Below are 257,819 nucleotides of genomic sequence, written 5' to 3' on the forward strand. Positions count from 1 at the left end.
GGCTGTCCTGCTGGCTGGCTGGCTGTCCGGCTGGCTGGCTGTCTGGCTGGCTGGCTGGCTATCTGTCTGTCTGGCTGGCTGTCTGTATGGCTGGCTGGCTGTCTGCCTGTCTGGCTGGCTATCTGTCTGGCTGGCTGGATGGTTGGCTAGCTGGCTGGCTGGCTGGCTGGCTGGTTGTCTGGCTGGCTGGTTGTCTGTCTGGCTGGTTGTCTGTCTGTCTGTCTGGCTGACTGGCTGGCTGGCTGGTTGTCTGGCTGGCTGTCTGGATGGCTGGCTGGCTGTCTGCCTGTCTGGCTGGCTGTCTGTCTGTCTGTTTGGCTGTCTGGATGGCTGGCTGGCTGTCTGTCTGTCTGTTTGGCTGTCTGGATGGCTGGCTGGCTGTCTGCCTGTCTGGCTGGCTATCTGTCTGGCTGGCTGGATGGTTGGCTAGCTGGCTGGCTGGCTGACTGGCTGGTTGTCTGGCTGGCTGGTTGTCTGTCTGGCTGGTTGTCTGTCTGTCTGGCTGGCTGGCTGGTTGTCTGTCTGGCTGGTTGTCTGTCTGTCTGGCTGGCTGGCTGGTTGTCTGTCTGGCTGGTTGTCTGTCTGTCTGGCTGGCTGGCTGGCTGTCTGCCTGTCTGGCTGGCTGTCTGTCTGTCTGTTTGGCTATCTGTCTGTCTGGCTGGCTGTCTGTCTGTCTGTTTGGCTGTCTGGATGGCTGGCTGGCTGTCTGCCTGTCTGGCTGGCTATCTGTCTGGCTGGCTGGATGGTTGGCTAGCTGGCTGGCTGGCTGACTGGCTGGTTGTCTGGCTGGCTGGTTGTCTGTCTGGCTGGTTGTCTGTCTGTCTGGCTGGCTGGCTGGTTGTCTGTCTGGCTGGTTGTCTGTCTGTCTGGCTGGCTGGCTGACTGGCTGTCTGTCTGGCTGGCTGGATGGATGGATGGATGGATGTTTTCCCTGTGTTTTGAGGATTTTACCTCTTATCAATATTGCAACTAACTTTGTGGTTTGTGTTTTCTCAGCCCATTTGGATCCAGCTGTGTGTTTGTGTCTCTTTCCTGTCCTCTTGTTCTTCGCCAGCCAAGGCAGATGGCTGCTCATCCTGAGTCTGGTTCTGCTGGAGGTTTCTTCCTTTTTAAAGGGAGATTTCCTCCCCACTCAAGCACTGTGCTTGGTCAGGATGGGGGTTCCCATCAAATTACTTTTGATGGGACTCGCTCCCCTCTGGAGAATCGCCACCTTAGCGTGGTAGAGGGGTTTGAGTACCCCAATGATCCTGATGGCTTAGTTGCCATTGGATTCCACTCCCAGTCGGGACTCCAATGGCAAAATGGTCTCAGGGTAGGGGTCAGACTAAGAGCGATTCAAAACTTTATGAATTTTCCCCAAATGGATTAGGTTCTTCAGGAAGATGGCTGTTTATTTGCCACTGATGCAGATTCAGGATAGAGAAAGTGAAGATGTGATGGAAACCTTTGGGTTTGTTACAAATAACACATAACTGATTTTGTAATGAATTCATGATATATCACTAAGCTGACAACTAAATCTAAGTCTACAGGACTGGCCCAAGGTTGTGATTTAGGAACCCTTCTTCCTGTTAAGAACATCACCACCACTATCAGGACTGTAACTAGATACGGAAATTAACCAGCTAGCTATAATCTCCATAAGCCAAATTTAATTGGCTGAACTTAAAAACAATCACTGATATGAAGCTTAGGCAACCCTAACTACGACGCCAATCTTCATTGACAGAAATGTTGAAATGTAATATTTATTCTACACATTTTTATAACATTGGAAAACATTAAGAATGATTGTGTCATGTTTGTCCTCCTACAGAACCCATATTAAAACAAAAAATATATTTCCCACCCCATGTTTCTCCATTTTCAAACATTTTTGAAAAAGCTCCAGAGAGCCAGTATGCTAGCGCCAAAGAGCCGCATGCAGCTCTGGAGCAATGGGTTGCCAACTCCCGGTCTAAATAATTTTCCTAATGCAATTATTATTATAGGAGGTAATTTTAATATAATTCTAGATAGTCAACTAGACAAATTGCCACCTCGAGCTCAAGATTCAAGACTCAGCATCCTACTGCTTGCCTATGACGAAGGGAATACGAAGGGAAACCGAAAAATCTACACAGTCTGTTCAGCGGTCTGCTGTGGCAAGTCATCAAATCCAGTTCTCTTCTAATTAGTGTTGGAGGTTATGTTTAAAGGATAACTTGGATCTTTGTTACATTACACAGAGTGATAGGTGGACCACTAGGGAGGCTCACTGTGCCATTTGTGTTTTGTTAACCACTCATTTCAGGTTATTGTTACATTAAGGCCCCATTTACACAACAACAATTTTGGGTGAAAATGGAAGAAGTTTCGTTGCGTTTGCACTGTGCATTTACACAAAATGACAAAAGTTTTCTCTGACAATGACACAGTTTAAAAATGGGTTACAGACTGTGGTATTTCTAAAACGTACCGGTGACCGTTGTCCTGTAAACAGAATAAATGGATCTTTTCTTTCAGAGAATTCCCAGCTCGTCCATATTATGACACATTTCATAATAGCTCTCTACAATCCATAGAAGAAGAAACTACAAAAAATGCCCGATACAGGAGCATTATTTGTGCTTCTCTTATAAATCTAACTACAGCTCTCCAACACGGTGCTCATTTTGTACCTCTTTACTTAAATCATCAAGGAACAATCTCATACAGCTCCAATCCGTTAATTAGCGGATGGATGCGACGAAGAAACACGTAAAGGAGGCGTTACTGGACAAGACCTGGGAGAACAAGCCAGTGGTGGGATAACTTTGTTTACAATGTAGTCGATGATGAAGAATGAAGGGATAACTTTCGTTTATCCAAGCCTAGCACTAACTAGTAGCGTGGCAGGGGCATTACACCTTTTCAATTTATGCCGTTTCTGTGTGAACAAAGATTGTAATTAGAACATCTTCATGTAAACATCGTGTAAACTAGGTCTAAATGTCAGGAATTTATGTTGCCAATTATGTTTGTCAGTTTGTCTGTTGTATTTGTCAGTTATATTCGCCAGTCTGTCAGTTTGCTTAATTGTTTCTATGACGACCTGACTTGGCCAGCTTTATTTTCTGTGAACTGCCAGAGGGTGCTGTTCAGTAATGAAATAATTAATATTCACTGCTGTCTGTATTTCTTTTTCTAATTTATTTAATTAAAAAAGACCAACTTGTATTAAGTTTAAAAATGTATTATTGAAACCAATTTTTTTTTTGTCAAAACTCATTGTAAAAAGTATTTGTAAATTGCACAGTCTGTTCAGCGCTGTGCTGTGAGTGATAGGTGGACCAGTAGGGAGGCTCACTGCGACATTTGTGTTTTGTTAATCACTCATTTCAGTAAATGGCATAAAATCCAACCAACTGGCCTCCGCGTGTACATGACGGTACGGGTATACACACACACACATCTATATATATGTGTGATCCAATTGCTTTAGAGATACACTACAAAAACACCATGTGGTGTCCAACTTAACTATGAAAGATTTCCAACATGTTTTTAACTTCTCTGCTAATTTTACAAGCTTAGCCATGCTTCGTAAAGGAGAATATATATAGTTGATCACCTCTGAAATGTCCTGGTCGTGGTAGCCCGTGGAGGAGGGCAGGAGGAACTGATAGCAGTTCCGGGTGTCCTCTGGAAACTGAAATGGGCAGGATGATCCCTTCAAGGCAAGGCAACTTTATTTATATAGCACCTATCAGCTGGAGACAATTCAAAGTGCTTGTACAAAAAACAAGTAAAAGTTAAAAACAACATACATCAACAAAAAGTAAATCAAGCAGATTAAAAATAGACAAAGTAAACATTAGAATTGCAAATACAGTGAAAGAACAGAATAAAAAACTAGAAAATTCCTGCAGAAATTTTAAGGGGCCTGCCAAAGTGTGCCCGTCGGTTTGGACCCAGCGTTTCGATGCTAAAAATTAGCCTTAATGCTAAAGAAAGCTTCAATGTAGTCAATAACCTGTGGAGAGTCAGAAGCATGTGGACTAGCCTGGAAATATTTTTTAAAAAATTTAATTCATACATTCATGACTGTGGTCACTTATAAAGGTAAGTTAATGTACTTCATGATAGTGACAAATTAAAAAACCCACACAAACAACAGATCAAAGTTTAAATATATATTGAACTTATGTTAAAGATTTCTACAAACTTTTTACAGGTAAACTTTACAATGAACATAAATTACAACATCTAAAGAATACAACACATTTGATGCGTATACTATAAAATGTTTTGCTATATATATATATATATATATATATATATATATATATATATATATATATATATATATATATATATATAAAAATAAAAAAAATTCCCCTCTCACCCTCCGTGGGTGGTCTCTTTCATCCTCTGAGCTCGGGTCCTCTACCAGAGGCCTGGGAACTTGAGGGTTCTGCGCAGTATCTTGGCTGTGCCTAGAACTGCACATTTCTGGACTGAGATGTCTGATGGTGTTCCTGGGATCTGTTTGAGCCACTGCTCCAGTTTGGGGGTGACTGCCCCGAGGGCCCCGATGACCACAGGCACCACTGTGGTCTTCACCTTCCAGGCCTTCTCCAGTTCCTCTCTGAGGCCCTGGTATTTCTCCAGTTTCTCATGCTCCTTTTTCCTGATGTTGTGGTCACTTGGTATTGCTACATCCACCACCACAATGTCCGGTTGGTTTGCCATTACCATCTTGTCTGTCTGGATCTGGAAGTCCCACAGGATCTTAGCTCGGTCATTCTCCACCACCTTTGGGGGTGTCCCCCATTTTGACCTCGGGGCTTCCAGTCCACATTCTGCACAGATGTTCCTGTACACTATGCCCACCACTTGGTTATGTCGTTCCATGTACGCTTTCCCTGCCAGCATCTTGCACCCTGCTGTTATGTGCTGGACTGTCTCAGAGGCCTCCTTGCACAACCTACACCTTGGGTCTTGTCTGGTGTGGTAGATCTGAGCTTCTATTGCTCTGGTGTTTAGGGCCTGTTCCTGGACGGCCAGGATGAGGGCCTCCGTGCTGTCCTTGAGTCCAGCTTTCTCCAGCCATTGGTAGGATTTCCTGATATCAGCCACTTCACTTATTTGTCGGTGGTACATCCCATGTACGGGCTTGTCCTCCCATGATGGTTCCTCCAGCACCTCGTCCTCTGTTCCCCATTGCCTGAGACATTCGCTGAGCACATCGTCCGTTGAGGCTTTTTCCCTGATGTATTTATGGATCTTGGATGTTTCATCACAGTAAAAAATGCTGGGTTATTTTCATAACCCAACTTCTGGGTAAGAGATGCTGGGTCATATGTTGGGTTACTTTGACCCAATATTGGTTCAAAAGTAGTGACCCAGCGGTTGGGTTGACATTTTTTTTTGTTTTAATGAACTCCACTTAACTGATTCTGTTAGGTTTCAGGTTCGGTTGACTCAACACTTTACCCAATTGGTTGGGTCAAATACAGTTCATATAAAAATCCATTGCCCTCTTCACAAACCTCCATTTTCAACTGGACTGTGACCTGATCAGACAACACTGGACTTCTCAATTCAAATAAAACATGGTAAGTTACAATATCATGGTATAATATTTTTAAAGTTAATAGGGTTATTGTATTTATATACTACAGATCTTTTAAATTAAATTTATGTAACTTTAATTTAATTATTTGATTTAACCTATCATCTTCGTTGATAGTAGGGCTGTTGTAAACGAATATTTTAGTAATCGAGTAATCTATCGATTATTCTTACGATTAATCGAGTAATCGGATAAAAAAATTATAAAATGAAATATTGGTAAATCTGGCATAATACCGGTGTTACTATCAGATATCAATATCAGTCCAATTTTTCATATTTGAGCATCCCTAACAGTTGCTTTTTTGTAGTTTAGAAAACTAACCTGTAACAATAATAGCTCACTTTCTAAGTTAACCAGAAGAAAAGTTATAGAAAAATCTGAAATTATATTGAATTTAATAACAAAGAGGCAGGCTCACAAATATGCTTATAAAAAATGTCTACAATCCAGCTTTTAGTTTATGTATTCATCTTCAGTGAGTTTAATAGATTAATTAAACTCACCTTGCCACCTAACCTGTCACGCTTTGGGTTTGAAAATACGGGAAATGCCGCCTGGAGTGGGAGGAGAGGGCGAATGAACGAACATGGGGTGGAGGGGAGGAAATAGACCAGCGGACTGACGAACCGTTAGACCGGGGGACGAACACGGGGGAAGCAATACGGGATATTTACGACACCTTCACTGGTCACACTCAGAAACTCATCTACCAGCCATGTACGATGCGCTCCGCCACCCGTTTCTTCAGACCGGGATATGAAATTTATTGTGCGGTTCGTCGGTAAAGCTACATTTACACGGTAAGCATCAGCTACTCAGCCGCCCGCCCTGTTCAGTCTATCCGCTCACCTCAGCGCTCTTCCCGCCGTTCGCTTTCAACCAGCAGCCCCGGAGGAGAAATGCTGCCGTACTCCAGGCATTCCCCCAGTCATTTTAAGGATGCTTATTGGTTCCCCAAAAACGATAAAAAGTCGGGCATTATCATCAATCAATAAAATCCCCACGGGCCAATCTTGAAGATTGGACTTTATGCCGCTGAGACTTAGCTTTTGTCAACAACTCAGAGGCGGAAGTGAGAGCTCCGCGCAACGCAAATGAAGTCCCGGCCGGAACACGGTGCGCTAACTAATAAAACATAAATTAAGGAAGCTTCGAGGCAGGTAAATTTTCCTCGAGGAATTTTAGTAATCGAGGTACTCGAATCATTCGAGGAATCGTTTCAGCCCTAGTTGATAGGGTAATGTTTTTGAAATAATTAATTTAATTCAAAGATAATTTATCCAATTTGGTTTAAAAAAAAAGGGTGAGGGTGTGGGAGGGAGAGATAGCGCTTTGCCCCCTGGTTTTCGCTGGCTTCGTTCACTAGCGCGCGCAAAAGGTGGTAGCTAAGCTAGAATGCTAATTAACGGATCTATAGCGACAAGGAGGGACTGGAGGCTTGCAGTAGCGGTGTCCGAAGCGATCAGTACAGAGTATACAGGTATTCATAGTAATATATCAGTAATATAACTGTTAAATGCCATTTTCATTAAGCCTTTTATTTCTTACTGAACACACTATGCTATGCTATTATACGGTTAACCTGGGTGAAACCGATTGAGGCAGTGGAGAAGAAAAAAAAAGTATGCACCAGCAATGGCAGAGGAGGGGAAGCTAAAGTTGGATATTATGCTTTCTGTCAAATAAAAATAACTTTTACAGATTTCTAGTGAAGATTTAACTATGTAACAATAAAATATCTGCTCGATTTATTGAAATATCTCTTAATTTAAAAGTGCTCCAACATGTTTGGAGTCGTCCCCACCGGTGTTCTGTCAGATCAGCACACTCTGTGATGGCATATGCTTAACACAAACTGACGGCTATACTGTATCTGTCAGACAAGTACGCTGTCATTACCATATGATTTCATGTAATCAGCAACATCATCATGACGCAGAAATTAGATAATGAGCAAGTATGTTATTCTGGCCATTATTAGCCACCAAGGTGGAATTAAAAACATACAGTTATTAGTGAAAACAGCTGGATTAACTTTAGGGTTTACACAGATCTGCTTCATGTTGTCAGGTATCAGGTTGCGCTGAGGGGAGAGCTGGTGAAAACAAGACTGAACAGTGTGATCTCTCCCGGTGTCCCAAAAAGTGATGTTTTACATTTGTTCAGGGTTATTAGCTGCTAAACATATAGTCAGTGTCCTATTATTTTTTCTTATTTTTGCTGTGAAATATTTGGTGATTGTCCTAAATAAAATATTTTTGCACACATTGTACAGATTATTTTCCACATAGGAAAAAAATGACTCAAATTGTATCACTTTTTTCCCTGTAAGATTTGAAAGATGGATGAGTTTGTAAAACAGAAGCTGACTGAATGGAAACTTTCTGACCTAATCCCTGCTTTTGAAGGTAGGTTAAGTGTATACGTGTGTGCGCGCGCGCGTGCGTGTGTGTGTACTTAAAAGCATGCATTGGCAGGAATTCTTTGGATTGAAAATATTAATATGTAATTTCTAATATATTTCAGCTGAAAACATTGATGAAGAAAGCTTCTTTCTTTTGGATGCTAACTGCCTGACATCCCTGATTCCTCACCTTGGTCCTCGTCTGAAATTTCAACGTCATTTTGCAAAATTTCTCGAGGTATGCTTTGAGTCATAGGACAAGACAAAATGGGATATGTGTGTTTTAAATGTGGGATGTCTTTAGGACATAACATAAGGAATTTTTTTCTCATCTAAGAGTAATTCATAATACATATTCAACTTCAAGATATTTCCAGTGTGCTCAAAGTGGATGCAAACGTACATTTAATCATATGAGATCATTTAGGCGACATCTATTAGGGCATGCTATTGAGTTTGACACAGAAATAAGAGAAACTAGTTATGTTGGACATTGTGAAAGAGCAACAAGTCCTCATTTGAGCACCATATGCAATTTAGAAAGTGATGAGGCAACATTGGAACACTGGGATGATTTGGAGGATGTGAGCATAAAAGACAGAGTTGCACTCTTCTTAGCTAGATTGAAGGCCAAATCCTCACAGACCTTAAGTGGAATCAGAGATGTTGTTGAAAACACATCTTGTCTGATCAGTGATCTAGTTGGCAACCTAAAGAGAAAAACTGCTGCATTCTTAAAAGAGACTGGACAGTCTGAAACTCCAAAAGCTGAGAAACTTTTAGAGGAGTTTACTTCAGCTTCTGAACCATTTCGAGGATTTGAATCAGAATACAGACAAATGAAGCATTTCACCCAGTCAGGGTACTTCATACAACCTGAAGCAATTCCTTTTCCTGGCTTTTCATATATGCAGGAAATTGATGGAGAGACAGGGAGAGTGAAACAAGTAGCAGTACGAGACACCTTTCAGTATGTTCCTCTCAAATCTATGTTAAAAGTCATTCTTGAAAGTCCTGGAACAATTAAGAAAATTCTTGAGTGGCAAAAAATGAAAAAGACAGGCCTTGAGGATTTTAAAGATGGAGCATTGTTTGCAACCAATCTTCTTTTTTCTGAAGATGTGTCTATTCCATTAGCACTTTACAATGATGACTGCGAGATGGTTAATCCACTTGGATCAAAAACATCAGTCCACAAATTAGGGTTTATATACTATACCATGAAGTGCTTGCCACAAGAGTTTCTTTCTAGTTTAAAATCTCACTTTTTGTTGGCAGTGTACAAAACTGATGATGTAAAAACCTATGGACTAAATGCTGTATTAGAGCCAATTGTTCATGAAATTAAAGATCTGGAAATGAATGGCTTTGATGTAGAAACTCCATATTTCAAAGGGACGGTCAAGGCTGGAGTGGCACAGGTCTGTGGGGACAACCTTGGACTAAACAGCATACTGGGCTACACAGAAAGTTTTGTTGGAAATAGTGTGTGTAGGTGGTGTCGCATACACAGAGATGTTCTGAAGGTACAGACAATTGAAGACCCTTCAGCATTGCGTGACAAAGCTAATTACAATTCGGACTGTCTTCTACACAACCAGTTTCAAACTGGTATTAAAAGAGAGAGTTTTCTTAATAAGTTATTATTCTATCATGTCACCAACAATGTTGCTCCTGATATTATGCACGACATTCTTGAAGGAGTTGGAGGTTATGAAGTTAAGCTTGTGTTAAATGCACTGATTGAGCAAAAAGTTCTCACTATTGACCAGCTGAACTATAGACTGACCAGCTTTGACTATGGGTTCTGTGATAGTCACAACAAGCCATCTGCTTTCAAACTCCATGATCTCAAAAATCCTGATTCTGCATTTAGGCAAACAGCATCACAGACATGGTGCCTACTCAGACTCCTACCTCTCATGATTGGGGATTTGGTTCCAGAGGGAAACCAGTTTTGGGAGTTACACCTTTCATTGCTTAGCTGTATGGAGTTGATTTTTTTCTCCTTCGTTAACACAGGAAGCAGTAATGTTCTTGAAATATCTTATTCAGGAACATCACTGTCTTTATTTGGAGCTCTTTCCTGGTAAACACTTAAAACCCAAACACCATTTCATGTTACATTATCCTGAAGCCATAAGAAAATTAGGGCCTGTCGTTCACTTCTGGTCCATGCGCTTTGAGGCGAAACATCGATTTTTCAAACGAGTTAGTCATGTGAACTGCAGCTTTCGTAATATATGTAAAACCCAGGCCTACAGACATCAAATGATGATGTGCTACACTCTTCTGTCTGGTCAGATGTTCTCTCATGATCTTGAAGTTGGGCCTGGAAGCACTAAAATTCTTGGTGCTGTAGATGATTTTGAAAAGGTGACAAATGGATTGGAGGAATTTGCTGTTTTAACAGAAGTGTTTGTGCCATCTTGGATAAAGTACAAAGGTACAAAATACAGGCCAGGAATGACAATGTTATTGTCTCACTCTGAAGATGGGGAACCCCAGTTTGGAATCATAAGGAGAATTTTGACAATAAACTCAAGTATCAAATTTATTGTGAACAACTGGGAAACAACTGGGTTTCAAAGGCATTTCTTTTCCTTCACTGTGTGTCCCACTTCAGAATTTGGGGCACTGGACATTGAATCCATTGATGATCATCACCCCCTACATGCTGTGAAAGTCAGAAAAGAAAACAGCAATGAGTTTTGCATTTCTATGAGATATAGGCTTTTTTAAAGACTGACATGTTGTGTATATAGTTTTCTACATACTTTTGCATTTGTCTTGACCTATGACCAATAGCTACATTTTTCAAAGTGGGAACTCATTTATTAACTAAATTATATAAAAAAAAAGTTATTGTGGAGAGGATTATCATCATTGACATTACAATGGTGAGTGTAACTATGGGTTCATCAACTTTAAATGACTATCATTAACATTGTCTGTCTTGATTGTGTGAATACTTTTTTATACAATGTTTATATATAATTAACATAATTTCTATCATTTTGCAGTTTCAAACTTTAAATTTACTCTGGGGGTTAATATTTCTTATATTTGTATTTTAAAGACATCTAGCCCTAAAACAACTGAAGATGCTGATCCTACACCACATGCTGAATTAGAGAGTGGAGTTTCTTCTGTTGGAAGAGCAGCATTTGTAAGTTAAGCTGCACAATCAACCTTTCCTACCTAACATATTGACATCCATTCTTACTAATTAAAGTTAAAAATGACACATCTCATCGTTTCTTAAATTTCTAAGAATATTAAACTGCAGCTAAATAACAGCTATTTTATTTTTCACATTAACTATTTATCTGTAGAACATCCGTGAGATCCTCAGTGCCTCCCCTGAAGGTAGACCTGTGGTTATCAGTCTTGATGGAAATCAGCATATATCCATTCGTGAAAGACGGTGCATGGTCAGAACACTTGTGTCACACCTGATGGATCAATATGGAGAAAAGTGAGTATTTCTTCCAAAACTAGATCAATTAGGTTGTTTTTGTGACATTTTGCTCTTGGTGAGAACATTAACGGCATTGTGCAGTGCTCACCTAAGTAAAATTTCTCCAGTAAGAAGTCTTAAAGTATGTGTTGGGCTAATAAAAACTGGATTTTTTGGAAATTGTTTGTGTTTTAAGGTTTCTGCTCTATGTTTTCATCTTACAATAACTAATTAAAATAAAATATTTTACTTGCCTGTCTTACTGAATGTAATTTTTTTTGTTTCCAGCCCATCTTCAGACACTAAAGCAATTCTGGCATCTTCGATTGTGGACCAGTTTCCATGTTTAAGAGACAGCCATGGCACAGAATATGTAAGTTTTCACACTTCAGAGAACTAGCACACAAGTACTTCAACAACTTGCACAATGGTTAGCATTAAATATCATTGTAACTATGGTGTTTGAGCTTTGAGTTGTAGGTTTAATAAAAATTTGGACATTAAAACAGAAAGGCTAACATTTAACTTTTATATTTCTTTTGTTAAAAATGTTCAGGACGCCTGGTTTACCCCCGGAAGACAACACAGGCCAGCAACTGGCTTTCTGGAGGAGCGTCTCCGTAATGTAAGGAAAAGGCATCAACCAAGGAAGAAGATGCTTTCAGCCCCAGAAGCTCCACCGAAAAGATTAAGTTTGCCTGGTACTAGCACATGGACTTTTTCCAAGCCCCTATTGTTTTGAGCAGCAATCTAAGCTCGTATCATTGCTGTGAATTACCTCACATTTTTTTTCTTTTAATTTCTGTAATACTTTTTTCCCCACAGAACCAACCATCAGTGCTGAGCGTGCCATCCAGATAACAGAATGGCTGAAAAATAACTTTTGGCCCACAGACCAGGTTGTCCAATACATGCGGGAAACTGCAGTATATCGCGCAGGATGGATCCGCTCAAGTGGGACAATCCCAATGCAGCAGATTTTTGCAGAGTTCCCACGTTTGTTGGACACACCAGGGATGGTGAGGTTATACCTCATATTGAGATCAGTTAAATGTTAAACAATAAACTGCAATATCATGTGTTAATGTACAATTACAATCAAACTCAAAATGTCAAACTACCCAGAACATAAATTTGTAGCACCCATGAAAGGTTGAATGTAATAGTTCATTTCACTTTTACATTTGATTTGTATTTTTGTCTTTTCTGATTGTTAGATTTTGCAGGACTTTGCCGTTTTATATCCACAGTCTTGTGGAAAACTGACAGAGAACTGGAACACCTTGTTCTCATCAAAGGTCATTCGCATGGGGAAGGAGGAGGAGAGCGCTCTTCTGCCTGAGATTGAGTTGCTTCCACAAGGTATTGAAGCTCAAAAGGAACATTTTCTGAACTAATTTTTTCTCCTGTGGCTCTTTTTTGATTGTGTAGCATTTTAATCTGAGTTTTTCTTTGACAAACAAGGTGACGTGGCACTCCAGCTGCTGCCAAAACTCCTCCCTGCTGTTCCCTACAGAGTTGGGCGAAAGGTGTTCAGACCCAGCAACCTTGAAGTCCAGCAAGCCTTCATTGATGTCCAGCCAGTAAGTCTATCTTCATGTCAGAACGAGTTCTTTGCTGTTTAAATGTAGTTGAAACCAGAAGTTTAAAACAAATATGCTTTTTTTTCCCCTTACTGTTCTCCCTGTCATTAATCTGGAATTTACCATGTCCTAATTGACGTGAAATGAGAATTTTAATGTCATATAACACAAGACAGCGTTGACCAAAAATATGTCTTTTTATATAGTATATATAAACTTCAAACGCAAGGGTCTTTTGATAATGTATCAAACAAAAATCATATAAGAATTAGTCAAAAATTATTAGTGGGGAATGTTCCTCCTTACCTTTTAAATGACTAATGGCTTCCTTTCTGCTTTTTCCACACACCAGATTGGGACAAATATGGTGGAATATCTTGGAAGTACAGCAACAGAGCATCCACGTGTTCTCATGCTTGGGGACAGGTATTGTTGTTCCCAAGCATTTGTCGTCATAAATGGAACTGCTTTGGAATATCCATCTCTTTTGGGGGCTGTTGACGGCTGTTTCAAATCGTTCTTCGTTTTTGATATGAGTTATCCGAAGTCGTGTATCCAGATTTGGGATTTTCTCCAAACTGTGATATATGAAATCCCAGGAAACAAGTCACCCCCGATAAAATTAATGAGGGCCCAGTTGGAGGCCATGGAAGAATAAAAGCAATTCTTCAATAACCCTTAAATAAGTTTTAAATGTTCTGATTGAAAAACCTTCTTTGTTACTATGTTGCTATTTTTTTTTACATTTCCTTCAAACTCTTTTGATGAAAATATTTCTTTGTGTACACCAATAAAGTTAAAAAAAGGGTGCAGATTTAATCAATTGTTTATATGTAACTTTTACATGTCTGTATTAAAAATTTCATGCATGTTGGAATGTATAACATTTGCAAATAAAAGTTCTTTTGAGCTAATCTGAATGTTTTTAGTTTAATTTTTATAGTGAATTTTAAAATAGAAAAGGAAAAAAAAATTTAAAAATAAAAATATGGTGGTAAAATGACCCTTTTAATGGGTAATAAATTTCAACCCAATATTGAGTCATTTTAACTTTGAGCAGTGGTCAATTTAACCCAAGCTTTAGGTTGCAGCTATGACCCAATGTGCTGGGTCAAACCCTCAACCCAACCCAGTTGAGTTAAAACAACCCAGCGTTGGGTCAGTCCATATTTGACCCAGCGCTGGGTTACGTATTGGGTTATTTTTAACCCAGCAGTTTTTACTGTGTGGACAGTGGCTCTCACACTCACTAGTCCTCTGCCTCCTTCCTTATGGCTCGTGTACAGTCTCAGGGTGCTGGATTTGGGGTGGAACCCTCCATGCATGGTTAGTAGCTTCCGAGTCTTAACATCCGTGGCCTTCATCTCTTCCATTGGCCAGCTAATTATTCCGGCAGGGTATCTGATTACTGGCAAGGCATAGCTGTTTATTGCACGGATCTTGTTCTTGCCATTGAGCTGGCTTCTCAGGACTTGCTTTATTCGTTGGAGGTATTTGGCTGTGGCTCCTTTCCTTGTGACCTCATTGAGGTTGCCATTTGCTTGCTTGCTTATATATATATATATATATATATATATATATATATATATATATATAATAAATAAATAAAAATTCCCTTCTCACCCTCCGCGGGTGGTCTCTTTCATCCTCTGAGCTCGGGTCCTCTACCAGAGGCCTGGGAGCTTGAGGGTTCTGCGCAGTATCTTGGCTGTGCCTAGAACTGCACATTTCTGGACAGAGATGTCTGATGTTGTTCCTGGGATCTGTTGTAGCCACTGCTCCAGTTTGGGGGTGACTGCCCCGAGGGCCCCGATGACCACAGGCGCCACTGTGGTCTTCACCTTCCAGGCCTTCTCCAGTTCCTCTCTTAGGCCCTGGTATTTCTCCAGTTTCTCATGCTCCTTTTTCCTGATGTTGTGGTCACTTGGTATTGCTACATCCACCACAACGGCTTTCCTCTGTTCTTTGTCCACCACCATAATGTCCGCTTGGTTCGCCATTACCATCTTGTCTGTCTGGATCTGGAAGTCCCACAGGATCTTAGCTCGGTCATTCTCCACCACCTTTGGGGGTGTCCCCCACTTTGACCTCGGGGCTTCCAGTCCATATTCTGCACAGAATATATATATATATATATATATATATATATATATATATATATATATATATTTTTTTTTTTTTTTTTTTTTTTTTTTTTATACGTGTCCTGTCCAGCCGTGTGGCACTCAGGGTTGTTGTCTGAGTGTCAAGGTGAGGCCCAACAGATTTACTTTCACAAGCGAAACATTATAGCTTTGCCATGATAATCCACTTGTTCTAAATATATTCTAAATATGAAACTATACACTTTCATACATATATGAACACATATTTGAAACTATAAAAAAAATGCTTTAAGACTCTTCTGAAGCTACTTGATTTGACTAACTTCTGTTTTTAGACATCTAATGTGACATATCAATCTCTATAGTATAAATGAAACTTTTAAATATGTACATGCATGAAAAACTATTTAAAACTAAAAAACAACAACAGCTATAGGTCTTCTCCATAGCTTTGATTTGGCCAACTTCTTCTTAGGCATCCAATCTGGTGTGACACATCACAGACTCTGTAGTAAAAAAAACTAATTAATATACATGACACTTTTAAACATCCATTTGATTTCAGAATGAATAAAGTAAAATTAACCTTTTTTTAAATGAAGGTTTCAGAATAATTAACAGATAAAAATACCAACATCACCCAAGAAAAAAGGACATATATCTGCCGGATACCTCCTATGAAACCTACATATACAACATCATCAATCTCAAGTTAAAATAAACAAATTTACCAAATAAATTAGACTTAATTTGTTATGTACTTATCTGGTCAGATTGCACCACCTGGGGCATATAAGGAAAAATAACTCCATCTTCTCCTCAGATTGGGAGAGATCCAAGTCCATGAGGCAGGCGAGGGTGTCCTTGACTAAAAATACACAAGTCATTCCATCAACATACAGCTATTATCAACTACAACAAAAAAGTAACTATTTTCAAGGTTGCTACAATTTAGATCAGGGGTGTCAAACTCATTTTGGTTTAGGGGCCACATATAGCTTAATCTGATCTGCAGGGGGCCACACAAGTAAACTCATTGCAAGATTAAATAGAACAAATAAAAGTGGACTTGTTGATTTTTATATTAAACGAATTTCACTTTTACAAAAATATGTTATGAATAATCTCAGTTTTTAAGAAAGGTATCTGCAATTTCAACAATACTTTTACTCAGTTAAGCATTTATTTAAATGTATTATGCATAAGAACTGATCTCAGTGATTGTACAATGTTGCAAAACATTTATTCACAGTTTTTGGAACTTAAAAACACTGTCCTGCATCACAAAATACAACAGACAAAAATTAAGAAAATATTTAAAATCAATTTTCAACATCTGGGAAGCAATTTGAACAAATTATCTGGCTTCACACATTTGAAATCTTAAGTGTCAGCTGTTTTAAACAGACATTTGATTAAGCACATTTGTTGATGCATAAAATGCATACATATAGAAAAACTTGCATACATAACATGTATGTATGTATGTTAGCATGCACGAGAAATATGAGATTGTCAGGGCCAAAATAAAAAGCTGGTAAAGCATAGAATCGAACTTGTTTACAGAACCTGAAGCTCAGTGCTGCCATCTGCTGTTAGTTCCGCTGCAGTGATGCATCATGTTGTGTGCTCTGAATAAAACACAGCGCCCCTCGTGGATAGTATAGGAACTACAGATTTTCAATTAAACGAAGTATATGTTTTTTCATGAATAATGATAATGCATTTAGCCCCGGGGCCGGACTAAATCGTTCGGCGGGCCGGTTCCGGTACGTTTGTCACCCCTCACGCTCAAATCGGATCCGTGTGAACTCGAATTAGTATGAAGTCATATGGACCTGCCCAGTGTTGTGCTTCTAACACAAGCAAAAATAAAAACGGAACCTTCCCAGGTGGAAAAATATCTCACACAATGCCGGTATATGACTATATACCACCTATAAAGATACGAACAAAATTACATGATAATTAAAAACACCACAGCACTTTATTCTTTAGCGTGTTGTGGGCATAAAAACATTTACCTTCCCGTATTAATCCAGAAAAATCCTGTTCCATCAAGCTAGCAAGTACGCTATCAGAGCCACAACGAAATATTCCACAACAGTTAAACTTTTAAAATTCACCATCTTTCTCAAAGAACACATTAAATCTAACAACTGTAAGCAGTTACAATAATATTCTAAGCAAATTAAAAATTAAAATACTATATGGAGAAGGACACAAACACATCTTATACCTTGACCGTAGCAGACTCGGAAGCAGAGTTCCAGAAAGTTCCAGAAGCTTCAGCGGCTTGGGAATTCGTGTCAGCCAATTAGAGATTGACATTTTCCATGTCCTTCAGCTGACCAGTCAGCTTAGCAAAACAACAATTTTAAAAAATACAACAGAATAGCATTTATAGCTTCGCAACGCTGTCCACTAACCTGAGAGGAAAAAATTGCTAAAATGCTTATTTTAAGAAAGTTTAATGTAAATGTACGGCCTTGCTTTGCAAGGCTGTCCACCAACCTGAGAGGACAAAATAGCTAAAATGCTTATTTTAAGAAAGCATGATGTAAAAGTCAAAAAACAGAGTCAAAAAACAGCTAAAATACTTATTTTAAGAAAGAAATGAACTGCCTTTAAATGCAAGGCAGTTCACTATCCTGAGAAAAAAATAACATAAAAAAAAGCTTAATATTAATGCACCGCCTACGGCAGTGCACTGACGTGAGAGAAATATGCAGCTTTTTATTTTGAAACTTTCAGTAAACTTCATTTTCATAACCACACTAATCCAATGTGTAATAGTGGTTTGGTTAATCCACCTGTATAATGCCCAAAACAGCAAGTTGTTCTAACTGCCAGCTGAGGCCTCCTCTGTAATAATTGAGTGTTCCACCATGTTGTAGTTCTGACCTTCTGCTCTGCCCTCTGTATTAAAGTGTTCCGCCATGTTTAGAACTACAGTCTTTGTAGTCCAAACCAGCAGCTGTGCCTTTCTATGTATTCTGTTGCTATAGCGATGAATCTGCTGTGTGTGAGAGAGACTTCATCTAATTTTATGAGACCCAGTCAGTTTTAATGAAAAAAGCAGTCCGAACAACTGCTTCCCGCTCAGGATCCGTAAGGCCGATCCAAAAACAGTTGGAAGCATATGAGAGGGCTATTTGTTGTCTCCGATAGTACTGCGATTCATATCTGTAGCTCATTCACAGTAATTGCAGTGATGAGAGAAAAATGGTGTGCGCTGAGCTCAGAAATTTTTCAGAAAAGTCTGAAAATGAATGGTGGAGTGCCTGAAGGTACCCTGTCACTTGATTTTGCTCTGAAGCACCTTGACAGAAAACCGTCAGCCCTAGAGAAATTTCGAAAACATTTTACCGGAGTAGGCATGCGTATCAATGTCATGACCAACTTTTATACCAATAGAGCAATTTTTGCACCCACAAGAGCAATTTCAAAATTACTTTGGGGTCAAAAATCCACTCCGTTTCTCACTCTAAAAAAGCGGCAGTTGGTGTCAGTTACACTCTGCGTTTCGGCAGTTGGAAATTTCGCTCGTTTTTCGCTTTTTACGTCGCCATCGTAACTCCGATCCCCAATAAAAATAATAGCTCCCTTCTCGGCATCGAGCCGCACGATTTGCACGCAGCGGTATGAGCCACATTAACGGTGATGGAAGAATAATAAATGTAGAAGAAATAAAGAGACATTCTATTGGGTGTAGAACAATAGGTGCCTGCCATGCAATGCATGGAAGCAGCGACTGCTCTCCCTATGCATTGCTGTGGTCAGGCCCCAATTATTTAGGAATAGGCAACTTCAAATAAAAAGGTTTTTAACTTTGTTTTAAATAATCTCCCGGTAGGGGCAGACTTACAATGAACAGGAAGCTTATTCCAGAGAGCTGGAGCATAAAAACTAAAAGCTGCTTTACCATGTTTAGTTCTGACTCTGAATAATTAGTAGGTTTCACTCTGATGATCTTAAAGGTCTGAGTGGCATTTAAGGCCGAAGAAGATCAGAAATATAGTCTGGATTTTTATTATGTAGAGCTTTATAAGCCATTATGGAGTTAAATTCTATTCTTTGAGCAACTGGCAGCCAGTGCAGGATTCTTAGAACTGGACTGATATGCTGATCTTTCTTTGTTTTAGTAAGGACCCAGCAATACGATTACAACAGGCCTTCGCAGCGCTTAGCTGCTTGGGCCTAATTAAAGCTATCCCTCAGTCTGTGATTAACACAAAACAAGGTTATTTTATACAGCCTCAGTACCACAGCTTTACCCACTGTTTATCCAGAACAACATTTTTACAGACAAAAACTGCAACAATAAAGTTTTAAAAACAATCATCAACCAAAAGACTTTTCCTTCCCCATTGAGAAGAAATATACTTGAAGAATTTCTTTTAGTGTATGTGAAAAAATTAAATGCAGCTACTTAAAATTCCCTTTGCCCCCAAAAGCAAAAGTTAAAAGCAAAAGTAAAAGTTAAATTGTATAACTTAGAACAGTATTAAATTTGGCATTTATATTTTGGACACAAAATTTGAATATATAATTAGTAACCTGATCACTATGGCCAAATATACACACACAAATGTACATTTTTGAAAATTACCCCCAATCTTCAATGCTACCTAAAAGAAATCTCACTTCTGTTCAACTCTGAAAATGATTGAGACAAATAATGCTGCTCTGCTCTTTAGTAGTTTATCCTGTTTGGTTTTTTTTTACCTTTATCCATTTAATGATTAAGACCCTGTACAATAATATCAGCTGTTCAGTCTATTACGCTTTATGATTATTTTATTTTCTAATATTAATCACCTGCTGTGTCATATGGGTTTCATGTCATTCTGAAAGCCATTTTTTCTTTCTTTTAGTATAATCGTTGACTGCTAGTTATTCAAGATAAAGATTTCTACAATAAAGTTTTGTTAAAAAACAATTCCGTTGGAAGACCTTTTTTTTAAACTGTATTTAAACAAAGTAAGCACAAACAAGTAAGGCAATTACAACAGTGTACCTTTGTAGAGGGCGTAGTAGAGGCAGATTTAGAAATGGAAATACAAAGTAATATTTATAAAGAAAACATAAATAATAAAATAACTTAAGTTCCAACAAGAGGATTCATATGGGCAATTCCATTAATAATTCAGCCAGGGTATTCATATGATTCAATACATTTCAGAGACTTCAAATATAACTGGAATTCAAAGGTTACCATACCTCTAGGAATAGAGGCTGAAACGATCCCTCGATTGATTCAAGTACCTCCTTTATTAAAATTCCTCAATGTTACGGTCTGGCTCGGATGGCCGCAACAAGAAACAAGGAGGACACGACAACCACCAGCATTTTAAGCCTTTTAGAGGCATTTATTTAAAAAATATGATGTCTAGGGAAGTGGGCATCACCCCAAGAAGTCAACAGGCATCGGCTCCAGCTCTGCCTTTGGGTCCGGATCTTCTCTGAGCCTGGATCTCTCCCTCTTGGACCTGATGTCTACCTTGAGGCTGGAACCCTCCTCTGGGCCTGGTGTCCACTCTCTGGACTGGGTCCTCTGTCTGGACCTTGGCGTCTGTTGAGGCTGAAAAAAAAACCTGCCAAAGAGTGGATCAGTGCTCCCTAAATACCAACCAGGTGGCTGCAATCATGGGGCACCTCCCACAATCAAGGGCCTTAATTAGCGACAATTAACTAACCCCAATTGCCACATGGAAACAAGTTTAAGCCCTAGAAATTAGATATAGTCTATCTACATACAACTAATACCCAAATGTCTGAGAGCCTGAGAACTGGAATTGAGAAACGTAAAAGAATACAGACACAACAAGCCAAAGAAAACCACTTATATGACTCTTTTATTAACCTAAAATATTTAAGTTAATACATATTTATTAACCTAAATATTTAGGTTAATAAGAGAGTCATCTGCTGTAACAATATGTTTTTTTTTAAATCACCATAGATAATTAAACATGATAAACATGTTTTATTTACTGCTTACTAATAAACTTACTAACTAAGCATGATTTTAGTCATTTTAAGTATTTAAAGCTGCATTATGTTAAATCAACACATAAATTCCATTGTGTTTGCTGATGATGACATCAGACCCATGGAACTTCCAAGAAGCTTTGATTTAAGACCCATGCATTCATCACAAGGGTCTTGGATTTTTGTCATTAAAGGAGGAATTTTTGGCAGAATTTTCTCATTTGTGCTTGCGGATATCGGAGAAGAGACGCGTCCAAGAGTTCAAGAGAGTTTTACTTCATTTCAACTGAAATACAGTAGAAATACAACGATGGAACGTAAGTATTTTCTTGGCATAGTTATCAAGGATAACTAGATCACAATTTTGGAAAGATATTATTGGTTTGACAGAATTATTAGTGATTTTTTAATTAAGATTGTTGGTTCGAAACATTTTTTTTTCAGTTTGAAATGGAATAGTTTTGCTTCTTTTATGTAAAGATTCAAGATGTCAGGACTGTTGATTTTTCGATTTTCTGCATGTTTGATAACAGTGAGAAGGAAGAAATCTGGAAAAATTGGCTCCAACAGTTGACTTAAAGTTTTTTTGTTCAAAATGATTTCATGTGAAAATGTCAAGATCACTGACTGTGATAACTGTCAGAAATAACACTGAGACTGGTTTGGCTCTATAAATGAGAAATAAGTTTTTACAATTTAAAATTGAATAGTTTGTTTTCTATTTTATGCAAAAATATTAAAAAATTGTTTTTAGTGTTGTATATTTGACAATTTGTTTGAAACTACCAAAACAGTTAGAAGGTCCAAATCTTGAAAAATGATCTCCAGCTGTAGATTTAAAAGCTGTTTAAAGTTAAATTCAAGATGCAACAATTTATTTGTTTTCAGTTGTACGCAAAGGTGGAAAATATTACATATATATATATATATATATATATATATATATATATATATATATATATATATATATATATATATATATATATATATATATATATATATATATATAGTTTTTTTTTTTTTTTTTTTTGATTCCTCTCACAATGGTGAGAGGAATCAAATCTGGAAAAATTTCAAAGCTGTTTAAAGTTATTTCATTTGAAGACTGATAATTTCCAGAAGTAATGCTTTGATTTGCATGAGAGTAAAGTTAAATAAATGACAGTTTTAAATTTTATGAATGGTTTTAGGACGGTGAAACTAATTAAAAGTCTTGCAATTTTGTCATATGTTTGATATGCTTTGTGTTAAAGTTACTGACCAACTCTCCATGCCTCTGTTTTGGTTTAGAAATTCTGAGAAGAAGTGATCGACTGATGGTAAATGGATATTATGGATCTGACGGAAAACCAACAATCTCATATAAAGAGACCAGGATCAGGTAAACTAAATCAACAGAAGTATTAAATTCAAGACATGGCAAAAATATTTCTTCCCCTTTGAACTTTTTACTTCTTTTCATGTAACAACCACAAACATCTGTGTACTGTTTAGCAATTTAGCAAAAAAGAAAGAAATTTGTATTTTTTTGCCAAACAAATTTCTGTAGCAGTATATTTTTCAGCCCTCAAATTCTGATGCCTCTAAATTATGATTGTGATGTATGTTCCATTCTGACATCACAACTGCCTTCCGATGTCGTTTAGTTACGAATCAGAGTTAGGAATAGACACAGTAGAGAAATTCAAGTGATCAGTGTCTATAAAAAGTATTTATCCCCTTGAATGTTGAAATAAATAATATATTACAAAATTTGGCTTGTGTGACAAAAAAAAAAAAATTACAAAAAAAAACTTTAATGTTGGCTGGACCTTCTTTGAATTAGGTCAGTCACTTTTAAAGGGCGTGAATATTTATGCAGCCATTTATTTTAGGTCAAATATTTTTTGATTATTATTTTTAAATAGGTTAGTTTTCACATTGACATTATAAGATCTTTAGTATATTTTTTATGACAAAAATGCCCAATTTTGATGAAAAAGCTGTAAAATGATAAAACAGTCAGGGGGAGTGAGTATTTTTTATATGCACTTTACAGCAAGCAGTAAATTACAGAGAAAAGGACCTGAAGGACCTTAGTTTGAAAGCAAATCCAAACTAACTTAAAAATATATGATGGGAAAAATAAAAACGAGGCTATGCAGGAATGGTTAATTTACAGCATAGGAAAACAATACCGCACATAAATTAAAATTGCAAACTCAGATCAAAAGAGATGTGGAACTAAGTATGGCTGTTCAAAATTTTTTACAAAGTTTGTGTTTGCAATGTGATTATGTTGAATAATAACCCAAGTCTCCCTGGAATAATAGATTCTTATTCTCAGTGGTGACTTCCTGGGTAAGTAATGGGTAATTAAAATCAAGATATGAAAAAGTTCAAGGGAAGTAAATACTTTTACAAAAAAAAACCCTGCAAATTTAACTCAATAATGTTAGGATTTATGTATCTGTTTACATATTTGTGTTTGTTCTGCCTTGGCTGAACAGGAAGTGGACATACCGTCGGTATTCCCACACAGAAAGAAGAAAGACCTCATCAACAAACAACACCAACAGCAGCAGCATCAACAGGGGCCTGTTGATGTACACGCTGAAACATTGTTTTGTCAGCGTCATATTCCTCGCCTTGTTTTACGGTAAATGATTTTCTTCTACAAATAGCCAAGCACCAATATTTCTAAGTTTTGTAGAGAGTTTTTAGTCTGAAAGCAGTGTCACTAATCCTGTCACCTTCTTCTCATTTCTCCATATTTGTCAGGATTTACCACCATTATTGCTCCTTTGACGATGGAACCTGCGGTTTCTTCGCCCTCCATCATAAACGCAGTAAGCTTTCTGTTAATCAAAACCCTTATATGAATGTCCTCTGCAGTGATATGACCAAACATCTAACTTCAATTGTGTTTAGGTTTCGGGCCCAGAATGTGAAGATGAGGACAGACAAATTCAGAAAGCGAAGGAGGGGATGGGTGTACTTCAGAACAAGGTTGGCTACCTTTTTCCGTTGGCAGATACGATGGCCAACTTTGCTTTGAAATCACAAGGTAAGTCATTACTATCATAAATCTGACTGAATGTTTCAGGCTTAGATGATTTTAATTCACTTTCTGTGTGTGTTTGAAAACAGGAGCAAAGGTGTTATCCTATATGCCATCAGCTGTACATCCCAAACAAAGACAGACCCTAAATTGGTTTGGAATTGCGTTACAAATGCCGTCAGTCACACCAGACGTTGTTCTCCAGGTATGACATGAACTATGATCATAATGTAACATGAATATGAAGCAGAATGGTATTTCTATATGATGCAATATTTAGAAGGCTTTTTGTTTATTATTTTAACATCCCACTGAAACTTTGAACTCTTCTTCTCTTCAGGGGAGGACTCGCCTACAACCAGGAGAGTGCTGGGCATTTGAAGGGTCCCAGGGACATTTATCCATCGCCCTGTCCCACAGAGTTGTTGTCAGTCATGTAACCTTGGGTCACCTGCCTAAAATGTTGTCCCCGACTGGCAAGTCCTGGAGTGCTCCCAAGGAGTTTTCTGTCTATGTAAGCCACAAGTATCTGAATATTAAACAGCAACACTCAGTCTAACTTTCAGAGATATTTATAAAGACATTTATAATGTCTAATTTTGTTTTGCAGGGAATGAGGGATCCCGAACAGGAGTGGACTCACCTGGGAACCTTTCTGTACGATGAGAATGGAGAGCCGCTTCAGACCTTTGAACTACCGGTACGTTTATCCCAATTACTTGTTTAGCTACTTTGCTTAATCATTTTGCAACATATTTATAGCTATTGAACTTTTCAGTGCTTCAATGTTTAAAATACAGACATTATTGTATTCTATTGGGACATGAAAACAGAAACATGCTAACAGAAAGTAGCTCATATTTGTGAATCGGATAAAAAATTCTACATGAAAACAAAGTAGGCTGATCTCGGTCAAACTGGATGCAGAGCATCTAAGAATTAAATTTTTTCAGTCTTGCCAGATTCTGTTTTGGATTTATGTCTGGACTTTGACTACACCTATCATATAAGATGCTTCATCTAAACCTTCCTATTGTATTGCTGACTGTATGTTTAGGGTTGTTGTCCTACTGTCCACCCAGTTTTTAAGTCTTCTGCAGGTTGCCTTCAAGGACTGGTCTGTATTTATAGCTCTGTCCATCTGCTAATGAAGACCACCCTCACATCATCAGCATCCGCTTCACTATTATGTGTTATGTTCTGTTGGTCTATCACATAAAATATCAAATTCATTGACATTTGTGGTTGTTAAATGGGAAGATGGAAAATATTCAAGAAATATTAGAAATCTTGCTGGCCTTTGCAATATCTAAACAGTGAATGCATGTAATTAAACTTCCTATTTAGCTTTACCGATTTGATATTCAGCTAACATATGATTTTGTCATTACAGAGCCACAGAAGAGCAGCTTTCCGCTACATAAAGTTAGACATCAGTAGCAACTGGGGCCATGTGAAGCATACTTGTGTCTATGACTTCCGGGTTCATGGAAAGTTTGCACCAGAAGACGGTAAATAAAGGGTAGCAAGTACAGACCGAGGTAGGTGAATGTGGAGGTGAATCAGACCGGAAACATCAGAATGTGGTATGTCACCTCTCTGGTGGGGAAGGAGCCGGAGCTGGTGTGTGAGGGTGAGAGGTTCCAGCTAGGAATAGTCGGTCTCACCTTGACGCATGGCTCTGGTTCTGGAACCAGTCTCCCTGAGAGGGGCTGGACATTCTACTCTGGAGTTGCCCACGGTGAGAGGCGCCGGGCAGGAGTGGGCATACTTGTTGCCCCCTATCTTGGCGCCTGTACGTTGGGTTTACCCCAGTGAACGAGAGGGTAGCCTCCCTCCGCCTTCGGGTGGGGGGACGGGTTCTGACTGTTGTTTGTGTTTACGGGCCGAACAATAGTTCAGATTAGCCACCCTTCTTGGAGTCCTTAGAGGGGGTACTGGAGAGTGGCCCTTCTGGGGACTCCCTTGTTCTGCTGGGGGACTTCAACGCTCACGTGGTTGGGAGGAACTGGCTGTCTGGCTGGCTGGCTGGCTGGCTGGCTGGCTGGATGGCTGTCTGTCTGGCTGGCTGGCTGTCTGGCTGGCTGACTGTCTGGATGGCTGGCTGTCTGGCTGGCTGTCTGGCTGGCTGGCTATCTGTCTGTCTGTCTGTCTGGCTGGCTGTCTGTCTGTCTGGATGGATGGCTGGCTGGCTGGCTGTCTGGCTGGCTGGCTGGCTGGCTGGCTGTCTGGCTGGCTGGCTGTCTGGCTGGCTGACTGTCTGGATGGCTGTCTGTCTGGCTGTCTGGCTGTCTGGCTGGCTGACTGTCTGGATGGCTGTCTGTCTGGCTGGCTGGCTATATGTCTGTCTGGCTGGCTGGCTGGTTGTCTGTCTGGCTGGCTGGCTGTCTGGCTGGCTGACTGTCTGGATGGCTGTCTGTCTGGCTGTCTGGCTGGCTGGCTATCTGTCTGTCTGGCTGGCTGGCTGGTTGTCTGTCTGGCTGGCTGTCTGGCTAGCTGGATGGATGGCTGGCTGGCTATCTGTCTGTCTGGCTGGCTGGCTGGTTGTCTGTCTGGCTGGCTGTCTGGCTAGCTGGATGGATGGCTGGCTGGCTGTCTGGCTGGCTATCTGTCTGTCTGTCTGGCTGGCTGGCTATCTGTCTGGCTGGCTGGCTGGTTGGCTGGCTGGCTGGCTGGTTGGCTGGCTGGCTGGATGGTTGGCTGGCTGGCTGGCTGGCTGGCTGGCTGGCTGGCTGGCTGGATGGCTGGTTGGCTGGCTGGATGGCTGGCTGGCTGGCTGGATGGATGGATGGCTGGTTGTCTGGCTGGCTGGATGGATGGCTGGCTGGCTGTCTGGCTGGCTGGATGGCTGGTTGGCTGGATGGCTGGCTGGATGGCTGGCTGGCTGGATGGATGGATGGATGGCTGGTTGTCTGGCTGGCTGGATGGATGGCTGGCTGGCTGGCTGGCTGGCTGGATGGCTGGTTGGCTGGATGGCTGGCTGGATGGCTGGCTGGCTGGCTGGATGGATGGATGGCTGGTTGTCTGGCTGGCTGGCTGGCTGGCTGGCTGGTTGTCTGTCTGGCTGGATGGCTGTCTGGCTGGCTGTCTGTCTGGCTAGCTGGTTGTCTGTCTGGCTGGCTGTCTGTCTGGCTGGTTGTCTGGCTGGCTGGCTGTCTGTCTGTCTGGCTGGCTGGTTGTCTGGCTGGATGGATGGATGGATGGATGGCTGGATGGATGGATGTTTTCCCTGTGTTTTGAGGATTTTACCTCTTATCAATATTGCAACTAACTTTGTGGTTTGTGTTTTCTCAGCCCATTTGGTTCCAGCTTTGTGTTTGTGTCTCTTTCCTGTCCTCTTGTTCTTCGCCAGCCAAGGCAGATGGCTGCTCATCCTGAGTCTGGTTCTGCTGGAGGTTTCTTCCTTTTTAAAGGGAGATTTCCTCCCCACTCAAGCACTGTGCTTGCTCAGGATGGGGGGTCCCATCAAATTACTTTTGATGGGACTCGCTCCCCTCTGGAGAATCGCCACCTTAGCGTGGTAGAGGGGTTTGAGTACCCCAATGATCCTGATGGCTTAGTTGCCATTGGATTCCACTCCCAGTCGGGACTCCAATGGCAAAATGGCCTCAGGGTAGGGGTCAGACTAAGAGCGATTCAAAACTTTATGAATTTTCCCCAAATGGATTAGGTTGTTCAGGAAGATGGCTGTTTATTTGCCACTGACGCAGATTCAGGATAGAGAAAGTGAAGATGTGATGGAAACCTTTGGGTGTGTTACAAACATAACTGATTTTGTTGTGAATTCATGATATATCACTAAGCTGACAACTAAATCTTCATCCACAGGGCTGTGATTTAGGAACCCTTCTTCCTGTTAAGAACATCATCACCACTATCAGGACTGTAAAGAGAGGTGGAAATTAGCCAGCTGGCTATAATCTCCATAAACCAAATTTAATTGGCTGAACTTAAAAGCGATCACTGATAAATGGTTATTATTCACTGAGAAATATTTGTGAACAAACTGAACCAAACCACAAAGATAACAAAGCATGAGATTGTGGTTATGGTAACACAACAGTCAAACTATGAAGATTATTATTTGCACTTTTATAAAGTAAACTTGCCAACTCCTTTTAATCTCAAACTGGAATATTGAAAAATTTGAAATATTTTAATTTAGCTGTGCTGAAACCATTAAATAAAATTTATTCGCATTTTCATTCTCATTGTCATTCTCAAGAAACTAAATTTAAAAATCTAGATATGTGTTAAATTTAAGCATTTATGAGCCCCTGAAGGTCTGAGGACGCTAAGCAGTTGCTTTATTTAATTATACCTTAGGCCGGCTCTGTACAGTCAGGATGTTTTCCACTCTCCTTTTTTTATTGGAGTTGGGTAAATTTTTATGGACTGAATAGCTCAGCTTCTCAGTGGTTTCTGCTGACTAAATTTTGATCTGGGTTAGATATGCAGAGCCTTCAGATGACCAAGTGAATACCTTTTATTTCTATTTTTGAGAAGTCTTTGAAAAATGGAAACCAGTGTAGTCTTCTTTCAGTAGTCAAAATTGGATGAAGGCAATGTAATATATTTCAGTCAACAATAGCGTTTGCCTATTATAACCTTATTATTAGATCATCTAGATTTAGTTTTATTTTAAGGTTTTAAATTGTTGCTTATGCTTATTTTTTCCAAGACAACTTCAGGTGTCAGTTTTCAGCTCTACATACCGTAACATTAGACCTTTTTCACAGTGCAATAACGGTTTAACCCTTCAAAAAGAAAAAGGTGGCCGGATAGTAACACAAATTGTTTCTTTCTTCGCCTCTAGGTGGCAGTAACACATTTAACACCGCCTTATATTAATAAAAAAGAAGAAACCCCACAACAACTGTCATGGCTGCCTCCTGCTCCTTCGTGTGCTGTGGAGAAGAGACTGAATCCGATAAAGCAGCTATTGGTGAATATATCTCCGTTATAACATATAAAGTCATCGAACCTGAATTTCAACTACGACATCGTCGCTTAGTGTTGTGTGAGATTTAGAGACAGTGTTTAGGGAATAGTCCGGGTACACGTGGTCAAACTGCGTCTCGCTCGCTGCAGTTTGACTTCAAACCCAGGAATAAATGCACTGTCCTCCTCAAATGTGTTGTATCAGAGGTTAACAACTGGTCTCTGAATGTTTCTCTCACACAGTCCGCTTTTCCAATGGCTGCGCCACCAATGCAGAGAGCCTCGATTTCAGCTTGTACAAGAACAGAGATGAGAACAACCCGAGGAAGAAGAGCAGGCGGTTGCTGGTGAGGAAGATGTTAGTGCATGATGGGTTTCTTATTTCTGCATGCCCAGGTCGTACTGTTCGGATTTTTATGCGTATCATGTTTTTCTTCTGCTGAGGTTGCTGAATCAAACAGACTGAGCTATGTTGGTCAGAATTTTGGAGCGGGATCTCTGAAATGCAACAGCCTCTGCAAGTAAGTACAATTATATTTATTATAGAACGAATTGTGTTGGAGGTTTTTCTACTTCAGATGTCGATTTTAAAGATGATATCCTGTGGTGTATTTTCTCCACTAACAGATGTGCACAGAATAATCATGAGCTGGGTAAAGAAGAATAGATTTCCACATAGGAACAAACTCTGGGTCTGTTTGTGTTCATAACGTCATAGGAGGTCTACCAATCAAAAATGGTAACCTGACATTAATATGGTGGAAGAGCTAACATCAGAGTAAATGGGGCTACAAAGCATTTGCTTTGGGGGTTTTAATACAGAATCATTCGACATATTACAGATTTTAGTTTTTAAGGATTTTTGAAAACTCTTAATCCTTTTCCATCAACTACATTTGTGGTTAGAAAAATGTCTATGGTTCATAGTTCTGAGTGATTTTGTAGTAAAGTTGGGTTAAAAGCTTTAAACATAATATCTGGTGTTTTCCCAGATATTATGTTGGAGTGCTGAACAAACAGACCATGCAAATGGAGGTGCATAACGCTGTGCTGTTCAACATGCAGCCTGTTATCCCAGGTAAAAACGAAAACACACATTGGAACTGATTGTAACATTAGTGCCTCCCATTTCCTTTGAAAATCATTGAGAACTGTCCAAAAAGCTTAATTACTGTGCCTTCAATGCCAGGGGAGACATCAACCACCAAACCTCAGGATACTTCTCAATCCTACAGAGACAAAGTACACTTTTTTTTTCTCCTCCCACCTAATTAAACCATAATGACGTAATAGACAGAGGTCATGTTTAAATCTGATTCCTTTTGTCTTCAGGTTGACTTGTTGATTGAGACATTTGGCACCAACAAGCAGAAACGAGCCCTGGCTTCCCGGAGGCTAAACCAGGTGGGTAGCAACGCCCTGCAGACCGCAGTGGCTAAAGCTGCCACCTCTGTTATTGAAAAGAAGGGTCTGGAAGGTGAGTTTCTAACTGCTCCTCTGTCTTAAAACGATGAGTAAAGAGAGAAAAGAGCTTTGACTCTTACTTCTTTCTCCTTGTGGCTATGTTACCAGATACATTTTAAATTTTTTTTTCCTCAGCCCTCCAACAGGAAGTGATTCAGACAGAGTCCCAAGAGACCCTGGCATCCCACCTGCCTCCTTGCAATCCAAACGCAAGCAAACGAGAAGACGTCTACCCATTTGATGAGCGTATCTTTTATTTGCTTCCTATCATTGTGTGTAAATCCTTAGGAATATAACCATAGTTTTATGTCTGGAGTTACAGTGGAGGTTTTCTCCATCTTTAACTGATCTCCTCAGTCCTGAGTCCAGTCGAGCTCGCTGCTTTGGAGCAGCCTGGATCCAAGATGGCAGCACTCACCAAGGAGGAGCTGCAGAAGATGAGAGATGAAGGAGGGTAGGGCAACAAGTTGTTCACAATTCCTGAAATTTCTTTAGCAGAGTGTTTTCCTGCATGATGTATTTTATTTTTACTTCTTGATTGAAGGTCACTGAGTGTTGTGAAGCACTTGGAGAGCATGCCGTCTGAAGGTGAAGCCAGAGAGAGAATAGCACGCTGCGCCTTTTATCTCTCTCTGCTCCTCAAACTGGCGAGTCAGAAGAGCATCCCACGCAAGTGTGAGTACATCTGCTTTTACTCTTCTTAGCTGCTCTTCGTGAAGCAGGCGTGTATAAAGGCATTTATACAGGTATATTAGGGTTTGTACAGACCTGCAAGAGAGATGGGTGTTTAAAGAAAAAAAAAATTATTTATTTACAAAAATGTCAACAAGTGTGAGCTTCCAAAGAAGCTAATAAAAATGACAAATATTTTAGATGAAAATGACAATCTAAACTGTCCATTTATTAACAAAGTGTAAAATCATTTTAGGAATAAGTAATAAGTAAACGAAAGAAAATTACCATTCAGCCACTTGCCTGATATGTGGTAGCTGGAACAGCTGACAAGATATATCTAAAAAAAATTAAAATAGCGTGAAAATATTTAATATTTCTTGTCACTCCTTTCAAAAATGTTTATCCAGCAAAGGAAATATAACATTTACATTTAAGGTAAAAATATGCTAATGGCAGCATTATCTTCTGGGATGTTTTTCTGTGACTGAGCCTGGAACATTTTCAACAAAGTTGAAGGGGAAACAGGAAAAATAGGAAGTTGTAGAAGTAAACATTTAGCAAAGCACTCAAGATCTTAAGCTGGTGTCAAGATGTTTTGGCAAATTAGCGCAGAATCACTGGAGTACTCTTTGGGAAAACTCAGCTGAAATGTTATCGTGACTCAGCCGTGGGATAGTCTAGTCCTCCTGCCTGATTCTGACTGAATGTTCAGACTCTAAAAAAACAAAACATGTTCTTTTCCTCCCCCAGTTGAGTCACAAAAACTCTCCAGAAAGTTTTACTTGTGTGTGCCGAATCGTCAGAGGGGAAAGTTATTAGAACTTTCTTTGCCATAAAGTTCTGCTGTCTGTTCTTTGTGTGTACAGTTGGATATGATGAAGGCTGCCCTCGCATCATTCAGAACAAGCTGTTCAGAACTTTCACTGTGGAGAGTTTCAACAATGGGAGGTATGATGATGACGTGACGGTTAGCTTGACTTGTCATTTTGCACCAATTCTTCAACCAGAAAATTTCATCCTGTAAAAAAAAAAAAACTTTGGACTGACTTTGAAATTTGTTGTATTAAATAAATAACCCAATCACATCTTTTATCTTTATTTTTTCCCGCCCCGTATTTAGGGTGCAGAACATAGTTTCAACATCAATGCGTGCCAAATTAGCAGCGTACAGTCTGGCTCTGTTGCTGCACATGGGACACATGACTGCAGACCTCTCGTTACTGCATCGTGATCTGGGACTCACTGAAGCCAAGTGAGTTGATTTAATTTTCAGTGCTGGAAAAAAGTATTTACATCCAGATTTTGCTGGGGTTTTTTTTTTTCTTTTTTTTTGCCACACTCAAATGTTTCAGATCAAACAGATATTGTTATCAGCACTACTAGAGTACATAGAAGTACTAGAGTACATTTTCAAATGATTTCATTTACTAAGGGAAGAGAAGCTATCCTATGTGGATTTAAAGTAATTGAAAAGGGTTAGAAAGTTTTTGTGGCCATAGGTGGAACAATCATTAGGGGGCAATTACTTTCTAACAAAAGGCAAATTTGTTTTTGATAGAAAGTGCTGATTGTTTATTAAGGAGAAAACTATTTACTCTGGTTGACTTTGTCTGGCGATCTAAGTGATTTAACTTTGACAAAACAGCAAGAATAGAAGAAATCGTTAAGGGGCCAATGCATTTAGCATCACCGTTTATCTGAGTCAACATAATCATTAGATTTTAAAAAGTGTTATTTAAACTATGACAGTATTAGTACGTTTCTTTTTCCTAAATAAAATCTCTGACCCACATGTTATGTGCAGGATGACCGAGATCGCAAAGTCAATGGGACTGTCTTTGATTAAACCAGCCAGAGCCAAATGGGACGAAGCCGCACTGAGTGACGAACACAGGCAGGCCACCGTTGTCCTACCACTGGTCAAGTACGATAAGTTTGTCGAGCGGCGGAAACGGAAGAAGATGCATTAAAGTATAAGAAAAGATGGAAGGACTGAAGGAAATGGAAACATCACAAAGAAGAGCCGTTTATTATGTTTTGTAGACAAAAGAGGAAACTTTGAGTTGCACATCTTCTTTTTTTATTATTACTGTTGAGGATGTAAAATCTAACAAGCTGTAAACAACCTCTAGATGACCTAACATCCAGCTTTACTCTATAGGCACATTTGTAGACTTCACATAGACTACATTCACACTGTAGCCTGAAGTGACCTAACTCAGATTTTTTTTGGGTCGCTTTCAAGAAATTTCAGTCTGTGTTGTTCAGACTATCACGAAAAGATCAGATATAGGTCACATTAAGGCAAAAAAAATTGGAATTGGGTCACTTCAGGCTGCAGTGTGAACGTAGCCATATTGCACACTCTCTTTCTGTTTGGTTGCAAGAAAATGAGTGTTGGACATTGAAGCCAGAAACTCACCTTAAAACAACACACTGTGCAAGAGGCAGAAGCTTAATTTTGGCTTGTTGTTGCATATTCACTTCATACGATAATTTTTCCAAACCCCCCTGCTACAATTGTAGATTTTTTTTAAATATCAAAAAAGGCACAGATTTGTACCAGATGAGCTATAATTCCTAAAGCCTTCCCCTGCTGCTGGGATTTATTAAAGCACACGTCCTAAACAGAAACTATTAAAAGCAGAATGATAAAAACAAGTCTGCGGTGTAAAAGAACATTAAGATAAAGCTTCAAACATGCAGTTGATATTTGGATGAGTTTTTGTTCAAAACCTTGTGTGCAGGCATTTTATTGTAAAATTTTTCCTAATTTATAAAAAAAAAAAAAAACACATCACATGTATGTACAGAGCCAAAGGTAATGTCATGAATCCTGGAAGAAAAAGTCAGTACTTCTTTTGGATCATCAGTAGGTAAAAATTGGACAGTTTGGGACCCCACACCAACATACTTCGGTTTTTGCATGCTTGGCCGTTAATTCACAGGATGGAGCAGAACATGCTGCCGCTGTGACATCCGCTCTCTACGGCAGCGCCAACTCTGGTTGTCATGGAAATCCCAAGCCGTGAAGGATACTGGGAGGACGAGAGGCCAGTAGGGGAGCTGGCCAAAGGGCGAGGAGGCGGGTTTTCTAGAACCCATGGTGGGGAAGATGCACCACTGAAAAGTACAAAGAGAGAAATAAGAAGCATAAACTACAGGGTGCTTATGAAGATGATCTTAGTTCCTGCTTTTAGACCTTTGCTATTTGAGAAACATCTCTGTCTATTTTAGCTGTCCTTGTTGAGCAAATGATTTAAATATTCATACTCCTTAGTCACATTTTTCTTAAAGTACAACCATAAACGTCATTGTTTTATTTGGAGCTATGTGACAGAACATAATGCAGTAAATACTTGAGAAGTGGAAGGGAAATTCTATATTCAAAAGTGTGGCATGCATTTTTATTCAGACCCCTTCAGTCAATACTTTGTTGAAGTCACCATACTGCTGGAAGTCTTTGGAGGCGTTTCTCTACAAGAGACTAATGTTTTTGTCCTTACCTTTCTTATAAAACAGCCCAAGCTCAGGCTGAATGGAGAGCTAAAGTGCTCTAACTACTCTGTTGCATCACTGGTTGCATGTCATCTTGCTGGATGGCAAAGATCTGCCCCAATCTCAGAATATTTGCTTCCTCAAATTTAAAGTTTTGCTTTAGGATTGCCCTGCAGTTAGCTCAATGATGAACTCAGACCAGCTTAGCTTTTCCTGGTCAATAAAATTATTCCCACAGCAGTAACTACATAGTATTTGTTTGGTGTGATCTTTGGGATTATTTTTTCAATAAATTTCACATGTGAATATTGTTTACATCTTTTAACTTCATTACCTAAACCCAAAAGGTTGATCATTAAAATAAAACATAATACAATATTACAGATATATTTATACATATGACATATATACTTTAGCAAGGCACTTCTGACTGCCAAATAGTTTGGGTAAAAGCCTTCAGATTTTAGCATTTTACAAGCTTAAAAAAAAAAAAACTAATGTTCAAACCCAAACAGTTATTAATGGATCAACAACTACATTATAAAAAGGGGAAGGTTTTTTTTTTAGAGGTTATCCTATGAACAGCCTTTCAAGAAATTAATTTAAAAAAACTTGAGTCTTTTGTTTGAAATGGGATATTATTACACTGACTAAATTTCACCTGCAAATTGCATTTTTCTTTGTCTCTTTAGCTTTACAGTAATATCCTGACATTTTAAGGCAGCTACCATATACCATCTCTCAGGAACAGAGGAAGAGCTGCGGGTATAAATTACAAGAAAACATGTATGATAGTGTTCAATTTCTAGGAAATTCTGCAACTGAAATATCACTGTTATGAAAGACCTGCAGGAGCTGCTTAAAAAAACAAGACGGTTACTTTTCACTCAGTTGCTTGGTTACCTGTTATTAAACCTTAGAATACTGTTGTTACGCAACACGCAGGTTTCATTTCCAGCATCTGTGTGTAGGAGTGGCTTCTTGTTTTCTGGATGACCCTGAAACAGGATGTTGTCATGGACGACACCTTTTACTGGGCCCAGCAGAGCAATACCACAACCCTGTGCTGGTTGGACACGATTACGAACCACCTGGAGACGAGAATCATAAAACTCACATTAATATGCACAAAGACAAAGTGTTTCTGAAATAAGTCTAAGAGATCAACTCACCTTAATATCTGTGCTTGCAGAAACCTGGATGCCGTATCCACAGTTACTGACCACATCATTCTCCACTATCTGCCCGCTGCCACTAAACCTGACACCGTGGCCACTGTTTTCATAGATGCCGTTACCACGGAGCTCCACTCTGCAGTCCTTCTCCACTGTAACGCCACCCCGGCCATTTTCGACAATGCAGTTAGTAACGAGCCGGGTCAGCTGAGTGCTCTGCAGCACAGCAACGCCCGGGCCGCAGTTTCTGTTCATAAGGTTTGCAAAAACATTCAGGGCCTCGCTGCTCTTCACGTACAGGCCAACCGCTACAGAAAGGAAGAAACAGGAGAATTATGAAGGCTGACTTTACTGTGCTGTAAGAAAGCATTCACAACCTGAAGTTTTTTCCCCCACATTTTGACACCGTTCAACAAAGTTCATTAGTTTTTATGTGATTGACCAACACAAAGTTGTGCATAACTGTGAAGAAAAAACTAAATGATACATGGTTTTGAACCATTCTCCTAAACCCACAGGAGATTAACCTTCTGGTTAGGCTACATGCAAAATACTGTGTGGCAGAAAACTACATTATGCATAAACCTAAACACATAACACGGTGGTGGCATCTTCATATTTTGTGGATGCTTTTCTGCAACAGAGACAGTGAAGCTTGTCAGTTATTAGTAGGTTGGAACTAAATAAGGGTCAATCTTGGAAGAAAAACTGTCACACAGGAGCCCAACTGGACCTAGACTCCACATACACAGCCAGAATAGTTTAGATCAACACAGATGTGTTAGAATGATCCTGTCAAAGTCCAGACGTAAATGAAATTGAGAGTTTGTGCCAAGACTTTAAAATTTGTCTTCACAGACAACCTCAATCAAAATTGACAGAGCTCGAGTTATTTTGTGAAAAAGAATGAGGAAAACCTTTAGTGTCTTCATAGTTCTGCTCTACCTTGTGTTGGCTATTACATGAAATCCCAATAAAATACATTCACGGTTGTGTTTGTAACCTGCCAAAATGTAGAACAGTTTAGAGGTCATTTCTACTTTAGCCATGCACTGTACACATGTTTATGTGACATAGCTTAGTACCTCCATTGTAGCTCACACAGTTGCCCTCCATTAGCGCCACGCTGATAGAGCGCCGAGCAGAGTGCCGCTCATCCTCGCTGTCCAGATCACTCTCCCAAGCGAACAGTTCCCCCTCTTCATTGAAGTTCTCCTGCCCTTCCCTGGCCTCTCCTTCAACAACTCCTCTCCTTTCCCCATTGGCCACATCTCCACCCATCCCTTCCTGTCCAGGCCAGTTCCCCTCCCTGGCTTCAATGTTGTCTGGATCCTTCCTGCAGAACACCGCCAGTCCGTACATACAGTTATGAATGATGTAGTTCCCCAAAAGCTGGGGGAGGCTGGATGACATAACCCACACGCCACAGCCTTTATTACCTAGACAAATCAAGGGAGGAAAGTGTTTGAAAGCAAACTGGTCTAAAATGATATGCTCTCCATATAATGCAACCATTTCCAGACAGAAAGGACATACAGTATACATGATTTCCCTCAATAAGTCCACGCCCCCTCTCTCCCACCACCACGCCGTCGGAGTAGCCGTAACAGATGTAGTTGTTCTTCAGTATTGGGTCACCTCCTCTGCGGATGTCCACTCCTCCCCACTGGTTCTCTCTTATCACATTTTCTGGAAAGGAACAACATAATGTCTGCATAAAGAGTCTAGTTTTGCTGATGTGAATAAAGAAATGGTGCGAAACCACCCACACAAACCTGTTATCAGCCCTCTGCCATTCTCGTTTATAGCAATTCCCGCTGCCTGGCCTTGGAAGATGCAATTTCCACTACAAGCAGACAGAACAAACAGTCCCTTATGCTGCAGCTTTCCAAATTTTAAAGTAGACTTGGTTATCAAGCTACAGTAAAGGTAGAAAGTAAGTACATCCCATGATTTAATGTCTTGCAGCAACTTTAGCAACAATAAGCCCAAGTAGTATTTTGCCATACTGTCTTTATCAATCTGTCATGATTGTGGGAGAATTTTGTCCCACTTTTTACAAAACTGTTCCAGTTTGTTGGGGCTTCCTGGCATTAATGTAGACAAATCTGTCTCAGGGTTCCACTAGAGATGAAAAAACTTGAATCTTTTATTTTACAGCTGTTCAGTTTTAGATATGCTGCTGTATTTTGGATCTTGCAAACCTCATAGTGCCCCAATATTTTACATACAAAATAAGCGCAAATCACACCCCTCCATCACCATGTTTGACAGTTTGCATGAGGTGTTTGTGCAAAGTTTTGCTTTGCCACAAGTGGCACCATGTATTGTTATAGCTGAACGTCTTGACTTTGATTTTACTTGTTGAAAAAACATTATTTCAGAAATCTTGTGGTTACAGACACAGCCTTGCAATTGCTTTTACAAGGTAACTGCAGATGTCTGTACTTCTTGGCACTGTGTTGAAACACACATGAATCTTTCAGTCTAGCAAACTGCTAAAGTTTGTGTGCTAATAGAAGCAGTCCCACTCGTACATTGTTAGTTGGTGGTTTAATTAACTGCATCTAGCTGCTACTTTCCTTCCTAAATCATATGGGAGTAGCGAGGGTGAATGTTTTTCCAGAGACTGTGTTGCCAATCCCTGGAAACTGTATTTTCCACCCAAGTCTGAACACCAGGTCAGAAATGTTTCATTATAAGACAACTTATATTAAATAATAGTGACAGACTTGACAGGTAAAAATGGTGCCAACAGCAATTGCGAACTAATGATTAGTATAATTAATATTTTATTAAGTACTGATGAACAATTTTAGGTTCCTAACTCTCAGAGTGCTGCTCTGGCATGACTGCTATCCAGTGCTCAAAACAAGGCCCAAAAGGACACAAATCTGTGAGTATTGTGTGGAAGACCATGACTGATCTGCACAAAGCTCTGACCTTTATCTGACAGGGAATCTGAGCATAGATTTTTGTGAGCCAGGTCTTCTTGTCCAACATCAGTGTTAGACCTCACAAGTGCTCTCCTGAAAGAATGTTAAAAATTTCTATAAACAGACTCCTAGATATTGCAGACAAAGTTCCAAGATGAGCTGAAGCAGTTACAGCTGCAAAATGTCTTCTTAAAGTTAAAATGTGTGTAGAGTCAAATAATCCAGTAGTGTTAATAACTCTTTGAAAATTACCTTCCTAAAAAAGTGGTAGTGTAAATCTTTTTTTTCATGACTGAAGATGAATGAAAACACATGGGGGGGATGAGGGAGAATCCAGAGTGAAGAAATCAGGATGCAAGAGACGGCTAGTAATTAAACACAACCATATCCAAACATTGGGAATAAGATCCAAACAATTCTGGGTAATGTTTATAGAGTCTGACTTACCTCACCACTGGATTCCCGCTAAAGAGAATGTACACACCAGCTTCTTTGTTGTTATAGATCAGGTTGCTCCGAACTGAACCTTTCCCATTGCCAAGAACAACAATACCAGAACGCAAACCGCTGTGTATCTTATTGCACTGTGGAAGGAAAGACGGAATTTCAGTCTCAAATCCAGAAGCTCAGTTTTTGCCAGCAATGTCAATTTAATTTAGTGCAAATTCAGTACTTGTAAATAAAGGAGCTGACACCAGGGAGACTCCTTTTCAATTGGCAAGTGTTTCTGTCAATAAAAAGTTAAACTTTAATAGAAGGTGGTGTCAGATTTACCAGGATGATGGGGTTAGCTCCCTTTCGGATGTCCAGCCCGGCCTCCCCATTCGAGTGGATGTTGTTTTCTGCGATGAGGCCCTGAGCAGATAGGCGCAGAAACACACCTGAAGCACGGCACTCGCACACCTCGTTTCTTAGCATCACAATCTAAGGAAAGAGAGAGCAAAGCGGGAGCTCAAGTAACAGCCTGAGAAGGAAACCCAACCTAAATTACTAATGATACGAGTGCCTTAACTTGATATGTTCCTGGAAATAACTTGTGAAATCTGAATGTGTAAAGAAATATAGTGGCTCTCAAAATTGTACACACATTTGGTAAAATGCTTTGGTTTTATGATCTAAAACTTAGATCATGACAATCATGACATCAAAATTTTAATCTCAAAACATTGGTACAATTAAACTGTTTAAAAAAAACAAAAACATGGTTTTGCAAGTGAAACATTTTTTTATCCAACACCTTGCTGAACCAACTTGTGATTTAATATTTTCATCATCAGCACTCTGCATCTCCATTTAGCAACATTTTCCCACTTTGACATGAAAAAGTTCTCCAGATCTAGAAGTTTGTGAGGAAATCTCTTCTTCTTGCCCTCTTCTGGTGACTCCCCCACATATTTCTCTCAGATTTAGTCTTCGACCCTGGTTAGACCAAATCTTAAATTTTCCCATCATGGAAGTGTCTTTTATACAGATTTAGATGCATAAAAGTGCACAAACTCATGGAGATGCTTTTTAGTTCGGTATTGGGTCAGGAAATACTAGTATTTGGAGGTGGTCATAACTTTAGTGATAAAACTAAGTTTTCTTTGTACAACAGTTACCATCATGCCACCATCATGCTTCACATTGGGAATTGGATGTTTATACTCAGTGTGGTTTTTTTATGGAAAACATTTTTTTTAAATGCTGCCCAAATTCTTAAAGGTTATTAGACTCTAATAAAGCCTCTCACATAAACTTCCCCAAATGGCTCAAATCTGGCAGGTGGGGATGTTATTGGGAACAAAATGCTTAATTTATTCCAACACCTGGCTTCATTTACACAAAGAATACATATGGTTATTATCTTTATAAAGATTTTTGAGAAGTATTCACATTTCTAATGTTGCTGTTGCTCCAAATTTTTTCAGGTTGTTAAAGATTGTCATTTTGACAGATATTTTTCTACAAGTTCCCATTGTTACTTTGTAACTTCCCTGCAAAATATGACTTTAGCTAAAGCAGGTAGACATAAAGTCAGGAGAACAAACTAGGGTAGTTGATCTTTAACTTAGATTAAACAGAACCAATATACATGATGTGAGCTTCATAAGACTAAATGAGGAAATTGAATCAGAAAGTATTAAATTAAGGGCTTGAACAGTTATGCAACCAGACTACTATGCCTTCAACTGGTGGCTGGCACTCACTGATCAGTTTCCAGTGTTATTGTGCAAAGATTATTAAAGGTTATTGCACCTTTTCTACATCCCCACCCAAAACAAATGAGATTTTTTCAGTTGACATCGCACAGAATAAACATTTGATGTTATTTTTTATAATTTCTTTACATCAGAAAAACCCTGGCATTGTAACACGAACGTGTAAGTTTTTTTGTTTTTAGAGCCACTGCATTTTACAGATTTATTAGAGGAAAGAACAAGGTTTTATTTACTGTGGAATGCTGGATGCACCGGACGGCGTAGTTCAGGCTGCGGAATAAGTTTTCCTCCAGTCGAGCTTGCCCATAGTTTGACAGATGTACACCCCCCTTCCCGTCCCTAAACAGGCAGCGCCTCAGGATGCAGCCGAGGATTGATGATGCCAGCATCTGAGCCTCGGGGTCCCTGTCTAGCTCCTGCTGCAGGGTGAGAGGTTCAGGGGTCACAGATGGAGGGTTGGGTGAGGAGGCAAGAGGCAGAGAGCCATCCGCCCGAGGTTTTAGTAAATGGGATAGCCCATGGTGGTCATAAAGGATTTTGTAATCCAGCGTAAAGAGCTTCTTGTTGGTGTTAGTTCCTTCCTGGTTCTCCTCCTCTCCATCGCTGTGCTCGCCGTCACTCCAGGGATCTTCAATAACCGTGCCCCGACACACTGCATCTCCACCGGTCCGTCTCTTCCAGTCCTCCATGCTTATGTTCTCCTTTTGTAAATTACCACCAGGAGGGTCAGGCTTATCGTTGGAGCTGCCTTCGTGACCTCTGGGAGTGCTGCTGGACTGAGACGGGAATGACCTAGCCAGAGCGGCCAAGTGCTTGCAAGCCCAGTTCCTTTCTGATGCCGGAGGACCCTCCACAGTCACAGAAGCCGTGTCACTTCCAGAGAAATCACAGCTGTCCAACAAACTGAGGACAACACCCAGCAAGTGGGCAGAGCTGCCCTGGGAGAAGGAGCAAAATCGAGCCTGGCACGTCCCGGGGCCACGGATTTGCAGCTGGGCTCCCTCAAAATTGCAGTTATCGAGTTGGACATGACCCCATGATGTCTAGAGAAGGACAAGGACACAAATTGGCTAGAGTAAGGGACACTCAGCAAGACAGACAAAAGTATAATTGTGAAGATTCTTAATACTGCAGCTACTTGCAAAAATAATCCACACTACAATTGTGTAGTGAAAGGAAAATGTTCAATTATTTTCTAGTTTTATTTACAGATAAATGTCTAAAAAAAGAAAAAGTGATGCAATCAATTGTGCTCACTCCCAATTTTCAAGTCTTGCCACATATTGTCGATTGGATTGCTCTGACCTGGGACATTCTAGGACATAAATACACATTTATATAAACTTTATCATTGCAGTTCTGGCTCTATGTTTAAGATCACTGTCCTGCTGGAAGATGAACATCTGTCCACATCTCAAGTGTTTTGCAGCCTCTAACAAGTTTCCCTTCAGAACTGCCCTGTATTGCCCTCCACCTACCTTCCCACCAATTCTTTCATGCAACCATGTCACAGCTAAAAAAATGGTTTTGCCACAGCTTGATGCCGCCACCACGCCATATCATGTCCTCTTTTGAGATTATGTGTTCAGATTTTGTGCAGTTTAATGCTGCGTTCCAGTTACTAGCAGAACTGGGTAATTTTGACTTACCAGTCAGAAACATCAAATGAAACGTTCTCCGAAGTCAGATTCACCACTTGGGAGCAACTCTGAAATTCCAACTCTTAACTCGATCTGAAGTCAAACTCGACTCCGAGATCCGACTTACGAGGTAACTTGAGCGCAGCATTAATTTTCCACAACATACAGCATTTTTCATAAACACCAAAAAGTTCAAATTTGGTCTCATTTAACCACCTTTATCCATGTCTGCCGTGTCTCCAACATTGACATTTTGAACAGATTTTCTAGTGGCTTTCCTCTTCCCACACTTCCATTAAGGCAAAGATCTGCAGATGTGCACATCTGCAGCTCCTCCACAATGTTCTCCAATAACATATCTCAGGTTTTCAAGGAACAGCTGGATTTCTGCTAAGATTAAATTATAAACAAGTGGACTAATTACTATTTGGTGACTTCTGAAGGCAACTGATTGAAGTGAAGTTTATTTAATAGCATACGTATGCATCTAAAAGGAGTTAATATCTGTGAATGGAACAATTATTTTTATAAAGAAAACAATATAAAGCCATGTATCCTTTTCCTTTTCACTTCACAATCATGCATAACTTTATGTTCCTCTATCAAATGGAATCCCAAAGAAACAGAAAAGTTTGTGGCTGCAAAGTTACAAACTGAAAAATTTTAAGTGGTGCGAATACTTTCTTAAGATGCTGTGTGACAAGCTGTGTGACAACACCTTGTAGACAACAGTGGAGAACCAGGGTGGCATAAACACCAGGTTACACAGCCTGGCAGTCGGGCACTGCTGCTCAATGCAAACCAGGAGGGCCACTTCACCCAGTCGCCCCACACCGACCAGCTCCACAGGCACTTTCAGTGCCACTTCCGCCTGCTCTTCATACACCCCTGGATGGAGGACCACACGGTCGTATGGCCCCACCACACCAAGAGCCCCTCGCAGGGTCTCAAACTCACACCCGGGGCCCACATGCCAAACCCTGCGATCCTTTCGTCTGCGGAAAAAGAGCAGGCAGGCAGAAGACTGGAGCTCCTGTCCATTTCTGGTCCAGGTGCGGGTGGCGAGAGCGTGCTGTTTCAGGGCCTCCCTCCAGGACGGGGGCTCCAGGTGGGGCTGACTGGGCCAGTTGGGATGCCGGCACTCGGGACAGCCCAGGCAGAGCTGCCTCCAGCGAGTGTTATCAAGTGAGAAGATGAGCTCCCTCCAGGCACGGCACACCTGGCAGCAGCGGCCCAAGTCAGGGAGGGGGAGGTAAGCCAAGATAACCCTCCAGAGCTCCACGGGGAGACTACCCACCTCCATGGCAGCAGAGACACCTGGAGACAGGGGCACACCCAATTAAAGCAACAGGAAACCACTTAGGCAAACAATAATAACAAACGTACTTGATTAGTAAGGTTATACCATCACTGTGTTACTTCAGAGAGGAAACAATAGTGCAAGCTCTATATTCTCCATGTTTACTTGAGAACAAACATCCAGATCCTGTTTTCTTTAAAGTTTGATAGTTCCATCAATAAAATAAAAACAATGACGGGTAGCTAGCACGAAAAGAAACCGCTAGTTATTGCGCAACTACAGTTGGCTACAAATAATGAAACATTGAATACCTTACCTTTCAACAGTTCGCCATAGTTCGACGGATCAACACATGTCGGCTCGATGTTCCCAACAGCTGTTTACCGAGCGCTCCATGTCTGCATGCCGGGGGGAGACTCTCCTCACAGCCGCCGCCGCTGCAGCAGTTCACTGCAGCCTATCATGACTGCAGATGTGCCACCGAAATATGGAGCTCCGACCAAATAGGCTTCCAGTTTACGGCAGCAGGCGAACACAGATCTCCATCTTCCGCTTCCAAAAAGTGGGCGTTTACCTTTACGACCTCCCCTTCCCTTCTCCCTCATCCACTCCACGCACGCACGCACACGAGCGAACGCGCAATTTCAAGGCAAGACGACTGTAGCCGGAGACGGTTCTTTTATGCATGTTGACCTTTGCCAGTCCATCTGTTTGTCATGTAAGGATGTTTTGATGCATCAGTTGTCCGTTTATTATTGCAAGTTAGCAGGGGGAACTGGTTCCTATCTCCAGCAGTCATTGAACAAACGCCACAGTACATCCTGGACCGGACACCAGTCCATCCAAAGAGACACACACGAAAAACAACAATGCACGACGCACATAAGGTCGATTTAGAAAGACAATGTTTTTTCCCCCATCAACAAATAAAAAAATAAAAAGCAAGCAAGGCTGTTTGTAGTTAAATTTTATTTTAAACTACAAAATATATTAAAACACAAGCCCGAGTTTCATTTAAAAACTGGTTTGATTTCAATTTTGTGTTAAGAATAATTGTAAGACAACAAAATCACTGCAGCAGAGAAATTAAAGGGTATAATGGGCCATAATGATTTTTCCTCATCAAAAACATACCTGAGTTTTGATTCTTTGACGCAAAATTTAAGAAATTCTATAATCTTCCGGGGCAGCCAAAACAAACAAAAAAAAAAAGAAAAGAAAAGAAAAAAAACAACCAAACAAACAAATAAAAAAACACACAAAACAAACAAACAAAAAAAGGCCCGCACCACCACCAACAACAACAAAAACATACATGAGTATGAACACAGACAATAGACATACATATATTGTCTGTGTTTATAAAAATGTCATTACATTGTTTGAACGTGATCTCGAAAAATATAATCACATTGTGTGTCTATTGTTTTCTTTTTTGAAAAATGTTATTTGTTTGAAAGAATTGTTTGAATACTTATGGAAATGGTAAATTGCAGCCTGAGTGAGGGGAGAAAAAGAAAATGACGCACTCGGTTATATTTGGTGTGACCAGTAGGGGGCAGAGTGGCGCTTTGTTTCTTCTGCTGATGAACTCTTGTTTGACTTCCTCATTCCAAGTGCCCTTCAGTATGGAGAGCCATTTCAGCCAAAATTAAATAAATAAATAAATGGTGAAATAAATAAAAAAATGAGTAAAATAAATCAATAAATGAAGAAAATGAGTAAAATAAATAAAAAAAATAGTTAAATAAATAATTGAGAAATGGCTCTCCATACTTCTGCACATGGGAATAATAAAGATGTATTTACTCTTAATCTGCAGCTTGGTAAGTAAACCCGAGCTGAGCTGCACTGAAAGGAACAGTGGGATGTTTAATTTATTCTCCTATTTAATTGGAAGTGTCTCAAAAACTGTTAAAGTTACCTATATTTACTACAGACAGATTTTTGTTGCTGGATATGTAAGAATGATTTTCTGAATGAGTGGCAGAAAAAAATGTTCTCTACTGTTACACCGGCGGTTGATTACGTTGTAAGTGTTGGCTACATTTCACAGGATTAAAAACCATGTTTTTGTTGCAATATTTTATTAACTGTTTAGGTCGATGGAAAGTTAGTTTAATATAATTTTTTTTATCAAAATTCACATAAAAACAATAATTTTTTTGATTCAGTGTAAATATTTGGTGTCTTCTTTGACTTAGAAAAACCATGGGATCCCTCAGGAGTAGATAGCTGCAGAAAGGTGACCCAATGTACCAGTCGGGGATAAATGGAAGACGATGGGTGGATTGGTTTTATAAATCCAACCAGTCATATGAAAGTAAATGCAATAAGAAATGTATACTTTATTTCCTTTTTAATAAAATGTATTAATTCCTATTTCAAAGCAAAACGTTAGTTTTTGCAGAAGCATACTATATTTTGAACTGAAAACATGCACTTTGCTTATATTTACCCTCCTAGAGCAGAGAAACCTATGTCAGCATTAGCAGCAACATCTGGTTTTGTCCTTAGGCTCACTGAAGAACTGTGAAGCAGAGAGCGCTTTGCTTAAAATAATCCAAATTCATTGTAGTGCCCACGTTTTGCCATCATATGGCGCTGTTTGACCAAAAACAAAGTTATTCCTATCGATCCATCTTCTGTACACCCTTGTCCCTAGTGAGTTCGGGAGAGCTGCTGGTGCCTATCTCCAGCGGATGTTTTGGGTTGGGTAAACCCTGGACAGGTCGCCAGTCAACACAGAGACAGACAGGACAAACAACCATACACACACACACACACTCACACCTAAGGAGAATTTAGAGAGCCAATTAACCTGACAGGCATGTTTTTGGCCTGTGGGAGGAAGCCGGAGTACCCGGAGAGAACCCACACATGCACAGGGAGAACATGCAAACTCAAGGATGGGAATTGAACCCAGGACCTTCTTGTAACAGTTACAAAGTTACAAGACACTGTTAATAACATGTAATATTTTCTTAGAAAATATTTTCTTTTCTTGGTATCCATTCTCTTGCCTGTCAGTTCTTGCAGAATATCTCTCCCTTCAGTCAGCAAACGTTGTTGCTGTTTACATTTGAAGCTTCCATGATGAAAATCTATGCTTTGGTGGTTTGTTCTTGGACTTTCTGCCTGTAAGGAAAGAAATTATTATATTTTATAAGTACTGTTACCTCAAAAAAATATCCATGTGACACACATATCATGACAAACAATTTGTAATGATAATTATGTAGGAATGTGGCTCAAGCTTTAGTCATCTGGCAGTGATTGCAACTTACTGGAAATGTTAAGGTTACAAACTACCAACTGCATCACTGTGTAGTTATATTTATGTATATATATATTTTAAAAATCTTAAAAATCTTATTGCCCTTTGCATTGTACCTCAACAGAAAAGGGTAATTTCATATTTTATCTTTTTGAAAGCAGCTGTGGAAAATATGAGGAAATATTTAGTTGTGAGAAAGTGGTTACCTGCTTACAGATTAAAAGTTATCCACCTCGCATCTAGTTAATGTGGACACAGAGACCATGTGAAATAACTGAAAGCTATGAATATTTAAAAAATAAGAGAAAGTTAGAGTGAAAAGCTTGTAAGAAGTTAATATTACTCACCTCTCCTCAACTTCCTCTGCATATCCATTCATGGTATCTACAGATTGGAAGGTCTGGGACCAGACCAGAGCAACCTGCTTCCATCTTAAACCACTCCAGTCACAGCAGCTTATATATTTATAAAAATGTGTTCACTCAGCCTCTACAATATTCTCACATTTTACACTTTTTTACCACACATTCACTCTGACTGAAAATGCTTTGTGTGTTCTTGCTCAGTATGTTTCCCACAGATTCATTTCTGGTGGCGCAATCTCCATTTCCTGTGTGAATTATCACAGGCCTCTATGTTAACCATCCAATGCAAGGCTGATGTCTACTTAAGAGTTTACTAACTCTTAAGTTCCTTATAGTTGTTAACTAAGGCTAACAACTAAAAAGTTGGTTTCCAGATCTTCTGAAGTTAATGTTAAAAGTCTGTTTTGGCTTTGGCCCTTTTTGGAATAGTCTTATGTTCAGGTTTCCAGATTTATGCTAAATTAAGACACCAAGACCATTTTCTTCTGCTAGTAAATTATTTTATTCCTGTAACCTTTTAACAGAACCTCACGTGAAAAATTGTCTGTGGTTTTTAAAGCAGTTCTAGCCCAAACTGTGACTGCAGACTTGTCACTGTAATCCAGATCTTTACAACTGACATTTATGCACTGGAGCTTTTACGTATTTTCCTAAAAAGGAAAATACGTATTTTCCTAAAAAGGAAAATACGTAAAAATGAATTACAATTTAAAAACATTTCCAAGTTGATTCAATAAAAAAAATACATCTTGCTATTACAGTTAAAAAAAATGTTTATTCACAGTTATTCTTTAGATGCATTTGATGAGAAAAATTCAACATACATTAAAAATAGAAACTAAGTTCAGAAGAAAAAAAAATATGAAGAGGAAAAGAACTTTGCATATGAACAAGTTTGAAATATCTTTATATATGACTAACAGAGTTTTGAATTTAATTATTTACAAAAACAGCTTAGTAAAGTTAGTGGTATGTAATACTTTCTTGGAAAAGATTTATTTTCTTGGTATCCATTCTCTTGCCTGTCAGTTCTTGCAGAATATCTCTCCCTTCAGTCAGCAAACGTTGTTGCTGTTTACATTTGAAGCTTCCATGATGAAAATCTATGCTTTGGCGGTTTGTTCTTGGACTTTCTGCCTGTAAGGAAAGAAATTATTATATTTTATAAGTATTGTTACCTCAAAAAATGTCCATGTGACACACATATCTTGACAAATAATTTGTAATGATAATTATGTAGGAATGTGGCTCAAGCTTTATTCACCTAGCAGTGATTGCAACTTACCGGAAATGTTAAGGTTACAAATTACATTTTCTCTGTTATCATACGCTTCTCAAATCTGTGACTAAACATGGATAGGTAACTCATAAAAAACTGGGGCTGAAATCCAGCTAAGACTAAGGCGTCATAAAACTGTTCTGTTGTAGCATGTTTCTCATACGACAGGTTCAAAAGCTTATTCTCCCTCCAGTCCAGTTTAATGATTGCCTAAGACAACAACTCTGTTCTCAAACTGTGTATCTCAAAACTTTACACATTCCTGTTAAAGTCCGTGTTTCAGTGATGGAAAAAAAAGAAGAAAAAAAAGAAGGAATATCATGGGCTCACAATAAACCATTTCAGATATTTGTCCCCTCTTATTTAATATGCATCCTGTACAGTTCCTGTGAAAACTAGGACATCTTAATCCAGGATAAACCACTAAAAGTAAAAGCTGTAATGATGTGGTTACATAATTGTGCATCCTACATACTATTGAGTCAGTTTCAAATAAATAATTTTTTTCAGTCTTCTTTGGTAGGAATCACTTTTACTTGCCAGTGTTAGTAGACTCTGTAAAGGTTCCCTAAACTTACAGTCAATGAATTACAATTTGTGTTTTGATTAGGCTTGTTTGGCAGATTAAAAATACCTTTTGATGAGAACAACATTTCAGCAGGCATTAAACTTATTTTTCATCAGTCCCACATTCCTGCTTTGAAAATGTTTTCACTTCTTGGATATAATGTATTATCCTATTCTTGAATGTCATAATTTCATCTGTAAGTGGAAAATCTTTATAATTACTATATATATATATATATATATATATATATATATATATATATATATATATATATATATATATATATATATATATATGATGCATATATTTAATTAAGTATGATGTATTTAACTTACTGAATCGAGTTAATGAAATTGTTTTCCAATTAAACTATGCAATAAATATCACATTTAAGATGGAAGATTTATTTGAATTGATTTGTCATGGTCTACTTTTTAAAAATCAAAAACCTGACTTTTTGCCAGCAGGTATAAACACTTCAGAAGACTATTGTTTCTGTTCAGAGAGAGCTCACTTACTTTGCACGCCTGTTCTGCATAACTCTTATGACCCATGGAGCATTTGGATCCAGGCAAACCTTTCGCTTGTCTTTCTTAAGAGTTGCTCTGTGGGACCAAAGAGAGAAAAGCAAGACATCAAAAACTAAAGTACATTGACAGGACTTTTACTTTCTATATAAAAATACTGCCAGTGTGCGTAGAACAACTTTTCCTGAATGACTCACATGATTTGAGTTTCTGCACAGTGAGAGCTCGCAGGATGGACCTCCAATACCAATATGTGACGGCCAATGGGCTTCCTTTCCTTGGTAATGCAACGACAGCGCAGATTCACCACTTGATCTCCCACAACGCTACCTGAGGTTTTGGAAGTTAAAGTCAGCAAGTCAATATCTTTACACAAGATAAACACTGCCATGGATACAAACATGTATTTGACAGATGGACTCACCTTCATGTATGGTCAGGAAAACCAGGATGGCCACAACAATAGGGCTCAGAGACATATCTGCCTTGAGAGTGAATTTAAAAGTTTCAAATCTAATCCTTAATGTGGCTCCCACAGATTCAAGGACTGTGAAATGAAAAGCTTGCCTGTTCCCTTTCCAGCAGTAGACTGTGTTGCAAGACTGCTCTGCATACTTTTGTTCACTTTTTATAAGTGCCTCCTCTTCTCCTTTAAGAGAAGAGGGGAGGTTTTCTTTTTTTTCTGCAGGTCGAACAAGAGTTGTCTGGAATACTCTGTTTGGTTCCTTGGAAATGAGCTCAAGCTGTGTGGTGGTCAGTCTGTGTTTGGTTTTGAGCTTTAGATGGCAAATTTTAGCAGAGCAGGAACACTTTTAAATGTATGATTTAATTTCACAAATAAATAGTTTCCCATTTTAAACCAAGTCATTGCTGTTGCATGTATGAGTACTTAGTGGTAAACTATCCGGAACAGATCAGCTCTGAAACAACTGTTCCCCTGCAGCTGTATTGCAACATCCTACATTGTTTGGACTCAGGAGACTTTAGATATACTTATGTTCATGTTAATGTTGTTTTGGTTAAACTACATGTGAACCCAAGCTATTGTTGTGTAGACATCTATCTAAATTCTGGCTCCTGCACATAGTAACTCTTCTTATCTTAACAGTGCTATATCACAGTAAGACAACATGCATGTCCAGACATGACAGTTAACATTCAAGCACATTGTATGAATGCTGCCCAGTGTCCCACTCATAAAAATTTGACCTGAATCCAAGATTTGCAGAACCCGGGTTCGTAAACTCCATGTCTTATCTCTTCCTTTGCTCTTCGCTTGCTGTGGGTTATTTCACAAACTCCTCCATATTTCCAGGAATTCCCACAAGCTCTTGTCTTCTGCTTTCAGTTGAGTATCACTTCCTCGTTTTAAAGGATTTATATTAACCCCAGTCACTCCCGTGCTCCAGCTGAGTTTAAGCTATTGTAAACATACTGCAATAAACTGACACGTGAAGAACAAAACATACTTACAACATTGCACACACACAGAAACAAAGAGAGAGAAAAAGACGTGATGATAAGCTGATGATTCATTCCTGATTTTCCCAGCTCTTGTTTGTGCATATTTTATATTAGGCTTTGCACTCATTTGCAGATTTATATGACAAGGCAACGGTAACAGGCGTAAAAAAGCAGTTTGCCTAAGAAGATAAGAGACACGTGTATGAGGTATATCCACTATACTCATGCTTTGCCTTGCAAACCTTTTTACATTTTATCAAATTAATACAAAGTTCTTTGTGTTGTACTGGTACTTCAACCTGGAAAGACTCAGACGAAGAAAAAGGAACAATTAAAAGATTTAATGACAGCAATGAATAAGTTCTTTGGCGCTCGGGCCCCGGCAGCTGATCTGAGCTGAGATTTGATGTGAACTCGATGAACATCCCGATAACCGATTAGGGATGCTCTCCCCCAGGGCCCGACACTGGTGGTGGAGGTCTGGAAAGGGTGCCATTCTGGAGAGCCGAAGGATGTGGGTGGAGAAGGGGCGGTGGTGGGTTGAACGCAGCTGGGAAGCGGCCGACGGTTTGGGTGTGGATCCTTTTATGCAGAGCTTGATTGATGATTGGACACGCAGGGTGAGGTCCAGAGCTGAGGAGATGAGCATGACGCCGATGGACGAACGGAGGGGATGGAGTCTTCCAGGTTGAATTTTCGCTATTAGCTCCATTTATAGTGATAGACCAAAACAAAGTAGTGCAATAGTGTTGAGTGTAAGTACAATAATACGAGGTTTGTAACATTTGTAACATTTTTTGCACAAAAAAGCTGAAAAGAGTGACATAATTTTATATTTTGTCCCAGTGAGAAGTTGGATTGAGCATTTCTATGTGACATGTTCAAAGGTGTAGATCTTGTTTTCTTGATCTATCGTTGCTTTTAACTTCCTGACCTACCTGCTGTGCGCTGGTCTTCATGATGCATTTTGTTTTTAAATAAATATTCTCTAAGAAAACACCAAGGCCAATACAGAACAGTGGGATTCAATGTGGTTAAGTAGTGCACTTTTGACTTGGTTGAACTGGTTGCACCCAATTTTATTCAGGTAAATGAATGTAAAGGCTCCTTAGTCCAAACTCAGACCTGCTGAGTTTGGATTAACTCAGCAGGTCTTAGTTTAATCAGACCTGCTGATTAATTGACCATAAAATATTGTTTTTAGTTTATAAATCATTGATCTGCTGTGCTTGTTTCAACCTTCCAGACCTGTCAGGTCTTCTGGTTCTGGCCTGTTCTGCATCCCCAGAACCAGAGCCAAACACAGAAAGGCAGCATTCAGCTTCTTTGGACTACAAATCTGCAACAAGCTTCCAGAAAACTGCAAAACTGCTGAAACATTAAGTTCCTTTAAATCAAGACTAAACCCCCGCCTGTTTAGAGTTGCTTTCGACCTATGACCACTGCAACATTGATCGACATATTGATTGTTACTGGTTTCTCAGTTGGAGATGCATGATGTTTTTATGACTTTTTATTTGTATGAAGTAAAGTACTTAGAACTGTCTTGTTGCTGAAATGTGCTGTGCAAACAAACTTGATTCATTGATTGATTGATAGTGGAATTTCATGATTTTATATTGCAAGCTTATGGAAAAGTGTCCCCACCTTTGTATGACCAGGAAACGGACGCTAAGGAGAAGAATAACAGGATGATGAATGTGAGATTATGTGCACTCTTTATCTTGGACGTCTGTTCCTTTAGTGACCTGTGTTTCGTAGAAGATGTGAGGGTAAGGAAATCGTTTCTAGAAAAGCTTGTTTCAGCACACTGCAGGCTAGAGGAACTGATGGTACATCCACATGTGTGAGAGAAAGGAATGTTTTACTGTTAGGGGAGGGAGAAGATGTGTCTGCAGCTTGACTCTGTGAGCCTTCAGAGCAGAGCAGGACGCTGTGCTGACCTGCTCAACCTTACTGCTTCTCAGCTGTCCTTATCTAAAAGTTGAAGTTCAGTTTATCGTGGCATGCTGTACTTTTCACAATATTATTAACAGGAAATTGAAAACAATGCATATGAGTTAGCCTATTTAATGAAGCCTTTATGAGATAAATGATCATTTGTGATGCCTCATTGTCAAAATGTGTAAAAATTCAAGGGGCATTGATAGTTTTGCTATATCATTACTAATACTATTTTTTTGCTGTGTCAAGGAAGGCTTTACAGCATTTGTTGTCTTTCTATAATGTTAGTCTGATTACAAAAATGGCTGGCACCAATCAGATTTCTTCTGCATGTATACATTTTTACAACATAGTAAATAAATAAATAAATAAATAAATAAATAAATAAATAAATAAATAAATAAATAAATAAATAAATGTCAAGATTTTACCTACAGTAGGAATAAATGCACATTTTCGATTGGGTGTGCCAAATATATGTCAAGCAGAAGAAGAATGAAGATTACAACATCAATACTCTTTAGTATAATCTTCTGATTATCTACAAATCTTGCTAAACAAGCACACAAAGAAGCTCACTGACTAAGTTGAAACTAAAAGCAAATCTGCAGAGCACAGTGCTCCCGGATCCTGTGTCAGAAAAAAAAAAAGTTTTTATCTAGAAGAGATGTGGGAAAGATTTTCACAGAGGGGCATCTTGATTTAGTTAAATAAACTAAATGCACTTTTGGAAATATTGGCAAAGTCTGCTGTGGAGAACAGTTTGCAGTATCTCTTTTCAAAATATTGTGAAAGTTGCCTCTGTTTTATTGTAGCCTAATTTGTAATAGATATTATTTTGGAAGACACTGATGTTTCCCCTCCACCTCTTTTTCTAATGAAGAAAAGTTTCTAGAGATTTTTTTTTTTTTTGCAAAATTTGGTTTTAACATAAGTACTTCCTGCACACATTTCTACCGAACAGATTCAGTTGTCCACTTAAATAATTCACCCATTGTTAAAATAACTTTGATCAAACATGTTTTTAGAAAGCTGTGTTGAATCCCACTTACCACATCCACATTTGATTTCTGCTATACTAGAAAAATTAAGAACTCACTTACCTGTCATTCAAGAACAGATGAGATGAAAAAGTCTGACTCACAATGAACTTTCTGAAGCACAGTGACTCCCATGAACCACAATATTATTCACAATTACAGCCAGCGTACAGCAGTGGTGCCCATGTCCTCTTCCCAGAGCTGAAAGGTCTACCAGAATTACTCCACAAATGCATCATCAGCTCCTCCAGGAGGTCACAAAAAGCCCTCACTTTCCTCAGTTAAGGTCAGAGTACATGATTCAAAGAGACTTGGCAATAAAGGCATCCAAATATGACGCCATATTTACATATTTGTTTCAAGAGGAATGAAGTGTCATTGTTGACTCCCTGAAGGTCTAATTGTGAAAATATGAAAAACTTGTCAATTTCATGATACTGAATGCAGAGTAAAAAAAAAAGTATTCTTTTTGTGTATTTTTAAAGTATTTCTTCCAACACATCTTTATCACTTCCATTAGCAGTACAATAAGACATTGACCTATTAATGTAATGGCTTTTTTTGAGGAGTAATTTAGGAATATCCCATTTTTGCACACAACGCTTGAGGATATATTTTTTCTTACTTCCTGTGTGATCGCATACGGATGACAAATCAATTTCCCCTATTTAGTATGTGTGTGTGTGCGTGCGTGCATGCGTGTGTGTGTGTGTGTGTGTAAATCTTGAACGATGATGCAATAACAAATATTTTGTATGTAATTTGAAATAATGTTTTGTGCTAACTAAACTTGCTATCAACCTGGAAAATTTGAATAATAACCTGATATTGGAAAATTCCCCAAAAATGGATCTGATTTTAAAGGAAGTAGTGAAAATGTACATGTGTTCCATTCAGTCTCATGCTGGTCACATGCCGCTTTGAACTCATCTGATGAACATGATGAAGTGTCAACTGCAACAAACAAAATGTGAAAATCAAATAACTTTCCAGTGTCCGTCACATGTTTCACTTTTAACCATATGCATCTTTCATTTCCGTGTAATAAAATCAAAGCTGACCAAAGAAGGAGATGTAGGATGAAAAATAAATTTTCCTTTCTCTTTCAGATATATTTAATTCCTATTTCCAAGAAATTAAAATGTAAACACACACATGCAAATGCATATTCACACTCAGTTGCCTTTTTTACAGTTTACAGTTTTAGTCTATCTGCATTTTATATAACGGACCATTACATAGCAAAGTAGGACATGATTGTAATTTTCTTTTTTTTTTGCAAATAAAATCTGAAAAGTGTGGCAGTCCCTTACACAATATGATGCAGAAGACAACCCTTTAATGTAATTATACCCATAAATCGTTTTTGAGACTGAGGTTTTTCTTTGTATGACAGCTCAAGTTCAGAAAGATTGGACAGGGTCTTTAAAAAGCGATGTTAAAGTTTTGGTTCTTAGTTTGGTTTAAGTTTAGACAAGTTAGGGACCATGCCATTTTCATTTTTGGATTAATTAAACAACGCTCTGTGTTGTATATTGATTTATGAGAATAAACCACACTTTGGACTTCTCCACAACTTGCTGTTTCTCAAAGCAAATGGTCACATTGAATTTTATTAAAGGACATTAGATTAAAGACAGCTTTATAGATCTGCAACAACAATTTTAATATGTATTTTTAAAAAGTACACTTCTCAGTTTTCCCTTAGTTTGTGTGGGTTTATGGCACCATGAAGTGGACCGAGGATTGTGGTTGCAATGTAACAAAATAAGAAAAAGGGTTGGATGGAATATAGTGGAAAGGCACCGAAGTCACAAACATAAGCATATATTATGCCTGTAGAAATAACTGAGAGTACAGTAATAAATGATAAATTATTGTATCAGAACCAGAAGTCATGATCCCTTGACCCCAAGTTACCCAAGACTGTTTAGTAAGTAGATGCAGTGACGCCGGGACAGATGTGTCGGAGCATGTCGGATTAGTCTCAGACTTTGTTCACATGAAAATTTCTGGCTCACAGCCTGGTGTTGTTTTAAAAGTGTCAAGCACAAGGAATTCAAAGTTTGATGAATTCATTGATGATAAGTCAGTTAATCTTCTTGCAAAATCATGCTTGTAAGGACACAAAAATGTCAACGGTTCATAACGATCAAAATGATTTCCTTCTCCATATTCTGTTAATACAGCCACTGCAGGCGCTCAGTAGAAGACGTGTTTATACAGTCTGAAGATTTATGTGATATTGTAGTGGGAGTAATAGATACGGCAGCAGGCCAGCAGATATTCAGATTGTTATCATTCACCCCCATTAATCCACATGCTATAAATATAATTCTTTTTCTTACCTACCGTCTACCAAACAACTATGAATTGTACTCTAATACACACAGTTTGTCAGTGCACAGGTACAACATGCTTACGGTTTAAAACAATGAACATATGAAAAAAAGCAGTCATGCCTTACTCAGTTATTACAGTCTGTGTTTTTCCTTATGACAGGTCTGAATGAGAGACAGTGAAGCGAAGCAGCGTAAATTCCCACTTCGTGATTCCTGTCTTGCACAACACACGCTGACATGGGGAAGTGAGTCACTTCCACGGCCAATAAAAGCCGGGACTTCACTCCGGCAGATTCAAACAGCAGCTGGAGAAAGCAGCAAAACCTGGAAGAGCAGAGGAAAAGAGCAACCGAGAGAAAGAAGTCTGTTGCAGAATAGAAGAAATCTTTTTGCTGTCAAAGAATATTTATTAGAAAGTTCTTATCTCTTCTCACAAGTGAATTAGCTACAGACTTTTTTGAAGCCAAAATGAAGAAAATCAGCATTATTACCCTCTCTGTCTTAATCTTCTTGTCCTTCCTCGCCACCAGCAAAGGTAAGCCTCAGTTTGTTTTAGTTTATTAAACAATAACTCCTTTGGCAGTTTTGCTTATGCAGACTGGGATTTATCTGCACTTTGTGAAAATATGCATTTGTAATCTCCGCACAGGCATGAGTCTGAGAAGCTTAGGAGTGGAGCTGCACTGTCGCTGCATCCAGACTGAGAGCAGACCCATAGGGCGCCACATAGAGAAAGTGGAGCTGATTCCTGCCAACTCTCACTGCGAGGAGACCGAGATCATGTAAGAGCCAATTAATTTCCTGCCTCATTCCGTTGATGTTTATGATGATTATGATGATTATGATGATGATTTTTATCATTGTAATTGCATTGGTATGTCAAAACTTATTGTTTTCACTTTGTGTTGCAGTGCCACTCTAAAAAAAGATGGCCAAGAAGTTTGTCTGGACCCTGAGGCTCCATGGGTGAAGAAAGTAATTCAGAGGATCATGGCAAAGTAAGATTTAGCTTGAACCTTTCTGAAATATAATACAAGAATGTACAATTTTAAAGCCTAGAGTTCAAACCACAAAATATTTATAATTTTTCTCCCCTGATTCTTCTTCTCTGCAGCAAGAAACGATGAGGAGAAATAAATAAAGGCAACGACTTCAAAGAATCAAAAGACTTGACTTGGTCTGACGATGGGCCACTAAACTTTGATTCGCCTGATGCTGAATCAAAGTTCAGCATCTTTGTTCTCAAATTGTTTGCATCAATGCTGCACAGTGGCACAGTTGGTAGAGCTGTTGCCTTGTAGCAAGAAGGTTCTGGGTTTGATTCCCAGCCCGGGGTTTGTGTGCATGTTCTCCCCGTGCATGTGTGGGTTTTCTCCGGGTTCTCCGGTTTCCTCCCACAGACCAAATTGGAGAATTTGGAGATTAGTCTCTCCAAATTCTCCATAGGTGTGAGTGTGTGTGTGCATGGTTGCTAGTCCTGTCTGTCTCTATGTTGCCCTGCAACAGACTGGTGACCTGTTCAGGGTGACCCCGCCTCTCGCCTGGAACATTAGCTGGAGAGAGACACCAGCAACCCTCCTGACCCCACTAAGGGACAAGGGCGTACAGATGGTTGTTTGCATCAAATACAATGTTTATTAACTTACCACCCCCTCTTTGTATGCTTCATACTATAAGTACAAAGAAACTGTTTGTAAAATTGCACTATTGTTTTTATTTCTATTTATTTATCTATGTATTTATAAAATGTAAATGTTATTTCTAATTTTAAATAAAAATCTTAAATGGAAATACTTCTCATGTTTTTCTTTCGAATATCCTTCAGTGTGAAGCTGTGTGGCAAATATCAGACAAGTGTGCCACCTGCAGTATGCATGAGTCATTGCATTCTGTCTGAATTGTAGTCTTGTCAGAATCTTGCGTCTAAAACAAATTCCAACTTTTCGTAAGAATAGAAGTTATTTCTCCTTGTATTTTCCTACATGTTGAAAATATCCAAGATATCATAGCTATCCCTTGTGAGGATGAGTAAATACTCTTAAAATAAATTATGAAAAGTTTGAAAAAAAAAAAAAAAGCTTTTACTACTACATGTATTTATTTTATGCACAATTGTGTGTGCTACATATTGGTGGGTCATCTGGTAATAGTTACTGTACATCTTCATCTTACCATCACTTAGTTTTCTCATTTTGTATTTCAAAGTTGGAGGACAGAAACTGAGAACCGAGAGTCTCGATTCTCCAGAGTCCCGATGCTCTGTTTACTTCAACTCACCACCAAGAACGAGCATAAACATATGTTTTCAGTTGTTCTGGCTGACAAACGATTTGTTTCTTTTGAGTTGGCTATAACTTCTGGATCATTATCCTGTCAACAGACCAACTTCTGACCCTTTGTTTTAGTTTTCTAAAACAAGCCAACAGATTTTCATTTAAAATCTCCAACTGCGTACTCCACCAAGATTCCCATATTTGGAGAAGTAGATCAAAATCAAAGTTCATGAACTGTACGTCACAGTAAGTTTGTGGTTCCCCACATATTCATCCATGGTGAACAATTGAAACCAGATATTTACTAAAACTGTACAAAAAGATGCATAACTGCTTTATTCTCCACATTTGAAATTAATCCAGACTAAACTTTCCCTGTTTTAGGACAATTAGGTTTACCAAACTAATTTGCTAAATAGATGAAATTGCCTCAATATATAATTTTCTCTGAAATTCAGAAATGTAAATGGCTTTTCCTATAAGTTAATCTATAGCTAATTTGAGTTAAATGAAGGCCCAATAGTGAATGTGTTAAGGACACACATCAAACAGACCGAATCCTTGTCTCACAGCAAAGATAAAACAAGAGAAATCCACCAGGCATGATATGAGGAAGAGAACTGTGGACCTCCACAAGTCAAGTTCACCCTTGGGTACAACCCCCAGATCCCTGAGGCACACTGTTCATCTATTCAACTATAAATACAAGAAAAACCTTCATGGGAATGTCCACCTGTTATACTGGTCAGAAAGACGACATGTTCTAACTGGAGCGATTGTGGGAAAGTAGCTAGAATGGGTATACAGGAAAAAAAACCTGTAATAGTCATGCTAGAAATATAAAAAAATAAGAATAAAGCATACGTAGAACACCATAAATGATGAATCTACTCAAAATATCATGATCTTAGTTGGGTTTCATTTGTTTCTGTGTTTCTTAGTTCCTCTTTTATTTAATTAGCTATGTTTTTGTTTTACTTCAGTTCAGTTCTTTCCTAGTTAGCTGATATAAAGTAACAATGTGACGTATTTCTCCAAAGCTCGGCAAACTGACTTGTGACATCTGTATGGTGTTGTGCTCATTTTTGTCTGATCAAAAACAACCTGCTTATAACAGAAGCATTTAGGGTATTTATAAAAAACATTTTTACTCCTTTTTTATGGGTTTCCTACATAGAGATGTCCCTAAAAACAGGAGTATGAACTGTACAATACCTCTCACAGTAATAGTACGAATATAAACGTTCTCTAAGCCTGAGGCTGCCTAAATGGTTTTTGTGACTTCAAGGTTTCAGATTTTAGCTTTGTGCCTTATTTATTTATTTATTTTTTTTGTTCAATGGCACAAAAACCACAGTGAGAGGTTCACTATTTTAGTTATGCAGTTTGGTTGCTTTTTCAAAGTTCTTCTACTACATTAACTTGTAGATGGAAACACAAACAGACCAGTAGTTGTGATCACAACAGGGGTTGAATATCTTGCTTGTGCAAATATAACTAGTGTCAGGCAGCATCTTTATCAAATTGTGTGTGAGGTTGGCCACCCAAGAAGATGAACAGATCATATAACTACTGAATTAAACTTTTAGATTAAAGTGCACATTTCACCAGGTTTTGCTGCTATACTATAAATATTAGGAATAGTGCCATTAATCAAAATAGATTTTCCCAAAGTTTTAGAGCTGCTAAGTTATTGTCTGGTAAAAAAAAAAAATGAACACAGCTGATTAAAATGATGAAATGTTATAGGCAGACTCTTGCAAAAATTAAATATAAATCAACAATTTAAGTTAGGTGTGGTGAAAGCAGGGATACTTCATCATACTGAATTTAGTGCTATTGGCTAATTAAATCAATCAGTCTCACATAGTTGAAACTGGATAGTTACACACTGTATAAACACATTTAATTGTATTTTTTGCCTCTTTGCGTAAGATTAAACAAGATGAACTCAACTGATGAAATCTATCTTGAAGAGAATCTGTGAGAGTGCTTTTCTTCATCGGTGTTGATGAGATGGACGGAGCTAAATAAAGAGCAATCCTGTTTTAAACTACAAAAGAGCAAAGAGTGGCAGAGGTCCACCGTCCTCTAGGATTATATTAGACATACAGCCAGGTTTCAAAAAAGAAGCTAATCCATTTTGCATATAATTACATTCAGTTAGAATGGACAGAAATGGCTTAGTTCTGTTTAATTACATTGACACTAATTTCAATTCAAGTTATATGGACAGGATCAATTTGGGGATAATACAAATTCAGTTTATAAAACCAGCTGATAAACAGTTATCTTTATAGCAACGACTCCGTAATCTGGTTTAAAAGTGACCTCTACAATACAAATAAACAGCATTAGAAATTAGACACTATGGATTGTAGTATAGCCTTTAATTATACATTTCCCAGAAAAGCCCACAATATATTATCTGTTAGCAATTTGTGATGTAATGATAATTTGCTTAGCCAATCATCCAAAATTAACAAGCTTACACTACGGTCTCAGAAATGAATCCTGACTACTCCTTTACACATTTATATTCCATAATTTCTCTCATTAGTTGCAATAATCTGTCAAAAGGTTTTCATCGTTTTTAGATATTTAAAAGCAGGAATAAGTGCCTTTGATTATTTCTGATTTGAGTCATTTTATTTATCTGTAAATAAAATGACTCCCTCCATATTCCTCGTGTTTTATTTTTGTCAGACTGCTCGTTGCCATTGGCCTGAGAGAGGATGCAGGCAAAGGGGCGGGGCCGAGCGCACAGTTGGGGGTAGGTGCGGTAGTGCGGCGTCTGATGCGTGCATAAAGACAACACTCAGCAGCAGGACGAACGCGCTCGGAAGACACCGAAATGCACACAAAATGCTGCGTCCACGAGCTGTGACCAGCCGCTGGATGTGAAGAAAATAACCAAACACCGGGGGGATAGAACCTCTGAAGCGCGCGCGCTGGCAGCGTTCTTGCCGCAGATTCCAGTAGACGTAGATCCCGCTGATGCGCTTTCGCTGTGCATGAATCCCTCTGTTTGGTTTGCACGTTCAGTAGAAAACCGAGCGGTGTTGACGACCCTGTGGAGCCTGTGAGTGAACCTTATCCGCCTCTCTGTACACCTACACCCCGCCCCCCCCTCTGCACTCCTCCGCGGCACCTGCTTCAGGATGGCCTTAACGATCTGCACGCGATTCACCGACGAATATCAGCTGTTCGAGGAGCTGGGGAAGTAAGCACGCATGTTCCTTTGTTTTTATCATCTGTCATTCTCTCTCCCTCAGCGAGATGTCGGCTTGTTACGCAATAGGCCGCTCTGCTTTAGGGACGCGCGGATTTCGATGCTGGAGAGTCTGTGTGCCGAGCGTGAGCGTGCGTGTGCGCGCGCCGCTGACAGTTCATCCAATAGCCTATGATGCAGAGGCTAAAGGCACTCTCGTGTGTGTGCGCGCGTGCGTCACGCAGGCCAGTGTAATTGCTTTCTATTTGCTTTAATCCCAGCATCCGAAGCCCTGCTTGCGCTCTGTGCTCATGTCGTTCGGCAGGGTGGCGTCATTTCCCTCCCTCTTGGACAGCCGCTGATGCTGCAGTTGGATATTTGCGGGACTCCTTTGCTAAAAAGCTTAACCAGGATGACAAGTGCATCGGCGTGCGTGTGCGTGTGCTAGGAGATATGGTAACCCACTCCTCCTTCTCTACCTCCATCACCCCTCCTGCGTGACAGAAATACACACACTGAATGCGACAGCTCTCATGTAGTTGAGGATGACACACTCCCTAGCCAAGCATAGATCCATGGTCAATTATCAGAGCCCAGCAGGGGAACTCTCACCTTTCCTCTGACAGAGCTGCAGGCCACCATCCGCACATACCAGCATACACTGATCAGGCAAAACATTATGACTTTTAACAGGTGAAGTGCATTGCAGTGATTACCCCCTAATTACACCAGATAGTTAGCATAATATTCTAAGTAGCAAGCAAACACTTTGTACTCAACGTTGCTGGAAGAAGGAAAAAAGGCCAACGCGAGGATATGAATGAGTTTGGCAAGCACCAGATTGTGAAAGCTAGATGACTTGGTTCAGATGTCTTCAAAACTGCATTTCTTGTAAGGTGTTCTAGGGCTCCAGAGGCCAGTATCTAGGAGCATGGAGGAGAGAACAGGCCAGTGGAGGGGAAGTCGATGGTTTGCCTGGAAATCCTTGGGTCCTGCCCTTGGATTCAACTTTGACTTGACCTACCAAAGGAGTATTGGAAAAGCAAGTCGTCCTTTCAGGGAACTAGGACCATCATGAGTGTCACCTTTACCACCAGCATAATGCTCTAGCCAAGAAGCAACAATGGTTCAGGACTGGTCTAAGGAGTGCAACAACTTTTAGGTTTTCATGTGGCCTTCAAATTCTCCAGCTCTCAATCAAATCTACAGCATCTATGGGATGTGTGGGACAAACAAGTCTGGATTCTGGAAGACCACATTTCACATCTTACCCGACTCAAAGAAGCTCTTGGTGTCATTTACTACACCACCACTTCAGGATTCTACCAGGCTGTTTTAAGAGCAAAATGGGACCCAACACATTGTTAGACTAGTAGTCACATAATTTTACCTTCTTCTTTTGTGCACAGCAGATATGCGTTGTACACGCTTTTAAAAGTCTTGCTTGCTCCTTGAAAGGTGTGGGCCTCTATGTATTGTTGTCATGTGCTTTCTGACCTGCAGCCTTGAGTCCTACGTGTCTGCAGCTAGTTAACTCTCAGCCAAAATAATGCAGTCTCTCTTTCCCTGTTTGAAGAGCTGATCTCTCAAATCTGTCTGCAGCTCATCATCCTAATTTCTTCAATGTTGCAGCAATTTTTCCCCTTGTAAAAAGGTTCAGCAACATTTACAATCCAAAGAGCCATTGTTGTCTAAATGAAATTGATGTACTGCTGAAAACATACAACGTACTAAAACCTCGCAGTTGCCGATATATTTGTAGAGTTTCTGCTTCATATGGTGGCGACAGTGGTAGGTGTTCAGCTTCACGATCAGTGGGTTGCTGGTTCAAGTCCCTTTCTGTCTGCCTCTTGAGTTTTGCTCATCATCTGTCTTGCCTGCTGATGCTGATCAGAGGATCGGTCAGACTTGCCACCATGATTGTAGGGTGAAGCACTTTGGGCTCCTCTGAACTTGATAAAGTGCAGTACGAGCACAGACCATTTATCAATCCGCCTATAACAATCTGTTCACTTGAAATCTCATGCAACTGGTTATGCTATGATTTTTTTCTGCAATAAGTACTATAAAAGAGGTTGTTTTTGTGCAAATTTTTCATTTATGTTAGATAAATCAAAGGTTTAAAATCACCATTTATCAACAAGTCGTTGCACAATTATTGATTTAGTTTGTTACACACCCTTCACCAAATAAAATAATGGCTGTAATAAACACAGTTATCAGACCCCAGAAAATGAGTAAATCAGAGGTCAGGATTGACTTCAGGTCATGAGGAATATTGGATGCTAAAGGTGTCTCCATGACTGCAGAGCCTAGCCGTCTTAAGATGGGTGAACCTTTCCAAGGCTGCATCGGATGCAGCTCTGTGCTCCTTCTATTCCTCAAATATAGCTGACCTAGTTCTTTGATCTTCATTAATGACCTTGACACCAAAACAAAAAAGGACTGAAACAATACAGAGATTTGTTTTAAAAAAGTGTACAGAAGGTTTGTAGGATGAGTAAATTTGTGAGATGAAATGCAGCACTCGCCTCTGCACTTGATAGACAAACATGTCATCTTCACCTGTTACTGTGCTGACAATCCCCAAAATGTCTATCAGCTGAAGATCCAACTTTTTGTAGATTAATATCTGTTAGTAATTCTTGCAGTTTCTTTATTATCATTTCAGACAAGTTAAGCAACAGTATGACATCACTTGTGATTACTGATTTCAACAGTGTAATGGAAGAATAATGAAGTAAACAAACCTCAGGTAGCAAACAAATCTGCTGTGCCTTACCTTTTTAAAGGTTGTTTGCTTCTAACTTTGAAAATCGATGACGAGCTGCTTCATCATATAATCGTTTCTCTTGTCTGGTGCGATATTTAAGTCAGTAAAATGTACTGATGAGCGTTTCCAACCTCCAGTTGTGCAAGACTTTGCCATGCTGATAACACTTTTAGCCAATTCTATTATACGTAACTGCTTTACTGGCTTTTCTGCCATAAGCAGACATAAATGACTTATTTAGGCAGTGTAAAAAAGGTTTTCACTACTTTTTTTAAACTAAGAGAAAACGACAAAGGATCTGTCATTATAAGCTTCCTTTTGTACACTTTTAAATGAGTAATTAGCGCTGTTACCATTAGTCCCTTTTATGTTCCCTAAAAAAAAATTGATCCTAAGCTTAACTCTGCCAACGTTTCCGAATCCAGAATGTTTTATGACAAACTTTGAAGGCTCAAAAGGATCAAATAAACCAACTTTTTTTTGTAATGCATTCAGCTCTCCTATTATCTAGAAAGTCTAACTCCAAAATAGTTTAAAAGTAGCAGCCTGAATGAACAGCAGGCATGGCAGGCATGTCTCCACAGAAACCTTTTAAATAGCCTTTTAGGTCTTCTGTACTTTTTCTTATATAATCATGAAACACCTCGCTATGCTGTAAAAAAAAATATTTTTAATTTTCCAACCTCAGTGAAACTTCCACACTGAAAGGTGTTGCTATTTGTGCAGTATACATTTCTGCTTGGGTGTGATGTGTTCACTGACTGGAAAAAAATCTGCTCTTTTTAGTTTGAGACCTACTGGTGACCTGTAAGGCCTTTCAGGCTGAGATGCATCCATACCACACCAGTTTCATTCACCAGCTGTTCCTCTAGCTGTATGTTTTTATGTTTTTTTTTTTATTTTTTATGTTTTTTTGTTTTCTGTTTGCAAGTTTTCATTGTTTTTGCTGGTCAAAATGTGACTTTTAGATCCCAAATGAAACATTTTCTCTCTGTTCAAAGGTTCAAAGCAAAGCTAACTGGCATAGTTTCTCTTTGGTCGCCTAACTCACAACTGGCTCTCTGCTTGGGTTGGTTGCAACAAATTCTTCTTTGAACTCCTTTGACATTCTTTTTGACCTGTAACTACCATCAAACGCTTATGGAAAAATCAGTAACAGAAACTTCATTCAGCCCAGAGAGTCAGGTTGGCATGACTGCTTTTCAAGTGGGCAGTTTTTTTTTCTTCTTTTTTCATCAAAGACACATCGCTGACGTATTTTATTTTGTTTGTGTTTAATTAAAGGGGAGCATTCTCTGTGGTCAGGAGGTGCGTGAAGATCTCATCTGGACAGGAGTATGCTGCTAAAATCATCAACACCAAGAAGCTTTCTGCCAGAGGTAAGAAAAACAAACATTTATGTAAGAAAAATAAATAAGGACGCACTTTGCATGAATACCAGAAACACTCTCTGCTTGTCACTCAGTGAAGTGTTTATAGACTCTGAATGATGCTGCCTCTCAGAGTGGGCTTGAGGTTAGAGTGGGACCACATGAGTGTGTGCACGGGTATTGTAAATGTCACTGAGAGACAGACAGACAATCAGACATGTAGGCAGTGAGGAAAACATCTACCTTGAGTTTGAATGTTGGTAGTTTTTTTTTTTTCCTGGTTTGCAGAAGAAAACGATGAACAGCAATGAACAGTAATATGTCATCCTTTATTTGCTCATTTGCACTTTTGGTGCATTGGTTTCCTTCCTATTTGTGTTATTCTTATTTGTCCTTTAGTTTCTATGCAAAATTTAGTCACACACAACCTCGGATGTGTGTATGTGTTCTGTATTGATTCAGGGCTCTAGCTGGTCTTGTCCTCCCAGGGGCAGATCTCTTGCGAAGCCGACCCAGTTCTTTCACATCCGTCATTGTAATTGTAGCCGCTGGCCTGGTTGCCTCAAGCTTGGGACACACACACACGCACGCACGCACGCACGCACGCACGCACGCACGCACGCACGCACGCGAGCACGCAACCATATTCATACTCAAGCCCACAAAGACACACTCTCAAACATGTGCACGCACAAGCACAGCCATGACCCAGCCTATTTGTGAATACTAACCGGTGGAGTGTTGTGCCTCTAAGGTTTCTTTTCTTCTGTCAGACTCCACTTATGCCAACACTTGGTTTTTTGTGCAAAACAGGGACTGGTACCAGAGCACTCAGACAACTAAGACTCTTTTCTTACTAGCTTTTACCTCAGGTTGAATGAAGAAGACGCTCACCACTTTGTAGTCAAAGTGTGGTCAAAATGTTTGACCACACTTTGGGCCTGATCTTGAGTCAGAATGAAGAGCACCAAATTGCATGAGCAAACAACAAATTGCACGCGCAGTATGTGAGTGTGTTGCATGCAGTCAACAAAAATGGCACATGCAAAAGTGGTGCAGATGCCCCCATTTAAATGAGGATTTTGCGTGAACTACTGGCTGTTGTCATTGAGAGTGACAGAGAGCAGAGAGGCCAGAAAAGAAAGATGAAGCTGAAAGCCATCGACTTGGAATGATGATGATAATAATGGGTTAATAACCAGAGATTTCTGTTTTACTCTTAACCCCAGGATTTCCACACATTTTTGAGGAATGCAAAATTGAGGATGGTGAATCATTTGTGGTTTATATCTTTATCCGTGTTCTATTTTCACCCACAGTCTAGAAAAATCAATTTTTCTTTTCGATTAGATAGCAATTTCAGTCCAAAGATGAGTGTTAAATCCAGTTTCATTGTTCATTACAACACAGAATAATGTGAAGCAGGAGTACAAATATGTCACCCATTAGCTCATGAATTTGTGCTTTGATATGTATGAGATTATAAGCAAAGTTTGAGTTATTGTTTTCTAACATAATGAGATTGAAGTCTCAATTAGAACAATCAATGACTGAGAATCTTATTGGCCTGACGAGATAATGAAACGTGTGACAAGAAAACAAAATTTAATTTTCCCAATGTTGAGACAATGACATCCTTAGAACAGGTGGAAATAAAATGTAATAAAAAAGATACAAATGTTCTTTTGTCCATGATAGTGTCAGCCTCAATGATAATTCACATTAATTCTGTTGCTGCAAAACAAATTACTCCCCAGGGATAATAGTTTATCTCAACATCAAAGCTCAAGGCAATTGCGCCTCATGGTTACATTACATAGTATTATGACAGTCAGCCAGAGATTTTATGTCATGATAATGGGAAATATTAAATTGTTATTAAAACTCTTGCTGGAGTTATCATTAAGATGAGGTGTTGAAACTTTATTCTTAACAAAAAACTTAAGCTTATGTTATCTCCAGATTATAAATGAAAGCATTTACGCAACAAAACGAGCTCAAGATCCTGTTACCTTCAAATCACGGTACAAAAAACTTCAAATCTGAATCATTAAATAAAATACAGAGATTTATATTCATAATATGTGGTTTGGTCTTAGTTTGTAAAATGTATTTTGTGAACAGTTTTAGCTTTATATAAAATGTTTGTACTTATATTTTGAAAAGATCTGAAAATGATTGAGAATTTAAAGGTTGAGTCTGGAAAACTGCGGGATTTTGAATCATGAAAACAGACCCTGTAACACATGAGAGCTTATAGAAGACGAGACGGCCTTTTATCCAGGTACAAATGCTGAGCACTAAATCAAAGCCCATTACATTATGTATCGACAGAAATTAAATAAGTTCTGGTTTTGCTTCTTTGTTTTTGTCTTTTGTTGTCTTTGTTTTGTTTTGTTTTTTTGCCATTTCCATGGTACAATATTTACCATACTTCTGGGGTGATGTTAATTTTGGCATTTCATACAAAATATTAGTTAATTTGTTATTGATGTTGCTTTTGAAGGTGTTTTAATGTATTTTTCAAGCAAATAGTTACTTCATTGGAGAGTAACAGTAACAGTAGCTGTTAACTTCAGTTATTAAAATGCTGTATATATCAAAAGCAATTTTAAAGTAATTTTACTTCGCATCATGTCCCTTTCTGATGTCTTGAAATTGGCCTGTCTCTGTTGCACACTCGAACAATAGTGACGTCGAGACATGCGGTGGTGGTAGATTTTCTTCACTTTCCTTTTTCTGAAAATACAAAACAGGATTCATAAATTCGACGTGCGTCACACTATGATCTACTGAGCTTACGTTCTTCGACACGAAACCTTAGCTTAGCTGAGATAACCATATCTCCATTATTAATACAGCAACATACATTTTGTCTTATGAAACTTTACAACTTCGTGTCACAAACACACAATGCCTGTTGGTAACTTTTCACTACTTCGGCTAACCTGAATATACAAAACGACATTCATAAATCCGACGTGCGTCACACTATGTTCTACTGAGCTTTAGTTCTTCAACACAGAAACTTAGGACCCAAAGCTGCCCTAAGCGCCTGTTAAAAGCTGATCCCTTTCTAGACTCAGTTCACTCTCAGCCAGAATAGTTACCAACATTTATATGAATATTCAGCTTAACATGGGCAATGAAACACAATGCTTTTTAATGACAAAACAAAACAAAATATTCATAGGAAAGATAATAGAATCATATTTTAACAGAATAAAATATGATCTAAAGTCCCCCACATCTCGTTTATTACCTCCTTTTCTGACACTCCCACTTCAGCACGTCATCCCAACACTGCTTCTCCAGTCCATCCGTTGACGCAGTTTTACAACTCTTCTTAGGAGCGTTGTAGTTTGAATGATAAGCTTAACAGATGCGCAGTTCCTCCAGGTGTTTGCTAATTGCTTCTGCCACTAGTCTGGTGGAGCTGTATGGGGGAGAAGCAGGGGAGGGATGCTGTGAAGGCGGAGGCTCAGTTGGAGACTGAAGCTCCAAGGAGGAGGCTTGGGTAAATACGCATTGAATAGCTGCCATGGGAGATTTAAGGCTTTCTCAAACATGTATTAATGAGTCAAAGCAGCTCTCCAGGTATGTGTTGGAGGAGGAAATAACAGTATTACTTGGCATAAAGTGCAAAAAAAAAAAAATCAATGTTGCATAATACTCATCCCTATAAAGCTATCATCAGTTCTATCCACATAAAAAGGATTTTATTTTCTTAGGAAAATACAGTGCAACGTTCTGGTGTGCGATGGGCCATAACAAATAAATTTGGACCAGGATCTTTGACTGTCTTTCAAATTGTTTTTTAATTGTTAGCAGGAAGAGCTTGTGTAACTACAAGCTTTATCTGTAAAATGCATTGGCATGCTGATGAATGAATGACTAATTTGTCTCTTGATGGCTAACTGGCATCTAAGACATGCATTCCCCAAGATGCCTTGACATGCCAGCGGCGCCACATGCTCTGGAAGTTTTGTTTACAACCTATCTCTTTTCTGCATTCTGTTGACTGTTGTATTAGATAGTTACGTGTAGAGCTGTTAACACCTTTTTGCTGGACATCTTCAGGACAGTGTTCCTTAATTCCAGTCCTCTGGGACTGGGGCCCTGCATATTTTTGATGAGTCTCTGTTTCAGAACACTTGATTCAAATGATTGCATGACCTCCTCTGCATGCCATCAAGTTCTGCAGAAGCTTGTAAATCATCCATCTATTCAAGTCAGGTGTGTGGCAGAAGAAAATCACATAAAACATGCAAGGAAATGGTCTCTGAAGACCAGAATTGAGAAAACTTGCTCTAGGGGTTGCCAAAAACAAGAGAAACAAACTCCAAGGACTTGTTTCATTCTTGTTCTTTGCCATTAATGTTCACACATGGAGTACACTGTTTAGGTGAACTGCAACAACTTGAGGCTTCAACAGGATTTTGGTTTGTTTTGCAGCAGCGTTCTTTCTCTTTTTTTTTTAATCTATAAATTATTGCATGCTGCTATCAATAGAGAGCAATCTAAGGAATATGTGAATTGAACACATTGAGACAAGACATTTCATTGTAAACTTGGTTGATTTACAATGTAAAAGTGTCAAAAGCATTGCTGTACATTCAGAAGTATAGTTCTGCTGAAAAAAATGACGAAAGGTAAAATATTGGTTTTGTGGTGAAATTTTGCTGATTCTCTAATTTGGGTATTTCACTCTTTCTTCTAAGATTTGTATTTTTGTCATTCTCTTTTTATTTTTTGTGATGAATGTTAGACTTGTGGTTTTGTCAGTGCAGTAGCATGATTTTAAAGTTGTTAACTTTTTAAATGGCTGTACATAAGCCATGTGTAAAGTGAATTTTTACAACTCTTGCTTTGCATTTTATTGCTGACTATGGAAACGTGCTTATACTTGTTCAGTCAAAACCATGGGGACTTTAAAGGTCATTTAACTATTTAATAAAAAATAAATAACTGCAATAATTAAAATATTTATGTTAACTGAATTCTCACTTTGATTGGCATGCCATGCTAATACTGGGTTTACTCTGCTTTTTTTGCCTTCAGTACTGCCTTAATTTTTCATTGCATAGAAGTGTCCGAAACACTTCTCGGCTTCTTTAATTCATTTTAAATTATAGCATGTTGTCAGCTGCACATTCCTGATGAAAATCTCCTGTTCCAGTCCATCCCAAAGGTGCTCTAGTAGATTCAGAGCTGGTGACTGTGGAGACCAGTGGGGTACAGAGAACTTGCTGTTGTCATTAGAGATGATTTGAGCTGTGTTGCATTGTGCATTATCCTGCTGGAAGGATATGAAGAGGGGTACACTGTAATCCCAAAGGGATGGAGATGGCCAGAAACAACCCTCAGAAGTAAATATCCCCCATAGCATTAGACCACCAGCAGAAGTCTGAATTTATGCTTCCATGTTGTTTATACCAAAAGGTACAGACCACTTATCATATCCCTTTTGCAGATTTGACAAATGAAACACAGTATAGTGCTGAGTAATAAAACAGCTTCAATTACTTATCAAAAAGCAGAAAATATCAATAATAATAATAATAATAATAATAATAATAATAATAAAGGTAGGCTTTAAAGTTTGGTCGGACGGACGGTGCATGTGGCTTAACGAGTGGTATGTGGGGCCTCCATTATTTCAGGATTTTTGCAAATTGGAGAAGAGATTGAAACCAATAGTTTGATCTTTTTTTGCATTATGTTCTGGTTGTGCTCTGTTAATATTCTATAAACACATTATCTTCTTTATTTTTTATTTTTAAGGTTGTTTCCTTTTCTAGTGGCCTTTATTTGATAGTGGTGAGACAGGAAAGCTGGTTTTGCGAGAGGGGGCAGACATGTGGTTCAAAGGTCAACAGGCCGGGACTGGAACCTGTGATGGCTGCGTATCTGGGGCACCATCGCCATGCCCCAGTAAGCACACACTATCTTAAAGACTATACTTTTTTTTTTTTTTTTTTTTTTTAGTTTGATGCTGTTTATGTTAATTGTTAAAACTCTTCAATACTTAAAACTGTGCTATGATATAGTTTTCTGTCCATAGCAGCAGAAAACGTCTTTGTCCCTTTTGTATTCTTTGTGTTGCATTTTTCCTCTCTTCCATTATGTCTTCTCTCTTACTGCTCTGCTGTCCTGTTTTTTGTGTGAAGACTCCTCTCGCTATTTCTCTGTTCTACCCGTGTTGACCCTCGCTAGCTCAGTCGGTAACGGACACCTCGGCAGACGGATCGGTGTCTCACCACTTGCACAGACAGATTTTCCGAAAATACTGTGAAGAATAATCTCACTCCTTGTGCATGTGGGTCTGACTCTAAAAACACACACGGTCCGCTTGTGTGTGTGTGTATATTTCGACATGCTGGCGTGTCAGACACAGTCTTAGCCGCTTTACATGATAAGCTTCAGAACTGCAACTCTGATTCCAGTCTCTTTGGCAGGATCATAAGCCATTGCCCCAACCCTCCCACCCCCCATCACCAACCCATAAGCAGATGCAGGCGCGTGTGTCAGTATCTGGAATTGACAGAGGTTTAAGATAGGACTGATGGCTGGAATGTGGGCAGATCAACGCTCTGTGTGCATTTCCTGTCGTGTGGGCACGTATGTGCAGTGGTCCTGCTGGGGCCGGTCACTCTCTTGCAATCTACAATCCCGATTGTGCAGCATTTCATTTGGAGCAGTAGATGAGTCAGAGAACAAGAGGGGGCAAGAGAATATGGCAAGAGGGGAAGAAAATGATAGGAAGCAGCGAAAAAGGGAGATAACAAGAGAAAGGATGGCAAGTCAGTACTTGAGTTTTTGTGTTCATGCATTGAGACGCTCTCCCACAGCAGTTGATTTGTACTCTCCCTTCATGCTTGTGTCGGTGTCCTGTCACTGCTTCTCTGCTTGCCATCTCTTGTCACTTTATATTTGCTGGTGGTGCGCTGTGCATGTGTGGGTGTGCGCTGCCGTGCTGTCGCTTGTGCATGCCTGTAAACCCTCATCTGTTTTTAAGTGTCTTGACTATATAAAAGACAAAGCTTGTTCATTTCATTTTTATAGTTATTGCATTGCAAGACAACAGAAAAGGGGCATAGCCTTGTTTGCTTGGACACAGCATTTGAAAAATCCCTGGATTTTATCAAAACAAAATTATTTTTGAATTTGTCTTAAACGTTCCTCCTCTTCACGGTCATCTTTCTTTTCAAACCAACCCTCAGTCAGAACAGACTTTTGGTAGCAACAGATTTTGTTTTTTCTCTCCTCATTTTCATCTTTTAAATTTGTATTAAGTCACTGTTGGTCTGATTCACCTTGCTTTGTTGAGAGGTAAAATGAGAGATTGCAGACATGACGATATGAACGTTGGGGATGGAACGAGATGGAGATTGGAGAAACAGGAGGGAAGGGGAATCACATGACTCACTGGGTACTTGAAGGCTAAAAATAAATGCTGGTCGTGCTCTCATGCTGTCTGTCTCTATCTGACACACACATGTGCGTGCACACGGCTTTGAAAGTATTCCATCTTTTGAACGACGCCACGGTTTTTGGTTTCAGTTAAAGCCTTTCATTGGGAAATGCACCTCTGCCCAATCTGTAAATCTGTATAAATATACAGTATGTCAGTTACCAGTAAATTGTACCAAATGTATTTTGCGTGAAATTTGTTGACAGTTTATCACTTCAATTGCTTCTTAACCTGGAAACATTTATTGTCATGCAAAATACCAAACATTTAATTGAGATGAGATGGAGTTTTCTGGACGGAAGAATTCATGTTTGAAATTTTGATATGGATATTTGCTGTTTAGACATTCCCTGTTGCCAGCTTGAGACATTGAGGTACATACAAATGATAAAATAATAACAGTAGGCCTGGGCTGCTATGAGATTCTCACTGTATACTTTTACATAAATCATGGCCTCACTGTACCATGATATTAATATGTAAAATGTATAGTACATCATCTAATTGCTTTTATTTAGGGACTGTATTTCAACATGTTAACTTTGATTTATCAATTACAATGCAATTAGTACTTTTTCTTTTTTTTTTTACATACAACTATCTCAAATCGGAAACTATTTGCATATTTCTGGTGCACCTGTAAATCTAACGCATAAGCAATTTGGTATCCACCTTAGTCCTGGTGGTGTTGCTTTAAAACCGTTTTTTGATATTGAGCAAGATAGCGAAAAGTCAGTCGATTGAATTGTCTTGGTTACAGATTCATTTTTGCGTCATTTGTTGCGGTGGCTGAAGATTATCTTGTGGCTTCAGTGGTAGGGAAACCAAATCTATTGTTGTTAACCAACATAAATTACAAACCTAAATCTAAAGTCTTATTGAGGCCCCATTCTGGCAGATTTTAGGGGACAGACTCAGCCGGAGAATTAAACCTGACTTCAAAGGACAATTTCATCTCTAGTAAAATAGAGTCCTGTAACTATAAGCTAGAAATGAAAATTGCAGCTGTTGCATTTAAAATTGCCTTTCGGTGACTCACTCTGTAAGGAAAGAACCTACAGCATGACAAATAAGCCTAATAGACTTCAAGAACAGCTTTCTTAATTATACACCATGTGCTCCCAATGTCTCTTTGAATGCTGTTTGTCCTCCCTCTAGTTTTTCTCCTTGTCTGGCCCCATGGCAATTAATCTGTTCTTGAAGTGCTGCTGTATGTGGATTTTATAAAAGACCTCAACAAAAGTAAACTATTCTGTTATTCTGCCACTGTGTAATGTTCCCACAGTGCTATTAATAAAAATAATTATTATAATGTGATGTTCATTTAAAAAGTAATTTTCGTCTTGGCATAAAATTCTCAAGGCATGATAACCTCTGATAAAAAGTACCATGTTGTCATGTTCCCACACACTTTAATAAAAAAGGGATTAACTGAGTTAACTGCTTTTTATTTAAGCCAGAAAAAGAAAAAAAAGTCTATAATAATACAGAATTAACAACTGCTAAATTTAGTGGTAGTAGAATATTATACCTTTTTGTTGTAATGTCTGTTACAGCTTTCAGCTGGATGAGTTGCTCAGGTAGCCCGTGGAGATCATTCTGCCTTTAAAATGTCTTCTTTTACTTTCTCTGGAATTAGGCTACAACAAAACATAGCCTGTGAATAATAATGATTCTGCCACAGGGTCTGCTGATTGGTCCATTATTGCTTCTATTCTGTAAATATGTTTAACACTTATTTTTGTTTATTTTTTGCGGACGATGCAGACTTTTTCTGCAGCAGGTAAAATCTGAAGCAGCTTTTTGGGTACGGTGGAAATATAAACAAATTATCTATTAACTTTAGGAAAAGCAAACTGCTATATGAAAACATTTTGTAACATCTTTAAAAAAGACCTCAAGCTGACAGAATTTGGTATTTAAATGGGGTTTAATTTAAATAATCAGTCCTCAGAACTGGAATAACTGCAGAATGACAAGTGCACTTTTGTAGAATTTTCACTCTGACCAGAAATAAGATTGAAACTAATATGAACTAACATGAAAACATTTATAAATTTAGAAAAGCGCATCTTGACTAAACTTATGAAAAAATTATAAAAAAGGTTTAAATGTCAACAAGCATCTGATACATGTACTAAACTGTGAAATTCTGTTAAGATAACATAAAAATCTCCAGTACTTTGAAAATATTTTTGAAACAATTATGAAAATTACAATTATAATACAAGTTTATAAACATTTTTTCTTTGAAGTTGCACTTTGGATAAATGGTTTGCTTTAATTATCATTGTGGTTTGACTTGAACCTTGACTAAGGAAGGGGATCTATATGCAGGAACCTCAGCATTTATCCTTTCAGTTTCCCCTTGTTTAATTTCTTTTGTCCTTTTTGTAACATTAAAAGACAATATTCTCAAAGTGTCCCTGTAATACTCTGATGATTGTGTTATTACCTCCGTGCTGCAGATGCTCCTCACCTGCAGCATACAACAGTAAGCTCAATGCTGGGCTCATAAATATTAACAAGGCACAGTTTGGCCTGATTTATGCATGCAAATCTCTGTATTTAATTACAGAAGTGTTGGTGTGCCTACTTGTTCTTCTTGGTCATTTTGTCGGGATGTCTTCAAACTATCCTCTTCAGATTAAAATTATTTCACACATTTGACTGTGTCTGCTTTAAACTTGAACACGATAAAACATTTCCATGATGTACTCCCAGGCATACTCTTGGAGCGGTTTTATCTTTGACACCAGCTGCCTTTGTTTCTCCTTTGCGGGGGGGGGAGCTTGGGAGTTATTGGTTTCATAACTCTTCCTCTGTTGGTAACCAGCCGAGGGTGACGGTGTCTCTGCTTTTTGAATGGTTTTATTAGGCCCCTGTGTTCTGTAAGCTGAGGAATATAACCGTGTGGAGGAAGATTGCTCCGCTGCTGCCCACTAAGGATGTTACATTTGCCTTACTTAATCTTTTTAATTAAAACTCTTAATTAATTTAGAGGACAGCATTTCTGTTAACCTGCTCTGCTACACGTGGCTGGGATTTGCCTTAGTGTAACAGTTAAGACTGAGGATATGATTTATTGTTTATTGTTTAAAAGTGTACTTTGGCTGAGGCCAGCCCAGAGAGTGTTTATAACCCGTTTGAAATGTCACACCAAGAAAGCATCCAAAGTAAACTCAAGTTGATCGCCAATCCAAAGTAGTATCAAAAACTGTCAAATCTTGTAATTTAACCTGGAATTGTTTGGTATCCATCGTAGTCCTGGTGGTGTTTCTCTAAAAACTGGCTGTCTTTTTGATTATGATAGCAGAAAATCAATCAAGTGACTTAAAATAGTTGGATTATCTGTTGCACTGTTTGCACTTATGCCTCTAAATGGCAGATGATTAGCTTGTGACTTCAGTGGTTGTGTGTTAAACATGCAACCAAAGTAAAATGGGACTGTTTTTGTGATCTATAGTTTAGTTTTCTTACCTTATGGACAGATGAGGAGCTCACTGTAATTTTCAAGAAACCCATACCTGTCAGGTCTCCCGTTTTGAAACAACCGTATTTTACCCATCTGCCCCCGGGGTGCTCCCGCATTAATATTGTCCCATAAATTTCCCGTATGAGATCCAGCATACATGGCTGTGACGAGTGGTTACTTTAATAGTCTTCCCTCTCTATCATTGCTGACCAGTGTGCCCATTATCATCGTGGTATAACAGTATCTGCTACACTTACCTGTTATGAAAACTCTATTTTATTCATATTCTAAACGATGTGTCACTGATCTGCTCTGCTTTTTTTTATTTCTTTATTTTTCCATTCACTTTTTATGTTTAAGCCCTCTCTTTCTGTTCCCTAATTTAGCATTGTTGGATATGTAGGATGTGAAATTGAACTCTTCAGTATAATGCACAACAGTTGCACATGTGAGCCTTCAGGAAACTAAAAGAGGAAGAGGCCGGATGGTTGGGTCTTCATGGGAAATTCCCAAATTGTCTCATGGTGCCTATGATGGTGCAATTATTGTTTTGAAGAGGGGGTCGGGGAGGGGGACAGTTTTGAAACACTGTCATTGCAACACTTTGGAGTTAGTTAGTGAACTCCAAAGACTTTATTTGGAGATTTGTATGGATATATATTTTTTTAATATGGAAAGAAAGTAAGATAATGAACAAATTTGCCTGGTCTAATACTTCAGAAAAATTAAGAATCTCAAGCTAACCCAACTTTATGTTTTTGGATGGTGGGAGGAAGTGGGGCCTTCCCAGGACTTTCTTGTGCCAGATAACTGATCACATGTCAACAACTGTGCCATCATGTGGAAAAACGGGAAATAACTCAATGCAGTTCTTTATTTTAGATGTTTTTAAAATAAAACTTATTTTAGATGCCCACTTATTTTAGATGTTTTTATTTATACTTTCACATTGAATAAGATGGGGAAGAATTTCACAAATCAGTTGTGAAATGTGGAACATTGGATTGGCATGACTGAACAGATTAAAATAAGCAAACGCCTCTGCTCTTTCAGAACAAACAAAGGGAAAAGCTGCAGGTTCAAAGAAATGATCCCAGTGTATACAGAGGAAAGTTATTCATTATGAACACTTTCACTTTGTCCATTATAGAGAGACCAAAAGGTTACTTTATGTTAGTGAAAGTTTAGAGGATGATTTTCTTTGTACTTTGTATAATCTTGGGAAAAATATTAACCTCCTTTTGCAGCAACAATTACATTCATGAGGCTTGCTGTATTTCCACCCTGTAACTTAGGAAGGGTTTAGATAAGAATGGAAAGCTCCTCCATTTTCAAGGTTTTAAAGATGTTTATTAATGCTGAGTCAGAAGTGTTGGTTCCCAGACTACCTGTGAGAAACTTCATAACCCAGGTATCGAAGGTAATGACTCTGGCTAGTCAGAACAGATCAGACTGAACGGACACGGCACATGTCATGACATGAACTTGCTGTTCTCATTCTTGCAATAATTAATAAAGTGCAGTTTGAGTGAAAATCATTGATCGCTGCTTGGGAACTAACAGTGACAGTTCATCAGGGGAAACCCCATTTTCTTTGTTTTTTTAATATTTTTTTCCATTATCACTTTCTTCACTTCCCTCTTTAAAATTTAGTTACTACTTCCCTTTTCTGGCTGCCATAAGCATTGTGACCTTCGCCTCCACATCATCATGACTGACTAAATGAGTTGATAGAAAAGAGTCTACTTCATGATGTTGATCAGTATCTCAAAGTTTTGCTTTTGGAGTCCTCAAATATCTGTGCTGCGACTGGGAGGAAGTATGCAAAGTTTACAAAGACCCAGATGACTCCTTTTCAATTCTCTTAGTAAATAATTCACTGTGAGGGTCACAGTTTCATGACTTTAAGAAAATATATTTCTTGAATTATATTTTCTTAATATTTTAAGACAAAAAAAATGTTATTCCTCTGATGATACAATTTTCTTCAGAGGATTGTAGTGAGTGTAAAACAAAACTCTCCAGAAATATTACATTACATGATATGGCCACTGCCATCTGACACAGTGGGTATGTTGTGTTTTTTTTTTTTTTTTTTTGATGTCAGGTTATGCATGCAGTCAAAAAAAAACTTAGTTTTAGTCTCATTTGGCCAGAGCACTTTTTTTTCAAATGCTTGCCGTTTCCCCACATGGCTTGTGGAAAACTGACAGGGTTTCTTATAACTTTCTATCAATGACTGTTTTATTATTGACTCCACAAAGGGTGACTATTGAAGGACATGGCTGAAATGTCTTATGTTAATTGAATTTTCTATTTGAGCTTCGGATCTTTGCCATTCTTCAGAGTTACCATAGGCTTCTTGGGTTTAGAAGTAAAATAAATCCAGCAAAGTTCATTAGAGTTCACAGTTACAACATACAAAACGTAAAAAAAATAAAAAGTTAAACAAAGGTTTTATACTTTTGCAAGGCACTGGAATTATAAAGCCAGCTGTCGATTTTAACAAACGTAAGCAAAGTGCCTCTCAAAGCCTTTGCCGCATTGAGGATCAAGCTTGCACATTTGCACTGACACCTAAATATTTTAAAGCTTTTTTGTCATTGACTTACATCACATTATTATCAAGTTTAGGCGGTTTCAGGGCCAAGCAGATTTCAGACTTGCTTACAGTAGCAATGTTTATATTAAAAGGGATTTACTAGAGTAAAATATAAAAGAAAATGTTGGGTCAACCAAAAATCTTCACATGCATTCATACACTCTAATCCAAGTTACCCAATTCTTCTTTGCTGTTTTTTGAATAAGGACCTTCTCAATGAAAAGGCAAGTTGCATCGATAAAACAGCTTTCATAACAGACCGGATGGACAGACTAGCACTTCTTTCTCACATAGCAACTTCTTAAGCCTTCAGAATTGAGCTGAACATTTTTTTTTTGCATTATTTGTGACAGTTTGAGTTATTTATCTCAATTCAAAAACAGATGAATTAAAATTAAACGCTTGTATGATGATGACACCTATACAACTATTTTTCTGCCCGACGTTCTTTAGAGTTTTATAGTTGCACGATAACTCTCGGGATGTCTGCCATTTGCATGCAAGGCTGGTTTCACTGCAGAGGAGAACGAGAGGCCTGACGCTCTGATTGGTGCAGGAGTTGCTAGACAACAGATGTCCAGCCAGCTAGGAGGTGTACTACCTGTGGAGAAAAGAGAGAGAGAGAGAGAGAGAGAGAGAGAGAGAGAGAGAGAGAGAGAGGGGAAAGTAGAGTGAAAGTAAAGGTTGGAAAATGCTGAGGAGGAGTGTGGCTTTCATGTGCAGTGTGCAGTTTGTGGTGAGCACAGTAGCAAATGCTTGTGTGTTCACGCTGCAAGTTAGAGAAACCCCCCCCCCGAAATGCCTGATAAATCCTCAGTGTGTGGAATGTGTTTTCCACAAAGTGCCTCAGACGAACAAATAACAGCTTTTGATAAAAATATAGGCAATTTGTTTTATATTCTTACAACCAAAGACAGCTTAAAATCATTACAACACAAAAATAACCAAAGGCACAAATCTTCACGTAACAGAGAAAATAACTGTCACTCATGTAAGAAAACCAGAAGTTGGGGTCAATCCAGCTGATCTGATCTTTGGAAATTTACAGCTGAAAACAGGCTTGAGACAGATAGAATAGGAGAGGTGCTAAATAAGTACTTTTCAGTAACATAGTGAGACTGAGAGAGCAATTAGTGACCTTGCTCTGAGGGTCATGTTAATAAAACACCGTCCACTGAGCTGTCCTTGTTTCAGGCTCTGTCTGCGGCTCTGTGCTCTTCTGTTTTTGTCTACATTTGGCAGTACAGTGAAATATTATTTAAATGGACATGTCCTCACAGGCAATATGGAAACTCTGCAGCACCACAAAGTAGCTGTTTTAGGCTCTGTGTGCTGGAGTGAGGTGCTTCTTTTCACAAGGTGATTTCTCTAAGGCATTATGTAATTTAGGATATTTAAGTGAGGTTGTGTTAAAAGCAGTGAAAGCAGTTAGAATTGTTTTCTTAGTTATAAGTCCAAATTAGTCTGTCCTGGAACATTAAGGTAATAGCTAGTCCAAAAGGAGACTAGAAAATGGTGGATTTTTACCTTCATGTCCTAGTGGTTTATGGAAACTCTGTTTTATGAGCCTCATCATGTTTGCATTTGGTCAGCATTAGCACTGAAGCCATTGGTTGTTTACGCAGTAAGTGGAGGTAGGAGGCAGTGCGTCACCAACAATCTCCCTGTTTGAAATGTGCATTGGAAAATAGAACATGGAAATTGTTTGTGATAGTAATACTTACAATATGATGGTGGTTTAAAGGTTCATAAAATAGGACAAACGACTGATGCCTTTAAGATCAGAGGTGTCTTATGATGGCAGAAGTCTGCTTTGACCTTGGTCTCTCTTGGGTGTTAGCAGTTGTTCCCTTCAGTTTTCAAAACGCACTAATTTGGATTCGTGTCGAATTAAGAAGTCAAGAGAGACCTCCGCTTCAGGTAATATATTAACAGGCTTTAATGTTCAACCAGAACGTCTACTGCAGTGTAGACTTGTAGAGCCAACATCAAGAAAGCAAAATTGGTAATGTGTCCATTTTAACCCCTATTTCACGTAACCACCATGGTCTGAAGCAACAGTTTTTAGGTTGATTGGGATAACAATGTTTTTTGGTTTGTATGTTTTTAAATAGAGATGAAAAAAAATATTTCTAAAATAATGTTTTTGTGATTTGGTGCTTTTTCTGTCAATTGTTCACTCATGGTAAGGAATGTAAAAACAAACCACTACGTCCTCTTTTGCTTCAGATTTGAATGTGTTGACAAAAGAACAGAAAACAAAAAAAAGCCTCCTACTTGTCTTACGTGTTGGATGTGTTCACCTGCTGCTATATTTTTCATTCTTTGGTTTTTCTTTCCTGGGGGAAAGTTGAAATGGGTCACTTCTAAAACCATAACATGTTACTCATTATGACAACTGCTGTTCTGACTCACAGTCCAGTCAGTAGACCGGGGTATTCTCTGACAGACACATTTGTGTGTCACTCTATGTTCATAAAGTCAGATGAAATCAGTGTAATCACCCTGCAGAGAGACGTGAGAGCCTGCTTGGGTTGCCATATCTTGTTTGGGGCTGTGCTGCATCCAGGCAGCCACGCAGTCACCTCTGTACTTTTTAGTGTTTTCCTCTTGGCGTGGTATAATGTGTTAACTTTTCAAAAGTTTTCTTTGACACGTGTCATGAACAAAATATAATTTTTAGGACTAATGTCTTATTCTGGAAAATAATTTTTGCAGATAATTTTTAGCAAATAATTTTTGCTAATTACTCTTGTAGGAAATGAATGAGAAATGTGCACTATACAAAACTAGTGGGGCTGTGTGAAAATGGTTTGTGGGTTGGCATAAAGGCTACTTGGATGAATAGAATGTTGCATGGATACCCAAATGCATATTACTGGGGCAGTAATAATTTTACTAGATGCACAGAATTTCTATCATATTCTAATCTTTAATATTTAAATAAATAGTTGAAAAACCTTCCATTATATATTTTTATCCTATTATCTGTGCTATTTTTGTTTTTTTTCCTCTTCATCTTCTCCCTCGTTGTCTCCAGTGTTAAATTACTCCACAGCTCCAGTGTAAAGTTTTGGATGATGCATTGGGACATATGTTCCTCAAACATCTGGTCAAGTCTTGCAGATAGCGGGAACTCAATATACTTTCACATCTAGTGACGACTTGCTGAAGTTCAAATTTCACATGAGTATGAGGGAAGAAAGGGAAGTTATTGCATATTACTGCATGGCTGTTAGTTTCAGTGTGGATAAAAATGTCTTGTTAATGAGGGAGATCAAAAGAGAATGGTCAGAATTGTATTCGATTGTAGCAGGGCGATGCTAACTCAAATAGCCACCTGTTATGTTGAGTTCAATTTCTGAATGTACACTTTTAACCTAAGCAGTCAACTGAGATAAAGCAGCAGAAAACCACACCAGGTGCTACCAACATCAGCCAAGAATCAGGAAACTTAGGAGACCTCAGTTCAATGCAGCAAGAATGTGGAAGACGGTTCTGAAAGCCAGTTTGAGACAAATTGATCCCATCAAGTGTGGGAAATACCAAGATGATGTTCTGTCTCTGCAATGATCTGACTGACAGGGTTCAGAAAATTAGCAACGAGCGACTACTGAGTACTGATTTCCAAATGGCGTCACAATACAGTTGTATTCAACAAATTTGAAAAGTTAATTTATTTCAGAAACTCTATTCACTCGGCGACACACATTATATAGATTCATTGCACACAGAGTAATGTGTACAAGCCTTTATTCCTGTATTTCTGCTTGCAGCTAATGGGAATAAAATGGATAAGGTTAGACTATGATGGCAGACTAATAAAAACATTTCAACACAAAAATGTGGGAAAATAAAAAAACAAAACAAAAAAAATCATACATTAATCAAGTAAAACCAGAAAATCAATAATTATTTCTTTTGGTGGTAAAACAACGTATTTATCATCAATGTTATAATAGCTATGGCATTTAATTGTTTAGTTTTATTGCAAATATAGAAATAACACTAGTCTTTAAGCCTACTGGCCATCAGTCTGCAGCAACATGTGTGGGAGGGGCAACGCTGAATCACTTTACGCTCCACAAAGTAGGAGAAAAACACTAACACACTTTCTCCCAGAGAACCTTCATACCAGTAACCAAGTCTATGTCCAAATTGATCAAATATTTTAACATTCAGATTGCGATCTTTTTGTGTGCTTGTGTCCTGTTAGTGTTCTTGCATTTGTTCATAAAGCAGATGAAAAAATATTTATCCTGCCTATACAGACAGTCATTCAGTGCAATCAAGAGGCAAATTACTAACCAATAATATATATATTCAAAAAACAAAAATCTGAATCTTAAAACTGGATCATCGCTCACTCTACATAAATCACCAGAACAATAAATTAATCTGAACATTTCATAATACTGATCAAAATGGAACTGTCCAGAAATGTCTTTTTATTTCATTCGTAACCTTGACACGCTTACATTACCTGTCATTTCGGGTATATTTCACTTTTTTTTTCTCAGCTACTTGTCAACTTACACACCAGAGGTCATTTCGAGCTTACTGTGCCCCTTGACTGTGCTGTTATGTTGCTGTGTGTGGCGTGTAACCAAGCACATATCAGGTCACATTATTTCTGTCAAGCCTCTTAGTTCTGGTAAGCAAAAGAGCAAGCTGATGCAAAGCCAGCACGCGCAGACGGACTCAACATAAACACGCTGACAGTGACATTAACACTGTCCTGTGTCCTCCATCGAGGCAAACATGAGCTGGAGCCAGCTTCATGTTGGATCATTTATGCAGCCAATCACCATGGAGCATGAGAAATACTGTTAATGTCTGTGCGTTTGTGTCTCCTCTGCTTTTCTGTTAGATCACCAAAAGCTGGAGAGAGAGGCAAGGATTTGTCGTTTACTAAAGCACCCGAATATCGGTGAGTGCTAAAACACACCAGGACACACCCGTTTCGTCCCCCAGGTCTCTTGCGATATCTGCAATGGCTGTTCATCTTCGAGGCAGTTTGTTTATAATGCAAGTGAAGAGTGAATTTGCGTGGGTGGATTGGTCTGTGTGTTTGAGTATCTAATGATATTGTGCCTGTGCAATCTTCTTGAAAGACTTAAGGAACCTCCAGCTAAAAACCCCTGACCTCTTGGATTCCTCAATCCTCACTTCACCACTGATGGAACCTGCATCTCTCTTCTTATGTTTTGTTTCTTTATTATCACATTGAGCTCAATATTTCTGAAAATTTAGATTCATTTTATTGAGACATATTCAACTAGCATAGCAGGCAGTTTAAAACAGTTTAAAGCTGCAGTAGTTAGCTTATAAATATGTATTTGTTAAAACTATGTCCTCATGGTATCATATGAGGCAGATAATCTGAGAAAAAAAATTTAACTCCTCTGCCTCCTCACACTGGTTTTATAGCTATCTGCAAAAATACAACCGATCACAGCCAGGAGAAGGGGCTAAAGCTTGTCAATCAAGCTCACGTAGACGCTACTTACACTTTCTTCCTTGCTTCCTGCTGTGCAACACCTCCTGTGAGGCGATTAAGCTTGTCCAAGTTGCAGCACAGTTGCAGCAAATTGACAAGCTCGAGCTTGTCAGTTTGCTCAAGAGCACCTCCCAAAACAGTGCTCACACCCTGATTATACCCTCCCAAAACAGTGCTCACACCCTGTTTTGGGAGGGTGTGAGCAGCATGTATAGAAGCATGCTTGACAGTCCTGAGACTCTCCTCCTGGCTTTGATTGGTCATTTATGACTGGGAGCAATGATTTCTGCAGGTGGCAGTAGAACCACTGGATGGAGGTCAATTTTTGGGGAAGTTTATCATTCTCATTATACTGTCAGGACAATGACAATTTTAACAAATGTATATAAAAAAAACTTGTTTACATAAAAGTTACCTACTGCAACTTTAACTGAAAACTCTTCCTAAATTTAGAAAAGTCCTTTTCCCAAACAGCTCCACATTTGATACTGGGATTGGTGCTTTTCTTTCTTTATCACTGTTTGATTTCCTACGTGAGCTGACTATGTTTTTGTGAAATCTCCTCCACAGTAAGACTCCATGACAGCATATCAGAAGAGGGTTTCCACTATCTGGTGTTTGATCTGTGAGTAATGGACTCCTCCTGCCTATCTGTTCACACACCCACAAGCACAGTCCCATTTTGCACCTTTCCTTGCTTGAATGAGATTAAACAATACTTCAGAGATGCTGTTAGAGATTCTGCTATTTCTGAACATCCTGAGATTAAACGAATCAGTTTCTGCCAAATGACCCAAAGGTTTTCATACAGCATAGCATAAACTTGTCAGATTTGGTTCTGCAGTAATTACAGATTTTATGTCTTTCTTTTTTACTTTAATGTTTTGATATGGTTTCCTCTTTGATAATCAGGTTAAGGTTTTGGGAAAAAAAAGTTCCCTCCTGGGATATTTACTGTATGTATTATAAGCAAACATCAGACATTCTTATATAGGGGTGGAAATTTGAAAAGTGTTTGGAAAAAGCCATGGTTTAGAAGTAAACATACATTTACACTAATACCAGATTCAAATCCATCTGAAACAAGTAAACTCAATGCACGATTCTCTGCGGATTTGTTCTTATTGTGTTGTCCTGTGTTATTTTCACTTAAAACACACCTTTTGGAGCTCTTTTACAAAACACACAGAGGTTGCAAAGAACAACCTTAATTCTGCCTAAGAGTTTATTGGAGAAAGCCTAAGCTGATTATGATACTGTTTTTCACAACAAGACGTTTTTATTTATTTATTTTTGTTAAGAATAATTTTACTTGTGATGAAAGTTAGAAAACTTTTTTTTTAGACAACTGTATAACTGTGGACTTGCTTAAGTATTTGTATCCAACATCTTAATGGGTGTTTGAAAGTGCAAGATATTCAGAGGATAAAAGCTCAAAGGTTTGCCCATGTTAAGTTGAGAAATTGCAGAGAGATCCTCCTTTTCATTTATCTATCTTATCTCCAGATGTCAAGTTATAATACCATGTTATTAATAAACAGAAAAAGAAGCTGACCTGAATATCTAAGCAGCAAATTTTTAGCTTGAATAAATACATGAAACATGATAAATCAGGCTGCAGCAGCTGGCCTTCCTTTGGTGGCTGTTTTGACCTCACACAGCAACAATGACCTGCTGCTGGTAACTTTAGCAAAAAGCCAATACGTTTACTTTATACATATAAGACTTTAATCAATAGGGACACTTTTAATCTCCTCTTACTACTTCTGAGAAACTGTGCTGCCTGCTCATGTTTAACTTTAGCTACAAGTACTATGCGTGCCAAATAAGTACAGATAAGGGACAAAGTAAACGCTCTCCGTCAGTTTGTAACGAGAAGGACGAGATCACGACAAACTCATGTTGTCACTGTGTCCCTGCAGGGTGACAGGCGGAGAGCTGTTTGAGGACATCGTAGCCAGGGAGTACTACAGTGAAGCTGATGCCAGGTAGCACCCACGTCCCCCCATCTCACACACACACACACACGCACGCACGCACGCACGCACACACGCACGCACGCACGCACGCACACACACACACACACACACACACACTCACACACACGCACACACACACTCACACACACGCACACATGCTTTCCAACAGACACACTCTGCTGAGCATAGCAATCATAATGCATCTTTGTCTGCTACAGTAGAGAATATTGTGTGTGTATATGAGGCCGTGTTTGTGTGTTCACATATGGCCGTCTCAGAGGTATGATACAGCTGCCTTCTCTCTGAGGCATCTTTGAGTTATTTATACAAATGATTAATGACACAAAGCCTGCAGTATTAATCATGACCAACCTAGCTTATAGTGCCAGCTCTGTGCTGGAAGATGGCCTCCCCAGAGAAATGCACAGAAAGAGTGTGCATGTGTTTTGTCTTAGCTTTCTTGCCATACAGGTCATATGGCTTTGGCCTTATAATGTGATTTCATAGACTGAATGTGATGTGTAAGGTCTTCTTATCATTTGACCTGTCTTCAATCAGGTAAACTGTATGAGGAAAAAGCAGTTTTATTAAATTATCTTTCCACTCTCCCCTTTTCATCACTTTCCCTCCTCCTGTAACTCCCTACCTCCATCTCTCTCTGTGGTTTATCCCTCCATTCGCAATTCTTTTCATCTCTCTTTCCTCAGCCACTGCATACAGCAGATCCTGGAGAGTGTCCATCACTGCCATGTTAATGGGATTGTTCACAGGGATTTGAAGGTTTGTATGACCAAGGCATTGCTGCAAACTCAGACAATATGAAGCAGGGGACAAGATTTAGAAACTCCGGTATTTTTGCTAGACATGCATCATTTTGGGCTCTATTTCAAATCTGTTGGATTTTCTAAAGCTTTAAACTCACTGCTATTGTTTTAGCCAATTGCTGTGTCTCTTTAAGAACTACAAGCATCATTCAGGATACTTTTTTCCCGAACCTTCCTAGCCTAGTAGATCACGGGTTGCACAATATGTTGCTTGTAATATATTTGACAATTAAAGTTTTTTTTTAATGGCAATGAGGTGGTGAGGTGACCAAGTCAGTGAGAAATTGCATCCGGGTTGTTTCTGTGCCAAAACAGGAGATGTTGGCCAGAAGTCACTTGTCCAGTAAATTCTTGTTGCCGAGGTGGAAATAACTTTTTTAGTAGCTGGATGCTGGACTAGTCATCATTTGTTCTCTGCTTGCTATGAACCCTGGGCAGAAAGTCAGTGACACTTTTTAACATTTTGTTCACTCATCGCAAGTTATGTTACCACACCATTCACCTTTATAATCACTTAATGCAAGGTTTCCTAATATCATTCATCCCTTAAGCAAATCATTACTAACATATCATAACAGATGTTGGGAACAGAGATATTATCAAAGAGCAGTGGCTGTAAAATATATGGTTCAGTTTTAATCAGTCTAGTCATTTTATATTTTTGACTTCAGATGATAAAAGGCAATCCAGACTAATTGAAGAACTGTAAATACGCTATTTTGATTAGCTGAGACACCTTGAAGCATATGGTTGTGGATTTTGCACAAAATTAGTCATAGTCTCTCTTTTTTTGTTCTGAGTACCTAAAATACCTCCACATATGTTGGAGGCTTCCTCAAAATGTTCAGCTAAAGACATCTTTGGTAGCCAGGCCTGTCAATCCAACAGGGTAACAACTCCAGAACATCCTTTTGCTCTTCAAAATAAGAGTCTCAAACAAGTGGTCTATGCCACAGGATCTGATAACACACTTGTCAGCATTGTCTTCCCCAAAATGTGTTGCTATAAGAATGACCCTGTAGTACTTAGACATTTTTAAGTTTCATGTGGTCCAATCACTAGTCAGGGTCAATCAAGCTTACGTTTGAAAGTTTGTGCATTTCCATTTGCTACCATTTCTAAAAGATCTTTTTTTTTTCTTCTAATGCCAAGGTCAAGAATTGTCTTCTTGCTGAAAACTGATATTCTCTTGAGCGTTGTCGTTGTATTTTTTCTTTTTTAATGATTGTCTGCAACTGTGTTGCACAGCATTGATGGGAACAGAATTAATCAAGGATCAGCATAATTACAAGTAGGATGTGATGACATTTAGATCTAGGGGGAAAGAAAACTCAAAAGTTATTAACTCTTGTAAGATTTTAAAGTTGCTGAATTTGTTGGGAAAGATGTCCTTTACTGAAATGGTGAAGCTTATATGTGCCTCATAATATCAAGATTTCCTTCACTGTCATGTAAGTCTGTGTGCTGATGTGAGTGTCTGTGCCCGGTGAGCTGTACGCCTGCCATAAACCGCCAGCTTTGCAGGCTGTCTGTGTTTGGAGTCTGTAAATGTTAACAAATGTATTATTCATTAGAGCACACTGTCTCACTGGCCTTAGGTTAGCAAAGACCTTTCTGCTCCACTGTATGTGTGCAAGGGTGTGTTTTTGAGAAAATGTGTATGTGTGCGTACGTGTGTGTGTGTGTGTGTGTGTATACTGTGGGCTCATAAACATCTTTGATTCTACTAAACTGTGCCAGTCTCCAACGTGTTTGTAGTTATATATATGTGGCTGAGTCATGTTTTTACGCCTCTTGTTACCCCACTCCTTCCCCTGTATCTCTTTCCTCGCTGTGGGCTTTGCTCCCACTCATGGATTTTATCAGTATATTTGTGGCATTATAGAAAGAACGCTCGTTCTTCACCAAGCCTCTCTTTCTTAATCCATGAGGCTCAGGAGACAAGTCCATAGTCCCAGCACACAAAATGTCCGTGGTCACCTTGAGAGTCAGTCCTGTGCACGTTTTGTGTCTCTGTCATCTGTGTGACAGAAAGGGAGTTGCCTCAGACACTGATTTAAGAGCAGTTTAGTGTCACTAAGACCTAATAGCTTTGATTAGGTATTGGTTTGGCTAATCTGATTTTAGATCTGTGTCTGTGGGCAGCATGATCCCTGAGCGTCTGACCTCTCACCTCTAACCTGTTTGACTCCGCCCCCCCCAGCCTGAGAACCTTCTGTTGGCCAGTAAGCTGAAGGGGGCGGCGGTCAAGTTGGCTGACTTTGGGCTGGCTATCGAGGTACAGGGGGACCAACAGGCATGGTTTGGTGAGTATCCATTCATCTGTTTCTCCACTTTTAGTTGAGGAATACATTTTTTCTTTACTTTAATAGTTCGCAAAACTCCCCAAGTTACTAACAAGCCAGACTCTGGAACAGGATAAGGGTTTAAGTCCATGGGAACCATAACTAAGTGTCAAATAAAGATAGAGGTGTGGACATGAGACAAGGATTTGGTCTCGAGTTCATTTTACAAGTCACAAAACCAAATCTTGTGATTTGTCCTGGACTTGTGCTCCAAAGACTCAAGGCTTGATCAAGACTCAAAGTCAGAGACTGGTTTCACAAGCATTCTTTATCTCCAGTGATCAGGAGCAAAAGTGATGCTGCATGTAAGCCACAGACTACAGCTCTGACAAAGATATGCATATTCTACTGTGAAAGGGGGCATTTGGTTTATTAGCCAGTGAAATTTGCAGAACATGAGCTAATAATTGGTAATAGTTGGCAACAGTAGCTTTGTTAAAATGAGTTTTATCAAACTCAAGTAAGCTGAGTGATAAATGCTTCCCTGTCGTTCTGTATCATTACATAAAAGAACTTGCATCCAATCTTATTTAATTGCTGTGAAATTAGTCTCCTTGCAAAAGTTAATTAAAACAAAAGCATTTCCTGCAATATGCATTTCTTATTCGCTCACTCTGTCATGGTACTAGATGTCTTTTAAAATGGGTTCCAGGGAAGTCTGAATTCAGAGCCTGTTGTCCCTTGTGTAAGAACACATCCAACCTCAGTTTCCCAGGAATCCAAACCCACTTCACCAAATTAAGCGTCCTGCATATTCATTTCAGTATCATCCAGCTAAAACAACACAGCAGCCAAAGTAAGCTTTCCACAGCAGATGTGTATCAACACAGTCCCTTTCAACACAATGTGAATAAACAAATCATTCTCATGAAGCTTTCCAAAGCAAAGAAGAAATATTCTTAACATATCATCCCTTCTACGTCTCCCCCTCTCTACTTTTAAACTCTGCAGGTTTTGCCGGCACCCCTGGGTACTTATCCCCAGAGGTCCTGAGGAAAGACCCTTATGGGAAACCAGTTGATATGTGGGCCTGTGGTAAACGAGTTTCAGATGTTTTCACTGTTTCATGTTCCATACAGTTGATGACTTAGCTAAATCATTGCCAGTGGCTTTCTGTTGTAATGCAACTCTACAGCTTCATATTTTTTCCAGATGTTGTTGCAGTGTAAATTGTGTTTGTATAATTTTTTTGAATCAATACTGGCTGCTATGGCTGCAGCCATCCTGTTGCCTTTTTATTTACTTATATTTATTTACAAGTGATCTCTTTTTAGGTGTGATTTTGTACATCCTCCTTGTGGGTTACCCTCCTTTTTGGGATGAAGATCAACATCGCCTCTACCAACAAATCAAGGCAGGGGCCTATGATGTGAGTGTCCACAAATATATATACCTTACATGAAACTACAACGTAAACACCAATTATTTTTAGACATTTTTGTGGACATACTGATGTTCTCCTCATACACAATCGAGCTTCAAAAAAGGTTTTTGCAAGTTAAAACATAATATTTGAGAGGTTAGCACAGGTAAGATTAAAATGACTTTGCTGCAATATTCAGAACCTCAAAGCAAATAAACACTATGTTTACCAATGACAAAATATCTTTAAAAAAATTGTTTATGTGTCATGCATAATGTCATCAAAAAAAAACACATTTGTGCCTGATTTGTAAATTGTTTACCAGATTTATGTTCTTGGTAGTCACATTGTTGTGATGTGTTTTCTGTGTATTTATTTTGAGGTTTTTCTGTGTTTATTAGTCTGTTCCCCTGTGAGTCTCTGTACCTTCCCTGTTGATTGTTCCCAGCTGTGTCTCGTTTCTCTGATTATCCTCCCTGTGTATTTAAACCCACCTGTTGTCTTTGTCTCTCATCGGATCCTCGGCGTGTCTTACCAGTCTGTTCTGCCAGCTTCTTGTGTCCCTGTGTTTTCATCATTAAATCACCATCGCCTTTATCCTGGGGTCTGCCTGCGTCCTCCCTCACCCCTCATCCACACATCATGACACACATGTCCTATATCACACATTGCCAGATTCACCATCAGACAACTCCCATTCATTTTCTATTTCTGTTTTTGCTGTTAGCAAGTAATAAAACCTGAAAATATTACAGAAATGCAGCACATTAAAACTACATTGCAGTTCCTATTAAAAGTATTCTGAGAATGATGCTCTACTGGGGCAAAATCCAGATTTTTGTAAGATCAAAATGCCTTCTGATAAAATATCCACCAAATAAAATCTACTCTGTTGTTACTTTAGTCAGGGAGAGAGGTTAAAAATATCATAGTGTCTCAGAGGTTATCGTCAAGCTCCCTCCCACACTTTGCCTTTCTTTCCAAGCTTTCCGAAAGGTAACATTATCCAAGGTGAACTGATTTGCAGGACTGATCATGTGGGCACAGCTCCACATAAGCTTTTAGTTCTACTTGCTAAATCTTGAGCCAGGCTGCAAGATGGTTCAGTTAGCCCTGTTGCCTTTCAGCAAGGAGGTTCTGGGTTCAAATACAACCAGGGCTTTTCTTAATTTTCTTGCTGAGCAAACAGGGTTCTGTCCAGGTCCTTCAGCTTTAACAGATGAAAAATAGCCTGTTTACTAACTCTGTTGCATTTACAGAAAGTTAATCATTGTTCATTGTCCCTATGTATACACACTTTTTATTCCTGAGATAAAAACACTCACATAAGGTCAAAGTCGCAAAGGAACATTATTCATCAACATACGCAACAATGGCAACATATTTCTTCTTTTGGTGATCTACAAGTTCTGTTTTTCTTTTTTACTGGGTTAGTTTACCAGACAGAACTTAGGAATAGGAATTGATTATACTAAACAGCTGCATGACTGCCTATGAGCTTGTGACTGATAGTTCATACAATGGGTGGTACTTCTCATGAAGTGTGAAAAATCTTTCCTGCTTACAGGAATGACATAGTTGGAGGAATTTACTGTCATTTCTGACAGATGCTTTAAAGAGAATTAAGTGCGGTGGCCCACCCAGAAATGACCCTTGGTTTACTCAGGAGCTGAGATGGATGAATTTTGGTTTTTCCAACACTCAGGGAGTGTTGGAAATCCCAACTCTCACTGAGTTGTTGATTTTAGTTGTAATTCTTTAGAAAAAAAGAATTACAATCTGAATATCTTATCTAAATAAGATAAAATATCTTATTCAGATCAAAGCTTTAAAATTTATTAGGCCTTGACAGTTGGCTGAGAAAACTTTGATAGTTTGCTTTTGGTTCACGTACATTGTGGTTTTTGTATATAAACAGATCATTGTGCAAAGATTTTGCGTATGCAACCAGATCGTCACATAAAGCGACTTAGTCAAAGAAACAAGTTCTCCATCTCATTTAGATCTTTCTATGGTTTCAAAAGTGTCAAAAATATATTGTTTTTTCTGTTGGATACAAGAGCTTTGAACGCTCCTGTGTTCTTATTAACAGTTTCCGTCCCCAGAGTGGGACACTGTAACTCCCGAGGCCAAAGATCTCATTAACAAGATGCTAACTATCAACCCCAGTAAGCGCATCACCGCTGCAGAGGCCCTCAAACACCCCTGGATCTGCGTATGTTTCAAGAAAACATAGATGAATAATTATACAGACCTTGATTCAGCTTTGTTATTGTCTGCACTCTTTTCTAACTCTATACGTTTTCCCTCTTCCTTGCAGCAACGGTCCACCGTAGCCTCCATGATGCACAGGCAGGAGACTGTGGAGTGCCTGAAGAAGTTTAATGCAAGGAGGAAACTCAAGGTGATACTGCAGTCAAACAATTAGTGATGTTTCTACTCATGCTGGGTAATTCATCTGCCCATTCCTCCCCAGCCTCTCCCAAGATATCTCACAGTAACTTCAAAATGATGACGTGTCTCCAAATCCCTAATGCCGCACTGCTGCTGAGCATTTCTCTTCTTGCTGAAACCTCCTAATCAATCTTCCTTCCTTTCTTCTTTTTTGACCATTGCCATTTCCTCCTTCTGTCCTCTTCTGTAACTGCAGGGAGCAATATTGACCACTTTGCTGGTCACAAGAAACTTCTCAGGTATGTTTTTCTCAGCCTGGTGCCCCATGACTGGTTTCTGAATTGTATCTTGGACATTAAATATATTGGCTGGTTGTTAGAGCAAATTGGCCTTTTACACTGATGGTGGGAATTTTTCTATAAAAACTGCATTTGTTATTGATTGACTTCAATGCATGCTGGAGTTGGAATTTAATATGTTTCAGTATGGAGCAGGGATGGTTTTTAGAGCAAATGGGCCAGTGGTAAACATATTCATCTCACTTTATCTCTCCAGCTGTTGCTCAGTCACTCTTCTTCTGCTTTTTCATATTCTCTCTTGCATGTATTTCTTTTGACCCGTCACTAATATTCTGGGTTTTATTAGCCCACTTTCACTTTCCACTTTTTACAGTAAATTGCATCAACACATTTGTGTCTCTCTTTATATTCACAATTTTCCTCCCTTTTTCAATTTTTATTTCCGTTTCTGTGTTTGGATTGTGGTATCCATTTGAGGTAAGATGTTTGGGATGATGAGGAAATGTGTGGGGATGGATCCAACCAATTTTTTATTTTATTTTTTATCTTAAGGCTCTCCTTCTGTCCTAACAGCCTGTGAAGCATGCAAGGAGACAATTTCTTTCTTTCTTTTTTTTTTTTTTTGCATTTCTTCTTTTAACAAAACTAGTATTGCACCATAAAAATTTTAAAAGAGGTACTTTACAAAGAACAGCATATGGCATGGATTTTAAAATGCTAGTAATAGTTAAGAACAAAGTATAAACAAAGGTATATTTAAAGCAGAGAGATGGTACTGAATAGAAGTGCACCTGTCAGAGACTTATGGCCAGTTTATGGTCATTAGCTTCGTAAATATCTGACCTGCTGATACAGATTTTTAAATAAGTCTGATTCATCTTAGATGGCCATAATTCATATTTTTCAATAAATATTTTTTTAGTGTTCCTGCAGTGGGTGTGTACTGATTTATAGTGTTTTAGTAATCGTTTATAACAAACAAAATTTGACTATGAAGTTGACATTTCTAGCTGATAGCGACTAGCATTATTTGAAAGATTAGCACCATTAGCATAACTTGCTAAAGACATAAGTTCCTATTTTCTCTTGAAAATGTGAACCCTTACCATAACTCAGATATCCCCAAATAGCTAAAATTGGCATGTTCCTTAACAGAGAGAAGTTGAGGAGCTGAAAAGAATAAAACAGAAATTTGATGAATGTTGCTAAAGTATGCTAATTGCTAAAGCTCTGTTTGGGTCTATATGTTAATTTGATATAAGTCCAGTTTCAAGAAGCTTCTTTACATTTCCCCAAAAGTTAAAAAGAATGCACTTAAAATCGCAAAGCAGCTAAATGACCAGCACTCTCAAAAGTTTAGTTCTCCATAGCAGACTGTTGTGCTTCCAATAGTTTTTCTTTATGATATGTACTTCTTCAGTATTGCTGTCACTGCAATCGGATTACCCTTTGAAATTATGTGGTAGCTAAATGGAAAAATACAGGATTTTTTTTTTCGCTTTACAATAAGCCAGTCACCAGTCAGGGCCTATCAAGCTCATTTCCAGCCAATGTCTTGGTGCATCTATAGTGTTAAACGTTTGGGGTTCTGGTGCATGTATATGTCACTTTAAGAATGTAAGTCTTTTACTGATATGTTAATTCATCTTTTCACCTGAACTATATTCACTCACCTACAACCTTCCCTTCAGTCCCTTATTTATGAATGAATCTCTAGTAGGATAACTGCCTTGCATAAGTGATAATGGTATTAGAACCATTTGTAGTAGTATAACTTTATAGTTCTTGCACTTGTATTTGCACATGTAAATTAAAGTTAAGCACTGATGGTTAAATATGCCTGCTGCATGTTAGTGAGGCCTCAGGCACAGGACTATGATTATGAATCCTCATTCTGAACTTTTCTTTCTTTCTTGGCACATGCAGCAGCCAAAAGTTTGCTCAACAAAAAACCAGATGGCGTTAAGGTGAGTTGAAGAGGCCGGCGGCCCTTTTCTTTCCCTTTGCATTGTTTTGAATGGAATGTTGAATTGTGCCTGGGCCTTATGGTTTTAATTATGCATTATGCACTTGATTACCAAACTATGGGACAGTCAGCATAAGCTATGAAAAATGCTTGTTTTTAAGGCTGGTTGTAGAGCCCATACAGTATTTAAGTTTGGTCCACTTAATTGTCTATTTAATTTCTCCTATGTATGTTTCCTAAATTTACCATGTTGCATGTGTTTGGTAGTCCTTATAATACAAAGTATAGCACCTCTATTGGTCTGTCGGTTTATTTTCTATTCAACATCAGACATGGTGATATATTTGCTGACATCACTGCAAGCTTTTATTAGTTTCTTAAGAGACTCCAGCTAATAATTCTGTCTGTATTTTTATTATTCAAATAGGTGTTCATTTTAGATTGGAGTTCTATGTTTATGCTTTGAAGCTGGGTCACTGTGTTTGGCACTTCAGCTGTCATCACACTACTTCTTAATATGTGTGCTGATGAATCTAAAGTCACTTTTTTTGACTAAAAATCATTAAATGAAGCTCATTTTGGGAAATATAATATTCTACATCACATCTGGTGTCTGATTTAGTAATGTGTCCTTGTTAAATAAATTTGGAGCTGGATGAAGGGCGCAAAATCCACAATGGGTTACTGTGTTCTTGCATACTTAGTTATTGAGCATCGCAGGGTGAAAGTTGAAAAGTCTGTGCACATTTTAAGTGTTTAACAGTTTACAGTATGAGCTGAATTAATCTGAAAATGGCATAGGCTGAGCTGGTTTGCTGCTGGAGCTACGTCAAATGTTTGGCATTCTGAGGTGACCAAAGCTTTATGGTTCCACACAGAGCATGTGCATAGCATAGCATGAGATCAAATGATTTTAATTATCAGGTCATTGCTGCCACATCTGCATTATATCTATATAAACAATACTGTGTATTGTATGTTTTGAATCTCTATGTTGGCTCTTATGCCACTGATTTCTTTGTCCATAAAAAATCATGGTGCCCCTGCTGATCTGGAGATCAAATTACAAATGCAAGTATTATGTGTCAGTGTTAGGACCATTTTACTTTAAAAGGGCAGGACAGACACACAGTAGTGCGATGGAGTATTACCACATACAGGTTATTGCGGTACAACATTTGTCCTCAGGATGTCTTAGGTTTTTTTCTCTTTAAGGGCAAAAGCCACATTCACACTAATTATAAGAGGAAATTATGCCTACACCTGTATTGTAGTCTGGAAAATATTAAAAACACACCAAACGTAAAAAAAGAAAATCTTCAGCAAAGTTTTGTTTCCCAGATGAAGAGTTGATTCTCCCCTCTTTTTGAATATGTTCAGAATACATACAAACGTTCCCTTGAGAGGTATGTGTTGTTAAAGCTTGCAAAAAGGAAAAAAAAAATCCATTTCAATAATAATGTTTCCAAAAAGGAAAGAAAAAAAAAATCTGGTTACATTGTGAGATTCTAGGTGCTTACAGCCTTAGCTGAACAACATGAAACACATTATGCACCACCATAAATGAACAAAACCAAGAACGTGCAGAAGTAATGTTTAAAATACTAAATACAATCTATATTTCAGTTATTTTGACAGCCAACATTAGATTAAATAATGTAAGGTTTTATTTTGTGTATGACCTGGTTGGTCTTTTACATGTGGGAATTTTCGCTATTTGTAAATTAAACTTTTCGATTAATGTCTCAAACACAATTTTAATTATTAATTAATTTAACAGATGTGATTCTGTATTTGGTAGTCTTTATCCTGTGATCTGATGCAACTTGGCAAATGGCTGAGATTTCATAATTTTAGAGAAAATATTCTTTTTCATTGGAAATTTCCAAATAACTTGTCTTTCAGCTGTAGAAAGGGAGCTTGATGTTCTTTGGAACTGTTTTTATTCCCAAATATGCAGGAATAAATGTTTCATTGGAAATCCTGAAATCCATCCTTCTTTGGTAAAACATTAGTAAGGAGAATTGAGTCATTATTACCACCCAGTAGTTGTCATCCGTTGTCCTTTTCATTCACTATTAAGTTATAAAGCAGTTGTGTCTGTGGAATGATGACAGACTAAAGTTTACCTCTTAAAATGTGTTTCTTTTCCCTTGAACCTCTTTGACTCCAATCTAAAACCTTTTTCCCGAGTCTTAATAGGAATATCTGGAGTGGACTAAAGATCCACATTTAACGTGTGTATAACATTGTATTGATGTTTTTGTTTTACTGGGCAGCTTGAAGAGGGGGGAAAAATATTATTTTTTATTTAAACTTGTGCAGTACTTAGAAAATCAAACTAAAAATGAAAGTATATGCTTTTCAGTGACAGACTTTTATAAAACATTTTAGTTCATTGTTAATGTGATTGCGAAATGTACAATTTTCCTTAATGAAGCATGGGTGAGGTAAGAAGTGGTAAACTTATTTTTTTCTCAGTTATATATGCAAGTTTTTTGTTTTGTCCTACTTGTTGCTTTTTTTTTTGTTTGAAATAAATGAATAAATACTAAATACAATAGAGTGAGAATAAATCAACTTGTTTTTTAGCCTTTCACAATCCCAGATTTATAAAGGAAGTTCTTAGATTGCAACACAATTTGTTTTAGTAGTACTTCCGTACCAGTCAGTTTAGCTGACTTATTTTACTGTTAACGTCTGATGTTTAATTTTACTCTACTGGACCCACTCCTCCTTTGCCCTCCATTTCAATACTGTATTAGGTGCTGTTCTCTATTTTCCTTGAAAATCAGAACTTGTATCTTAGAATCATGTCCTACCCAGATTACAGTGTTCATTTTAAAGCAAAAAAAAAAAAAAACCTTTGGGATTTACTAACTACTGTGCTTAATGATAATTTCTAATCACTCTAAGGGAAATAGAAAGTTATGTTTGCAGATTTTACACATCCACTCGTGGCAACAGGTTCACTGAGTGCAGCACATTAAACTCATGGAATCTTCATTCTTGCCATTTTGCAGGGCTGCAGGTTTAGTCAAAGCAATATCTTATCCATGCCAGTGCTTGTCAGACATCTCAAAACATGAGAATAAAACCTCGCTAGGTTGTTTTTGTTGAGCTGTGTATCTGACTGCCTAACATGATGAAAACATGATGAAGTCATGAATTTAAGGTATAGTCTGTGTGATTAAAGTAACAGTAGGGTGTCACATGTTTTGGGGTAGAGGAGCTGGGTTTATCTCCTCGAAATGGCTGGAAAATATGGTGTGCTAGTTCAAAAAGTGCGTACATGTGTCATGTCCCCTCTACACTACCCCCTGCAGGTCAACAACAAAGCCAACACAGTGACCAGTCCTAAAGACACTGGCCCTGCCTCTGCACTGGTATATACACTCATCAGTCTCATCAACATCCACACCTTTTCTTTTCTTTTTTTTTTTTACTAAAAGGTGTAAAGCTCGTTATCCAGATTGGAGGAGGTACAGGTTCACAATCTCTGTTGCTTGATCTCTACACAGCTCGACTAGATTAAAATTCTTAACGGGACGTACAAAAAATATTGACAAATTCAAGGGTAGTAAATATGAGATGAAACAGCAGTCATGCCAAGTAGCCAGTTTCTCCTGAATTGTAAAGTGTGCTCAATAATTTGAGTGGACAGCATGTCCAGAATCTCTGACACAACAAGCCATGAAAGGTGAAGACTGTTCATTGACATATTTTTCACTTATATTGATTGGCAGAGCATGCATGTTGTGTTTAGGCCTTAATTGGTCTAAAACTGAGATGTGTTTTAGCAATAATCCTTTAGACATACCGTCCTAAATTTCTAATTAGGGCGACCTTTACCTCAAATCTCCAGCCTATCCCTCTTCTCCGTGTCCCAACATTATTCCCTCATACCGTTCTCCAGCTAACTTCCATGTCTCTTTACTCCTACCAGTTGTGCATATAAAACTAGAATCCACATCTGCATTACTGAGGATTTGTTCCTGATATAGTTTGCCTGTGCATGGCTGTGAGGAGTATGATGATATTTGCTCCTTGGCCGTCTGTTTAGTGGCTTTTGCGTAGTGTCTGCTTATAAGCTTTCTGTGTCTGGCCATGTGACCAGCGCTTTGCATGATGTGAAAGATTTTCTCTTCCCTCATTCGTTGACGGTTTGATTACGCATGTACATGAGGCACATGTACATGCGTAATCAATCATGATCTGTTTTTTTTTTATCTCTCTATCCTCCTGTCTGTCTTCATTATCAAGCACACACAGAACACACTCACACAAATACAGTAAAAGCTGCTGATGTGTGATTAGAGGGACTGAAGGGGTCATCAGGATCTATTCTGCAGAAGCCCAGACATCTGATTACTCCTGCCAGACACAAAAAAGACAATGATGTCATAGGCAGGCAGACAGACAGACAGACAGTGATGCTTAACACAGGCTATAGTTTTAAATTTCAAAATTACACACAAAAAAATATATACAAAAACATTTTCATGGACAATGTCTGTGCTATTCATTGTTACCCTAACTAATTTGGTTTTTTGCTCATGCTCTTCATTCTCTTGTTCTCCTTAGGAGCCACAGACAACGGTGATCCACAACCCTGTAGATGGAAATAAGGTATAACAACAAAATCTCAATGTTCATCAATATACAAAAACAGCTGAATTAAACCCTAACCAATTTTTTTTTTTTTTTTGGCTAATCCAATTCACAGTCAAAAAATAAAGACCTATCCATTCCTAAGTTGATTTAATACCCCAGAGCTGGGATAGGTCTTTGGCTCAGTTTACTGGGCTGGGGTTCCTAAAATTTGGATAAAGTGACAAATGTTTAACACATGCTGCAGCTCCAGAGCCAAATTCAACTTTTCAGACCCCACCCACTTGCATGGGCGAGTCTAGAAATGTTTCACTGGGAAACACAGATGGTAAAGGGATGTAACACATAAATGACTTATCACAGAGTAATCATTTTGTGAGTTATATCTGCTATATTATATCTAAAGTGATTGTATTTTGCTAACAAAAACTGGATTAGACAGAACATTCAGCCAGTTATTTTTTCCCCGTCATAATTTAATACTAGATAAGCAATAAAAAAAAAATTTCAACCAGCCACATTTACTTAATAAAGCGTCAGTGAAAGGCTTTATTTGTATTCAGTGCTGCTTACTTATAGTGGAAGTCTTGAATAGGAATTCCTCCAGAATATTCCACAGTAATATGGTATTTTTACTTACTAAAGAAATTCAAATTAATTTAAGCAAAATAAAATGAAAGTTATAACAAAGGTTCAGTCTGAGTCTTTGTATAGCTCAAACTGGTGATGTGTAAAAATTGATGAGGGTTCTTTTATTTCTTTTTCTAACCCAACAAACCCATGTTTTGACCTGACTTCTGTCCCAGACAGAATGAACCCAACATTTGGGTTAAAGGAAAACAATCCAGTAGTTATTTTATTTATTTATTTTTTTTGCTTTCTCCTTTACCAAAGGCACTTTGACCTACTCAGTTAGAAAAAACATATCTTTTGTTTTTCAGGAATCCATTGAAAGTGCCAACACCACCATTGAGGATGAAGATGTTAAAGGTAGGAGAGGCTCTCGCCACACACCAGTTATTACAGTCGGTGCTCAGACTGATCAATCCTCAGTTGGGGTTTCTGATTGTGTTGCCACACAGTTAGCGGAAAGGTAACAAATGCTGTTGGGTATTTGGAAAAAGGAAATGTTGTTCTTTTAAAAATTGCCTGCATCTCTTTTTAACATTTATGTTTTTAGTATAATTTAACCCCCCCGCCCCCTCACCTTTTTTTCTTCTTTCTCGTCATTTTATCTCCTCTGTAAATTCCTTTCCTGATCAAACATGTTTGTCTTCGTCACACCCACCACTCAAACACACAAACACTGGACACAAAATTGCACTCTCATCACTCATGCAATCTTGTCAGCCCTCCGTTTGGGCAGCTTAGTGAGCGGGGTCTTGAGTTCAAAGAGTCGCTCCTCACAGATGTCTGATTCGGGACAGACTCCCACCTCCTCAGTTCAGAGTAAGTCCCCTCTGCAAAAGGGGAGATGCCCTGTTTCATTTATCTTTGTAGGATTATGACCTCTCTGTCTGAAGTGTCTCAGATCCTGTGATCATTTCAAGTTTCATAGTCTGTAGTTTTGCATAAATAAATATATAAGTACTTCTCATACCCCATCACTTTAAATAAGATCCTCTTGTTGCTCCTAAATATTTGCTCCTTGAATCCAGTTTAATTAAATCAATTCTTTATTCTATTCTTTTGTTCTTAATTTAAAACTCTGCCTTGTACTTCATGTTTTGCCTTCATTTAACTTTAGTCCCGTGTACATTGCTCACTTAATTATGCACTCATACATTCAGTATTGTTGTTCATGTGTGAACGAAATGAAGCTTGAGGACTAACCTACATGCACTTTTTGTTGTAACATGTCTCTTTTGTTGCACAATTTAAGTAATTTTTTCAATATCCCCCAGCCTGCACCAATAACAATAAAGGTAATTGTTAATATTACTTAGTTACAGCTAGTTTTGTAGTAATTACATTGCATCTGAGCATTGGTTTGTATGTCTATTTTGAGCTTTGTTGGGTGAAAGAAATCCCGTCATCCTGCATTTCTTTTCCTGCCTGATGTCACTATTAGTCATGGAAGGCTTTCTTCTTTTCTCTCTTCAGATATAAAACATAAATTATCATGAATAAGATAAATACTGAAACATTTTAGGACTTTTTTTGAGCGCCTTCCATTTCTAATACCTGTTTTGGAATCTTGCAAACGTGTAGACTAGAACTCATTTAATGCTATTCGACGCCAAATTGTCTATCTGCACTAAGACATTACTTGCTTAAAAAAATGACTTGTTCCTCATTTTTTTAACATTCCGTTCTTTTTTCTTGTTGTAGCTCGTAAACAGGAAATTATAAAAGTTACTGAGCAGCTGATTGAGTCTATAAATAATGGAGACTTTGAAGCCTATGCGTAAGTTCACATTTTGCATATGCACAGTAATATTTAACCGTTTGTAATCAGCTGCCTCCTCCATTTTCTCATGACGGACTCCCTTTTTATACACAACAGGAAGATTTGTGATCCTGGTTTGACGTCCTTTGAGCCTGAGGCCCTGGGTAATCTGGTGGAAGGACACGACTTCCATCGCTTCTACTTTGAGAATGGTGTGTTTAAGGCAACTAAGAAAAAAAAAAAAACATTAGCTGTAATTATTAACATTTTTCTACAGAACACAAATTGGTGGCTTCTACTACAAATTAAAGGTAATTTGTAAAAGTTGCAATGCTTTTCTTTGTCACCAGTGACATCCACTGCAGTACAGAACACCAAGTTTCTCCATCTAACATGAACAATGGAGAAAAATTAGAAGGCAGTTTTGTTTCCATCAAATTATTGGACGTCTGCCGATGGTCATAGGGTTTTCAAACAAAGAGATAAATTAATGTGGTGGCTTACATTAGTGCGATGTAAGCTATTGCACAAGTTCTCGTAACAATGTGGAGAGCTTTCTTTGTTTGCAATTGGGATGAAACTAAAGCGAGGGAACTGAAAGAAATTACACACTCAAAGCACTTGTTTGAATTAGTCTTGTAAACATAACAGAAATAGAAAGAAACAAAAAGCACCAAAAGATGACAAGAAGCCTGCAAACAAAAACTAAAGAGAAGTTGGATTTTCTTTTTACTTTTTCACTCTTGCAAATATTCTCAACCCTAAAGCAACAGCTTTCCTTTTTTATTGTTTCTTTTCTGGTAACTGAAGTGTTTACCTAATGTGTAAAATGGTACATACTAGTGAAAGCAATGGGATCGTGCAGTAAACACACCCCAATGTTCTTGTTTGACTTTTTTTCTTATCTCGCTCCCAAACCTTTACCCTCTATACGCATACACTCAGAATTTTGCTGCATTTTAATTAAATTAAGATAATAAAAAAGTAAGTGCATAATGCTTGGGGAGAATTCATTTGAAGCGCAAACTGTGCTAAAAATTCACTGCCAGTGTCCTGCTTCGCGCTTTTAAAGAAAGTAATTCAGGTTAGCTGTAAATAGGTTCCTCGATTGCCCAGTTTTGCTGCTCAAACTGGAGCAGCATGAAGGAGCTACTGATAGTTTTTGCAAAAGCAAGCAGATTACCTAAAAATAGCCAAGCAACTAACACTTATAATACATCTTTCCATTTTACTTTAAATTAATAGTTAAGGTGGTTCCACTACAAAATGTGCAGGAGAGGATGCAACTGACAGAACTATAAATTCAGGACGTTTGTATGGCATCAGTTGGGTGTTCAGTATCAATATTTAGTCTGATCAGTTTGCTGTTTGTGTTTGCTCCCACTCTGCAAGGGCATGAACTAACCTTGGAGCAAAAAACTCACTCATGAATAATGACTGCCGTAAATGGCAGAATGTTCTCAGCCCGGGTAAAAATAGTTCAGATAAACCAGATATGTCCCAGAAACCTCAATCACTTGGCAAGCCCCTGTTTGTCCGCTCTCCAACATCAACATATGGAGACTTGGGTTCCTCACGCACTATTAGCTTGTACTACAAGGAAGAAACAGTGTATTGCTTTTGGTGTAATTCAAATTGGTTTTAGATCATTATAATGGATTACCTGTAAGTGACGGGGAAAAAAGTGGATTTCCACAGTACTTACTCACCGTGTTTTCTTTGTAATCTCTCATTCACAGCGCTGTCTAAAGGAAATAAGCCGGTGCACACTATCCTCCTGAACCCACACGTGCATCTCATTGGGGAAAACGCTGCGTGCATTGCTTATATCCGGCTGACCCAGTACATGGACGGGAGTGGCATGCCGCGCACCATGCAGTCCGAGGAGACCCGTGTGTGGCAACGTCGTGATGGAAAGTGGCAGAACATTCACTTCCATCGCTCGGGCTCACCCAGCATCCCCTCTCAGTAAGAGGCCATAAGAAATCGATAAGCAAGACTCTTGCTTTAGCTAAAGGCACACATACCAGTTCAAAGAATACAATTCATGCAATAAATGATAATCCTAATTCATCCTAAAAAGGGTGGATGTATGTATAAACAGTGTATATTTTTACCAAATATTTCATTTTAGAAATGTGTTAGGCTTCCATAGGAAACTTTTTCATTGGTTTGCACTTAATTCATAATGAGTAAAGATTTAACTGAGCCAATAAAATTACCTGCCGCATTCCTAGGGTACGTAGGACTTTAAGTCAGATGCTCTGTACAGTTTCCCCAACCTGTACAGAGCATAGAGTGGTGCAGAGTCGTCTCTTTGCCTCGTGTTGCTGTACACTGAACTCTGCTGGCTAAAAGAAGGCTAAGCATATTTCCCTCACAAATTGGAAAGACACATTCGAATGAAATTCGAGTTGCAAAATAATTGCTAAATTTAGTCTGGGTTGTTTTATTGATAAATGTAACAATGTTAATATGCATGTTATGTTAATCAGCAGTCAGAATAATTGTTGCAATTCTGTTTATACTTAAAAGATGTTAGATATTGTATTTTGTTTTTAAAAATTTCTAATGATATAACGACACCATGCAACTATTAGTTTTACTAAAGGTTATCATATCTTGAAAATTTAATTTTGGTCCAATTTTTCTCCAATATACCTTTGATTTTGCATCGAAGGACACATGATCACATGATCACTTCCACTGTCAGTTGTGTTAGCAGCACCAATTGTAAAACACTAAACGCCTTAAAGTCATGACTTTTAGCAATGTTGCATGAAGCACTCAAAAAACATGATGTGACTTGACAGACGTATGGAAATGGGAACATATTTATATAACCCTGTCATTTTTTAAAAAAGAAAAAAAAAACTGCAAGGAAAAATTGACTAATAATTAAGTAATTTTATATAGGATGGTGCATGTTGCCTCTGCTCTATGACTAAGAGTCATAATTTATCGTCTACATCCTGATTGGCACCCTTATTGAATTTTGAGCTTAGGTTTAATGGAATAAATCTGTCACTTTCCTGTTTGGAAACCCAACTTTTGATATGTTCTTCATGTAAATACAGCATAGATGAACACATTGTTATTTTTCTATTTCTGTGTCTTTATGAAAGAACACAGCAAACTTAAAAAAGTACAAACTAATGAACCTTTTGATTTGTGGCATCAAGTGGGTCTGAGGCCACACCTGATTTACCAATATGTGAAGATATCTATTGGGTTCAATAGATATCTTGAACCCAATAGATGGGTTTATTACCAACCTACCGAAGTTGGTAATAAAATTTTGATTTTGTGTTGAATTTGGATAAAATCCATGATACATTAGTTTTGTTTGATTATTTAAATTGGCATTTTTTTGTAAACATGTATTACAAACATGATTTTCCCAATTAGCCTGATGTCAAAAGAGGTTCACAAATTAACAACCTTTATACCAAACTTTACCCCTAAAATGGCTGTGCAGCCATATTATTTATGTCTCTGCACTTGATGGCAGTATTTCTAAATCTACACCATATTTTCAATGTAGTTATTGTGGAATGATTTATGCTCTTTAAGTCCTATATTTTTGTCTTTTCTTACAGTTAATGGAATATCAGTGTGTGAAAAAAAAAAATCTAGTGGAGCAGTCAACTAGCCAACCCTCCTGACAGCTCTTTAGACCTTTGACCCTTCCATAAGGACGTGACGTCGCACAGGATACAAGCATTATTACATTTTACTGTTATGGTATTTTCTGAACGGACAATATCCAAACCCACCACTGGGTGGCAGCACACTGTATTTGGACATTATGAAACAAACATATTGAGAACATTTTGTTTTTCCTTTTTGGTTTGTTTTTTAAACGTTTTTGGTATACATTTTAAAGATAAAACGAGATGTTTAAAAATTCCTCTACTGTAACCTCTCCTGAAGATTAGTTCTGTATTTTTACGTGTATTTCTGTGTGTGCAACTCGAAAACCATTTGGGAGATCAGAATGTTCAAAAATTGAGCTTGCTTTAGTTCTGGTGATGTATATATACAACGTGATTGTTGATGAAAAGAAAACAAACAAAAACAAACACTGAATCTGCTATTCTTGCTATCAGAAGACTTGAGAATTTCTGTAAAATCAAGTTTATGAGCTACATTTCTGTTTGCTATGAGCTGTCATACTGTTTAAATAGTCAGATTTCAATCTATAGTACTAATTTAAATGTAAAAAAAAGCAGAGTAGCTTACACTTTGCATTGAGATATGTTTGCCTTTATATCAGTGAAATAAGAAATAAGAGAATGTAGCATATATGTAACATATGAAAATCCAAGATTTATTGTGTAGTGCATGGTGGGGGTGGGGGGTGTTACCATGAGTAAGATCATATGAAACTAAAAATATCTGCTGTTTTAATTTGTCAGTCACAGACTTGTTTGCATTTGTTATTGTTGTGCATCAGTCCTGTCCCAAACCGTTTCTAATGTCCTCCAGTGTCACGAAAGTGTTATAAAATAATAATTAAAAAAAACATCTTATCTAAACCTCATGTTGAACAGGAGGGAAATAAAACGTTGGCTGCCGAAGTACCCCAAACATTTTGTATAAAAAAAAAAATAAAAAAAATGAACGGAAACGAACACAAGATAATTTTTCACAGTTTGTACTTGTATCGTGTGCCTGTGTGTCGGCTTTCTGTTGTCATTCTGCTGTCATACCTGCGTGTTGCCAGCTGCAGAGAGAGGATTTGTATGATAAAGACAAAGAAAAGGCCCTGGCATCTAACTTCAGTCGCATCAAGTGACGACCGGATGACACTGGAGGGAAAATGTGGGGTGAATAGTTGGACGGCCTTGGAAGCTGGGATGTCTTCTATGTGGAGCAGAGCTTCGGCTGGCTGTCTGTGTCCCCATGGCAGAACAATGACGGTGTCTTTCTTGTCCACATTGTTTGCTGTCTCCAACTGGTTTCTTTTCTTTTTCGAAAGGGAAAAGATAAGCGTTTCATTTGACAAAAAGTATGATGTCAGTGCATTGCACTACTCCTTACATTGTGTGTACCTGTTGCCAGCATGGCAATGGATGGCTTAACATGTTTAAGAAATAAATATATCAGCTAAAAAGTGTGATGAAAAATGGGTTTTAACTCATGTCTGTGTGGCTGGTTGATTGGCTTTTCTGCTGTAGAGCTACTGTTGTGTAAGACCTTAGTGTGGAAAATGCGTGCGTTCTTTGATTTAGATCTATATACTCTATGTATACCCTTGAATTTTAAATATACAGATGTTGAGAATGAGAACAGCTGTGTATCTGTTACAACTGAGTTTAACTTGATATTCTTTATTTATCTAAAGATATGGTAATCAAGCAACATTGCCAGTCAAAAGTTGATTTACACTCCTCATTGGCATAGATGTAATTGATTTGGGGCTTTTAATGTTGCATTTAAGCCATTCTGATCTTCCAAATTAAACGATTTAAGCTCTTCCTGTTTTAAAGGTGTCATTGCCTCAAACAACAATGAATTTTGTAAACAAGAATGTTGTGCACAATATTTAATTTGCGGCTTTTCTCTAATCCACAAAGTGTCCAAAATATCGATGCAGGCTCAATTATACAGGAACCTTTGTTAATGTTTGGTTAATTAACAAGCTTTGTCTTATCCATGTGGTTTTTGTAGTCAATAACAAGCTTCTGGAAGTCGGTCAGGATGTTCAGCACCAACCCAGGAATCACCAAGGGTTACGCCCATCGTATAAACCAAAAGATGCATGAATGCCGGTTTTTATATTTAAGTGATGCTAATATCACCATAGATTTGTGAGAGGTAAGAAAGAATTCCTTTCTTCAACATAAACACATCCAAATGCTAAAGCCTAATTACAAAACACATGTTGTCATGGGGCTGCTTGTTTTATCTTACTTGAGCCTGTATCTGTAATTTTTACCTCATTGTGAATTGGAAAAAGTCAACAAATTCAAAGTAGTGCACCTGACTGTTTTTAAAACGTATTAAAGGTCTATTCTGTGTAATCATTCCCCCTTTAAAAAGAACAAGTAAAATTATTTGATTTGGGAGATCTGAATGTTTACATAGTTGAGCTTGCTTTCAGATAAGTGTCTGTAAACTCCAGATTGGTACTGTAATGTAACCATTATTATGAGAAAACCGGCTTTAGTTTGAAATATTGTCATGATAATAAATTTTTTTTTTCCCAAACTGCCAGTTGGCTCTTTTGTAATAACAGATTGGTTTTAATTTCATTCATTTTAAATATCTCTGAGTTGCAGCTTAACATTTTATAAAATTATAGTTATTAAATGAAAACATTTATTGCATAGTTACAAATGTGTTTACATCTGTTCTGTGAATAACATTTTATAGTTATTATTTGTGGCACATTTCCATAAAATATAAAACTATCTCATACACTTTTAAAATTAATCCCTACATTTCTCTCTGAAATTCAAACTTTTGAGCTAAATCCTGATGGTGACCCATTCTTTTCTTGCTCTAGTTAATAAGTTTGTTAGCTTCTCCTTATCTGCCTTTTTATAATTTGCCACATATTTTAAACATATTTAAGATCTGAGGATGTGCAGTAGACCCAGAATTCATGATCCACTTTGTTATTCAGTCATCCTGCAAAAATTTAATTTTCAAACTGAGTCTGTGTTGCCAGAAGAAGTAAGTCTTGAAATATGTTTTGATTCTACTCCTTATTCATGGCTGTGTTCTTAGCCAGAAATGGGAGTAAGTTCACTCACTTTTTTTTTTTTTTGACAAATTGGGCTCCAGGGACAACTCATTAAAAAAAACAAATTCTTGGGTCTTCTGATGCAAGTCTTTTCTCAGAACAGAAATAAAAGCCTCACATTGTTTACAAATGCTCGAATTCCAACATGCTGAACTGAACAGCTTATGCACTATGGGAATATTTTTCTTGAGTTCTAGTTTCTCATTCCTTTACAGTTTTTGCAGATTCTATTACACCTGACATAGAAAAATCTGCCATAAATTCATGGTGAACTTTAGTGTTTTCTCTCTGTGGAGTGTTGTCTATCTGTAGGGATTCAAAGGTGAGCTACACCCCAACCAGGTCGCCAATCAACTTTTATTCCATCGCCAAACCTTAAAGCCATATCTGGACTTTATGAACCTGATGCTGAAACTCCCTTAATGGCCACCAGAGGGCAGTATAACTTTTATCCTTTGCAACTATTAGTCTTAAAATATGTTCATCATATAATGTGATGTAGAATAGATACTAAAAAAGGTATCACAGAATCCACTGTATCTTTCTGTAGGATGCAAACAACTTGGCAATCCCCAAGTGTGTAAAAAACTTAAAAATAAATTAATCTCTATTGCAGATAGAGTAACTGCATTATCTCACTGTGATTTATTATTATTTTTAATTTTATCCATTTATTTTAAGCACATTTGCTTTGAGGGGGGGGGGGGGAAATTGCAGAAGTAAAGTTATAGTTACCTTCTATAACTAAAACATCTGTAATTCAGTCTTTACCATGTTAAAACTTAAGAGAACTTTGGTTCATTTGTGCCATTTAATATGTAATTTTCAACCCATTTTGACAATGTTAAATGTATACTGCTTGAATTTGCCAGATGATATTTATTATGTAAACTCTGGTCTCAGTTTCTGAAGGTACTAAAACACATCATTTTCAGTTAGGATTTCTTTCATGGCTATTTTGTACCAATTTTTAAATTATTATGTCTGTCCAGCAGATAGCGCTATTCTTTTTCCCGTCAAACCGTGCAGCAACATTTCACACTTTTTCTTCACAGAGCCGACCTTCTCCTCAAGCCTACAGAAAAGCTGTGGGGTGAAGGGAAGAGAAGATTGTATCAGGACTCTGGGCAAATTAGAGAGATTGTGCAAAGATGTATGGTCGAGTTCCAACACCATGTGGTTGTAGGTTTTTATTTTCTACCAGTCATAGATACACTGCAGCCATTTACTTTTAGTCCGTTTGAAATTTAATACAATAATTCATGCCCTTGTAGATAATTATATAATTATGAGCTGTATATGCACATAACTGTCATCAAAAAACAATGCTGTTTCAGTAAACTAAAAGCAAACCTGTCACAGTGAACTTCCACTATTTTGCATGTTTTCTTTAAATCACAAAGTAAACAGTGAGAGTGATATACATGTCCCAGATAAGCACAGTGACACCGTTCAGCTATCTTGTGTTATCTCATCGTCCTCCACAACCTGCGACCCTCTGCAACGAAACTGCCCATTTCCTGTTCCCTTATGGTCTGTGCACAAAAAGCGTGGAGGGGTTCCCACCTGACATTCAGGAGTGCAAAAGCGATTTATGTAAAATAAACAAGCACACACTCATCCACTCAATTAAATATTTTCTCAATGAAAAAGACAAAAAAAAAAAAAAAGAGCTAATAAAGCTTTTTACATTAAATGGTTCAGCAAATACCTGGTTATGCTCCACAGAAACGTGTGAATGTTTTTCTTTTCCTGATGGATACCTGAAATTTAAATAGCTTTTGAAGTGGTGATGCTTGCAAAACTCTAGTGAAACCAGTCACCACTGCTGCAGCTTGATCGGCACACATTCATCATCCATAGCTCATGAGTCAAGATCAGAAAGCCGAGGAACAAATGTAATTACACACAAAAAGACACACAGAGGAAAGGAAAAGAAGTCTGAAAGACAATCCACAGAGCGGCAAAAGCAGTCAAAGCCGGGATCTCACTGACACGTGTTGATTAGCCATGCCAGTTTTACTTCACGTGAGTGATTATTAATTCCTAGGCTACAGATGTCAGCTATTTTCATATAATAGATAATATATGTTTCTGGCTACTAAAGACGAGAGTACACATAGTCTACACGAAACACAACAGCAGCAGTTACATTTTGTTGTCAGCACAGTCCGTTTTTCTGTTTGTGACATCCTGACCACCTGAGTCAAGGAAAAAAAAAATGAAAAGGACTCGAGCTGTTGGTGAAAGAAGCATGTTAGGACCAGAGTGATGTAAATTATATATATATATATATTTTTTTTTTTGTTTAATTCTGAACCCCTACGAAGACATCGGTAGCTGAATTTATTTTAAGGTAAGTTGTTCTTTACCTTGGACTGTATTCCTCTGTTTTTATCATCTGTTTTCCTGTTGCTCTTCCATGTGTTTAAAGCAAAACTACAACAACCCAGACATTAAGAATAATTCAATAAGGAAACAACAGAAGGCTTTCTTTGGTCATAAAAAGGCAAAGCAACTTCAGAAAATAATGTAAAAAAAAAAATCATGATTTGATAACGTGAAAAAAAAAGAGAGAGAAAAAATTTGGAAAACAAAAATTCATCTTCCAGGACTGAAATGGGAAGACTGTGGTGTCTCTGAGGTGCACACTGGGATTGCATGTGGCTAATGCATAGGATTAGCAGGGACTTTAGCGTGGACAGAGCTGGGGATCTGGGGGGAGAGTTAGTCATTCAGTTGCTCTTCCACCTCTGTTTTGTCTTTTGTCCTCATTTTCATGGCAGCAGCTAAAAACCTGGTGGAGTTGCTACTATTGATCACAGGCAACTGATCTTCTCCTGGGTCCTCCAATTGCGAAATGAGGACGTCTTCGTGCTGCACGGATCCTTCCACCACCGTTTTGTGGGTTGAACCTTTACGCATGTGGGCCCTTACGACAGAATAAGAAGATGTTAAACATAAGTGCTAACAGCTACATTTAATTATTACAGTGGGAAGAACACTCAAATTTAGGTATTTTCAGCATCAGTGAGGTGTTTAAAGATAAAATTGAAAGAACCAGAGAAATGGAAATGTTTTTCTGTCTAATGCTTTTCAGTTTCCAATCCTTCTTCTGTAATAAAACAATGTGGATTTGATTATATCTGCAACTGCTTGATATATCAGTATCAGCTATATCAGTTACAGCATGAGTGTGTGACTTTGCCTCTACTGTATCTGCTCCTACTACCAATAATTAATAACTGCTGAGAAGAGATTAGCTCAAAATAGTTTTACATGCCTTTGTTAAGATATTTTATGACATAGTTCAGGCTGAAACAACAGAAAAATTGAGAACAAAGTTCTGCAAAAGCCAAATCACTCAAAATGGTAAATCACTTAAAATGAACATTGGGCAATCTCTCTTCTACAGGAGGGAGCTCAGTGTTTTCTGATTGTGTTTTCAAGTTAAGCTTAAGAATTTCTCATTTTTTCATATTTGTTCTTTTTAACCATCCATTGCTAAAAGCCACCTATTTGTTCAGGATTGCACAGGGCCTAATAAACAAGACCGGTGTAACTTGGCAAGGTTGCTATTCCATCACAGATCAATATAGTTTGCAAGATCTAATTTTTTTACGAACCTGTTTGGAATAATTTTGAGCTGATGGGAGCTTTGAGGCCGAAGACGGATCTCCCTGGGAAGTTGCTGTCCGTTCCCCCTCAACCACAGTTTTCTCTTCTGAAACAATTTCTTCTTGCCTGGATGACAGGAAGCCTTCACTTTTTAAAAATGTGACCTAGGTGGGCATAAAATATTATCAGTATATTTACAATCTTTTGCAAACAATGTAAATGTCATATTATTATAATTATTGCATACAGTGCTGAGAAAAAATATTTGACCCTTTACATATTTATCCCATTGTTTTTTTTGTCACACTTAAATGTTTCACATCATCAAACAAATTTCCATATATGACAAAGATAATATTACTACACAAAACCAGCGTTTTAAAATTCTAATTTCATTTATTAAAGACAAAAAGCTTGCCAAAATAAACTGCTCCTCATTTGAACAAGTAACTTCCCTCTCTCATGGGGCAAAGTTAGTTTAAGTTCAGAAATATTTAAATGTGAAAACAATTCAAATAAACAAGAAATCTAAAAGGGGAAAAATACATTTTCAAGGTACGTTATAGATATTGAGAGTACATGCACCTCTGTGTGGTCTCCAACACTTTTTAGTACGGTCCGCTTTGCCGTCCTGGAGTAACCGTCTTCGTCTGCTACAGTCAAAGAGTCCTGAGAAGCTCCTTCTGACGGTATCTCTTCACCATCCACAGAAGCACACTTGCGGATTACTTTTCGTGTAACCTGAGTGAGAAAATTGTTTGCATGTCAAAAAAAGCGACAGGATGACATCTAATCAACACTACACATTGAAACAGCTGCACAAAACCCAGTAGTGGGTTTAAAGGTTAAAAGAAAGCAACAGAAATTAGAGCAAATGAAAACCAACTTTACCCTTTTGACAACTAAATGCCCATTTTCATCTCGGTACTTTTCTTCAGTCACGGACAGAGTAGGGAGGTGAGCTAATTCATCATCCTGTTTGAGAAACAGAACAATTGTCAATCAGAAAGGGCAGTTTGGTTCAGAACGAGTTTGTGTGTTTATCACCGCACTCGGCAACACATGGGGCAGAAACGTAGTACTTGCATTTCAGGTTCATAAGAAAAGTTTGGGAAATTAGGGAAACGGCAACAAAACATTAAGGGTTATTCCGTCAAAGGAAATCGGCAAAGACGTGCTCACAGCAGAATAAAACACCTCCAAGACCTTCAGCCATCTGTGCAAACAAAGTGGAAGTTAAAGTCCTGAAACACACATGTTCATTCATTTTATTTGGTAGAAAAAGACAGTAAAGTCAAGGTTTCCATGCCAAATCAGCGCATCATCAGCCATGCCTAATAGGATACCTTGATGAAAATTCTCCTTCGTATTATTCTGGTGGTCAGAAACTCCTCATCTGAACTTTCTGATATTGATCCAAATTCTGCAGAGACCTCCTGACCAAGCAATACAAATCTGTTCAGAATCAATTCATTTACTCCCCCTACATAAAGATTTTGTTTGTAGCAAAGCAAGCCGGGAGCGGAGTGGAAAAATGCACTTTCCAGTGTGTTGGATGTTACACTGGAAGATATAACATAGCACTTGGGGGAAAAAAAAAAAAAAAAAAAAACATTTGGAAAAATGTCATGCTTGAAATTTTGAAAGAACAAATCATCACCAGGTGACATTGCTAAGTAAAGCTGCAGTGACACATGCTGAGTTAGGGTTTGTTAAATTGGAAATAAAATAAATGTGGTTCATAGCGAAATGTAGATTAAAATTTTCCAGCCAGAGGGTTAGCGGTCATTTCTTCATGAGGCAAATCTAATTAACATTATTACTCGGCTCTGGCATAAAAAAACAAAACAAAAAAAAACACAATACTCGGATGATCTTTTTTACGCTCGTCTTACCCTTTGCAGAGACTTATCAGTACAGTAAGTTCCAGAAGGTAGAGAAGTTTTGCACAGAGAGAATTCTTCATCTGATGTCTCTGAGTGATGTAGTGATTCTCTGCTCTCTTCAAGTTCCTGATTGTACGACTCATGAACCAAAAGAGCGTCTTCATAATCTTCACTTCCAGAAGACGGGAGCATTTTTTGCTTTGCTTTTTCCTGTGTCCCTGTGTCGAACTGATGCTGAGCTGGACCTGCACTAACAGCTGTCTCAGGCGCATCAAGTTCATTCTCTGACAAATCCGACACTACTTGTTTGCAGTCGAAAAAAGACTCCATGTCAGAGTATTCCAGGTTTGGACTGTCCATTCTGCACTGTGCTTCATCAGCAATTCTGAGAGGGGTCCTGGCATAGGTCCCCGAAGCAGAGGAGATCTCTGCAGCTTCTAGTGGGTTGGTGTACTCCTCATCAGACCCTGATGAGAAGGTTTCAGTTTTGAGTTTGAATATAGGAGATTCAGGGGCAAAATATTCATCAGAAAGTTTTTCTACACTCCTGGAAGAGGGGTAAGGTATCAGCTCATCAAAGCTGAAATGTCTCGAAGCTGTAGCTATGTCAGGAGTAAAATCAGACACAGGCTGGGTAGATATGGCTTTAGTGGAGGTTCCCTCCCATAAACGCTGATCTTGGTTAGTCTCGGCAGAGGCTTCTTCTGTTGTGCCCCTTGACTCTAAAGACTGTGAAGGTAGGCATTGTCCTTCGCAATTTGAATAGGTGTTTGTCATAAGGTTTTTCCTGTTGAACTCATTCAGATTTTTCTCAAGTGTGTCTCTCGAAGAAGAAAATGTTTCAGTATGACTCTGAATACTTTGGCAAGACTGGAAGTGTCCAAAGCTTTGTTGTTGAGTTTCCTCACCAAATTTTTGATGGACTTCAGGGATTGATGGAGCTTCAGTTGGTGATGAATTCGATTCTTGATGAATGTCAGAGTCTGACTCAGATGCATGTTTTGTATCAAGACATTGTCCTACATTTGCAATACCTTCTGTAAGCTGTGGAACAGGAAACACACCGACTTTATTTATATTTTCAGTAGGGTATTCCTCTTCAGGTGAAAGTTCTGCATATGTGTAAGCTTCTTTCTCCTCGGGGCTGCTATCAGAGGACTCAGATGCATATGAATCAAGTTTTTCTGGTGATAACTTGAGTTTCATTTCCTTCAAATCAGAAAACATCTGATCAAGTTGAGGAAATCCACATTTCTGTGATGTTGGGCTAGAGTTTGAGGACTTGACGGTAAGTACAGAATCACAGTTTTCTTGTGATTCTAGAGTCTCAGAGTATGACTCATTATATTCATATTTTCCCTGTGGAAAGCTACTTTGGCTGGTTGATGTAATGTCATATTCAGTGTTCACTACGTCCCACACAGGTTCATCGTGAGATGTTGTCATTGCTGTGTTTGAATCATGTGTCAACAAAAGTGTCTCTGCTTGCATGCCCTGAATTTGTCCCATATCAACATTGTTGTGTTTTGGGGCTTGAGGAATATCTGTCTTGAAAGTTGAAGATGATACCTGAAAGAAATAATACAATGGAACGGGGGGAAAAAAATGCATAAATACTTTTTGAAGTGCCTTTGGGAAGCAACACTCAAGCCAAAATGGTTTTTGTAGTTGAAAGCGCAAGAGTTAAGCCTGTTAAAAATTTATTTGTAGCCCAACATGCATGAGTATTAAGATTATACCTTTGAACAGGAGGGCTTTTCTTACAGCATTTTTCTGTCAGATTGGAGAGATCTGTTCTAGTGTGATAGATGGTCACACAGTAGTTTAAGCAGACTCTATAAAAGGTTGCATAATACCATAGTTTTCCACATTACAGAAGGGCACAAATAAATTTATATTAAAATTAGAATGACTAGCAGTGAAGGGGATGATGAGTTTATATAACTTTCATATAACTTTTAAATATAGTTGTTTCCAAGAAGCAAAACATGTGCAATGATAAAACGGTTTTTATAGCATCAGGATTGTCTGTTGAGGTTCTTAAACTTCCCTGAAAGACAGAACAGCAGCTCCTTCTCAGCAGAGCTTTATACCCCTTCACTAACACACAAACACATTTTACCCAAATTGCATTATGTGAAACCAGAATAATTAATACACAATTTTTTATTTTTTGTGTCTTGAGGAAAGATCCTTTTTGAGATCAGATAGAAAGAGTAAGGCAGTTATCATTTGTGTCAGTGGAGAGGTATGCCTAGACAATACTGTGTGGATATATAGTTTAAATATAATGTAAACATACACATTTCAGTCAAGAGCGAGTGTCACTCAACACATGCTTCCACCTGTTGCCACTTACAACCGTTACTGCAGTTAAGAAAGAATAGAATGAAAAAAACTGAAGCTCATCTCAATTATTATGGGGTCGTAGGGATTTAGATTAGTTTTGCTACATTGAAGAATCGTCTCAATGCTTGAAAAGCAAACATGCGACAATAAAGCCTTTACTTGTTAAATGCTAAAGAAGCATCAACAGTATGACTTTTTATAGCGCCACATTAATTTAAAAATTTTGAAACCAACACTGCACTCATGAACAAACAAGTGCTTGTGCTTTCTTACCAACAACAAGGGATCTTTCTGTTGTCTTTGAACATGGATTTCCTTTGAGGAGAAATCTTGAGGGAGAGGTTGTCCTAATAAGCACTCTAGATTCAGGCACTCTCCACACAAGGACGGTTTTTCACTCAGTCTTTGTTTTGCTTGACCATGTACATCAAAGCCAGCATGAGGAAACCACTCCCTTGCTTTTACAGATGGCATGTGATTCAACTTCAAACTAAAGCAACCACTAACAAGTGATGTCAGTGAAATAACTTGTGTCAACATAAGAGTTCTGACTTCACATTGAAAAGTAGGCTGATCATTACTGTTACAACCTGAGAAATACCTGCAGCATGTTGCTACTGATGGCCACTACATGGCTTGGTGGTCGCTGCCACCAATTAGTAGTCGTGACTATTAGTATAACTCGCAAGAAATGATAATGATCACATGACTCTCTCCATCACAGAATTCCTACAATTTTTCTGGTTTATGTTATTATGAGGTTAGTGTTGAATAATTAATTGCCACATATTAAAAAATAGTTAATATGTAAATATTTCACATGCTTATTTTCACATAAGTCTTCATATTAGTCTCACTTCCAATTTAAAGGACTTTTGTCTCACTGTATTGCTATTTCCCACTACTTCACAATTGAATAAGCTTGTTCACACGAGAAATCATTGAAAACAATGGCGGCGACAAACGCAAACAGTAACATGAGATTATATTCGTAATTCAGCCATGGTGCTCATCATGTATTGGCTATCGGAGGAGAAATTGGCATCTTAGGTTGTGTTTTGGGGAATACATTTAAATGACACAACTTTTTTTGTGTAATGCTGTGAGAGCTCTGGTGGAGCCAGTTGCACATTGTCCTCATAAATATCCGACTGCATGCATCAAATTTGGGGAAGGATTTGTTTCTTATAAGAAACATTGATTTGTTTCTTATAAGAATGTTTCATATAAGAAACATTGATCCGTTTTTGAAAATTAATTCATTTTCAAAAACAGACATGGTAACTTTTGGTGATTTTATTTGGAGACTTAAAAAATTATAGGATAAAAGATTAAACATGCCAAAATGGAGTTATTTTTGTGCCACCAACATGAGCATATAGTGACCGATCCAAGCACACAGTGAGGCTGATCTGAGAGCATATACCTATGTATATAAAGAGTAATTTGAGGTGCCTCCATTTAATTTTCACACAAGGTCATTCAAACGTGTTGTGGCACACACTAACCTCTGAAAACTCTAGTTTGCTTGCGCTCGACCCAGAAAATGTATTCACAACTTCAGGTATAAGTTTATAAATCACACTACCAGTGTGGTCTTTTTAATCTAATCAGAGTATTCCTTGAAAATGCTCTATTTGCTGGAATGAAAAATAACCAACAACAATCAAAAAATCAAAATACCAAACAGCCAAACTAAAAGAAACACTTGAAGTTGGCACACTGGGAAAAATTAGTTAAGCATACAAATATTGTGAATTTTAGGAAATATTTTGAAGTTTTTTAAGCAACTATGTGATATGTAAAAATGTTTGTCTTAAGGAGTTTAGCTCCTGCAAACTCTTTGTATTTTTATTAGGAAATACATATATAATATCCAAGACAAATATTTTATACTTTTACTGTCAACTTTGAGGAAAACACATCTGAAAATACAAGTAGATGTTTATCATCAAGTCTGAAAATATGAAAATATCTGAAGAAAAAGATTGGTCTTCCTCCAAAAATCTACAATAAAATCTAAAAATTGTTCAGTACCTTACAAAAAAAGTTTGAAGTACTTTACTAAATATTACAAAATTCAAGTGTTTATTTTATTATATTTTTATCATTTGCTGCAGTATTTTGACTTGCTTGTTGTTATTGGTTGCTCTTAATTCCAGTGAACTCAGTATTTTCACAGAAAATCTAAAAAAACGAGGAAAGAAAGAGTTGCAAAAAAGCAGAGAAATGACCATGCCAGCTAGCTGAGAACAGGTAAAAAAAGAAGTGGTCAGAGATGAGAGCATGAAAATACTATTGAGTGGGCTTGTGTGGGACTTAATGCACACTCCTCAAATGATTGTCTATTTATATTGATACATGTGCTTAGACCAACATACCTCTCCATACAGATTGGTAACCGCGCACACTAAAATTAGTGGCACTAAAACAAAACGGCATGAAAAACTTTTTAAAAACATGCAATAATTTATAGGGGGCATTTCAGAAGATGAAAAGGATTATATTCATTTAGATAAACAATGGAAAAATTACAGAGACTGGGGAGGCACGAAGGTACAGTGAGAGCATGGTCCCTTATAGAAGGGATCATGTAACTTTGAAATAAGTAGAATGTTGCTTTTTAAATGGGATTGTTGAAAAGAATAATACTTATCATAGGGAAGAAAAGTTGAGGCAGATGCGGCCTTGTTGACGAATGGATGTTGGTAAGGAAAGGGATATCCTGGCTTCTCAATTTGGTAGTCATGAAAATCTGCTGTAAATGTCTCACATTTGGTAGAATTATCCAGTGAAGAAAAAGTAAAAGAAACGGCTGAATATGTAAGTGATGGGAAACACGAATAGGAACACATTGTTCTGGTTATACAAGTGTTGTCCAGATCAAAGTCTGACACAACTGACTGAGGGGACTCTCGTCTGTTGTCCTCAAAAAGACTTTCCAGACACAAATCAGTGCCTTCCCAATCTGACAATGTAGATTCTGGTGTAAATGACCTGCTTCCCCTTAACTCTCCACTGTATTCAACATGAGAACATCTGAAATCAGGAATTGGCAAATCTGAAGACACCAGCCTAAAGTCACTGCAAAATCCCATTGATTCAGGAGAATGTCTGCTTAACTCAGATAGCAAATCGTCCTCAATTAGAGGGCTGGATAGCTCCTCTGCTTGGAAAGTAGAAACATCTTCTGAATCCAACTCCCTGAGATTTGACAAAGATTCTGATTGTGACTGAAAGGAAATACCTCGAACAACCTCTGCATATGTCAGAGGTCTCACTGTAGAGAGCAGTGGAGAAGCAACTACATCTGATTGTTTAGACTGTGTAGGAAGTGAATCTGGTGAATCTGTTCGGTTGTCAACAAACATGTCATAGGGACAAAAGTCAGAGTCTTCCACGTCGGACAATATAGACAGAGGTGACACAGCCCTAAATCCTGGGTACTCTAGGTAATAGTTACAATGCTGACCATGTGACTGAAGGAATGTAAGAACAGGAGACCACATCTGAGCTTCACCAGCTGCTGCAGATTCTGTTGAGGATGCTCTAAAATCGTCCAACCAGTCATTTAGCTGTGAAAAATCCAAATCACAAGACAAAGAGTCTGGGGACAAAGTTCTGCTGAATAACTTATCCAGTTCAAAGTCTGACACAACTGAGTGAGGGGACTCTTGTCTATTGTCCTCAAAAATACTTTCTAGATACAAATCAGTGCCTTCCCAATCTGACAATGTAGATTCTGGTGTAAATGACCTGCGTCCTGTAAACTCTGCAGTGCATTCAACATGAGAACATCTGAAATCAGGAATTGGTGAATCTGAAGACACCAGCCTAAAGTCACTGCAAGATCCCATTGATTCAGGAGAATGTCTGCTTAACTCAGATAGCAAATCGTCCTCAATTAGAGGGCTGGATAGCTCCTCTGCTTGGAAAGTAGAAACATCTTCTGAATCCAACTCCCCGAGATTTGACAAAGATTCTGATTGTGATTGAAAGGAAATACCTCGAACAACCTCTGCATATGTCAGAGGTCTCACTGTAGAGAGCAGTGGAGAAGCAACTACATCTGATTGTTTAGACTGTGTAGGAAGTGAATCTGGTGAATCTGTTCGGTTGTCAACAAACATGTCATAGGGACAAAAGTCAGAGTCTTCAACGTCGGACAATATAGACAGAGGTGACACTGGCCAATTTCCTGTGTACTCTAGGTAATAGTTACAATGCTGACCATGTGACTGAAGGAATGTAAGAACAGGAGACCACATCTGAGCTTCACCAGCGGCTACAGATTCTGTTGAGGATGCTCTAAAATTGTCCAACCAGTCATTTAGCTGTGAAAAATCCACATCACAAGACAAAGAGTCTGGGGACAAAGTTCTGCTGAATAACTTATCCAGTTCAAAGTCTGACACAACTGAGTGAGGGGACTCTTGTCTATTGTCCTCAAAAAGACTTTCCAGACACAAATCAGTGCCTTCCCAATCTGACAATGTAGATTCTGGTGTAAATGACCTGCGTCCTGTTAACTCTGCAGTGCATTCAACATGAGAACATCTGAAATCAGGAATTGGTGAATCTGAAGACACCAGCCTAAAGTCACTGCAAGATTCCATTGATTCAGGAGAATGTCTGCATAAATCAGATAGCAAATTGTCCTCAATTAGAGGGCTGGACAGCTCCTCTGCTTGGAAAGTAGAAACATCTTCTGAATCCAACTCTCCGAGATCTGACAAAGATTCTGATTGTGATTGAAAGGAAATACCTCGAACAACCTCTGCATATGTCAGAGGTCTCACTGTAGAGAGCAGTGGAGAAGCAACTACATCTGATTGTTTAGACTGTGTAGGAAGTGAATCTGGTGAATCTGATCGGTTGTCAACAAACATGTCATAGGGACAAAAGTCAGAGTCTTCCACGTCGGACAATATAGACAGAGGTGACACAGCCCTAAATCCTGGGTACTCTAGGTAATAGTTACAATGCTGACCATGTGACTGAAGGAATGTAAGAACAGGAGACCACATCTGAGCTTCACCAGCTGCTGCAGATTCTGTTGAGGATGCTCTAAAATCGTCCAACCAGTCATTTAGCTGTGAAAAATCCAAATCACAAGACAAAGAGTCTGGGGACAAAGTTCTGCTGAATAACTTATCCAGTTCAAAGTCTGACACAACTGAGTGAGGGGACTCTTGTCTATTGTCCTCAAAAAGACTTTCCAGACACAAATCAGTGCCTTCCCAATCTGACAATGTAGATTCTGGTGTAAATGACCTGCGTCCTGTTAACTCTGCAGTGCATTCAACATGAGAACATCTGAAATCAGGAATTGGTGAATCTGAAGACACCAGCCTAAAGTCACTGCAAGATTCCATTGATTCAGGAGAATGTCTGCATAAATCAGATAGCAAATTGTCCTCAATTAGAGGGCTGGACAGCTCCTCTGCTTGGAAAGTAGAAACATCTTCTGAATCCAACTCTCCGAGATCTGACAAAGATTCTGATTGTGATTGAAAGGAAATACCTCGAACAACCTCTGCATATGTCAGAGGTCTCACTGTAGAGAGCAGTGGAGAAGCAACTACATCTGATTGTTTAGACTGTGTAGGAAGTGAATCTGGTGAATCTGATCGGTTGTCAACAAACATGTCATAGGGACAAAAGTCAGAGTCTTCCACGTCGGACAATATAGACAGAGGTGACACAGCCCTAAATCCTGGGTACTCTAGGTAATAGTTACAATGCTGACCATGTGACTGAAGGAATGTAAGAACAGGAGACCACATCTGAGCTTCACCAGCTGCTGCAGATTCTGTTGAGGATGCTCTAAAATCGTCCAACCAGTCATTTAGCTGTGAAAAATCCAAATCACAAGACAAAGAGTCTGGGGACAAAGTTCTGCTGAATAACTTATCCAGTTCAAAGTCTGACACAACTGACTGAGGGGATTCTCGTCTGTTGTCCTCAAAAAGACTTTCCAGACACAAATCAGTGCCTTCCCAATCTGACAATGTAGATTCTGGTGTAAATGACCTGCATCCTGTAAACTCTGCACTGTATTCAACATGAGAACATCTGAAATCAGGAATTGGCGAATCTGAAGACACCAGCCTAAAGTCACTGCAAGATCCCATTGATTCAGGAGAATGTCTGCTTAACTCAGATAGCAAATCGTCCTCAATTAGAGGGCTGGACAGCTCCTCTGCTTGGAAAGTAGATGAAACATCTGAATCCAACTCCCCAAGATCCGACAAAGGTTCTGATTCTGACTGAAAGGAAATACCTCGAACAACCTCTGCATATGTCAGAGGTCTCACTGTAGAGAGCAGTGGAGAAGCAACTACATCTGATTGTTTAGACTGTGTAGGAAGTGAATCTGGTGAATCTGTTCGGTTGTCAACAAACATATCATAGGGACAAAAGTCAGAGTCTTCCACGTCGGACAATATAGACAGAGGTGACACTGGCCTATTTCCTGTGTACTCTAGGTAATAGTTACAATGCTGACCATGTGACTGAAGGAATGTAAGAACAGGAGACCAAGTCTGAGTTTCACCAGCTGCTACAGATTCTGGTGAGGATGCTTTAAAATTGTCCAACCAGTCACTTAGCTGTGAAAAATCCAAATCACAAGACAAAGAGTCTGGGGATTTAGTTCTGCTGAATAACTTATCCAGTTCAAAGTCTGACACAACTGACTGAGGGGATTCTCGTCTGTTGTCCTCAAAAAGACTTTCCAGACACAAATCAGTGCCTTCCCAATCTGACAATGTAGATTCTGGTGTAAATGACCTGCGTCCTCTTAAATCTCCACTGCATTCAACATGAGAACATCTGAAATCAGGAATTGGCGAATCTGAAGACACCAGCCTAAAGTCACTGCAAGATCCCATTGATTCAGGAGAATGTCTGCTTAACTCAGATAGCAAATCGTCCTCAATTAGAGGGCTGGACAGCTCCTCTGCTTGGAAAGTAGATGAAACATCTTCTGAATCCAACTCCCCAAGATCCGACAAAGGTTCTGATTCTGACTGAAAGGAAATACCTCGAACAACCTCTGCATATGTCAGAGGTCTCACTGTAGAGAGCAGTGGAGAAGCAACTACATCTGATTGCTTAGACTGTGTAGGAAGTGAATCTGGTGAATCTGTTCGGTTGTCAACAAACATGTCATAGGGACAAAAGTCAGAGTCTTCCACGTCGGACAATATAGGCAGAGGTGACACAGCCCTATTTCCTGGGTACTCTAGGTAATAGTTACAATGCTGACCATGTGACTGAAGGAATGTAAGAACAGGAGACCAAGTCTGAGTTTCACCAGCTGCTACAGATTCTGGTGAGGATGCTCTAAAATTGTCCAACCAGTCATTTAGCTGTGAAAAATCCACATCACAAGACAAAGAGTCTGGGGACAAAGTTCTGCTGAATAACTTATCCAGTTCAAAGTCTGACACAACTGAGTGAGGGGACTCTTGTCTATTGTCCTCAAAAAGACTTTCCAGACACAAATCAGTGCCTTCCCAATCTGACAATGTAGATTCTGGTGTAAATGACCTGCGTCCTGTTAACTCTGCAGTGCATTCAACATGAGAACATCTGAAATCAGGAATTGGTGAATCTGAAGACACCAGCCTAAAGTCACTGCAAGATTCCATTGATTCAGGAGAATGTCTGCATAAATCAGATAGCAAATTGTCCTCAATTAGAGGGCTGGACAGCTCCTCTGCTTGGAAAGTAGAAACATCTTCTGAATCCAACTCTCCGAGATCTGACAAAGATTCTGATTGTGATTGAAAGGAAATACCTCGAACAACCTCTGCATATGTCAGAGGTCTCACTGTAGAGAGCAGTGGAGAAGCAACTACATCTGATTGTTTAGACTGTGTAGGAAGTGAATCTGGTGAATCTGATCGGTTGTCAACAAACATGTCATAGGGACAAAAGTCAGAGTCTTCCACGTCGGACAATATAGACAGAGGTGACACAGCCCTAAATCCTGGGTACTCTAGGTAATAGTTACAATGCTGACCATGTGACTGAAGGAATGTAAGAACAGGAGACCACATCTGAGCTTCACCAGCTGCTGCAGATTCTGTTGAGGATGCTCTAAAATCGTCCAACCAGTCATTTAGCTGTGAAAAATCCAAATCACAAGACAAAGAGTCTGGGGACAAAGTTCTGCTGAATAACTTATCCAGTTCAAAGTCTGACACAACTGAGTGAGGGGACTCTTGTCTATTATCCTCAAAAATACTTTCTAGATACAAATCAGTGCCTTCCCAATCTGACAATGTAGATTCTGGTGTAAATGACCTGCGTCCTCTTAAATCTCCACTGCATTCAACATGAGAACATCTGAAATCAGGAATTGGCGAATCTGAAGACACCAGCCTAAAGTCACTGCAAGATCCCATTGATTCAGGAGAATGTCTGCTTAACTCAGATAGCAAATCGTCCTCAATTAGAGGGCTGGACAGCTCCTCTGCTTGGAAAGTAGATGAAACATCTTCTGAATCCAACTCCCCAAGATCCGACAAAGGTTCTGATTCTGACTGAAAGGAAATACCTCGAACAACCTCTGCATATGTCAGAGGTCTCACTGTAGAGAGCATTGGAGAAGCAACTACATCTGATTGCTTAGACTGTGTAGGAAGTGAATCTGGTGAATCTGTTCGGTTGTCAACAAACATGTCATAGGGACAAAAGTCAGAGTCTTCCACGTCGGACAATATAGGCAGAGGTGACACAGCCCTATTTCCTGGGTACTCTAGGTAATAGTTACAATGCTGACCATGTGACTGAAGGAATGTAAGAACAGGAGACCAAGTCTGAGTTTCACCAGCTGCTACAGATTCTGGTGAGGATGCTCTAAAATCGTCCAACCAGTCATTTAGCTGTGAAAAATCCAAATCACAAGACAAAGAGTCTGGGGACAAAGTTCTGCTGAATAACTTATCCAGTTCAAAGTCTGACACAACTGACTGAGGGGATTCTCGTCTGTTGTCCTCAAAAAGACTTTCCAGACACAAATCAGTGCCTTCCCAATCTGACAATGTAGATTCTGGTGTAAATGACCTGCATCCTGTAAACTCTGCACTGTATTCAACATGAGAACATCTGAAATCAGGAATTGGCGAATCTGAAGACACCAGCCTAAAGTCACTGCAAGATCCCATTGATTCAGGAGAATGTCTGCTTAACTCAGATAGCAAATCGTCCTCAATTAGAGGGCTGGACAGCTCCTCTGCTTGGAAAGTAGATGAAACATCTGAATCCAACTCCCCAAGATCCGACAAAGGTTCTGATTCTGACTGAAAGGAAATACCTCGAACAACCTCTGCATATGTCAGAGGTCTCACTGTAGAGAGCAGTGGAGAAGCAACTACATCTGATTGTTTAGACTGTGTAGGAAGTGAATCTGGTGAATCTGTTCGGTTGTCAACAAACATATCATAGGGACAAAAGTCAGAGTCTTCCACGTCGGACAATATAGACAGAGGTGACACTGGCCTATTTCCTGTGTACTCTAGGTAATAGTTACAATGCTGACCATGTGACTGAAGGAATGTAAGAACAGGAGACCAAGTCTGAGTTTCACCAGCTGCTACAGATTCTGGTGAGGATGCTTTAAAATTGTCCAACCAGTCACTTAGCTGTGAAAAATCCAAATCACAAGACAAAGAGTCTGGGGATTTAGTTCTGCTGAATAACTTATCCAGTTCAAAGTCTGACACAACTGACTGAGGGGATTCTCGTCTGTTGTCCTCAAAAAGACTTTCCAGACACAAATCAGTGCCTTCCCAATCTGACAATGTAGATTCTGGTGTAAATGACCTGCGTCCTCTTAAATCTCCACTGCATTCAACATGAGAACATCTGAAATCAGGAATTGGCGAATCTGAAGACACCAGCCTAAAGTCACTGCAAGATCCCATTGATTCAGGAGAATGTCTGCTTAACTCAGATAGCAAATCGTCCTCAATTAGAGGGCTGGACAGCTCCTCTGCTTGGAAAGTAGATGAAACATCTTCTGAATCCAACTCCCCAAGATCCGACAAAGGTTCTGATTCTGACTGAAAGGAAATACCTCGAACAACCTCTGCATATGTCAGAGGTCTCACTGTAGAGAGCAGTGGAGAAGCAACTACATCTGATTGCTTAGACTGTGTAGGAAGTGAATCTGGTGAATCTGTTCGGTTGTCAACAAACATGTCATAGGGACAAAAGTCAGAGTCTTCCACGTCGGACAATATAGGCAGAGGTGACACAGCCCTATTTCCTGGGTACTCTAGGTAATAGTTACAATGCTGACCATGTGACTGAAGGAATGTAAGAACAGGAGACCAAGTCTGAGTTTCACCAGCTGCTACAGATTCTGGTGAGGATGCTCTAAAATCGTCCAACCAGTCATTTAGCTGTGAAAAATCCAAATCACAAGACAAAGAGTCTGGGGACAAAGTTCTGCTGAATAACTTATCCAGTTCAAAGTCTGACACAACTGACTGAGGGGATTCTCGTCTGTTGTCCTCAAAAAGACTTTCCAGACACAAATCAGTGCCTTCCCAATCTGACAATGTAGATTCTGGTGTAAATGACCTGCATCCTGTAAACTCTGCACTGTATTCAACATGAGAACATCTGAAATCAGGAATTGGCGAATCTGAAGACACCAGCCTAAAGTCACTGCAAGATCCCATTGATTCAGGAGAATGTCTGCTTAACTCAGATAGCAAATCGTCCTCAATTAGAGGGCTGGACAGCTCCTCTGCTTGGAAAGTAGATGAAACATCTGAATCAAACTCCCCAAGATCCGACAAAGGTTCTGATTCTGACTGAAAGGAAATACCTCGAACAACCTCTGCATATGTCAGAGGTCTCACTGTAGAGAGCAGTGGAGAAGCAACTACATCTGATTGTTTAGACTGTGTAGGAAGTGAATCTGGTGAATCTGTTCGGTTGTCAACAAACATGTCATAGGGACAAAAGTCAGAGTCTTCCACGTCGGACAATATAGAAAGAGGTGACACTGGCCTATTTCCTGTGTACTCTAGGTAATAGTTACAATGCTGACCATGTGACTGAAGGAATGTAAGAACAGGAGACCACATCTGAGCTTCACCAGCTGCTACAGATTCTGTTGAGGATGCTCTAAAATTGTCCAACCAGTCATTTAGCTGTGAAAAATCCACATCACAAGACAAAGAGTCTGGGGACAAAGTTCTGCTGAATAACTTATCCATTTCAAAGTCTGACACAACTGAGTGAGGGGACTCTTGTCTATTGTCCTCAAAAATACTTTCTAGATACAAATCAGTGCTTTCCCAATCTGACAATGTAGATTCTGGTGTAAATGACCTGCGTCCTGTAAACTCTGCAGTGCATTCAACATGAGAACATCTGAAATCAGGAATTGGTGAATCTGAAGACACCAGCCTAAAGTCACTGCAAGATCCCATTGATTCAGGAGAATGTCTGCTTAACTCAGATAGCAAATCGTCCTCAATTAGAGGGCTGGATAGCTCCTCTGCTTGGAAAGTAGAAACATCTTCTGAATCCAACTCCCCGAGATTTGACAAAGATTCTGATTGTGATTGAAAGGAAATACCTCGAACAACCTCTGCATATGTCAGAGGTCTCACTGTAGAGAGCAGTGGAGAAGCAACTACATCTGATTGTTTAGACTGTGTAGGAAGTGAATATGGTGAATCTGTTCGGTTGTCAACAAACATGTCATAGGGACAAAAGTCAGAGTCTTCCACGTCGGACAATATAGACAGAGGTGACACTGGCCTATTTCCTGGGTACTCTAGGTAATAGTTACAATGCTGACCATGTGACTGAAGGAATGTAAGAACAGGAGACCACATCTGAGCTTCACCAGCTGCTGCAGATTCTGGTGAGGATGCTCCCATATCGTCCAACCAGTTATTTAGCTGTGAAAAATCCAAATCACAAGACAAAGAGTCTGGGGACAAAGTTCTGCTGAATAACTTATCCAGTTCAAAGTCTGACACAACTGACTGAGGGGATTCTCGTCTGTTGTCCTCAAAAAGACTTTCCTGACACAAATCAGTGCCTTCCCAATCTGACAATGTAGATTCTGGTGTAAATGACCTGCATCCTGTAAACTCTGCACTGTATTCAACATGAGAACATCTGAAATCAGGAATTGGCGAATCTGAAGACACCAGCCTAAAGTCACTGCAAGATCCCATTGATTCAGGAGAATGTCTGCTTAACTCAGATAGCAAATCGTCCTCAATTAGAGGGCTGGACAGCTCCTCTGCTTGGAAAGTAGAAACATCTTCTGAATCCAACTCCCCGAGATTTGACAAAGATTCTGATTGTGATTGAAAGGAAATACCTCGAACAACCTCTGCATATGTCAGAGGTCTCACTGTAGAGAGCAGTGGAGAAGCAACTACATCTGATTGTTTAGACTGTGTAGGAAGTGAATCTGGTGAATCTGTTCGGTTGTCAACAAACATGTCATAGGGACAAAAGTCAGAGTCTTCCACGTCGGACAATATAGACAGAGGTGACACTGGCCTATTTCCTGGGTACTCTAGGTAATAGTTACAATGCTGACCATGTGACTGAAGGAATGTAAGAACAGGAGACCACATCTGAGCTTCACCAGCTGCTACAGATTCTGTTGAGGATGCTCTAAAATTGTCCAACCAGTCATTTAGCTGTGAAAAATCCACATCACAAGACAAAGAGTCTGGGGACAAAGTTCTGCTGAATAACTTATCCATTTCAAAGTCTGACACAACTGAGTGAGGGGACTCTTGTCTATTGTCCTCAAAAATACTTTCTAGATACAAATCAGTGCCTTCCCAATCTGACAATGTAGATTCTGGTGTAAATGACCTGCGTCCTGTAAACTCTGCAGTGCATTCAACATGAGAACATCTGAAATCAGGAATTGGCGAATCTGAAGACACCAGCCTAAAGTCACTGCAAGATCCCATTGATTCAGGAGAATGTCTGCTTAACTCAGATAGCAAATCGTCCTCAATTAGAGGGCTGGATAGCTCCTCTGCTTGGAAAGTAGAAACATCTTCTGAATCCAACTCCCCGAGATTTGACAAAGATTCTGATTGTGATTGAAAGGAAATACCTCGAACAACCTCTGCATATGTCAGAGGTCTCACTGTAGAGAGCAGTGGAGAAGCAACTACATCTGATTGTTTAGACTGTGTAGGAAGTGAATATGGTGAATCTGTTCGGTTGTCAACAAACATGTCATAGGGACAAAAGTCAGAGTCTTCCACGTCGGACAATATAGACAGAGGTGACACTGGCCTATTTCCTGGGTACTCTAAGTAATAGTTACAATGCTGACCATGTGACTGAAGGAATGTAAGAACAGGAAACCACATCTGAGCTTCACCAGCTGCTGCAGATTCTGGTGAGGATGCTCCCATATCGTCCAACCAGTTATTTAGCTGTGAAAAATCCAAATCACAAGACAAAGAGTCTGGGGACAAAGTTCTGCTGAATAACTTATCCAGTTCAAAGTCTGACACAACTGAGTGAGGGGACTCATGTCTGTTGTCTTCAAAAAGACTTTCCAGATACAAATCAGTGCCTTCCCAATCTGACAATGTAGATTCTGGTGTAAATGACCTGCATCCTGTAAACTCTGCACTGTATTCAACATGAGAACATCTGAAATCAGGAATTGGTGAATCTGAAGACACCAGCCTAAAGTCACTGCAAGATCCCATTGATTCAGGAGAATGTCTGCTTAACTCAGATAGCAAATCGTCCTCAATTAGAGGGCTGGATAGCTCCTCTGCTTGGAAAGTAGAAACATCTTCTGAATCCAACTCCCCGAGATCTGACAAAGATTCTGATTGTGATTGAAAGGAAATACCTCGAACAACCTCTGCATATGTCAGAGGTCTCACTGTAGAGAGCAGTGGAGAAGCAACTACATCTGATTGTTTAGACTGTGTAGGAAGTGAATCTGGTGAATCTGTTCGGTTGTCAACAAACATGTCATAGGGACAAAAGTCAGAGTCTTCCACGTCGGACAATATAGACAGAGGTGACACTGGCCTATTTCCTGTGTACTCTAGGTAATAGTTACAATGCTGACCATGTGACTGAAGGAATGTAAGAACAGGAGACCACATCTGAGCTTCACCAGCTGCTGCAGATTCTGTTGAGGATGCTCTAAAATTGTCCAACCAGTCATTTAGCTGTGAAAAATCCACATCACAAGACAAAGAGTCTGGGGACAAAGTTCTGCTGAATAACTTATCCAGTTCAAAGTCTGACACAACTGAGTGAGGGGACTCTTGTCTATTGTCCTCAAAAAGACTTTCCAGACACAAATCAGTGCCTTCCCAATCTGACAATGTAGATTCTGGTGTAAATGACCTGCGTCCTGTAAACTCTGCAGTGCATTCAACATGAGAACATCTGAAATCAGGAATTGGTGAAACTGAAGACACCAGCCTAAAGTCACTGCAAGATCCCATTGATTCAGGAGAATGTCTGCTTAACTCAGATAGCAAATCGTCCTCAATTAGAGGGCTGGATAGCTCCTCTGCTTGGAAAGTAGAAACATCTTCTGAATCCAACTCCCCGAGATTTGACAAAGATTCTGATTGTGATTGAAAGGAAATACCTCGAACAACCTCTGCATATGTCAGAGGTCTCACTGTAGAGAGCAGTGGAGAAGCAACTACATCTGATTGTTTAGACTGTGTAGGAAGTGAATCTGGTGAATCTGTTCGGTTGTCAACAAACATGTCATAGGGACAAAAGTCAGAGTCTTCCACGTCGGACAATATAGACAGAGGTGACACTGGCCTATTTCCTGGGTACTCTAGGTAATAGTTACAATGCTGACCATGTGACTGAAGGAATGTAAGAACAGGAGACCACATCTGAGCTTCACCAGCTGCTACAGATTCTGTTGAGGATGCTCTAAAATCGTCCAACCAGTCATTTAGCTGTGAAAAATCCAAATCACAAGACAAAGAGTCTGGGGACAAAGTTCTGCTGAATAACTTATCCATTTCAAAGTCTGACACAACTGAGTGAGGGGACTCTTGTCTATTGTCCTCAAAAATACTTTCTAGATACAAATCAGTGCCTTCCCAATCTGACAATGTAGATTCTGGTGTAAATGACCTGCGTCCTGTAAACTCTGCAGTGCATTCAACATGAGAACATCTGAAATCAGGAATTGGCGAATCTGAAGACACCAGCCTAAAGTCACTGCAAGATCCCATTGATTCAGGAGAATGTCTGCTTAACTCAGATAGCAAATCGTCCTCAATTAGAGGGCTGGATAGCTCCTCTGCTTGGAAAGTAGAAACATCTTCTGAATCCAACTCCCCGAGATTTGACAAAGATTCTGATTGTGATTGAAAGGAAATACCTCGAACAACCTCTGCATATGTCAGAGGTCTCACTGTAGAGAGCAGTGGAGAAGCAACTACATCTGATTGTTTAGACTGTGTAGGAAGTGAATATGGTGAATCTGTTCGGTTGTCAACAAACATGTCATAGGGACAAAAGTCGGAGTCTTCCACGTCGGACAATATAGACAGAGGTGACACTGGCCTATTTCCTGGGTACTCTAGGTAATAGTTACAATGCTGACCATGTGACTGAAGGAATGTAAGAACAGGAAACCACATCTGAGCTTCACCAGCTGCTGCAGATTCTGGTGAGGATGCTCCCATATCGTCCAACCAGTTATTTAGCTGTGAAAAATCCAAATCACAAGACAAAGAGTCTGGGGACAAAGTTCTGCTGAATAACTTATCCAGTTCAAAGTCTGACACAACTGAGTGAGGGGACTCATGTCTGTTGTCTTCAAAAAGACTTTCCAGATACAAATCAGTGCCTTCCCAATCTGACAATGTAGATTCTGGTGTAAATGACCTGCATCCTGTAAACTCTGCACTGTATTCAACATGAGAACATCTGAAATCAGGAATTGGTGAATCTGAAGACACCAGCCTAAAGTCACTGCAAGATCCCATTGATTCAGGAGAATGTCTGCTTAACTCAGATAGCAAATCGTCCTCAATTAGAGGGCTGGATAGCTCCTCTGCTTGGAAAGTAGAAACATCTTCTGAATCCAACTCCCCGAGATCTGACAAAGATTCTGATTGTGATTGAAAGGAAATACCTCGAACAACCTCTGCATATGTCAGAGGTCTCACTGTAGAGAGCAGTGGAGAAGCAACTACATCTGATTGTTTAGACTGTGTAGGAAGTGAATCTGGTGAATCTGTTCGGTTGTCAACAAACATGTCATAGGGACAAAAGTCAGAGTCTTCCACGTCGGACAATATAGACAGAGGTGACACTGGCCTATTTCCTGGGTACTCTAGGTAATAGTTACAATGCTGACCATGTGACTGAAGGAATGTAAGAACAGGAGACCACATCTGAGCTTCACCAGCTGCTACAGATTCTGTTGAGGATGCTCTAAAATTGTCCAACCAGTCATTTAGCTGTGAAAAATCCACATCACAAGACAAAGAGTCTGGGGACAAAGTTCTGCTGAATAACTTATCCATTTCAAAGTCTGACACAACTGAGTGAGGGGACTCTTGTCTATTGTCCTCAAAAATACTTTCTAGATACAAATCAGTGCCTTCCCAATCTGACAATGTAGATTCTGGTGTAAATGACCTGCGTCCTGTAAACTCTGCAGTGCATTCAACATGAGAACATCTGAAATCAGGAATTGGCGAATCTGAAGACACCAGCCTAAAGTCACTGCAAGATCCCATTGATTCAGGAGAATGTCTGCTTAACTCAGATAGCAAATCGTCCTCAATTAGAGGGCTGGATAGCTCCTCTGCTTGGAAAGTAGAAACATCTTCTGAATCCAACTCCCTGAGATCTGACAAAGATTCTGATTGTGATTGAAAGGAAATACCTCGAACAACCTCTGCATATGTCAGAGGTCTCACTGTAGAGAGCAGTGGAGAAGCAACTACATCTGATTGTTTAGACTGTGTAGGAAGTGAATATGGTGAATCTGTTCGGTTGTCAACAAACATGTCATAGGGACAAAAGTCAGAGTCTTCCACGTCGGACAATATAGACAGAGGTGACACTGGCCTATTTCCTGGGTACTCTAGGTAATAGTTACAATGCTGACCATGTGACTGAAGGAATGTAAGAACAGGAAACCACATCTGAGCTTCACCAGCTGCTGCAGATTCTGGTGAGGATGCTCCCATATCGTCCAACCAGTTATTTAGCTGTGAAAAATCCAAATCACAAGACAAAGAGTCTGGGGACAAAGTTCTGCTGAATAACTTATCCAGTTCAAAGTCTGACACAACTGAGTGAGGGGACTCATGTCTGTTGTCTTCAAAAAGACTTTCCAGATACAAATCAGTGCCTTCCCAATCTGACAATGTAGATTCTGGTGTAAATGACCTGCATCCTGTAAACTCTGCACTGTATTCAACATGAGAACATCTGAAATCAGGAATTGGTGAATCTGAAGACACCAGCCTAAAGTCACTGCAAGATCCCATTGATTCAGGAGAATGTCTGCTTAACTCAGATAGCAAATCGTCCTCAATTAGAGGGCTGGATAGCTCCTCTGCTTGGAAAGTAGAAACATCTTCTGAATCCAACTCCCCGAGATCTGACAAAGATTCTGATTGTGATTGAAAGGAAATACCTCGAACAACCTCTGCATATGTCAGAGGTCTCACTGTAGAGAGCAGTGGAGAAGCAACTACATCTGATTGTTTAGACTGTGTAGGAAGTGAATCTGGTGAATCTGTTCGGTTGTCAACAAACATGTCATAGGGACAAAAGTCAGAGTCTTCCACGTCGGACAATATAGACAGAGGTGACACTGGCCTATTTCCTGTGTACTCTAGGTAATAGTTACAATGCTGACCATGTGACTGAAGGAATGTAAGAACAGGAGACCACATCTGAGCTTCACCAGCTGCTGCAGATTCTGGTGAGGATGCTCCCATATCGTCCAACCAGTTATTTAGCTGTGAAAAATCCAAATCACAAGACAAAGAGTCTGGGGACAAAGTTCTGCTGAATAACTTATCCAGTTCAAAGTCTGACACAACTGAGTGAGGGGACTCATGTCTGTTGTCTTCAAAAAGACTTTCCAGATACAAATCAGTGCCTTCCCAATCTGACAATGTAGATTCTGGTGTAAATGACCTGCATCCTGTAAACTCTGCACTGTATTCAACATGAGAACATCTGAAATCAGGAATTGGTGAATCTGAAGACACCAGCCTAAAGTCACTGCAAGATCCCATTGATTCAGGAGAATGTCTGCTTAACTCAGATAGCAAATCGTCCTCAATTAGAGGGCTGGATAGCTCCTCTGCTTGGAAAGTAGAAACATCTTCTGAATCCAACTCCCCGAGATCTGACAAAGATTCTGATTGTGATTGAAAGGAAATACCTCGAACAACCTCTGCATATGTCAGAGGTATCACTGTAGAGAGCAGTGGAGAAGCAACTACATCTGATTGTTTAGACTGTGTAGGAAGTAAATCTGGTGAATCTGTTCGGTTGTCAACAAACATGTCATAGGGACAAAAGTCAGAGTCTTCCACGTCGGACAATATAGACAGAGGTGACACTGGCCTATTTCCTGGGTACTCTAGGTAATAGTTACAATGCTGACCATGTGACTGAAGGAATGTAAGAACAGGAAACCACATCTGAGCTTCACCAGCTGCTGCAGATTCTGGTGAGGATGCTCCCATATCGTCCAACCAGTTATTTAGCTGTGAAAAATCCAAATCACAAGACAAAGAGTCTGGGGACAAAGTTCTGCTGAATAACTTATCCAGTTCAAAGTCTGACACAACTGAGTGAGGGGACTCATGTCTGTTGTCTTCAAAAAGACTTTCCAGATACAAATCAGTGCCTTCCCAATCTGACAATGTAGATTCTGGTGTAAATGACCTGCATCCTGTAAACTCTGCACTGTATTCAACATGAGAACATCTGAAATCAGGAATTGGTGAATCTGAAGACACCAGCCTAAAGTCACTGCAAGATCCCATTGATTCAGGAGAATGTCTGCTTAACTCAGATAGCAAATCGTCCTCAATTAGAGGGCTGGATAGCTCCTCTGCTTGGAAAGTAGAAACATCTTCTGAATCCAACTCCCCGAGATCTGACAAAGATTCTGATTGTGATTGAAAGGAAATACCTCGAACAACCTCTGCATATGTCAGAGGTCTCACTGTAGAGAGCAGTGGAGAAGCAACTACATCTGATTGTTTAGACTGTGTAGGAAGTGAATCTGGTGAATCTGTTCGGTTGTCAACAAACATGTCATAGGGACAAAAGTCAGAGTCTTCCACGTCGGACAATATAGACAGAGGTGACACTGGCCTATTTCCTGTGTACTCTAGGTAATAGTTACAATGCTGACCATGTGACTGAAGGAATGTAAGAACAGGAGACCACATCTGAGCTTCACCAGCTGCTGCAGATTCTGTTGAGGATGCTCTAAAATTGTCCAACCAGTCATTTAGCTGTGAAAAATCCACATCACAAGACAAAGAGTCTGGGGACAAAGTTCTGCTGAATAACTTATCCAGTTCAAAGTCTGACACAACTGAGTGAGGGGACTCTTGTCTATTGTCCTCAAAAAGACTTTCCAGACACAAATCAGTGCCTTCCCAATCTGACAATGTAGATTCTGGTGTAAATGACCTGCGTCCTGTTAACTCTGCAGTGCATTCAACATGAGAACATCTGAAATCAGGAATTGGTGAATCTGAAGACACCAGCCTAAAGTCACTGCAAGATTCCATTGATTCAGGAGAATGTCTGCTTAACTCAGATAGCAAATCGTCCTCAATTAGAGGGCTGGACAGCTCCTCTGCTTGGAAAGTAGATGAAACATCTTCTGAATCCAACTCCCCAAGATCCGACAAAGGTTCTGATTCTGACTGAAAGGAAATACCTCGAACAACCTCTGCATATGTCAGAGGTCTCACTGTAGAGAGCAGTGGAGAAGAAGCTACTGTTACACCTGAAAGTTCGGCTTGTCCATTTGTCAAAAGCGTGGCCTTTGTATTTTGTTGAGGGAAAGTTACCAATTTACCTGAGTATTTGGAATCTAAATCTGGAGAACAAGAGAGGGTTGAATGCAGTTTGCTTTCAATGTCTTCATTCATCTTTGTATGATTAAAATTGTTAACACTTTCTTCAGTCTCATTTTCCTCAAATAATGATAATCTTTTGTTAGATAGTGTTTCGGGTGTATTCTGAAAATATAATATATATCTTGGTTTTGTTACCAGCTCAAAGACTTTTATTTGTTTTTGTATTGTTGCTTTTTCAACAGAATTGTTTGTTTTATCTACTTTTGTGTCTTTCTTTTTAGCTCCCTTTTCTGCAGAGTCTCCCTCCAGATATGGATCCATACCTTCTGTTTGCCATATATTTGCCATATCATTTTCTTGTTGACCTAGTACTGATACCGTTTTAGAGGACTGTGGGTCAAGAACAGAATTCCAGGAACACAGGTTAGACTCTTTTCTATCCTTTGTTGTTTTGAGTTTTATTTTTTCACTTCTTAAATATGAGGGTTTTAACTTTTCACTTTCATAAAACGCTTCTTTACTTATGTTGTCAGGTGCTCTTTGTTTTTCCTCTTCTTCTATCTGATCTCCAGTCCAATCATTAGGATATGGAATAGGAGCACTTCTATAGGATTTTAAGTTTACACATCTCTGAACACTGTATTGTACACATGGAAAATATGACGGAAGATTATCATTTGACATGGTCCAGTTTGTTGGAGATTTTCTATCTGAATTCTCTAATTGTTTTGTCAAGAATATATCTGGATACACCTCCTCACTGGGCATAATAGCATGGAAACCCTTTATCATTGGTGGGGATGTTTGGTTCTCTCCTGAATAATGTAAGAAGTAATCACAGTATTGGCTCCTCAGTTGGGAGCGAGTTGGTTCTGAGAACATGAGATCAAGAAATGAGAAGCTGCACTGAGAGGACTGAGAATCTGGCGAAAATGGTCTACAATCTCTCTCTGTTCCTTGATTAGAGGTTAATAATTCTGGTGAAAATACTTTTCTATCAAGTAATGTAAACTCTATTAAAGTATCATCACTTTCAATTTCTGAAGACACAGGTGACAGAGTTTTTCTTTCTACCCTCTTATGTGAAACAGCTTCAGAAAGCTTAGCTGCTTGAGAGTTTGAGGACAGTGGCCTACTGCAATTCCGTGACTCAAAAGACTCTGAAAAATAGGAAGTTGAAATCACAGGCACTGTGAACTCTTCTGGACAGATCCTTTGTTTATCTTCAGATGTCTGTCTGTGCAATGTGTTCTCATTGTAAATCTGAGTAATATCTGTTGAGCTACATCTGTCAGACATTGTCGAAAGTTCTCGACAGCCTTCCCATGTGTTGGAAAAGTCTACAGGTAAAAACCATTTGGTACCTAGTGGAGAATCAGGTGACATTGCTCTGTAATCGCTAACCGACATGACAGATTCAGGAGATGACGGCCTGGACACACTTGTGTTTGTCATCCACATGTCAGCTTTGAAAGGGTCTGCTTCACTAATTGGTGAAAATGAGTCATGCTGTTCCCCAGACACCAAATAATTAGGAGTGAAAGGGCAGAAATCTAAAACAACAGATTGTGAAGTCTCTGTTATCCTATCATTTTCAGGTTTAATGTGTGAGAAAAAACCTGAGGGAGTAATATTCAGCTCAGGAGTGTGGGATGTTTTAGATTTAATGTCAGTATCTTTATATTCTGGAAAAGGACATAAATTAGTACGTCTATCAGTTGAGTCACATGTCAAATGAGTGCAAGTGCTCTTTGGATGATTATATGGCATAATAGTTTGAATTTTCAATTTTTTGTCAGATTTCACCATGCTGTTCCTCGCTGAACTGAAAACAGATTCACTTGACTTAATGTCATCTTCATCAATGAAGGGTATATCATCCATTTGTACTTGGTCTTTTGGATTTTTGTTCCTGCATGACTTGACAGCTTTAACTTCCAAGTCCCAACTTGAAACATGTGGAATCTTGTAATTACTACATAGTACATCATCAGGTTCCTTCTGAGATGCCCTACTTTTTTGTGCTACATCTGTGTCATCTTGAGCCAGAGTTGACTGTGTTACCATGGTTTGTGATACTGGTTCATAGAGTCTTCTTAGGCTAGTTCTAGTCACTTCTGTATTACCAAGCAGGGGAGTGCAGTTGAACTCATCAGAAAGCTCAGTAAAGTCACTTTCGGCTTTGTCTGATTCAGATAGGCTCAAACTGAAGTCTCTGATAGAAATGGATAATGGTCCCTTCATAACTTCTGGTGACTTGCTTTCCATATCCTTACAAACACACTGCATCAACAGTGAGGTTTGACAACAGTCACCTTTGAATGAGAGGCCGGTTCGGCCAGATCTGAGGCAATCCCCTTCATTACAACTTGAAACTTGCTGACGTTTCACCTGAGATGCTTGGCTCTTCAGTGTTGCTTCTTTTGTACTGACTTGTGTACTTACTTGCTCATCTGAGTGACTAGTGGATTCTTGTGTAATCACATCTTCTGAGGTCCACAGATTAGGATTCAGTTCACTGTTGGGAGAAAAGAATAGGCCAAACAACATGGTTTTGATTACAAGATTAAAACATCATGAAAAGATAATTACTAGGAATGTAATGAAAAATTCAGATTTTGAGGGGATGGACCACAATAGGCTTATCATAACAATACAATATTATTTTAAGTTGGAAAACTTTACATTTAATTTGTCTTGCAAACTTAAGCGTTCTAAAGTTTTAAGATGGGATTTCTTAAATTATATGCTCGAGGTCTGTAGAAACAGTTCACATTTAAATTCCAACCAAATTTGCTGAGTCAATAATAATTCTAATTATTGATTTACTGTGGGATTTCGGGCTCCTCCAATAAGTCTCCATGCATGCTTTCTGAGTGAGTTTGTCCTGCAGGTTCTGCCCATGAAGGAATATCCAATAAGGAGGCAACTGAGAGGTCTTCTTCAGACACAGCTGGTGGTGGTCTGCGGTCTGACTCTACCCTCCTCACAATTCTTGGGCTGTCTGTATCCTCTTGCACTGAAGATAGAGCTACTGAGACTGGAAAAAATAGACCCTGGATTAGAGTACATGTTAACACACATAACAGAGCTAGGTGATTGAAATGACTTAAAGGTTCTGTTACCTTCACTGTGGTCAAGAGTCTTTTCTATCTCTGCATATGTCCTTGATGTTTGCTCTTGAACTGACTTGTTCATCTGGGTTTCAATAAGATGGACTATGTCCATCCGATTGATCTTCGTTAGTCTTTTTATCAGGCTATCCTCTGCAGAAAAACATATATTTTGTTTAAACATTAAGAATTGTGGATAATGAATTAAGAAATCATTTTTGATAATCTCCTAGCAGGAATACAACAGAAACAAAAGTCCTGTATGCATTCACTAGGTGCCAGGAAATAATAACAATAGACCAACTCCAATAAGCCTTCGCAGTGCTTTTGTTGCAGATTAACAATGTTTAGCAATTGTATTTACAGTATTCTCACTGACAAAGAAACATCACGTGTTCTTTCACATTCAGTTAACAACTATGTGATGGCAAGCGTGACTTAAAAAATAACTTTAAAAAATACCTTTTTGAGCAGTAAAGCAACAAATCTGGTTTCTGATGTCTTAAATGTGCAGTGCCTAAAGTTTGTAAAAATAACTGCCAAAAAAAAAAAAAAACTCAACTAGAAATGTTCAAATTAAAACATTTAATACAGTTTTTAAAGGTACCTGTAGCATGTTTGCCTTCACGTTCAACCCATCGTTGCAACAAGGCATGGCTCTGCTCTTGTAGGGAATTAGGATTCTCTGTTCTGACTTGCTGAACGTCATCCTCATTGAATTCCAGTTCCCTTGCCAGCTCTGATGTTATTAAAAACAAAGGAACAGACAAAAAGGTTGAAGAAACATACTTGTAGTAAATACAATGCATTTTGGTTTGGTAATATGGACATAGATATGAGATTGTTTTAAAAATAGACATTGACATGCACTGTATGAAAACAAACATTTTCACTCACTGACTGCCATTAAATCAGATTAAACATTTCCTGTTCTCTAGCTATAGTTACTAATTGCCAGAATAATTTGAAAAAAAAAAAAATTATGACAATTCTGTGTTCTCATATTCTCTTTACTTGCATACTACAGATGAAACGGCACCTTCAGCCATTTACAAATTATATGTACAGATGAATTAGATTTCTGGAGGCCTTCTCTGATAATCTGAAAGATTTCTTTTAATATTCCTTTATATCCTAGAAGGAAGCAGTGTGTTCGAGATGTTGCCTTATGTATGCATCCTTAGATATCCCTCCAATCAATTCAAATGCTGTAAAATAGCAGAAGGATTAGAAGCTTACGAAGCCACTTTTATCTGGGCTTTTCCAATTTGTTTAAAGGCATAATATTTTAGTGTATGTAAACTTCTTCTCCAAAATCATTTTGGTCTTTCATGACTGGTATTTAGAGAATAGAAATAATTTAGCTAAACCTAATTAACTTAAAACACGAAACACTTAGTTTGACCTAATATTAATGAAAAAAAGTCTACAGTGTAAGTAAGGATATTTTTTCAATTTTTGGCTCACTGGTCACTTCATTAGGTATATTTCCAATTGCATGTTGACACTAATAATGAATCAACAGATTACATGGAAGCAACCTAATGGATTTAAGTCTCTACACAGGTTGAAGGTTGTTTGGGAAAGGTTAAACTGAGCATCAGAATGGGCATGAAAGGGGATTTTCCATTCCTTATAACCAGCATGTACTCATCTACAACATGGCTACTCCCAGTAGGATAATACACAATTTAACAAAGTTATAATCTTCTCAAGCCTGTTTCTTAAACATGGGAGTGAGTTTACAGTAATCCAATAGACCCACAATTATAGCTGCCAATCCAACAGAGTATTCTTTGTGATGTGGTGGAACAAGAACATCACAGTAATTGTATAGTTAATAAATCTGCAGTAACAACATGATGCTATGGTGGAATATGAACCAAAAACTCTGGTGTTTTGTGAATGCCTATGCTATGAAGAATTGAAAAAGCTCAGATGCCAAACGGTATGGGGCCTCAATTTGGTGTCAGTAAGGTTTAGTTAATACAGCAGACGGTTAATGCGCCCTGCTCCATTTATGTTACTGAATCCATAAACGTGTTTTTAAAAAGAATCTATTGTGTTTGCTATCAATGCATTGACAACATTTCTTTGTAGCAGTAAATAGCTGTAGAAAATGAATGGCTTACCAGTCCAGCTGAAGCCAAGAAGATCCGCAATGATCGCTAATGTTTCTTCTTTCCTGTCAGTGTCATCCTGCCAGTCAGCTAAAAGATTCAATCACAGCCAAAACATAAATGGGGATGTCCAGCTAATGAAGACAGCAACTGTTTTTAAAGAGTAAATGCAGCATAAACACATTACATAAAATATCATTCTGGATAAATACAAAATGTGATTTCCTGAGGAATCTATGCTATAGGCTGTAACGTCAATGAGGACATGTGATGTCTATATGAATGATAACACAAAACTTGGTTTGCTTAAGCACAGTTACTACCTAATCACATAAACAAAACATGCTTTTTGGCCGTTAGTGTAAGCAGTGTTGTTAATGTGTCAGTCAATATATGCAAATGGTTCACTGAGTTGATTAACATTAGTAAAAGTGGGTTATTAGTACATAATCCCAATATTGCAATAGACTTGTATCAAAATTTTCTAGTTTCAGTCTAAGAATTGCTTTGTCCTCAGACACAGCAATAACTTACCAAATGTAATACACTATTACCCACGTGCACATGGACACAAACAAAATATGGCAACAATATAAAATGTGAAGAAACAAATCCCAATGTTGAAACATAACAGTAAATGGGTAATGGAGAGAATCTTGTCTTAAAAAAAAAAAAAAAAAAAAAAAAAAAAAAACGGATCTCGCTGCGGAAGAGAGAAGATAGACCAAAAGCCTAATTCATCTCAAACCATACCTGATGTAAATTCTGGAGTCTGATCATCACCGATTCTCTGCATCTGAGTTTCCACTGTGTCATCCCAGGCAGGCCTGGACTCAAACACATCCTCTGTTCCGCAGGATGGATGTACAACTGGCAACTGACTGCCATCAGAATCTGAACTTTGGGAGGCTGGGATGTCATATGTAAATATAACAGAATCTGAACTCATGTGACTAGTGCTGCTCATTTCATCAGTCTCTAAAGAAGACCTCACAGATGTTTCATTTATTGGAGGAGAACTTGAAGAAATCCAATCAGATAAAGCTTTCTCCTGGATAACGGTAGTAGGTTTGGAAGGAGGAATACTTAATATATTAACGGGCTGACTACTCTCAGAATAACTCCTACCTTCTTTACTAAAGGCCTTAGTTGTGTTATCCTCAGATCTAGTTCTACGACTAAAAGTTAGGATTTCTCCTGCTTCTCGAACTTGAAAAAGCTCTGAAAGTTGTGGTTCTCTCACTGATATTTCCTCTCTATCTCTGGGGGTTTCTTTGAAATCCAGGGGTGGGGGTGAGCGTTGATATCTCATTTCTATGACTGAGCATTGGTCTTCATCTTCATCAAGCTCATCATCATCAGATGATGAGGAATCTAAAGAATTCTTTTCAGATTCAGCAGATGTATCTAGCTGAAGGTCAGCTATTGTGCTGTCCAGATAGTCCAGCCCAAGGTTTTTGAGACTTTCAGCATCTGTTGAAATATCTGTAAAAGTCTTAGAAGCATTTGGAGAGGCAAGTTTGGTGTCCATAAGGCTGCACAGATCAACATTTTGAAGCGATTTCTCAAGCTTTGACTTTTCAAGAGAGGGTTTTGTGGTACTTTTGGAATCAGGACTGGAAGTCACATCACAGACATCTGGAGTTAGCTGTGATCTTGGGGTCCCTTGAAGAGTTATGTCTGAAACAGTTGTTTCCAAAACAGCCTCCTCAACTGGATGTTCCCCGACACGAAAGAATGAATATGATTCCTCTTCCTCATCAAAGGTTCTTCTTGTCATATCAATAGCTCCACCCCGAGTCATTTCAAATAGCTTTCCTTCCTGAAATTGAAATGGGCTGGGGCTTTTCTCCCCACCTGGTGTCTGCACAATTATTTTTTCAGGTTGTTTTGTGTCCTCCAAAGCATCAAGAGGCACTTGTTGCTCACCCTCAGTATGTTCCCTTAAGGTCACATTATCATAACTGCAACATAATGTGACATCTTCTACTTCAATAGTTTCGTAGTCCTGGGGTTCATTGTTAAACTCCCAATCGTCTGTTAATACTGTCTCATTTGCAAAGCCACTGGGTAAGGTATCTTCATTTCTCACAGTGCAGGTAAAAGGTGCTTTTGCTACTTGAGAACTCACACCTTCTGTCATGACTTTGGGTATTTCTGCTACTTGGGGCACAGAGACACTTCTCTCAGGTTCCTCTTTCTGACTTGTAATTACACACAGTGTATCTTCAACTGGCTGATTAGAGATTTCTGCTCCTTGTTTTTCAGAGCTTTGGTGTAGCACATCTGTTAAGGAAGCCTTTGTAGCTGGGTCAAAACTTAGATCCACTGCACTTTCATCAGATAGAGACGGAGCATCTACCAATTTGTCTTTCTTCATTTTGGATTCATGTTCCATTTCATCAAATGTTTTGATCTTTACAGCTATTTTAAACATTTCCTCTTCTGGAGTGTGTTGTTTATTGGTGGTGTCATTCTCACTGTCATTACTACCAAGAGAGTCATGCCTAATGAGTGCGTGAACACCCTCGTTTGACCACATACTGAACCCAGTTACTTCATGTGTAGACTTAGGAGACTGATCATTCATCACATTACTATCCACTTGTGGGATTGCAGTTATGTTTTCTTGTGTAGTGTTGCCAGATTCAGCTGTATGAATGGCTTTATCAGAAGCAAAACATGCTTTGAGCTGGGAAGCATAATCTTCATACACAGCTGTCTGCACTGGCATTTGAAAGTGTTGTTCCTTTGGTTGAGTAGGACTTCCTTCAAGAGAGTCTTGACATGGAGATTCTTTAGTGGGGCTTGGCTCAATGGAATCAGGAGACTTTGATGATCTGTCTTCCATAAGAGGACTGGCCTCTAATGAATCCTGATGGCATGGTTCCTGATCTGAGTCATCAAACCCCTGAGTCTGAAGGCTGCCTAAATCAGATGGTCGTTTTAGTGTGCTATGAGTACTTGAAACCTGAAAAGACCCCTGTATGTTGAGATGTGATGAAGCAGCTAAACTTAAATTATCTTCTAAATTATGCCCTGGCAGTTTTATTTCTTTGCAGCTATCACTGACCAGATCTTCCTCAGAATGACTTTGTTTGTCATTTTCATCCAGGTCATTAGTGAGAAGGGGCGAGATGCTAGACATATCTTTCTCAGTCACATGCTTTTGTGGGCTTCCTTTTCTCTCAAAGTAAACCTGTTCAAATTCACTCTCTAAATCTGATGATTGTTGTTTTTGTTTGACTCCAAATGCAGCCAGCTGGATGTTCCCCCCTCCCCCAATCTGTTCTTCTAAATTATCCCTTGCCAATTTAAGTTCTTTGCAGCTCTCATTTATCAGGTCCTCATCAGAAATACTTTTTGTTATCACTGGACTTTTTGAGACACACTCATCTATGTCAGTTATCAGATGTGACAACATTGTTGACATGTCTTTTTCAGTCACTGGCTGTTTTGGAGTTCCTTTTCTCACAACATCAAACTGGTCAAAATGAGTTTCCAAACCTGAGGCTTGTGTGTGTTCCTTAACACCAACTACATGAGTCTGCAAGATTTTGTCAACCACAACCTTGTCTTCTGAATCATCTCTCGCAAGTTTTACTTCCTTACAGCTTTCGCTTACCAGATCTTCCTCAAGATGACTTTGACTTGTCACTGGTTTATGTTTGAAATATTCATCCAGGTCACAACTGAGATGTGACAACATTCCTGACCTATCTTTCTCAATTACTGTCTTTTGTGGGCTTCCTTTTCTCTCCATATAAACTTGTTCAAATTGGGTCTCTGAAACAGATGTTTTTGTTTGTTCTTTGACTACGGCTGGGTCAACCTTAACATTTTCCTCTTCCCCAGGTTTGTCTTCTAAATCATCTTTTACCAGTTTTGTTTCTTCACAGCTCTCATTTACCAGATCTTCCTCAGGTAGACTTTGTCTTGTCACTGGTATTTGTCTGACATATTCATCTATGTCACTACTAAGATGGGACAACATGCCTGACATGTCTTTCATGATTATTGGTTTTTGTGGGCTTCCTTTTCTCTCCATATAAACTTGTTCAAATTGGGCCTCTGAAACAGAAGATTGTGTTAGTTCTTGCACTACAACTGGGCCAACCTTAACATTTTCCTCTTCCCCAGGCTTGGCTTCTGAATCACCTTTTGCCAGTTTTGTTTCTTTGCATGTCTCATTTACCAGATCTTCCTCTGGATGACTTGGTCCTGTCACTGGTATTTGTTTGAAATATTCATCCAGGTCACAACTGAGATGTGACAACATTCCTGACATATCTTTCTCAATAACTGGCTTTTGTGGGCTTCCTTTTCTCTCCATATAAACTTGTTCAAATTGGGCCTCTGAAACAGATTTTGTTTTTTCATTGAATACAGCGGGGTCAGTCTGAGCATTTTCCATTTTCTCAATCTTGTCCTCTGAATCATGTCTTGCAAGTTTTATTTCTGTGCAAATCTCACTGACCAGATCTTCCTCAGGTAGACTTTGTCTTGTCACTGGTATTTGTCTGACATATTCATCTATGTCACTGCTAAGATGGGACAACATGCCTGACATGTCTTTCATGATAATTGGTTTTTGTGGACTTTCTCTTTTCTTGACATAAACTTGTTCAAATTGGGCTTCTAAAACAGATGATTGTGTTTGTTCTTTGACTACGGCTGGGTCAACTCTAACATTTTCCTCTTCCCCAGGTTTGTCTTCTGAATCACCTTTTGCCAGTTTTGTTTCTTTGCATGTCTCATTTACCAGATCTTCCACAATATCTATTTGTCTCGTCACTGGTGTTTCTTTGATGTTTTCATCCAGGTCACTACTCAGATGTGACAACATTCCTGACATATCTTTCTCAATTAATGGCTTTTGTGGGCTTCCTTTTCTCTCCATATAAACTTGTTCAAATTGGGCCTCTGAAACAGATTTTGTTTTTTCATTGACTACAGCTGGGTCAGTCTGAGCATTTTCCATTTTCTCAATCTTGTCCTCTGAATCATCTCTTGCAAGTTTTATTTCTGTGCAACTCTCACTGACCAGATCTTCCTCAGGTAGACTTTGTCTTGTCACTGGTATTTGTCTGACATATTCATCTATGTCACTGCTAAGATGGGACAACATGCCTGACATGTCTTTCATGATAATTGGTTTTTGTGGACTTTCTCTTTTCTTGACATAAACTTGTTCAAATTGGGCTTCTAAAACAGATGATTGTGTTTGTTCTTTGATTACAGCTGGGTCAACTTCAACATTTTCCTCTTCCCCAGGTTTGTCTTCTGAATCACCTTTTGCCAGTTTTGTTTCTTTGCATGTCTCATTTACCAGATCTTCCACAAGATCTATTTGTCTCGTCACTGGTGTTTCTTTGATGTGTTCATCCAGGTCACTATTCAGATGTGACAACATTCCTGACATATCTTTCTCAATTACTGGCTTTTGTGGGCTTCCTTTTCTCTCCATATAAACTTGTTCAAATTGGGTCTCTGAAACAGATGTTTTTGTTTGTTCTTTGACTACAGCTGGGTCAATCTGAACATTTTCCTCTTCCCCAGGCTCATCTTCTGAGTTACGTTTTACCAGTTTTGTTTCTTCACATCTCTCATTTACCAGATCTTCCTCAAGATGACTTTGTCCTGTCACTGGTATTTGTTTGAAATGTTCATCCAGGTTACAACTGAGATGTGACAACATTCCTGACATATCTTTCTCAATTACTGGCTTTTGTGGGCTTCCTTTTCTCTCTATATAAACTTGTTCAAATTGGGTCTCTGAAACAGATGTTTTTGTTTGTTCTTTGACTACGGCTGGGTCATCCTGAACACTTTCCTCTTCCCCAGGCTTGTCTTCTAAATCATCTTTTGCCAGTTTTGTTTCTTCACAGCTCTCATTTACCAGATCTTCCTCTGGATGACTTTGTCCTGTCACTGGTATTTGTTTGAAATGTTCATCCAGGTTACAACTGAGATGGGACAACATGCCTGACATGTCTTTCATAATTACTGGCTTTTGTGGGCTTCCTTTTCTCTCCATATGAACTTGTTCAAATCGGGCCTCCAAAACAGATCTTTTTGTTTGTTCATTGAGTACAGCTGGGTCAATCTGAGCAATTTCCATTTTCTCAGTCTTGTCCTCTGAATCATCTCTTGCAAGTTTTATTTCTGTGCAACTCTCATTGACCAGATCTTCTTCAGGCAGATTTTGTTGAGACGCTGGTATTTGTTTTACATATTCATCCAGGTCACCGGTGAGATGTGTCAACATGCCTGACATATCTTTCATGATTATTAGTTTTTGAGGATCACCTTCTCTCTCTGTGAAGACTTGTTCAAATTTTGCCTCCGAAACAGATTGCTTTGATTTTTCATTGACTACAGCTGGGTCAGTCTGAGCATTTTCCATTTTCTCAATCTTGTCCTCTGAATCATCTCTTGCAAGTTTTATTTCTGTGCAACTCTCATTTCCCAGATCTTGCTCAGGTAGACTTTGTCTTGTCACTGGTATCAGTCTGATGTATTCATCTATGTCACTGCTAAGATGGGACAACATGCCTGACATGTCTTTCATGATTATTGGTTTTTGTGGGCTTCCTTTTCTCTCCATATAAACTTGTTCAAATTGGGCTTCTGAAACAGATGATTGTGTTAGTTCTTGCACTACAACTGGGCCAACCTTAACATTTTCCTCTTCCGCAGGTTTGTCTTCTGAATCACCTTTTGCCAGTTTTGTTTCTTTGCATGTCTCATTTACCAGATCTTCCTCTGGGTGACTTTGTCCTGTCACTGGTATTTGTTTGAAATGTTCATCCAGGTCACTATTGAGATGTGACAACATGCCTGACATATCTTTCTCAATTACTGGCTTTTGTGGGCTTCCTTTTCTCTCCATATAAACTTGTTCAAATTGGGCCTCTAAAACAGATTGTTTTGTTTTTTCATTGAATACAGCTGGGTCAGTCTGAGCATTTTCCATTTTCTCAATCTTGTCCTCTGAATCTTCTCTTGCAAGTTTTATTTCTGTGCAACTCTCACTGACCAGATCTTCCTCAGGTAGACTTTGTCTTGTCACTGGTATTTGTCTGACGTATTCATCTATGTCACTGCTAAGATGGGACAACATGCCTGACATGTCTTTCATGATTATTGGTTTTTGTGGACTTTCTCTTTTCTTGACATAAACTTGTTCAAATTGGGCTTCTGAAACAGATGATTGTGTTTGTTCTTTGACTACGGCTGGGTCAACTCTAACATTTTCCTCTTCCCCAGGTTTGTCTTCTGAATCACCTTTTGCCAGTTTTGTTTCTTTGCATGTCTCATTTACCAGATCTTCCACAAGATCTATTTGTCTCGTCACTGGTGTTTCTTTGATGTGTTCATCCAGGTCATTACTCAGATGTGACAACATGCCTGACATATCTTTCTCAATTACTGGCTTTTCTGGCCTTCCTTTTCTCTTATCACAAACTTGTTCAATCTGAGTCTCAAACACCATTTGTTCTTTGACTTGAACTACATGAGTCTCCAAGTTTTCTTCTCTGTCACTTGAAAAGTCTCTTACCAGCTTTTTTTCTTTGCATTGCTCATTAATTAGATCTTCCTCAGAATGACTTCGTCTCATCATTGGCTTTTCTTTGAGATATTCTGCTAGGTCACTGCTGAGATGTGACAACATGCCTGTCGTATCTTTCTCAGATACAGAATGTTCTGGATATATCTTTCTTTCAGTATGAGTTTGTTGGCATGGAGTCTCCAAAACTGAAATCATTCTTTGTTCTTTGGGTGAAATTACAGCAGTCTCTGAGTTTTTCTTTTCCTCCATTTGTTCTTCTGAATGATCTCTAGACAGTTTTACTTCTCTGAAGTTCTCATGGAGAACATCTTCCAGATGGCTTTTTCTTCCCACTGGCTCTTCTTTAATGTATTCATGAACATCAGAGCTGACATGTGAAAACATATCTGGCACATTCTTTTTGGTTTCAGATTGTTTTAACCTTGCTCCTTCTCTTTTGTATTCTTGTATCAACCTCGAATGGCCAATTTCCTCTGTTGTGTTTTCAGATTCACTACTTTCACTATCTATATCTTCTTTTATTTGACATGTTTTCTTGTCCTTGTATGGGGAGAATTTACCATCATTGACTGAAAAGTCTGTTGAGAAATCTTTCAATGTTTCAGATGTTTGGTCTTTTTCCAGTTCACTCTTTCTTTTTTCACCTGCCCCCATAATTATATTTTCCTTTGTCAAAACCTGTGTTCTTTCACCCATCAATGTTTTGTTGTTTTTGTTAGATGTTGATGCTAAAGTGTCTTCATCTGTTTCTTCAAGTACATCTGTTTCTTGACACTCCTGATCAATTTTATGTTTTTCAAAAGACTTAATCTGTGGGCACTGATCCAAATCCTTTCCCATTAACAACAGCGTCCCTTGCATGTCCTTTTCTGCTGCAGATGCCTGGTAAGATGTTTTCTTCTTTGTCTGGATTTCTTCAAGCTCTGGCTCCCTGATGATGGCTTCTTTTTCTTCTATGTCAGTTTGTCTATAAAGTATTTTGCTTTCATTATCAGCCAATACATCTGCTTCATCTGCCTCAAAAGTATTCTTTTCTTCTTTGGTTTCACTTATTGAAAGACTAAAAGTCTTTTCATTTCTTCCTTGGTGGGTGTCAGAAGTTTGTATTTCTCCTGACCTAGTAAAGGAGGAATCAACTCTCTTGTCTGAAGATTCAGTCAAGTTTTCATCCGTGGGTGTCCCAGGAAGGTTGGAGCTGATGTCTCCGACATCGCAAGGACTGTCAAAGTCACCAGGTGATTCGTTCCCTTCAAGGGCCAACGGTGGATAATTGACATCTGAAACTGTTTGAGTCTGCCTAAACAGTTGATATTCAGGATTTTCTTCCAGTTCAGCCTTTATGTCAGCACTGAAGTCCTCAGAAGGTCTGCGATCAGGGCTGATTTGCGTTTCCTCAGATAAACTCCTAAAAGTGCTTAAGAAGGATCCATCTAACTGCATTTTCCCTGGGCTTTCCTCTGACAAATCTGACGCTTCATTGAAATCCATCCTCGCCATTTTTTCATCAGTATTTCTAAAATAGGTCACATCAGAACTTTGTTGAGATTCATTTTTACATTCGTTCTCTTTGTTTTCTGTTTGGTGAACTGGAGTAAGGGATGGAATATCCTTTTGTGTTTGAGGAGCTGCAACATCACTGGTTTTAATATTTTGAATGTGTCCATGTTCAGCTGAAGGGTCCTGGAATGTTTTCATTAGTTCTTTCACAGACACAGTGGGCTTACCTTGCTCCTCACCTGGGCAACAGATATTTACTGTCTTGCTTTTAACAGAATCAGGATGTGGAACTGTTTTTCCAAAAAGAGAACCATCTGAAACTGCTGCTTCCTCAGATTTACGTCGCACAAAATCTGCTGTTTCATCTTCTGTGCTGCCGTATATGATGGGGTCATCTTGTGGACTAAGAATCGTGAGGCTCTGAGCATGGTCCTGGGATTCAGATCCAGACACAAAATGTGTGCTAGAAGACGTTATGTCTTTGTGTTGTGAAAGTCCTGTGGTATTTTGTGGGAAATCCTGTTCTGCTTGAAACATTTTCATCCTCTCCTTCACAGGCAGTGTCTCTTTGTCTTGCAGCTCTTTGTCTCTGCACTCTGCCAGTGGACTCTCATTTCCAAAGTCATATTGAACTGTATCAGCAAACTTTACTGTTTTACCATTGGAAAGTCTTTCTGATATCAACAGGGTCTTCTCAGGCGTGTTTCTGATTGAGGTAACTTGTTCATCTTTCATGTCCATCTTATCCACTTTATTCACATCCTCCTGTTGACTGAAAATGACAGGAATCTCATAGGTTGGACTCTGCTCTGTACCAAGTGTCTCTTCGGTATGTTTAAGATTGTATTTCAATGCTTCACTGTGAGAAGAAAGTGGTGCCTTATGCTCAAAAAGCCCAGATATACATTTTGATGGGTCCTGTCCAGTCTGAAAGGCTTTCATTAGCTCCTTCACTGACATAGTCTCCTCTAATCTTTCTGTCTGAGATCTAGGAGATTTAGGGGATTTGGGAACTTGTGGAAGTTCTGGCATGACATCGTCTCGTTTCATTGGAATGATGAAAGGTTTCTCTGCACATGCTACACCTTGACTAGTTTTTTGCATGTCCTCCTGTTCAACTTTGGTTTGTAAAGCCTTAACCTTGTCTTTTATGGACCCTATAGGTGTCTCAATAATTAAAGGAGAAACAGGGGGCTGAATAACTGAGCTAGCTGAAACACTTTCTTCAAGAATAACATCGCCATCCAAAGATTCCTCAGAGCTCACCCTTTCCAGCTCCCCCTCAGAGCTGCTACACCTAGACAGCTCTCGTTCTCTAAGCTTTTTCCTTATAGGTTTTTTGATATTTGGGGGACGCTGTTTGCTATGTAGTGCTGTTTGCAATATAGTATCTTGACCAGATGTGTCTTGGACAAGGTCTTCTTGTGAACTACATCTCACAGCAGGTTCAAAGTTTTCTCCCATGTCTGTGCTGACTTTCGAGACCATGGCTATCCTTTCTTTCACTGACATACTGGAATTAATAAGGTTCTCTTTTTGAATCTCTCCACTCTTTTCAGATCTATCTTTAAAGTGTTCCACTGCAGCAAATGACTCTTTTTCAACCAGCACTACAGCTCTAGCTCTCTCCTCATAGACATCTATTGGAAATACTGCAGGTAATCTGACATCTGATATGTCTGATAGAAGGTCTGGACTTGCAAGAGTTGCAGGATCAAGTGGTTGATTAGTTCTCAGTGAGAATGTCTCAGACTCAGATTCATCATCTTCAAAGACAAAAAGTTTCATAACCAAAAAGGGAAGATAACATATGGGACAAATCAAGTGGGAAAGAGAGACATTAGAAAATCGTCATCAAGACAATGCCATTAAATATCCATCTTCAGTTCACAGTGAAAGAAGAAGTCTGACAGGGCAGAAGGTAAGAAAATCTTGGCAAAAAGGCCCAACAGGGTAGTAGTCCAGAAAGGTTTGAAATAAAAAAGAGGAGCAACAGCATAAGCAAAAGCCAACAGGAGAAAAACAATAAGGCAGGTAAAATGTAGACAGGAACAATGAAAATCTGTTGTGTTTTCTACACATTTTGGAATCTAACATGAACAAAACAAAAAAGCAAAGAATGTAACAAAGAAACCCTACATGTGAAATGAACAGACACGACAGAAAAACAAACATCATCAAGCCTACTTTTGAAATAGTCATGTATTACTATAATATTACATCTTAGGTATGAATTGAAGATAATTACAGTGCAACTGAAAAAGGAGGTTCTGTATAAACCAAGAAATTCTATGTCACTGGTAATTTGCTGTTTTAAAGCATCGATCTCAGCTCAAGACAAAAGTAATATCATAGATTGATACCTGTTGTGAAATCATAGTTATATTTTTATTTAGAAGAAGTGCAGATCTATATTAGACAATAGTTCATTTGAAAAAGGTTACGGTTTTGTGACTTTATGGCCCATACAAAGAAATGATTGCAATGTAAAATAAAACAAATGAAAGTGGGGAAATGTTCTCTTGCAGCCAGCATTCAGTGCAAGGAAGATTAGATAAAATGTGTGATGTTAGCTAGAATACAGTTTTTGTACATAGTCGGAATTAGAGAACAAACAAGATGGTATTGTTTATTAAATGCAACCCAAAATTAGAGAAAATTGAAACATAAAAATGTTTTTTCTTTAACAACTAAATAGTGATTTCTTCATTTAAATTTACTTTAATTTTATTGGACACATCATCTATCCAACATAGCTACAAATTAAAATTATTTGTCAGTTCTTTTTTATGTTTTTTGCCAAACTATACAACCTAGCAGCTGTTTACAGTAAAAAGGTCAAATAATCAATTAAACAGCTCCGCATAGCTAATAAAGAAAGTTTAATTATTGGCAACTTCGAATGACTGTCTTAGTTCCAAAATTATTCAATTCCTTAAAGCATCTTTAGTAGAGTACCATTTGGTCATCATGATCTGCTGCAAACATGATGCACAGCCCACTCCTTATGGACAAAGGACTCCACTTTACTAATATCCTTAGATTTGAATATTCCCACTGCGTTTTGCAAGTCCAGCCTGAAAATTTCAATGTAATTCAGTTACTGAAGGCCATTCAAGTATCTTTCAGGATGTCTTGTGACATTGTGACAGGTTAATTAAGTGTGCAGTAAAATCATTTAAAGTGAGTGTAACATAAATTTTTTATATATTATTATATTGGCTTAATCTTATTTTCAGAATTTATTTGAAAGCTTTTTTTTTATTTTTGGGTTGTATTTCTGGGTAGGGCAAATAACTATTTTTGACATGCTGCTAATAAAACAGATAAACGCATGCAAACAAACAAAAAGAGGTCAAAATGAATACTTTTTATATCTTGTTAGCACAAAATAATTGTGCTCTTAAATTGACTAAGTTCTTAAATTGAATTAATCAAAATCATTTTAAGCCAAAATGAAAAAGTATTGTTTTGACCTTAATCAATGATTGGCTGTTAGAAAAATCTAACCAGTGAAAAATGAAAAATGCTAAGAGATGGAGAGGGTTAGTAAAGTCTGCAGTGAGGGAACACAGCCATAGCATAGCTGCCATCAAAAAACATGTTACTACACACTGTGTTAGTGGAGCCAGACAAGAAGCACGGTTCTCCCACTATTCTATCACATTTAGCTACCAACAGTTAATGAAATGTCAGTTAATGGACTGTTCTTAGATTTAGTATTTAATAGATTTCTTTACAACAAATAACTGAACACAATTTTGTCTCAGTTAAAAGCATGTATCTAATATTTCTGTTTTTGTCTAAAAATTTAATGTACACGTTTTTCAAATTTGGAATAAATATCACTGAATAAAAACTTACATTTCTTCTCACTCTTCTCACTCTGAAAAGAAATAATTTAACAGTCATTGTTATGGCCTTGTGATTTAATATGTTTTAATTTGAAACAGTACACAGAACATTTAATTTACCTCATCTTCCCCATCTTGATCTGAGTCAGACTCCTAAGGAGAATAAAAAAACAACATTCAAGTCTCTATGCTACTAGAAAGAATGCATACTTCCTAGTTATGCATCCATAGAATATAAACCAATTATAATTGTTTCACTTTAGATATTTACACTCACTTTTGAGTATGTTGGAAGAGTGATGTTAAGGTTGCAGATGGCATTGTGATGAAGGGTTCGGTATGTACGTGGCTCTTTAGTGAAGGACAGTCGTCCACAGGGCTCCTGGGCAGTGTCACGAATCTGATCATTGGAGACATTATTGAATTTAGAGCTCATTCATAACGACCCAAAAAGGCATTTCAGAAATGTTTGCTGGTTGTATGACCATACTTTAATAAAGAGTGCCAGTCTGTTCTCTTTAAAAGCAAAGAAACTGAACACATGGTGCTGTCCACTCTTGGTAAGGGGTACAAGGTTTCCGAAGCAGTCTGCATATATGGGTTTTCCCTCCAGCACCTGTATGTAGATAATATGTGAAAATGATATAAAATATGATCACCTTTTAGTACAACATTAGGAAAAAAAATCTTGGTTGTATTTAGTTGTCCATAAAAATTGGCTTCTATAATTTCTTATCCTATAAAACCTTTTCTCAAACATTTCCCTCATTTTATGTATTCATTAACCGCACCTCAACATCTCGGCTGCGAGCTACTTCGGTGAAGTTCTCTTGCTGTTCCAAGGTTTTGTCCATCTTGTCATCTGTCATGCAGAAGCACCGCAGCCGTGCCTCAATGGGGTCCAGCGTTTTGGCAAAGATGACAAACTTAGCCATGTAGGGTACGCAGATGATTTCTCTATACAGCTGTGTCCCAAAATTAACAGACTCCTGGGTCTGTCTGCAGTCTATAAGCCAGAACCTGTAAATTTCAGTCAGTAAAAAGCATTTAGTAGCCAGAAGACTAAATAAGGAAGCATACTGCGCTTACAAAACAACTTCAGTCCACACCAACATCCTTCAAAAGAGACACCAATTTACCTTGCTGAAACATTGGTGGTGAAGGAAACACACTGGTTAACAAAGGTGAGTGGTGTGGAGCCAGTGATGTCTTCCCACTGAGCAGGTGTGGTTCCACCTAAAACACAGAACAAGTTACATGAGGTGTTACATCATATTTAATTATAATAATAATAGAATGGTTATATATATATATATATATATATATATATATATATATATATATATATATATATATATATATAGCAGTTCATAAACCAATAAAAAAAACAATATAAGCATCTGTTCTAACAATAAATAGAACAGATGTTTTTTTTTTAACAGGTATTAAGTTGTTATAATTTCAAGAACTTTACTATAATAGTTCAGATTATTTGCCATGTTACCTGTTATACTGCAGAGTAAACGTAGCGTGGGGGTCTCCCCACTGAACATGGCATTTGGCCCATCGGTGTTGGAGCTCTTGGGGATTGGAATCGTCATGGTGATCGGTTTGTGAAATTTCCTCCGTCTGGGTTCTAATGTAACAATTGGGCTAAAAGTGGCTTTGTTGCCAAGACTCTTTTTCACCAGCTCCACGTCAATAGGCTGAGCCTAAAAAAAGAGGCAAAATGTGTTAATAGTGTTCTGTAAACATGAAATGGCTTACTACTGCTCCACAGTGTAAACTGTAGAAACTGATGGTAATAAAGCATATGGAGGCAGTATGCAAATGTGTGCATATAAGCAGATAAACATTGTGATCACCATAGGCAAGCATAATCGTAAGGAAATGTAGCATTTTATAGGATCTGAACAGTTCATTTGTCTTCAATCTTTAACGAAATTTGATAGGTATTTTTGCCTGGATATTTCGAATTTAAACTAAGCTAAAAAATACTGACCTATATTTCCTAATGAATAACACAAAGTAACCATAAATCATATAGTGACCAGACAATTGCTCCTTAAATAAATGCACCTGTAGCCCGACTCTGATCTTCTTAGTGAGGGCACCTTCAGGGAAGACAGCCTGAACCTGTGGCACAAGGGTACTACTGAGCACGCCACCCTCAGGACCAATCAGATGGCTGTCCTGCTTTATCCTCGATACCACCGCGAAGTACTGAGGGAAGTCTCTGGTGATGATTCGGCAAATTCTCTTCTTTTCAAGCTCTTCGGGGGAATCAAGCTCTATGAAAGGTGGAGACAAATGGTGCCCCTTATTATGTACTCACTTTACCCATTCATAAATGGATATGTGGATTATTGTCATTGTTTCTTACTTTCATCCATGCCATTAAGGATCTGGTTCAGCTCTTCCTCAGTGAAGTCACAGTGGTGTTCTTTCCAGTTGTCTCCGGTTTCACTCCGCAAGATCACAAGTTCCCTCTCAGTGCCCCGAAGAGCGGCAAAATGGGGAATCTCTACAATCACAGGCCTGGTGTGGAAATAAGAGGTGAAACAAAAGGGAAAAAATTTTATTAGAAAATATAGAGGTCTGACAGGGCTTTTTGGATGTGGATACAATTAATGTTAAATAAGCCGTCTTACGAACAATCACATAAAATAAAAAAGGAATTGATGATGTAGGTTTGAGGAATTTTGATTTCATGCTAAAACGATTGTAAGAAATAATTAGAAATAAAGATTACGGACAGCATCAACTCCATATGAGATAAGCAAATGCAACTAAGAAAGACATGGAAATAACTGAGCAACCCAGGATCCTCTCGCAACAAGACATTGTTTTGAGTAAAAAAAAACACACAAAAAAATCAATGAAAATCAAGAAACAGTAAGAACTTAAACACTTTGTAAATAAAAAAGGATGATCTTAAAGTAATCATAGCTGGGAAGAATGAGTGCTCATGTGACCAGGATTCCAAGGTGGCAGGATGCCCCCCGTCCCGTGATCCTACCCGAGGAACTTTGTTCCTGGAGGACCCAGCTGCAGGATGCGACTGACCAGGCTCTCGCCCTCATTCAGAGGGGGAGGAGCAGTGGGAAGATGGAGCTTACTGATTCCATACGCAGCACAGAGGAAGGAGTGAAGAAGAAAAGTTTGAACACACCACACCACTGAGAATTCACACTCATCCAACCAAATACACAAATTCTAACAAACACACGTACATATATACATGTAGTGGATTAATTTGCAATGATCTGCATAAGTTATGAGTCTAATTCAGGCTCATGATATTTAAAAATCATTTCTGAAGGATGAATTAAAGAATTTCCATCAAATAAGCCAAAGGTTTCTTGATGTTTATCAAAACTTAGATTCATATACCCAGGAAAATAATTATAAATAATCTGTATTTACTTTTTCTCCCAATTACAATAAAGCTGGGGTCTCCAACTTCAGCCTTCGAGAGCTGCTGTCCTACACCTTCAGGTGTATTCCTGCTCCAACACACCTGAATCAAATGACTGACTTACCTCTTCAGAATGTCATCAAGTTTGGAAAAGGTTTTTTAGTGAAACATCCATTTGAGTCAGAAATTCACCTAAAAATTGCAGAGCAGTAGTTCTCAAGGATTGGAGTTGACAACCCCGGCGCTGAAATCTATGTTGTGATGATTAATCAGAATGAAAAAACCCACAAACATAATAAGACAAAAAAACATGAAATGCTAATTCTAAACATCACAATAAGTTAGAAATTATGTTTTATATTAATGAGAAATAAGCATTCAAAATATAATTTTTTAAAGTTTATTTGATAGGGACATACACACGACGACAGACAAACTGAACAGAACATGTTTGCGCCAGTGCAATAGCAAGAGCTAATTAGCAGCATGGGCTTTTAAACAGCACACCCTAAAACTAGTACAAACTGAAGTAATAATCATTTAAAATAGCACAACATAACACAACATATACACAAACAGTGTATCTTAGCTTCCTAAGTAGTCCACTTTTGTTAAAGGTTTATTAGGTCTCTGGTGTTAAAGAAACGGTTTCTCAGGATAATTTTGAGTTATAATTTGAATCTGCTGTTACTGGCTATGGAATCTACGAAAGTTCCTCGTTATGGATCTGGAATCATTTGAAGTGCTTCATGGAATTTAATGGATTTGGAGGAAAACACACAAACCTTTGTAGAAATGTTATGCAGTAATATACAGAAGAACACAAAACATTTTTCACGACTCAGATCTGTTATCAGACTCAGGCTAGGCAAAAACATCTATCTGGTTCTGTTCCTTTGTCTTCTTCTGAGTCAAAACTCAGATGTTCTGGGAGTCAGAGCAGCCAAAATAATCCAGCTGAATAAAATTACAAACCTACTTTTCACCTTTTTTGAGCATAACTTCATTGCCAAAATAAACAAAAAAAAAAAAAAGTTAGCATTTTAAAGTCACGTCAGGAGGTTAATTAGTTTAATGTAAGAGGTCTGTCAACCATATTTTGGAGGCATCAACAAAAGGAGCAACATTTTTGTGAAAGGTCAAATCTGAGTGTTTGTGGTCATTACATACTTCGACATTCACCTACCCCAGGAACTGAGCTCCAGTCGGTCCGACCTCTATGATGCGACCAGCAAGCCCCTCGCCCTCCACCATGGGGGGCATGGAAGCCAAGCGATGCCTCTTTACCAGTCTGCATGTTACGCGGGTGGGTGCCGAACACTTCCTTGGTGGCACAATGATCCGTAGGCCATTATGACGACAACCACGCATAGCTCCGCCTCTGGCATCTACCATGAAGCTAACCAGGAAGCTAGAGGTAGAGCAAACTGAGTTTAAATATATTTCCATCAGTTGTTTAGTGTGTTGGTAAATCTCCATGCAAACAAATTGAATGGAGGAGAAATAGAGACATTTATAGCAAATGGAAAAACAAAGATTTTCAGCTCAAATTCACATATCTACATATACTGTATTAAAGTCACATGACTTTATTTGTACCACCATCTTAAATTATATGAGATTGCATGTTTCCTGTTTTAGGTAAAAATCAGAAGTTACAAACATTTTCTTTTGTATTTGACATAATTCAATTCTGTTTCACACCTTTCTGAGACGTTTTTGAAATCATTAAACAAGGTTCATTCAGTAGTTTGGGGGAATTTTAGACTATTCATGCCGACAAAACGGCTTTGCCACGTTTGTAGGCTGCCTTGTTTACACACACCTTTAAATTTGTCTGAATACATACAGATTTACTGATTTAGGAATGAGATCAGGCCTTTGTGGTGGCCCTTCTATAACATTGGTTTTATTATCACTTACATCTAACTTCCATTGAGCGATACAGAACGGACAGGTGCATCACACAACACAGTCAGTCCATTGATTGGGAGACAGAAAAACATCCTTGCTTGTGACAAACATGAGACATGCTAGTATGTGAAAGCTGTTCGATCTTGCTTTTGGAGAAATAGCTTTTACTTCAAGTGGGTCTTCAGCCTCTGTGGGTAGAAGACTTGTTTCACCGTGGGTATTAAAATTGTTTTGCCAGTTAAATCCAGCATCTTAAAATACCTTTCTTAAACAGCTTCATAATGTCACATGAGGAAGGACAGGTGTCTTAAAATACATCTACAGGTGGTCTTTGGATTAAGTAATATTTTGTGAGTTACCCTATCAAAAATTTACAAACCCATGACAACATCTTCTGTGCTATTCCAAATTTGAAGGTATACCTAAGTGTATAACACACTTCTGCCCTTAAAGAAAAAGATACAAAAATCAGTGAAGGAAGACAGACATGCATGCTTTTTATGCAGTCTATGTAAAATGTTAAAGTTGTATATTTGTAACTTCAAAACCTGGAAAAGTCTTGCATCACATTTTTAAACTGAATGTTTTTATACTTGAAAATGACTGATTACTGCTCGTTTATGAAAACTTTGTTTAAAAAAATAACAAGGCAGAAATATTTTTTTATAAGTACTACAAATATAAATGGTATATTTCAACCACATATCCATAGATTAGTAGATTAAAAAACTCAAAGAATAAAGAAACCCCACAGTTATTGTTTTTTTTTTATTATTTAAAACCCAAATCCAGGTCATATAAACCCATGCATTGATAAACCATGCAAAAATAGCATGGGAGTGAGAGAGTAATTAAAACTGGACTGAAGTAATCAGATACAAGCACAAAATCAAGAGTATCACCTGCTGTTGTCATGGTCTAGGCATGGAGAGGAACGGCTAGAAGCAGAACACAGCAGTGACACACAGACACCCAAACAGAATCACAAGAGGACAATGGAAAGAAGTAACAAGAGAAAAAGAGAGTACAGGATGAGTAAAAGTGGAAACAAACCCAACCAGACACAAGAATACACACAAGCATACTAGTACACGTCAAAAAGTGCAATATTTCTTGCAAGTCATCTCAAAAAGTGAAACTCAAATACATAAAATCATCACACAGATTAAAATAGTCCAAGCATTTGTTTCTTGTAATTTTGATGATTATGACTTACAGATAATGAAAACCTAAAATTTACTGTCTGAGAAAATTAGAATAACGTGAAAAAAAATTATGGAAACATATGAAGTCACACCCTACTCAGCAAATTAGCTCAATACACCTGCAAATGTTTCCTGAGCCTCTAAATGGTGTCTTAACTCTGGTAGACTGTGTCAAATATAATTGACATACTCTACCGATTGTGACATACCCAGAAGACAGTCAGTGGAAAAGTTCAGAGCCTGGTTTTCGAAATAAATTCTGCATTTCGTTTGAAAGTCAAAGTCCTAGAGTCTGGAGAAACAGTGGAGCGGCACACAGTCCATGTTGTTTGAAGTCCAATGTAAATTCTCCACAGTAAGTGATCGTTTGGGGTGCCATTTCATCTGCTGGTATTGGTACACTGTGTTTTCTGAAGTCCACTAATTTTGCAAGACACAGATTTTATTTATTTATTTTTTTACATGTAAGCCATAATCAGTACAATTGCAAAATACAAAAGCTTGAAATACTTAACCCTGCGCAATGAATCTTTCTGAGGTGACTGATAGGAAATATGGCAATAATCTAACTTTTTGAGATGTACTAGTACATGAAGAAAAAAAGAGAGCACACCAAAAATCTAAACTGCTTGGTTATTTCATAATCCAAATGCTGTGGATATGATGTTAGGACAGAAGTTGGGGCGTTTTCACCAAAGATTGGGTCAAAACTTGAGACCCAGTTTGATATCATCGGTCAACAGCAGAAATGCTTTTAAAACTGCACGCACATTAATTGTGAAGCTGTGATTCCCTACAATGACGTCAGAGCTCTGGGCGATCTGACTGGTTGGGAGCGAACAGAGCTTTGTAATGTTCACAGTTTGAGACACTGCTTTGATAAGACGGGCCTTTGCTCGTGTTGCTGTACGTACAAAAATAAAGCAAACATTTGCAAGTGGATACAACACCAGAACCCTAATGTTATATTAGATCTAAATGTTTCCTCCCTGGATGTGTAATTGCTAAATGAATGTTTTAATAGAGAGCAGTGTTCTCTCTATTACTTAAAGGTTGTAAAGTTGTTAGATATCGAGTGGGTTAAATGTAGAGATATACGTTACTTTTGGAGCACTTAAATCAAAAATTAGAACCATTTCAATAGGTCATTTATTTCTAAATGTTCCTATGGTGCTGGTATTTGGAGCTTGTTCTTTGTTGTTAACAAATATCTTTCTGTATTTAAGTGTATTGATCTAATGTTAGCATGATGCAAAGTAAGCTAAAACCTTAATTTTAGTGTATGGCTTGGCTGAGAAAATGCTATAATCACTTTGACAAATGGGTTCAAAATGAACAGGAATTTCTTGTATGTAGATTTGTAAAACTACATCAAAACAAATATAAGGTTTCATAAATTCAAGAAGTTATGGGAATCTCTAGGTGTGAAGCAGAGTGTTCCTATACCCTGAGTGCAGCAGACTGGAAGACAGCATGACATTATCGAGATGTTCAGCACCCCAGCTCAGACGGAAAGTTTCCTTGTTGTTCTCTCTAGACAGTGTTGATACCTAAAAGACAAACATCATCTGGGCAACTGGATTTTTAAAAAGACAGCCTAATAGAAGCTTGCAGGATGTTGCACCATGTTGTCCCACCTGGTGACTCGTCAGTATGTCTTCGAAGAGAACGTCCTCCCTCTGATGAAAGCTTTGGTGAATAGGAGTGTGCTGGGATCTGTCGGAAAGCCAAAACTTTTGACTATAGTTGGAAAGTGTAGGTGACGTGGCATCCCATGCATTGGTTCTCATTCTGCATATGGTTTTGTCACCTGTCGAAGTTGTGGAAGTTGTCGAAGCTGTCCAGATAATGTTCTGGCAGAGAGTCGTCCTGCAGTTTCCATATGTCCTCTGCTCTCAGGTACTCCTCACCGTCCCCTGTCATTGTGTCCTCACCTGGAGACAGAGATAGAATCATATTGTTAACAATATGATGGGAAAAATTATCATGTGAATTACTAGTAATCTTATTACTAACCATTGTCTGAAATATTTATGAACTCTAATGCACAATCTTTGAGGATCTAAAGCAACAAAGGTAACACTGTTTAACACTGTTGTTTTTAATGACTGTTTATTCAATGAATGTTCAAACTGGTAATGATGAGAACCTTGTTGTTGCTGTAGTGCAAAAAGACCTAGTGAATGCCACAAAGGGCAAATTATGTGCTGTTAAAATAAAGCTTTTCTCGCAAAGCTCAAACCAGTTTCATCAGCATGCCTCCACAGCTTTAGGTCCTTATTTTTCAAATGCCAAACATTTCTTCTAAGTTATGAGCATTCCAAAAAGTTTAGCGGTCATCACAAATTTGATTTCAAATCACACAAACCTCATGGCAAGATATAATAGGTATAAACTGGTTCATGCATCCAATCTACAACAAAACAATCCATAATCTGTTGTTATCAACTTCATAGTTAAAAGGAATTCAATAATAAATTCAGTTAGTTCTGTGGCATTATGGTCATAAACACAGAAAAAAAAGAGAGTGAATATTGAAAGAACTTAAAACACCAAACACACCCAGGTATTACAGGGCCTAGCAATCTAAAATCCACTTTGTTTATCTTCAACAAAATGATGTAACACTGCACACCATGCTGACAGAGCATATAGTACCTTCCAGTGCTACTATCATCTCAGAAAATGCTTCATCTTCCACCTTCAAAACTATGAGACATATATTTTTAAATGCATGCCTCGACAAATACATAATTCCTGTCTCTCTGCCAAAATTAACACAGATTGCATCTTCTCTGCAGCCTTGGTTAATTAAATTCATTTTTAGGTTTCAGTTGTTACACTGACTTTTGATGTAACTCACCTTCCTCATCCGATACATCTAGAATCTCTGTCATGGTCTCTGGAACGTTGAGTTTATGTTTCTCTGTCACCGTCTGCCACGGCACACGCAGAGAAGGCATGGTACATCAAACAAAGGTTAGATTACTAAAGGTTTGCTTCAGATGTGCAATGATGGCACAAACTCACAGTCGTGGTGGTGATGATCTCTTCTGTAACGACTTTCAGCGTGTCAACCACAGAGATGTAACCCAGGCGTTTGGCAATGGACAGAGCAGTATTCCCGTTCTGCCAGAGCAAAGGGACAGGAATATAAAAAAAAAAAACAGAATCATGATTAATATTATCAATAAGTAATAGTATGTGGGATTATCAATGTAATGCCAAATATGAGAGTCAATGGAAGGCATAAATTTCAGTCTTACTACTGTGGTTGTGTTGGGTTTGGCCCCATGTTGCAGCAAAACATTAATTATGTGTGTGTTCCCTTGTTGTGCTGCCTGGTGAAGTGGTGTGTAACCATTCTGTAAACCAAAACCAAAACACAAAGGACAAATACACTCAAAGGCTTTCCTGTCACAAGGAAGTCAATACAAATATAAAAATATGTGTATTTTGTTTTAAGCTAAGTTTTTATTCTTCATACGTAAAAACCCCAAACAGTTTCTACCTTGGTTTTGGCATTGACGCTGGCACCTTGCTGCAGCAGGAAGTTAACCATTTTGACATTTCCGTAATGACATGCTACTATCAAAGGAGTGTATCCAAGCTGCAAAGGGAAGGAGAACGAGAACAGGATGAAATGATTTCTAGACATGGCTGATTATTCTGCCTGGGTGCTAAACCAAGTAAAAAGAAGAAGCTCTTAAAAATTTTGATACCTATATGTCAACATTCTGGGAAACTATTCTGTGGACCAACAGAGACCAAAGTGGGACATTTTGGAAGTTGTGTGTCTTGTTACACATGGACACAATTGAGATATTGTGGTTTGACCTTATAAAGACCACTAAACCTTGAAAGCCTTCTACTTTATCTGTGACAGTTGTTAGGTTTAGGATTCAATTACTTTTTCCATTTAGGAAATTAAGAATAATTAAGAACATCAGCTACATTTAAATCCAGGCAGTGTAAATACACACAAAGTACATGTAAGCAACACATAAACTTAGGTGTAATTCTATATGATCACATCCCTCGTATGTTTACTGCTGTGGTTTTAAGTGCATCAAAGAGTGTGTTCGCACTTTAGTTTGCTGGTCCAGGTTCGCATCATGTTTGGCCAGAACCTCCGCTGCGTTCACTCTGTCCTCCTGGGCTGTGAGATGCAAAGGAGTGAGTCCGCTCTGCAACACATAAAGCACCAGATTCTCACAGTGAGTAACAGCAATCAAAATGGATGTGTCAAACAGTAAATAAAACACACACAATCAGCTTGTTATGCATGAGACCTTGGTTGCTGTATTGACGTGAGCTCCTTTGCGTAGCAGCAGGCTGACCATCTCAGCATGTCCTTCCTGGGCTGCCAGGTGCAGGGGACTGACTCCCTGCTTGGTCAGAACGTTGGTCTCTGCTCCGTACTGCAGCAACGCTAAAGCAATGTTGGTCTGGTTCTTCTTAGCTGCAATGTGAAGTGGAGTGTAGCCATTCTAGACAAGATGGAAGGTTGACAGTTCATGATGAAATAAACTGCTGCAGAACATTTACATTTGAAAACCATGAGCCTTTTCGACTTTCACTAACCTTTGCAGTGGCATGAGGTGATGCCCCTTTATCCAGCAGCAGCAGAGCCACCTCCTGGTTGTCATAATGAGCTGCTACATGTAATGGAGTCAGGCCGTTCTGTGAAAAAAAAAAAGGCATTCCAGTCAATTATATTTAAAACAGAATAACTTAGTTTTGCAGTTTTATTATCCAAATTTAGATTATTCAAAATGAGTAATATTTCACAAAATAAGAGTTTTAGAGATGCAAACTATTTACTGAATTGCAGCTCTAAATTTAATGCTCACCTTCCCAGCATCGTCTGGAAGTGCTTTCCGTTGAAGGAGAAGGTTCGCTACATCAAGGCTTCCATATTTGGCTGCTACATGTAAGGGAGTGAATCCTTTCTGTGGAAATTGAATTGGAGAAAATCCTTATTTCCAGATTGTCTTTTTCGTCATGCTGAGAACAGTCTCAGTATGCAGACATCATCCTCCACCTTCCACCCACCTTGGTGGCCAGCGAGTGCGAGGCTCCTGCCTCCAGCAGCACAGCCGCTGTCTCTACCTGACCCTCTCTGGCTGAAATGTGGAGAGGGGTGTAGCCGTTGGTGGTGGCAGCATCCGGGTGGGCCATGTGCTGCAGGAGCAGTTGGACAATATCGGTTTCACCCAAACGAGAGGCAATGTGGAGCGGTGTCTGGTCCTCCTGTTGGTAGATGGAGAGAGAGAGAATGTGTTTTAGCAAAGTCAGAATGTTAGAAGCAAAACATTCTTTCTCATTTAAAGGTCATAATGATACTGTAATTTGTTGGGATTATATGTGATAAACCAGTACAAAATAGCATGTAATTGTAAAGTGTAATAAAAATCCAATCTTGCTAATTAACTAATTAAACAACCAACAGGCCATTTGCTTTTCTGTTAAGCTGGTATTGTGGGAAAAGCATCAAGAACAAAGATGTAACAGAAAAACAGCCACAGAAAGTCCCGTTAACAGTTTGCTAAAAGCCATGTAAGGACACTGCAACACATGGCGGGAGGTGCTCTGGTCAGATACATGTAAAATGCTCTCTGTGACCACAAACTAAAGCTGCACATCACCACTACCATACCATGCATGGCAGCATCGTGATATGGTGATGTTTTTCTGCAGTGGGGAAATGCAAATGCTCACTCGGTTTTTTTTAGATTTCTATTAGTAAAAAAAAAATGAAAACAATGTTTTAATTTTTATCCTCTGCACAATGAAGCTCTACATTGTGCATGTCTGTCACATAACCAAACAAATAAAACCAAGCAGGGCTTGTCTTTAAAATATCAAAATGTGGAGAACGTCAAGAAATATAAGAGTTTGAAACACTATAACAGTTTTACAGCAAAGTAAAGCGATGGAATTGGGAGATGACTCACCCTGGCCATAGCATCCACCAGGGCTCCATTTCTCAACAAGCAGCGAACCACTTCCATCTGACCTGCTCGTGCTGCCATGTGGAGCGCTGTCTCACCACGCTGTCGTGCAAAACCACAACACTTAGCAACGTTAAAACACTGCGACAAAGGAAAAACCGACCACTAACTTGCAAAAACTACAACTCACAATGTTTCGGACGTCAGGAGAGGCTCCGTTCTGCAGCAGCAGCAGAACAATGTTGAGGTGACCCATGAAAGCTGCTACATGGATGGGTGTCAATCCAGACTGGGATGTCAAAGACAGAGAGGTGAAAGAGGAAAGACTGGCATCAGGTGAAAGTGCACAGAGTTGTGAACAAGCACTGTTTTTTTTTTTTTTTCCTTTTCAAAAAATCGAGCAGAAACTTACCTCAGTAATGGCCTGGATGGAAGCACCATATTTAATAAGGAGCTCCATCACTTTCACTCGATTTTTCTTGCAAGCAATATGGAGAGGAGTAAATCCATTCTGGCAGAGGGAGAATTAATAGACAATCATTTTGTTTTTCCTCTGCAGTTATTGCTTGCATAAAATCTAAAGCAGCTCCTCCATGTTGATTTGATTTCTCACCAGCGCTCTGGCGTTTGGATTGGCTTTCTTGTCTAGGAGGAGCTTGGTGACTCTGTAGTGGCCACAGTGAGCGGCAACATGCAGCGCCGTGAGGTAATCGAGTGTAACGTCGTCAACAGGTGCCTTGTGTTGCAGCAACAGTTTCACACACTCTATGTGGTCTCCCTGGGCTGACATGTGCAGCGGGGACAGTCCGTTCTGTATGGTGCAAGAATATATCCAAAAAGTAAATAAGAAGGTGGCAAAGAAAATGCCTATACTGACACAGTGAAGGAAGAGCAGTATTTCACCTTGGTTCTAGCTAAAATGGGTGCTTCTCTTTCCAGCAGAAGCTCCAGGGCCGTGTCATGTCCACTCCTGGCGGCACAGTGTAGAGGCGTCAGACCATCCTGTCGGACAATCACATAAAGCCCACATATGAATAATGAATCAGCAAATGAAAATTTGAGAAGCATGTTGTGGAAACAATGATTTCTATAAGCTAGTATCAAAAATACAAGGTTTTATTCAATAAAATCTGTTGTCGAAAAAAATTCAGAAAAGTCTTACCCTTGTCTTAGCATCTATTTGAGCCCCTCGATCCAACAGCAAAGCCACCATGTTGGTGTTTCCTCTCTTGGAGGCCACATGAAGAGCCGTTATCTCATTCTAACAAGAAAAAGGAGGAAACGGAAATAAGATTTTACCAAAAAATAAGAAGACTGTCAAAAATAGAACTCATTCTTATATATGCATTCCACAAGAAGCAGGACATAGATACCGATGTATGCCGCAGTTTATGAAAATTATCGTTTAACCCATTGCTGTCTATATCTACTTTCAACTATATAATAAACATAATTATTGAGTAAAACATTGTTGAGTCAAATATATAACACAAAACACATTAATTTTAATAAGAATTTAGGTATGTTGCAAATAAGCATCATTACCAGGCATGACAGTCATTAACAAATTACTCTGTCTTTAGTATGACAATTTTATTGACTTTTTCATCACAATTGCCAGACGGGCCTTTGAAACTGCATTACAACACACATTTCTGTACAATGCTCTAGTCCGTTAAAATATAAAATCAAGCTTACATATTCACATTCTGACTACTACATGACAACAAGTACTTCCAATATGGCAATTTGCATGAGAAGAATGTAAATCAATATATAACTTTGCAGCTTGGACCACAGGCCATTTGGGGCGTATTCATGACAAAAGTTCAAACAGGAATAAAAACAATCCATCTAAAATGGTGTGGCGCTTGGTGAAGCAATTTAGTGGGTCGTCCATTTAAACTGTTAGTCCTCATCGCAGCCATCGAAGGCTTGATTTCTGACCGCAGAACCTTTGGTGCATCTCCCCTACATCCTCCATTTCTCAGCCCATTTCCTGTCTGAAATACACTTATTGGTTTCTATTACTGTTCACCATAGCATATTAAAAACAAAGTTAATGTTTTGCTCTAAACATGCTGTTCTAGAGCTTAGCAGACAGGATGCTCAGGAAAGGAAACAGATTTTACCCGCGCCGTGAAGTCAACGGCAGCTCCTCTGTTCAGCAGCAGAGTGGAGACGTTCACGTTGCCGTAGTGAGCAGCGATGTGCAGGGGAGTGAAACCACTCTGTTCGCAACAGAAAGGTAGAACGCAGAGAAGAACGGAATGAGTGCAGTTATCATAAGCAGGTAAAGAAAAGAACCATGACAGCTGAAGCAGTGTAATGACAAATATGCATGCTGTCAAAATACAAACTGGCCTTAAAGAAGCGCAATAAAGGAGCATATGCCAAAATATCTCATGCAATGCTTTCTGCATGCTAAACCCTTGGACGTAAAACATGCAAGCTAAAAAGATTCAACAATTACAGCTGTTATTTCTGAACTTTAAAAAAAATCAACAAAAAAGCAACTTTGCACTTCTGCATGGACAGACAAAATGAATCCTATTAAAAAGCTCCAACATATCTACATAACACACTAAAAGTACGTTTAGCTCCTTACCTTCCCATTCTGATAGACATGGTGCAATTTAATTAAGAAACACAGTTAACTTAAAGATAAACCAAGTATTTCAGAGAATAAAAGCAATAATAACATGCTGAAAGTACACATGCCATCATTTTCTTCCAGATAAAAACAAGCATGAACAATGAAAAAAATACGGCTACTGCTAAGTGTTCAATTAAAAATTTGTAACATAAAGAATGGCATTTAAAGAATTTTCAACCTCTTTAAAGGTAAAAAAAACAAACAAACAAAAAACATAAAATGTGAAGTGATGTGAGCTCCTGTAGAGTTTCATTAACAAACATTCTCTCGGATCAAGTAAAACACCAAGTGTTTCTCTATCAGCCATGCAGAGTGTGACCTTCATGCATCCGTATTAACGGTACACAAATGTGACGTGCAGGAATTCTGAAAGTCACAAAAGCTCCTTTAAATTTGGGGAAGTTTCAGGGTAAGAGAGTTGAAAGAGATGGCCATAGGTGACAAAAACAAATTCAAATGAAGAGGTGGCGAGTCTGTATACCTCTGTGGTTCTATTGACCATCATCTGGTTAGGAGGCATCAAAAAAGAAAGGAGGAATAGGGTGTAGGAATGTTAGGGAATGGACTTCAAACTGTAATATAAAACACAAGCTCAAGACACTCAAAGACGAGGAGGCATGGAGCAGGACAAGGGGTATGAAGAATTAAAGTGGCATATGTTTTTGCATATCAGGGGCTTTTAAAGAGTGGAAGAGCTCGCCTCCCTTTAGAGAACAAACTTACAACTTCAAATAATCTTGGTCATACTTCCTTGTTTGTATTTTGGTCGGCCCAGACTCTGTCTCCTTACTCACCATAGCCTTAGGCACTAAAAATCTGTCAGGCATAGGCTTCGTGAAATTGGCTAAATGTTCAGTTACTTATTTTGGTTTTTTTTGTTTGTTTTTTGTTTCCCATGTTGCACACCCCTCCAGGAGGCTACATCCCACTCTTTGAAAAGTCCTGTTGTAAACCACTGCTCACTCCACCCTGCCTGCTTCTGTTAGTCCGTTTTGTAAATATACTCGTCTTAGAATCATCAAAAACCATTCTATGACCAAAATCGACCTGCTTTCTGTGACATACCTTCGACTGCACATCAGCATTGTGGTCATTCTGAAGCAGGAGGGCAGCAGACTTGGTGTCATCTTTGCGGGCCGCAATGTGCAGGGCGGGCAGGCGGACCTTACCCTTGGTGTCATGCTCCAAAAGCAGCGAGACCACCGAGTTGTGGCCCTGTTGGAGGGCGATCGCAAGAGGGGTAAAGCCATCCTGCAAAAGCAATTAAAAAAAAAAAAGGAAAAAAAATTGGTGAAACTAATTTAGAAAAAAAAGCTGAATTAACTACAACTAAATATCTGATGTGAATAACCAAACACATAGATGAATTTCCAGCATATACACACTTCTGTTGCAATGCTTTGGTTTCCTTCATTTTCCAGCAAGTACCGCACCACCTCCAAATGATTTTCCTGGGCCGCCATGTAGAGAGGAGTGAAGCCATTCTGCTCAGACAGAAACATCACATCAGTATATGCACACACCTATGATACAAGTAGACATCAGCGTTGACGTCACCCAGTTGTTCATTAATAATATTTAACCTCTAGTAACTCTCACCTGTGACTGAGCATTGACATCTGCCCCTCTGTTCACTAGCAGCCTCACTACTTCTTTTTGTCCTGCCAATGAGGCGATATGGAGGGCAGTGTTTCCTTTCTGCAAAGCAGAAACAATAGAAGATCACAATTTCTTTCAGTAACTAAATTAAGAAAAATCTGCCTAAGCATTTGGGCAGCATAGCATATTATTTTCTTAATATAACGATTCAGGATTCTTAAAAATATAAGCCTTTTTTACCCAAACTTTAAAGTTCCTGTTTTGTGTGTTTTTTGTATTATTTCCACAACCAATTAACAGGAATTACCTGAAAAGAATAAATATAAAATACAGTTTTACAGGGGCCTCATGAACAAATCAAAATAGATGATACAGATGGTGGCATTAGCCAAGAGCTTCTGGAATGTGCATAACATGAAAACTCTGTTGTCAGAAAATAAACGTGTTTATAGACAAGTGTAGCTTAATTTATTGATACACATATTTACAAAAATAAAGACACACATAGCACTTCCAGCAGGCACAAAGTATCTCTTTCTCTAAAAAAAGGTCGAACTGCAATATCATTGCTTAGTGAGCTAAGTGGATATTTTGGAGGTTTAAGCACTTCCACCTCTTTCATAGACTGAACCCATGTGCTTAGGGAAAATGCATTCTGAAAAGTGAGCACAGCACGACAGAAAGAGACAAAAGAGCTACAGCACCGTCAACTCTGGTGTGAAGGGAAATATTATTAGTATCTAATCTCTCACCGTAGACTTTATACCTAGAATAAACTGGGTATGAAACAACCAAAACGCAAAAGGATCAGGACATCACAAAAGCAGAATGCAAAAGTAGTCAGTTCATCAGTGTGGGAACAGTTGAATGAAAAGACACAGATGTCATTTAAAAAAAAAAAAAACTTGTCATGTGCGAGAACTAATGCTCTTGTGAGGAGCAGTAATTATTATTATTTAGCTTTTACAATTTTAGTCATTACTGTTTCAGCCCAGTAAACAGAAGGCAATTCTCTGTTCTCCAGAAACTATAGATGAATATCTTTCCAAACTCACTGATTAATCATTTGAAATAATCATTTCAGAATAATCCTGATTATCTTGGTTAATAGAATTTCTATTAAAAACTATTTGTGTTGTTAATTGTTTTTTTTTAACTATTATTTAATATGAAATGAACAACTTAAAAATTAAATATCCTGATTTTATTAGTATTTTTTTCTTATTTCACAGATAACTATGCTGATTGTTATGTCTCTACTTACATTAAAGCAAATAATGTTAGAAATAGACTAGCCCTGTATACAGCTTATCAAGGCAACAACCAGTCACAGTTGATGTAATTGAGTAGTATGGGGGGAACTAAACAACAGAGACTGAAGAGTTAATACTTATAAAGGCTACAGGTCTACAAACATAAATATCAAAGACAGAGAAAAATGAATTATATTTTAGAAAGTTAAAAGTCAAAATCTTTGGACATGGAAAACATGATCCTTTAAATGTATCCTTTTTAGTACTCACACCTTATTTATTCATTCATTTATAAGGACATGTGAAGAACTCCACACAGATACACATGCCAGTCCAAGGACACAAGCAGCATAGTGACAGATTTCATGTTGACTACTCAGTGGCTCATAGTGAAGAGATTGCCAAGCAGCATACTACACAGCTACAGTTATCCCACTTACACTGGTTCACTGAATGCGAAATACTAACTACAATCCAAGTAAAGACTCACTTAATCTTTTTGAAGTTGGGGACTTGAAGTAAGTTCAGAAAGTAAAGGATATTCCCTTCCTGCATTCGATTTTTAAATTTCACATATGTGATTACTAATTAGCAGCCAACATGTGCAATATATCTGTAGAATCAACACTGAGTAACATAAGATCTTAGCTCGTGAGCGTACCTTGGTAGAAGAGTCAACGGAGGCTCCTCTTTGCAGCAGTTCTTCTACTAAATCTTTGTGTCCTTCCTTAGCTGCCAGGTGTAATGCATTGAGACCATTCTGCAGTAAAAAAAAAAAATATGCATGTTGTTATAAATACAGACACATTGTGTTACAGTAAAACATGCTATAAGCAGTGTGACGTCTCCTTTGTAATAGGCGCTCAGAGTAGGAAGGCTGGAAAACATGTTTTCAGTTTTGTTTTTGAAACTTTTTATATCATATTCCTGGTGTAAAAATCAGGATTGGAAATCATTGTAAAATTTCTTAATGTTGCATCCACAGATATATTGATCAGAATTTTGGGAATGCTATTGGATTTTTATTTTTTTTGTTAAGGTTTGACTTACCAGTACTGACATTGCAGAATGCAGCTTCAGATATTAAATTTTGGATTGGATTACTAGTTTCATCTTAGAAAAGGATGCCGTTATTCGTTGACTCAACATTTCTGCAAAATAAGGCAAGCTAACTTGTAGTCTACAGGACAGGACAGTAATAAATTGCATTATGCTATGCGAGTATTAACAGTCCTCCAACTCAATTTTAGACATACAAGATATATAAATGACAACATAAAACCTGCAGAAGAATTTGTTCTGTTTTCATCCTCTAGAGAACCAAGACGTTCAATTTTCTAAAAACGTTTTAAAAAAGAGATTAACTCTCTGGCAAGTTATGACTAGATAAAATCTCATACTCAAGTTAAAAATCTACTTTCTATAACAAACAGACATACATCAAACAGTGCTGTAGCAACAGCACAGTAAGACAACAAATTAATTAAAACCAAACTAAACAAATTGGATATTTCATTAAAAAAAAGAAAATTAAAGCTAATCTACCCACTTTGCGCAAGACTCACACATAAACACACATCTTCTCAGAGACTAGTAAACCAAGGGAAGAATGCACCTCATCCTGCTTTTCCTCCATTCTCTTTGGTGCTCCTTTCAATCTGAGACAGAATGGCAAAGTAGCAGTTCACACTTCAGCTTCTGAGCTTCTTTAAATCATCAGTCTTCTCAGGCTCAATATTCCTTTTCCACCAGATTGTCCTGTTGATCTTCTGTATTATGTGGAACTCCAACATGGATTTAAATGCGATGGAGTTTAATTTTCCTTTAAGTTCTTCTGCACCCACTCTCCTCACCACTGCAGGTTATGTCGGATAGATCACAGAAAGAGGATTTGCTTCACAGTCAGTACCGAAGGTTCTTTGGTGGATCTGATGTAGAAGGGGAACTGTTATGTTGCTAAGGGCGTGTATGTCTTACACAAGTTTGGTGTTTGCAGATATACACTGGCAAATAAAAAAAAATAGACACGTGTCTCACTCTAGCTACCCAAGTCGCCAAATGCCAAACAGCCAACAGGAGAGTCAAGTTTCTGCGCAGTCACAGGGAGTGTGTGGGGCACACACAAACATAGATGTAGCAATTTTTAGCGGTGACTACAATTATACCGACATTTCAACAAAAAGTGGGGCATTCATCAGAGGAAAAGGTTTCCTTAAGTGAAAAAAAAAACAAAAAAAACTTTAAAGCTCGAGCTGTACTCATCCTAAAGCAAAAACATAAATGCAGTTGTCTACAAATAAGATTTCCTTGTGTTACATTGTCTTTGTTTATCCAGTTCATATCTTTTGAGAGTGAGCACTTCTGAGTTCAGAAGAGGTTTAATCATTGTATGTCAGTTGTAAAATGGCGGACCATGACTCAGCTAAAAGAAAAAAAAAAAGAGACTGCAACCTCATTTATAGTCTTTCAATCACATTTAAGCCATTATGTATTCAAGGAGAAAAGTGCAAGTCCACCAGCAAACACACATATGTGCACCCTCTGTCATGCAGGCTGATCTAAAGCCCCCTTTCCTCACTGCCCTGAGCTGTAAGTGAAAGCTTCATTTAGCTAATGGACAGTCAGCATCGCCAGTTTGGACGAACTCCGTCCAGCACAGATTAATATTTATCTGTCTTCTGACCGCTGACCTTTGTTATGATCACACTTAAGTGGTCACAGTTAATTGGGGTTGCTTTAGGCACTCGAGTGTCACATGGGGATAAAATTACGGCGGTGAAAAGAGGAAACGTAGATTAAAGAGCAATATCACTCACCGAGGATTAACGCTGGAGTGGATTAGAGGGAAAGTCTGTTCAATTTGACAGTAAGGAGGTAGAACAAAAGAGCTCAAGCAAATAAAGCTGATTCATATAGATTCGGTTGCCCACAAATTCTCGAGCGATGTTAAATTTGTTAAAAAAAAAAAAAAAGGAGAATGAATTTACCTCTCTCAAAAACATGGTTGTATTTGTTTGCCTCATTCATCCAATCAGTGCAAGAGGCATCCTAGGGTGACTGTAGCTTTGACAGGCTAGGAATAAATCTCTTCTCTTTTACTAAGTTGGAAAGTCCCCTACATTTGGCACAAGACCGTGGTTCAAGCAGGGATGCTGCTTTCTAGGACTGGATACTTCAGTTATTAATGAACTCATTGCTGAGGTTCCAGCTTCTGAGTTTCTAGCAATTGAACAGAATGAGCAAAAGATTTTTTTCAGAACTATGTGACTGGGAATTCATAACTGTCTTTATCATTAGACAAAATAATGTTATCGGATAAAATGCCAAAACGACTAAGCGAACAAAAAGAAATCCTGGCTGTGGCTGAAACCACATATTAACATACACTGTATTTATATGCAAGTTTTTTTTTCTCAGTAAGCTTAAATATTTACATCAGTTAAGATCACTATACTAATTTCTATTTGCACCATAAATAGACAAAACTGTAAAGATGGGTGTCAGCAAAGCAGCAAACTTGACTCAGTTACATCAGTTCAGGAGTGGGCAAAGATTCAAGCTCACTACTGTGAGAAGGTGTAACAAATGTTTAAAACAAATTTCCAAAATGTTTTATGTAAAACAATGCAGGTAAGTTTTTCAGTTTAAATAAATTAAAAGATATTTAGCAAATACAAATAATGTTTCTAATCCTATATGACTGAAAATATGAAAAGTTGTTTCATTTTATGTCAGACAATAAAAATATTTTTACTGTCTTTTTTGATGGTGGCTTATTAACAACACCTTAAGAATCAGGGTTAAAGCCCTAATCCAGTGTTGAGTATTGACATTAAAATTAATGGTAATGTGATCCAAAAGTTGGCTTTTAAAAATAAATAAATATGTAGATTAGCAAACATAAAAATAGTCAAAACATATCAAAAAAGACGATTGATGTAGTGGTACACATTATAATGTCACTCATACTTTTAGTCACCTGACAACATCTAATACTTGGTCATCAGACACAAGGAAATCATTTTAAAGCCATGACTCTCGTGTTGCAGGGTCTTGTGTTTTGTGTGTAGTTACCATCCCTCCTAATGTAACCCCATGCTGCCCATGGCAACAAACAGTAGAGCAATGGATGGGCATCTGTACTTTCTTGCTACCAGCCAATTACAATCCAGTTTATAAATAATTAGAGTTAATTCACATTTTAATTATAAAAGGCCAACAGCAAGGTGGGACATAAGGCATGTGCGCACAACACATATGCTCACGTAGGCTCAGGCGACATCCCTCTGTGAGACGCCTCGTGACTGCTGCAAATCACAATGACACAGAGGGGTTGACAGAGCTGTATTCGGAGCTATTTGACCCCCTTGGACCGCTCCCCCACCTCAGTGGAATCCGAATAAGGGTGGGCAGCAGGGGTGAGAACAGCTGTCAGAGCCTTGCTGCTCGGATTGGTGGAGGTAGTGGGTGTGTTGAGGGAAGCAAGTTTAGATATGTGTTTGGGAACAATGGCACTGTTTGTTTGGGTGTGTATTAACAAAGGTAGCTTCTCTGATGAAATTATGAAACAGCAGCAAAAAAGTCAGCTTTTACAAGTTTTATGAACATGCAATAGCCGTTAAACTGTATTATTATTATTTTTTTATTTTTTTTTTTTGCTTTACATTGGAGCAGTCCACCTCTGTTTTATTTTGAAATGGTGAGTTCTGGATCATGTGCAATATCTGTTTTCTATTGCACATCGTATTTGATATGTAGGACAAAAGGTTTGTTCTTATCTGTCCATATATCTGCGGTGTCCCCTTCATGACTTGTGCATAAGTAATAGTTGCTGTTGATATATTCTCCCACCTGATCTCTGCAGTTCCTTCAGAGCTACCAGGAGCCTTTTCACTTTTGCTCTGATTGGCAGATGTGCAGTTGCATCATGTTGTGTCAGTGTTGAGCAGTGCTCTGTGAAATGTTCAACACTTGAGATATTGCTTTATAATCTAAGCCTGCTTTAAGCATGCCATATAAAAATATTCACCAATGAAAACATGGCATTTATGATTAGAATAATACATCAGACCAATAACACCTTCTTAAAGGTTATTTTCAAAAGATGCTTTCGTTTTTGCTGATAAATTAAAGATAAATGAACAGAATGTTTTTTATTGAATACGCTATAATAGGGATGTAATTATTTACTATGAAAATGAGCAAAATTAGGCGTCATTTAATATAACTCTGACCAATAGGTGGTAAAGTGCTTCCCACATGCTATGTGGGCAATATGCAACATCAGGTTTTAGTTATATGGCTACATTAAAAAAAAGTAAAATTATGCACCCCAAACAAAGCAACACGATGTAATGTTGTGAAACAGTTGTGGCATTTCAAGTTTTCTTACCTGGTTGCAGGTGCAGATGTCTACTCCATTTTTGAGGAATTCAAGGACTTTGTCAGTGTTTCCGGCTCGGGCAGCCCGGAGAAAACTGGTGTTACTGTCAGACTGTAGAGGCAAATACAGAGTTGTTTTAATTAACATCAACAAGCAAACAATTACCTTTACTTTTGCTTTCATATATTTTTTTTAATGGTGTAAAAGAAAAAAAAAACACTTACACTTGGCTACAATAAAGAATGATATTGATTTTTATTAAGGGTTGCATAATATTAGGAAAATGTGTCTCCAATATTGTTCCCAAATGCAATAAATTTCAGGATTAACCCACATGTTCTTATTCTCTTACAATGTTAAAATCACTCTTGTGAGTTTTAGCGTCTCAGCCACTATTATAATATCAGGAGTGGTCCTCAGAGGTAGTGAGAGTCCATACAACTGACTAAATATGCTGCTAACACTAAGATATGATTTATTGGCATTTTAAACATTGTAGCCTATGAGGTAACAGATCCAGACACTTCTTTTGCAGTAGCAGTTTTATATACAAGTGTATTGATTTGATATGAGACATTTCTGTTTTTCTGTCATTGTCATTTACATATGCCTACATTACACCATTGCTTCAAATGAGGAGGGGTGAAGTTTTGCAGAAGTTAAAGATCCATAAGATAAGTCTGAGTAGACCATTCTAAATTTAACCATGAGACATCTGCTCAAATGAGCAACACACCAACACACACCAACACACACATATTTTCTTCTCACATTAAAAGTTCAAGACTCTGGAAGACCTGGAGTATTCGCTTAACTTACACAACCTAGACATATAAAATTTTTACTTCCACTATTTTGAAAAAGCTGTCATACTTTCTGAGCTTTTCATATTCTGTCAGCCAACAACTGATGACACACTTCAGTGTATTATATAGAGATTTTATGCGAAATTACGACAATATACAGTAGCATTTGTGAGGTGGGAGCAAAAGGGAAGATAGTTTTCTAAATTTTGTAAATATACAAATCTGAAATGAGGCATTTCTATTGAGACACTGAGTCAATACATTAGCAAATCTTTTGGGGTATGTTTTGTCAAGCATTGCACATCAGATTGTATATTTCTTAGATTCTTCTTCACAAAATAGCTCAGGCTGGAGGGGGAACGTCTGTTAATAATAATTTTTACATACTGCCTCAGATTCTCCACTAGATTTTGGTCCAGCTTTTACCTGGACCACTGAAACTTTTAGCTGTTTTATGCCTACATCAGTTCATTGTTCATGTGGTTGTACATTTATCATCATCGTCCTGCTGGAACATCTGCCCTACACTCAAGGAAAAGCATCCCTACAGCACTAACTAAAATATTTTATGCTTGGAATAGAGCGTTTAGGTAATGTCCACCATTTGATTTTGAACAAATCTGAACAGAGCACCTCCCTCCATATGTTGTCCTGTGTCTCAAACATTGTTACTCGCAAACTACAACTTCTTTCAGTTGTTAAGGGATGGTGGTGCCACTAAGGCTCTGCTGGATGCCAAGTAGGAAGATGTACGCTCAGAGCACAAGGGAGATGAGGCCAAGCCCTAATGTTAGGTCAAAAGTCAAACCTATTACCATTCAGGTCATAACACACAGACAAACACACCAGTGGCAGTCAGGTAAAAATTAGGCAGAACTTTTGTCAGCACAGAGCAGAAAAAAAAAACATTATCTACAGCAGCAGAAGCAAAAATGTGCCTTCTCTTACCTGGAATTCAACCTCTTCAGGTAGAGAGTCAGCATATTTGTAGTATTCAGATAGTTGGTTTGAGTCACTGTCACTCCCATCACTCTTTAAAGTTTTACCTGATCCACAGGCTTTACATGATGCTGAATTACCCATTATGATCAAGTTGTTTCACCTACAGATGAATCCCTTCCTCACTAACGTCAACACAGCATGCTGCTGAAACAGCCCATGGAAATCTAATTCTGAAGTCGCTCACTTTGCAACCTTTGGTAGAATCTTTTTTGTTTTGCTTCCCAGCACGAGTCCGCCAGGAACAACTTGTTGGTCCACACGCTGAAATCAGTCGGAATCATCCTTTCTTCTTTGTAATGACATCATTCAATCTTTTCCATATTGTAAATATCATATTTCTCAACTTGGTTCTATCTAATATGCGTCCTGCATGCATCCAAGGCTTGTCTTGCCTGGCCTTCCTCTGCGTCTCTCTCTTTGCAGGTTAACAACTCCACACGTAAACATTTAACCGTCACAGTCGCTCTTGCTTTTGCTATTTTTATCATTTTAGATCATCAATTCTACCACGTCTGCAGCCCCTTGCTGTTAGCTACTGGGGATGGGGGGGTTAGGGGGGTGGGGGATGGTGTGACAGCTGGGGTTTGAATCAGAATGTGGACTGCAAGGTCTGTGGCGTTCTCTACATACAAGAATTGTGTAGGGTAGACGTGAAGTTGCCACCAAAAGAAGGTTATTTGTATTTAATTTTGATCATTAATTTTCAATGTACAAGTTCACACAAATGTGAACTAAAGGGGCCTTCAACTGTGCCGGTACATGTGCAAATTGCATGTCTCATTAGCTATTACATAGCAAAGTTTTCAGACTTTGGAATAACGAGGCAGGAAAATAATTTGTACGCCTGACACACAGTAAACACCTGTGTGTCAGGTGTACAAACACAATACTAAACACAGTAAAGAACTTGACAGGCTACAACTACACAAAGCCTTCACCTATTTAAATTAATTTAGTACTTTAAATCCAAGCAAGGGCGTTGCACAAAATCCTCAGCATTTAGGCTGCACAATATCAAGAAAATATTGAATGCTAAACATTGCAATAATATGCTGAATATTACTGCAAAGAATAATCAACATTTTCTTGGTACTTTTCTTTCTTTGCCATCACACAATATCCCCACCATCTTGTTGTGTGAGCTTTGATATCTCAGCCCCTAAAGATATACAATATATTGTGTGTTGACATTAAAGAAAGTATTTTTAATATTTCACCACCACCAAGTTAAATATTCAACCAGTCTGAACATGAACTCAACAATGAAAAAGACATTCAACTGCAAAGATTTTACCTGGCGCTTTGCCTTTTCCCGCTTCCTTCTCCGCCTTTCCCTGGCTTTTTGTAGAGCTCTATATTCTGGATGTTGCTCCAGCTCACGAGCTTTCTTCAGATGAGCAGCAGCATGTGCCATGACTTCTCCCTTATGACTTTTTGTCGTCCCAAGTAAAATGAATTTTGCCACCAGAAATGCTAATTTGCTAAAGTCTCTCTTTGTAGGTGTTATTAAAATTCCCAAATATTAACCTACAGTTAAAATGGGGCTTTCCTCCATAAAAAGCCTTGCTCTAATTAGAAAAAAATCGAAATAACTCTGGATTAAATTACCACAAAAATAAAAAACTTTAATTTTTTATTTAAAAGATTTTGTGCAAATTCTTCTTTTCTTCCCTTTCTCAGTTGTCTTTATACGAGATCCAAAATGATACTTTGCTAATCAAAAAAAATTGTATTCTGCAGCCAAAGGTCCAGGCATTGAGAACCGAAGAATGAAACAACCAAATGAAAATGAACTATTCAAAAGAGAACAACCAAGAGGATAGGAACTGTGAGGGGCTGATGAATGATGAAAGAAAGACCCGTCCTTATACCACAACACACACTCTGACACAGACGCGCATACACACAGAGAGAAATGATCCTGACCAGATGTGCATGAAAATCTCAGTCTGTATGAACAGCTTTAGCTGTAAATCCACTCCGGTGTTTGTGTGTGTGTGTGTGTGACAGAACATCAAGCATGAACATTTGAGCAGTTAATGTGAATGTTAGTGAACATGTGACCTACAGTCAACGGAGATGTGCATGAGAACAGCCAGCTCACTGCTGCAGTGCCATCTGCGTCAAGACGCAGCCTTCCACATTAGCTCCTAGCAGTCTTATATCAGCTGCTTTGCACATTTCATATTAGCAGGTAATAAAACACAATATTACAGCTCATGGATGTGTATGAACCACCAGCAGCCTGCTTCAAAGGTCTCTCTCCATTAATGCAGCTGATGGTAGCAGTCTGAAATTACAGCACAAAGGACAGGGACACCTTCTCACACCTCTATTTTTGTTCACACTTTCTACCATCAACTTGAACATTAACTACAGCATCAGCAACATTTCTTCCAGCTGACAATCAATGCATGAGACAGACAAGCTGGATTATACCTCAGTGTAGCACCACTGGTAGAAATATCTTATTCTAGTGCGCTCATAAGGAGTGGCACTGTAATCATGCTTAACTGTTTTTATGCACACTTTTCCTGTAGCACCCTCTGCTGGCGAGAGCAGTTAATGCGATATGTTGATTCAAAATTTAATCGAGCAGCCAAGAGCGTAACTATAAAACATAGTAAAATATAGTACAGTTGAATCCTGTTTTGAACTGTTGTGTCAAACTGACTTAAAACAACATTGTCACTCTTCTTCTAAAAGGCTTAATTGGTCAGAAAAAACATTTCTAAATAAACCACTAAAGCTGTGTTTTAGCGGATTACACATAGAGCAATATGAGCTTTTGATTCATGTTCAATGCAACACCTTACTTGGGTCAATGACTTTTATGATTTAGCTATATAACTAAATAAAAATTGATAATTGCATCGATTACAAATATGTTATATAATACAAATACAGTAGGGTGTGTGTGTTTTTATGTGCACGTGTTTTTGCCCATTTAGGAGTCAGATTACACTGACAGGAGATTCTAAGTGAAAGCTAAGATGAGCTTCGGTTTCTCTTGGTTTAGGGAAGTAAATTAATGCTCTGCTGTCCAGTTTATAGATCCAGAGGCTTTTATTTGGTCCATTAGACTCGACTGATAGGCAGAGACGAGAAACGCAAGAACCAGCATGTTCAACCAAGCCTGTACTTTACAAGTGTTTCAAACTGTAAATCTATGCAACCAAGGGCTTTGTCACACCTACAGATGCAGGTTATTTACCAAAAGCAAGGAAGAAACTAACATGTTCTTCTTATATAGATTTATACATCTTAAATATTAAGCTACTTGTTTAAAATTGTGGCTGTTGTCTCTTAACATTATTTTATGAGCTTTGGTAGCAGTTAAAAAGGTCTCTGCACAGATTGATTGATTGTGCATAAACAAGCTCCTTGCTGCTGTTTATGTTTGTCTCTCAGTTACAAGAACTAATGTATCATAATCTAAACAATTACACAAAAACAGTGCTATGAAAATGATTCCCAACCAGCCATAAACGAGTAATAAAAGGTACAAATCTATGTGGTACTACAAGACTTTGTTTGCCTTTGTTTTCAAAGTGTTCAGAGTGTTTTGGAGGCAGCTGTTTAATTGTCTGTCTGCTAATGGAGCTGTAGTGCTGACGAGAGATTTTCCTTGCCAACAGTGTTGAGCCACACGCAGTGGTTTGAACACTAGATGAAGTGATTATCTTTCTTTATGAAACAAGTAATTTGCTTGATGATTAAATATTTTTGTTTGACTGTAACTTCAAGTCATGTGCAAACTGCTCCTTCCTTAAAAATATTGTTTATTTTTATTTCTAAATGTAATTGTTTAAACTGAGTAAGATCTGGCGGTACTTATGTTGGTAAAACATAAAAACAGACCACAGTCTTTTTCCTTAAAGAAAGTGACATCATCATAATCATTTCTTTTGAGTTTTTCGCTCTCTTTGGGGAATGTAAAATCTCTCCAGTGGCAAAAAAAAAAGAAAGTCCAGACAAAAGACAGTCATTGTAACCCACAGAAAATATGTGACTAATACATCAACTCATTGCTTACACTTCAGTTTTTCTAGAAAGGCACCCAGGCTCCTTTTTGGAGTTGAGCGTTAAAGGAAAAGGAATCAAAAGGGGAAATTTTACAAGAAAAGGAGAGAAAAGATCTTTGCTGAAGACTTCCTGGTATAACCGCTAATGTAAAAAGTAATCACACTGAAAAACCAATTAAGTGTCATTACTGGTAACTGCCGTTACACACAAACCTAAGTGACATCCTAATCTATATCTTCAAAGTTCAATATAATGCTAGACAACTGTTTGCAGCTGTAACTCTTCTAGGAAAGCTTTCGACAAGGCGTCAGTGTTTTTGTGAAGTTTGATCAATCTTTCAGAAGCTTATGAGGTTAAGCCCTCATTGAATACATTTGGTAGCTTCCAAACTAATTGCTGCAGGAGGACCAAATGGACGAAATATAGGGTGAGTTATGGATAGAGTAATGTCAAGTCATCTTCTAGCATTTTTACTGCTTCAGAAAGGTCAGAGCCATAAAGCGGATCCCACATGTCTTCTCTTCCCCCTTCTGGTTCCTCACTAAACAAAATCATGCAAAGTCAAATTCAATAGCAAGCACACAGAGCAGGCAATCAAGAATCCAGACCAGACCACACCCAAACAAAGCCACTAAGGACAGTGAGATGTAGCATGGCTGGGGAGGGGTTTAAATTGAGATGGGGATATGTAACCTTGACAGTGTAACAAAATATGCCCAGAGAAAGTGGACTAGAGGAGGAGAAATTCAAGAAGACCCTACATCTCGTTGCAACTGAAACATTGCTATGCCTAAAGTCAAATAACAAGATAAAAAAAATCTGATTTAGTTAAGAACAGCAACAAAACCAGCTCTGTTTGTTGTTCACTGCAGCAACCATAAACAACCAGACAGACAAATACACAAGGAAACAGCTACATTAACTAATTGCTAGAAATATACATAACATAATAAATACTCTTAAATGCATCTTAAAGTACAAATGCTTAGTGACATGAAGTCATGAATTATTTCCCACTAAGGCTCAAATTCATGGCAACTCCTATTTTATACTCTATGAAGTGCATGCTGGGAACAGATGATGTCAGCCTGCCATTCCTAGTAATTAGATGAGAAAGAGGCCTTCAGTTGACTGGTTGAACAGAAAAATCCATCCTCATGAAAGCCAAACATTGCATAAACTAATGACATCATGACCCAATGTGCTAGAAATTGGTGCAAGAAGAAAAAAAGACAGGTCGTACATAAAACAACCGATTTAATTCCTGAAGTCCTTGGTAAGTCTACTATGCAGCAATTGTTTTGAAGCAGCAGTAGGTAACTTTCTACAAAAATATGTTTTCCACATACTTGTTAAAACTGTCACTGTTAATTGACATGTTAAAACTGTCTTGATAGTATAATATGAAACAGATCATTTCTTAAAAAACAGAGTTCCTCTGCCTCCTTTCTGATCCTTCTGTATAAATTAACCGCTCCCAGTGAGAAACAACCAGTCGGAGTCTGGAGGAGTGTCTTGGCACCGTCAAGCAAATACAAGATCAAGATTGCTGGTTTGCTGCAGCTCTGCCAATGGTGGAGGAAAAAACAAACCTTACAGAAAAGCTTTACCCGCTGTCATCGGTGGCCATACTAATTAGCCTGCGCTTTTTTGGGGGAGGAGCTGTGGCATAGCAGAGAGCAAGGGGGGACGGTGTGAACAGCGTGTACATGAGCATTATTGTTTCTGACTGAGCAGTGTGTTTTTACAGATGACAGTAAAACCACAGGGCGGAGGTAGAGAAGCTGGATTAGTAACAGTTCCAACAAAAAAGTGTAAAAAACATGTTTTTGTAAAAGTTACCCTCTGTGCAGCTTTATAGCTGCAGCCAGAAATTTTTGGTAATGTAAAAAAGCTCACTAGTCATCATTTCACAACTAGTGAATGATGAGTTTCACTTTTTTTGCCATTTTATTTTAAGTTATTGTTTAAAAAAGATCAAATGTATTCTCCCAAAAACAAGCTTTCACACACATGCCTCTGATGACATCACGTAAGGGTTAAAGCAACTGATCACAGTTCCTTTGAGATTATCTGTCTTTATTCTGGCATTTACTCGTTTTGGGACAGCTGAATATGCACAAAAACAATCAGTGCAATCCTTGTGAAATTTCGCAGCAAAGATTCACTCTGCATCAAGTTGTGTTTTTGTAGTTGAGTGAAAACACACTACACAATACATAACTGCGTAGTATAAAATAAGATCCACTGCTGTATATAAAAATCTGAGTTTTTTGGTAAAATGTGTGGCCAAGTTAGTTTTAAACCTAAATTTTCAACAGAGACAGCACAACAAATTATGTTTTCGGGCGCATGTGTTTCGATCTTATGGCTGCTTTCGTAAAGCATCACATCACAGAGGGTATTGAAGCAAAAATGATTTCACTCAGAGTTGAATGTATTATGAAGAACGAAGCGTGTGACCTGAAATTTGATGCAGTGCACATTCAGAAAAAAAAAAATAAAACAAGGAGATGCACTGAATATAACTGTCTCAGAAAGGGAGAAGAATATGTCTTTTTTTCTATAATCATCAGATGCTAGTACATCATATATAATGGGATCAATCTATCCATCTATAAATATACAGCAAGAGTATGAGGATAAAAATAATCTAGAGCAGGTACACTGCACAATCATTCTCCAACAGCCAAGGTCCTCGGTTACGTCACCTTCATCTGTAAAAGGCAGGCTGATGTTCGGCTGCCATGTGTTCATCTGCATTTATGCCTCAAGCTCTTATAAAACAAAGATATTTTCTTAGAAAAATAAATGTAACTTTCACAAATTTAAAGCTGATGCCAAAGGAAAGAGGCAGAGAAGGAAAACATGGACAGGAGCTAATGAGAGAGATTTTTACATGGAAGGTTTTTGAGCTCAGCTTCTGAGAAATACATTGATCACCAGCCACGCCCAGTACTCTTTCTCTCCCCTATCTACTTCTCTCTAACTGGAAGCAGCATCATGAGGGCATGATGAATAATTAACCTCTGAATGCCTCTTACTGAACCCCATGCAACAACAGCTGTCCTCTGCAGAACAGAGGGTACAGAGAAAGTCAAAGCTAATTTCATTCATTCATTCATTCATTCATTCATTCATTCATTCATTCATTCATTCATGGATAGATGGATGGGTGGGTGGATGATACAACAATGAACCCATTTCAAAATGCTTAAAGTTGTTTAGGATTTGTTTTATCAGACAGTACAGACATTAGAGAATAAATATTATTTACAATATTTAAACAATCCAGATGTACTTGAATGCACTATAAAAGTGCAATTGTCACTAAATCCTCTCTCTGGCCAGAGGGACTCGTTGTGACAGCTGATCGTGCAGCAGCCATTGAGTTGTTGCATCCCAAATGAGGTGCAGCGTTTTGGACCGGTTAAATGCCACAAAAAGCTGGATTTGGAATGAGCTGATTTTTTTTTTTCCCAGTACATGTGATGTTACATCCACACGGACCTTTTTTCAGGTCAGAAATTTAGCTAGCTAAATATCTTATTGTTGTTAATATAGTGCATACGTTGAAATAAAGTTTTAATTCGGTTCACTATGTTTTCTCCATTCCAGAGCCATGTTTCCACATACAAGAGTTTGTTGACGGCTGAGTCCTGGGTTTCTTTTGGTGTCACTTTTTAAAAGCGTACTTTACATTGAGAATGACGTTGTTCACATTGACATTCTGCTTATGTTCAAGTATAAAAAACAACATTATTTTACATGTGTGTACCAAATCGACAGGGCTGGACTGGATATCAAAAAGAAAATCAGCTTTGTAAGTGCTATAACTGAGCTGCATCTTTCTCATTCACTGTGATTTAGGAAAAATACAGCTAAGAAATGTGCAAAGACCTAAAAGGTGGTAACCAAATGTGAACACAAACAGGTGCCGTGTAATCTCAGTATGTGCTAAGCTAACTACTTAAGCTAGCTAACATTAGTCATTTGAAATCAGATGGATATTTCATCTTATATGAGGTGAGCATTAAAGCATCCTAAATTTGTGACCCTGTTTCCAACAAGGATTTCTAAACATTTTTGCCTGACTGGTAAAAGCCTAAACAATCTACTCTCACTGCTGCTTAAGTGCTGTGTTATTGACAAAATGGCACATTAACAGATGGGCTGCCAGCAATTGTACCATCTAACCCTAAACCAAAAGGTCTTTCTTGATTTTCAGTATGAGACTGTGATGCTCAGATAAAAGATGATTTTTTTTTTAAGAGTCACATCTTTACCGAGGCACCCAGCACTTCATGACTCTTCAAAAGATGCTCCGTCTATCATTAAAGTGAGCCAGGAAGAGACTGTCAGTTTAAAAGCAGGCCAGACCAGCCAGATAAGCAGTACCATAGTGACCAAAAGGAAGAGTCGGGACAATGTTTGTATCCAAACATAGATCTGCTGATGCACTATTTGTAGATCTGGAATTGGGCCACGAATGCTAGTGCTTTTTTTTTAGTCTTATCACCATTACACACCTCATGTGTGTGTTTGCATGAGATGTAAACACACACACATGAAACTCCAGAAAACACCATGTGACTGTTGCATGAAGATTGCATCAGGGCATGCTTTCAGAGCCAAATATGCTTATTTACAGAATATGTTAGTGTTTTGTTTTAGCTTTGTCTGCAGCGGTATATTAACTAAAGACACGTGATAATAGCAGCAACAACTTGGGTAAACTAATAATCAGCACAATGTTTTTTTGGCATGCACTCAACAACCACGTAATTACAGCCACCTTTTTATTTTCTTGTTAACACAGTGAATCCACCAAACATAGCAGCAACTGCATTTAGGAGCAAAACTGTGGTGAAAATCACTTGATGAAGCTGCAACTGTTTCAGAATGGGGACGGGATAGGAGTGAGGTAACTTTAAACTTCACATGGTTGTTTGCAATGAGAACAGAAAGACTTAATGTTGTCGAGTTAAGTATTTGCTTATTTATACCAAGTCATATTGTTAAAATTGACCAACATTATCAGATATCAAGAGTTTTCCAAATACGATGCAACAAACTGATTTGTTGACCATGATAACTTCACTGTACACCAGAGGCTTCCATAGCAACAAGACCTCAAACAAACAGACCTGAAACAACTTTGGCATCTGATGGAGTTCCACATAATGGATGTGCAGCAACCAGGTGACATGTCAATATGGACTAAAATCAGATGTAAAAACTCAGACTAGTGAATCTCTGGGACTTTTCTGCTTTCAAGAAATGTACATGACTATGACTGATGTAGAAAATATGAAGAAATTAAAACCGAAACTAAATGGACACACGGGTCATGTCTGAATGCGGACATTGCTGCACCAATGATCCATAGATCCATAGCAAGATCTTACAGGAAGCAATTATGATGCATTTGGTATAAACATCTGCAGATGCAGAGGTGGGGGTGGAGAAGGGTTGGGCGATTGCGGTTCCTTGCAGGTGTCTATGTAAGCATTTATAACCAGGAAAGTGCTCTAAGAGCTGCATTAATCTGATGTGTAATACAATGTGTGATGCTGGACGATGGTTAAAGATGAGCTCTTTCAAACTGCACCTGAAGATGCAGCCTACAGTCCAACATTTCTATTAGGCACTATGCAGGAAGACAGATGCAGTCCAATGTGGGGGTGTATTGATGTAGTTGTCCATAAGTAATGCAATGAAGGCCATGACTCCATTAGTACTCCCTTCCTGCACAGCCCCATCCTACCACTCCCAGTGGAAAAAGACGGTCAGGCAGATAAGCAGGCAGATACAGAAAAATAGAAAATTTTACAGACAGGGAGGCAGAAAAAAGAGGGGGATGAAAATGTCAAAGGTTGCAGCGTAAGCCGACCCACTGGCGCGCCGGGACCTCTATGTTGGGGCAGCTACATTGCAGGGAAACTGGAGATGGTTAGGAATGATGGCCGAGACGACAAGGAGAAATCTGGGGTAAAGTGTCACGTGTTTGGGCAGTGAGAGAACATCTACAGCTCTGGTGGAGAAAAGATGAATGGTACAATGGCCAGAAATAGTAGAGGGAATGTAGTGCAAGATGAGCTGCGACCACGGGGGTAGTTAGTTCTCAATGAGCATGTTGTCACATTCACACAGTCAGAGGAAGTGATGAATCATAACACATTTGTTTAGATAGGGCAGAGCAGATAAAATAGTTGTTCACCAGAACATAAAAACTGAAGAAATCCCAGTAATGCAGAACCATTCAGAGATGTGGATACATTCAGATAGAAAGAGGCTATTTTTCTCCAATACCACACTGGAAACAGGCAGTATTTTTAGACCTGCGAGTATGATCCTCGTATCACGTGTTCCTTTGTCGTTTTCTGTTTTTTCTCACCTATGCTGGAACTGTTTTAGCTGCAGCAGACATCCTGTCAACATTATGCTTTAATGAAATCTCTATTTTAGTATCTTTCCATTTTCTGTTAGAGAATCTTCGCATGCTGGCCTGCACTGCAAAAACATATCTAATCATGCCTCACCTAATTCAGTCAAAACCAAAATGCCAAAGCTAAAGAATATTTTAATTGGAGTTTCTTTTTAAAAAATACTTGGTTCAAATTCAAGACGTGACAATGTGAATTTAAAGGTGTTGCTGAACAATTTTCTGAAGAAAATGTGAACCACCAGGTTTGAATTTCTGGAGAACTACATTTTTTAATTTTGTTTCTCTGGCTGTGTATTTAGGGTAAATGTCAGGAAGGTGAACTTTCACCCCAGTTTCAAGTCTCTAGCACAGGGGTGGGCAAGCCTAGAGGGCCGGTGCCCTGCAACTTTTAGATGGATCTCTAATTCAACACACCCGAGTCGAATAATGAGGTCATTAGCAGGACTCTGTAGAACTTGACTGCTCTTAGGAGGTGATTCAGCTATTTCATTGAAGTGTGTTGGACCAAGGAGACATCCAAGAGTTGCAGGACACCGGCCCTCGAGGACCGGGATAGCCCACCCCTGCGTTACCTACATAGCTAGTGGGAAACTACAAATGGGAAGCATACAACTAATAAGTATTCCATTGGTAGACTCTCCCACACGAGTTGTGAATCTCTGCTGCTCCTCCAGAGTTACCAGATCAGACAGTTTAGGTGGTTCGTCATGCCTGGGCAGATGTGCAGTTGTGTAATGCTCTTTATATTTCTGAACAATTTCCTGCCACATTGCAATATGCTATTTTCTGTTAGTTCAACACATACGACACATTAAAGTTTGACCATTATGTGGTCATGCGACCACCACATATGGTGGTTGTATACAGTTCTTTTAATGCATGTAACCTGTCCACATATTAAGCCCAGTTTTCATGCTCTAATAAAACATAGCATCAGCTGCCAAAATTGGATTTTCACCTGAAAAGAATCAAATTCCTCAAGACTCTACTGTCCCAAATAAAATCTGCAGGCAAACCGGGTATATCAACACAATCTAAATCATGCAAAGGAGGAAATCCCAAATAAAAGTTAATAGAGGGAGAACAAATTTATCTGTATGTAAGATAGAGAGAAAAAAGACAAATTTGATCTTAGTGTTTTTGATTAACCTAAGATTCCTAGAAAGTTATCTAAATATTTCACTACATGTTCCTATATGTTACATGGTTACACGGCAGACTCAGCTTATGACCTACTTTATTCCAAGCATCACCATTCCAAGCTGCAAACCAAGATGTTTTACTGTTTTGACATTTTTACTTTGTTGACTCCTTTAATGTATTCAACCTCCAGAGATGCTCTTCTACTTTACATCAACGTAAAAAAGCAACTTTGGATAAAGGATTTCATATGTTGAGTTAGTTTCTTTTACTACAAAAGAAATAAGAACTAAATGCCCCAGTTGCCGCCTCCCAGGTGTTCACCAGAACACCTGTCTGGGTAGAGATGACTATGCTTTTTCCTTTCTGATATTGCAATCCATCAATGTGTCCGATCTCAAGAACCCCACCCTGTAATGAGAGCCAAAAATGTGTGTCTGTGTGTGTAGCACTAGAGTCCATTACTGAAATCATATTAGCTTCAGAGAGTGCACTGAGGGAGGAAGCAAACCTTCACCATCTCTCCTGGCTCACATTCACCAGCCAAACATGCAGATTACACAATCACGAGTGGATGAGAACTAGACATGGTCCAATAGAATTTTTCTGTACCCTAACCCTTGGGGAGAATTACATTTTTACTGGACTTACAAATGTGCAAACAAAAACGTGCTCTTACCAGCCATTCTATTAGGTATGCCTGTTCAAATGATTGACATAGCAACTCAGCCAATCTCACGGCAGCAGATCAAGTGTCTGAAGGAGGTGAAGACAACTTGCTGAAGTTCAAACAGAGCAAGGGCTCATATAAACCGGATAATAACAGATTGGAAAAATGTTGACTGGACAGATTACACTTGGTTTCAGCTGCAAAATTCAGATGTTGCAACAAGCGGGTGTAAACACCAAGAGAAAATGGATGCATCATCCTTTGGTCAATGTTTCTGACTGGTGGTTTTAGTGGATAGTATTGGTAAGGTTTTCTTGGCACACTTTGCTTTCATTTGTGCCATAATAATTGATGCCTAATGGAAAGATCTCCATTTAAGTTATTTTTTGACTGAAATCTGACCTTTGCTATAAATGAATGTATGAATCCATTACTTGCTAACCTATGACATGGGTTTTTGACAATGATCATTAAACATTCAACAAAAGCAAAGCTGTTCAGTTCTTGAGCCGACACGTTTATCCATACGGTAGTTTTGATTTGGGAAATATGGTTGATTGACCAGGGAAGAAAACCTTGGGTTCATCTGAGGACTTTTTATGAAGCCATTTTTTTTCTGGTTAAATGAAAAATGTTATCTTTCAGTTTTTTCCCAAACCCAAACAAGTTATCTATTGTTTATTTACACGTCCTGCTGGTGGGGAGTAGTGTCGCCCACCAGTATTCTGTACAATGTAAGCATTGAAAGAAAATGACTGTACACCATGAATGGCTAAAGTTATCAGATTTGCAGCTTCTGATTTGGTGCTTCAGTAAAGCACCATTACATTTCTTATAAAGCAATTGGGGTTACATCAGATCAACTATGGCACTAAATCTGAAATACTTAGACTGATTGTTTTACACTGCACAAATAGCATGAAAAATGTAATTTGAGCTTTATGAAACTTTTATTCTATTTGCAAAACCAATTGGTATTTTCAGAGCTTTTTTGCATTACGACCACCTTGGATTTCTGGCTGGGGCGTAGAAGGTGCCCCTTCTGGCAGTGAGCAAGAACCACCCTTGGGCAAACACACAGAAATATACACACAAACAATGTACCATGCCGAAACAGACTGAGCATCCCAACAAGGACAGAGGGCAACATGTAAACAAAAATTGTATAAAATTATTCCTGGTCAGTCCCCAGATAGGATTAACCTGGAATATGCTTTATGAAGACAAAAAAGTAAATAACCCAAATTCTGACTGTCCGGATAAGTGACAAGTGTGAGATAACTATATATTTACAGTAAAGCCACGGTTTGAACACAATTAAACAAAGCTAATTTAAAAAAGACTTTTGCAGATGTGCAGATGATTATTTCCACGGCTTTAAACTACAGCCTATTTTAATTTGTTTAAACATCACTTAAGCAGCTCAATTTAAGTATTTTGTGAAAACAAATTACGTTTTCTACAAATAAGGAAATCTGACGTTTTATTAGCAGCTAATTACATGTAGCAAAGTGAGTTCGAGGATGATCATGGTGTTTTCTCACACGGCAACGCCTTGGAGAGCCCTGCCTAAGCGCAGAGCATCAGCAGAGATGTTTACACGGCTGACTGGGCCGGTCAGTGCAGAGAGAGCAGGCTACAGACAGACACCCACCTGCCGTATGCGGTTCTGGTGCAGCGGCAGTGGAGGTCCACCCTCCGGGGACGTGTTGCTCGAGGAGGCCCGTTTGGAGTCTCGGTCGGAGCCGCAGCCGCCGCCCCCGGAGCGACTTCCTTCAGGGCTGCTTGACATTCCGTCTTGGGCTGACTGCCAGTAAAAAAAATATCGGTGCGGTCAGTGAGGGTCTTTATGCCGGTGCAAGGTGGATGTGTGCGGGCCTCAGCATGCACGGAGCTCGGCGGGGCCCCGCATCATTCTGCGTCGTCAGTGAGAGTCTGTGATGACAAAATGTGAAGAAGAAAAAAACAAACATATGAGGCGATTGCTCTAGACTGAGAGCAAGGAGAGCGCTCTCTCTGCGCAGGGATGCTCCCGGTGTGCAGCTGGAGCCTGCGCATGTACGTGTGTGCGCGCGGGAACGCGCTTCCCCGAAACTCCGCAGGATCCGTGCTGCCTTCCAAGACAATCGGACATTTCATTAACGCCCTTCGATTGACAAGGAACCTGGAATTTTTATGTAGTTAACTTTCTTCTATTTGGCCTATTTGCTTGAAACTAAGGTTTGTACACAAATTAGAGCTTTGTATATCGCAAAAAATTGGATTTATAATAATAATAATAAATCATTAACAGCTGCTTAAATTGAGCAAGATGGCATCCTTATTTTAGCGTGTGTTTGTATTTTCTCTATTCAGGTGTTATACGTGCACTTACTGTGCAGTGAAGTTTGCAATTGTACGAGTTCACTTTTCAAACTGTAACTGGAGTTGGACTTGCTTAGCCTGTGCAATCTTAGTATCTTTCAACCTCCAACTGGGCCTGGGATTCTTCACTAAACTATATATTTAATGAAGGTTGACAAGATCAATACCAATATCTTGAAAGCATAGAAAAAAAACGTGCCTTCTAGGGGGCATGAAGTCATTTAAAACAATCATAAGAAAATCTTTAAAGTGGAGTTGGTACATAAAATCTAATAAAGTGAGAATTTTATTTCATCTTTTAGTTCTTAATGGATATATCTGATGTGTAAAGCAAAAAAGCAAAAAATGTTGAAAATGGTTGTAACAACTTCATCTTTCCGTTTTTAAGTTGACTAGAATTTAGTATGCCATAACTCGTGGGTCATTTCATGTTTAATTTATAAAGTTTTTGACAATATTAAACTGAAAACCACACAATTACATTATACTTTGTAACAAGCTTGTTTTCAGATATTTTCCATTAAACATAATGAACTTGCAGTCTAGTTTTTATTAAAACCTTTTCTTTACTGCAGCCATAAATAGTTTTATTCAATCATGGTGGATTGTGAAGTTGGGCTACATGAGGAACCCTCGATTTTTCCACTTGGAACTTCAACTTTTAAATATTTCTTTTTGAACAGAACATTTCAAAGCATAAAAATGTATTGATGTACCAGTGATTGGTTGCGTTCTACAAAATGTGATTTTTTTTTTCTAGCCCAATAAATGCATGAAAACTCAACTGCCACTTTTGGTGGGAAAAGGTATGTTTTCATGCATAGATTGGGAACAAACTTACTTGAATTCAAAATCACTACAGTAAAATCAGCCGCACATTTGTTCTTTTATGGGTCAAGTTTATTATTGCTGTTTGAAATAAAGTTTAAAATTTTGACAGTCTGTGCATCAAAGCAAAAAGTAAACCCATTAACATAATACTGATTGCTGTAAAGAACAGGGAGATCTGTTGAGATTATGGGACACTATGGCATCTGCAGTCAGTAATTTTATGGCAGATATCATGACGCTCATTTTAGCTGTAGCCACTGACAACACTGTCTTCCGTTTCTATTACAATGTATTAAAATAAAATTTCCCTACCCAACATAGACCAATTAGATGAAGTATTCACCAAGCGAGCACCAAGAGACATCTAAAAATATAAAGACTTTATTACACATGTAAATTTAACAATATATCACTGAAATGATTCCATAAACAACAGCAGCAAGAGAATCACTAAAAAGCATTAACCATGACAAACACCAGTAATCAAATATACATGGCAGGAAAGCTTATAAGAACCAGAATGAGAACTTCTAATGGACTGCTGAGTCTTATTTTATTGTGCAGAGAGTTGGTCCAAGTTGTCATGGCTGCGACTGCTCAGATGGCTCTCCAAAATTTCCCCAAACAAATTCCTTTTCAGCAAGCTGTAGGCCATTGGTAGAAGTTGCTTGACAACCTTATGAAAGTACTGGAGGAAAAAAGATGAACAAGATTAACAATTGTTTGCACTCCAGGTGTAAAGACTTAGTGGAATTCAAGTATTATCTTGTGTCAGAGACATTTATTTTTCCTATAATGCTACATGAGGTTAACAATTATCTAAACTGTAAGTGAATTATTACTCCAAGGTTGTAATGGGGTTGCTGTTCTTCAACTCACATGCGATCCATAACAAAAAAGGTCAATTCCAAGTTCGTAGCCCATTCCATAGTCGCATTCGTCATTAGCAAACTGAACAAATGTCATCATCTCCTGGATCGGTCCAAAGGCTTTGACACGTTCCTCATCATTCCGAGCTTCTGCAATGGCTTTACAGATCTTCTTGAGACCAGCTAGTAGAAAGATGTGTAAAGAAATACATTTAAAAGTTCACATAAAAAGAATATATCAAAGAAAAACATTTTGTTTAAAAAAGGTCACCATCTGTTTCTGGTAGTTCTCTGTATCCTACATCATTCTTGTCCACAGGCACAACAATTCCAGCACCATGGAAGGTCTTGGTAACAACCTGCAGTGTTACAGAGAAGGAGGAGATTAATATCTGAGCTCTATTTTAAAGCAAGCTATGTGAAGGCTGTACACATATTGCTTTTGAAGATTGGGAATAACTATCATTTATTGTTGTGATACTTATTTCCTTACAAGAACTCTGAATGAAGGAAAATGACAAACAAATTAATAAGTGAAAAGAAGCACAGGTAAGGTTAGGAAAGTTTGGAGTAATGAGCCAAAGGAAAAAGAAGGGATGAAAAGGGAAGGAATGGATAAGAAAAGGTTGATGGATGCAGTACTTAGACAATATAAGGAAAAAAGTTTGGAAAAAATAGTCTTCCATACTTTTTAAGACTATGAAGGAACCTGGTTTGAGAATCACCTTTTTGTCCCGCTGCTTCATGCTTTTGGTCTTCTGCTCTAAAGAAAAGCCTAACGTCTCAGCCTGGTCTCTCAGCTTTGACTCCAGGCTTTCCAAAGCCTCTTCTTCTGCTCTTTTACTATTTCTCTCTTTCTTCTTCCTCAGCAAATGCAGGCTAAAGAAGAGATGCAAGAAAAGTATTTCAAAGACAGAATTAAATATGAAAAAGAAACGGTATGAAATCACATTTTTTTCCACAGCTGATTATATGGAGAATAATGTGGTTTACTTACTAAACAGCTGCAAAGATGTTATCTCCCATTTGTGTTATGTTGCAGCCCTTCTTGGCATGATTTTCCCCAACAAACGAAGGCAGAGTGTCTGGGCTATCTCTGATGTTTTGACAGTTGAACAATTAAAATAACTACAACTTATTCTGCTCATAGGTCTAACTTTAGCCAACATATTAATCTCTGCAAAGCTACAAGACTTTATTATGTATATATGCATGTATTATGATACCTGTAGTATCCCATGTGATGCTGGGAATCCTCACTCCCTTTGAGAATTGTCTGAAACTCTGGCGGGTCATAAAAATATCTCCAATGAAGATGAAAGTTGGGCTGAGGATTCTTGGGGTTTCTGTTAGCTCCTGCCAGAATGTCGAAAGGGCCGACCAGCTGCAGACCCAGCGTGTCTTTCACGGCACCTAATCGAAAGTGTGTTGAGACAATCAGCGTAAGATCACAGACAGAGAAGCTAAAATAATTTCTAGTTCTGACATTTTTAAATTTAGACTTGCATACAACATCATACTGATTTCCTCCCCCCCTCAAAAAAATATGCTCAGGAATTAGCCTCTTTTCAGATCTTTGTTACGGTTTCAATTGTTTGTTGAGCCTTTCAGCTGATTGCGAGGAGTAAAGATCAGATCTAGTTCATGGATTGAAAATATGGGCTGAACAGGGGTCTTTAAAATTATTTTGCTTCTACGTAGTCCAAGTCAGGAGTGTCAAACCCATTTTTGTTTTGGGCCAAATTAATATCATGAATGCTCTTAAAGGGTCAGTTGTGGCAATTTGTTGATTTTGTGTGAATTTCAACAATAATTCTCAAGAAACTGGAAGAACTGAATGATGTAATTTGGCATTAAACAGATAAAAACTGCATTGATTTGATTAATAACATGATATTTAAGCACATTTAATGTTTAGTCTAGAATCAAGACAGCCACATAAAAAGCTATGGCGGGCCAGATTTAGCCCGTGGGCCTTGAGTGGTCTAAGTCAACATAAAATAGTGATAGCTACGATAGTACAGCAGTACTATTAGTTCCAAAAACCCTGGAGAGAACAACAACGTCTCTGACAACATTCAGAGACAACGGAGAAGCAAAGCAATGGTTTAGCACAAGTATAAACTATTGCATTTAATCACTGCATATACCACAGGGGTTGTCAGGACTGAGCTCCTTGCAGAAGTCCCAGAAGTGGTAGAGATCCTCTGGCATGTGAAAACCATACAGCTGAGCCAACTCATCACGTTGCTCTGCACCGACTCTTGATGAAAGCATAGCTTTAGGTTCATCAGCTCGGGCTTTCTTCACCTGTCCATTGGCTGAGCACGACTCCTAATGAAGAAGCAGAGAAATCCACAATGACATACGTTCAGTTAAATTAGTTGGATGTGTTTTGTTACTGTATGGCGTCCAGAACTTTCGAAAACTTTTTCACACTTCAACCACAGCATCCAATGAACTTTGGAGGGTTTTTAGGCAACAGATCAGCATACAGTAGGACAAAATTGGAAAGTTGTTGAAAAAAGCTTGATGACTCTCTCCTTTTACAAAACAAAGAAAATGGAGGTGTGCATTTGAAGAATCTGAAATCAGTTTTTCTTAATATCGGTATTTTTTCCAAAATTGGAAAAATATTTACCAATTAGATTGTTTTTTGTCATTTGTGAATGTTTAGAGTGTAGTGGACTATAGAAGGCTGGCGGTCCTTTTCATTGTGAGCCTCTGCGAGCCCACACATAACCTACTGAACAGGGGTTATTTTGCACATTCTGTCATCTGCACTGTGTTAGGAGTAAACACCTGGTTGGTCTGCATCATTTCTCTACCTCCAGCCGTCAAAGGCCATTCTAATAATCAGCCTGAATTACATACAGGTGGACTCTGCTTACTAATTAGGTGACGTTCAAAGACAGCGGGACTCACCGGATTTTAATAAGTATCAACACGAACGTGTTCTATTCGTAAAACCACTCATTATTTCCTTCCACTTTATTATTACTTGCCACTTTGGTTCGTCGTTCACACACAAAGAAATCTAACAAAATACCAGACACTACAGTTTTAACTCTGTAGCCTCTCTGTGCTCAGAGTAGTAAACTGTGATATACCCGATATGTGAACTTCTTAGGAAGAGTTGAGGGAAGCCTATGAACACGTATTAATTCAATTATGTAAAAGTTTTAGCTCGTAACAGACCATTTGTAGTCTTTGATAAATAACATTAACCATGGAAACATCCCCCTACCGCAATCCAACAGGCTAACTGACGAGATTTGCTAGTTAAAAAGGGAGGCTATCTAGTAATTATCAACACGAACAAATGTGGAACAGTGTGTGAAGCACCATTAAAATGACATGACCAGTGCTGCAGCAGCACTGAGCAGGGAAGCTGCTGCCATGTTGGCTCCCACCGCTGATGCTCACTCAGCGCATCACACACTTCTGCCATTTGCGCTTAATAATAGATGCAGTTTCAGTATTTTTGTATTCATAACCAATACGTGTCTTAACCTCGTAAGTCCATCTTCTAAATGGATAGTTAAGATGGGAGTCAAATGTGGTAAAATGAGGTTAAAATTACCTGATTTGGTTTGGTTTTTCTTTTTGCGCGCCCTGTCATTTTCTTCCTCTTGTCTCTCTGTCGTCGTCTTCTTCTGCAGATTTACTGAAGCAGCAGCAACCTAAGTTAGGTAAACGTAGCGCCCCCAACAGATTGGATCGGGGAGGTCCTTTTTCCTTATAAAATATTGCACTGGGATGGAGGATTGCAATAACGCCGCCGCAGCAGTGAGCGAATTCAAGAAAATTTTTTATAATTTTATATATAATTTTATATATTTATAATAATTGTACATATATGTATACATTTATACCAATAAGCACATCTACTAAAATAAAAAATAATTAAATGTAGAATATCTCTAAAAAGTCCAATATTTTTTTGTCCGGGATTTGTTTGTGTAGTAACTTGATGCACTGACTCCAGCCTCAGTGCCGTCTTTGTGAAGCTACTACAAATTGTTAAATAGATTTTGTTTGATAATCCTCTCAAGGCTGCAACTCTCCCCATTGCTAGTGCAATGTCTTCTATCACACCTTTTCCTTCTGTTAAATTTTTTGTGAATACGCTTTGGTACAAAATAGCAAAGATCTTTCGTAATTTACCCTCATTGTGGAGGGTGTCAATGACTGTCTTCTAGACATCTATAAAGTTAGCAGTCTTCCCTATGATTATAATATCACCAATACCTAACATATATACATTAAAATGCTTTGTTGAAATTAATGTTATGTAAAACTCAAATTCTAATTATAAAAATTATAAAAGTGACCACAAATTAGAATTTCACTTTCTAAAATAGGAGACAAAACATTGGTAGCTTTTTTTCTCGACATCCTTATGTTTTGAAGAGTTTGCTATGTTTGTAGATAACGCTTTGCAAACTGATTAATGACACTCTCTCACCAGCTTCCGTTTGCATCTCTACAATGTCTTCTGCTTTTATTCTGGGATTGATTTGAACATTTCACACCAAAACACATTTGTGTCTGGGACAAAGAAACTGTCTCACTCCAAAACAGTATGGTGGCTGCAAATTCGTATGGTGTTTATCCTTACATAAAGTTGTTTGACCACAATAATGTGACAGCTTGAGCCAATGGAAATTGTACCAAAGTTTGAACAAGTCTTCAATTCTGTTCATATCTTGCCCGATTTCTTATTTCTACATAATTTCACACAAGGAAATTAAAATACACCCAGAAGCATTCCCCCCAATTACCTCAAATGTTGTGAATTAACTTTGTCACAGTAATTGTCATCTGGGCTTTCACAAATTTAAAGTGTATCAAAGCACATACAAACTTGTAAATAAAAAAATTCTTCCCCTCATTCTGGCATTAGGCGTATAGATAGGTTTTGTAATCCCAACTGACTAAACAAAAAAAGCTAGTGCAAACAAAAACAAGTTTATAGATTCCTGTAGCTCAAAATTCAGGTGTAGGTAGAGGAATAAAAATAAGCCTACTGGCAATGGGTTCCAGATTCATTTTCAGTTCTGAGGTGCCCAAAAATGCTTCAAAATATCATGTGTTTTGTTCTTTTGCCAATTGTTCAGCTCCTCTTTCTGTCTCTTCCTCTTCAATTCTTTCAGTTTCAAAGTATAAACTGCAGTTGTCTTCAAGCTTTTCTTCCCGTGTGCCTTCAGCAAGATGCAACCAGTTTTTTCTGTTCTTCTTACAAGCATTCACCAATGGAGAGCAGCTGTCGAATAATTTTGACACAGCCTGAGTTGAACACAGAGAGAAAGAGAGAGGATGGATGGGTAAGTAAAGATTCAATTAGAGTGAAGTAACAAGAGCGTAGAAGATGTTATTTAAATATAGTTCCTCGCAAAAGTTTTCATACTTATTGAACTATTCTACATTTTGTCATGATGCAACCATAATCTTTATCGGAATTTTATGCGATAGACCGACAATGTTTTACAAACCAATTAGCTCAAACTTTGTGACTGGCATGCAAAATGTTTTATGTAAAGGGAAGCTAACGCTACACGTCCCCTAAAGATTCAGTCCCCAGTGTAAGACATTACTGTGGCAGCAGCATGCTGCGGGGATGCTTTAGCAGATAAAGGCAGGAAGGCTGACGGGAAGATGGATGGAGCTAGATACAGTATATTCTTGGGGGAAATCCATCAGAGGCTGCATAAAACTTCAGACTAGGCCAGAGGTTTCCCTTCCATCCAAACAACTAAAAAACACACACCCAGAGCTACAATTTCATTAAATTTGCTACTTGATCTATTTGATCTATTACATTAACTTCTAATAAAATCAATAGAAATTTGTAGTTACAATTTGACCCAAACTAAAAAAAAATGTTTAAAAGCTATGAAAACTTGAGCAAAGCTCAAACCTTGTACAGAGGGAAGCAGATCTCATCGATGTATTCAACCTGCATGTATGGCAGACGGGTGCTGTTTTCTCTGTCCATTACATCCTGATGAGGAAGAAGTTAAACCAGCTTCTAATATGGATGTATTCATTTATAATCCATACATAATATTGATTTATTCATTTAGAATACATCCATATTCTCAGAGATTATGGATGTATTCTAAATGAATACATTCATATTCCATCAGAAAAACAAAATCAAAATTCAACAATAAAAATCCTTTTAACTCAGTTTTGTCCAAAGTGCAGTCACCATGTTGTCAGTTTACTATACTATCACATAAATAACTGTTTAATAGATTGTACCACTAAACAATGCAAAAAATTTGTGAAGTTTTGTTAGCAACATCTGTATTACACTGTTACTGTACCATAAACTCCTGATGAAGTGCAACTTACAATAGGTTTGGTTTTAAATTCCTCTCTCTCTTTGTCCCCTTGAGCAAAGAACTCCATGGCAACAAGGTTGGCAATCTGAAAGGAGAAGAAATGAAGGTTAGAGCAAGTAGTAAATCAAAAAGACTGTGTTTGTTTATGTAATCAGAATTTTCTGAGACCTACCCTTTTTTGCTCGGGCCAAGGCTTTGTGATGGCAGATAGATCACTAGCTGTCATCAGCATTGATCTGTCAGGTAAATTAATAACATAAAAGACAACTCTTCACTCTCTGTTGCTATACACGTAGTTATAAATGACTCTCAAATGAATTATCTTCACTCTCACCTCAGCAAATCTCTTTGTTTCTCACTCCTCCAGTTCACCCTGCTTTTCTCAGCAAGAGAAAAAAATTCTCCTCTTCTTCTACAAACAGCACAGTAAACAAATTTATGAGGGGTTAGAATTATTGTCATGTAAGTGCCAGACCTCTTCCTACTTAGACAACTTTTTTCCAAACATACTGCATGTAGATGTTAAGATTAGTAGCAAGGATTGCCCTTTTGATCATGTGCAGTACAGCTCTATGGTCCTCATCTGATAGGTTGCTGAGGATCTGGCTCCCCTAGAAGAGAATCAGAGAGAGACTAAGAGAGGAAGACAAATAATTTAAAAAGAGACAACTAAAAGAGTTGAAGAAATAATAATAATAATAATTTTAAAAAAAACAAGGAGATCAGATTTTACGGTGTTATTCAGAATGAAGATGCACAAGTTGTAGTGGTGGTTCTCTGAAGAGGAGTGACCGTACAACTGAGCTAAAGGCTGCTGAGACCTACAAGACAGAAAACACAGCGTAAAATGCTTTGCAAAATTACCCAGACTCTTTAAATGTTTTCACATTTTGTCATGTGATAGACCAACAAAAAGTAGTGCATAATGGTGAAGTGAAGAGAAAGGATACACATTGTTTTGGCAATTCAGTATTGATGGAAGGTGAGATCCTCTGGACCGGTCTTAAATCTTTTGCAGGGTCCAACAAGTTTTCTCAGAAATGCATTTCTTAGCTGAGGCTGAGAAAAAAAACAAACTAGGATGCCCATCTCCCTAATTGCTAGTTTTACCACTTTAATTAAAAAAACTTAAGTGAGATGCTTCTTATAGGCGTCAACAAGTGTTTGACATTGGTCTGAGGTCAGCTTATTCTATTCCTCACTTCCAGCTGAGAGATGTTTGAGAAGTTTCTTGCATGTTGCTATACACGTAGTTATAGCAACTATAACTACGTGTCTGTTTTCCATCTCCCAACACCTCAATGAAATCAAGACCTGGAGTTCATCTTAGACCATAAATTTCCATTTTATAATTTCGAGCCAGCCTTTTATACATGTTCAGGTATGTTTTCTGTCATTGTCATGTTGCATGACCAGGTTCAGTCACGCCTTTAATTTTTCTACAGATCTTTCATTTATCTTAAGCGCCATCTGATATGTGGTAGATTTCCATTATGTTGAGCTGACCGAGTCCTGCTGCAGCAAAGCATTCCCATATCATGACACCACCACGTCTATGGTGGCGTCTTCTTCACTGTTGGTATGCAGTTCTTGTTGTGGCATGCTGATTTTAGTTTAGTCTGGCGTCCAATAAGACAGAGAACGTAATTCCAGAAATACTGGTCTTTGGCTACATTCTCTGGATTTCATACAATTGCATATCATTAACAGCAAGCATTAGTGCACTGTACTTGGTCTCATGACAAAATTTTGGAGTTTTTCTTTGACTTATTTTAGAATCATGGAGTTTGACACAAAGTGAACATGTACCAGATTGCAAAACCTCTGGCCTAAGCAGCCAGACCAGGGCATGTTGACAGTTGTTTTGTAGACTATCTTCCATGTCTTGGGTTTAGATGAAGGACTGAACAGTCGTCCATAGAAGGTTGAACTTTGGACAATGTTTCTAAGCTTCTAACAACTTTCTCTCTGAGTTGTCCTTTGTGTTCCTTGGTCTCCACGATGCTTCTCACTAATGTCCTCGAACAAACTTCATTGGCTGCACAATATCTTATTTATGGCTATCAGGGAACATGGTGATCAATGCAAATGCTCACCACTGTTTTCAGATTTGCATTTAGGATTTAGAATATATAGATTTATGTAGATTTTTTAAATAGGGAAACTTGCAATCACTTCTCTTCCACAATTTTGCTCTAATTTGTGTTGGTCATCATCACATCAAATTCCAGTAAAATATATCCAGTTTTGTAGAAATAATATAACAAACAAAATGTGAAAGTGTTTAAGAAGTATTAGTATTTATGACATATCACTGCTTATTTGAAAAATAAATTGAGTTGAATGAAAAAAAAGTTCACCTTTCTATGTAGGAGTTGCTAACTCCTCTGTGGTCAATGTCGTGGTTCAGGGTGGCTATCATCAAAGCTAAGATCTCCAGCCGAGAAAAAATTTTCTGAGACACAAAGACATTAAAAGGAAGACCAAAATAATTGAATATAATCAGCTTCATTTTTCTTGTCCCATGTATGAGAAAATATTTTCTTTTTCATGTTTGAGCCAATCTCTGTGTATAGTCTGTATACATTTTGATCAAATCAGATGAGCAAAAACATACATTTTATTTATTTTATTTACATCAGACTTACCTCCCCATACCCCCCAGAAACTCCCTTCCATTTCCAGCTGTCTATATCTGCTTATTATTGCAAATCAATAATAACTGCATGAAATCTTTGTTTATTGAAGAAATGATCCAAAAATGTTAATATTTAGATGCTCTTCAAACAATAGAAATAAAGAATAAAGTAGAAGAAAAAAAAAAAATCAGACAAAGCCGCATCTGATATTCACTCAGATTTATGTTCAAAACGGCTATTATTCTCCTGATGGTAAACTCTGACAGTCAAAGTTTACAATTAGTCAAAAGACTGACTGTGGATACAGTGACTGTCATTCAAATGAATAAATCATCTTTTAACTCCATGTGTACACACACTATTGTACATATAAAAATACCCTCCATATTTATTAGTCTACAGGTGTGACTCATACATTCACTCACCTGTAGCTGATCTGTTGCCATGAGCATAGCAAACATACTTTGAGCAGTGCTCAGTGCATGGCTCCAGTTGTGATAAGGAATGTGGCTCCTGTAGCCACGTCTCACAGTGAGGACCCATTGACAAAGGCTCTGTACAGGAAAGAAAGGTGACTGACAGATTGGTATTATGGCGTAGAGAGAAGGAAATCTGCTTTACAAACTAAGCTTGCTTTAATAGAAACAAAGCAGATCAGATGCCTTGTAATCAATGTTGAAGTCCTGCACTAAATTCAGGTCCAGAAACATTCGAACTGTGGCCTGAGTGGTGGCGTCTTCTGGTAGGCCAAAATCAGAGAAATGGAAGTCCAAAATATTCAGTGATTCTGCTGATGGAATTGTGGTCTCCTGCAAAACCAACACCATCATCACCACCACACATAAACAAACAAATGTGCATTTTATTTTTGTAATCAAAAAACATTGCTTAATAGCCAGAGGGGAGTGTTTTTGTTAGGTGTAGGTTTTTTTGTTTGTTGTAAATATCATCAGTCAACATGTAGATTATACTTTGAAAGAAAGGAACAAACAAACAAACAAACAAACAAACAAACAAACAAAAAAGAGAAATCACCTGCAGTGCCTTAATGTCCTCTTGTGCTGCAGTGAGGTGGTAGGCAAGAATCTGCAAGATTAACATTCATATAAGTAAATTTAAACATTTGCAAACAATGTAAGAAACATGCTCTTCTAATACTCAGAACCACAATTAAAAACATTTTTAAACTCATATTTCACATCATGAAAAGAGGCAACAATGCCAAAAACTACACCCGTGTATGGCAAATTTATGAATTAATCTGAGCACATTTACTGTACTCTCCAGGGAAAAGAGTTAGGGATAACCGTCCTACCTCTTCTGTAACCTCTATGCTGGCCCTTCTCACTTCAGTGATCTGGACAGCTTGAGCATACTGCAAGGCCAGGCCACAGTACACAGCCAGATCCTCCAAGAGTCGCTCATCGTATCGATTAAAGGGTTCCAGTTCATCTGAGTCTCTGGTCCGTTTGTTCATGAGCTGGCACACAGCTAAATGACAGAAAAACATACACTGAGCAACTCAGGATGTTTAATAGTGTTCAGTCTTTAGCAGAAATAAAGACATATTGTTTTTTGTTCATTTTTTGATCAAACTATACTTCAAACTTTGATCGTCCCTCCATAATCATTTTTAAATAAAAGTAAGTGATAAATATATAAAATCAAGAAACTTACCAATAACGTTTTCTGACCTTTCATTTCTCACAGGGCAGCAGACGATACTCCTCTCTGATTCAACAGCGCTCTTTGCCATGTTAACAGTTTTTGTAGCCCTCACTGTTTCACAAGCATGTGACAGATCTATAGCACTGATGTCATGCTCCCTAAAAAGTAATATAGACACATGGTTTTTTTTTTTTAAACAGAAAATCTAAAAATGAAAGATGTTAAATTGTCAACAGGTCTCATTGTCTGTAGGACATACCTTCTGTAGATCTGGCAAGTTGATCCAAGCTCTTCACACTCCAAGTGTATCACACATGAGAATATGATCTATGGTAAAAGCCAGAAAGCAGCAGAAAATACAATGTTGTATGATATAATACAAACCTGACATGTGGAACTCAAAACCACTAATAAAATGCAAAATATGATGTTAATTAGAAGATCAACCTGATCATCCTTTGTGACTGAGGTTTGGTCACTGGGGATGAAGATAGTGCAGTATTGAGCATGCGTGAAAGGCATGATTGTGGCGGCCATCTTGCTCAACAGAACCTCAAAAGAATGATGCTCCCTTGATAACACCTGTGCCATTTCTATCAGAGCCTAAGAGACACACAGATATACAGTATGCATGAACATTGAGGGGTTTATTACGTGGACACACAATAGATGGCATGTTGCTACCTGGCTGCGCTTAGCCTCTTGTCTTGAACTCTCATACAGCTGGATGTTTTCCAGAACCATCCCCAATACATCCATATGATTGGACAGTACCTGAGTAATAAAAATTTAACACACAGTTTTTCCCAGGCAGGAATTGATACATATTCTAACAAAGACTCTCATCCACTGGTTCCATTTCTCACCTTTTCATCCATGAAGGTAAAAGCAGGATGGCAATCACAGGCTTTTCTTTTGTTGATCATTACCACCACACCCAACACCTAAAAAACAAATCACATAACTCATTGTTATGCAGTATTGATAGAACTTCAGGTGCAAAATCAATACACAAATAGAACTGTGATGAATGTTACCTCTCGCCTGTGGTTCTTGATAGGAACACTCAAAACCGTCCTAATCTTTAAGCACTGTTTACTGTCTACTTTGAACCTGGGATCCTGCAGAAGTAAACAAATAAAACAAGTCTTACAGTATTATTTCCGAGGGTCTCACTTATTTTAAAAACATGTGCATGTAAGACATGTACAGAAAAACTGCATGTGCTAGATTTTTGTGTAATTTGGCAACAGAATATATTACTTATTAACCAACCTCCATGCAGAAACATTTTGACAGTATGCAGGCACATTGAGCCTTGCTAAACGATTTGTTCACTTTGAACACTTAACAACCAGAAGCCTTGAGGGATTTAACTTGAATTTTATCTGGGAGGCAAACACAAAGAATCATGCTTTAGGGGGTTGTACAACTTCTCTGTACAGCTCTATATAGAGAAGCTGTACATAGTCAATGGGGAGTGGTAAATACTGGGCAAACCCTGAAGTAAACCAGTTACAGGCTGCAGAACACTTAAGATGTTACAAGCTTCTGGCTGTATGCCTTGAACACACAGCCAGAAGCTACGGTAAAATGGTTTAGATTAAACCATATTCTTCCTCTAGAATAGAACAGTGTCAAAGTGCAAACCTAAATATAATTGAAAACATTTGGCAAAGCTTAAAAATGGATATACTCCATCTCATCTGGCTGAGATTGAGCTATTTTGGTAAAAGTAAGCGCAAACAAATATTGACTCAAAAGGAATTAATACAAATGCACACCCTACCTTTCATATTTTATCTAAAACAAAAAATATGAAAATCATTGATCAATAACTGGAATAGCTGGAATACCTTTCCATATCCGTCCTGACTGATTATTACCTGTGTTCTAACTGTACCAGGAAATAACTCTCATCCCTAATGACATTGGCCGCAAAGACGAGGGCTGGAGAGGGCATCGGCCGTAAGCCTTTTAGTGGCCTCTGCCACCTTTGCTCCTGGTGCAGGTCAGTGCCTGTGCAAATGTCATCAAGTAAATCATGCATTTTACTGCATCACTGCAGGTTTTTGGGAGAAAGCAAGACTCTCCGTTTGTTTCCTAAACCCTCTTCATGTGTAGTTATTACACTGAACTTCAAATGTCTGCCAGTAATTTTTATAGTGTTTGGTTTACAGAAAAGGAAAGTACAGCATCTATTTTGTTCACATATTTATTGGGCACCACTTTAAGTGAATGCTTGGGTGAATAAACCCGGTTAAAGCCAAAAGGTGCCACGCCGAAAGCACAGCATAATTGCTAATTACTTCAGCTTAGCAAACCACTTTATCAGTAGACTAAGTCTAAAAGGATTAAAAGCAGCTACTCCATCTGGGATTTTGTGACTTGCTTCCCACTAGCCATGAGACAACCATGTTGTCAAAGATGTCGCTAAACCAGAGGACACATGAGGCTAACTCTTTATGATCTTCATAAATAGGGTGAATTCAGATTTTAAGTCTTTCACTCCTAACTTGAAGATTCCACTTTATGTCACATGGAAAACATAACAACACAAACTTCAATAAGATTTTGTGTGATGGATCAACACAAAGTGGTATATAATTGGGGAGTGTAAGGAAATTAAATGCTTATATATATATATATATATATATATATATATATATATATATATATATATATATATATATATATATATATATATATATAGGATTTTTAACATTCATGGATCAATAAAGTATTTTTGATCTCATTCCATTGTAGCTCCGGATAAATACTTATGGTCATTGTCCTGCTGGAACAGCTCCATCCATCTTTGCATTACCAGTAATCAGCTTCCAAATCCCTGCTGAAAAAAAAGATCCCAAGCATGACTCTGCCACCACCATGTTTCATAGAGGGGGTGTTGTGTTAAGGGTTACGGTCAGTGATAGTTTTCCACCACACAGTAATTGAAAAAGTAAATGTTTTGGTCTCATCTGAAAAACCTGCTTCTTCCACATGTTTTCCTTGTGGTAAGCTGTTATGTTTTCATAGTGCAACATGACCAAATCTGAAAACGTTTAGAGGTTCAGAAACCTTCGCAAGGTACTATGCAAAATAAAATACCTTCTGAGCATCTCTCAGGTTTATTGGCAAACCTGTGGCCAAAACCAGCTCCATGACACCCTGCAGTATTTTCTGATGTGTCTGGCTGCACCCATTTGCTGTCAAGGATATCACTTCCTCTAAATCACTTTCTCCACTGTAGGCCTTTCTCACAAGGGAAAGGGCACCACCCTCAGCAGCCAGCAGCTCCTCAGCATGGTTGAGAGCTCCCTGGCAGAGCTCTGCCACAGATCCCATCCATCTCAGCCCTCCTCCCAGGAGCCCTATCATCCATGGGCAGCCTTCTCCGAGGCCACAGGACACACTCTTTAGATCAACTGTAGGCTGAATATAAGGAGCAAAGGGCAACTTGTTGGAACAAAGACAAATGGGAGGACAGGGAGAAACTGGAGGCCATAAGGAGCAATCCGTCTTATCAGGAGCACTGAGGATTGGAGTAACGGGAACAGACGTTCTGTGGTGAGGAGCCATCATTAGCGGGTCATGGAGGTCATGAGAAACTTGGCAGTCACATCTGTCCTTGTGGGAGATGATGTCCAGGTTTCCCATGCTCTTCAGAAACCTTGGTGTCATATCTGCCTGAGGATCACTGATCCTGAAATCGAACACAGTAGACAAAGTAATGATAAACAACCGAGACACAGCTGCTAGTGAACAGTGGCTGATTCAGGAGCTGCACAGAAGGCTGGAGCCTCTTGTGCCGAGCATAGTTTAAGAAATGGGAAAAAGATAACACTGCTGCAATGACGCTGACGGCATGTTAGTGAAATGAATGAATGAATCAATAAATCATTCAAATCAATCAAAATCAATTTGATTAATTGATCATTAATTGATTAACCCTAACAATGTAGGGTTTCCCCTACTTTGTTAAAAAAGTAGGGGAAATCTACTTTTGATAACAAGTAGGGTTTTCCAAAAATTCCTTCTGAACAGACATTTCAAAAATAGTATTACAACAGAATATGGCATTTTTCTGGTGCTTTGAGTCATAAACACAAAATAAACACACAAAAGCTTTCCTTTTCTATTTTTTTCCCTATTGGCACTATGTATTGATCGCATGATATAGTTTCATTTTGTTCTGTTTGTATTGAGAAAAAAAAGGACATGTTCAAGGTTGAAAAAACAAAACAGTCACCTAAAGTCTGAATACCAAGAGGGATATTTTTTGATTCCTCACATCAATCCTGACCTCAAAAAAACAAAATGGCTGACTTGCAATTAAACATTTTCACAGTTGCAGTCATAATTATTTCCCTTTTTTTCACAATTCCGACTATGCTAAATTTCTCATTGAATCTCTCCAACACAGTATTATAATGTGTTAATATTAACAGACCCCTTACCAAGTTTGAAAGTATAACAGGGAGAGAAATGCCCAGTTTTTGTTGTTTCTGATAAAAATACAAAACCTTTTCTATAGTCATTAGTAGCGGAATGGGGGTCCGTTTGGAGCAGTAGAAAGAGCTCAAGACCAGCTGAGCCAGAAGAGACACTGGCTGGGAAAACCGTGAGAAACCCAATGTTTTTAAAGAAAAACCGAATTTTGCACCCTTTTCTTTTGAGAAAACGTTCAGCTTTCAACAATAAAGTAAAATCCATATTTTTGTATGCGCGTGTGAATGTTAAGGGACATTTTATTTAATATTTTAAAAGTTAACATTTCCACTCAGCCGTCAGAGAAACTTACACTGATGCTCTGCGTGTAAAGTACGCGCTGGTAAAATCCGAGTGGTCATCCAGCCACGCTCCGTCGTTTGATATTTCACCTCCTAATCTCACTTTTCTCGCTTTGGAGCGGGGGCTCCACAGGGGGGAAGAGAGCCATCCTGCGCCTTGAACGGAAAGAGACTGTATCGCTTCTGTCCTGCGGAAAGAACCTTCAGAACCAGCGACTTCCGAAGCCGGCAGAGAAGCACCGGGAGCCCCGCTGTCAGGCTCCATGGACTCCTTCGCTTCAGAGTTTCTCCCACGTACATGAAAGAGAAACAAATGGGAAACACCGGGTAAGCTAGGTGATAAGATTAATGACGTGTCAGGACAGGGTGATCTCTGCAGGTAATCCCCTGACCTTAATTTAACCGGTCTGGCCCCAAAGGTTTTAGATACTTGGAGCTGATTTAAACCTCAGCGCAGAAAAAAAATTAATTGATTTAGAGCTGATGCTTTGCTTCAATAGGAAGTATCATTCTGTTTTAGCCAGAAATCGCTGAACAGGCTTTTAATCTTCTGCTAGCTAAAGCTAAATGCAAAGCTGTGACCCAAAATAACATTTGTTGCAGCACATCATGATCACCAATAAAAACAACTACAAAAATTAGATTGAAAACATAAAAGAAAGTACAATTTTCACATGCTAAGCATGTCCTCATGCACAAAATCTGATCTTTGTACTAAAAAAAACAACACTTATCAAACCACGATTTAAAACACCAGTCACAGACTAAGATAAGGCTGAGGTATAGCTAGGTATATATTTTTATGTATTTATTTTTTGTAGGAGTCTGGTGTTCCCTGTACAATGTTTCATTCTCCATTAAGATATGCTTGTCTTGTCAGAAACCAGCTCCTATAATGAAAGCATTATACATCTAAAATCATCCGGAGTATGGTGTGAAAAATAAACTAAATTAAATACAAAAGTGCCTTCAGACCCAGGAGGGTTAACATACATTTTTCAAACTTTCTGGGTGATCTTTTTCAGCTTTCAGCTGTCTTTAATCATTTGGGACCTAAAAACCAACCAACAAATGTAAATTCTTATTCTCTTTAAAATCAGAATAGACCAATTGTGTAAATCAAATCTATGATGATAAAAAAAAAACCCTTATAATAATCCTCATCTTACTCAACACGCTACATATAAAGCACTCACCAGTGAACGGCTCCCCCTGCTGGCCAACTGCGCTCCCCACCACCTGCAGTGGGCGGATCCACCGGTGACAGCTGTGCTGTGATAGGCTGCTCCAAGAGGAGGCTGCCATGACATCGGTGGATGCTGCACAGGATCACATCCACAGCATCGGCAGCAAGCGCTCCTCCATCCACCTCGCCATCCCTCCGTCTTTTCTCTCTCTTCTCCTCCTCTGCTTCTCCTCCTCATACCACCATCCTTGCTCCATCCATTCCTTTTCCCCTTCCCTCGACAGGAGCACACTGCAGCAGAGGGCCGTGTACGCACACTCTCCAGCAGGAACAGCAGCAGCGGGCAGACTGGTAGGTGAGCTGGGGCCTGATCCCTCTTGTCCCCCCATCCTCCACCTCTCTTCCTGCAGCACAGGCAAGACATTGCATTCTCCTCTGATCTCCGTCAAGGACTATCTGACTGTAAAGTGTGCGTGCGTGTTTGTGTGTGTGTGTGTGTGTGTTCGGATATGAGAGGAAGGAATACCACACCCTGAGATTATTTCCTACTCCTGACAGCTTCTGGGTGAATGAGTGGATGAATGCATTTATATTTGCCCAGTCTTCATTTTTGCATGCCTACTGAAACCAGCAACACGACTCGTATTCTGTGTCTGTGCTCGAGCTGTTTGTTATCATGGCTCCTCTGCTCAGTGCATGGGTCTACTCCAGCACCAGTTAGGCCTTGGTAGCACAGTTATACTTATCTAGTGTGGGAAGTGCATTTCTGACACTTTTTGACATGTGGACCCTTCTTCTTCTTTTCTTTCCAAAAACATCTATCTCTTCAGGCTCTCCATTTACTTTGTCCTCCTCTTAAAACCCCATTTTCGCCATCCTCTTTTCTCCTCCTCACCCTTCTTCTCCGTCTTGCTGTCCGGTTTCCCAGGATGCCTCGGTTCAGGATGCTTCAGTAGGCCCCAGCAGCATGGGCGGAGCCTGGGCGGGAAGAGAGATTACAGATTGGACCCTTCCCCTCAGGACGGGCGAACTGGCGGGCCACCCTCCCTCTTCTTCAGATGGGCGAGGACGCTGAGAGCCCCAAAATCAACCACACCTTCCTGAGAGACTACGTCACAGAAGGTGGGTCAGTGCTCTCTCTGTGGAGATTACAGATCGAACAGGTTAATCATAGGACTGGCAGGGAGAACGTGATGGCACCACTTAGTGGTTAGATTTCAAATATTACTTTTGAAACTTATTCTCAATTTACTTGTGGATATTTATGATGTGATGCTTAGCAGAAATTGGATTTCACATCAATCATGACATTTTCATGTTTCTTTACGTTTGACCCTATCTTCTTTCTCCTTTTCATTTGTACTACAGCTACTATTCAAGGCTCAGTATTAAGGTATAAAATGGCTTGAGAAAATTAGTCTTCAAATGTATAAAATAATCTGTCATACAGTTTTTATAAGTTAGGTTTTTAAGAGACACCACCAGAAAGTGCTTCACAGATAAATGTTATTCTCTACTCCTCACATGTTGCTCCATGTAAGCTGGGTAAAGTGTATCTTCTCTTGCCTGCAACAAAAATCTAATTGATTGTTTGGAAATCACTGTGTAAAAACCAGGCATGGGCTATCAGTGTGAGGGTATTTCATTGTTTTTTATTAGTATGGGATTAGATATGGAACAGTATCAAGGCATCTAAACATCTTTAAAAAAAAACCCTACAGTTTCAACATATCTCAAATTTTCTAATGTAACTCCCTGTATTTCCTGCCAAGAAGTACAAGACTGACCAAACTTTTCTCCAGCTGTATGGAGCAAATTCTCCTGAAAATATGTCAATTCACAAATTACCAAGTCATTAATGGAACGGAAGCTAGTTGAGTGCTACTCAGTTAAATGATGTCAGACATTTTGATATTATCATGTAAATACTTGGCAGGAAATAGTTACCAGTCATACATTTCAAATGATTTAATTTCCTGGTAATGGGATGACAGAGAATATGGTAAAACGACCAGAGTTTTATTTGACTGGCTGAATCACAGAAGTGAGTCAACTGAATGAAAAAAACATCATCTAATTTTCCTTCACAATACAGTCAAATTCTAATGTTTGGAAGTATCTCTGGTTGCAAAAACAGAGTTACTGTGTTTCAACACAGAGTTACTGTGTGATTAAAAGTGATTGACACTATTAAATCATTTCATACATTTTTCTTTAAAAGTGATAGTATTTCTGGTATCCTGGTATTTTTAGTCGAGAGTATCGTTCAATAAGAATCTCATACCCTTGTTTGTTGCCATGCCCGGCACGTCTGTTTGCTCTTTGCGACTTAGTTGTCTTTCTATTCTTCTTAGTCATTATGTGTTTATCTTGACCACCCTCCTGAGTAACTGGTGCCATTTTCCTTGTGTCCCTTCCAGCCGATGTCATCTCTACAGTGGAATTCAACCAAACAGGGGACCTGCTGGCAACAGGGGATAAAGGTGGCCGAGTGGTCATCTTTCAAAGAGAAACCGAGGTTCGGTCACCTTATTGTTATGTTAACTCTCTGCATGCAGGACTGTCTTCATAACGCACCAATACAAATGGCGAAAAAGTGGTTTATGACTTGTTTTTCTGCTCCTTTTAGTCCAAGGGCGTGTCAGAGGAGGCAGGTGAGGTGGGGGACTCGGGAGAGTACAACGTCTACAGCACGTTTCAGAGTCACGAACCTGACTTTGATTACCTGAAGAGTCTGGAGATAGAGGAGAAGATCAACAAGATCCGATGGTTGCCGCAGCAGAATGCCGCACATTTCCTGCTTTCCACCAACGGTAAGAAACAGATCAAACTCTGACAGGAAGCCTCATTGATTTTCTGCAGGAGGCTTTTTAAATGTCACAGGAAAAGACCACAGCATTGTTCTCAAACTTCACAACTATGTTCCCACAGCGAGTAAACGGTTTTAATCTTCTTTAGTGATTGAAATAAAATCTTTATGACTGAACTCATTTTACTTTGTGCTTTTTGGAGCAGTGGTAATACTTTTTAAGGCACTGTAGGTCTGCCATCTCTGTTTAAACAAACCCCATATCACTGCTCAGATTGTGCCGTGTTCCTTTCGCAGATAAAACCGTCAAACTGTGGAAGGTCAGTGAGAGGGACAAGAGACCAGAAGGATACAATCTGAAAGATGAGGAGGGACGAATCAAGGATGTTTCCACCATTACCTCTCTGAGGGTACCGAAGCACACACACATCTACACACCCGCTAACACATTTGATGTAAAAAACAACTTGCTTGCCTTTCATGCATTAGTTCTTTACCTTATGGTTCTACCACATTGTGTACTTTAGTTCTGCCCTTTCTCATCTGCATACGTTTTTTCCATCTTGACTCTTTAACTTTCTGTTTAAGGTGCCAGTGCTGAAGCCAACAGATCTGATGGTAGAAGTTCGCCCCAGGCGGGTGTTTGCAAATGGACACACATACCACATCAACTCCATCTCCGTCAACAGCGATGGGGAGACCTACTTGTCTGCTGATGACCTCCGCATCAATATGTGGCATCTGGACATCACTGATCGTAGTTTCAGTATCCTTTACACTCCTGGTTTGTTTTATGATTTACACAAATTACTACAAGATAATTTGTAGTAATTTGATTGACCAAGTTACTACAAAAAAACTGCTATTGGTTACTTTGGAAATTATCTCAGATCTTCGTTTGACACTTTATCTCTCACTGAAGAAGAGATAAATATTTAAAATGAATCTTCAGAATTCACCAATGTATCTTTTTTCTATTTGGACAAGCAAAATCAGTGCAACAGATATGTTTAAAACCGCAGTAACCAATTCATTTTGTTTAACCCTCACGCGTGGAGCCCAGGAAAACCACGGCCAAAGTCACGGTCGGGTAGTGACGAGGTCCTGTTAGACTGTCAGTTTACAAAACGACACACAAAAAAACCTTGTAAAAGTGCACATGGGGTCAGTGCGACCCTGTCTGACTGCACACAGTAAAAAAATTGCTTGGAGTCTAAATGACTCTGTCTCTTAAAACAACGCGAAGGTTATTAAGCAATCTAATAAATTTAATATCTCCAGTTAAATTAATATGCTTTTATTTTGAAGATTATTAAAAACAATAAATAATGATAAATAGCAAATTTATTTACAAAAATGTTTTTATTTTTTTCAAGGTTTTGCGAGGGTTAGCAGCACCTTTGTATTTTTCCTGATCTTCTGAACTGGTACGATCTCGCTAGATGACTGAGGTCTGCGAACTAAGCACTACGAACTGCTCTGAGCTCCAGATAAAAGCACAGAGGACAGGCACAAACACAAACATTACACATTTTTAACCGTTGTTGTTTTAAATGTGTGATATAAGTACGTTTGACTTTGACTTAGCTGTGCGCACTAAATCTTGTTAGTCACATTTTGAAGCAACCACAAGTGCGGCAACATATACAGCAAATTTTGTTACATTGCAGAACTGAATGTGCCGTAATGCTCATTTTGAAAAGACTTAATCATTCATGCTGTTATGTATGCTATAATTTAATCATTTTGTAATTTGCATGCTTCCATTTGTAATTCACTTTGCTACTCAGACACCTGAATTCTCCCACAGTGGAACAATAAATTATGTTCTTTTCTATTCTATTCTATTCTATTCTATTCTATTCTATTCTATTCTATTCTATTCTATTCTATTCTAGTCTTGTCTAGTCTAGAATATAACCACATTCTATTATAAATATAGCCACAGTAAGCAGCATAACCCATCATAGAGTTGTGTTTATGTGTTAATAATATGGTAATAATATGATGGGGTGTTTGTTTTGATAAGACTGCCGCTCACTGTGATTTCAGTGCAGGTTGCAGCATGTTATACAGACTGCCTTTGGTGTTTCCCCATTCAAACGGAAGCTGACCTAGAAAATCTCAGACACATCTATGGAAGACTAGTTTGAATTATTCACTCAGCAGCACACTTTCTGCTGAGCCTCGTAGGACCACTAGAACACAAATAGAACAAACTGAGGAACAGATTGTGCAGCCATGTTAGAGCTGAATGGGATGCGTTGTTTGGTTGCTGTTTACGGTGAACAATCATACAATAAAAACGTCTGGAACAAAAAGAAACGACGTGCACGTCATAGCAAAACATCATTGTTATTTTTGTTGCCCTTATTTTCCTTGATGAAACTTCTTCCCAGACATTGTAGACATCAAACCTGCCAACATGGAGGACCTGACAGAGGTGATCACAGCAGCAGAGTTCCACCCTCACCACTGCCATCTGTTTGTGTACAGCAGCAGCAAGGGGACCCTGCGCCTCTGTGATATGAGGGCCTCGGCTCTCTGTGACAGACATACCAAACGTGAGCATGTTTTTGCAAATTAAAAAATGTATTGTAGTAAACAATGGGAGAGGGGATAAAGAATTCCAGGCAGAAAACCAAAGCAAAATCTGTATATGTGTAACTGACTAGTTGTACATTGTGTTTCTGAAGTTTTTGAGGAGCCTGAAGATCCCGGAAGCCGTTCATTCTTCTCAGAGATTATTTCCTCTGTGTCGGATGTTAAGTTCAGCCATAGTGGGCGCTACCTGCTAACAAGAGATTACTTGACTGCTAAGGTGTGGGACTTGAATATGGACAAAGGCCCAGTTGAAACCTACCAAGTAAGATGATACTACTTTGATTTCAGATGCCCACCATCTGGTATATGATGTAGGAATGATGAAGTTTTACAGCTCTGCGTATGCTGATTTCTGAAGGCGGTGGCTGACCGAGTCTTTATCTTTCCCAGGTCCACGAATACCTGAGGAGTAAACTGTGTTCCCTCTATGAGAATGATTGCATCTTTGATAAATTTGAATGTGTCTGGAACAGCTCAGACAGGTAAGTGTTGACTGGTGGAGACAGTTTGCAGAATAATTACATTTAAAAGCAAATTAGATGAATGTGTCAGTGCTAATCACCGTGACTCTACTAATCGCCTGGTTCTGACATTATCTGACATCTCAATCAATGTTGAAGACAGTCTTTGGCTACATCAGATCAATCTTCTCACCCTGTTTGGCTTCCTTGCTGCCCTCTTCTCTGGCCCATGACAAATCTTTCTTCCTGTTCTCTTGTAACCCAGTGTGATCATGACGGGGGCGTACAACAGCTTTTTCCGGATGTTCGATCGCGAGACGGGCCGGGGCGTTACCCTGGAGGCATGGAGGGAGAACAGCAAGCCTCGGGCTGTGCTGCGGACGCGCCGGGTGTACACGGGAGGGAAGCGACGCCGTGGGGACGTAGGCGTCGACAGCCTGGACTTCACAAAGAAAATCCTGCACATGGCCTGGCACCCTGAGGAGAATATAATTGCTATTGCAGCCACCAACAACCTATACATCTTTCAGGATCGTGTCAATCCCGACGCGCAGACGCAGTAGCAGGAATGCAGACACAAACTTGAAACAGTTTCAGTGTTTAAGGAGTGCATGTGAGAGATGCAGCCTCTGAAAATGGGGGTTTATCCTTAATGACTAAATAGCAGACTGATTATTGATCTAAATGAAGTTAATAACTGAGGAATGGCGTCTAATAGTTTTTTTTTTTTTCGGCCCTGAGATGTGCTCATGTCTCTAGTGGCAATTGGGACTTCATTTTTTTGCTGCACTCTACTCCCACTTTTCCAAGATGTTTGTGTAATTTCCTTCTGCAGAAGCAGTGAAGAAGGTGCAGGGACACCTCTCCATCTGCAATGACTCAGTGCTGTTAATCACACAGTGTTGCACCGCTCACTAATCTACTCTTTTACACATAGAACGGAAAGCGCTTCAGTACAGAAATGTGTGATGCTCCTGACATAACTGGATGACTTTACGAGACATTGCATTCAACATTTTTATTTTATTTTTTTAAATGTGGAATGTTAGGAATGGTGTAAGTGAATGTTTCTTTGCAATGTCTTTATTTTCTCTGCTGAGTAACAACAGCTATTGATACTCTCCTTTAGAGCAGTGCTCTTGGAGATTATACACATAATTCATACATGATCTGTTCACATTGAGATAATATCACCAACAACAGTTCAGCGGTACTCCTGCTATAAAACATGATCATTTTCCTTAGGCAGGTAACACATGTACACTTTTTACAGTTAGCTGTATATATCTGTGTTGATTTCTTAAAAACAGTACCTCTTTGCTTCAAACAGATTTTGTTGTGTACACTGTAAATGAGCATCTCATGCAGAAAAGTTACGATATCCCAACATGGTTATTATTGTGTAGCAATACATTCAAAGTTTTGGATGGAGGAGAGGGCTTGGTGAATCAAGTATAATGCAACTGTTAGTCTTTTGTTGTGTTTCCTACTTATGCCCAGATAAAGGCTGATGATATTCAAACAAATAGTGCCCTGCGAAAGTGTTCAGGTACCTTAACATTTTTATATTTCGTCATGTCACAACCGCTATCTCCAATGTTTTGTGAAAAGTCAGCACAAAGCGATGCATGTCTATAAAGTGAAAGGTATGGGGATACATGGTTTTTAAAAAAAAAAAATTTAAATCAGCCCTTTTGAATCCATGCTTTGAAGAAGCATTTTTGCTTCAATTATTGGTGTAAGTGTATCTATGCCACCCTTGCACATCAACAAACTTACATTTTTGCCAATTTTTTCTTTGCTTCAACTTATTCGGATGGTAAAAAGAGTTTTTGTGATCTTAGATTTTTAAGTCCTCTCACAGATATCCAACTGGACTTAATTCTTTGACAGAGCCGTTTTAGCAGAAATTTACTTTCAACTAAACCATTCTAAGAAGGCTCTGTTTGTTTGTTGTTTTAGGGTAATTTTACTGCCGTAAGGTGGGCCTCCACCTCAGACTGAAGTCTTTTACAGCCTGTTAAGTTTTCTTACAGGATTGCCCTGTATCTGACTCTTGCCTGTTTTTACGTCCAACATTTTGCACAAAGGCCAAAAAGTTCGCTTTTGGTCTCATGTGATGCAACCCAAGTTTTTCATATTTGTTGTGTCCCCTACATTGTTTGCGCCAAAGTGCAAACAGAACTTCTTATGGCTTGGTCAGATATCTTGTATAGGTTTAGAGTTTTAGATAATACTCTTCACATCTCAATAGGATGTCCAAAGCTTGGTTTACCTTGCTTTAAACTTCTTTACTACTGGTATGTTTCTTAGTTGTTTCTTGGTCTTTCTGATGCTGTTTATTCTCTCTAACAACCCTCTGTGGCCTTCACAGAGCAATTGGATTTTTCCTGAGATTCCACTGCACACAGATGGAGTGTAATTATTGATTAGATAAGTTCTGAAGGCATTTGACAGCACTTTGTTTCACTTAAGAGTATAAAAGGAAATGGTTTTGATATAAATGGACAGCTGACTAATTATTTTTAATTGTATATATTTTTGAAAACCATGCATCTTATTCCGCTCATTTCAGAATCATGCACTATGTTGTGTTGTTTCTTCACTTGCAGAGAAGTGTGTGGGTGTAAGATGACAAATTGATGAAAAAGTTTTAAGGTTTATGACTACTTTGGCAAACTACTGTGAATAAGACAAAAATGTAACTGTTATAATGTGTGAAAATCAAAATGAGCCTTGTTCATTTTATAATGGAGAAGCACATTTTAAAAAGGGATCTCACAATCAAGGAAAACTTGCACATTGTTTATAAAAGAAGAAAAAGAAAAACCCTGACTCAGCTGTATCCAAGCTGAAAACTGTTTTGTTCTCATTATTAGTGTGGTTGAGGGTCAGAGGTCATCATCAGTGCAATAGCTCATTGTATGCATCATTGAAAGATCATTACTGTCCAAAAACTTATTATAATGTAAATTTATCATAGTGTATCACAGCAATTATTGTTGTCATAGCTGATACCTCACAGTGCCGGTTGCTGCTCTGGGTTGCGACAAATGAAAGCTATAGGTGTGGAATGGTTTTATTTCCTAGGGTGCAGTACATTGTTCTCAAGTGACCTTGGTCCTGATAAGATTATTGAGCTGTCTGCATGTTGACCATATATGGAGGAGAAACAAAATTATTGCAGAAGTGGTGAACAATTTTGGATCTTTTGAAACCTGAGCTTTGAATGGGCAACAGTTTCTCACATCTGTCAGTACATTTACTGTTTCTGTTTCTGACTAAGGACACAAATGTGCATTACATGTTTTTTTTGTTTTGTTTTTTTTTAAATTGCAGCTCAACACAAATGTGAAAAAACACACACAAAATGGCTTAAGTTGTCATTGAGTGACTTGTAAATCTGTCATACCCACCGCCATTCAGCTGGGAGAGACATTAAGTTCAGAGTCACAGCAGCACCATCAGCAGCAGCAGCAGCATGTTACCATTACTCAGTGCTTCTTATGTGTATATCTATCATACTAAAAAAAATAAAAATAAAAGATGTAAATGTACAAAAACCTTATTCATGGATGAAAGGAATGTGCATTAATAAAACTATCTGAAAACATGTCTATTTTTGTCTGGGTGTTTATCTTAAATGGGTCATACTTTTATTCTAACAAAGAACAAGACTCCAAATTCGGCTCTTTGTTGTTAGTAAATGTTGCACCAATTAGAGTTAAATCCTGGCTCAGAAGATTAAATATAGTGTTCATTGTTATGAAAGTAAACCCTTGGACTATTTTTTAATGGTATTTCAACAAAAAATTCAGCAGCTTAAATTACAGATGTACACATGTGACTCCATTATGGATATTCTATAATCAACACAAGGTTCAGGCTCATATGACTGTCACCTGTTTTCTATATAACCACCTCAATATTTGCTTACAAGTTCTGAAGCATCATGCCAGATTCCAGATATAGTAAATAATGAAATGAAATGACATCAGACTTATTTAGCTCTTTATTAGGAAACTCAAAGACTCTTTACAATGTAATCAGTCATTCCCATTCACACACACATTCACATGCTGATGATGATGACTAGCTACTGCATTGTAGCCACAGTTACCATGGGGCAAGGCTGCTATACCAGCACCATCTGTTCTTCTGACCACCACCAGCAGGTAAGGTGGGTAAAGTGTCTTGCCCAAGGACACAACAACAAAGATAGAAGGGCAGTGTCTCAAAACAACAAGTTACTGACTACTTGCAAGGCAAACTCCTACTTCGGTCGCCACCATCGCTCAATGGCACAAGACATAAAGACCCAGCATCATCAACATTACTCTGACAAGTTGGACTTCAGCTAAGGTAATGTTTTAATGTAAACAGATGTCCACCCACCATCTCTGACTCTCCAGAGGTATAAAATAAAAAAATAAATCTAGAGGGTTATCAAAACCATTTGAAATATTATCATTTTAATCACAAATATAAGATTTTAAATGTAATTATGAATTTACAATTTTTTTTTGTTACATTTTGGTAATGATAAGGCTGGTATTTTTATATGGAGTGTACATTAAATCAGTATATTTACTAAATAATTGTAAACAGCTAAACATAAGATCCGGTGGTTGCAAATGTTTTTCTGTAGAAGGAGGAAGGATTTAGGTTTGTGTGCAGCTTTAACTGGCTTAGCTACAGCGCTAATGCTGATGACAAGATTGCTCGCTCTGGTTATCAGGGAAAAGGTTTGCATGCAAACTTGTTAGGAAAACATAGAAAGGCTTGCCTTAAGTTTTAAGATATTACTTTTTCCAAAATCATCTTATGACTTAATCACAAACCAGTTAGGATTTTCTATTATATTTTAAAATCCTTTCGTAAAAAAAAAAAAAAAAAAAAAAAAAAAGATTGGGTTTCTTGTTGTCTGTTTAATCTCAGGTACGGATTTCTGCTGACAGGAAAGGTGAGAAGAAAAAGTCAAATGCAAACTTGAAGGCTCTAACTGTTGTACGCCTGAAGTCTCTCTCGATCTTCACCTGCCTACCTCCAGTCAGCCATGAAGAAGCACAGTCGAGGCAGTGGATAGCCTTGAGCTCAAAGGCCGGAGCCTTTGCTCCTAAACGTCCGTCCAGCTTAGTACTGAATTCTACTATGTTACCAGGTTTCAGATTGAGCAGAACTTGTCTAAACTCATTGCTGGCCATGAGGATTATATCTCTGGCTGCATCCTCTGCTCCTGAGCTTCCATCTTGGATAATTCCCACCGTCACCTCAAACCGATAGCTGTCAAAACGCTTGACGTGACAGGTGTGCTTGGCTAAAGCCTTAATTTGACACAACTCCTCTTCTTCTTGCATTTTAATCAGTGTGACCAGAGAAACTGGACCTGACAAAGAACTGTTTGCTTTTTCCACTGCCGTTGAGTTTGCCTGTGATGTATTCTTTAGGTCACACTTGGGATATGTCTCACCGTACAAGCAGCGCATCCAGTCCCCAATAAACACTGGCAGCATATTAATGACAGACTGCGCACCGTTTTCTGTCTCAGCAATCCGGACGTGTCTAAAGCGTCCAGTCCAGGTGACTCTGTGCCCTTGCAGGTGGCTGCAGAATATCTGAGTCTGAGCCATGCCTTTGCTTTCCCAGGCTGGAGGCCCACAGGCCTGGCTGTACTGGTTCCATGTCAGAGTGGAGTTGTACACCTTCTGTCCCTCCGCATGGTATACATATACCGAGAAGAACAGGATCACCATGGAAATGCAGAGTAAGATGAATTTGACTGGACCCCATTGCGTAAATGAGCGCAGAACATCCAAAATAGACATGCTGAATCGTGTCCAAAGCCGCAGAGTGACAGGAATTGCACATATCACCAGGGTCACAATCATCTTTGTCAACTCTAGCTCTATGAACCATTTAAACAGCTGGATGAAGAGCATGATGGCAAGGCCAAACACCAGAGCTGGGAGTGCAAACAGGAAGAGGAAGTATGCTACACAGGTGCGGATTAATCCAACAGCAGAGGAGTTTTGTAGGAGGACCACTGAAAACTCACACCACATGAAGCATACAAGATATGGGATCAGGAAGCAGTAGGTCCCCCGAAATCCACGGGTTCTTGCCATGCTACAGTGAGAAGAAAAAAAGAAAAATTCAACTAATTAGTAATGACAAACCACGCAGGACAGTTTTTAGTACATATAATCGGTTTGTCTGTCAGGTCAAACTCCACTCACCTGAAAAACAGGTAGAAAAGGTAGATATACAGAAGGCAGGGGATGCTGAGCTTCAGTACCACAGATTCCCCAAGCGGCACTGTGGTAAATGTGTGTCCAAGAAAACGAAGTCCTGTCATGTCCTCTGGCAGTAATTGTGTCAGGCAACACAGATTTGAGGCTACCTAAGATGAACACCCAGTCATATTTTAGTCATATATCATTACTAAAATAAAAGCAGAATATTCAATTTGAAAATTTGCCTACAATTCTCTGTTTTATTTAGGTGTGGACAAAGCACGGTCACATAAAACACAACTAGAACACACGGCTTGTGGTTCTATTGCGACCAAATGCGAACAGGTTTAAGGTTGAATAGTAAGAGTACAGCACAGTATTTTGGATCTAGAGGCCGATCAAATGAATAACTTCTCAACTTGTAAAAGAACAAACCACAGTCTAACTTAAAACTGAAATGAAGTGAAATGATCAATCTAAATGTGAGATAACTGCTTTGAAGGTCACCTCATAAACATTAAATACGCTTGCAGTTAATCTAAAAAGTGTGATTTAAATCCTTCTATCAAATACCTCTATGAAGATTGCACGACGTGCATATGCTGCTGCAGCTGGGCTGAGGCTGTAATAGCTGAGAACTGTGAAGAAAATTGCCACGGTGGAGAGCTCAGAACAAGGGATCCATTTCTTGTCAGCGACAGGGAAGGAGAAAATGACAAAAAAGACGGAAAAGATAAAGTAAAGGTATTGCTCCAGGTTGTTCCAACCAAAGTTGGTCTCTGCCTGCTCCACATCAAGACCTGGTTCGAAACGAGTCAGCAGGGATGTCAAGGCTTTGAAGTTCTCCCATGTCTGGAAAGAAGAAGTATGTTTGTCCATTTATTTGATTTAACTGATTTGAACTAAATGCACCGTCATGAAAGACGAAAGCCTTAGATTAACCTTGCTACTCTGGAAGATCCTTAGAGTGCAGATAATCATGGCAACGAAGGAAAGGTAAAAGACAAGCAGGGGTATAACAAAGGCAAACAGGTCAACGGTCAGGTTGCTGATGATAAAGAAGAAAATGAGGGCGTTGACATGTTGCGTAGGGATGAGGGTGCTCAGCCACTGGACGCCTGCCCTCGATGCCCAGTCAAACAGATGCTCCTTCATCTCAATAACTGCATGAAGTGGGTACTGCAGCATCTGAGGTGGACAGGAAGAAAAGAAGAGGGAAAGTGTCATGTACAAACCAAGAAGAGTTTGAAAGTAAAATTTATTAAGAGAAATGAAGTCTCTACACATTCTCTCAGTCATTTTACCATCAGGTGTGACTTCATGGCATTTGTATGCTTGGCGTCCGGCAGCATCCCACTGTAATCAAAGCTCCAAGAATGTTTCTGGACCTTCTTATGTTCTTTAGGGACTACCCCTGCCTTGTCCTTTGACACATAATCACACAAACACACTGTCGTCATTACGCAAATACTACATATAAAAAGCACTTGTTAGGGAAAAGGCAGCTTTACCTTCCCTTTTCTATCCAGCAGGTCGGGACTTTCAATTTCTGATGAGTCCTGGCTTCCATATTGAGGGACAGTAGGGACAATGCCTTGTGCATATTTTTTCGTCATTTCAACAAAGTCATCCAGGTCCACAAGCTGTTTGGCTGTGAAGTCCATATAATGCAATTATACAAAAGAACACATGCTGCTCCTGATTTTTTTTTTCATTTATATACTTACCATCAGTGCTGACCATGCTCTCTATTATTTTCTGGGTCTGGCCCGAAGTAGGAGCAGGGATTCTGGTTGCTGTGCCCCCTGCTGGTGAGAAATACCCAAAAATCCAATAAATGGATGCAGACATGCAGTGGGACACTTGAAGACAGCTGCGAACATTGAAATAACTAAAATGTCTTATAGAATGATACATTAGTTGGAGAAGAGTACAGTACAACAGACACAACTGATATCGCATTACTATATATTCTGCAACTGTTTCTGTCACCTACCTGGCACTGCGTTCACCTGGCTGACATTTTGGAGCAGCTCAGAGACAGCCACTTTTTTCTTCCTGTCTGGGTTGAGCCTCCAGTACATCATCATGGCTGCTTTGCGTACTGCCAGCTCAAACTTGCCCTCTTTTGACAACTTGCGCATGTCAGCCTCATTTTCTGGAGTTACTCCCTTTTTCTGGATCCAGCAGCGCTGAAGAAGTCTCGCTGCGGACATCCTTCCCTGTTTAGCTGCTTTGATTAGCCAGTTAACTGCCAGGAGGTTGTTGAGGTCTGGGTCTTTTTCTTCAGCAAGCATCAAGAAGTGCTGACCCAACTGGAAAGGGGGAGAGACGGTTACTTTTGATGAAGAGGGTTTGCAGTTTTTTGCTTCACCACAGGATTTCAATTGTTAACATATACAAACAGGTTTGTACATGTGCAAACTTAATATGTGTGTGAAAGGTTCTGTAAAGGGAGAACTTTTATGGTTAATTGTTTTGTTCCAGTGTAGCCAATGTCAGAGCCACATAAAGAAATGACTTCGAAAAACAGAATCCTGCAGCCCCATTGCTGTGTGTCTTTCTGTCTCGACTAAGTAACAGGGGCAGCTGAGCACTCCAGGACATATCAAGTGTCTGTTTTCTAATCTTAACCATCTTTACGTAACTTTCTTCTCACACAGTTGTCATCAAATCTGTCCTCTGCCTTTCTGTGAGTTGTGAAACAGATAAAACAATCATTTCACACAGTGTTACCAAGTCTTGTAGATAAATGAACAAAACCAGACCACATTTACCTAAGCATCAATAAACAATGATGGACATGTGTTATAGGGTATGTCAGATTCTTTAATTCATGAGACTTTGTTAGAACTATTGTCCTATTGTAATCTGTATGAAAAGACGTGTCTGAAAGATAATTATCCACAGAAAACACACACAATCTGCAGCTTCTCAGTTTTCTTTGTCTCTCACAATTTAAGCATTTGACAATTTGTGAAAATTTAGAACATTCTGCAAACAGATTTTTTAAATGATTTGTCAGCAGGGAAAGAGTTGTGTTGTAAACTGGAATCCAGAGATCATCTTGCGGGTGGCATAAATAGAAACACCCCACATCTGAGTCATCCAGTGAGACTGACAACAATGCCAAGTGTTGGTCAGTGTGTGTGCGTGCGTGGGTGTGTGCGTGTGTGTGTGTGTGTGTGCAGACCCGGCTCTGAGCTCTGGCATCACCAGTGTTGGCCTTCTCCTCCATCTGCTCCACACTCAGGTCTTCTTCTAGTTCTTCATCTTAAATGGCACCAAACAGGTTTATTAGACATTGAGGTAAAGTCCATAAAACTATTTCTTCATGAGTTAGCTAATAGGTAGTATGATCTTGTATCAGTGTTACTAAGCATGGATTATTCTAGACTCACATTTAAGTGACAATAAAATTGTGTCAGATATGCATCCTGTAACTCAAGATCAAAAAACCTGAAAGGTGGAGTAGATGTGAAACCGTGAAACTTTAAACACGTCTGCTGGCCTGAGAATCTATAATGTGATAAAATTTAAGAGCTCGAGCAGCTTGATGACCAGACAGCTAAAATGTCACATCAGGACTTGTTTATTATATGAACCGGTCCTGTCTCTAGAATGTGCTTCATCACAAAGGTGTCTTTTTTTTCAGATGCCAGAGATTCGTATGTATAAAGCCCATGAGCTGCACCACAGGTCTGCATTTTATGTTTTACCTCCAGAAGTCTCCATCTATAACACATTATAAGAATCACCGTACTTTAAACAAGAAATTGATCCTGGACTAGAATCATGGTCAGAGCCTTCTTGTGCAGTTTATGTGTTCTCTCTGAGCATGCATGCTTCTCTACAGGTAGTCCAGCCTCCTCCCACAGTCCAAAAACATGGCTGTTAGATAAACTGACCAAAGTAAATTGCTATTAGGTGTTTCTGTTAATTTTACTACTAATTCTACTACTATCTTTGAAGTTATTATAAATGAGATGTAATTTTGGTTTTAATTTCTATTTATTTTGTCTTTTAATAATTGTCATTGTGAATTTTATGCATACTTATTTCTAACTTTCTAATAATCACCTCTACTAGTTGCATAGTTTACCACATTCTGGTTAGATTGTTCTTCATGCGTTGGAAATGCAATGGGAAGCTTTTGAGAAGGACTATCAGAGTGTTTGCAAATAATCCTGAAAAATTGTTGTTTTGGTGATCAAGTCAATCAATGAATTATCCTGAACTTGTAAAAATTTGATGTTATAGTAATGACATATTTCAGTCTGGTAAGTCTGTATGCATGGAAATGGGCAAAGACTATTGTAAACAATCTTTCAACTTCAGTTAGAAACATAATCACAAGTGAGTTTTTATTTAGAAAAAACTACGATGTTGATATCGGTGTGTGCAAATATTGGTCAAATTTTGAGGCATGATCAATAACAGTATTCTAATTTATAAAGACAAACAAAAATGACTTCGACTTAGATTAATAGCTTTTGTGTGAGATCTTTTTAAAATAAAATTGTATAGCCTAAATAGTTTCCCGTTGATCTAAATGAATAACTCCATTAAACTTGGTAGAATGGATTCTTTATAATGGCTCAGTGACAGATTTTTTATCCACCTCTCTGTTATATAAACTTAAGTAATAATCATCTGTCTTTGTTAACATGTGACTAACTTAATTTGAGTGGATTCTCACCATCTTCTTCATCATTTGCATCCTCTTCCTCTGCTTTCCTGAGTCTCTCCTGCATTATCACCTGCTTAGCCACAGAGGCAAAGCTGCGTTTTGTGGAAGCAGCTCCGGAGGGGGAAGTCTTGGAGCCAGAGCAAGATGATCCAGGACAGGTCGATTTTAATTTTGCAGAAGATGACATACTTGTTGTTTTGGAGACAGACGTGTTGGACGAACCCGGATGAGGTTTTTCAGTTATGTCACCAGACCAACATTCTGAGGACACAGATTCAGCAAAAGACTCTGGCTTTGATTTATCCAAATGAATAGCTTGTGTGGATGATGAAGAGAAATCAGATAATTTTCTGGGACTTGATGGAGATGTTGATTTGTCAGGCTGAGAAGGTGCAGCAGGTTTATTAGCTGCAGGGGGAGAAGGAATCTGTTTCGGCGCTGGTGAGGATCCCTTCAGGACAGGGCACGGACCCGTGGTGCTGGCAGAGGAGGATGGAGACTCGGAATCCTTCTCCATTTTTCCTAAAAGAGTCAGGAAGATTCAAAAGCATGTGTCAGGAAGAATCATGAAGAGTCAGAGTGTGAAAAGGTTTTGTGAGATAATGAAATAATGTTTTTAGTTTTAAATCATAAAACAGCTAAAATATGGAATAGGTGGCGTCTTTGACATTATTTTTGTGTACAACATTTTTCTTTTAGCTCTAATACTTTCTGTTTTTAATTACTGAATTTTTTTGTCTTGTTAAGAAATTTTACCTAAGTAAGGTTTTTTTTGGGAAACATATTTAACATTTCATTGAATAAGCAAGGGTTAGATTTAGGAGCTAGATGTGCATATTCTACATAAAAACAAGAACAAAAACACTCTGTTTAGAATTTTGGGAGATACATAGAATTTAGAAAGATGTACAGTCGTATTCAGTAATTATATGCTATAATTACATTCACGTATCTGCATAAGAATGTATTTTTAGTGGTCTGGTGTTTTAATATTAAATGTCACTTGTCATAATTAATGGAAACGAAGGCCTGACATTAATATGTGTCACTTAGTGAATTGAGTATTAATAATAACTTGTCAATAATATTTGAATTTGTTGTACAGGTTTGGTACACTAACGACTTCCCAAATTAATAAAAGTGCCTGTAAACCACCAACTTCTGCACCAACACTGCTCTCGCAATGTTATTTAAAAAAAAAGTACTTACCAACTAAATGTTCATGATTAACGCTCCTGGATTCGTATGTTTGACTCCATACTCCGTCTGTACCAGAAGGATCCCAGTAAGGAGACACTCACAGGCTGCTGTCAGACTACACCACAACTTTATGACCCGCCCACTCCTAAAATAGGCTCTCCAATATTAGAAGGTCCAATGAACAGCAATGAAAATAGCAACTTATTTAATAATTAATAAGTTATGTGAACCTATTTGTGAATGTCCTAACCAGTTTGTGGAATCTCAACAATTATTTTAATGTCTGAGCTCCACATTTGTACAAAATTTCCACCAATTTGAAGAGACAAACCAGAAATATACCCGCAAATATTAATCCTTGTAAAAAATTTTGTCACCACATTCGGATAGAGCTGTGTGCTTTAAAGCTTTGCAACAGTTACTATTTAAGGAGATTTCAGGGTTTAAGGTCAAACTGTGATTTTAATCAAGTGCAGCTCCGCCCCACAAAACACCAGTGGGTAAAAACTGATCCAGGACTTGTTAGAGGGGAGATTTGAGTCTAACACATGAATAAATGTTTCTAAATAATCTAAAGCATATTGGAAGATTAAAACCCAACAATTTTTACAGCCCCTTGCCCGCATACATGCTAACCATTTTCTGATGGCATTCAACAAGATAATTTATCACAAGGTTCATACCTGTGGAAAAGCTGTGGAATGTGGTGGAACTGGAGACTTGCATCCTTGGTGTGCTTCCAACAAATTTGCTGAACCTGTGTGGTTATCAACCCAGTACTAACAAGGTGTACCTAATAAAATGGCCTATGAGTGTATTTGTAACATTTAAAAGACAAAAAAAAATGCTTTTGAAGGGAGGGTATTATTTATCATTCTAAATTCCGATGGACTTTAGGGTATTATAGACGACATAATTTGGAGTCAACAAAGCAGAGCTATTTTTAATTCACTGCGGAATCTCCTCTTGAATGAATTTGACCTGCTCTATGCTCACTTAAAGCAATCTAGCTGCACAGTGCGTACTCATCCAGAAAACACATGGATCACTTGCATCCCCCATTTTGCCCGCAGATGTGGGTTAAACACATGCTTTTTTTTTAAATCCGCAACCCAAGAGAACAGGAGACCTCTAGTGCTTTTATTCATCTTCTCTATTTGGCTCATTAATTCATGTACCGAAATCAATAGTTGTTTTTTAAACTGGAGCGCTTCATCATTACTGGTATGTGTGGGAAAAAAATAAAATATTCAAGTTAACAATTTCACACATCACAGCACTGAATGAGTGCGCCTGCCTGAAGAGGCGGGACCGTGACCCGCTTACAGACGTAAAAAAAAAAAAAAGCAGAATTGTCTCCGTCGCTTCAGACAGAAGAAGCCACCATCATGTCTGACTGCAGGAGGCAGTGGAACCGGGAGGATGAGCTGCCGGTCTACCTCGCTGGTCCGATCACCACCGGGCCGAACCAGCGCAAATCCTTCGGGATGTTCAGTTCCGTGGAAGGGGCGTTCGATAGCAAGACCATTGACTTCGATAGCTACGCGGTGGGAAGGAAGGGGAGCCGCACCCCGAGAAGCGGGAGCCGGGAGAGGGTCTTGGAGACCGGTGACCCTGTGGGGAAGACACCCGGGGAGGCTGCAGATGGGTCGAGGAGAAGCCCAAGCGGGGAAGCAGATGATGCTCGGAGCGGCGTGGAAGTACGATTTACATCGGAGAAGGAAAGTCCTAATGAAAAGGTATGGCGATCATTTTTGTTGCTTAGAAAAGCCTTTTCTTTTTCAAGCAAGAAGTAATTTCAATCACTTTTATTTAAAAAAAAAATCCTCCTTATATTTGAGGCTATGGTTCAATCTGCATAAATAATAAGCTATTTTCTGCATTGCAGTTTATTTTAGTGTTCGCCTGCGTAGCTTTAAGAACCCTCTTCCTTCCTATAAAGATGCAAGCTGCAGTTAGAGGTGCTACATATGTGGTGCTGAAATGGACAGCGACATGGTACATTACCCCCCCCCCCCATCCCCCCACGGTACTGTTTCCGTGTTGCCAGGCTTGGCAACTCGAGGTATACGTGAAATATGTCAATGCCCTGAGAAAAGACGGTGAAATGAAGTTGTCAAAGGACATGTTAGAAACCATGCAAGTTTTACACATAATAAGGAAAATCTTCATATCTTGAAAGTTATTCTGATAGTCGCAATTTGAGGTTAATTTAACAGAATCTGTACATGGAATTTCAAAATATGCATGTAGAGAAGAGCAAGGGAAAACTTAAAACATTTTTTTTAATCCTTTCACAAAATAACTGAAAAAAAAATTCCCTTCTCACCCTCTGCGGGTGGTCTCTTTCATCCTCTGAGCTCGGGTCCTCTACCAGAGGCCTGGGAACTTGAGGGTTCTGCGCAGTATCTTGGTTGTGCCTAGAACTGCACATTTCTGGACTGAGATGTCTGATGTTGTTCCTGGGATCTGTTGTAGCCACTGCTCCAGTTTGGGGGTGACTGCCCCGAGAGCCCCGATGACCACAGGCACCACTATGGTCTTCACTTTCCAGGCCTTCTCCAGTTCCTCTCTGAGGCCCTGGTATTTCTCCAGTTTCTCGTGCTTCTTTTTCCTGATGTTGTGGTCACTTGATATTGCTACATCCACCACAACGGCTTTCCTCTGTTCTTTATCCACCACCACAATGTCCGGTTGGTTCGACATTACCATCTTGTCTGTCTGGATCTGGAAGTCCCACAGGATCTTAGCTCGGTCATTCTCCACCACCTTTGGGGGTGTTCCCCACTTTGATCTCGGGGCTTCCAGTCCATATTCTGCACAGATGTTCCTGTACTCTATGGCCGCCACTTGGTTATGTCGTTCCATGTACGCTTTCCCTGCCAGCATCTTGCACCCTGCTGTTATGTGCTGGACTGTCTCAGAGGCCTCCTTGCACAACCTACACCTTGGGTCTTGTCTGGTGTGGTAGATCTGAGCCTCCATTGCTCTGGTGTTTAGGGCCTGTTCCTGGGCGGCCAGGATGAGGGCCTCTGTGCTGTCCTTGAGTCCAGCTTTCTCCAGCCATTGGTAGGATTTCCTGATATCAGCCACTTCAGTTATTTGTCGGTGGTACATCCCATGTAGGGGCTTGTCCTCCCATGATGGTACCTCCAGCACCCCATCCTCTGTTCCCCATTGTCTGAAACATTCGCTGAACACATCAAGGCTTTGTCCTTGATGTATTTATGGATCTTGGATGTTTCATCCTGGACAGTGGCTCTCACACTCACTAGTCCTTCCTTGTCCCAACTTCGAAACCTTCACAACAAATAAACGCTGACACTTTGCTGACCTACTTTTTTGATTGTATTTTCTAAATTACAGCCCAGCAAGTGACAGAATCTGAATTACATAGCATTTTATAGCATTTTATATAACATGGTTATATATTGTTTTCCACATTTATTTGCAAACATTTTGGAAAGAAGTAAAGTATCATGCGCTACTAACTTCACTGCCGTATAAACTCTTTGAAGCAGTGTTGGCAGTTGTAAAGAGTATTACCAGACCCAAGCATTCCCTAAATACCCCATTGATTTGAGGAACAAGAAGTAAGTCAGTTGATATTCATCTGATTATCAAATGATTTGCCATGCAAAATTAATTTCGTCTTGCAGTCAATAACCTATCATTAGCTCACTAGGTGACTGTAAAATACAGAATGTAAAGAGCTCAAGTATAACTATAAAAAACTTGAGAGAGAGAGAGAGAGAGAGTGGTGGTCTAGTAAGCCCCCAAAATAAAACGCTGCCCAGAGCCTCTTTCAGCCTTGGTCAGGCTCTGCTGTCAGGTGAGTTGTTGTGTGCAGCTCCGTTGCCCGCACGCGCAAAGCCACGCTCGATCTCGTCACTCGATCTGTCACTCACGTGCGTAACGCAAGCCGACGCAGCCGGACGGCGACGGCTTCATCGCTCTCCGTCTTTGAAACAATTAAGCCTAAACTAAGTCACAGTGAAAGAAAGTCAAAGGAGGCGCATCCATCCGGGATATATCCGGGGCTGCTGGACTCAGCCCGATCCGCTTCTGAGTTGGACCGCCTAAGGGGGGCAGAGGAGACGGAGGGAGCATGTCTGAGAGCAGCTATCAGGGGAATAACTGCATCCCCCATCAGACGGTAAGAGACCTACAAATCCCCGCTGCAAGGCAGAGAGGGGATTAAACTCTTAGTGAATGGCAAAGAACACCAGGGCCTTTTGTGTATGTTGCTTCATTGCGAATTGAAGATAGCTGACAGTTTCTCCCCTCTGTCTAATAAAGTACACTTCATAGTCTCTCTCTAGCTTGCATAGTGTTGCATAATCCTGTCGCTTGTGGGATTAAAGCAGCTGACGTGACGGGAGAGATCGAGAGCCGAAACCATGGAATAAAGTAAAGCAGCTCCGGTGTGAGGCTTCATCCTATAACTGTATATGTCACACATTTGATTAAAAAAAAGGGCTGTTATTATTTAGAGAGAGGATTTATTGTTCCTTTTAAAAAGATAAAAGATGATATTCATGGAGGGTGTTGTGTGGAACCACGGGTAATCACTGGTTACCATGGAGACCCAGCATCTTTTCATACGATGTTGCCAGGCACCCTCCGCTGTGGAACAGGATGTTTATGCTAGTTTGACCAGGAAAAAAAAAAAGCTTCTCTTGCATATTTTAAAATTTAAACCTTAATAGAGTACTTTCTGAAAGAACTAAGCTACTAGCTCCACCATGGTAAAGCCTGTTAAATTGTGTTGTAAATGCATAGTCATACATAAATACTGTACCAGTTATTATCCAAAAAAAAGAGAAGCATGTGTGATATTTGGAGAAGAAAAGTTGTTTTCAATTTTTTTTGAGCATTCAATAAAAGGCTTAAAAATTCTAGAACTATTACATCAGAACCAAGCATTTTATCCATGTATAGCTCTCATTCAGTGCATGCTTTTGTTGGTCTTTTGTTGCACTGCATCAATTGTCCAGTATACATAGCTATAGGTTACATAAATGATTGCACAACACAGTATATCTAATTCCCAACACTTGTTTGAACCTCTCGTCTCTTCTCCCTGTCTCTCTCTGATCTGCTGTTCCTGCAGGGTGAAAAGTTACTGATCAAAGGGGGTAGGGTTGTTAATGACGACCAGTCTTTCTACGCGGACGTTTACGTTGAGGATGGGATCATTAAGTATGTATGAAGGAACAATATCTTCAGTTGTCACTGCTTGTTTTCTGTGTAGACTAATTGAGAGTCTAAGAATATTTACGCCTGTTGAATTTTTCCATGTTATCACAATATAATCACCAGTTTACCCTCATATTCCCATCAACAGGTACAGGTAATAGCAGTTACCCGTACCTGGTATTTAAAAAATGCATCACCACAACATGATGATTCCACCACCATGTTTCACAGAGGGGATGGTCTGTTCAAAATAACGTGCAGTGTCAGTTTTTATTTTTTTTGCCACACCTTTCAGTTTGCATTTAGGGCACCACGTTAAATCTCGGTCACATGTGGCAAGAACACCTTTCTCCACATGTTCACTGGCTTGTTATGAACTGTAAACAGGGCTCTCTTCTTGACCCTCTTCCAAAAAGGCCAGATTTGTGGAGTGCACTAATTGTTGGCAGATTATCCCAGCAGAGCTGTGAATCTCTGTAGTGCATGCACAGTTACCATTGGCCTTTTGGTGCTTTTCTGATTGATGGTCTCCCTGTCATGCTGGGTGGAGATTCATACGGGTAGATTTGCAGTTCTGCCTTACCAATGTGTAGAGGTGGATTGAAGAGTGCTCTGTGAGATTACCCACCAATTCTGACCAGCTTCCACACCCCTGCAGCTCCACAACATGATGCTGCCTCCTTCATATGTCAGTGTATTTCCTTTTGTCTAACCAAAACCTGAGTAAAAATCAAGACATACGAGTACTTGCAATGCTTGTAGGTTTCCGTAATGGGCTCGTTAAAGCCCATTACTTTTATGTACTGTCTTCATATGTCTGCTTTTTTTTTCCTCGTCCTGTTTTTTCCCCCCCTTCATACATCCTTTGCAGGCAGGTGGGAGAGAACCTGGCTGTTCCAGGTGGCGTCAAGGTGATAGAAGCCAACGGTCGCATGATAATCCCAGGGGGAATAGACGTCAACACATGCCTGATGAAGTCCTACCTTGGCACGCAGCCTGTTGATGATTTCCTTCAGGGCACCAAAGCTGCACTTGCTGGCGGCACCACCATGATCAGTGAGTGTTGACGTTTTCAGCTCAGAACATCATAAGCAGGTTAATTCCCATCATAACCTTTAACATTTCCCTCCTTCTCAGTGGATCACGTGACCCCTCAGCCCGGTGACAGTCTGCTGGAGGCGTTTGAGCGCTGGCAGGAGGCTGCAGATAAAAAGGCTTGCTGTGACTACTCTCTGCACGTCGACATTCCCCAGTGGAACGAGAATGTTAAGGATGAGCTGGAACTGCTGGCGCAGGACAAAGGTATTCGGCTGACTTTGTTACTTTTTTTATGATCTGTTACTTCAGTTCTTCACACAATTCTTGGTTAGGAGACAATTCTCATTAACATCAGGAGCCAATTTACAAACAATTCAGCCAAACGCTCAATCCTCTTATTGTAAAGACACAATGGAGATCTGAAGGTTCCAATCACAATGCTGCTTTAGTGGCACTGTGCAGCTTTTTTACTCTGCAAAGACAAACATTTTACTTTGCGTACAGCTGTAAAGTATGTAACCAGATCATCCACAGTAATGTGTTGTGTTTCTTTTTAGTGAAATTGTGCTGTATTACTAGGCCCCCATGTTAGTCACAAAGATGTACCATAAATCTGATCAGAATGGATTAGGCATGAGCTAGAAAAATAATTTCCAACTGTAATAGCTTTGAGTAAAAATAACATGTAATCACAAACACAAAAAAACAAAACATTTTTTTGCACAAAATGTCAGACGCTGTACAACACAATCAAACTACTTTTGTTAAAAAACATAAAATGCTGAAGTAATGTAACCTGCTGATCATTTCAGTAATAGTAATGTTATTTGCTATGTACTTTTTAACCATATTTGTCTTTATTGAGCATTACCTAAGGCTTGTGGCTCTGCTTAGGTGTTAAAGAAGCCCAGTTTGCTTTAATAGCAATACATAACATTCGAACATATTGACAAACTTTGACTTTTCATCTGTTTGTAAACCATAATCAGGAACAAACCCTCAAAATATATCACTTTTTGTATGTTAGCAGCAGAGTAGGATTTTACATTTTGAAGTGAATTACTGAACTAAGTTATCTGTTTGATGATATTGTGATTTATTGATTTATTGTTGTTCCCACCTGCTCACTATAAAACCATCTCCTCTCTTGACAGGCATCAACTCCTTCCAGTTGTACATGGCTTATAAAGATTTGTACCAGATGACAGATGCTCAGGTAGGGTTTCTAATTAGTGACATAACCCTCTGAGTTTATAACACTTTATAACCTCCTTGTATTGTTTTCCTCTGTCTTCAGTTGTATGAGGCGTTCTCGTTCCTGAAGCAGCTGGGCGCCGTGGTGTTGGTTCATGCTGAAAACGGAGACCTGATTGCACAGGTAACTGCTGCGGTATCTAGATCGCAGCCTCCCTCTCCCCTTACAGCTGAGAAATATTCATGTTATGTAACTCACCATCTTTCAAAAGGAGAGTCAGAGGATTATTTCTGCTACTATAGCTGCAGAGGATGGCAGGTGTTATCTTTGGCTGGCATTTTTGCTGACTTTTAATATACTAATGATGATGATGTAATGATGATTAAGACAGTAACGGTGATGGTGGTGATGCTGCATTCGGCAGTGATAACAGTTATAACTAACAGTGTGATTTATAACAGGACAAACTAGTATTTTAAATTAATAAAAGAGCAGTTATGAATATTATTAGCATGTTTGTCAACTCAGTCACCATGCTGAGATGCTATATGAAACAAGTGTCAGAAGCAAAGTTTTTGACTCAAACTTCAATGCCTTTCTTATGTAATAAAATTAAAACTGTCGCTGATAACGACAGTCATCAAAATGTAATGTTTGTTCAATGGTTGACTGCATGCTCTTTTCTTTATAACTTTGTCATTTTGTGTTTTTGTTGTGTAAAGCACCTTGAACTGCCTTTCTGCTGAAATGTACTATACAAATAAACTTGATTGATTCATTGATTAAAAGGATGTTGTGAGTGGCGGGAGAGAATGTGAATAATTAAACATTTTGTGCTTCAGGAACAAAGAAAAATCTTGGAAATGGGAATTACTGGCCCTGAAGGCCATCCTCTGAGTCGACCTGAAGAGGTAATTTTTTTTACTAGTATTAGTTCAGTGAACAGCCTCTCACTGAAAAACTCTAAAGTCTTTCTTTTTTCATAAAGCTGGAAGCCGAAGCAGTGTTTCGTGCCATCACTCTTGGAAACCGTGTGAATTGTCCCGTCTACATCACCAAAGTGATGAGCAAGAGTGCAGCCGACACCATCACTCAAGCCCGGAGGAAAGGTACACTTTTCTTTTATTTCATTTATTCTTATTTTTGGGTTATTACAGTCAGGTAGTAATGATTGTCACATCTTCTTTCATTACAACCACAAACGTCTATATATTCCATGAGGAATTTATGTGATAGACTAACACTGGTGTGTAATTTAATTTCTGTTCTTTGAAGGAATCAGGACATGCTTAAAGAACATTAGTGAACAAACAGCATTATGAAGATAAAGATGTAGAAAGATATGCGTTTTGGGAAAAGAATACTGTATCTCTCCCTGAACACATCCTCCCTAAATGTAAAACATATTAGTGAGAGCATCATGCCATGGGATGCTTTTAAACTGAAACTGATCAAGTTTCTCCAACTCTAGTTCCAACGCACCTGTAAACTGGAGCTGGATATTCCTAATTCAGATAAATGCATGTGTTAACAATGGCCTAGCCAAAGACCAGAAAGTGTTCTATTTTTCTTTAAAGATTTCTGCTAGTAACAAGTTCAAACTTTTGTCATTTTCCATCCACTTTACAATTACACACCCTTTTGTGCTGTTCTGTCACATACATTCTCAATGAAACAAAAAAAAGGAACTGTGTTTTACTGAAATTTAACGATAAAAGTTCAAAAGATGTCTACACTTTTTAAGGGCACTGCAGTCTTAAAGCATACCACTCGTTGCTCTCAAAGGTGTCTGCTTTTATCCTTCCTTAAAGGTTCTGTAGTTTTTGGGGAGCCGATCACAGCAAGCTTGGCAACTGATGGCTCTCATTATTGGAGCAAGAATTGGGCCAAGGCAGCTGCTTATGTGACCTCTCCGCCACTGAGTCCTGATCCCACAACTCCAGACCACCTTCACACACTACTGGCCTGGTAAGAGGGAATCAGTTCTGATGCATTTTAATGGGCAGATCTATTTAGTTTGTCTGGTCAGTATTGGTCTGCTTCATTTTCTTTTTTTAATATAAGACTTTACCACAATGTCAACTGTGCATTAACATGGTGACAGGAAAAGAGACATTAAATTATTCTGCCATTGATGGATATTATATTTAATGCCAGTGAAAAACTGAAACAGATGCAGGGAAGGTGAAGACATGTGATGAGGCAAAGGGCAGGGAAGACTTACTTATAAACACTGATTTGACTTAGAAACAGGTCAAACTGAAATACAATACTGAATATAATATTGTATAAAGTTAGAATCCCGCTATAGGAAGGGGAAAAGTGCATGAGACTAAACCCGCTTCTGCTCTCACCCCAGACATCCACACCCACCAGCAACTTCCAGCTGCACACTTTTGTCTGTCCCCAATACCATAAATAGCACAGGGCCTAGAAGCTCTCATCATCTGTTGCCTTGGATACCAAGTGCCTGCCTCCCTCCTCCTCCTCCCGTCCTCCTCTTTCTCCTCTTCTTCTTTCTTCCACACTGCTGTTATGCCCTTCATGTGTATCTCCAGCTTCTTGAGGCAGTTCCATGCTGTCACTCTGATAGTGGGAATATTCTTAGCTTCTTCATCAGAGACAAGAGTACTTTTTGCCATTTCTCAATGAGGACTATTATTGCTGTAGTAAGCACTCTCTTGGCATTAGTATGCTGATCAAACAATAATCACTGTAATTAAGGGTTAAGTAATATGCCTCTCATCAGAGCTTCACTTTAAACCAAGCTCTTTGAGTTTGCTGTCTTGTGCAAAAAAAAAAAAAAAGATTAAGTAAGTGTTTCTGTTCTGCTCCTTCCGATATAACATATATTTATGCATTACATGATACTCTTGTTGTTGGCACTGCAGCTACATTGCACCATTCAGACTCGTTCAGCTGGCTGATTTTATGTTGCAAACCTCTTCCTGACATTCACTTAAATCACAGGCTCGATGAGGACACCTGGTGGCCAACATACAAAAAAACTTCCTCAATCTATGTGACGAATCAGCTTGAATTTGTGTATTCAGTGCACAGCAAAAGTATTCAAATCTGTTAAGGTTTTTCACATTTTGTCCCATCACAAATACAGACAAGCATGCACTTTGTTGGAATTTAATGCCAGACATCAAAACAAAGTGGTGTGCAATTGTAAAAATCCAAGGAAAATGACACATGGTTGTCAACATTTTTTGTTTTCAAATACAAATCTCAAAATGTGGCATTGATTTGTATTTAGCCCTCTTTACTCTAATACACCTAAACAAAATCTACTACGGCCAGCTTCCTCTCTACCTACAGTTCTGGACATTTAATCTCAGCATAAATTCAGGTATTGAACATTGGTGAACAAACAGTTGTGGAGTTAATAAAGCAGAGCTAAAGAATATCCTAAGCTTTAATCTCTTTACTGTTCAGTTCATCATCAGAATGAAAAGTAAACATAGGACATATTGACACCTAGTCGTTCACAAAACTACCACCTGAAATATATGGAAGCTTGTGACAAAATGTGAAAATGTTTAGGGCTGTGAATACTTTCAAACACGAACACTGCATTTCTGATTGTGTCCACTGATCTCTTTGCCTCCCTGTTACAGTGGGGACCTTCAGGTGGTGGGGAGTGCTCACTGCGCGTACAGCACTTCCCAGAAAGCAATCGGCAAAGAAGACTTCACCCTGATCCCAGAGGGGACCAACGGAGTCGAGGAGAGAATGGGTTTTGTCTGGGATAAGGCTGTGGTGAGCGATAACACACATTGTCGTTTCAGTATATTCTTCACAACGGTGAGTTTTTTATTTTGTGTGTAACCTTCTTTAAATTCACCTATTGTCATACTAAGGCCATGGGAAAAATGGATGAAAACCAGTTTGTTGCAGTCACGTCAACCAATGCGGCAAAAATCTTCAATCTGTACCCACGTAAGGGACGCATAGCCGCGGGCTCTGATGCTGATATCGTCATTTGGGACCCTGACAGTGTGAAAACCATCACAGCCAAACTGCAGCAATCGGTAAGAACATGAATAAATAACAAAAGATGTAAAAATATATGCCTACATGTCTCTAACTGAACAAAGTCTGATCCAGTTGTAAGAGGCAGAGTTTAGATGTTTTTGAGAGGTTGAAAATGTTTATAGGGTTAGGGTAATTGATTAAAGGAACTCTAAAGTCGTCTGTAGCATTTTTTCATTATTTAAAAAGGGAAATAGAAATTTAAACCATCTGAACAGTAAGTTATCAGAAAATGTGGCTGCAACGGCTTTAGCAAGGGAAGTTCAGGTTATTCCTACTTAATTTGCAATAAATATTTAATCGAAATCCATATAAAAGCCTGAAGAAAACAACACACTACAACTACGAAGCAAGAGTATTCTGTGGAAAATGTACTTTTGATAAGCTGCCTAAAATATTTCACCAGAACCCCTTGAAACATGCAAATCTGCTTTGAGCGCAGCAACACAATGCTGCTTTTAATGTATTCAGACTGCATGTTGGGTCTTAAAAAGACCTCATGTCCTGATGCCAGCCTGAGGAGTGAATGGGGGTGAATAATCCCCCATTCACCCCTCAACGTTCCCTGCATTAACACAATATCCCCTCCCCCCCATCGCTTTCACTCCTTTGACAAAATGCATGCTGGAAGACATTCCTTTTCTTTCCAATGCAGGCTGCAGAATACAACATCTTTGAGGGTCTGGAGTGCCGTGGTGGCCCAGCACTGGTGATGAGTCAAGGTCGGATAGTTTACGAAGGGGGCAAACTACAGGCTCAGCAGGGCACCGGCCGGTTCCTGCCACGCAAGCCCTTCCCTGACTATGCTTACCAGCGGGTCAAATGTAGGAATCAGGTAAAATATAGAGTTTTAATATGAGTAGCATTCATTATACATTGATTGTATCTTAAGGATTGTAAGTACAGCATTACATCTCCATTCAAAATGATTTAGCAATCTGCTTTACTAAATCATTTTGTAGACATGCTAACATTAAGATAATGATATCTGTTGAAATTGGTGTGTGCAATTTGAAATAGTGACTCCTTGCATTATTTTAGACTAGCATATTTATGGTAATCAGAAAATGCCTCGGCTTACTCAGTGATCTTCAGATTAATACGTAAAGGAAATGCAAAGAAGTATACAACTACAGTGTTTTGACTAACTGCATCATGTAGAGTGATTTTGAATGATTAACAGTTTTCCCTTTCCTAGATTTCCTAATTTTTGAGGACATTTCTCCAATAGGTAAAGAGCAAGCAGGGAGTCACCCGAGGGATATATGATGGCCCTGTGTACGATGTTGCTCCTACACCCAAATACATCACCCCCGCTCCGTCTGCCAAGACTTCACCCACCTCTCACCAGCCACCACCGATACGCAACCTTCACCAATCCAACTTCAGCCTTTCAGGTTCAATAAATAACAATTCTATATCTTTTATATAGAAACATTTTTGTTTTCTAAGTTATTATCAGCAATATACCTGCAGTAGAAAGATGTCATGTTGCAGTGGGTTTGTAAGTGAAGTTTCAAGCAGCGAACAGCTAATTAAATGGAACCCCTGATTTAGTTGATTTTAACTATTTAAAACAAATCAAATGTTTATGTCTGGGAGATATAATATATTAACTATCTCCATTTATAGATGTTTTCTCAGTGAAACAACAGAAATAATGGAGGCTATCACCTTTATCTATCTAATTTTTTTAATTATGTTGGGCCGATTTCTATAAAAAATAGGAACTTAAGATTACATAAGTAGTACCAAAATGGGTCATCTTCGATGCAGTTGTGCAAATGAAATTCTGAAGCAAAATCCAAAATATTTCTGCACCAGTGAAGTGGACAGATGAGCCACAGCTGATGAGGCAGATTGATATTCCCTTTGTCAGAGTAACTGAAGCGGACAATTGTTTGAATAAGAGTACACTGACAAAATCAACTGTTTCTTGCAATATCATAGACACTTATTTTCCACCTATCCACTAATTCATGCATCATTTGAATTTTAATTATAATAGAAAACTATAGAAAACTATGTATATTTCCTTAAACAGTGCATTCTTATTGAGATTCAGCGTCTTCTTAGTATTGGAGTCCTGATAAAGACAACAGCACAACAAAACAAACATTTTGTCACTGTCAGAAAAAAAACACTTGTATCTCCAAAGGTTGAACTTTTTGGTAAACAAAAACAAAACAAAACATGTTTTTCTTCTAAATATAAAAACATGTCTGTCTGGTCAAAGTCATGTCCTGTTATTGAAACTTGTGGATGTATATTCATTAGAGAAACCACATTCGGATTGGAAGGGTGATTGATAGGGTTGGTTTTCAAAAGAAAATACTAAAATGGAGCTATCAGTTGTTTTCTATTTGTCCAACAGCATTGCAATTTGAGATGTCTTAACAGTCTATCTATAGAGCTATATTTAGTTAGCGCTAACTTTCCTCACAACTCCCTGTCATGGTGTACTTAAACTGTGGGTAAATGGATAGGTTATTGATCATTACTGGGCAGAAGACAACTTAATAAAAAGCTTGTCTAAACTGTTAAGTTTTTTTTTGTTTTGTTGTTGTAGCTAATATATATTTTTTAATTTGCCTGTTTTTTTCCGTAGGTGCTCAGATTGACGACAACATCCCTCGTAGGTCTGGCCACCGCATTGTAGCACCCCCTGGTGGTCGCTCCAATATCACCAGCCTTGGCTAAAGGCTTGGCTCTTCATAAGCCACTGCTGGTTTGGGATTTCACCTTTTGAGAGTGTGTGAGTGTAAAAGTATGACTGCCACAAAACATTACCTTTTTATCCACTCCATAATTGTTGTTTTTACAGCTTTGCACTAAATTTAAGAGTGTATAATTCACAATCAGACAACCTATTTAAAATCCTTTTTCAGGAGAAACGTAACACCAGTAACACTGGTCATGATATTGTTTTGTTTTTCCTTCACGACTTTCTCTTTGTACTTCCTTACTGTCCACAACTTAAGCAAGTCTGCTCTGACATGGTGCTACTTTTCCACCACCAGGTGGACTGCAGAAGATCTAACTTATTTTGTATTTCATCTGCTCTTAGTTTGAACACATTTAGATAATTTATTTTAGTTTAACTAAAAAAAAAAAAAAATCTGTTTTACATAGGTTGTTGCATGGACAAATCTTTAAATGTTGCACTAGTTGTTAATTGTGGCAACACATTACACATGAAACTGCACTAGAAGCACATTTGTATTCAACAGCACAAACATATTTGTATCCTGGGAAATGTAGATGCTTTAATGATGTAATCACATTCACTGTGGCTGCTTCCAGATCCAAAACATAGGCTTCACTGGGAAGTTCTTGCAAATGCAATAAAAACAAAGTGAGCGTCCTCCACTAGATACGTTATGCAAATGTGTTAATGTTCTCCAATAAGATGTAAAAGTAGCTCAGTGGCTGAATGAAAACAACTGTAGAGTTCAGCTTTAGACTTGTGTACCAACATAACAGGCTTCCTCAGCAAATACTTGATGTTGTTTGTGAGTTTCCTGCCAATCACTGTTGCCAGGAATGGATCATTGCTATAATAAACCCTGAGCTCAAAGCTGTAAAAAGGGCTTCAGAAACCTTCCTTGCTCTTTCAATCAATTTTTGTGTTCTGTTTATACTTATTTTGATTAATTCTAGGTGTTTTCTTTGTTTTGTTACATTCAGTGTTTTGGATCTGCTCCATTTTTCTTGTGCTCCAATTTGTCTGTTGGTACCTCTTATTATAAATAAAGACTGCACTGTTGTCAAAACCAATTGTGAAAAAAAAATCTTATGAGTGTTATTAAATAAAATAAAATAATTAAAAAAAACAACAACAAACATTTAAATTCCATTATGGGAACCCAAAACAAGTGTATAGTGACCAAATATTCTATTTGAGCAAATAACAGGTTTTGGTGGTTTAAAGCAGGGTAACACAACTTCTCATGCTCATGGATGTACTTCTCCACAGGGAAACTCTCTTATACTTTACACCAGTGGGAGTTTTTAATCTGTGCAAAATGACTCTCTGTTTAGTGTGGCATTCTCTTAGGGTTGGCATGGGCAACTTTAAGAAAATATTGTTTCACATCATGGCTGGTAAATTGTGCTGGAGCGTTTGTATGATTTTAAGCTTTCGCTCTGGTACCATAGAAAATTATATTCTGTTGGATTTGATCTCTGGATTTGATCTAAGTTTTCTTTACTAGGATATTTCTGAGTTATTCTTACTCATAGGCACATTAAAACACCTATCTTCTGTTTCTGCATTCGTTACCTCTGGGAGCCTTTCACGCAACATATTTGTTGTCTCTGCATTTGTAAGAAATTGCTAGCTTAGCATTAACTTCAGCACTACTGGGGCTGTCCTTCTGTTTCTCCTGTTGTTCCTCTGTTTCCTCCCCCGCTCTTCTTATAGCTCACACATTTTTTTTATGTTTTTTCTTTGTTTTTTTGGATGAACAACCTTAACCCATACATTATTTCTGGAAGATAGCAGTTAGTCATTCAATCCAGGCTTCTGTTGAAACCTTCAGTCTGAAGAAATAACCAATGAGATTAAATTTGAGATCGGTTTTTGTGTTCTCCAAGGATTTTTGTTCACAGTAATCTAATAAACTCCATATATAGAATGATAGTACACAATTCAGAGCTTTGGGAAGCTTTTTTTTTTTTTCAGTGTACATTTTGAAATAAATGCATAATATACTTGAGCTATTCAAATGTTCTCACATGCACATTTGCCTTTGCGTAAGTGATCCGACTCCGTTTTTTTTTCCTCTGGGCAGCAGGTGGTATAACGTCTTTCTGGAATTCCTCTACATGCTTGGCACACCTTTCCTTTGGAAGTTTCTCAGACTCTGCTCGCCAGAATCATTTAAGCTCCAGCAGACTGGCTGGGAAACATCAGCGCGCAGCTATTTTAAAACCATTTGATTTAATCCTTTTATATTAGAAGCCTTATTACAAGAATATCCTGACAGAGACAGACTTCAGCGCAACCACAAATGGTCACAAAGAAACACAAGAATATTACACAGGTAGAGATGCATGTATATGTGAACGTTAACAGCACCAAACATTAACACTTTAAATGGATCCCCTTCTCTCTGTGAAGCCAATTATAGATTGTTGTCGCAGTAAATAACAGCAAAGGCTGAACAAATATTACCAAATGGGATTGAATTAAATGACTGAAATAATTTGTGAACAATAAAAAAAAATATTTAAAAAAATGGCATTAACAACAAAAATCAAAAACTGATGTAATATGGCGACTCTAACTTAAACATTGCTTGTTTATGTTAGTTGATCAAATAGACACACATATTATTCTGGTACATGTTGACAAGAGTATAGTAGATGGAGAACACTTTCCTGACATTTTGTCTTCAGATATGAAGGTTTTGTTCAGGACAAGCAACCCACTTGGCATTTTAAGAGATCACAAGTTTGCGCTCGGTGCCTTAATTTTACATTCCATGAAAGTAGAGGAACACACACTTTCCAGTTCAGAGTAGTAGATATTCTGCCTTTTCTTATCTCTTGCAAACTTCACTGCATTTATTCTACTCATTGTGTTCTGGGCCTCTTCAAGCTTCCTCCAGACAACTGGAACTTGATTTTCTAAGTGAAAGGCAAATTTTACTTTTATCATAAAAGAAGCCTTTGGTCAACTGAACAACAGTCAGGTTATTTTTCTTCCCAGCAGACAGGGTTAAGGATAGATAGTTGTATGCAGTGACTCCAGCAACTCCGGACTGGAATTTGCTTTACAATCCTTCACAGCTGTGATGATCCATGTTGCCTTTTCAATTTTTTCAACATTTTTCTTCCACTCAACTTTTGATTGCTATTTTCATGTGGCAGTATTTGCTTACCACCTCCTTGGCTTATCCTCCTGTTTCACATCGACAACTGCAGCATTCCTTTTGATTTTGTAGGAGTAGCAGGTCTGAATATTAAATTTCTAAATGCTTGCTCTGTTTTCTTATGTGGCCTAATTTTCTGAGAAACTGAATTGTGAGGTTCGATTTTGCTCTAAGTCATAGTTTTGAAAATATAACTTCTCAAACATATTTCCAGATTAGTTCATGTTTAAGACAACAGACGAACAAAACATGTTTTCGGATAAAACAAGGCTTATTCTACTGGGGGTAAAAATACATTTTAACATTTTATTTTTAAGAGAGCGCTAGGCTGAAAGACTGTCATGTGCCTTTTAGTGCAGAATGTCTGGCCACTGTACCATAAAGGCCTGATGGGTGTGAGCGCTCCCGTCTCAGCAAAGTACCACTGGACCTCATTTATGATGGCCATTATTGGCTTGCCAAAGCCTCTTATATCCTCCTGTTCAGGTTGGCTGAGCTGCCAGATCTAAGAAATCTGTTGGAGGTTTCAACTTATTTCCCCATGAGAGGCCTGCTGCACTCTTCAACAACTTCCATCACTAAAGAAGGTTTTTATATCCTCTTGAACATTCAGATGAAATTGCCTCAACCACAAAAGTGTGTCTCCTGGTTACTTAGATAATTAAATCAGGTTCCAGTTGACAAATCCTGTTTATGAGCTCCATAGCTCAGCAATGAGATGCAATAGAGAGACTGGATAATAATAATAATAAAAAAATGCTCTTAAACACATTTCTGCTTTATCTGTACTATATTTAGGCTATTGGGAAAACTGGATGTGCTCTGAAATAACAAAATATGAAAATCATTTTAATATAGTTATAGTAAAAGCTATAATCTAATTCCTGATCAGTTGTTGTTTCTGTCATTTTTTCAATGTATTTTTTCTCCCTGGCCCTAATGCCAGTGTACTTCATCTTTTACCAGAACTCTCATTTGGTTGGTCTGTTCTCTGCATCCATCTATGAGGTTATTGTATGGATGTCAACATCAGACTTGAAGCATTACTGCCAAATTGTCTTTCAGTCCTTCAAGGCTTTGAAGGTTCTGGGAAGAGACACGGCCTTAGCACAGACTGCACTTCATATTTATTGGCTACCATAGGAAATAAATGTCAGAGAAATTAATCTTTTATTGAATTTCCAAAAAAAACTTTGGAAATTCCAACTTCTACTTTTACTCAGTGGAAAAAAGTAAAATTTTAAGGAACTACTGCTTATAAAATCACCTCTAGCACAATTGTGTATAAAAGTGTAATTGCAGTTTTTATTTTTTTGTGTGTGTGCACAATTTACAATAATGTCACCGCTCACAGATATTCAGACAGCTTTTAGGCTTTGCGTTTCTAAAAGTGATCCTTTTGGTAAATTTAACTATTATAAAAGTATTCATAAACATTTTTCATTTCTACATGTTGTCACACTATAACTACAAACCTTAATGTATTTTATTAAGATTTTATGTGACTTTAAAAATGAAAAGGAAAGATTTGAAAGAAGGCAAGTCTTTAAAGCACAGCGTCATGGATGAAATGCAAGATCAGAGAGGCAACAAGACTATATGACAACCCACTCAGTGGCATTAGTTCTCAAATTAGTTTTCAAATCTAAACTGCTCACTGAAGAGAGAGAGATATCAGTGGAATGAATAAATCAGAAAATGAACAAGAGAAGTGGGTGAAATAGCAGACCGAGCACTCCTAGTGTTTAATGAATGTAGTTCATCCAATGTCGACTCAGAAATTTTCACATTCAGCTTTTTACTTTGCTCTTTGTTTTCTGCGAAAATTAACTTATTTCTCCTGATATTTAAACTTTCTGTGTCATCTTATGCAAATCAGTTCAGAGTTTATTAAAATATTCCTTATCCATTTCTTGCCCAAAGATTTAAACTTAAACATTCAGATGCTTGCAATAAGGAACTAAAGAATGAAACAGAATTGTTAAATCGTTCACCCGGCTTGAAAGTAATTATTTTGCTTCCATTTAGTAAGCACTACTTTACATTCATCCGCTCCAACGTGACAAAATGTGAGAAAGTTTTAGGTGTGTGAAAACTTTTGCCATTCACTGTATGTTGAAAAATGTAAGGAATAACATTAAGAACATCTGCAAACAGTGTAGAAATTTATTTGAGCTGCCTGTTTAAATTCATATACAGACTTGACAGGGAAATATGCATTTGGAAAAGAAAATGTTGGTGGCGATTGTGTGAGTATAGTATATTTATACCTTCTATTGCAATGGACTTGAGATATAAAACATATTTGTAGATATGGTAAGCATGCTCAGGTTGTAATTTTTTTTCTATTGAGACCCTATTATATGATATAAGACGTAATTACTAGGTGTGTATTTCTTCCTAACTTTCCCTTTGTGCTGTATGGGAAAAGCTCTCTCCTGGTTTCTGGTGCAGATGAACTGACTACATCATCACCACCTCCACAGGCAGCAGCAGAGGCCTGCATCCTGCCACTGCCATCTGCTCCGAGAGCAAATCAAACAAATCAACAATATGGAGCTTTTGAGGTGAAATTATGTGCTGCTTCTTCTTCTGCAGCAGAACATGAAACAGCATTTTGTATAGAGGAATATTGCTTCCTAGAGAAGAGGGAGAGAATGCCATATTAATAATTGAATGACCTTTTTATCCTTTGAAACACACAAAAAAATGCTGCTTTAAAAAATAGAACAGGTGGATGACTGCCTACAGGTCGATCATAGAGTTTGTTGTGTTGTTTTCTTCCCAGTCATGTCATTAACTTGAGCATCTGTGCACATCTGAGCAGCTTCGAGTTATATGCTAAAAATAAAATTATTTCTCTTCTGAATTTAACAAACTGTGAGTATTAACCATTCCAAAACTAGCAATATGATTGGATATATTTCTATCTGTTGCTCAGTCAGAACATATAGTTAGTGTCTCCCAATGGATTTGTGTCTAAAGATGGTGCAGATTGGCTTTTTGTCTGCGGTTTTATGTCACCTATACAGATTTTTTATGTTATATGTCTTAAAGAGCTTGAAGTGTTGTTAGAATTAGTTTTACAGTTACTATTGAGCTTCTTCGACTCAAGACAAAGAGTATTTCCAATAAACACTTTAGAGATCTTCCAAGTTGGAACACCCCGTCTCCTCCAGTTGGTGTCCCCATTGAGCTATGTCAGAAAACAGAAGTCCCATTTGGATCAACTTCACACTGTTTACCGGGACAACTACTCCGGCACAAGGAAAAAGATTTTTATTTATTTATTTTTTTCAAAGGAATGTTTTATTTATTTGCTCCATTTTCATTAGCTTTCTGCTTAAATTAATTCAACACAAAAGTCATCCTGAAGGATTCTGCAGAGAAAGTAAACAGGTCCAATTCAAACACAATTATTAGTCAAATTAAATCCTCTTCAGTCTAATGCCTTCCCATTTACTGCAGATCCTGATTGTCAAATTCAATGAAATCAGAATCCATTCAGGTTCGATGCAGGCACGTCCAATGAGTTAGTGAGCTTAAAAGGCCAAATTATCTCAGCAAACAAATGGACAGCAACAAATCCTGGTTTCTGTTCCTGGGTGTTAACTACTGACACTCATGAAGGACACCTAAAGGCTGTGAAAATGTTTCAGTGACCTAATAAATAAATAAATAAATAAATAAATCCAACCCATCAAGGTCAATGTAATTTTCATACATTGGCTATATAAAACATATGGTGCAGGAAAATGCTAAGTGTATTAAGAATAGTAAACAATTTTAAGAAATATTTTTTGTTTGTTCAAAACCACAATCAATTTGGCCTTTATGGAAAAAATTATTTAAAAAATATGCTGTTGAATGAATGATTAGAGTTAATGAGATAACGTAGAATAGAATAGAATAGAATAGAATAGAATAGAATAGAATAGAATTAGCTGTTATTGTCCCAGAAAGTGGAAACTTGGTATTCAATGGAAATGTTTATAAGCTTTATGCAAGACTATTAGATTAAAAAACAAAAAACAAAAGAAATTAAGGAATCACACAATAACATCGACTGGATATACATTTATGCAAATCCATGTTGTGTACGTTTTATTTTCTGCCACTGCATCATGCGTGGTGATCGCACAGCTCTGATAAGCCCTAACTGATTTAACCAGGAAAAGATGAAAAGACATAAATGAAGAGCTGTGGAGGAGCACAGGGAGGATCAACTCTCATATCATCTGTCATGGCTTGTTGGTGAGAGAGAGTGTTTACAGCTCTGCTGCGAGTCTTTCCTGAACAGAGGAACACAGCACTGAGAGAATCTTTTATTCACCAGGCTTTATATGCTTGGCTGCAGTGTCTCCAAATCTCTCTTTTGGTCTTTCAAAATTGCCACTACAGATGTTAACTGACCAGAGAGCTGCAGTAATTTTCTCTATTCAGATAACACAAAAAGAATTAGAGGAGAACATTTCAATGCTACACAAGAGCGCATCTTTTTATTTCTGAGCCATCAGGCCAAGGTTTTCTTTTCAAAGGCAATCCACTTGAGGCTTCTGTCACTCAGGGGGGGAAAAAAAGAAAAGAAAAAAAGCCTGCTAAACATGCTGAGAGCTGCTTCCGACAGTTTAAGAGACCATTTGATATACTGGACAGTGTATGTGTAGATTAACACCCAGGACATATTTTACCAGCAGCCTTGGTAACATCACGTTTGGTTTATAAAATCAATAAAATGCCCATCTGCTGAGAACACCTCTTCAATTTAATCCATAGTTAAAAATAGCTGACATCTTTTTTTCCTCAGTGCTAAGGAATCCTTACGTCTTTATGGCGCAACATTGTGATTTATCTTACAGACTTTTATTAAATGGACGTTTGACGGACGATTCCTGATGTTTTGACATTTTCAACACTACTGGTAATATCTTTCTATTGAGTGAATTCATTACTTCTTCTTTCACATGCAATTTTTATGACTTCATTGGTGACTTCAGATGACAATAACTGAAATAAAGAAATAACTGGGGCTTGCTCAGCATTTCATAATTTGTTGTTTTAAAAACATCTACTTTGTAAGAGAGAAATATGCAAACAAGTTGGTGTTTTAAGGCCTCAAACTTATAGTCCAACCCTAAAAACAACAACAACAACAACAATAATCATAATGGTCATAATGTTATTATTATTATTATAATATTATTTATAATAACTGCGAGGCCCTGGTCGTGATCGTATTCATGGTGTTCATGGAGAGGATCTCAAGATGTAGTTATGAAGAAGAGAGGGTGTCCTGAGGTTTAAAAACCTCAGGATCTTATCTTTGCTTTTTGCAAATGATGTGGTTCTCTTGGCTTCTTCAGGTCGTGACCTCCAGTGTGCACTGAAGCAGTTTGCTCGATGAGTGTGAAGCAGTAGTTTGGGTGGCATGGCGCATCATAGTGATGGTAGGATAGAATAGTAGATGTGCAGACAAACTGGGGCTTGCTCTGATCTGTTGTGATGAAAAAAAGAGTTGGGCCAAAATGCAAAGCTCTCAATGCACCAGCCTGGCTACATTCCAACCCTCACCTGGGATCATGACCGATAGACTGCAATCCCTCATCTGGAGGGTGGCTGGACTCAGCCTCAGATATAGGCTGACTGGTTCTGTCCACAGTGTTTACACTTGCAATGAATTGTTTGAACACAAGAATGTGACACGAACGACGATGTAATTTTCTTCTTGCAGATAAAGAAATCTTTCTGGCTAATTTACTTGTCTCATTTTAGTAGCAGTATTCCTGTCCTCTGTAGGAGGGTGAAACAAAAATGAGGAATATAATAATAGAAATATATCAGCTATGACCACATGGGGTCAGTATTGAATACTTGGAAAAACAGAATACACATTGCGGGATTTTTTTTTTTTTCTTCCATTTTTTTGACATTTCAGAGTCCTTCACAGTAATCTTTACAGCTGTTAACACCTGTGAATCGTTTTGTAAGATAAGTCTTAAGTCCAAATTGCTTCCACATTTGAAAACTTTTCACAGAGCAGCATCAAGTTTAGGAATATTCACCTTTCAAAGATTAAAAATGATGAACAGCGCCACATCTCCGTACTCTATCCCAGATATGTCAGTGTGCTGCAGAATTACATCACAGATCTACATTAAAATAAAGAGTCGTGCTGCAGAATGTATCAGTTCTTAACTGCTCAGAAACTGAACTCGGCCTCTTGACGACCCTGAAAAAGATGACTAAGACTGACTCGAGTCTTAGTTACTTCAAATGACCTTCATCTGCAGATGCAAACTGGCTACACGTAACATGAATTTGTGTTTAGATTGAAGTACACAACCACACCGATGGTCCCACTTGCATCTGATGGTTGAAGTAAATATTATATTTCTTGAGGCAGAGATGTTCACAAGTGCTTTAAGTTGTAAGTTCAAAACCTAATTTAACAATTTCTCTTTTAAAATCGATATCTTTTTCAGAAATTAAAATTCCATATGTATAAACAATCTGCTATGCACAACGGAAAATTGCTTTACAAATTAATAAACATGTACCCTATTAAAATAAAAAGATGCATTTACATAAAAAAGAAAACTAATAGTAAGAGTGCACACCTGTTAATGCACAATGTCTGAATTAATTAGTCAGGCAGTTTTTGTATCATGAAGAACCGGCTCTGTATTTCTGTTAGTTCTTTATGAGAAGCAAAAGTCATTTATTAAAAGATAAAGGCGCATGTTGCAATCACCAGCCTGCAGTTCTTCAATATCTCTGATTTGTATATTAAACTGACCATTGGAGTGGAAAAGATGCAGGTCTCTATCAAAGCCATGCCTTGACTCAACTTAAGTGTTTGCTCAAAGGTAATACAGAAAACACAAAAATTTAAGGAACTTAGAATCTGCCTTGAATTCACTTTGCTTTTGAGAAACATCAAAGAGAATCCCAACGTACTGTGCATGACTTTACCCACAAAACCAGCATTTACAGAGTCTATTATATATAACTCGGAGGAGAAAACATGAATCATTTACTCACAGCATCTACAAATACCGGCTTACTGTCACAGTTGATTACACCAAGTAAAGTTTGTTTAAGAAACTTGAGCCCCAGATGTTGAGCTCTAGATGAGTTTCTGGAGTGCACATCCAAAGCTGCTGCTTCCTATCTTGTGACTGTATGTTGTTTTGAGAAACAAGCTCAAACAAGATAACTAATCTGATTACGTGGAACATCAAGTTGTGTCAAGTCTCTGATAATATATGTTTTTCTTTTGATTTACTCCAGTTTTGAATAGCGCCTGTGGTCTTGGTATGAAGGGTGTGGAATGGTGTGGCTTTGCCATGAGAGGGTGTATCGTTTATTCCCCTTTATTTTTAACCTCTAGAGGTTAAAAATAAAGGGGAAAAACGATCTAGTAAACTTATGCTGCTTATTCACTTCAAACCACCACTCAGCAAATGTGTTATATGCTTAACTCCAACGCCCGTAGATACATATTCATCAACTAATCATGTTGGAATACCTTTGCCTTACAGTGGACAGGGCCCTAAATAGGCCCAGTTAAACTAATTCAGATACTGAGCTAACATTTATATATTTTGTACCTTCAACGTTCGAATTGACAATCTGAACTAGAACCTGTGAAAGAGCAAATGCTTTTGAATAAACGGAAATAAAATTAGGCAGAAAGGACTTAAAGATCAACTCATCATCTGAAAAGGAATTTCCAATGCCCTTAAAAACTTAGATAATTGTTTGCGGAAT

General features: G+C 38.7%; 14 protein-coding genes across 22 annotated transcripts; 7 read left to right on the plus strand and 7 right to left on the minus strand.

The window, feature by feature from the left end:
• Positions 1-7,943: 7,943 nt before the first annotated feature.
• Positions 7,944-13,857, plus strand: LOC106918168 (uncharacterized). Of its 2 annotated transcripts, XM_088007412.1 has the most exons (9): positions 7,944-8,010; positions 8,129-8,244; positions 11,342-11,484; positions 11,755-11,839; positions 12,023-12,167; positions 12,292-12,485; positions 12,684-12,830; positions 12,924-13,049; positions 13,402-13,857. In XM_088007412.1, exons 1-9 carry the CDS (start codon positions 7,944-7,946, stop codon positions 13,705-13,707), a joined length of 1,329 nt encoding a protein of 442 aa, XP_087863538.1. In that variant the 3' UTR covers positions 13,708-13,857. The 2 variants fall into 2 exon arrangements, with proteins under 2 accessions (XP_087863538.1, XP_087863544.1); XM_088007418.1 differs by lacking the exons at positions 7,944-8,010; positions 8,129-8,244 and having other exon boundaries at positions 11,438-11,484; positions 12,765-12,830.
• Positions 13,858-21,458: 7,601 nt separating this feature from the next.
• Positions 21,459-25,707, plus strand: LOC148161100 (SUN domain-containing protein 3-like). The gene is made up of 8 exons (XM_088007507.1): positions 21,459-21,465; positions 23,670-23,786; positions 23,909-23,976; positions 24,059-24,194; positions 24,278-24,393; positions 24,529-24,702; positions 24,799-24,888; positions 25,582-25,707. The coding sequence occupies exons 1-8, from the start codon at positions 21,459-21,461 to the stop codon at positions 25,705-25,707; spliced, it is 834 nt and encodes a 277-aa protein (XP_087863633.1).
• A 3,327-nt stretch (positions 25,708-29,034) lies between these two features.
• On the plus strand, positions 29,035-35,072 carry polr1e (RNA polymerase I subunit E). Its single transcript, XM_014969303.2, has 12 exons — positions 29,035-29,133; positions 29,373-29,476; positions 29,574-29,650; positions 30,122-30,207; positions 30,319-30,371; positions 30,462-30,606; positions 30,729-30,839; positions 30,951-31,047; positions 31,138-31,268; positions 32,135-32,216; positions 32,389-32,520; positions 33,073-35,072. The coding sequence occupies exons 1-12, from the start codon at positions 29,070-29,072 to the stop codon at positions 33,236-33,238; spliced, it is 1,248 nt and encodes a 415-aa protein (XP_014824789.1). The 5' UTR covers positions 29,035-29,069; the 3' UTR covers positions 33,239-35,072.
• On the minus strand, positions 33,332-46,015 carry fbxo10 (F-box protein 10). Its single transcript, XM_014969302.2, has 11 exons — positions 44,335-46,015; positions 43,437-44,035; positions 41,312-42,121; positions 39,652-39,801; positions 39,325-39,461; positions 37,717-37,787; positions 37,478-37,630; positions 37,027-37,380; positions 35,939-36,249; positions 35,670-35,857; positions 33,332-34,391 (listed from the first exon to the last, which is right to left on the minus strand). The coding sequence occupies exons 2-11, from the start codon at positions 44,019-44,021 to the stop codon at positions 34,211-34,213; spliced, it is 2,940 nt and encodes a 979-aa protein (XP_014824788.2). The 5' UTR covers positions 44,022-44,035; positions 44,335-46,015; the 3' UTR covers positions 33,332-34,210.
• Positions 46,016-48,415: 2,400 nt separating this feature from the next.
• On the minus strand, positions 48,416-50,647 carry LOC106904818 (C-X-C motif chemokine 2-like). The gene is made up of 4 exons (XM_088004713.1): positions 50,459-50,647; positions 50,232-50,364; positions 50,026-50,112; positions 48,416-48,797 (listed from the first exon to the last, which is right to left on the minus strand). Exons 1-4 carry the CDS (start codon positions 50,511-50,513, stop codon positions 48,764-48,766), a joined length of 309 nt encoding a protein of 102 aa, XP_087860839.1. The 5' UTR covers positions 50,514-50,647; the 3' UTR covers positions 48,416-48,763.
• A 6,452-nt stretch (positions 50,648-57,099) lies between these two features.
• On the plus strand, positions 57,100-58,615 carry cxcl8a (chemokine (C-X-C motif) ligand 8a). Of its 2 annotated transcripts, XM_014969306.2 has the most exons (4): positions 57,102-57,359; positions 57,474-57,606; positions 57,736-57,822; positions 57,939-58,615. In XM_014969306.2, the coding sequence occupies exons 1-4, from the start codon at positions 57,293-57,295 to the stop codon at positions 57,949-57,951; spliced, it is 300 nt and encodes a 99-aa protein (XP_014824792.1). In that variant the 5' UTR covers positions 57,102-57,292; the 3' UTR covers positions 57,952-58,615. The 2 variants fall into 2 exon arrangements, with proteins under 2 accessions (XP_087860847.1, XP_014824792.1); XM_088004721.1 differs by lacking the exon at positions 57,939-58,615 and having other exon boundaries at positions 57,100-57,359; positions 57,736-57,826.
• A 3,241-nt stretch (positions 58,616-61,856) lies between these two features.
• On the plus strand, positions 61,857-109,885 carry camk2d2 (calcium/calmodulin-dependent protein kinase (CaM kinase) II delta 2). Of its 4 annotated transcripts, XM_014969297.2 has the most exons (20): positions 61,858-62,320; positions 66,366-66,460; positions 84,873-84,932; positions 86,073-86,127; positions 87,425-87,490; positions 88,189-88,261; positions 90,509-90,611; positions 91,602-91,685; positions 91,925-92,019; positions 94,106-94,228; positions 94,334-94,417; positions 94,664-94,706; positions 96,633-96,673; positions 99,999-100,058; positions 101,257-101,301; positions 102,225-102,273; positions 103,615-103,690; positions 103,790-103,884; positions 105,412-105,640; positions 107,272-109,885. In XM_014969297.2, the coding sequence occupies exons 1-20, from the start codon at positions 62,259-62,261 to the stop codon at positions 107,273-107,275; spliced, it is 1,542 nt and encodes a 513-aa protein (XP_014824783.1). In that variant the 5' UTR covers positions 61,858-62,258; the 3' UTR covers positions 107,276-109,885. The 4 variants fall into 4 exon arrangements, with proteins under 4 accessions (XP_087860859.1, XP_087860870.1, XP_014824783.1 ...); XM_088004733.1 differs by lacking the exon at positions 107,272-109,885 and having other exon boundaries at positions 61,857-62,320; positions 105,412-105,644; XM_014969298.2 differs by lacking the exon at positions 99,999-100,058.
• Positions 109,886-111,598: 1,713 nt separating this feature from the next.
• Positions 111,599-180,299, minus strand: LOC106928655 (uncharacterized). 4 transcript variants are annotated; one of them, XR_015762624.1, is made up of 46 exons: positions 179,924-180,299; positions 175,193-175,291; positions 173,279-173,377; positions 173,065-173,163; positions 172,745-172,930; positions 171,156-171,254; positions 170,186-170,284; positions 169,927-170,025; positions 169,637-169,834; positions 169,436-169,534; positions 169,214-169,312; positions 169,027-169,125; positions 168,125-168,322; positions 167,923-168,021; positions 167,654-167,752; positions 167,362-167,559; positions 167,158-167,256; positions 166,581-166,679; positions 166,336-166,434; positions 166,100-166,198; positions 165,933-166,005; positions 165,728-165,778; positions 164,880-165,003; positions 164,707-164,785; positions 164,516-164,619; positions 162,767-162,802; positions 161,137-161,361; positions 158,916-159,070; positions 158,612-158,823; positions 158,037-158,244; positions 157,672-157,768; positions 157,324-157,552; positions 157,023-157,148; positions 156,810-156,932; positions 156,653-156,685; positions 156,543-156,564; positions 143,621-143,698; positions 142,096-142,227; positions 141,501-141,641; positions 141,205-141,415; positions 118,550-140,893; positions 115,388-117,496; positions 114,933-115,016; positions 114,627-114,782; positions 114,050-114,205; positions 111,599-113,355 (listed from the first exon to the last, which is right to left on the minus strand). XR_015762624.1 is itself a non-coding variant. In XM_088004757.1 (38 exons), the coding sequence occupies exons 1-38, from the start codon at positions 180,095-180,097 to the stop codon at positions 142,046-142,048; spliced, it is 4,596 nt and encodes a 1,531-aa protein (XP_087860883.1). In that variant the 5' UTR covers positions 180,098-180,299; the 3' UTR covers positions 141,654-142,045. The 4 variants fall into 4 exon arrangements, 1 of the variants encoding a protein (XP_087860883.1); XR_015762623.1 differs by having other exon boundaries at positions 114,933-117,496; XR_015762625.1 differs by lacking the exon at positions 179,924-180,299 and adding an exon at positions 176,147-177,812 and having other exon boundaries at positions 114,933-117,496.
• LOC148161101 (uncharacterized) lies at positions 144,270-154,518 on the minus strand. The gene has a single exon (XM_088004764.1). It carries the CDS (start codon positions 154,464-154,466, stop codon positions 144,351-144,353), a length of 10,116 nt encoding a protein of 3,371 aa, XP_087860890.1. The 5' UTR covers positions 154,467-154,518; the 3' UTR covers positions 144,270-144,350.
• Positions 180,300-197,566: 17,267 nt separating the features above from the next.
• hpf1 (histone PARylation factor 1) lies at positions 197,567-201,764 on the minus strand. The gene is made up of 8 exons (XM_015005087.2): positions 201,654-201,764; positions 200,221-200,404; positions 199,297-199,483; positions 199,068-199,166; positions 198,796-198,949; positions 198,342-198,429; positions 198,081-198,253; positions 197,567-197,889 (listed from the first exon to the last, which is right to left on the minus strand). The coding sequence occupies exons 1-8, from the start codon at positions 201,690-201,692 to the stop codon at positions 197,755-197,757; spliced, it is 1,059 nt and encodes a 352-aa protein (XP_014860573.2). The 5' UTR covers positions 201,693-201,764; the 3' UTR covers positions 197,567-197,754.
• A 778-nt stretch (positions 201,765-202,542) lies between these two features.
• On the minus strand, positions 202,543-214,012 carry pde5aa (phosphodiesterase 5A, cGMP-specific, a). The gene is made up of 20 exons (XM_015005082.2): positions 213,532-214,012; positions 211,839-212,433; positions 209,765-209,848; positions 209,594-209,671; positions 209,412-209,501; positions 209,175-209,330; positions 208,987-209,054; positions 208,737-208,885; positions 208,375-208,550; positions 208,095-208,145; positions 207,722-207,868; positions 207,485-207,613; positions 206,781-206,875; positions 205,154-205,241; positions 204,931-205,031; positions 204,755-204,832; positions 204,593-204,656; positions 204,431-204,505; positions 203,991-204,074; positions 202,543-203,359 (listed from the first exon to the last, which is right to left on the minus strand). The coding sequence occupies exons 1-20, from the start codon at positions 213,783-213,785 to the stop codon at positions 203,159-203,161; spliced, it is 2,763 nt and encodes a 920-aa protein (XP_014860568.2). The 5' UTR covers positions 213,786-214,012; the 3' UTR covers positions 202,543-203,158.
• A 1,628-nt stretch (positions 214,013-215,640) lies between these two features.
• ppp2r2ca (protein phosphatase 2, regulatory subunit B, gamma a) lies at positions 215,641-222,728 on the plus strand. Its single transcript, XM_015005086.2, has 9 exons — positions 215,641-215,828; positions 217,127-217,224; positions 217,336-217,519; positions 217,813-217,925; positions 218,104-218,281; positions 219,915-220,079; positions 220,212-220,381; positions 220,510-220,601; positions 220,846-222,728. Exons 1-9 carry the CDS (start codon positions 215,765-215,767, stop codon positions 221,141-221,143), a joined length of 1,362 nt encoding a protein of 453 aa, XP_014860572.1. The 5' UTR covers positions 215,641-215,764; the 3' UTR covers positions 221,144-222,728.
• A 1,846-nt stretch (positions 222,729-224,574) lies between these two features.
• On the minus strand, positions 224,575-232,781 carry wfs1a (Wolfram syndrome 1a (wolframin)). Its single transcript, XM_015005080.2, has 11 exons — positions 232,713-232,781; positions 231,513-232,025; positions 230,007-230,086; positions 228,810-229,128; positions 228,541-228,621; positions 228,325-228,464; positions 228,118-228,237; positions 227,756-228,001; positions 227,387-227,665; positions 226,817-226,980; positions 224,575-226,706 (listed from the first exon to the last, which is right to left on the minus strand). Exons 2-11 carry the CDS (start codon positions 232,018-232,020, stop codon positions 225,515-225,517), a joined length of 3,129 nt encoding a protein of 1,042 aa, XP_014860566.2. The 5' UTR covers positions 232,021-232,025; positions 232,713-232,781; the 3' UTR covers positions 224,575-225,514.
• A 253-nt stretch (positions 232,782-233,034) lies between these two features.
• Positions 233,035-247,950, plus strand: crmp1 (collapsin response mediator protein 1). Its single transcript, XM_088004799.1, is given in 13 exon segments — positions 233,035-234,442; positions 237,817-237,905; positions 238,774-238,958; positions 239,040-239,204; positions 240,095-240,318; positions 240,978-241,046; positions 241,124-241,244; positions 241,947-242,103; positions 243,759-243,900; positions 244,002-244,172; positions 244,829-245,008; positions 245,405-245,570; positions 246,782-247,950. Coding segments are annotated over 13 exon segments (2,112 nt in total). The 5' UTR covers positions 233,035-234,091; the 3' UTR covers positions 246,874-247,950.
• The last annotated feature ends 9,869 nt before the right edge of the window (positions 247,951-257,819 follow it).

This window comes from Poecilia mexicana, unplaced genomic scaffold, assembly GCF_051168715.1.
Source record: "Poecilia mexicana isolate PSO_F unplaced genomic scaffold, ASM5116871v1 scaffold_1, whole genome shotgun sequence".
In the NCBI taxonomy this organism is placed as follows: Eukaryota; Metazoa; Chordata; class Actinopteri; order Cyprinodontiformes; family Poeciliidae; genus Poecilia; species Poecilia mexicana.

What these genes read in the sequence shown, in the direction of transcription:
- LOC106918168 (XM_088007412.1), top strand. Translation starts at nt 7,944, where the DNA reads ATGGATGAGTTTGTAAAACAGAAGCTGACTGAATGGAAACTTTCTGAC. An exon ending in ACAGCCATGGCACAGAATAT is followed by an intron (nt 11,840 to 12,022) that starts GTAAGTTTTCAC and finishes AAAAATGTTCAG; the next exon opens with GACGCCTGGTTTACCCCCGG. An exon ending in TGTTGGACACACCAGGGATG is followed by an intron (nt 12,486 to 12,683) that starts GTGAGGTTATAC and finishes TCTGATTGTTAG; the next exon opens with ATTTTGCAGGACTTTGCCGT.
- LOC148161100 (XM_088007507.1), top strand. An exon ending in ATTCCTCGCCTTGTTTTACG is followed by an intron (nt 23,787 to 23,908) that starts GTAAATGATTTT and finishes CATATTTGTCAG; the next exon opens with GATTTACCACCATTATTGCT. An exon ending in CACCAGACGTTGTTCTCCAG is followed by an intron (nt 24,394 to 24,528) that starts GTATGACATGAA and finishes TCTTCTCTTCAG; the next exon opens with GGGAGGACTCGCCTACAACC.
- polr1e (XM_014969303.2), top strand. Translation starts at nt 29,070, where the DNA reads ATGGCTGCCTCCTGCTCCTTCGTGTGCTGTGGAGAAGAGACTGAATCC. An exon ending in CTCAATCCTACAGAGACAAA is followed by an intron (nt 30,372 to 30,461) that starts GTACACTTTTTT and finishes TTTTGTCTTCAG; the next exon opens with GTTGACTTGTTGATTGAGAC. An exon ending in GAGAGTTTCAACAATGGGAG is followed by an intron (nt 32,217 to 32,388) that starts GTATGATGATGA and finishes CCCCGTATTTAG; the next exon opens with GGTGCAGAACATAGTTTCAA.
- fbxo10 (XM_014969302.2), bottom strand. Translation starts at nt 44,021, where the DNA reads ATGGAGGTGGGTAGTCTCCCCGTGGAGCTCTGGAGGGTTATCTTGGCT. An exon ending in GGTGCATCCAGCATTCCACA is followed by an intron (nt 39,802 to 41,311) that starts GTAAATAAAACC and finishes CTCTTTCCTTAG; the next exon opens with ATTGTGATGCTAAGAAACGA. An exon ending in GAGCTAACCCCATCATCCTG is followed by an intron (nt 39,462 to 39,651) that starts GTAAATCTGACA and finishes TTCCTTCCACAG; the next exon opens with TGCAATAAGATACACAGCGG.
- LOC106904818 (XM_088004713.1), bottom strand. Translation starts at nt 50,513, where the DNA reads ATGTCTCTGAGCCCTATTGTTGTGGCCATCCTGGTTTTCCTGACCATA. An exon ending in TGTGCAGAAACTCAAATCAT is followed by an intron (nt 50,113 to 50,231) that starts GTGAGTCATTCA and finishes TTGGTCCCACAG; the next exon opens with AGCAACTCTTAAGAAAGACA. An exon ending in ATGCAGAACAGGCGTGCAAA is followed by an intron (nt 48,798 to 50,025) that starts GTAAGTGAGCTC and finishes CTTTCCTTACAG; the next exon opens with GCAGAAAGTCCAAGAACAAA.
- cxcl8a (XM_014969306.2), top strand. Translation starts at nt 57,293, where the DNA reads ATGAAGAAAATCAGCATTATTACCCTCTCTGTCTTAATCTTCTTGTCC. An exon ending in CTTCCTCGCCACCAGCAAAG is followed by an intron (nt 57,360 to 57,473) that starts GTAAGCCTCAGT and finishes ATCTCCGCACAG; the next exon opens with GCATGAGTCTGAGAAGCTTA. An exon ending in TGCGAGGAGACCGAGATCAT is followed by an intron (nt 57,607 to 57,735) that starts GTAAGAGCCAAT and finishes TTTGTGTTGCAG; the next exon opens with TGCCACTCTAAAAAAAGATG.
- camk2d2 (XM_088004733.1), top strand. Translation starts at nt 62,259, where the DNA reads ATGGCCTTAACGATCTGCACGCGATTCACCGACGAATATCAGCTGTTC. An exon ending in ACTAAAGCACCCGAATATCG is followed by an intron (nt 84,933 to 86,072) that starts GTGAGTGCTAAA and finishes TCTCCTCCACAG; the next exon opens with TAAGACTCCATGACAGCATA. An exon ending in TTGTTCACAGGGATTTGAAG is followed by an intron (nt 88,262 to 90,508) that starts GTTTGTATGACC and finishes CGCCCCCCCCAG; the next exon opens with CCTGAGAACCTTCTGTTGGC.
- LOC148161101 (XM_088004764.1), bottom strand. Translation starts at nt 154,466, where the DNA reads ATGAAACTTTTTGTCTTTGAAGATGATGAATCTGAGTCTGAGACATTC.
- LOC106928655 (XM_088004757.1), bottom strand. Translation starts at nt 180,097, where the DNA reads ATGAAAGCAAAAGTAAAGGTAATTGTTTGCTTGTTGATGTTAATTAAA. An exon ending in TTTACTCTGCAGTATAACAG is followed by an intron (nt 157,769 to 158,036) that starts GTAACATGGCAA and finishes TCTGTGTTTTAG; the next exon opens with GTGGAACCACACCTGCTCAG. An exon ending in ACCACCAATGTTTCAGCAAG is followed by an intron (nt 157,553 to 157,671) that starts GTAAATTGGTGT and finishes TGAAATTTACAG; the next exon opens with GTTCTGGCTTATAGACTGCA.
- hpf1 (XM_015005087.2), bottom strand. Translation starts at nt 201,692, where the DNA reads ATGACAGGGCGCGCAAAAAGAAAAACCAAACCAAATCAG. An exon ending in CAGTCCTGACAACCCCTGTG is followed by an intron (nt 199,484 to 200,220) that starts GTATATGCAGTG and finishes ACTTTCGATTAG; the next exon opens with GTGCCGTGAAAGACACGCTG. An exon ending in TTTTTTGTTATGGATCGCAT is followed by an intron (nt 197,890 to 198,080) that starts GTGAGTTGAAGA and finishes TTTTTCCTCCAG; the next exon opens with TACTTTCATAAGGTTGTCAA.
- pde5aa (XM_015005082.2), bottom strand. Translation starts at nt 213,785, where the DNA reads ATGGAGCCTGACAGCGGGGCTCCCGGTGCTTCTCTGCCGGCTTCGGAA. An exon ending in TTTACACGCAGAGCATCAGT is followed by an intron (nt 212,434 to 213,531) that starts GTAAGTTTCTCT and finishes GTTCGATTTCAG; the next exon opens with GATCAGTGATCCTCAGGCAG. An exon ending in CAGTCACAAAGGATGATCAG is followed by an intron (nt 209,055 to 209,174) that starts GTTGATCTTCTA and finishes CTTTTACCATAG; the next exon opens with ATCATATTCTCATGTGTGAT.
- ppp2r2ca (XM_015005086.2), top strand. Translation starts at nt 215,765, where the DNA reads ATGGGCGAGGACGCTGAGAGCCCCAAAATCAACCACACCTTCCTGAGA. An exon ending in CCACCATTACCTCTCTGAGG is followed by an intron (nt 217,926 to 218,103) that starts GTACCGAAGCAC and finishes TTTCTGTTTAAG; the next exon opens with GTGCCAGTGCTGAAGCCAAC. An exon ending in CTGTGACAGACATACCAAAC is followed by an intron (nt 220,080 to 220,211) that starts GTGAGCATGTTT and finishes GTGTTTCTGAAG; the next exon opens with TTTTTGAGGAGCCTGAAGAT.
- wfs1a (XM_015005080.2), bottom strand. Translation starts at nt 232,020, where the DNA reads ATGGAGAAGGATTCCGAGTCTCCATCCTCCTCTGCCAGCACCACGGGT. An exon ending in CCATGAAGTCACACCTGATG is followed by an intron (nt 228,002 to 228,117) that starts GTAAAATGACTG and finishes TGTCCACCTCAG; the next exon opens with ATGCTGCAGTACCCACTTCA. An exon ending in GTCGTGCAATCTTCATAGAG is followed by an intron (nt 226,981 to 227,386) that starts GTATTTGATAGA and finishes TGTTCATCTTAG; the next exon opens with GTAGCCTCAAATCTGTGTTG.